Below are 288,358 nucleotides of genomic sequence, written 5' to 3'. Positions count from 1 at the left end.
GAAACCAAAGATGAAATAATGCGCAAATCATTTAAAGAAAGTTTCCATGGAGTAGGAGAATTTACACAATCTATCAAAACTCTCCCATTGCCAGCATACGAGGAGCTACTGCATCAAGTACTATGCTTTCTTATTGATTACTTAAAATGGCTTCCCTAACATAATCTTCAGTCTTATTCTCTTAGTAAATGTCTGAAGGAGTGTCATGCAAGCAGACAATTAATTCTGGAAAAGGGGACAATATTGCATACATTCTTTTTTTCTGTAAAATGAACAGAGAGTACAAACGACAGGTGTCTTCTCTGTGATACTAGAGAAGAAGAAAACTTCAAAACACTTCTAAAAATGATGTCATAAAGCAAATAAATCAAAATGGCTTTGGGTTTAGCTTCCAAGTGGTGCTTACAGCTTTTGAATGGCAATTTATCACTTTAGGTACTGTCATTGTGTCAATTTTAATCCTGTTTTTTAAAATTTCCTCTTAAACCCTAAAATTGTAATAATTTTTGTGTGGATCTAATGCTTCATTCTATGCAAATCTAGGATTCTCAGTACTTAGAAAACAAAAAAAAGTAAAAAATATCCACCTTAAAACAAAGAAACAACAAAATGCAGACATTGCACATCATCATTATTTCAATTATTTATTCTGAACCTCAAGAATAGTATTTCAGATACTACACCTACTTGCCAAATGAGCACTATTTCCTAGGAATTTTTAGAACTGAATAATTATGTAGCTCGTTGTAACTCATAATTTTCACAAATTAGAAATTAAAACCCATTGATTCTTCCTTGCAGATAAGTCAAGAGAGACCAAAGATGGTCTAGGATTGCTATTCAAAGGCGGTTGACAGTATTATATTCTAGGGCGTTTTTGTTTTCTGGTCTAGAATCGTGGAAGGCTACTGGTACATAAAACAGTAGAAAGCCTTTTCTGTTGCACTAAAAATGGGAGTTCTCAGCCAACCAGATGACTTGCCAGTTCTTTGCTAATTTCATTTTACATGGAGTGCTCTTGCAAAGAATTTAAGTATATGTCTTTGATTTAATTTGAAAACTATTTAAGAAAATATATTTTTTTTAGAAATTGCCTGTAGAAGTTCTAAGTCCTAAAGTGTTATTTACTACTGCAAATGCCACTACTTCTTTTTTACAGTTGTGCATTTTTTTGAATTTCAAGAAGCAGCAGGAAAGGGAATGCCACAAACCCAAGTGAATTAAACCGAAACTTGTAGATTTGATTTTGTATTCTCAACAGCTAGTCGATATGACAGAAGAAGGTGTACTTTTAATACAAAACCTGAAAAAGATAAAGATATCCCCCAGAATAATCTGCTAGACTTTCAATCTGATCAGGCATCATTCTTTGTTTCCCTTGGTTCCTTTTCTTCATCTTCTATTTGTGATGAGAAAACAGTGATGAGAAACTTTCTCAGTGTTCATTTTTTTTACCTATACCAGCCTCACTCTCATCCAGGCTGTTCTCTTCCTTTTCTCTACCTGAATAAAACTCCTAAGGCTTTTCCTATTCCATACAGGTACTGCATACGATTGAGAGGAACATCTCATGTCACTGCATAACAGAGTCCTGCCTTGGATGCAGCGATCACGAGATGGTCGAATTTGAGATCCCCAGGACAGTGAGAAGAGCGTGTAGCAAGCTCACTGCCCTGGACTTCAAAAGAGCAGACTTTGGCCTCTTCAGGAGCCTGCTTAATAAGGTTCCATGGGATATAGCCCTGGAGGGCAGGGGGGCCCAAGACTCTTGGTTGATATTCAAGGATCACCTGCTACAAGCTCAGGAGTGCTGCATCCCAACTAGAAGGAAGTGCGGCAGAAGGGCCAGGAGACCTCCTTGGATGGATAAGGAGCTGCTGAGGGAAATTCAAAGGAAAAAAGAGGCTTATAAAAAATGGAAGCAAGGACAGGCGGCCTGGGTAGAGTACAGGGATGTTGTCCGGGAAGCTAGGGACCAGGTTAGGAAAGCTAAGGCCCAGTTAGAATTAAACCTAGCCAGGGATGTTAAGGATAACAGGAAGGGATTCTACAGGTACGTAGCAAACAAAAAACAGACTAGGGACAAAATAGGCCCCCTGAGGAAGCTCTCGGGAGAACTGGCTACACAGGATTTGGAGAAGGCTGAGGTTCTTAATGGCTTCTTTGCCTCAGTCTTCACTGGCAAAGGCTCTGACTGCACCACCCAGGTCTTAGAAGGTAGACGCAGGGACTGTGAGAATGAAAACCCTAGGCCCACTGTAGGAGAGGATCTGGTTCAAGACCGTCTAAAAAATCTGAACGCACACAAGTCCATGGGACCTGATGGAATCCATCCGCGAATCCTGAAGGAGCTGGCGAATGAAGTTGCTAAGCCACTGGCCATCGTATTTGAAAAATCATGGCAGTCAGGTGAAGCTCCCGACGACTGGAAAAAGGGAAATATAACCCCCATTTTCAAGAAGGGGAAAATGGAAGACCCGGGGAATTACAGACCAGTCAGTCTCACCTCTGTGGCTGGTAAAATCTTGGAGCATATTCTCCTGGACAACATGCTAAGGCACATGAAAAACAACAAGGTGCTTGGTGACAGCCAGCATGGCTTCACTAAGGGGAAATCCTGCCTGACCAATTTGGTGGCCTTCTATGATGGGGCTACAGAATTGATAGATAAGGGTAAAGCGGTTGATGTCATCTACCCGGACTTGTGCAAAGCGTTTGACACTGTCCCACACGACATCCTTCTCTCTAAATTGGAGAGATATCAATTTGATGGATGGACCACTCGGTGGATAAAGAACTGGCTGGATGGCCGCACACAAAGAGTTGTGGTCAATAGCTCCATGTCCGGCTGGAGACTGGTAACGAGTGGTGTCCCTCAGGGAACGGTGTTGGGACCGGTCTTGTTTAACATCTTCATCGCTGACATGGACAGTGGGATTGAGTGAGCCCTCAGCAAGTTTGCCAATGACACCAAGCTGTGTGGTCCGGTTGATATGCTGGAGGGAAGGGATGCCATCCAGAGGGACCTCGACAAGCTTGTAAGGTGGGCTGTTGCCAACCTTATGAAGTTCAACCATGACAAGTGCAGGGCCCTACACCTGGGTCAGAGCAATCCCAGGCACAGCTACAGATTGGGCAAAGAAGAGATTCAGAGCGTCCCTGCGGAGAAGGACTTTGGGGTGCTGGTCGATGAGAAAATGAACATGGACTGGCAGTGTGCGCTCGCAGCCAAGAAAGCCAACTGTATCCTGGGCTGCATCAAAACGAGCGTGACCAGCAGGTTTAAAGAGGTGATCCTGCCCCTCTACTTTGCTCTTGTGAGACCTCACTTGGAGTATTGTGTGCAGTTCTGGTGTCCTCAACATAAAAAGGACATGGAACTGTTGGAACAAGTCCAGAGGAGGGCCATGAGGATGATCAGGGGACTGGAGCACCTCCCGTATGAAGATAGGCTGAGAAACTTGGGGCTGTTCAGCCTGGAGAAGACAAGGCTGCGTTGAGACCTCCTAGCAGCCTTCCAGTACCTGAAGGGGGCCTATATGGATGCTGGGGAGGGACTCTTTGTCAGGGACTGTAGTGACAGGACAATGGGTAATGGGTTAAAACTTAAACAGGGGAAGTTTAGATTGGCTATAAGGAGGAAATTCTTTCCTGTTAGGGTGGTGAGGCACTGGAATCGGTTGCCCAGGGGGGTTGTGAGTGCTCCATCCCTGGCAGTGCTCAAGGCCAGGATGGATGAAGTAGTGATAAGACAAGGGGTAATGGGTTAAAACTCTACACAGGGGAAGTTTATATTGGATATAAGGAAGAAATTCTTTACAGTAAGGGTTGTGAGGCAGTGGAATGGGTTGCCCAAGGAAGTTGTGAATGCTCCGTTCCTGACAGAGTTCATGGCTGGGCTGGACAGAGCCCTGGGTGACATGGCTTAGTGTGAGGTGTCCCTGCCCATGGCAGGTGGGTTGGAACTAGATGATCTTGAGGTCCTTTCCAACCCTAACTATTCTATGATTCTATGATTCTATAATTACAATCAACTATGCTATGTAAAACCTCTCATAAAAATGTTACAGTCAGTTTCACAATCCATGAAATTACTGTTTCTACAGAATTCTGGTTTTAGGTCACTGGTGGTTAGAAACCTTCACAATTTCCAGCTTATACATTCACCATGGAACAGTCATGTCTACGTCCTTGTGTATTAGCCACTTCTGCTTTCCTCTAAACTCAACATTTCTACAGAAAACATTAAGCCTTATTTTTTTTCCCTCAAAGTTAAAGGACTTCAGTTTTGTGAGTTTCTCTCCTTCAATAAAAGTTTGTCTGCATCTTTCAAATTAATCTCTCAACACCTGTAAGTCTACAACTCTGCACAGAGTACTACCTGAACTTCTTACCAGCACTCACAGAATTTCCCTACTCCTTCCAGTGTAATTTGTACTTGCTTGTCTTTAGCTGCAACAGTTATGTTGTGATGTTCAACTAACAAGGATGCCTTTTCTCTTTTACCACTTCTAGTTGATGAGACTTTAAAAAAGAAATTCCTGTGTTTTCTTCCCTGTGGCTTGTCCATCATACTATTATGGTTGGGCAGCCTGTTTTGAGCAAGATCATGCCCTGAGCTGGGCGTGACAGACCCTGAAATATCCAGACCAGCTTTGAGTAAGGAGCTGATTAGATGATCTAAAGACATCTTTCCCAAATTACATAATTCTATGATTTTCTGATAGTACACATTGAAATTACACAGTAATTTCTGAATGTCATTATGTCATAAAATTATTTACTGTCAAAGTTGAATCAAATAAACCTTTTCAAAGTTTAGTGTTGCCTTATCATTTGATACTTTTAACTTGGAACTGTCCAGTTTAGTCTAGTTTTAAAATTCTTGCTCACAGTATTACTTTTCATACATCAAGAGCTGCAGGTATATATTGTAGAATAAGTTAATAGTTATTTCTCTTTAGAACCAAATTACAGTGTCTTATACTGTCTTTATAGTAAAAATGATTTAGACCAAGATAAGCACTGTCCAATGAAATTGAAGCATTTTTTATTACAAAGTAGGATTATGCTGCTATTAGTGTTAAAAATGATGCATTTAAGACAAGTCTTTAATGTCTTATTTGTCTAGTGCTCAGTGACTGGTTTAGTGTGCAAATGTTTGTAGCAGTGTGTCCTCCCTGCTTCCCTTCTCCCAAACAGACCATTATTTCCTGTAACTCTGCTGAAGTGGTAACCACCAGTGGTGATCATAATGGATGTATCTGCTCATGATGGATGCATCCAACACAAAGTGTATTTGAGGGAGACAACAACACAATAGCAAAGGGTTAATCTGAGCATACTACCACCTAACCACAGTGCTGTGCTGGTTAAAGTCAAACTCAAGACAAGTTTGGAAGAAACTGAGTTCTGTGGTCAGTATGCAAATATGCTTAGAAGTCCATTATCTTACTCCATAAAACAGTGGAAAACCCAGGGCCCATGTAGCTCTCCTGCATGGCAGTGGGCTGTACACCAGGATCTACCCTAAAGTAGGGAGGCCTCTCAAGGTTACTCCTCAAGGTTGAGAGATTCCTTTCCACAACAGATTCTCAGTAAGTGGTTAATACTACGTTAAACTTGGAAATCTTAGCTAAGTCATGTAAAGGCTTAATTGCACACATATAATCCTTTAAACATAAGCTGTTGACAAAGTCTAAGTGTGGATCTAGCCACACCTAGACTCCTCCCTGAGACGGAGATTAGAAAGCAAGTTTTTTCTGAATCTTATTACTCAAGAAGAGGGTCTCCCTGACAGTTTTTTCTGACACTGTCCTCTACACAGTAAATAATCAAGTGTACTTTGACATCAAATCTTATTAAACCACTACTGGATTTACTATCAAAATTCGTTAAATGCCAGCTTTTTATCAATAAACATATTGATATTTGTTTCTTGTATGCGAAATGCACCACTCCATCTGCAACAATATCAAGCAATGGATAGGATATCCAAGGTGCTAATGTAAAAGTTACTACAAATACTACTCTTATTTGTATGCAGAGAAAAGTGAGTCTTCTTTAAATAAATGCAATAACAGATTGCATGATTCTTGCCTTTGTAACCTAGCCCTTAAAAGAACAAATTGTTACATGATGACTTTCTTCAATAACAGGCAAGGAACCGGGCAAAGTAAAGCAAAAAGAAATTGCAAGAGTCATGTTCTGTGGAGAATCATAGGATCATAGAATAGTTAGGGTTGGAAAGGACCTTAAGATCATCTAGTTCCAACGCCCTTGCCAAAGGAAGGGACACCCTGCACTAAAGCATGTCACACAAGGCTCCATCCAACCTGGCCTTGAAACTCCATCCAACATGGCCTTGAAAGTACTTGAAGCCAGTACTGAAGAAACAAGCTAACTTTGAATTAGTTTTCACATAGGTTTTCTTGGACTAAAAATTGCATACATGAGAGGCTAACACTGGGAATATATACTTACATCCCATTTACATTCCTCAGTCTGAGAATACCAAAAACATCTGAGGCTTTGGCTGTTCTTCCCTCATGGTAAACAAAGTCCTCGTTCATTTCTTCTAAACCACAAAATCTCCTAAACTACTTCCTAGATTTAATTGCTTTCACACTCAGTAAGCTACAGCTCTAAAGGCACTGGCTTGTTCTGGTATCTTTTATCTCACAGGAATGACCTTTGCATATTTCTCAGATAAAGGTTGTTCCTTAGGTACAACTAAGTCATGAAAATTTATGTATTTAGTTCTTCAGTTGTGACTTTGTTCTGCTGATGCTAAGAAGATTCTTACCTTTAAGTACTCTTTTTTCTAAAACAGGTTTGTTTTCACCATAAAGGTCTCCTTAATTTATACTGATGAACTTAAGTATGGTATTCTACGGAAAAACTTCTGACTTGTCAATCAGCTTATTAAGGAGAGCATCAGTAGTCACTGCTTGAGCTCCTGAAGTGTCCAATTTCAAAAGAAATACAGACAGAAAACATAGCAGCTCCCAGAATGAGATTCTTTGCTTGTGGCTCATCTACAGATAGTCCCTTGGTTTTCCTTCCTTTTTGGCCTGACTGGATCTACATCTGGATACCATCTGACCACATTCTGCAGCAGACATATAGTCATAATTATACACAACAAAGCAGAAAAGAAGAGAGGAAATGAGTTACTTATTTCCCAATATGTTGAATAGTGAGATATCTTATCATTGCTCTGAAGTTCTCTTTCCAAGAGAGCCCTTAACTTTGCCTCAGGAAAGAGCTATTACCCAGCAGATATAATTGAAACTGATAAGCCTTCTATAAGCTTGGGAGAAGAAAAACTGGCAAAACTAATAGCCAACAGTTAGTCTAGTAGCAAAAGCCAACAGTTAGTCTAGTAGCAAAACCTTCAAAATAAAGAAGTTAGGTATTTAAATGAGGATAAAGTAACATAATGAAGAAATGAGGAATCTGTAAAGGAGAAAGAAAACCAACACAGAAGGAAAAATATTGAACATTTTACAAAAAAAAGCCACAGAGTAGTCTAAGAAAGAGTAGGCTTCAGGTTACATCTTAAGTCCACGGAGAGGCAGGCACTACTTGAACTCCAGTGACCTTTGAATTATTCTAATGTACAGGGATACCTTTACTAGGAATACAAAAACATTTGTGTTTGTTTTAGAGAACACTTAGCTATATAGCTGTCATGTAATTTTATACCAGGTTTTTATTGCTTTTTAATTTGTCATACAGTTAATTTTTTTAGAAAACAATTTATTCAGAATTACCTGTTCCAGATACTCTGAAGCAAGGCACAAAGCTAGAAATTAAATCACAAGCAATTTGAAATTCGTAGCTGCTCTCTTTTGAGATTGTGTTAGCAGTTACAGAATGAATCATCCAACTCTTGTCAGACCATGGATGCTAAAAGATACAGAAACTACTGCAATCATGCCTGCTTAACAGAGACAAGTTGGGTAAGAAATATGATGCGTAAATATGATGATCATGTTATCAAATTTCATAATTGGTACAAAATCACATACAGATAAAATTTGCTGAAAAATAATGTCACACATAGCCAGATATTTGAGGGGTTTATTCATTCTCTTTTAACATTGAAACATATCCGGATAATGTTGGCTTTTAAAGTTAAAAGACAGGTTTTGACATTTGAAGGAAGCCTAGTTTCACGAAAAATTGCCAAATATTCGAAAAGCAAAAACTTACAATGTTTGATGAACTCCTCATAGGACTTTTGTAAGGCAGATGCAAGGACTTTGGAAGGCAAATGAAGGGATCGTGAGAATGAAAGACTTTAGGCCCGCTGTAGGAGAGGAACTGGTTCAAGGTCATTTTAGGAATCTGAATGTGCACAAGACCATGGGACCTGATGAAATCCATCTGCGGTTCCTGAAGAAGATGGTGAATGAAGTTGCTAAGCCACTGGCCATCATATTTGAAAAATCATGGCAGTCAGGTGAAGTTCCCGAAGACTGGTAAAAAGGAAATAAACCCCCCATTTTCAAGACCCAGCCAACTACAGACCAGTCAGTCTCACTTCTGTGCCAGGCAGAATCATGGAGCAGATTCTCCTGGAAACCGTGCTAAGACACACGAAAGTGGCTGGTGACAGCCAGCATGGCTTCATATAAGGGGAAATTATGCCTGACCAATTTGGTGGCCTTCTATGATGGGGCTGCAGAACTGATGGTTAGGGGCAAGGCAGTTGACGTGATCTACCTGGACTTGTGCAAAACGTTCAACACTGTCCCGCATGACATCCTTCTCTCTAAACTGGAGAGAAATCGATTTGATAGATGGAACAGTCAGTGGACAAGGAGCTGGCTGGATGGCCATACACAAAGAGTTGTGGTCAACAGCTCCGTGTCCAACTGTAGACCAGTAACTAATGGTGTCCCTCAAGGGCTGGTGTTGCGACCAATCCTGTTCAACATCTTTGTTGGCAACATGGACAGTGGGATTGAGTGCACCCTCAGCAAATTTGCTGATGACCCTATGTAATGTGATTTGATTGATATACTCTGGATGGAATGGATGCCATCCAGGAGGGACCTTGACATACTTCAGAGGTGGGCAAACCTCATGAAGTTCAACAGTGCAAAGTGAAAGGCCCTACACCTGGGTCGGGGCAATCCCAGGCACAGCTACAGGTTGGTCAGACAACTGATGCACAGCAGCCCTGAGGAGAAGTACTTGGGGGTGTTGATGGATGAGAAAATGAACATGAGCTGGCTTCAGTGTACGCACTCAGCCCAGAAAGCCAACCGTAAACTGGGCTGAATCAAAAGGAGCATGACCAGCAGGTCAAAGGAGGTGATTCTTCCCCACTTCTCTGCTCTCATGAGACCCCACCTGGCGTACTGTGTGCAGTTCTGTTGTCCCAACATAATAAGGACATGGAGCTGTTGCAGCAAGTCCAGAGGAGAGCCAGGAAGATGATAAGTGGGCTGACATCCCATATGAAGACCGAGAAAGTTGGGGCTGCTCATCCTGGAGAAGAGAAGCTGTGTGGAGACCTCATAGCAGCCTTCCAGTATCTGGAAGGGGCCTACAAGGATGCTGGAGAGGGGCTCTTTATCTGGGACTGCAGCGATAGGAAAAAGGGAAATGGTTTCAAACTTAAACAGAGTAAATTCAAGTTAGATGTAAGGAAGAAATTCTTTACTGTGAAAGTGGTAAGATTCTGGAACAGTTTGCCCAAAGAAGTGGTGAATGTTCCATACCTGGCAGCACTTAAGGCCTAGTGTGAGGTGTCCTTGCCCATGGTAGGCGGGTTGGAACTTGATGATCTTAAGTTCCTTTCCTATCTTAAACTATTCTATGATTCTATGATTTGTAATCAGGATTTGTAATCCAAGTTATTTTGCTAGTATGAATGGGCCAGCATAATCTGATTAAATCTACATTACAAACTGATGACCCTGTTTCCTGAATTAAGATACATACTAATATGTCACTTAAATAAAATGGCTATCGTATTTATTTCAGAGAACATTAGTATTATCTCAGTATTTCTTGAAAGTCATCTGTTACTCACATCATACTTCACTTTAGGTCCTTTCTCCAACTGTATTTGGAGATTTTTGAGATAACTGCAATGATTTGCAATTGTATTCAGATTGCGAAAAAATACAGGGAAAAATAATTAATAAGTCCTTAGAGAGAAAGAAAAAAAAAAATAAAAACAATCCCAACCAACCAAATACCCAAACAAACTGGAAAGGATGAGATAGGAAGGTCTGTGCATCTACAGGACTCAGACACACCAAAACCATTTTTTTTTATAAAGTAGTTCCATAGTTTTTCTTCCCCCCACCCCCTTTTTCTTCCATAGCCGGAATGCAATTAACCTGTTTTTTTCTTTATGAAGACAAAGGACACTGAAAGCTGCCTTCCTTTTAGTCTATTCAGATTCTTATTTCATTTTCATTTTACATATCTATGTTCTCCACTAATTCCTCTAATTTCAGTAGTTGAAAGGTTGTTTAACTGAAATGGGCTAGCTATCAGAGTTGTCCTCAGAATAAGATTGATAAACATATGGCTGATGAAAAGACAGTGAAGAGAAAGGTGTCTGATGCAGAAGTAAGGGGTTTCTACCTAGCTCTTAAGGCACATGAAAATCAATAGTGAGAATGTCTTTAGTTCTGCCTCACGAGTTCATAACTCAGACTTTTAAAAAAACTATGGTGCCAGAATGGACTGTAGACGTTATGTTCAGTCATTTCTTCATTGATAAGTCCTACCGGATCATGGAAGAAGTATCTCTTTCTTGCTTGAATTCACTTTGGAAGGAATTACAGCAAATTTGTAAAATAATAATAATAATAATAGTAATAATAATAATAACAAACATAAAGAATGTGCTGTAGTACCAAGAGATGCTAAGTATGCTGCTGATATCATTTGCTCCTCTGGCATCATTTGGAACCAGAAGTTAGAAAAGTTTTAAGCTAAAAAGAATGTCCTATTTTACATTTTGGAGGATAAGAGAACACATCTCCCAGCAATATATATTCCATAAAGAAAGTAAGGCCAAGCAGACACTGTAAATTTGACATAAGAATCCAAAATTTGGGAAATTTTACATCAAAACATGTAATTCTACGGCCTCTCTGAATGTGAGAGGAGAAGTAAAAGACATTTTGATGTGTCTATTTTTCCTGTAAGATTTTTGTTTATTCTAAATCAAATGCAGGATGAGAAAATTATTTCTACTGTGCAACTACTTTTAAAGGCTCAAAAGCAGCACTGTATAATACCACCAAACTGTGCAACAGAGAAGAAACATGATATAGTTGGAAAAATATACTTGCATATGTTATTGACTTCGAAAATATTTTCTAGATATTAAATTCGCATAGAAAACAAGTGGATTCAAAAATGCATTGCTAGTATATATATTTTATTTCAAGAAGGACACTGAGAAAGATAATAAGTAGGGACACGAAAACTTGAATTTGTAAGATAACTAGAATCTGGATAATATAATTTCCAGAAGAAATCCAGTAACACAGAACTCTTCTAGCCTCCTGCTTGTGCTATAGTTCCATATTGAGTTACAGGGAAAAGCAGTTCCTGCTAAACTGCTAATTCCATTCTCTGTGGCACTCCATGCTCCTTTGAGGTCACCAATCAACTAATTAGTCTGAAGCTGTTTAGCTTCTTAGATTTAACAAGATCAGAACCCGAGGTAGTCTGCTGCAGGCCATAAGAGAAGCTACTATAACACACACTAGTTACTTGAGGTTAATTTCATTCCTGTCATGAGATCTCACCAGAAGCATTCTAAGCATTACTGCAAATTGCTGTACAATGACTGATTGTTTCCAAGAAAGGAAGTAGAGTTTTCAGATGCTGTGATTCACTGCAAAACTTCTGCTGGTGTGAAATAAAGCACTAACGCCCTTGTATATTTACAGAGGAGACATGAAGAAGAAAGTAAAAACTGATAAAGGCTTCAGTGAAAATGTATAAGAACCATAATCAAACCATAATCAAAACATATATTCTTTCACAAACTACCACATTAGACACCCAAACCACAAAGGTATGAGGGCTATACAGCATATAATTCTACATTTGTTAATTAAATAAATATTCTTTGAGTCATTGATTTATTGATAGAAAGACTTCAGGCAGGTATGGAATCAAAATGTAACTTATTTTTTTATAATAAAGACTTAATTTAGCCACATTTTAGAAAAGGTGTGGATGACTGATAAGATCTTAAATGGACATTGGTGACAGTGGGACTTGACGTCATGAGCTGAAAGATTCTTTTATTTCACTTATCTTTAAAATACATAATGCAGTTTCATGTTTCTTAGTTATTTACTTGTAAATTTAAAGTATATAACTCTTGTATATAACTGTTTCACTTTGAACTAAAATTAATTCTGAAGACTTAGATAGCAACAAGTTATTTTTCTGGTATTTCAAGGATTGCATGGTATTATATTTTCGTAGCCCATTTGGTAGAAAATTACTTCTTCCCTAAGCTCTGAAAAATTTCATAGAAGCTCAAAATTATTTAATCTACCTAGGTAGCTTCACAACTTTTGTTTCTGTTCCTTGATGCATTCTTTGTATTACATGTCAAGGTTCTTAAAAATACAATGGACTATTATTACGATATCAAAAGTAAGCAGCTGTAAAAGTTTTTTTAGACACTCAAAATGTAAATAATAATCTCTCCTTAGAGCTTGCTTTCCAAACACAGATCAAAAAAGAGCCAAGAACCATGTACAAACCTGGAACATTAAAAAAAAAGGAATGATCTAGAGAAGTTGTATGCCTCAGTTACTTCCAAATCTGTGTTTCATACAATGTTTCTGTAGAGAAGGAAGGGGTTCAGCTTCAAAGCCAGTGTGTTCATGGAAGGAATTAATGAAGGAATGTCAAAGCTAGACTGGCCAAATAGGACTTCACAAACAACTATGAAAGCAGATAAAAGATACTAAAAAAAAAGAAGCACAGACATCTTTTTATTTCTCACATTCAAAAGAATTTGAAGGAGATGAAGACAAATGTTAATAAAGGAAATTGAAGAAAGGTTAGAATCAACAGAGAAAAAGAACAAGAAAATTAACTGGCAAACAGTCTAAAGGTGTAAGTAATAAAATGAAAAGATCATAAGAAAAAAGGCTAACTGTAAGAAAGACTTTACTTGAGAAAACTACTGTGGACTAATTCAACACCAGGAAGAATTCAGAATGACAAGACTGAAGGGGAAAAATTAGAGGTTGGAATTGGAGGAGAAAGACGAATGAAACACAAAGGAATTTGTAGCCAGTACTGATAGGACAGAAGTATATAATTTAAAGGTAGAATAGGAAGCATGCCTGGTTTTCTATTATCTGATCATGTCCTTGTTATATCTCATTTAGAGCAAGTGATTATTGCCAGGAAGATGACCCAGTACTGGGCATGACCATGTGGTGGACTTAACATGATGATTGGCTGACCCAGATCTTGCATGTTTTTTTTTTTTTTTTCTGGATGATGCTAATTGAATTTGTTGAATCATTTCATCAATTTAGTAATTGTTTGGTTTGTGGGAGGTGTTTTGTCCCTGTAGTACTGTGACTCCAGTGTCCTGTCAGAGGAATGCTTCATCAATGGACATCTTTGATATCACCCAGATATCAAAGTCAGTTATCACCCAGATATAAAATACATATATATACATATAAAATGCATGCCAGACACTGTACATTGTGTCAGTCCGTGGCTTAGTGTATAAGAGGCTCTACAGTAAGCTACAATGAGGTTATCTCTCAAAGTATTTTGTTAGCATTTTGTTTCCCCTTATGTAAAATTCATAGAATCATAGAATGGTTTGGGTTGGAAAGGACCTAAAGACCATCTAGTTCCAACCGCGCTGCCATGGGCAGGGATACTTCACACTAGACCATGTCACCTAAGGCTCTGTCCAACCTGGCCTTAAACACTGCCAGGTATGGAGCATTTACCACTTCTGTGGACAACCTGTTCCAGTGCCTCACCACTCTCATAGTAAAAAATTTCTTTCTTATATTTAATCTAAGTCTTGCCTGGTTGAGTTCCAACCATTACCCCTTGTGCTATTGCTACAGACCCTGATGAAGAGCTCTTCTCCAGCATCCTTGTAGGCCCCCTCCAGATACTGGAAGGATAATATGAGGTCTCCACACAGCTTTCTTTTCTGCAGGATGAACTGCCCCAAATTTCTTAGCCTGCCTTCATTTGGGAGGTCACCAGTCATGCTAAGATCACTCTATCGTAGTCATTTGTCATAATAACCACACTGATGTAAAAGCAAATCACCAGCTAACTTTTGGTCCTGTTTAAGATATTTGTGCTAGATACACAGATATGGTACTCTATCAGTATAGATTAAATTGGAATCTTTACAAAGTTACATTGAATTGTTTAACTAGGTAGCTATGGTTTAGTTTTTCTGATAAAACATATTCTGCATTAGAACTGCTGAAATAAAGTTTCAAAAATTTAAGATGGTATTAATTATAATAACATCTACATTAATTTTCACCTGTTACTGATCTTCACATCTATCACCTCTCAAGTATGCTCAAATCTTGTATGTTTCATACTCAGGAAAAGAATCAGACTGACTAGCAGTTGTATGCACATTTAAAAAAAATGCTTATAAGTGTCTGTACAAAGCTTTAAAATCAAAACTCCTTAGCTCCACACATTAATAACCCAACAGTTTTTTAATCAGGTAAAAGCTGTAGTAGATTAAGTAGGGATTAATAAATTCAGAAACAAGACCTTATTTTTAATGAGGTATCCAAAAATAGATCCATTTGAAATTCTACTCCATTACCAACCATAAGCTGGTCAAAAGGAACTTCATACAACTACAAAACCCTGACATGTGGCACAGGACAATGTTCAAAGACTGGTAAGTCTGGCTTCTGAAATGAATTGGCAATATGTAAGGTCCAGCAATGGCTGCAAGTTGTCTTATCTATCTGAGGGTTGGTTATGCGAATAATCTTTGAGGACTACTAAAACCAGAAACATTCGGACAGCCTTATTTCATGTTTAAGTACCACATTCATGTCAGTTATCCAACAGACTCCCAAACCCACTCACATTATAAAGGCCTTTTAAAATTTGCATAATAGAATGCTTTTGTGTAAGGTATTGCTATCTTTTACATGGCAACATTGGTGCCTACTTTCTGGTATTTCTTCTTGAAGAAGTCATAGTTAGGATACATACAGACAGCAAATAAATAAAAAAGTATATAAATAGAAAAACAGTAAGAATCCAAAATTTTGTAAGCAAAACCAGAAGAATCTGAATTTGGCTGATATTCAAGAAGTTTTTCCTCCTGGGATTGCTAACATTAAAAGTATAAAGAATTTGGAAATATGAACATGAGCCGGCAGTGTACTCTTGCTGCCCAGAAACCCAACTGTATCCTGGGCTGCATCAAAACGAGCGTGACCAGCAGATCAAAGGAGGTGATCTTGCCCCTCTACTCTGCTCTTGTGAGACTTCACTTGGAGTATTGTGTGCAGTTCTGGTGTCCTCAACATAAAAAGGACATGGAACTGTTGGAACAAGTCCAGAGGAGGGCCACGAGGATGATCAGGGGACTGGAGCACCTCCTGTATGAAGATAGTCTGAGAAAGTTGGGGGTGTTCATCCTGGAGAAGACCTCATAGCAGCGTTACAGTATCTGAAGGGGGCCTACAAGGATACTGGAGAAGGACTCTTCATTAGGGACTGTAGTGACAGGACAAGGGGTATTGTGTTAAAACTTAAACAGGGGAAGTTTAGATTGGATATAAGGTAGAAGTTCTTTACTGTTAGGGTGGTGAGGCACTGAAATGGGCTGCCCAGGGAAGCTGTGCATGCTCCATCCCTGGCGGTGTTCAAGGCCAGGTTGGACACAGCCTTGGGTGACATAGTTGAGTGTGAGGTGTCCCTGCCCATGGCAAGGGGGTTGGAACTAGATGATCTTAAGGTCCTTTCCAACCCTAACTATTCTATGTTTCTATGATTATTTGTAATGTTTCTAGGCTTACAGTTCAAAGGGATGTTAGTGTGTAAATTACAGCCAGACTGTGGTTTTTGCTGGACCTATGAAGACAACAGATAAATACATTAAAAAAAAAAAAATAAATTACAGGACGATTGTTTTGTTTTTTCATTGACAAGATGGTGAATAAGAAAATTGCACTATATTAACGTGACTATTGGGATGGAATTAAGAGCAAGCTGCATATCAGGATAGTAGGCTGTGTAAAATTTTGTTAATTTTTTTTTTGAGAAATAACAAATAGTTCTGGAATATGAATATCCACATGTATAATTAAGAAATTATTTATGCAAACCATAACTTCCGTCACACGATATATGCTAGAAAGCATCTCAACCCTGACTGCAGCAAAAGTACTCATGGTGGTTGCATTTTCACACGCGATGTGTCACTTATGTTTTCATTCTTAAATTAAATATACTAAAGTAGGCCTTTAATTGGCTTGTTTGTCATGATAATTGCCAGACAGAAAATAAAAAATTAAAGTTTCAACCCTGATGAATATTTAACTGCTATGCAGGGTGACTACAATAGGAGAAAGAGAAGAAGCCATTGCAGTGTATAGTGTGTGAAGTACTTGCCAGGAATCCCGGAGACTAAGCCCACCATGGTTTGAATGAATATAGTGCAAATGCACTTAAACTAGCGGGACACTAGCAACACTGAAACAGACCTTTCAAATCTTTTTGTGTTGAAGTTGTACTGCTTTTTATTTTCTCTGATTTTGACTAAAAGATTCCCTCTGACACTGTATGACTGTTTCATCATTCCTTGTGAAATTACAAGTAATTTTTGTGTAAGGAAAAGTCTTGCTTTTCTTGTCTGTTAAGAATTTTCCACTACAAAAAGACATTACCGAGGGGGGGGAGGGGTGGGGGGTGGGGTGGGGTGGGGAGAAGCGGTGGGAGAATGCAGATCCTGAAATGGTTCTTATTTATTGATATCGAATCACTAAACAGGCCTGAATTCACCCCATCTAATTTCAGGTGCTTAAGATTGTGGACTTAAGAGACACAAGGCAAATGTGGATCACAATTATGAGGAAAGCTCAGAGCTTTCAAAGGGCACTGCTGTGGGCCTTATAGTGTGTAGCAGATAACTGAAAAGATATGAAAATATACAGTAGACAAAGAATTAATTAGATTCTTCAGTTTTAACTAAGATTGTGAGAAACTCCAGCGTGCAGCTAGGCAACAATGTTAGAAACTGTAATCTTGAAGGCAATTTTGTTGACACATATTTTATTGTTATTTAACAAAACTTCTTTCCTAAGTGGAAAGCTTGATGAACTGTGTCATAGGCAATCAATCAAATATTGTATATTTTTATACTTACATGCTCTTCAGGAATTTAAATACATTTTTAGCATCTTTTTTGCATCCCATAAAACTCAAGTATTTTGTTAGAAGGGTAACATTAGTAGAGCCATAAAAGGTCACGTACACACTCATATTGCATTGCAAAGAAAAAAGCATTAAAGCACTCCTCCACATCATTTTTAAGCTGTAAGGAATATTAATTTGCACACATGAAATTTGCTGTGTTAAAAAAACATGAGTACACTGCATGTGAAAAGAACTGGATTTAATTTTTTTTAACAGTTTTCACAATTAAGGCATTTAACAAAACAAAAAGATAAGCTGGCATCTACCAACTGTGTACATTACATATCTGCCCTAGAATCTTAAAGTAGGATGGTTTCTATTGTTTTGGATTCTTTTCCCTTCAAAGAGTGTATTATAAATGGCTTCACACACAGTTAACAAAGTTGTTTTTTTATTCTCCATTTGGGGAGTCACAATTCAGTCCTTTGGTGAAGTATAAGATTTCTGTCATATCACATTATAAGATTAAGCTTGAGTCTGAGTTTATAATAGAAAATCTGAATTGGTAGGTTTGCAGTACAGAAGAACATTAAAATCTTTACTGTACCTTCATTGAAAGTCTTCCTATAACGAGTAATAAACTGGTGTGCTTGCCAGGTATGATCAATATTTTTTATAATTTAAAATTGCATAATTAATTGTGTATTTCTGTAAGACAGACATATAATTGCCTTACACAGGTCTGGAGAAATAGCATACTGTTCTATGCAGCTGTTCTGTTATCTAAAATCATAAAATTTGTTCATCAATTTCCCTTTTTGTTTGTTTCTGGAATAATAACATTTGGTCTTAACCAAAGGGAATTTCCTGACAGACAAGGAATTTAACAGAACATCCCTTAGTATCTTCCACATTATTTGCAAGGGAGAAATAAGCATAAGAATGGGATAGAAAGTAAATTTACTGTAAATTATAAATTCATGTGAAATATGTTGGAGTTATTGCTTTAAGGGTCCTAGTGTGGATTTCAAGCCTTCCTGCACTGTTTTCTATGCATTCATCTCTAACACAGGCTCTTTCTTAGAACTCAGGGGCTTTAGACAGCCAATTTACAGCAGCTTTCCTGGTATTTGCAGTGCATTGTGTTGCCTGCTGAGTGGAGGGAAATGGTGCATTTGTGTTGTCCTGAACCTTTGATCCTGCACAACGTTCAAACTGTAGAGTGGCATTTTCTCTATCAATGATATACTGTGTTGAACAATAAACTGCAGAAAACATGCTGCCTTTTACGTTTACCTTAATCAGGAGGCATCATCCTTGGAAGCAGTTTATCAGCCTAAATTGAGATAATATGGTCTCAGGATTCCATGGTGTATGTTATGGTATGATGGCTCCTTGGAGTCATTCCACCACTGCCCAAGTAGTATTTTAAAGGCAATGGCGATTCTCTCTATTGGAGAGGAAATAATGACTTATTTCATATACTTTCTGTAATTCTTCCAGTGAAAGAAATCCCATGAATGTAACGGGGGATTTGTGGACTCAGAGGAAGATGAAATTCCAATTAAAAAAAAAATCATAATGAAGTAAACTATGTAATGAAGTCAATAGCTATATGACTTAGTATAATAAACTTGGGACTTCAGAAGAAATAAATTATACTGAAGCAATCACATGCTAATTAATAGAAGAGAATTGTATGAGTCATAGGCAGTGTATTATCATAATAATTACAAAAAAGCACTAATCTCATTAAACCAACCTGTAGCATGATTATCAGCTCATATGAATTAGTGATGTCTGCTTCTCATATGGTAGATGAAACCTCATATGAAAACACTTAAAACCAACACAATGGATAAGGCATAGATATTAGAATCATAGAATCATAGAATAGTTAGGGTTGGAAAGGACCTCAAGATCATCTAGTTCCAACCCCCCTGCCATGGGCTGGGACACCTCACACTAAACCATCCCACACAAGGCTACATCCAACCTGGCCTTGAACACCGCCAGGGATGGAGCACTCACAACCTCCGTGGCCAACCCATTCCAGTGCCTCACCACCCTAACAGGAAAGAACTTCTTCCTTATATCCAATCTAAACTTCCCCTGTTTAAGTTTTAACCCATTACCCCTTGTCCTGTCACTACAGTCCCTGACAAAGAGTCCCTCCCCAGCATCCATATAGGTCCCCTTCAGGTACTGGAAGGCTGCTATGAGGTCTCCACGCAGCCTTCTCTTCTCCAGGCTGAACAGCCCCAACTTCCTCAGCCTGTCTTCATACGGGAGGTGCTCCAGTCCACCGATCATCCTTGTGGCCCTCCTCTGGACTTGTTCCAACAGTTCCATGTCCTTTTTATGTTGAGGACATCAGAACTGCACACAATACTCCAAGTGAGGTCTCAGAAGAGCAGAGTAGAGGGGCAGGATCACCTCCTTCGACCTGCTGGTCACACTCCTTTTGATGCAGCCCAGGATACGGTTGGCTTTCTGGGCTGAGAGCGCACACTGCCGGCTCATGTTCATTTTCTCATCTTTTAACAACAGTAGAAAATCAGCTTTGATTTCCAAAGGTATCATCTTAGTCACATCTAGTTGGATCTTAATTATTTTTTTAACCTTGCAATTTTTATTTTTTTTTTAATTTACATTGGATAGCAAACACTTCCTACAATTTTTATTTGTTTTCCTAAATCTGTGTTGATAAAGCTGTTTCTCCAGGAATCCTTTCTATCTACTATACTCCTCAAGGCACTTTCCACACCAGATATCTGAGTGCTGTTGGTGTCAAAATAACAAAGTGAAAGATACAGGAAGTAAACTGATTTATTAAGCACTGCAACTGGAAACCAGGGAGGGAGCTGTAACCATGGCTAGCTAGCTTCTGTTTTCAACAGTGTTTTGTGGTTATTTTTCATTGAAGACAACTCAGAGATAAATTAAATTTAGTACTTGTTTCAACAAAGTAGAAGTCTGTGTTCATAAGAAGCTGGAAGTGTCTTTATACTGTAAAAGCAAGATCAAATATGTATAGGAAAATCTATATTTGCCCTAGAATAGTTCAATATCTTTTGAACTACCAGCTACTTAGTGTGAAAACTCATAACTATGACTTTTCAGCAGAATGCTTATAGTAGCAATATATTAAAAGCAAACATTGGTTTCCTAACACTGCCTGATTTTTCATTATGTTCTATTAATAAAAAAAAATTATTCTCATTTTCTTAATGTTGCTGAAAGTTGATCAGATTCTTTTTCCTTGGTTATAAAAAAGTTTAAGATCTCTGGGAATGTAGAGCCAATGGCAATAATGGGAATATTTAGGTTTCACCTTGTCATATATAGGCAAAGTTAAACTACACTGCATTTTAAAAATGTGTATGCGTGTTTCAGATAAAACAATACTCATACTTTCTAACTATTGATTTTCGTATATTTTTAATGCTTCTAAAATTATGCATTTCCATGTAACTGTTGTACAGTGAACAAACCAGAAAATATTTAGGGAAAATGCTCCATTATTTTTTTACATTCTTGCCCATACCTGGAAAAACTATCTTTTTAATCACATTCCTATGATGCTATGAAATGGAACTTTTCTAAATGTCAAGTGGGAAAACTTCTAATTTACTTCTGTCTGGATGGATAACAATTCTGTGACCAACACTGAATATTTTGACTGAAAAATATTTTCCTGCTTTGAAATAGTAGTCTCTCTTTCACTTGAAACCTTATTTTTCATAAATGTCTTGACATTCATCTTGCAGTAGGTAAATATTATGTTTAATTCCTTTTGACATTATCTCCTAAGTAAAATAATTAGACTATAAAAGAGTAGCAGATTGCAAAAGTGGACTCCTGCATTATATAAATGAATAAATACAACAGCTGGAATTAATTTTTTCTCTTAACTTTTGTTGTGAAAATATTACACAAAATCAAAAATTGGCTAAAAAGTCAGACAAAACCCCACAAATAATCTAAATCTTGTAATGTGGCTGTGGAAAAAGGAAAAGAAATATATCCCCAAGTGAATAAAAAGAAAATAAATTAACTCCGTAACTAGATATTGCTTTTTTGAGCTCGCCTACTATAAAATCTTGCAAGTTTTTTAAATTATACGCTTTTAGAATTACAAGTCCCTTCTTAAGAATTCTCAGTATTATTCAATAACGTTAAGCTAGTTTTCTCTAACTGAAGAGTCAAATTCTCTATACTTGTTTGCTCTTTTGTATCATCAATATCACAAATACTTTCAGTTAGCTTATAGAATATGCTTCTTAATTGTTTTAGAAGAGCAGAAAAAGACTGGTTTTATTTCCTGTTATTATTTTCTGTTTCTTGTATGTACCCATGAGAAAAAGTGCAGTGAATATGAACATCTCAAAACCTCATATGTTATCACAATACACTTAGAGGGTAGAACTTCAAAGGTGAAGTTTTCTATCTTCTCTCAGTGATGATAAAACCCCTAATAATGAAAAACAACAGTAAGAGAACCTCAACTAAGCAACCAAACAAAAACACAACCTTAGAAAAAGAAGCACAGGTTTTGTGTACTCTAAGGCTGAATGAAGTAGATATGCCACAGGAGCTGCATGAAACCAACTGATGCTAGAGGGTAAGGCTTTTACAGGACTATGAAGAAAGCTACTCCTTGCCACAGATCTGTCAATTCTAATGAAAACTATTTCTAGTTTATCAAGGGGTTTGGGCTCCCTCTTCCTCGTATCAACTCAATAAACTTCAACAAATTATTTAAAGTCTTTGGAGCTTTGCTCAGGTGGCTATTAATGTTCCAGCCAGGCAACTCCAATTAGAATCATAGAATAGTTAGGGTTGGAAAGGACCTTAAGATCATCTAGTTCCAACCCCCCTGCCATGGGCAGGGACACCTCACAACAAACTGTGCCACCCAAGGCCCTGTCCAACCTGGCCTTGAACACTGCCAGGGATGGAACATTCACAACTTCCCTGGGCAACCCATTCCAGTGCCTCAACACCCTAACAGTAAAGAACTTCTTCCTTATATCCAATCTAAACTTCCCGTTTACGTTTTAAGCCATTACCCCTTGTCCTATTACTACAGTCCCTAATGAAGAGTCCTTCTCCAGCATCCTTGTAGGCCCCCTTCAGATACTGGAAGGCTGCTATGAGGTCTCCACACAGCCTTCTCTTCTCCAGGATGAACAGTCCCAACTTTCTCAGCCTATCTTCATACAAGAGGTGCTCCAGTCCTTAATGTCCACTTACTTTAAGATTTCATCGTCTTGGAAAGACCACCAGTCTTATATGCTAAACAAATATAAATTCTGGTATGGTTATGCTTTTTCTAATATTTCTTGAGTTTTTTTCAGGTACTCATTAGCTTTCAGCTCACTAAGGATTTTAAACTGTCTCTTGAAAGTCCAGCTTATTTGCTTATGCTCTTCATAACACAAGGTCTTTCTCTTGCTTTATGCTGTAGCAAAAGAGTTCAAACGGAGTGAGAGAGTTGTATATAAAAGCATATAAAGGTGCTAGAAAATACTTTTATATATAAGGCATTTTTTAATTAATTTGAAGCTAAGGAATATCAGCAGAGTGCATGGACGGAGAACTTCTGGAGAGTGTTTCTTAGACTCATAGAATCATAGAATAGTTAGGGTTGGAAAGGACCTCAAGATCATCTAGTTCCAACCCCCCTGCCATGGGCAGGGACACCTCACACTAAACCATCCCACACAAGGCTTCATCCAACCTGGCCTTGAACACTGCGGGATGGAGCACTCACAACTTCACTGGGCAACCGATTCCAGTGCCTCACCACCCTAACAGGAAAGAATTTCCTCCTTATATCCAATTTAAACTTCCCCTGTTTAAGTTTTAACCCATTACCCCTTGTCCTGTCACTACAGTCCCTGACAAAGAGTCCCTCCCCAGCATCCCTATAGGCCCCCTTCAGGTACTGGAAGGCTGCTATGAGGTCTCCACGCAGCCTTCTCTTCTCCAGGCTGAACAGCCCCAAGTTTCTCAGCCTATCTTCATACGGGAGGTGCTCCAGACCCCTGATCTTCCTCGTGGCTCTCCTCTGGACTTGTTCTAACAGTTCCATGTCCTTTTTATGTTGAGGACACCAGAACTGCACACAATACTCCAGGTGAGGTCTCACAAGAGCACAGTAGAGGGGCAGGATCACATCCTTGGTCTTGCTGGTCATGCTCCTTTTGATGCATCCCAGGATACGGTTGGCTTTCTTGGCTGCAAGCGCACCCTGCCAGCTCATGTTCATTTTCTCATCGACCAGCACCCCCAAGTCCTTCTCCACAGGGCCACTCTGAATCTCTTCTTTGCCCAATCTGTAGCTGTGCCTGGGATTGCTCTGACCCAGGTGTAGGACCCTGCACTTGTCATGGTTGAACTTCATAAGGCTGGTATCAGCCCACCTCACTTCTTCAGGAGCTGTGTTCCCTACAACTGAATTTTGGGTATGTGGGTGACAGAGAAATGTCCCAGGGGTTAAGGCAGTTCCTTGGGACAGAGTAGAAACAGATTACCTTAACTTCTTCAACATATAGAGAAAGCTGCTGCTGCCTCTCATTCATCATGCTCCTAAAGCATGCTTTCAATCTTACAGCATTTCTTCCTTTTCAGTACCAAGCATGGCAGCTTGCAATCTCTTGCAACTCCCATTTGAATATTGATTCACTGGTTAAGAATATCAAGGCTCAGCTTTTTGTATGTTTTTATTCTTAATTTCAAAGCTAAGATACGAACCAAACTTTTAAACTTTTATTTGGGTTTCCACTGGCTAATGAAATTTTCAGAAGCTCTAGCCAAATCAGTCCCATGTTTATGGCAAATTCTTACTTTTTAGTCAGAAATGGAGAGCTAAAATAATCTACCTCAGAACAAAAATGGTTGCTCTCCTCATCTCACATTAATTAACAATGAGGATGAGACAAATTCTATTTTCCAATGTACAGCACTGTGAAAATTTATATAGTTGAGTATATGCTACATAATAGTCTGTAAAAATAGAATATGTACAAATACAGAATAGTTTATTTTCATGTTAAGCTTCAACAAATAAATTAACACTTTCTTACTGTTCTTGGCTTTGTACATACATCAACTTTGTTCACTTATTCTCTTCTTTGAATTTGAAAAAAATTAAATCAGATAAAGTTTTACAATAGTGATTGTGAGACTCAAAAGACTGAAAAATGCCATGACTTCTGATTTAGTTGTTACCTATGTTTGACTCAAATATACTTTTTCAACAGCAAAAAACCCCGATGATTTTATCATAAAATCCTGTGGACAGCATTTATATCTTTATAACTAAACTGTAAAAACACAAATGAAAATGTGTAATATTATGGATATTAGCTGATTTATTTTTTTTCCCCAACTAGAGGAGCAACAGCTCCTTTTTTTGTGATCTAAAAATGAAAATATATTTTGAAATATTGGCTCATCCCTAGGTGTACTTCAGATTTTTTACATTGTTGAACAAGGTGGTGAGAGTTAAAAAAAGTTTACTACATCAGAAATCATAAGGGAAAATACATGAAACTGAGTGAGTCTAAAACTACATGCAAATAACAGTTTTTATGTTTGTACTGAAGAAACATACTAATATGTATGCATATATTGAGGAACATACTGATATTACTAATGAACTGGATGTTGTTTTCTTTCTTGTAACTTATTGGCTCTCTACACTGATGATTCTATATGTATCTTACGATACTGTTAATGCATATTGCTTCGAGTGCTTAGTCATCACATCTATGATTTTGGTACCGACCTCTGAAGGCTTTTAATATTGCATTTAGAAGGAAAGGTGATTTCCCTCTTACAAAACTTCTTTTAGTTAATACTTATTTGTCTACAAGCTTTTATTAGCTTAATATGATGCTCCCAGGCCCTTGTTCTCATGGGAGACTTCAACCACCCTGATATCTGTTGGAGAGACAGTACAGCCCAGCACAAGCAATCCAGGAGGTTCCTCTACTGTGTGGAAGACAACTTCCTTCTGCAAGTAATAGAGGAGCCGACAAGGAGAGGTGCCATGCTTGACTTCGTGCTCACCAGCGGGGAAGGGCTCATTGAAAATGCGACGCTCCAGGGAAGCCTTGGATTCAGCGATCATGAGATGGTCAAACTTGAGATCCTCAGGACAGTGAGAAGAGCATGCAGCAACCTCACTGCCCTGGACTTCAAGAGAGCAGACTTTGGCCTCTTCAGGAGCCTGCTTAGTAAGGTTCCATGGGATATAGCCCTAGAGGGCAGGGGGGCCCAAGACTCTTGGTTGATATTCAAGGATCACCTACTGCAAGCTCAGGAGTGCTGCATCCCAACTAGAAGGAAGTGCAGCAGGAGGGCCAGGAGACCTCCTTGGATGGATAAGGAGCTGCTGAGGAAAATTCAAAGGAAAAAAGAGGCTTATAAAAAATGGACGCAAGGACAGGCGGCCTGGGTAGAGTACAGGGATGTTGTCCGGGAAGCAAGGGACCAGGTTAGGAAAGCTAAGGCCCAGTTAGAATGTCTAGAAATGTTAAGGGTAACAGGAAGGGATTCTATAGGTATGTAGCAAATAAAAGACAGACTAGGGACAACGTAGGCACCCTCCGGAATCTATCAGGAGAACTGGCTACACAGGATTTGGAGAAGGCAGAGGTTCTTAATGGCTTCTTTGCCTCAGTCTTCACTGGCAAAGGCTCTGACCACACTACCCAAGTCTTGGAAGGCAGATGCAGGGACTATGAGAATGAAAACCCTAGGCCCACTGTAGGAGAGGATCTGGTTTGAGACCATCCTAAGAACCTGAACGTACACAAGTCCATGGGATCCAATGAAATTCATCTGCAGATACTGAAGGAGCTGGCAAATGAAGTTGCTAAGACACTGGCCATCATATTTGAAAAATCATGGCAGTCAGGTGAAGTTCCCGAAGACTGGAAAAAGGGAAATATAACCCCCATTTTCAAGAAGGGGAAAATGGAAGACCCGGGGAATTACAGACCAGTCAATCTCACCTATGTTCCTGGCAAAATCTTGGAGTAGATTCTCCTGAAAGGCATGCTAAAGCACATGAAAAACAAGGTGCTTGGTGACAGCCAGCATGGCTTCACTAAGGGGAGATCCTGCCTGACCAATTTTGCGGCCTTCTATGATGGGGTTATGGAACTGATGGACAGGGGTAAAGCAGTTGATGTCATCTACCTGGACTTGTGCAACGCGTTTGACACTGTCCCACACGACATCCTTCTCTCTAAATTGGAGAGACATCAAGTTGATAGGTAGACCACTCGGTGGATAAAGAACTGGCTGGATGGCCGCACACAAAGAGTTGTGGTCAATGGCTCGATGTCCAGCTGGAGACCGGTAACGAGTGGTGTCCCTCAGGGACTGCTGTTGGAACCAGTCTTCATCAACATTATTGTCGGTGACATGGATAGTGGGATTGAGTGCACCCTCAGCAAGTCTGCCGATGACACCAAGCTGTGTGGTTCGGTTGATGTGCTGGAGAGACGGAATGCCATGCAGAGGGACCTTGACATGCTTGTAAGGTGGGCAGATGCCAATCTTTAGAAGTTTAACCATGCCAAGTGCAAGGTCCTACATCTGGGTCAGAGCAATCCCAGGCACAGCTACAGGTTGGGCAAAGAAGAGATTCCGAGCAGCCCTGCAGAGAAGGACTTGGCGGTGTTGTTTGATGAGAAAATGAACACGAGCCAGCTTCAGTGTGTACTCGCAGCCCAGAAAGGCAACCGCATCCTGGGCTGCATCAAAAGGAGCGTGACCAGCAGGTCGAAGGAGGTGATCCTGCCCCTCTACTCTGCTCTTGTGAGACCTCACCTGGAGTACTGTGTGCAGTTCTGGTGTCCTCAACATAAAAAGGACATGGAACTGCTGGAACAAGTCCAGAGGAGGGCCACGAGGATGATCAGGGGACTGGAGCACCTCTTGTATGAAGATAGGCTGAGAAAGTTGGGGCTGTTCAGCCTGAAGAAGAGAAGGCTGCGTGGAGACCTCATAGCAGCCTTCCAGTATCTGAAGGGGGCCTACAAGGATGCTGGAGAAGGACTCTTCATTAGGGACTGTAGTGATAGGACAAGGGGTAACAGGTTAAAACTTAAACAGGGGAAATTTAGATTGGATATAAAGAAGAAGTTCTTTACTGTTAGGGTGGTGAGGCACTGGAATGAGCTGCCCAGGGAAGTTGTGAATGTTCCATCCCTGGCAGTGTTCAAGGCCTTGGGTGACATAGTTTATTGTGAGGTGTCCCTGCCCATGGCAGGGGGGTTGGAACTAGATGATCTTAAGGTCCTTTCCAACCCTGACTATTCTATGATTCTATGATTCCATGAAATTATTTGCAGGTTGTAAAGGAAAATTTAAAAACATCATAGTATCTAACTTTCTAAGCTTCTGAAATGCATATGTTATTGCACTGACATTCACAAAACCCCTATCTGGTTTCTGGACAAAACAATGGTGTGTGTATTTTTTCTATATGTAATCAGTGTTCCAGCTAAGGAGTTATTACGCAGTCTGTGGAGCAGGAGAAATGAGAATATATTGACAAGGACATGTATCTGAAATCTTATTCAGAGTTTCTGACAAAACCAGCATCTTTTGATGCTGGAGTACCAGTCTTTAATGTCGTGCTTTTTGTTCCTTAATTGCATCGTAGTATTGAAGACTCAGCAAAAAAAATGAATTAACACAGAAAATAAAATATAACCAAACTTGACTGCTTCCAGATTCATGATTGAGCCTCTGTTAACCTACATGCTGTGTGGGCTGGACATATGCAGTGCATATTAGAATGTAAAAAATCAAATCTTCTCCAGCTTTGTTATGCTTAAATTTGTTATGAGCTTTCAGGAAATTATGAGTTAATTTCAATTAACCCTACTGGAAGCTGCTGTAATATCAAATCTGAATTACGCCTTCTAGTTTCTAAGTCAACAGATGTTGACCTTGTAGTGGCAAAATTTCTCTCAGTGATGTATAACTTAATCAGCATTACACCTTTCACTTGCATGAGAAGAGCACTATCTAATTACAGAATATGCTTTTTGAAAATGAAGGTTGAAGGTTAAGATTTCATTTAGGACACATTACCTTAAATATGCCTTTGGGCTATTTCTATTAGCTAAACTTTTCATGAATTCTCTTAAAAAGATATATAAAGGACACTCCTAAAACTAAAAAGAAATTGATTCAATGGTATGCATGAATTCATATTCAATTTTTATAAAAGTGGTCCTTGATGATTTGAAGGTTCAGACTACATCTCCCTTTGAATATCAGTATCCAGCTTCACAGAATTACTGTCTGAACAGTGATATTAGTTTTGAAATAAACGCATTTGTAAAGGTTCTATTTCAGGCTTGATCTTGTAGAGGAGAAACAGGCATACAGGACTAATGTGTTTATACCTTTGCTCCAACGCCTGACACCATGCATCAGTATTTCCTGGAATCTATGTGGCAGCATGCCCTCCTGTGATACTCACTGACACTGGAATCACTCTTTTTTTCACAAGGACTTCTAAATATTGTTACAGCTATGACTTCATTATATATTTTTTTTCTTTTTACTTTGTGGGAGGAGAAACACTGCAGCATGGAAAGACTGGCAAATCCTACCTGCAACCAGCCAGAACTCTTTTATGATTAACTTCAAAAACTCATCATGTCATGGATAATGGGATTGAGTGCACCCACGGCAAGTTTGCCAATGACACCAAGCTGTGTGGTTTGGTTGATATGCAGGAGGGAAGGGATGCCATCCAAAGGGACCTTGACAAGTTTGTGAGGTAGGCCAGTGAATACCTCCTGAAGTTCAACAATGTGAAGAGCAAGGTTCTACACCTGGTTCAGGGCAATCCCAGGTACAGCTACAAAGTGGGCAGAGAAGAGATTCAAAGCAGCCCTGTGAAGGACTTGGGGGTGTTGGTCGATGAGAAAGTGAACATGAGCTGACTTCAGTGTGTGCTCGCAGCCCAGAAAGCCAACTATAAGCTGGGCTGCATCAAAAGAAGCGTGAACAGCAGGTCGAAGAAGGTGATCCTGCCCCTTGGCTCTCATGAGACTCCACTTTGAGTATTGTGCACAGTCCTGGTGTCCTCATAATAAGGACATGGAGCTGTTGGACCAAGTCCAGAGGAGGCCATGAGGATAATCAGGGGACTGGAGCACCTCTTATACAAAGACGAGAAAACTTGGGCTGTTTGGCCTGAAGAAGAGAAGGCTGCATGGAGAACTCATAGCAACCTTCCAGTATCTGAAGGGAGGCTACAAAGGTGAACTTTGTAGGCCTGGAGAGGGACTCTTCATCAGCAGCTGTAATGATTGGACAAGAGGTAATAGCTTTAAACTGAAGCAGGGGAAGTCCAGGTTAGATATAAGGAAGAAGTTCTTTAGTGTGAGGGTGGTGAGGCACTGGGATGTGTTGCCCAAAGAAGTGATGAATGCTCCATCCCTGGCGGTGTTCAAGGCCAGGTTGGAGAGCGTCTTGGGCAACATGGTCTATTGTGATGTGTACCTGTGCATGGCAGGCAGGAGGCTGGAACTAGAAGATCTTAAGGTCCTTTCCAACCTAAACCATTCTATTATTCTATGATTCCGTGCTTCTATGATTCTATTTGTAAACCTACCATGTGAATTAGGAAATTGGGGAGAAAAAGTTAAATAGTCAATGCGATTGGCTCAGGGAACAAGTATCTGCATTTTACAGAGGAGCAAGAAGATAAGAGGAGAAAACAGGAATTTGATTCCATATGAAACCCACTTCTTTCAAGCTACCAGCCAACATTTTGTTTTCCTTGCTAATAAATAGATTTAAGGCTTAGTGAAGCCACTTCAAAGGGTCTAATAGCAGTTGAATATAGTAATTAAATTTTTCTTAAAATAGCAAGGAAAACCACAGCACATTGAAGGAAAAAGAAAAGTTTTCATAAATAGAAAAAAAGTCTATGTTAAAAGTATGTTTAAAAATGAAAAAAAAAAAAAAAGTCCACTACATTCCTCTACTGATAAATTCTTTCACTCTTTGCACACAATTTTCTTTCTTTGAAACAGAACAGGAAAAAAAAGTAAAACTTATTTCAACTTTTTAACGGCCAATTTTCCACATGCGGAACCTACATAACTATAGAAAAAAATAAAACAATATTTCCTAATTACATCTCAATTATTTCTGCTCAAAGCAAAAGGGGAAGTTGTGGTAGAAGTTATGGAAGTTGTGAGGCAAAAAAGAAAAAGAATGAAAAAAAAGGATTACATGCTTTCCTTTGTTTTTTTCAACAAAATGAAGATACTTTGAGATTTACAATACCAGTTAATAGCTGGTATAAACCACAGAACTATTCAGGGAAGAAACCTAAGTTAGCCTTCTTTCATTTGGTAATAACTGTAGGGAACAAAAGAAGAGCTTTTTTGCATTTTCTCTAAGGTATTTTTGTATCATTTTTGCCTTTTCAAGTAAGAGCTTTCCTTTAGTCTAGCGGCTATCACAGCTTGTTTCTCAGATGTCAAGATAATGACTCAATTTCTTTACAAACGGGTTGTGTCTTGAGTTATTACTATGACTAAACAATATGACTACTCTCCTCATAAATTCATACCAAACTCTATTTTTGAGTCATTAAGCAACTATGATCAGTTTACCACTGAACTTGAGGTTATGCCTGGGAAGAACAGAGGGTCATCTTAACTCGTCTGAATACACGTCTGAAACAGATTCATACAAGCTTCTGCACAATTTGTGACATTATTCTTGTTTGCTTGAGAACTCTTAGACAAGAAGGCTCCCAGCAAGTAGTTAGAAATTAATTCCATGTTATAAGCTTAACATAGCTATATGACAGTGACATTTATGAACACAAAAGAAATGTGGTATGGTTTGGATGGAAACTGGGGTATTGCTTTAAATTAATACTGTGTTTCTTTCACCTACATAGCTAACACTGGCTTCTCTGAAGACAGTTTTCAGAAGGTAGTTTGTATATATTTGGAGGCTTGTATGCCTGCTGGGTGAAAAGAAACTGACCTTTTGATGCTTTTTATATACATGATCTTCCAGGCTTTATGAGGTGACAAAACAGGCCCATAATGTACTGTGCAAGATATTTCAGGTAACCAAGTAAGTCAGCTGTGTGTATGCATATACGTATTTAATGTTTGTAAATTAATCATACTATGTTTATAAAATAGTTTGAGAAATGATTGCATAAAATTGGCATTGCAAAGTTCCAGGAAGGTTTTACTGACAACATTCTAGATCAGGTTTGCCCAGAGTAGCAAACCTGAATTTTTAATGGACTATTACCACAATTACAACTCTGCAGATAGAATTCAGCCTCAAACTTATAATGCTGTTTGCACAAGCTGAAAATGTAAAAGAATAAAACTATTCACAGTAAATATTAGCAATTCTATCCAACATTATCAGCCATAGTAATAACAAAGCTACTTTAGAAAGAAAGAAGTCATAAGATTGAAAATCATGCAGAATGAATCAAACCCTAATATCATGAAGAAGATCTGGACAAAATAACATTGAGACCCTGAAAAACTTAATAGACTGCATATAAAACCAGACTGCCAAGGGCTGAAACACAATTGCTATAATGTCTCAGGTACACTGACTAAAAAATCCAGATCATTACCTATAATGCTAGTTAACAAATTTGCAAAGGAATATAAGAGCATAAAGCTGAGGAAATAAGAAACGTTGTTTTCAATTTTTCACAACAGTAGGAGAATATGGGATTATATCCCATTACTTCCAATCGGAATCGTATTAATGTACTGAAGAACAAATTGTATCTAGCCAGGAATAAAACAGTGGGGTATAGTACAACACCAAGTATCATTTTTAAATTAGCAGAAAATATTGTGCAAACTGGAGAAGGTTCCCAATGAGAGGGCAGGAGTTATCTTTCAACATTTTTGAAGAGGGGGAAGACTTACACACCTATGTAACCCAATGTGGTTACAGTAAATAATGGTGCATAAATTGGTATTCTCCATCTGGGGAAACAATAAAAAAGCCCTAAACAAACAAATAAAACTCACAAACCCCCAAACCAACAAAATTCTTTATTTATTTTATAATTTTGAATTTCCATCTTGGAAACATGATATGACTTAGATCAGATGTTAGAAGAAATTCTTTACAATGAGGGTGGTAAGACACTGGCACGGATTGCCCAGAGAAGTGGTGAACACCCTGTTATTGGAAGTGTTCAACGCCCACGTTGGATGGGGCTTTGAGCAACCTGCCATAATGGAAGGTGTCCCTCTCCATGGCAGCAGGATTGGAACTAAGATGATCTTTAAGGTCCACTTCAAACCAAACCATTCTGTGATTCCTTGGTTCTATGATTCTATGATGTGCTACTGTGATTTTACCATAGCAATGAATAATCATCTGATAGCTCTATTGTATTTTGAAATTAGTATCAATTTTCTCTGTACACTTCTCACATGGAGGCTCTTGGGAGGTTACTCTAAACACACCTTTCACAATCTTTTGACCAAAAATTTCCAGAGCCTCTCTGTTCAAGGCAGTTTTGACTTTGGGTGTTTATTCTGCTAAATGTTAGAGTGATAATATTTTTGTCTGTTGAGCATTTTCAATCTTTCACACACATTCATCTCTGCAGACTATTTCTCATAGCAATTAAAAGATAAATTCAGACCTTTTCTGTTATTACCTAGATAAATAAGCACTAAAAGCCAAACTGACTATATAATCAAGACAGTTGAAAGAAGTGAAAAAAAATCCAAACCCTTACATTAACATTCATGGAATACTGCATTCTTATTAGTGCTCTAGATAGTAATTTTCCACCAGAAATAAGACCTTTTATGCATTGGAAAAGTACTGAAATTCAACTACTTATTTGAAAGTGATGATCTCAGTTTGATGCGCAGTAATATAGCCTTCCAATCACAGAACTAATCAGACACAATTTTTTTGTTTGTTTGTTTGTTTTTTGTTTTTTTGTTGTTGTTGTTGTGTTGTTTTGTTGGTTTTTTTGTTGGTTTTGTTTGGGTTTTTTTTGGTGACTATGATCATTTTCAATTAGGAGCAAGATATAAAGGACTGGTTGGCATCTAATGAATTTCACAATGATGATGAAATGCCAGGTGTCTCTGGCTGCAAATGCAGCTTAGGTTACCACTGCGTGCACAGCCACTTGAGTAACTTTGTTACAATGCTGCCAACACAAAAAGCTACAGCATCGTAATATAGCATGCTTGTCAGAAGTCACAATAAAGTTGGAACTAACTTTGGAAGAGGCTAATATACCTTCAGAGGTCAGTACCTCACTGTAGCTTAAACAAATGGGAAGACAGATGGCTCCTCTGAATGGCCTTAAAGAACATTATAGTCGATTATGATTCTCTGCCCTTCTTGCACAGATCAGACTGTTTGTTGGAATAATAAATATACAACTCAGTGTTTTTGGGAAACCATTTTCCCATCTAGGAAGAATTCACAATTCTATGAATTCTAGGTAAATTTTGTGACTAAACATAGTATTGTGATCTCAAATAGTCAGATAATTATAAGCTGAAGTGTTATAAAAAGGATAAATTAGTTAGACATAAAATTCTATCACTTAAAGATTGAATGAATCTATAAGATACTCTTACATATTTTATACATAAATCCTGAAAACAAATTAATTTGTTCCAGACATTTATATTTAACATAAAAGAGATACCTTTCAGATAAATTAATTGTCTGAATGTTTTCTATTCCCAATATAGTAAGCTAAGACTATTGGTCTATTTCATAGACAACTCTATTTGAAGAGACAGGATATTAAACTTTATTAAATGACTGACTGCAATATAATATACATTTAACATCTGTATCACTCACCATCACAGCCATAAAAATCTATAAAATTTGGGTTCCTGTTACTGTGCAGGCAAAGTGCTTTCATTAGTTACCACTTAGAGAATGTTAAAGTAAACGTCTATCTTTATTCTAAATTAAAACAATGAATTCATTATAAGTATACCAACAAACAATGCACTATTTTAGTTGAAGTATTATGGTCTCATGTACAATTTAATAATTGAAAAGAAAACTACTTTAAAGTACCAGTAAATCCAACAGTATTTTAAAAACATTTATATTCTTACTTGGTGTATCTTCAAAACTAATTTCCCTCATGTTCATGGTTCTTTGTGATACTCAAAACAATCCTATATTATACTGAAATAACTGATAGTGTAAAATAACAACAGAACTTCTACAATTTCATTTAATCACAATGAAATGGCTTTGAATCATTTGGTTTCACGTTTCGGTAAGACAATTCCATGTTAATTGACAGAAATAGTAACATTTTATGCAGGTAATTGAACCCCAAAGTTGACATTATTTTATAACTAAGATAACAATAAAATTAGAAACAGGAGGAAGCCTATCTTCATTATAGTCATTTACATATAGGACCAGATAGTAACAGTATATCAAGAGGTTTCAGGACAGAAGAGTGCAGTAAACTTTCCCTGAATGTACTGAACTACATGATTGATGTGAAATGGTCTACTTGTCAAGTGGAAGATGAAGCAGCTTGAGATCTGTTCTGTCTGATACGACCTGCCAGCTGCCTCAAGGTTTGTTACAGTGAATGGGAATTGAATGCATAAAACAAAACACAGACCCTGGGCATTTGTATTCCCAAGTACTATGATGTATACTGTGCAAGAGTCCTGATACAGGGTGCCATTTGACAATCTCCCTATACCCAGCAGAAAACATCTGGAAGGCAGCACATGTGGGCTCCAACTTGTATACCCAGCTTTTGCAGAATAACACAAAAGTGTGCTGCCCAGCATTAGGTCCAGAGGTCTGTGGTTCTCTTTAAAGTTATTCTCAGGTATAGCAAAGAGAACTCTAGTACCTCCTTGAGAACATTTTCTGCAATCTTGCAGCTACTTGCAGGTTTACAATATGTGGATGCTTCAAATTCCCAGAATGTTCAGAAATCACTTGATTCCTGTTCTGAAGGCAAAAATGGCTTAAGCCAAAAACATGATATAATACTGCTACATACAGTGATCAAACAATCAGCAAACAAGTTTTGCAGTAAGGAAAATATTTTTCTAAGAATATAAGCTAGAGGACTTATGAGTAAGTAACAAAGGGAAAGGGAATGGAAAAGGGAATGGAAAAAGGAATAAAAAAGGGAAGGAGAAACAGAAAGAAGGGAAGGGAAGGGGGAAAGAAGAAAGAAAGAAAGAAGGAAGAAAGAAGAACGTAGACAGAAGACCTGTCTCGGCTGGCCATGGTCTCGGCTTGCCATGGTCCCAGCTCATTTCAACTTGCCTTAAACAGTAGCCACACAAGTGACTGTTATTGCACATGTTGGAGCTGCAGCTCTATGAGTGCTGTATCTGCACAAGGTGAGAAGCTCTCAGAGAGTCCCAATCTAACCAACAATCACCACAATACATCCATGAAGGCTGGGGAAGGTGATCATTCATTGGCAAGCAACAAGAAGGAAGCATGCTGTGACATTGAAATGTATAAGAACAGATCTGCCCTGTCAGCTTCTATCTCCTCTCGATGAAGACTCAACAGCTATCCAAAATAACAACCCACTTCTCCATTTTAAAGGAATCACAGCCTTAGGACCTGAGATAAAATCAGAGTGAATATAGTGGAAAAAACATAACAGATACTAGCAAGTTTTCTCAAATAACAAGCTTTGTTATATTATTTATGAAGCGGCACTGTATTAATCTGGACTGCAAAGTGTGAGCTTTGGCTAATAAATACCTGTTTTATTTTGATTAGACTGTGTCGTGGTTTAAACAATTAGACACACTCTGGTCAGATCTGTTGTTATCTCAACGTTTCATGCCCTGCATTGTGCTCCACAAAGAACTGTGGTGGTTTAAGCCCTGCCGGCAACCCAGAATCACAAAGGCGTTTGCTCACACCCTCCCTATCCTCCCGCTGCTCCTGGAGGGATGGGGAGGAGAATCGAAAGAATGTAACTCCCATGGGCTGAGATAAGAACAGTCCAGTAACTAAGGTATAACACAAACCACTACTGCTACCACCAATGATAATAATGAAAAGGGAAATAACAAGGGAAGAGAATACAACCACTTGACAGGACCTGCCCAGAAGCCGGCAGCTCCGCGGACGCGAGCCGCGGACTCACAGGGGGTGGAGCCAGGAGCAGCAGCACCAACCCTCAGTGGTTAAAAACCTGCCCCAGGGGGCGCGAGCGACCAGGAGCGCGGCGAGGCAGTTCGCGGGGGCAGGCGAGCGGGATGGTGAGCACCCGTCCTATGGCCAGGGCCCTCTCTGGGAGCTCTGCTTTGGCTGCCCCGGCGGTGGCCAGCGTAGGCACCCAGACAGAGCCGATGGGAGGGGAGGCTGCAGTGGAGAGCTCGGAGTGTAGAGGGTGCCTGCACTGGGCTGGTGAGGGAAAGGTGCACGACCGGCAGGGCTGCACTCAGTGCTCCCTGGTGGAGGCCCTCCTGCAGCAGGTGGCTGAGCTGCGGAATGCTATTAGCGGGCTGCAAGATGTCAGGGTAGCTGAGAGGAAGCAGGGCTGCTTGCTCCAGCCCCATACTGTGCAGGGGCCTCAGGCTTCCCCTCCAGCTCATGAAGGAAAGAAGGAGGCCACCAACCCGGGAAATTGGGAATTAGTGACAAAGAAAAATAACAAAGAAGGAGGAAAAGGACAATTAAAAGCAAGGAGCTTCCTCCTAAATCTGTTGTCCCCATGCAGAGCCCCTTTGCTGTCCTGCAGGAGACTAACGAGGAAACAAACTTGCACCACAAACAGCCGGATTATGCACAGATAAAGATCTCTGCTGGCGCTACAAAGAAAAAGCGGCGGGTCATAGTAATAGGGGACTCTACTTTGAAAGGGACGGAAGCACTCGTCTGTCGGCCTGACCCCGTCTCGAGGGAGGTGTGCTGCATACCAGGGGCACAAATCAGGGATGTTACGGAGAGGCTGCCTGCTCTAGTAAGTCCCACGGACTATTACCCACTCCTGGTGATCCATGTGGGTGCTAGGGATATAGATAGTAGTAGACTAGGGACCAGAAAGAAAGACTACAGAGCCCTGGGAGAGGTGGTTAGGGGCTCCGGTGCTCAGATAATCTTTTCATCAATTCTCCAGGACACAGGGGAGGACCTAAAAAAAGCTAAGAATATTAGCCAGGGTTAAAAGGGTGGTTAAAAGGGTGGTTAAAAGGGTGGTGTCATAGTCAGGGGTTTGGGTGTCTTGAACATAGGACTGAAGTTTGTAGGCCAGGTCTACTGGGGGCTGGTGGAGCTCCTCTGGTAAAGAAGGGGAAGAACAGTTTTGGTAGGAGGCTTGCCAGACTGGTCAAGGAGGCTTTAAACTAGATGTGTTGGGGGAGGGGGGCATCATTCCATCCCAACACACCCAGTCAGTTGCCAGCACCTATAATAAATGCTCGGAACAATGTAGATATATTCCAGCTGCTCCAGCCAATGAGCCGGCTTCAATTGGAGCTCGTCTCAGATGCCTCTATATGAACACTCATAGCACGGGGAACAAACAAGAGGAATTAGAGATGTGTGCACATCTACGGGGGTATGATATAATAGGCATCACAGAAACATGGTGGGATGGCTCCTATGACTGGAGTGTTTGAATGGAAGGTTACAGGCTCTTTAGAAAAGACAGGCCTGGAAGGCAGGGAGGGGGAGTTGCCCTTTATGTTAGGGATAGGCTGGAGAGTATGGAACTCTGTCTGGGGGCAGGTGAGCAGTTTACAGAGAGTTTGTGGGTCAGGGTTAAAGGGAAAACAGCTGTGGGAGACATTACTGTGGGAATCTGTTACAGGCCGCCTGATCAAGGAGAAGCTGTGGATGAAGCACTCTACAGACAGATAGGAAAAGCCTCATGCTCGGAGGCCCTTGTTCTCATGGGGGATTTCAACCACCCTGACATCTGTTGGAACGATGGCACTGCACGGCACAAGCAATCCAGGAGGTTCCTTGATTGTGTGGAAGACACCTTCCTTCTGCAAGTAATAGAGGAGCCGACAAGGAGAGGTGCCATGCTTGACCTTGTGCTCACCAACAGGGAAGGGCTTGTTGAGAATGTGGTACTCCAGGGCAGCCTTGGATGCAGTGATCACAAGATGGTCGAATTTGAGATCCCCAGGACAGTGAGAAGAGCGTGTAGCAAGCTCACTGCCCTGGACTTCAAAAGTGCAGACTTTGGCCTCTTCAGGAGCCTGCTTAGTAAGGTTCCATGGGATATAGCCCTGGAGGGCAGGGGGGCCCAAGACTCTTGGTTGATATTCAAGGATCACCTGCTACAAAGCTCAGGAGTGCTGCATCCCAACTAGAAGGAAGTGCGGCAGAAGGGCCAGGAGACCTCCTTGGATGGATAAGGAGCTGCTGAGGAAAATTCAGAGAAAAAAGAGGCTTATAAAAAATGGAGGCAAGGACAGGTGGCCTGGGTAGAGTACAGGGATGTTGTCCAGGAAGCTAGGGACCAGGTTAGGAAGGCTAAGGCCCAGTTAGTATTAAACCTAGCCAGGGGTGTTAAGGATAACAGGAAGGGATTCTACAGGTACGTAGCAAACGAAAAACAGACTAGGGACAAAATAGGCCCCCTGAGGAAGCTCTCGGGAGAACTGGCTACACAGGATTTGGAGAAGGCTGAGGTTCTGAATGACTTCTTCGCCTCGGTCTTCACTGGCAAAGGCCCTGACTGCACCACCCAGGCCTTAGAAGGTAGACGCAGGGACTGTGAGAATGAAGACCTTGGGCCCACTGTAGGAAAGGATCTGGTTCAAGACCGTCTAAAAAATCTGAACACGCACAAGTCCGTGGGACCTGATGGAATCCATCCACGGGTCCTGAAGGAGCTGGCGAATGAAGTTGCTAAGCCACTGGCAATCATATTTGAAAAATCATGGCAGTCAGGTGAAGTTCCCGACGACTGGAAAAAGGGAAATATAACCCCCATTTTCAAGAAGGGGAAAATGGAAGACCCGGGGAATTACAGACCAGTCAGTCTCACCTCTGTGGCTGGTAAAATCTTGGAGCACATTCTCCTGGACAACATGCTAAGGCACATGAAAAACAACAAGGTGCTTGGTGACAGCCAGCATGGCTTCACTAAGGGGAAATCCTGCCTGACCAATCTGGTGGCCTTCTATGATGGGGCTACAGAATTGATGGATAAGGGTAAAGCGGTTGATGTCATCTACCTGGACTTGTGCAAAGCATTCGATACTGTCCCACACCACATCCTTCTCTCTAAGTTGGAGAGATATGAATTTGATGGATGGACCAATCGGTGGATAAAGAACTGGCTGGATGGCCGCACACAAAGAATTGTGATCAATGGCTCGATGTCTGGCTAGAGACCAGTAACGAGTGGTGTCCCTCAGGGATTGGTGTTGGGACCGGTCTTGTTTAACATCTTCGTCGCTGACATGGACAGTGGGATTGAGTGCGCCCTCAGCAAGTTTGCCGATGACACCAAGCTGTGTGGTCCGGTTGATATGCTGGAGGGAAGGGATGCCATCCAGAGGGACCTGGACATGCTTGTGAGGTGGGCTGATGCCAACCTTATGAAGTTCAACCATGACAAGTGCAAGGTCCTAAACCTGGGTCAGAGCAATCCCAGGCACAGCTACAGACTGGGCAAAGAAGAGATTCAGAGCATCCCTGCGGAGAAGGACTTGGGGGTGCTGGTCGATGAGAAAATGAACATGGACTGGCAGTGTGCGTTTGCAGCCAAGAAAGCCAACCGCATCCTGGGCTGCATCAAAAGGAGCGTGACCAGCAGGTCGAAGGAGGTGATCCTGCCCCTCTACTCTGCTCTTGTGAGACCTCACCTGGAGTATTGTGTGCAGTTCTGGTGTCCTCAACATAAAAAGGACATGGAACTGCTGGAACAAGTCCAGAGGAGGGCCACGAGGATGATCACGGGACAGGAGCACCTCCCGTATGAAGACAGGCTGAGGAAGTTGGGGCTGTTCAGCCTGGAGAAGAGAAGGCTGTGTGGGGACCTAATAGCAGCCTTCCAGTATTTGAAGGGGGCCTATAGGGATGCTGGGGAGGGACTCTTCGTCAGGGACTGTAGTGACAGGACAAGGGGTAATGAGTTAAAACTTAAACAGGGGAAGTTTAAATTGGCTATAAGGAGGAAATTCTTTCCTGTTAGGGTGGTGAGACACTGGAATCGGTTGGCCAGGGAAGTTGTGAGTGCTCCATCCCTGGCGGTGCTCAAGGCCATGTTGGATGTAGCCTTGTGTGGGATGGTTTAGTGTGAGCTGTCCCTGTCCATGGCAGGGGGGTTGGAACTAGATGATCTTGAGGTCCTTTCCAACCCTAACTATTCTATGATTCTATGACTCACCACCCACCGACCGATTCCCAGCCTGACCTGAGCAGTGATCTAGCCCTTCCAAGTAACTTCCCCCCAGTTTATATACTGGGCATGATGTGCTGTGCTAGGGAATACCCCTTTGTCTAGTTTGGGTCAGGTGTCCTATCTCTGCTTCCTCTTGGCTTCCTCTCGGCTTCCTCTCCTCCCTGGCAGAGCATGAGACTCAGGAAGTCCTTGGTCAGAGTAAACATTACTGAGCAACAACTAAAAACATCAGTGTTATCAGCACTGTTCCCAGTCTGAAAGTCAAATCCATAGCACTACACCCGCTACTAAGAAGGACAAAAATGACTGCTACTGCTGAACCAGGGTAGACTGCTAAGAGCTTAATTAGGCTAGCAATTACTTCCTTACTTCTACGTATAGAATATTCTGTTCTTCCGGCTTTATTTTTTTAATTTACATATTCCCACTTGCACAAATTAATGTGCACTTCATGCAGAGGTAAAAGATGTTTTTGTCAGGTGAATAAAAATATAAACTGGTTGAGTTTTTTATATTTCTGGCAATTAATCACAATGTTAATGGAATTTGACATTGTTATATATTAGACAGCCAGTTCTGTTATCTCTGTTGAAAGTGAAACAGTCATAATAAAATAATCTCAAGGGGAAGTATACTTTTAAACACAGGTTTTCTGCATTACTTGCATGAACACGGACTTTTTGATTTAAAGATTTCTAGACAAGTAGGCTATAATTACAAAATATTACAGGTGATTAGCTTTATAAAAAAAAAAAAAAGACAAAAACAAAAACCAGGGTGCAGCTTGTATGCTCTTTTCTACTAACTAAAATAATTATTCACCAACACATCATGGAAAAAATTAATCTGGGGAATATATTTGAAGAAATATTATGAGTGAGAACCAATGGTCTAATTTGAATTTTAAGTAAAAAAATTAAGACACAAGTTATCCGAAATATCAACATATCTGCAAAAAACCCCCAAGCAACTTTTCTTTTTGTTGAGAGAGAATGAAAGCCTAATTGTCTTTAAATTGACATAATTTTATTAAAATGGTTTTAACCTATTAAGTGCCAAAATGTTTTTAGCCTGTGTTACAAGACTAGTTCTAGATATGGAAGTCTCAGGATATCTGCCTTTGCTTTTAAACCACTACTTTAAAATTCTGCCAGGCTCATAAGTTCCTGGTACATATATCAATACATTCCTTCAGTTTTCATGACCAAACAGGTAAATACAAAAGGCAGGTAGTTTCCTTTTGCCCAGTTTCTCCTCACAGTGGGCACAATGTGTCATCAAATGATTCAGCAATAACCAGTAAACTCTAAATTAAAAAAATAATATTAAAACTAGAGCATCATGATTGTTATGCTTTAAAGCCTACAGGAACCAGTTTGTTAAACAGCAGATTTCTTCCAAAGAGGTTTTTAGTGTGTTTCTGAAAGCCAGTCTGAACATAGAGCTACATGAAGGTCATGTACTTTAATTTATTGTTTCATCCTTTATATCTTATCACATGCAAATTGCTTGAAATAAAGCCAAACTTTCTGAAGTAATTACTTTATAGCTTATACAATTTATGTGATAAAATAAAAAAAAAATAATAATAAAAATATAATAAAAATTACCACCACCCCCCCACCACCACCCCCCCCCCCCCCCGGAATCAAATTAAATAGTAACTATAAGCCTCCCCAAATCTAGCCAAACTTGTTTCACTAAACCACCTGAATTGTCCCTGTACAGGACTACCTACTGACTACAAGAGTTTGGTTCTTCTAGACAATGTTCTGAATTTCTTCTGTTAGTGGCTCTCAGCTCTTAGAACAGCTTTACATCTTTTACAAGTGACACTAGTAATATTTTAGTAAAGATATTAAAGATAATATGCAAATCTTTAAGTAGCTCTGCTGGATACTCACATTCAGATCAGTGATTATATATTTTATAACAACCTTGTATCATTTTTCACAAGAAGTTCCTCAGTTACCTTATAATTCTTGGATTACTATCTACCTGTTCCAATATAGTTATTAAAAATTATTCAGGGAAATAAAGATTTCAGTTTAAACTACACTTGAAGGACAGTATAATATTAATTTTTGTGTTCTCCAAGGATTAGAAGTATGCGTATATGCTTGAGTTCCCTCAATAAAAAAATATCTCTACTTGAAAACAGGTTTGGAATACCAGAAATTCAAAAGTAAAGTAAAACAATAAAATAAAATATGTCATGGTTTGAACCCAGCCACACAACTCGTTCACTCACTCCCCCCCTTCCTCCCCCCCACTCCTGGAGGGATGGGAAAGAGAATCAAAAAAATGCAATTCCCAAGGGTTGAGATAAGAACAGTTTAGTAACTAAGTAACACACATCATTACTGCTATCACCAGTAATAATAATGATAAAGGAAATAACAAGGAAATAATGGAAATACAATGCCTCACCACCTGCTGACCGATAACTCGCCCCACCCCACCCAAATGAGCATCGACTGATCCCTAGTCCAGCCCCGCAGTGAACTAGCTCTTCCGGGTAACTCTCAGTTACATCCTCGGCATGATGTGCTGTGGTATGGAATACCTCTTTGGCTAGTTTAGGTCAGGTGTCCTGTCCCTGTTTCCTCCCAGCTTTCCCTCCTCCCTGGCAGAACATGAGGCTCAGAAAGTCTTTGGCCAGACCACACATTTGAGCAATAACTAAAAACCGGTGCTATCAACACCGTTCCCAGGCCAAAAATCAGCACTGCTGAGAAAAAATGACTGCTACTGCTAAATCCAGGACAAATAAAACTGTATAAAGTATAAAATCTAAAATATAAAATCTGAAATATCAAATGTAAAATTTAAAATATAAAATATAAACTGAAACAAAATTAATTTAAATAACCAGCACAGAAATTGGACACAGTGTACATAGATACACTTTCTCTGCAAACAGCCTCTGAAGTAATCATCATTCCTGTGCATTGTACTTATTTTCTGTGAAATTGAGTAAAAATATTGGAGCAAAAAATATTGGAGGGAGGGTTTTTCACACATGAAATTCTGAGACTTTACTGAATGTACTTCTATTATTTCTATTCTCTATTAAATTTCTTAACAGTGATGTATATCTAAGGAAGGAATATTTCTCAACCAAATAAATTGATAGAGCTCTGGTTGGTGCATTACTTTGCAAAGTGAAAATAATATACTGTAGCTGTGGAAATGGACAGCACCACATAGTTTGAGAATGTATGTAATGTAGTCAATGAAAATTTTGTAAAAGGCAACAGAAATCTACTTTTTTCTTTTTTTTTTTTTTTAATTTTTAATTTAGGGTTTTTAAGGAGAACAACATTTACTAGTGATAACTATTCCACATATTCATAGTAATTAAGAAAAATTCCCATTAAAAATATGTAGAGGGAGACTCTAATATGAAAATGTCTTATAAAAAGTCTTACAGTGCAGTTGTGCAGAACTAGTAGGAAGCATCACAGATATACCCACCTCCAATATAATTTAAATGTACTCAACTACTGAAATATTATATATTTAATATGAATATGAATTCACAATTAATATAAAATATTAATATATTTACTACTAATAAACCTTTATGTTATCTACATTTTATTTTAAAGTTTAAGTAAATGGATTTCTGAATACAAACACACATTCAGGGTTTTCCAGCTCTTAAGGACAGGAGATACTCATTCAAAGGTATGTGTGAAGGTAGCACCTGGCACCTACAAGTCTAGTGTTGTGGTGTTGGAGGTTTGTTTATTGAATTAAATGATAGGGGGTTTTGTTGTTTCTGTGTTTGTGTTGTGTTCGTTTATTTTTGTTGGGAGGAAGGGAGGGAGGAAGGGAGGGGGGAAGGAAGGAAGGGAGGGAAGGAGGAAGGGAGGGGGAAGGGAGGGAGGGAGGGAGGGAGGGAGGGAGGAAGGAAGGAAGGGAGGAAGGAAGGAAGGAAGGAAGGAAGGAAGGAAAGGAGGGAGGGAGGGAGGGAGGGAGTGTAAACCCAAACAAATCACCATTCATGGCTGGAGATAGCTACAAGTACTTTGTACAAATATGGAAGATGATGAAATTGTAAAGCCTCTTTCCTATTAAAATGGACCATTGACAACAATTGTTTGAAAAATACTTTAAACTCAGCAAAAGTTCATACGCCGAAGCAAACTTTATTAGTGTCTGATTTTGCCTCTTTTAGTATATCACCACCAAAGTTGAGGAAAGGATATGTTTTCAACAGTGTATTGACAATATGAGAGTGTGAAAGCTACCATAAAAACTTACAGCAGTGGTAGCCTGAAACTGAGATTTTTTTTCAGTATGGAAGCTATTTCATAGAATCATAGAATCATAGAATAGTTAGGGTTGGAAAGGACCCCAAGATCATCTAGTTCCAACCCCCCTGCCATGGGCAGGGACACCTCACACTAAACCATTTCCTCCTCATATCCAATCTAAATTTCCCCTGTTTAAGTTTTAACCCATTACCCCTTGTCCTGTCACTACAGTCCCTGATGAAGAGTCCCTCCCCAGCATCCCTATAGGCCCCCTTCAGATACTGGAAGGCTGCTATGAGGTCTCCATGCAGCCTTCTCTTCTCCAGGCTAAACAGCCCAAACTTTCTCAGCCTATCTTCATACAGGAGGTGCTCCAGTCCCGTGATCATCCTCGTGGCCCTCCTCTGGACTTGTTCCAGCAGTTCCATGTCCTTTTTATGTTGAGGACACCAGAACTGCACACAATACTCCAGGTGAGGTCTCACAAGAGCAGAGTAGAGGGGCAGGATTACCTCCTTCGACCTGCTGGTCACGCTCCTTTTGATGCAGCCCAGGATACGGTTGGCTTTCTGGGCTGTGAGCGCACACTGCCAGCTCATGTTAAGTTTCTCATCGACCAGCACCCCCAAGTCCTTCTCTGCAGGGCTGCTCTGAATCTCTTTGCCCAATCTGTAGCCATGCCTGGGATTGCTCCGACCCAGGTGTAGGACCTTGCACTTGTCGTGGTTGAACTTCATTAGGTTGGCATCAGCCCACCTTGGATTATGAAAGAGATTCAAAAAACACACAATATAATCTATGCATATTTGCTTTAATAAAACACAAAGGTTTTTAATTAAGGAAGTGGTAACAAAAATGGAAAAATAAATAGTAATAAGGAATAAAGAGGAGATCCAAGCAGCCTTTCTGACAAATGCTGCTGATGTACATTTTTTGTACTAAAGAAATCTCAATTTGAAAGACCTTTTCCTTTACAACAGCACAAAATTTGTGAAAAGATTTTTAAAATATTTGTCTTGCCTGAAATTTCCAAATAGAGTGGGACTTTTATTTGTCTGGAACAAAAAAAGGTAGTACTTACTGTGCACTTTTTTTCCTCCCTTCAAGGAGTATATGTGCAGAAAAATGAGATGTGGTTTTCACTAATGGCAGATGTTAGCGATCATACCAACAAACACTTCCATACGGTAATTTCTTAACTAGTATTATATTCCAAACTAATTGCATCAGACTATTTTTGTTCTGGTTTAGTTTGGTTTGGTTTGTTCTAAAATACAATCTTCATTAATCAGGACAATGCTGACAATACTGTCATTGTGATGAGCAAATCTGTAAGAGCACTGAACCTTCCATTAGCCAAATGTGCAGCATTTGTAACATAACATAGCTGATGTGAGAAAACCAAAATGGTGTTCTTAAAGGAGTTCAAGATGTTAGACCATATGCTCATAGACATGGGATGAGCCTTGTAATACTGGTCATTTTGTTGCCAGGAATACTGTTATAGCCCAAAGAACTGTGATTGACTAATGGATGCTGAGAGAGACAGAAATTTCCTAAATCTCTGGTACTTACCAGCAGTTAAAGTACCCAGGATTCTGAATTATGATAAAAAAAAAAAAATCTAGTAGATCACAGAACTGCTTGAAAAGGAACTAAATAATTTTATATGTAGCTAATAAAGAAGATAACTGTGTATCAGCTGTTTTTATTAACACAAACCAGTCATCTCTGTTCATACTGCTGTTGTATAAAATCGATTGCTTATTTCTGGGTATTCAAACTGAGCTGTGTACAAACAAGCGATAATGTGCATAAACACAACAGAAAAAAAAATCTGCAACCTGTCCTTTTTCAGTTTTCCCATTAAGAATTATCAATACAAGATTACCAAAACATTCAACAGAGAATGGAAGTTATAAGAAGTTTCTATGGAAGTTATAAGAAGTTTCTATGAAAGTCAACTACAGAAGTACCTTCCTCAAAGCAATTTTTCTTTTCTCTCACTTTTGTAATTCTTTCACTTTAAGATTTAATTCACTTTATGATACATCATAAATTTCCCTGAACGTATCACCTTCAAATACTGTAGTTGTATGTTTTGAACAAAAAACAAAAAACCCCAACCAAACCCACAACAAAACCCACCAAAGACACAACAAAAGCAAAAGTGAAACCACCACAAAAAACTATAGCTTGTGCTCTGAAGGTATATCTGTCTAGGACTTGTAGGGATAAAAAGAGCACTGACTTAATTTGATTAGTGTAAACATTGTATTTCTGTCTTATTTTTTTTTAGAGTTGCACCCTATTTCTAGAAGAACAAGACTTGTACCAATAGGAAAAATTTTGTCTTCTACCAAGAAAAAATAAAGGGAGAAGAACAGAAGACCATCCTAACATCTTTTGCAGCAGATGCAGAGTGGAGGGAAGGAACAGCCAAATGAAACAGTTTTAACGATGGGTTTGGACTGTTCTTTTCTGACAGATTTATCACAAAAATTTTTGGGTATGCGCTTTGTCCTCCATGAGGACAAAATCATTCCGTACATATTTGCATGTATGTACATTTTACTGCTGACTCTGCTCTGAAAATTAAGCTAGAGCTACCTGCAAAACCAGAATGCATAGTAATAATGCAATACTGAAAAAATTCATGAGTATCTGTGTATCATCTATATGAGATACATCATATTTTTAATGTACAATTATGAACACAAACTATTCTGAATATATTCTATATTTACAGAACTTTTCCTGGTAGTTAATTTTGCATATGTTTATTGTTTTTTAATTTAACTGATTTTTTTTCCAGAAATACCTTAAACTTCATTATTTGATATAAAGAACTTTTATAACCTCTGCAAACTACAATACATAATAATAATAACTAACATGAAAAGAAAAAATATTGGCTTATAAAAGTGTAATTTTAATTATTTAATATTATTGTAGGAATGAAAAATACCTCAATTAAAACAATATTAGGAATGAAAATCATTTAACAGCTATTACATATGATTTAAAGATAGATTTTTATTATCAATGGAACCTACAGCTGCTTTATAAAAATTACCTGATTTTTGAGCATGCTCTCGTCTGCTCTAATAAATATACTTTAGCCCTAGTCTAGCTGTATTTTTACTTGGACCTATGTGAGAATTTGCCAGATGACAAGGCCACAGTAAAAAAAACCCAAAACCACACCTACACACAGAAAAGAATGTCCTTATCATTGAATGCTTTATAATCCCTGCATTTAATCAAATTTTCTATCATAGTACATAGAACAGAAAACTGGGTATTTCTAATTCCCTCAATATTGAGATAAAATACAATTTTAAAATAATGGAACAAACATATCCATAAAATAACCCCACATATTTACAGATGTATATGCTTCTACTAATTTGCACATTGCCATCTTAGATAAATAAATTCCCTTTGCACACACAGTTCAGAATTCTGTTCTTTTCTCTCAAGCAGCCTCATAAAGATTATGTTTTATTGAAAAGAACCAGAGTTTATGCATAAGTTAATGACAGAGTTGTGGGAAGTTTCATCTACTTAAAGGACAAGAATGATGCCAGTATTTCTGACAGTAACTTGACTAGCAATCAATTTGCTAGAGGGTTAGATGACTTTAGATAGTGATTTTTGACTTCAAGGTCATTTTCTCTGTCATGATGGCTGAAAAAGCTGTCTTAATATTTTGACCAATGACTTCTGAAGCCTCTGTTCAAAGTTTGGGTTTCAGCGCTTGGATCAGAAACAGCTGCAGTTCTCCCTTTCTCCTACTTCAGTAGAGAGACCTCTGTGATGTATAAAAGGGCTCCAGAAAGCTGGAGGTATTATTTGTATTTAGAAAGAGATATTGTTAGCCACTTGAGATGCCAAAACATGGAGTCTAATATATATCAGTAATGAAATCTTTAAGGCTTCAGGAGAGAGGTAACTATCTAAGCCTCTACAGGGGGACTTTGATTAACACAGTTCCTATATTGTCAGTGAAGAGATGAATTTAAAGCTAGCTGTCAGGGTAACACAGTGCTTAATAAAATCAAATTTTAAGAGTTGCTGGATGTAAAATGAGTTCATTAAAATCCATCAGAAAGATCAGGAAAGATCAGAAAAGGTCAAAAAATCAGTGGGAGATCAGTAACAAGTGGTGTCGCTCAGGGAACGGTGTTGAGACCACTCTTCTTCAACATTACTGTTGGTGACATGGACAGTGGGATTGAGTGTACCCTCAGCAAGTTTGCTGATGACACAAAGCAGCGTGGTTCAGTTGATATGCTGGAGAGAAGGAATGCCAGCCAGAGGGACCTTGACATGCTTGTGAGGTGGGCTGATGCCAACCTTATGAAGTTTAACCATGACAAGTGCAAGGTCCTACACCTGGGTCAGAGCAATCCCAGGCACAGCAGCAGGGTTGGGCAAAGAAGAGATTCAGAGAAACCCTGCAGAGAAGGACTTGGAGGTGTTGGTCGATGAGAAACTTAACATGGGCCGGCAGTGTGCGCTCGCAGCCAAGAAAGCCAACCATATCCTGGGCTGCATCAAAAGGAGTGTGACCAGCAGGTTGAAGGAGGTGATCCTGCCCCTCTACTCCGCTCTTGTGAGACCTCACCTGGAGTATTGTGTGCAGTTCTGGTGTCCTCAACATAAAAAGGACATGGAACTGTTGGAACAAGTCCAGAGGAGGGCCACAAGGATGATCATGGGACTGGAGCACCTCCCGTATGAAGACAGGCTGAGGAAGTTGGGGCTGTTCAGCCTGGAGAAGAGAAGGCTGCGTGGAGACCTCATAGCAGCCTTCCAGTATCTGAAGGGGGGCTGTAAGGATGCTGGAGAAGGACTCTTCATTAGGGACTGTAGTGATAGGACACGGGGTAATGGGTTAAAACTTAAACAGGGGAAGTTTAGATTGGATATAAAGAAGAAATTCTTTACTGTAAGGCTGGTGAGGCACTGGAATGGGTTGCCCAGAGAAGAAGTCCATCCTTGGCAGTGTTCAAGGCCAGGCTGGACAGAACCTTGTGTGACATGGTTTAGTGTGAGGTGCCCCTGCCCATGGCAGGGGGGTTGGAACTAGATGATCTTAAGGTCCTTTCCAACCCTAACTATTCTATGATTCTATGAAAGCCTTCTTTAGCTCTGTAAGCAAATCTATTACGGAAGGAATTTAAAAAGAAGGAAGCAAATAAACCTTGTCCTTTCTTGTGTAAGATACATGCATGGTGGGTTCCACCTTTCAGTGCAAGAAACATTTGTTACTTCTACAAGAAAAGTAAAATCTTATTTTCCGTATAGATCTAACACTATAAAATATTTGTGAGTTCACTCCCCACTTAACTCCAGTATATGGTGTTACTGTTTAAGGCATCAGGATCTGAATAGTTAATGATACTTCATTTGGTATCAGCCTCAAAAAGCTTGTCATCTATTTTAACAATTGAAAAAATGTTTCTGGGTTCCACTCTCCACGTATATAAGTAAACCAGTTGAAAGTGGCCAAAGTTTAGCACAGCCTTTTATCTGAAATATGACTGGGAAAGTGACTGATGCACAGTGAACCATATTGTTGTACTTGCAGCTCTCAGTTCATACCATTTGGTCTTGTTTCTGCAAGGCAGCACTGAGAAGAGGCAAAACCTTTGACAGGCAGTCAAATCCTAGCTCTTCGTTGGATGGGAATATGGGTAACAAAAATCTTTTGGCGGGTACACTACTAAATTTAAGAAAAAAGTCAAACAGAATTCCTGAGGCCATAAGGGAGGAAGATTTCCCCAAGCTACTTGTGAGCGGTTTAACATAATTTGCCCTACATAGGTAATGAAAATTACTCTAAGAACTCAAGCACACTATCATTCTTTCCTGTTCATGTTTGGAAGTCTGATATACACCTATAGAACAACAAACACAGATCAACCATTATCTGGGAACAGACTGAAACCATTTCCTCAGAAAGCCAACATATCCTGTCCTTTACCAAGTGGATGAGTTCATGGATGGGTGTACAGTATAACCTGAAGGTGAACAGATTGAAATTATTGAAGAACGAATTACCAACTCAAGAACAACTATGCTAGCAAATCCCTCTGCTGTCCAGTCACATGAGTGGTGCTGAATGGAGTTAAATCCAGTTGGTGGCCAGTCAACCCAGGGGCTCAGTACTGAGGTGTTATGGTTTAAACACAGCCAGCAACACAGAACCACACAACCACTCCCTCCCCCCTTCCCTCACCCTGCCCCATCATGGCGGGATGGGGAGGGGAATCGCAAGAATGTAACTCCCACGGGTTGAGATAAGAACAGTCCAGTAACTAAGGTATAACACAAACCACTACTGCTACCATCAATAATAATAATGATAAGGGAAATAACAAGGGAAGAGAATACAACCACTCACTTCTCGCCGACCGATATCCAGCCTGATGCAAGCAGTGATCTAGCCCTTCCGAGTAAGTGCCCCCAGTTTATATACTGGCCATGATGTGTTGTGGCATGGAATACCTCTTTGGCTAGTCTGGGTCAGGTGTCCTATCTCTGCTTCCTCTTGGCTTCCCCTGCTCCCTGGCAGAGCATGAGACTCAGGAAGTCCTTGGTCGGAGTAAACATTACTGAGCAACAGCTACAAACATTGGTGTTATCAGCACCGTTCCCAGTCTGAAAGTCAGAACCACTGCACCAGCTACTAAGGACAAAAATGACTGCTACTGCTGAACCCAGGACATGAGGCCTGTTCTGTTTACTATCTTTGCTCATAACCTGGACAAGTGGGTTGAGTGGACCCTCAGTAAGTTTGCAGGTGACATCAAGCTGGTGGCAGTGTTGATCAGCTTGAGGGTAGGAAGGCTCTTCAGAAGGATATGGACAAGCTGAATTGATGGGTAGAGGCCAATTGTATGAGGCTGCACAAGGCAAAGTGCCGGGACCTGGCCTTGGTTGTCAACAACTCCATGCAAAGCTTCATACTTGGGGAAGAGTGGTTGGAAAGTTGCCTTGCAGAAAAGGTCCTGGGGATGCTGCTTGACACCCATATAGGTATGAGACATCAGTGTGCTCAGGTGGGCATAAGGCCATAAGGCCAACAGGATCCTGGCTTGTATTAGAAAGTGTGGCCAGTAGAATGAGGGAAGTGATTGTTCTCAACATTGGTGAGGCTGCACCTCAAATGCTATGATGAGTTTTGCAAGAAATGTATTGAGGTGCTAGAGAGTGTTCAAAGGGCTCCAAAGCTGGTGAAGGGTCTAGAACATGAGCCTAATGAGGAATGGCTGATGGAACTGGGGTTGTTTAACCTGAAAAAAAGAGTCTTAAGTGAGACCTTAGCACTCTCTACAACTACCTGAAAGGAGGATGTAGCAAGGTGGGTGTCAGTCTCTTCTCCCAGCTAACAAGCGATAAGACAAGAACAAATGGTCTCAAGTTGTTCCAGGAGATAGTAGATTGGATATTAGGAAAAATTTCATGAGTGGAAGGGTTACCAAAGACTGGGACAGGCTGCCCAGGGAAGTGGTTGAATCACTGTCTCTGGAGGCATTTAAAATGTGTGGACATGGCACTTAGGGACACTGGGTTCAGTGGTGGACTTAGCAGCAGTGCTAGGTTAACAGTTGGACTCAATGATCTTAAGGGGTTTTTGCAACCTAAATAATTCTAGGATTCTATGATTCTCTACTGCTAGGATGTATTTTATATCGTCACAGAGATACGAAGTTGCTTCTCATTATAAGTATCCTGGTTTTGGCTGTTATTTCCATTATCATTACTATTATTAGTAGTATACGGTACTTTATTTTAATTATGAAACTTTGTATTTCAACACGTGGATTTTACATTCTTTTGATTTTCATCCCCAACCAGCCTGGAGTAGAGGCAGAATGGGGGTCAGCAAGCAGCTGTGTGGTACTTAGTTGCCAGCTGGGTTTAAACCATGAGAATTAATTCATTAAAATAATGATTATAATCTTATTTACAACATGAGAAAATATTTTGTAAAATCAGTTCCATCTTTTTGTGGCATGTATGATATGTATACAGCTTCAGAACATGCTGTGTGGATGTTTGTACTATGGAATACTTTTAGTGCAAACATATACGGACAGTATTTTAGCCTTTTACTGAGCAGAGTTGTGTTATTCGGTTTTGTTGAGATTTAACCTCAGCTGACAACTTACTGCCTTCCCTCCTTAGTGGGGCAGGGTGGAGAACTGTAAAAAGGTAAAACCTGTGGGTTGAGATAAGAACACTTTAGCAACTGAAATAAAGTAAAATACTACTACAATTACCACTACTACTAAAGGAAATAAAAAGACAGAGAGGAATAAACACCAAGAAAAACAAGTGATGCACAACAGAATTGCTCACCACTCGCTGACCAATATTCAGGGCACCCCTAAGCAGTGATCAGTTGCTTCTGGGTAACTCCCCCCACCTTATATACCAAGCATGACATTCTGTGGTATGGAGTATCCCTTTGGATAGTTTGGGTCAGTTGTCCTGTCTCTGCTTCCCTCCCAGCTTCTTGTGACCCTCCTCACTGGCAGAGCATGAAAAACTGAAGAGTCCCAGACTTAGGGTAAGCACCACTTGGCAAAATCTAAAATATTGGTGTGTTATTAACATTATTCTCAGACTAAATCCAAAACAGCACTGCATCAGCTACTAGGAAGAAAGTGAACTCTATCCCAGCCAAAACAAGGACAGGGTTTTTTTGAGTATACTTGCTAGTCTGTTTTCTCTTCTATTTTTATCATTAACTTAGTTTATCAAAATGTTTGTAGAGGAAACTTCATTCTGAAAACTCAAAACTCTTTGATGCTGACTGACATTTGTTCTACGGCTACTTATTCCTAAGATCTTACTAATAATTTGCCAGTGCAACGGAAGCATTGTCAGGTTTACCACTCCCTTGGGTTTTGTTCTTTTCTGTGTTGGTACTGACAACTTTTTTAAGATCTGCTTTGAACCAAGACAGTAAGGACAAAGGGCAGATAGTTACATATGTGTAACATAGCAGAACCTGGGTCTAGCCAAATTAGTAATTTATGATAATATATAGCCAAATTAGTAATTTATAATATATAAGATCTGTAACTGTCTCTCAGCTTGAGAATGAAACAACATCTTTTATAACTAGGAAAACAAGTTAAGTTTCAGATCAGATCACAGTATTTAAGGAATTTACAGAACACAGTGTTCTGTGTGTTCTAGTTAAGGAATACATAAATATGAAAAAATATATGACTCTGCATAAGAAAATTATTTATACAATATAATCTGTATATTAATTACTAATAAATACAACTTAGTTTTTCTACAATTTTTATTAAAGGTATAAGCTTTATACATGATATGCAGCCATGAGAAATATATTTCAGTGCTTCTGCATTTGTTCTTGTTATCACACTGTAAAATTCTCTTTAAAATTTTCTCCATCAAATGTAAAACAACAGCATCATAATATAATGGAGTTATTAAATTGTCTAATCCAAATGATACAAAGCACATTAACAGCTGATTAGATCGGAGTTCTGTAAGTGCCAAAAAAGAAAAATAAAAGGCAAAAAAATAGCCCTGTAGGTAACCTGAAATGTTATTATCATAATTTTCTCACAATTTCACAGTATCTGAACAAGTGCACCGAATAATATGGTCGATTACATGATATTTAGGGTATTATAATGTCATTTATTAGATGAAAAAAATCATACGTTAGGAAGCCTGTGGCTTATAGCCTCCAAGTGAAAAATACAGTTCTAGTTCATCTGTATAGATAAAAAATTATAGTTATGGAAGAAAGATAGTGGCATAATGTGGTGGATATATAAAAGACTTATGTTTTTCATGACCAGCATTGCAAACTGCTTTCTTTTAATTTATAAATGGTAAGGTAACATGTTGTTTATACCTGTTCTATATATTTACGCAAACTTTCCATACTGGGTAGGAAAAAGAGTGAAACATGACCGACAGCCTATTATTGTAAGATTAGTCAGATTTTGAAAATAGCAAGTGTCTTCACAAGGCTTCACTGCCCTGAGGGCAATTCCCTGACAGCATACTCATTGAGGCGTAAACTTAATCTACAATTTGTCCTGTGGGAGTGTTATTAGGGAGGAGGAAAAATTCACGCTTTCTAGAGTCCCATTAAAACAAAACAAGGCTTCAGCTGAACTACAAATAAATTAGTTCTTTCTCCTTCTTTACACTCTTCCCACCTCATGCATGTATACCTGCTCTTTATTTCAATGGGTTTATGTCAAATAGCTTTATAAGATTAGGTAACACACTGGAAAAAATAACAAGGTTCAGTAAGTTTCTTCACTCAAATTCAATAAATACCAGTAGTGTTGAAGAAACAGTCATTTTGAATAACTGAAGCATTCTCCTAAAACAGAGTTTAGTGACACAAATCAATAAACTGCAATATGCCTTCTATCTATATGTCAGTAATACTGTATTTGGAATTTAGGGAATATTTACCTTACAGATTGTAAACTGAAAGTAAAGCCACAGAAAAAAAGCAAAGTTGAACACATGAAAATGTTGAACATGGAATTTTCAGGAAAGGAAAAGTCAGACTACTATGTTTTTATCTTGAAAAGTGCTGAGGGCCCACCAATTTTAAAGAAAATAAGACCATTCTTTCAGATATTTGAGTAGTGACCCAAAATTTTACTAAGCAAAATCTTATAATTACTTTATCAAATTATCAGGTTATAAACACTTCTTTGTTTCTTAATAATTTCTTTCAGATTTTTAAATTCTGATGGTGGGACTGAAAAATTATGAAAAAAAGAATAAATATCTGTGCAACTGAGATTTTATTTTGTACTACTGACCAGTAAACCTTTTGTAGAAATCACAGTGATAGGTACATAGACATCTGAGTCACTTCTGTGAAAAAATAAAATATGCATATACAAATGATTGAAATGCATATACAGAAATGCATGTATCTTACTGACCCAGTGAGCAGATGAGCAAAACATGGGCTCATTTTAACTTCTGAACAAAACTGGAGTCTCTACTTTGAAAATAATCATAGTTTTAGATAAGCAAATGAAAAGCAATGAGGTTATTGGTGACAGCCAACATGGCTTCACTAAGGGCAAATCATGCCTGACAATTTGATAGACTTCTATGATGAGGCTATGGAAGTGATGCCATCTACTTGGACTTGGGCAGAGCATTTGACACTATCACGCATGACATCCTTATCTGTAAACTGGAGAGACATGGATTTCATTGATAGACAACCCCCTGGATAAAGAATTGGCTGGATAGCTGCAAGCAGAATGTTGCTGTCAGCAGTTCGATATCCAAGTGAAGACCAGTGCTGGGTGGTGGTCCTCAGTATTTGAACAGGTGCTATTTAACATCTTTATCAGCAACATGGACAGTGGGATTGAATTTGCTGTCAACACCAAACTGTACAGTGCAGTCTACACATTGGAGGGAAGGAATGTCATCCAGAGGGACCTTGATAGGCTTGAGAGGTGGGCCAATGCCAACCTCATGACAGTCAAAAAAGTGAAGTGCAAGGTCCTACACCCGGATCAGGGCAATCCCAGGCACAGCTGCAGGTTGGGCGGAGAAGACATTCAGAGCAGCCCTGCAGAGAAGGACCTGGCGGTGTTGGTTGATGAGAAACTGCATATGAGCTGGCTTTAGTGTGTGCTCGCAGCCCAGAAAGCCAACCATATCCTGGGCTGCATCAAAAGAAGTGTGCCCAGCAGATAGAAGGAGGTGATCCTGCCCCTCTACTCTGCTCTCATGAGACCTCACTTGCAGCACTGTGTGCAGTGCTGGTGTCCTCAACGTAAGAAGGAAATGGAGCTATTGGAACAAGTCCAGAGGAGGCCATGAGGATGATAAGGGGTGTGGAGCACCTTCCATATGAAGACAGGCTGAGAAAACTGGGGCTCTTCATCCTGAAGAGAAGCTGTATGGAGTCCTCATAGCAGCTTTCCAGTACCTGAAGGGGGCCTACAAGAATGCAGTTGAGGAATCTTAAAGGGGCAATGGGTTTAAACTTAAACAGAGGAGATATAGGTTAGATATTAGAAATTCTTTACTGTGGAAGTGGTGGTGAGGCACTGGAACAGGTTGCCCCAGGAAGCTGTGAATGCTCCATTCCTGGTATTGTTCAAGGCCAGGCTGGAAAGGGCCTTGAGCAATAGGTGTCCTGCACATGGCAAGGGGGTTTGGAGCTAGATGATTGTAAGATCCTTTCCAATTCTAACTATTTTATGATTTTACAGAAAAGGTTATTAGTCAAGTTCTGTAAGTGTCATCAGTACATTAGTCAACAAACTGCTTCCTCTGTCATGTGTACTTTGGGATTTTCTGAAAAATTTATAGTACACTAACAACAGCACAGCTCCACTGAGCTGCTCATTTGTATCTTCAAAAAGACATCAAAAAAAGATAAAGAATTTTTAAAATCGTAATAATAATAATAACAGCAAAACCAGCTGTAGAAACAGATCTCCTAATCAGTCCTGTTATTAAAAAAAAAAAAAATATTCCCAGGGATTAAGAAGAGTAAACATTTATGTAAACAACAACAGCAACAAAATATTCTACGCTTATATCTGAAAGGCAAAAGTAGTGCTATGAGGCACAGTCCCTGGTTTGTCAGACAGTTCCATCACCTTGTCTTTTCTATCACCTTGTCTTTTCCATCACCTTGTCTAATATTATTTTTAAGCTTTTTTTTTTTTTTAAATTTTCTAGTATTTCTTGTTTTAGTGTGATCCTTGTGCTCTTTTATTTTTTTTTTTTATCACCACACTCCAATGTATTTTGTGGTAATAATTTCCTTTAATTTTGATGTGCTTTTTTCTCTCTTTGAATGTTGTACTGTGCTCCTGACGTATCTAGAAAGATTAGCACCAAACAGAGGTGGTTCCAGTCATTTCCAGCCAGATCCACAAGGGAAGTGCTACAGTGCATAGCTAATCCCATTAGCCACACATGGCACCTTTGTGAAAATATATTTAAGAAAGAAAAAAAAATCAAACCAAAAATCAAAACAGTGGATAAAGAGAGAAGGGAACAAAATAAAAAGAAATAACAGAGGAAACATCGAGGCCAGAAAAGAGAAAGATGTTCCTGGCAGAGCAGGTGCTCCCCTGAAAGGACTACAGCCTTTGGAGGACTCAAGATAGAGTATAGGAAAAGAGTGAGAAGAAGTGGCAGAGGGAAATTCTTAACTCCTGGCTACAACCTCTCCTGCACTGCCCAACTAATTGTAATCAGATGGGGAAAAGAGGTGCTTGGATTGAACCTGGGCTTGTGGGTGAAGAGTAGAAGTGTTTACCTTGTGTATAAATACTTGTTTCTTTCTTGTTAGTCTTTTTTCCCACTACCCATATCAGTAATTAAATATTCCCTTTCTGGACAAGTTTTCCAACTGTGAGATGAGCAGATACAGTGCTGTGTAAAGAATTGGCTGAAGGGCAAGGCTCAAAGGGTTGTAGTGCACAGGACTATATCTGCCTGGCAGCCAGTCACCAGTGGTGTTCCTCAGGACTTAATTCAAGGGGCAGTTCTGTTTAATATTTTTATCAATGATCTGGATGCAGAAGTTTAATGCACCATTATGATACTAAGTCGGGAGGTGCAGTTGTCTGTCTTGAGGGACAAGAGGTCTTGCAGAGGGAACTACTTATATTGGAGCATTGGGCAATCATCAGTGGAATGAAATTTAACAGGAACAAATGCCAGATTCCACACCTGGGATGAACACAAGTTTAAACTGGAAGAGGAGTGGGTCATAACTTTCCTCCACATAAATTTTTAATTCTGCTGATTGAAAATATGAAATATGGCTCTTTGCAATTGTTCTATAAAATGTACATTTAATGAACTACCAGGAAATTATAGAAACAGGGGAAACAATATTGGCCCAACTTCAAGAGTTAACTTCTCCCTTTCCTTTCACATCTTTCTTTCCTCTTCATGTCACCAATAAACAGCAAAAGAAAATTAAAAATTCTTCTCACAAAAAAAGTAATTATGATAAGCACCAGAAGGTAAACATCCATTTTTAACTTCAGTTATGTACTATTGCTGGGTTTTAAAAGGTTGTAAAGTTATGACCAAAGCCTGCAAGAGGATTTTTCTTTTTTCCTTAATATCAGACTTGTAGAAATCACTGCAATACAGGGACCTCATAGACTAAGTTTAATCTGTTCATTGTTTCTTCCTGAGATTGTTAGCAATTAACCTTTATTGTGACCAAAAATTGTTACTGAAAGAAAAAACAAATAAAAAAAAAATCCAAACTCAAAATAGTTAAAAGCGTGAACCAATGCAATATTACAGTTGCATTCTAACCTGACACCTCAAAATTCTCTTTGTAGATTTAGTCCTGATATACAAGAGTTTGAAATAAATGATGTTTAAAACTATATGTCATCTTTCAATTTAGGGCTTGATTTTAAAAATAAGCCATAATATCCTTCCTGCATGAATTGGAATAAACATCTCAGGGTTTTCTTGTCCTAACCCAACATGGAGAAAATAAGCATGTACTTACTCATATTATGTTACACTGCTATCATATACTATGATCCCCAGCATATTTAAAGCTACCTGCATAAGTTTAGTAGGGTACGATCTTCCATTTTCATTATGACTTTCCTGATCCCTGGGTTATTATACATTTTGTGTTTCAGAGAAAGTAATTCAGGAATCTTCAGGGATTTTCATTAGTTTCTTGTTTTTCTTAAGCTTATTGTTTCAATTTCTTCAATCCAGCTTAAACATGTCTAACCACACATGCAGTAGTCTTGCTAAGACGAACTATAAAGGAAGGAAGAATTCCAAAAAAGAGATTACCACATAGCAAACAACTATCCATGAAGTCAGAACCCTAGTTAAGGATTGTGCCCTTTCAAAAGCAGCTATGTACTCTACAGAAGGAAATACATTTGTCTGGATTTGGATATCATATACATAAATCAACTTTCATTATAGTTGGGTCATGTTTATTAACTTCATCACTGGCCAATTACAAGCAAAGTGCAGGATAGACTGTTGAAACTGATAATTTTGAAAAAAGTGAAAACAGACAATGGGACCAGTAGAAAGACAGCTGGAACATGAGAAGCTTAATCTGCAAATGCTTATGATTATGAGTATCTTATTTTCAAATACAAGCCTAATTTCAGCTAAAATATGAAAAATTGCAGATATTCTGTGGGGTTTTTTTCACCATTGATGTTTGATTACTGTGAACTGTAGTGTTCACATTTCAGATATCCATAAATATGTTTTTATTTAAAATATTCATCAACTTTGATAGCTTGATGTGATATGAGAGGAATAAGGGAAGGAAGTTGCAATACTGAATTTTTTGAATGGGGATGAAATTGAAATATTGGCAATTTTCAGAATGGCTACTGTTTTCTACCAGTTTCTTCTTTCAATAGGTCTGAAAGAAACTGCCTGCATATCCCACTTTAAGAAGTCTTCATAGGAGATATAAACACAGTGTTAACTGCTTAATAAAATCACTGGTTTTAATCTTGAAGTCTGACTTTGTGAACTCAGATTGATATTGATGTTTACTGAATCAATCCACAATTTTCCATTATGTAAAAATCAATCTCAATTTTCCATGACAACAGCAAATTTGTATAAAAGCTAGAGACTTTCTTACAGTAATCAAAACTTTTATTTTATTGGATTAAACAAACTACAGTCAGAGGCAGAGGAAGAAATAAAAAGCTAAGCAACTATAAATTTCAAGCCTCAAAGTCATCTTAAAAATCTTAATTTTTTGAGAAAAAAAAAAAAAAGGTAGTACAAGCAAGCTATATTTACAGAGATGAAGCTTTTTTCTGGCTTTTAATTACATTCTAGTTTCCTACAATGCTCAAATTAGTTTTCAAAGGCAAGAAGTAATCTTGAAAAAGCTTTAGTTGAACAGATAGAACCAGCATATACGGGTAAGTACAATTACACTTTATACTTCCTTTGTTTTCTCTAAAAGTCATTGTCATTTCTGTTAAAGAAACTGAAGTGAGTCGTTTGTAAACATAAATGAGAAATATCTGGATGCTGCACTTTTTAGTTTCCTCTTTCTCCAACTCTTTAATAAATGTATGCAAGTGTGGCAGTGCAGGCAACCAAAGCTTTTGTTGTAGCGTAAGTTTTACAAACCTAACGTTGAGTACTCCCAATAACGTTACTCCATTTAAAAAATGCCACTTTTGGTGCATCTTCTAGTGATTTTTCTGAAAAGAACTCATGTTTTTTCGAAAGTAACACAATTTTTCTGATTTCCATGAGGCTTCAAATGGTAGTTTGTCCTTACCATTTCCTCTTTGATTTCATGATGGACCTCCTTGGATGGATAAGGAGCTGCTGAGGAAAATTCAAAGGAAAAGAAGAGGCTTATAAAAAATGGAAGCAAGGACAGGTGGCCTGGGTAGAGTACAGGGATGTTGTCCGGGAAGCTAGGGACCAGGTTAGGAAGGCTAAGGCCCAGTTAGTATTAAACCTAGCCAGGGGTGTTAAGGATAATAGGAAGGGATTCTACAGGTACATAGCAAACAAAAAACAGACTAGGGACAAAATAGGCCCCCTGAGGAATCTTTCGGGAGAACTGGCTACACAGGATTTGGAGAAGGCTGAGGTTCTGAATGACTTCTTCACCTCGGTCTTCACTGGCAAAGGCTCTGACTGCACCGCCCAGGTCTTAGAAAGTAGATGCAGGGGCTGTGAGAATGAAGACCTTGGGCTCACTGTAGGAGAGGATCTGGTTCAAGACCATCTTCAAAATCTGAACACGCACAAGTCCGTGGGACCTGATGGAATCCATCCGCGGGTCCTGAAGGAGCTGGTGAATGAAGTTACTAAGACACTGGCAATCATATTTGAAAAATCATGGCAGTCAGGTGAAGTTCCCGACGACTGGAAAAAGGGAAATATAACCCCCATTTTCAAGAAGGGGAAAATGGAAGACCCGGGGAATTACAGACCAGACAGTCTCACCTCTGTGCCTGGTAAAATCTTGGAGCACATTCTCCTGGATGGCATGCTAAGGCACATGAAAAACAACAAGGTGCTTGGTGACAGCCAGCATGGCTTCACTAAGGGGAAATCCTGCCTGACCAATTTGGTGGCCTTCTATGATGGAGCTACAGAATTGATGGATAAGGGTAAAGCAGTTGATGTCATCTACCTGGACTTGTGCAAAGCGTTTGACACTGTCCCACACAACATCCTTCTCTCTAAATTGGAGAGATATCAATTTGATGGATGGACCAATCGGTGGATAAAGAACTGGCTGGATGGTCGCACACAAAGAGTTGTGGTCAATGGCTCGATGTCTGGCTAGAGACCAGTAACGAGTGGTGTCCCTCAGGGATCGGTGTTGGGACCGGTCTTGTTTAACATCTTCATCGCTGACATGGACAGTGGGATTAAGTGTGCTCTCAGCAAGTTTGCCAATGACACCAAGCTGTGTGGTCCGGTTGATATGCTGGAGGGAAGGAATGCCATCCAGAGGGACCTTGACACGCTTGTGAGGTGGGCTGATGCCAACCTTATGAAGTTCAACCACGACAAGTGCAAGGTCCTACACCTGGGTTGGAGCAATCCCAGGCACAGCTACAGACTGGGCAAAGAAGAGATTCAGAGCGGCCCTGCAGAGAAGGACTTGGGGGTGCTGGTCGATGAGAAAATGAACATGAGCCGGCAGTGTGTGCTTGCAGCCGAGAATGCCAACCGCATCCTGGGCTGCATCAAAAGAAGCGTGACCAGCAGGTCAAAGGAGGTGATCCTGCCCCTCTACTCTGCTCTCGTGAGACCTCACCTGGAGTATTGTGTGCAGTTCTGGTGTCCTCAACATAAAAAGGACATGGAACTGTTGGAACAAGTCCAGAGGAGGGCCACGAGGATGATCAGGGGACTGGAGCACCTCCCATATGAAGACAGGCTGAGGAAGTTGGGGCTTTTCAGCCTGGAGAAGAGAAGGCTGCGTGGAGACCTCATAGCAGCCTTCCAGTACCTGAACGGGGCCCATAGGGATGCTGGGGAGGGACTCTTTGTCAGGGACTGTAGTGACAGGACAAGGGGTAATGGGTTAAAACTTAAACAGGGGAAGTTTAGATTGGATATAAGGAGGAAATTCTTTCCTGTTAGGGTGGTGAGGCACTGGAATCGGTTGCCCAGGGAGGTTGTGAGTGCTCCATCCCTGGAGGTGTTCAAGGCCAGGTTGGATGAAGCCTTGTGTGGCATGGTTTAGTGAGAGGTGTCCCTGCCCATGGCAGGGGGGTTGGAACTAGATGATCTTGGGGTCCTTTCCAACCCTAACTATTCTATGATTCTATGAAATAAGCTGTTTCAAAAAAACTATACATTATTAAGACATTTATGTGCAAGATGAAGTTTAGTTTTCAGTGGACATGGTTGAAGTTCAGAGTCTATACAGGAGAACTACATGAGCTGGATGGATCCTAGCATGTCTATGCTGGTATCAAAAGGATGACACCAGTTCATACGGCTGTCTGAATTATTCTCTATTCTCCAAGAGAATTACTGTCAAGTGCTGCCATTGTGCTGTGTCAATTAAAGAAACCTATTTCTTTAATAACACTTGAGTTACTGAGTGATCTTGCAGTGCTCGGTCTTTTTTTCCAGCTTGAGAGTATGCAACGTTGAATGACCAGAGATCAAAAATTTTGTGTGGCAGTACTGTCCTGTCATCAAACCAATTTCAGAAGGTGAAATTAACTTGATACTTCATATTTCCTGCGAACTCATAAAAAAAAGATTACAGAAAAAAAAAATCACATACACCAAGTTTAATTTTTACCTTCATTGGTACTACTCATCCTGAAATCAAAATCAAAGTCTTGCTCTTTCAGCCTCATAAACTGTATTCTTGTGTGCTAAAACTGTAACATACCTATTTGATGGGAGTGACAGCTACCACAAGAAAAACATAGAAAATCTGTAAGTATAGCATTTTTATGGCTACTTTGTCTTGTGACATTTCTCCAAGTATCCTCATATTTTAGTTACAATCAAGTAAACAGCAAGAAAAAATTCTCAGAAATATTAGGAATTTTAGTACTTTTCATGCAGTTTACAATTAAGTGGATAGCTAATGGCAGATCTGTTTATAAAAAAAATAATGTGAAAGTCACAGCATAAAGAGAATATCAAGTCCAATTTATTACTTACAGTAGTTAAACATTAAGTAACTTCCTACAATGATATTTAGACCAATACAACTTAAGAACCTAATAAATGCATATATTGAGTCAAGTACCCAGACACTTCTGTCTCCTTGGTACAAGAATGTTGTTTTTAAGATCCTTCTCAGATTTCAGTGCTAGAAGGCATTGAAAAGGCCATTTCCCTCAGATTGTCAGCAGCACCGACTGGATGCCACTGAATATTTCCTACTTTGCTCTACTCACTGTGAGAGGACTTTGATTGTATAAAATACATGTCTTATTCACCCAGTTGTAATCTCTCTGAAGCTGCAGATGCAGCTAGCTTTCACAGCACCTATCTCAGTCTCAGGGTGTTAAGAAACTTTCTGGGCTATGCACAGATGTAGCCTCAGTGTGTGTTTTGTGGACTGGTGCATAAAAAGAATGATGTTTAGTTTTCTGAGGGGAAAATACATAAATGTATAAATGAATGATGTTTAGTTTCACTGAGGGACTTGGCTACTGAAGGGAACAAGCAGGGGGGACAAGTTTTTACATGTTTGTTGGACTGACCCTTCACTATTCCTGAGAGCTGTGAAACTAAAGATTCTCAGACTGTGAACTTCCTGAATGGAAATTACATTCATAAAAGATATGCTTTTAATTACCATAGATTTAAATTATCCTTTGTTGATGAATTAAACATGAATACACTGACAACTCAGATCTGCTGAACTGTCTTATACGTAAATCTACGCTCATCTTCCAATCATTTTTTTTTAATAATTCTGAAGTTTTAAGGAATATCTTACAAAAAGATAAACCATCTGAAAATTCATTAATGAAAGATTTCAAAACATTTTCCAAGAAGGGAGGTGGTGATATAAAAAGTCAGCAGGGAACAGCAGCATTTGCATCTCCATTTGTCTATTTTTTACCAAAGCTCACTTGATTTAGATGCAGCATCCATGCTTATGCTGCCTTTTGCTCATTCACTTGTTCATTCACTACTAACAAAGGACAGATTCTCCAAAACTGAATATGTGGGACAAGTGCTGAAATTTCTATTGCATACATTCACTTGGCTAAAAATGTATGCATATGTGCAACATAAAATCTAATGATTGTGCTAAATATTTAAGTGTAAGCAAAATACACCAACACCTGCCTCCTCCCATACAGTACTTGATGGCTTACATATTGCAGTTTTTGTATTCTCTAAAACATTTTTATAAATACTTTTTAATCATACAATAAAATTGAGCAATAATCACTTGAGCATCTGAGGCAGTTGACCTTGTTTTGCTGTCATTGACTTTATGTAATCATTCCTGGTTTAAGCCAGTGTGACACTAGCAGCAGACCAATTATGCTTCATGATTTTCTCTTTTCTTCTTAGAGCTACATGTGTCTCACAATAAAGTAACTTGCTCTATATTAGATAAAATACATACAAAATACAGAGCACTTCAATCAAGAATTACTAAATGCATATGTTAATGTGTCAGCGTAAGTTGCAATCAGTGATTGATTGTGAACCATGTGCCCTTCCAAATAAGTCCTTTTAAGGATACTTGATTAAAATATAGTGCTTGCGTATCCTATCATCTGCAGCTTTTATTCAATACAACTAAGGTGAAAAATATTTATTATAATATGCATTACATATCTTGTAACTTTGCTATGGAAAGCATTTAAAAAAATGCTCGTTTAGGACCATGGAATCATGGAGTAATAGAATCATAGAATAGTCTGTGTTGGAAAGAACTTTTAAAGGTCATCTAGTGCGCTCCTCCCTACAATAAGGACTGACATCTTCAAGTAGGTCAGGTTGCTCAAAGCCCCATCCAACCTGACCTGCAATATTGCCAGGGATGGGACCTGTTCTAGCACTCACATCCTTATTGTACAAAATGTCTTCCTTATATCTAGTCTAAATCTACCCTCTTTTAGTTTAAAGCCATTATCTCTTGTGCCATCACTACAGGCTCTCTCCAGCTTTCTTATAAACCCCTTTTATTAACTGTGCAGTTGCTAAAAGGTCATCCTAGAGACTCCTCCAGTCTTGGAGCACATTCTCCTGAATGGCATGCTAAGGCACATGAAAAACAACAAGGTGCTTGGTGACAGCCAGCATGGCTTCACTAAGGGGAAATCCTGCCTGACCAATTTGGTGGCCTTCTATGATGGAGCTACAGAACTGATGGACAAAGGTAAAGCAGTTGATGTCATCTACCTGGACTTGTGCAAAGTGTTTGACACTGTCCCACACAACATCCTTCTCTCTAAATTGGAGAGATATCAATTTGATGGATGGACTACTCAGTGGATAAAGAACTGGCTGGATGGTCGCACACAAAGAGTTGTGGTCAATGGCTCGATGTCCGGCTGGAGACCGGTAATGAGTGGTGTCCCTCAGGGAGCAGTGTTGGGACTGGTCTTGTTCAACATCTTCATCGCTGACATGGACAGTGGGATTGAGTGTGCCCTCAGCAAGTTTGTTGATGACACCAAGCTGTGTGGTCCGGTTGATATGCTGGAGGGTAGGAATGCCATCCAGAGGGACCTTGAAACGCTTGTGAGGTGGGCTGATGCCAACCTTATGAAGTTCAACCATGACAAGTGCAAGGTCCTACACCTGGGTCAGAGCAATCCCAGGCACAGCTACAGATTGGGCAAAGAAGAGATTCAGAGCAGCCCTGTGGAGAAGGACTTGGGGGTGTTGGTTGATGAGAAAATGAACATGAGCCGGCAGTGTGCGCTTGCAGCCCAGAAAGCCAACTGCATCCTGGGCTGCATCAAAAGGAGCGTGACCAGCAGGTCGAAGGAGGTGATCCTGCCCCTCTACTGTGCTCTTGTGAGACCTCATTTGCAGTATTGTGTGCAGTTCTGGTGTCCTCAACATAAAAAGGAGAAGGAACTGCTGGAACAAGTCCAGAGGAGGGCCACGAGGATGATCAGGGGACTGGAGCACCTCCCATACGAAGATAGGCTGAGAAACTTGGGGCTTTTCAGCCCGGAGAAGAGAAGGCTGCGTGGAGACCTCATAGCAGCCTTCCTGTATCTGAAGGGGGCCTACAGGGATGCTGGGGAGGGACTCTTTGTCAGGGACTGTAGTGACAGGACAAGGGGTAACAGGTTAAAACTTAAACAGGGGAAGTTTAGATTGGATAGAAGGAGGAAATTCTTTCCTGTTAGGGTGGTGAGGCATTGGAATGGGTTGCCCAGGGAGGTTGTGAATACTCCATCCCTGGCAGTGTTCAAGGCCAGGTTGGATAAGGCCTTGGGTGACATAGTTTAGTGTGAGGTGTCCCTGCCCATGGCAGGGGGGTTGGAACTAGATGATCTTGAGGTCCTTTCCAACCCTAACTATTCTATGATTCTATGATTCTAAACTAAAAAGCCACAAATGTCTCAGCCTATCCTCACAGGAGAGGCGCTCAATCCCTCTGATAATTTTTGTGGCCCTCCTCTGGACGCACTTTGACATGACTTTGTTGTGCTGAAGACTACAGAGCTGCAAGCAGCACTCCAGGTGGGGTCTCACCAGAGCAGAGTAGAGGAGGAGAATCACTTTCCTTGACCTGTTGGCCACATTTCTTTTGATGTAGCCTGGGATATGCTTTGCATTCCGGGCTGCAAGCAGACATTGCCAGTTTTTCATTCACCAGCACCCTCAAGAACTTCTCTGCAGGCCTGCTGTGAATCCCCTCATCACCCTGCCTGTATTGACACCAGGCAATGCACTGACCCAGGTGCATGACTCTGTACTTGGCCTCGCTGAATCTACTGAGGCTCACAATGGCCACATGTTGAGCTTGTTTGGTACCTCTGGATGACATCCAATCCCTCAGGCATACAAAGCACACTACTCAGCTTGCTGTTGTCTGAAAACTTGCTCTTGATCCCACTATGTAATTGATGAAGATCAATTTGTCAATCGTATTCAAAAAATCATGGCAGTCAGGTGAAGTTCCTGATGACTGGAAAAGGGGAAATATAACCCCCATTTTCAAGAAAAGGAAAATGGATGACCCAGCGAACTACAGACCAGTCAGTCTCACCTCTGTGCCTGGCAAAATCTTGAAGCAGATTCTCCTGGAAGATATGCTAAGGCACATGTAATGCAACAAGGTGGTTGGTGAAAGCCAGCATGGCTTCACTAAGGGGAAATTCTTCTTGACCAATTTGGTGGCCTTCCATGATGTGGCTACGGAACTGATGGAAAGGGGTAGAGCAGTTGACGTCATCTACCTGGACTTGTGCAAAGCGTTCGACACTGTCCTGCATGACATCCTTGTCTCTAAATTGGAGAGACATCAATTTGATAGGTGGACCACTCGGTGGATAAAGAACTGTCCATGCCAAGTGCAAGGTCCTACACCTGGGTCAGAGCAATCCCAGGCACAGCTGCAGGTTGGGCAGAGAAGACATTCAGAGCAGCCCTGCAGAGAAGAACTTGGCAGTGTTGGTCAATGAGAAATTTAACATGAGCTGGCAGTGTGCTCGCAGCCCAGAAAGCCAACCGTATCCTGGGCTGCATCAAAAGGAGTGTGACCAGCAGGTCCAAGGATGTGATCCTGCCCCTCTACTCTGCTCTTGTGAGACCTCACTTGGAGTATTGTGTACAGTTCTGGTGTCCTCAACATAAAAAGGACATGGAACTGTCTGAATAAGTCCAGAGGAGGTCCATGAGGACGATCAGGGCACTAGGGCACCTCCCATGTGAAGATAGGCTGAGAAAGTTGGGACTGTTCAGCCAGAAAAAGAGAAGGCTGCGTGGAGACCTCATAGCAGCCTTCCAGTATCTGAAGCGGGGCTATGGGGATGCTGGGGAGGGACTCTTCATTAGGGACTGTACTGACAGGACAAGGGGTAATGGGTTAAAAGGTCTGGATATAAGGAAGAAGTTCTTTCCTGTTAGGGTGGTGAGGCACTGGAATGGGTTGCCCGGGGAAGTTGTGAATACTCCATCCCTGGCAGTGTTCAAGGCCAGGTTGGACAGAGCCTTGGGTGACATGGTTTATTTTGAGCTGTCCCTGCGCATGTCAGGGGGGTTGGGGATAGATGATCTTAAGGTCCTTTCCAACTCTAACTATTCTATGATTCTGTGATTCCAAGATGTTAAACAGTACTGGCCCCAATATGCAGCTCAGAGGGAAAACCCTCATCACTGAGCTGCATCTGGACATTGAACTGTTGACCACTATCCACTGGATGCGACAATTGCTCATCTACTGAACAGTCCACCCACCAAATGCATGTCTCTCCAAGTCAGAGGGAAGGATGTTGTGGGGGACTGTGTCAAAAGCCTTACGGAAATCCAGATAGATGACATCTGTAGCTCTTTTGTCCAGTGATGCAGTCACTCCATTATAGAAGGACACCAGATTGGTCAGGCAGCACTTGAACTTTTTTTCAGTGGTGCCCAGTGACACAATAAGGGTCAAACAGGCACAAACTGAAACACAGGAAATTTCTTCTGAATGTGAGGAAAAAAATATCTTTGAGGTGGACAGAGCACTGGAATAGGTTGCCCAGAGAGATTCTGGAGCATTCTTCTCTGGAGGTATTCAAAACCTGCATCATGCTCATGTGCAATCTGGACTAGATGAACCTGCTTTAGCAAGGGGGTTGTTCTCTTCAAATCCCAAGATTTCTCTTGGGTTCTCTTCAAATCCCAATCTTTCTGTGATTCTGTGAATTTGACAATGAAAGGTCATATCCCTTCATTTCACATACAGAATATATTGTAGTAGAACCGGATACTATACCAAAGTATAGTATCAGGCTGTGAAAGGTCTATGAAAGGTATAATCTAAAAACATGTGAACATTATGTAATCCTCAAGATAGGTAACATAAACTAGAACAGCACTGATATGAGTGTTTAGAAGTTGTGAGTATTTACTTTGACCTTCCACACACCCGTAGCATTACTGAGCTGTAGTTCAAAACTTTACTTACATTAAAGAGACTATTTCTATACCACACAGCAGCCTTGTGCAATAAGGAAAATTAATGTTCTATAACATACTTAGAATTCTGCTGTGCTGCTGCTGGTGGCTTCTAATTTTACTAGAGGCACAGTTCCTGAATGCCTCAGCTCATTATAGAGACAAATATCAGTCAGTGACAGGTAACTTTTCATTCTGACACGCTTGTGCCACTGATGTCTGTGCTTCAGAGATATTCCATTTTGCACCTGAATTAGTTTCTGTGTTACAGCTACAAAGTGTGATAAAAAAGAGATACTGTAATTTAGATAAACTCTACTAAATGGCTGAACTGAAACAAAGCTGAAAATGAAGGTATAAATGGCTGAAGTGATTAAGGCTGTGAAGTTCTCCTGCGTCCTGTTAGAGAATGAAATAGCTGATGGATTATTATTTATCCCTGAAAGTGAGTTTGGGGGATTTAATTAAAGATATTGTATTATATTTTTCAAAGCCTACGTGAGGCTGTAAGTCAAAAATTGCAATAACAGAATGTGCTATTGTTAATGGAAAAATGGATAACTAGGCACTTCAGAGATGTTCATCTTTTAAACTCTTTAATTTTGCTGCTTGATTTTTTTTTCCTTTATAGAAGTAAAAGAAATGTGTGATTTTAAGAATGTTAGACTTTTCATAAAAAAAGAAACTTCTCTAGCTGTTATGAATATAGCTTTGCTCACTGAACACTACTGTTACCATCAAAAAGAAAATGTACAAATTTATCTAAAAAAATAAAAAAAGAAGTGATCCTTCCAAATATATACATGTTTTATAGTTATAAACTGGATCACGAACAAGCTATCAGTAAAAAATGAAATTTCCTGAAAAAACTTGTCCTTTAAGGACAAAACTTAAAGTGCTCCCATTAGTGAAGTTCTTCAGCATATGTGGAAAATACAAATACAAGCGCAGTTTGGAATAATAAGCCAAAAGGAGACTGGACATTTCCAATGTAGAGTAGAAACAGAAATGCAAGTTCTGAGTAAGTCTGGAGATCACAAAAAAGTATTTTTCACATTGTTTATAGTAATCAGAAAAAAAAAAATAAGGTGGGAGAAGTTAAAACCAACAGCAGACTCTCCCTTTTTAGCTTAATTAAATAAAGACAAAGACAAAGCAACTAGCACTCAGTGCAAATTGTGTTAAGAATTGCTATATCAGACAGGAAGCTAAACCTCCAACTGCAGCTCATTCCGTGATCCATGTGAGAGAATTAGGGAGAGTTTGTCTTTTGTGGGAGGTCTATAACTGAAAATAAAGGAATCAAACAAGACTTACTTTTGGGGAAATACTGTGACACTGTTTGGTTTTACCATAGACAACAGATTTACTAAAAAACACAGAAACATTATAGAAAAGTGTCCCTCCCTAAGAGGGAGCCTAGTTGAGCCCAGTAGATTTCTTGTGGAAACCACATAGCCTATGTGTCCTACCCATTTTAAGCAGCGGAGCAAAGAAAGATAGCACAGCCTGCAACCTGCAGAATCTCCTTCTCCACTGGCTCACACTTTCCTTATTTCTGCTAGGACAGTAGTCAGAACTCGCTTTCCCTCGTACCATAAGCTTTGCTGGTGGGGTCATTGTCCTGGGGGCAAAAATGGCTGGAGTTTCCCATAAGATATAGGGAGATACTCAAGAATTCTTCTCCACCTAGTGTTTGCTTCTACTGAACAACTCTCACACCTTCCAAAAGATGCAGAACTGCACAGAGTAATTGGCTCAAGGTTAGACCACATTACAAATATAGTTAAAGAGGTGTCTATAATATCTGCAAATTTTCCTTTCCTCTTGTCAAGATGAAGATTGGATTGGCTACAAGGAATCCCGCCTCAGAACATGAGCTGCAAATCTGGTGCTAAAAACTAGTTGTTTAATCTTTTTATTTATTTATTAGAAGCTTGACAGCTAGAAACAAATTACTACAGCTGTCACTGTTTTGACAAAATTTAGTTCTGGAAAAGATATATGTAGCAGCAATTACAGTTTCATATCTGTGCCTGGCAAGATCATGGAGCGGGTCCTCCTGGAAACTATGCCAAAGCACATGGACAATAAAGAGGTGATCAGTGACTGCTAACATTGCTTCACTAAAGACAAATCATGCCTGACAAATTTGGTGGCCTTCTATGATGGGGCCATGGCATTGACAGATAAGGAAAGAGAAACTGACGTCATCTACCTGGGCTTGTGAAAGGCATTGGACACTGTTTATCACCTTTGTCAGTGACCCAGACATTGAGATTGAGCGCACCCTCAGCAGCTTTGCTGGCAACGCAAAGCTGTTTGGTGCAGTCAACACACTGGGGGGAACAGATGCCATTCAGAGGACCTTGACAAGCTGGAGAGGTGGGCCAGTGTAAACCTCATAAAATTCAACAGAGCCATGTGCACCTGGGTTGGTGCAATCCCAAGCCAAGTATGGGCTGGGTGGAGACTGGATCGAGAGCAGCCCTGAGAAGACCTAGGGAATGTTGGGTTGACAAGAAGCTCAATGTGAGCCAGCAATATCTACTGTGATGCAGAGAAGCCCTGTGGAGAAGGACTTGTGGGTGTTGGTCAATGAGAAACTGAACAGGAGACAGCAGCTTGAGCTCGCAGTCCAGAAACCAACCGTGTACTGGGCTGCGTCAAAATGTGCGTGACCAGCAGGTTGAAGGAGGTGATTCTCCCCCTCTACTCTCAGAGCTGGGGTTGTCCAGCCTGGAGAATGGAAGGGTCTGAGGACACTTTCCAGCAGCCTTCCAGTACCTACAGGAGGCCTACAAGAAGCTGGAGAGGGGCTTTTTACACGAGCCTGTAGTGATGGGACAAGTAGAAATGGCTTTAAACTGAAAAGGGGTAGATTAAGATTAGATGTAAGGAAGAAGTTCTTTACAGTGAGGGTGGTGAGGCACTGGAACAGGTTGTCCAGGGAAGCTGTTGCTGCCCCATCCCTGCAGGTGTTCAAGGCCAGATTGAATGAGGCTTTGAGCAACCTGGTTTAGTGAAGGATGTCCCTGCCGATGGTAGGGGGTTGGAACCAGGTGATCTTTAGGTCCTTTCCAAACCAAGACATTTTATGATTCTAACTAAAAAGTAAGCAGCACCTCAAGCAAGCATTGTCAGGAGCTCCCAGAGAAAGTTTGCGTGTCAATTTAAACTAGGTGTGTCATTTTCTTGCACCATGAGGCAACATAAAAGACAAGTAAATTCTGAAGACATTATAAACCAGTAAGTGTTGTCCCAGTGGTTCAGAGTCCTGGGCTGGTTTACACTGATTTATACCATTTAGACCATTGCTGAAGGTGTTCGAGTTCTACCTCTGTAGAGTCTTCTGTATCTGGAAAAGTCCTGAAGAACACTGGTAATAAACTAAGACAGCTGCCTATATAGCAACTTAAATTGTACTATTAATGAGAGTTTTCTATGCTAATCTGAACAGCAAAATTTCAACAGCAAGATTTGAACAACACCTGATTATGAAAATTATGTTAGTATTTTGTAACTGGACCAATAATAACTTTGTTTCAATTTTACTGTTAAAATTTGTTGTCAGTTAGTGTTATCTCAACTCACAATAAGTTCTTGTCTCATAACGTGTGATGAGTTCTTTTCTGCCACTGACAAAATTTTGAGTGTAAAAAGATGGAGGCATAAGGAGCAGATGGAACTGGAAAGCATTGCCAACTGCTGTCCCCAGGAAAAGGTGCTGATAAATAGTAACTCAGCACCTCAGCTCCAAGTGCATTTCTTCTAGCTCCAGGTGTCTGAATGTTTGACGCAGGGCCAGCTTAAATAATAGCACAGGTGTCTGGCTTTGAAAAAAGCTTTACCAAAAAAATCCCTGTTAAGAAGCTGTGCGGACTCGTTGGTTTCCTGGTTCATTGTCTGGGAGTTGCTTTAAAGGGGAAGTTCCTGTCCTTGCTACCAGCTAGAGGGATGTCCTCCATTGCAGCTGTTTCTATGCCTGGCTTTGTCACTGCTCATCCAGAACCTGATGCTGATTTAGTCTTGACTTCCAAGCTGAGGCTTAGACATGCCTTGTCATTGCCTCATGGTTATGGGGCTGCTGGGGACCCTGGCCACAGTCACGGACCAGATCAACTGGCCTAGGCCAGATGTATGGGGGCTTTGCCCTGCCTGCCCCATATCTTCCTGTGGCTTTTGATTGATCCTCCTTTGCAGAGCCAAGCCTGTCATTGCTGCTGCCTGGCACTCAAGTGAAAAAGCAAAACCAGTAAGCAGGAAACAGCCCACCTCTAAAGTAAGCAACAAGATGCACACAGTTTGTCAGTTTTTCAGTCAAAAAAAAAAAAAAAAAAAGTTTAGTTAAGAGTAAACAAGTATATGGACTTTTATGATTTTTTTTTTCCACTGTCTCTGGTTTCTAAGTAACTTTGGAATAAATTCATAACCAATTTATTTTTAGGCAGTTGGGTTGAGAGAGATTTGGTAGTTGCTGTGCAGATGAAACCACTAAACTTTACCATTCAATTCTCATGAACATCCCACTATGACCTAGCAATGAATGTGAAGAGCAACAGAAAAAGACTCAGGATATTTTCAGCTAAATTTTATTAATTTTTCATGAGTAAATATTGAGTATGCATTCTGAATACTGCTAAAATGATCAATGAACTGAAACAAGGTTACTTGAAGGCTAGATAATATAATTATCACCGAATAGTTTTAATTCAAACTGAAACAAGAACAGTTCCAGCAAAATTTAAACACCCTGTTATGTATGGATCTGCCATGTAGTCATGTTAGTGTATAGGAGATTAATGTATTCAGCTGAGCCTTCTAACTTCTCAGAAATCATTTTTACCTTTCTGGGAATAGGAAACTATGTATTATGAATTCACAATAAATGAAAAAAAAAAAAGGAAATAAAAAGACATAGAAGATTCTACGTCAGCAAAGAAGTAGATAGCATGTAGCCAGTATTTCACAACTGCTTGCTCATTATGTAGCATATGTAAATTATTTATGCATGTAACATTATTTTGTTGATGTATTTCCTTGATCTTCTTGTGAATGTTTATTCTAGAAGACTGTATAATACATTCTTAGTCTAAAAAAAAAATAAATAAAAATTGGCATTTTAATTAAGTGCTGGTGAACTTACATGGTTACTGATCTCTCCCTATCCCAGTTTATCCCTCTATTAATCTTCAACCTCTAGTGGTCATGTTAGATCAGTAAGATGTGTTTATGAGAGAAGGTTTCTCCAACATGAAAAGATTTTATTACTTTTTATAATACTATCAAACAAATCTAATTTAAATCACTCAAATCCAGTACTGCTGTACATTATATCAGTAAAATAAAAATGGCAACTACCTTCTTAGAATAGAATCATAGAATAGTTAGGGTTGGAAAGGGCGTTAAGATCATCTAGTTCCAACCCCCCTGCCATGGGCAGGGACACCTCACACTAAACTATGTCACCCAAGGCTTTATCCAGCCTGGCCTTGAACACTGCCAGGGATGGAACATTCACAACTTCCCTGGGCAGCCAGTTCCAGTGCCTCAACACCCTAACAGTAAAAGAATTTCTTCCTTTGATCCAATCTAAACTTCCCCTGTTTAAGTTTTAACCCGTTACCCCTTGTCCTGTCACTACAGTCCCTAACGAAGAGTCCCTCCCCAGAATCCGTATAGCCCCCCTTCAGATACTGGAAGGCTGCTATGAGGTCTCTATGTAGCCTTCACTTCTCCAGGCTGAACAGCCCCAACTTTCTCAGCCTATCTTCATACAGGAGGTGCTCCAGGCTCCTGATCATCCTCGTTGCCCTCCTCTGGACTTGTATCCAACAGTTCCATGTCCTTTTAATGTTGAGGACACCAGAATTGCACACAATACTCTGAGGTCTCACAAGAGTAGAGCAGAGGGGCAGGATCACTTTTATTCGCTACGTACCTGTAGAATCCCTTCCTGTTATCCTTAACATCCCTAGACAAGTTGAATTCTAACTGGGCCTTAGCTTTCCTAACCTGGTCCCTAGCTTCCCAGACAACATCCTTGTATTCTTCCCAGGCTGCCTGTCCTTGCTTCCACCTTTTATAAGCCTCTTTTTCCCTTTGAAATTTCCTCAGCAGCACCTTATCCATCCAAGGAGGTCTCCTGGCCCTCCTGCTGCACTTCCTTCTAGTTGGGATGCAACACTCCTGAGCTTGCAGTAGGTGATCCTTGAATATCAACCAAGAGTCTTGGGCCCCCCTGCCCTCTAGGGCTATATCCCATGGAACCTTACTAAACAGGTTCCTGAAGAGGCCAAAGTCTGCTCTCTTGAAGCCCAGGGCAGTGAGCTTGCTGCATGCTCTTCTCACTGTCCTGAGGATCTCGAATTCAATCATCTCATGGTCGCTTCACCCAAATCTGCCTTGGAGCATCATATTTCCAACGAGCCCTTCCCTGTTGGTGAGCATGAGCCATTGTTTTCCAATAAAAGTATAGAAATTTCTTTTTTGGAAAGTCCCCGATCTTGGTTGAACAGCTTGTTTCTGATATAGTATGCCACATTCCTTAATAAACTGTTACAGGGTACAATTTCCCAACAGGTCTGTTGATAAGTAAACAGTTTCAATACAAGTCTTTGTCTGCTACGTTCTATGAAATACAAGTTGTGGAACTCTTTTCTGAACACTTCCAGTATAAGCTCCCTTTACTAAAGGTAATGCTACAAAACCACTTACAAACAATCATGTTAGTATTTTGTTTGTTTATAGCACAGCTTCTATAACATGTAAACAAAACAGGTATTGTTACGTCAATTTTGATAAAGCTGGATTAGAAATCCTGGTGGTTTTTCGTGTTATGTGATTTTAATCCACATAAAGCATGAGCCAAAAGCCTTTATAAGGCATTATCAATGAAAAATGCTGCAAAATGAAGTACAGTTGCTTTTTATCTCACTGATGAGCAGAGATACTTCTGATGCTGATAGCTGTCCTCACTTTTGTTTTAAAAAAATACCAAAGATTATCTTTTTTCAGTACATATATGCATGTGTGTATGAAGCATGCATTAATGGAGAATGGAATTTGCGCACAGACTTTAAAAAATAAAATCAGAGTAATTCAAAAGCGACTAGTTCAAATTCCTTTTCCAAAAGTGTCAAGTTTTTCACAATGGTAGCTGTATGACATCTTGGAATGGTGAAAGGGAGATTTAGGTACATGGTTACTTACATGTCTTGTATAGCAAGACTTTCTTTATATGAACATTTCATGCTAATACTGCATGCAGAAATACCCTACATAGAATAAGACAGGTGCAAAGCCAGGGAATAGAATTTAAGATTGCCAGTATGTTTCTATTTCAAAGTAAGCTTTGCATGAGGGAGAGTAACCTTTCTTAAATTATATAATTGGAGAAAATATAAATATATACTTTTTACCTGGACATTCAGAAGTTTATTTTCCTATAAGCGTATCAGGCATGAAAAGAGCTTGCATGCTATAAAGGTTTTCTGGTTATTTCCACCTGTTATCAGCTGAGCTTATGAGATTTAACATTCAGAATTTTCAAGGATCATTTGTTATGGTCTTGTTACTGAAAATTATTCAAATTTTGCTCTGAAGGCAGAACTATTACATATCCTATAGTATTTCCTATGGTAGTTTTGTCGTAAGATTTAGATCTTTACTAATATTAATTAATAGATCTTCAGAATGGATAAGGCATCTTGAAATGAGATGCAGCAATGTTAATGTCATTTTACATGAGGAAAACTGAGGCAGGGAAAGTACAGGCAAAATTATAAAATATCAGCTAATTTTGTGTGATCTATTTTTGATGCCATGGGTTTATATTTCATCTTACAGGTGTACAAACCTTCCTAGGTTCTGAGCAGAGATCTCGCGAAACACAGTGGTACATGAGATGGCTCAGCTTTCTGCAAATTATAAGTGTCTTGTATTGTCAGCCAAATTACAAGGAACACAGAATCAGTGACCCTTTGTGAAAAGTGTGATTAAAAGTCATGAGTATACAATTGAGTGCTAATCAGGACAGATGCATATCCACACGCTATACCAAAGCCAAATTTGGGGTTTACAGGAAACCTTAACTGACTTTTTTTTTTTTTTTTTTTGGGGGGAGGGGGGGAGGAGGGGTGGGTGTTGATTCTGCATGAATGATATAAGTAATTCATTTTAAATGTCTTAAACGTATCTAGATCTGGCAGAAAACATCTGTGCCTTCCTTGCTTGCCATTTAATCACAGAAATTTTTCCTCTCAAGGCTTTCTAACCCTCAAGCACTTTCAGAAGTTTTAGACAGCTGTTATACGTTAAATTCAATCTGGTGATAAAAAAACTTTTCCTTTTTTTCCAATAAAGGAGTAATTTTCTCCAGATTTTCTCTCAGTTAAGGTCAAGACTCAGCCCTACATTTTCAATAGGTACATATGCTTTTGTTTTGCCCTAGGAAATCTAGAAACTGAACTTTTCTCCTCTAAAGTCCCTGCAAGGCTCTTAGATTATACTGTGTCCACAAAAATAATAATTTTTTTATTCATTTTAGTTCATACAGAATTATTTTAAAACACAGTTACATAGTTGAAGCTTTTATATTGCACTCATATTCCTGTACAATTGGATACACAATTGAATTTTTAAGGAAGGTAAGATTTCCTGATAAATAAGGCAAAAAACAAATTTGAATTATAGATTTATATTGTATTCGAAGACTATATATAAATTATGTATTCATAGAATCATAGAATCATAGAATGGTTTGGGTTGGAAAGGACCTCAAGATCATCTAGTTCCAACCCCCCTGCCGTGGGCAAGGACACCTCACACTAAACTATGTCACCCAAGGCCTTATCCAACCTGGCCTTGAACACTGCCAGGGATGGAGTATTCACAACCTCCCTGGGCAACCCATTCCAGTGCCTCACCACCCTCACAGTAAAGAACTTCTTCCTTATATACAATCTAAACTTCCCCTGTTAAAGTTTTAACCTGTTATCCCTTGTGCTATCACTACAGTCCCTAATGAAGAGTCCCTCCCCAGCATCCCTATAGGCCCCCTTCAGGTACTGGAAGGCTGCTATGAGATCTCCACACAGTCTTCTCCTCTTCTGGCTGAACAGCCCCAACTTTCTCAGCCTATCTTCATACAGGAGGTGCTCCAGTCCCCTGATCATCCTCATGGACCTCCTCTGGACTTGTTCCAACTGCTCCATGTCCTTTTTATGTTGAGGACACCAGAACTGCACACAATACTCCAGGTGAGGTCTCACAAGAGCACAGTAGAGGGGCAGGATCACTTCCTTCGACCTGCTGGTCACGCTCGTTTTGATGCAGCCCAGGATATGGTTGGCTTTCTGGGCTGCAAGCGCACACTGCCGGCTCATGTTCAGTTTCTCATCAGCTAACACCCCCAAGTCCTTCTCTGCAGGGCGGCTCTGAATCTCTTCTCTGCAAAACCTGTAGCTGTGCCTGGGGTTGCTCTGACCCAGGTGTAGGACCTTGCACTTGGCATGGTTAAACTTCATAAGGTTGGCATCAGCCCACCTCACAAGCGTGTCAAGGTCCCTCTGGATGGCATTCCTACCCTCCAGTGTATCAACCAAACCACACAGCTTGGTGTCATCGGCAAACTTGCTGAGGGCGCACTCAATCCCACTGTCCATGTCGGCGATGAAGATGTTGAACAAGACCGGTCCCAACACCAGTCCCTGAGGGACACCACTCGTTACTGGTCTCCAGCTGGACACTGAGCCATTGATCACAACTCTTTGTGTGCGGCCATCCAGCCAGTTCTTTATCCACCGAGTGGTCTACCTATCAAATTGATGTCTCTCCAATTTAGAGACAATGATGTTGTGTGGGACAGTGTCGAATGCTTTGCAGAAGTCCAGGTAGATGACATCAACTGCTCTACCCCTGTCCATCAGTTCTGTAGCCCCATCATAGAAGGCCACCAAATTGGTCAGGCAGGATTTCCCCTTAGTGAAGCCATGCTGGCTGTCACCAAGCACCTTGTTGTTTTTCATGTGCCTTAGCATGCCATCCAGGAGAATCAGCTCCAAGATTTTGGAAGGCACAGAGGTGAGACTGGCTGGTCTGTAGTTCCCTGGAAAAAACATTTTTTCCTTCTTGAAAATGGGGGTTTATTTCCCTTTTTCCAGTTGTCGGGAACTTCACGTGACTGCCATGATTTTTCAAATATGATGGCCAGTGGCTTAGCAACTTCATTTGCCAGCTCCTTCAGGACCTGCGGATGGATTTCATCGGATCCCATGGACTTGTGCATGTTCAGATTTTTAAGATGGTCTTGAACCAGATCCTCTCCTACAGTGGGCCCAAGGTCTTCATTCTCACAGTCCCTGTGTCTACCTTCCAAAGAATTACGGTGAAGGCCTCAGTGTCTAAGAGGAAACTAGCAATGAGTGGTACTGCTCAAGGGTCCATACTGGGACCAGAACTATTTATCATCTTCATCAGTGACGTAGACAGTAAGATTGTGTCCACCCTCAGCAAGTTTGCTGATGACACCAAAGTATATGGTGCAGTTGATTCACGAGAGGGAAGGTATTTCTTCCAGAGAGACCTTGACATGCTTGAGGTGTGGCTCTGTGTGAACTTCATGAAGTTCAACAAGGTCAAGTAGAAGGCCTTGAACCTAGGTGGGACAGTCCCCAATATCAATATGGGCTGCGAGATGAATGCACTGAGAACAGCCCTGCAGAGATGGATGTGGTGATAATGGTGGATGAAAAATTGGGCCTGAGCCAGCAATGTGTGCTTACAGTCCAGAAATCCAGTCATACGTTTGGCTGCATCGAAAGAAGCATGGCTAGCAGGGCTAGGGAAGGCACTCTCCTCCATCACTCTGTTTTCATGATATCTCACCTGGAGTACTGCGTCCAGATCTGGGGCACCCAACACAACAGAGACATGGACCTGCTACAGAGGGTCCAGAAGAAGACCACAAAAATTCTAAGAGGGATGCAACACCTTTCCAGTGGAGAAAGGATGATAAAGTTCAAGTTATTCAGTCTGGGAAAAAAGAGGTTTCAGGGAGATATTACCATGCCCTTTCAATACAAAAAGGGGGGTTTTAAGAAAGATGGAATGCAACTTTTCACCAGGGCCCGTAGTCACAGGAGAGGATGCATTGGTTTTAAGCTGTAAAAAGGTAGGTTTAGTTGAACATAAGGAAAACATTTACAGGGGTAGTGAGGCACTGGAACAGGTTGTCTGTGAACATGAAGATGCCCCATCTCTGGAAGTGTTCAAGGTCAGGTTGGATAGGGCTTTGAGAAATCTGGTCTAGTGAAAAACGTCCTGCCCATGGCAAGGGGGTTGGACTAGCTTATCTTTTTAAGGTCCTTTCTGACCCAAACCACTATTACATAGCCATCAATTTTGTTCTTGGACATCCCAGATCTAGAGAATTGTGGTGATTTAGGATGCAATCAGTATTTGTGGAAACAGGCTTAAATGACTTCTGTGACAAAGGAAGATTCAACTATATTGCTGCTAGCTAACAGAATCATAGAATCATAGAATGGTTTAGGTTGGAAAGGACCTTAAGATCAGCTAGTTCCACCCCCCTGCCGTGGCCACGGACACCTCACACTAGATCATGTTGCCCAAGGCCATGTCCAATCTGTCCTTGAAGGCTGCCAGGTATGAAGCATTTACCACTTCTTTAGCAACCTGTTCCAGTGCCTCACTACCCTCACAGTAAAGAAATTCTTCCTAATATCTAGCTTGAACTTCCTCTGTTTAAGCTTAAAACTATTACCCCTTGTATATGCTGGAAGCAACACTTCTTTCATGGAAGAAACAAAGTACATTCAAGGCCATTGGTGTGTGCCTAATAAGGACTGCATTGCTAGGGTAAGACTGAAGAAAAGTATAGTATTAACAAACCAGCATTAGTTTTCTTTTGTTCAGATGACTCTTCAGAACAGTCAGAAGACAACAAGACTCCCTATGGAAAAACTGGGATTAAAAATTACTTTTAAAGAACTGTGCCATATATTAATTTCTATACACATTCGAGAAGCCCTGATTTTTTAGAGCAAAATCATTGTATTTAGCATCATCTGTGCTTGCAGGCTGGCAATGACAATTTGGGGGTCACTGCACATGGTCTCAAGACTGTGAGTTTTGAAAAATGTCATACAAACATTATTTGAGTTACTGCTGTGCTTGTTTCTTTCTACTGTCTTAGGTATGTCCTGCTACAAGCTTCAGTGAAGAAGTCTAATTCATTCAGGGAATAAAGAGATAATGAGAAGCAAAACTTAAACCTTAGACACACAGGTAGCTAGTACTTACTGTTATTTGACCATAGCTATTCAAAAGAATTTCTCATTTTCTTTGCCTATGCATAAATATATTCAGATATTCCCTGTATACCATGGCTTCCCTCAACATGTGTCTGGGTTTTCTAACAGAAAAACCAACCAAAAAAAACCCAAAACAAACAAAAAAAAAAAAAAAAAAAACAAAAACAAACAAACAAAAAAAACACTCATGAGGATTTAATACATATATCCACATAAAAAAAAAAAAAAAAAAAAAAAAGGAGGCATAGTGGAACTTAGTCTTTCTCACATTTTAGATGCCACAATTAATCACATATATGTTACAAGTATTTTAATGTTTATACATAAAATATTTTCTTATTGACTGGTTCTGCTTTTCAAATACAGAAAACAATAATATGGGATCTGAAAAAGCAGTTCTTACTAATGTGGTGAATTTTCTAACAATAACATTGGCACTTTGAAGCACAAATTTATTCAACAAAAGAAAAAAAAAAGATCCTAAACTCTAAACTCAAAAATGTTAACTCATGCACTGATTTTGAACAGGACAGATGGATGATATTTTCTTGGTTTTTAAACCTGAAATTTAAGTAGCAAAGAAAACATCCTCACTTTGGAGAGGATGAAATCTCAGCTTGAAGAAAATTACAGTAGCAAATCTTACCTTTTAATTCTAACAGCATTTCAGATTTCTTTAATTTTCATTTTATGTAAGCATGGCTGCACTGTGGGAAACACGCTCAGACTGAAAAAAAACCCAAGTCTAAGAACTTAACTGCTTCAAGGTTGAATAATGCTGACATCTACATTGCAAAGATGAATGTTTTACAAGACACACTGTACTTTCTGCTTAGTGTCAGAAGCATGCCTACTTTGTAGGTTTCCTACATATCTATAATACATTTCAGGTATAATAAAATTATATTTAGTTATCAACATATAAGTATTGACATTTCCATTTTAACAAAAACAGTTTTTTTTTAAAAATAGTTTAAAAAAATTTAGTTACATATACCTCTGTATTTAGCGTTTGTAAAACCCGCTTGAATTTATTAAAAATATGTTTGCAACAGCATTTATTTAATCCTGTTAGTGACTCAGTTCATGAAGTTTTCTACTGATTTTGTGACTATGTTGGTGCATCTTTTAAGGAAGAGATTTATCATACAGATATTCATATTTATTTGCTTATAGGTAGATAGAATCATAGAATCATAGAATAGTTAGGGTTGGAAAGAACCTTAACGTCATCTAGTTCCAACCCCCCTGCTATGGGCAGGGGCAGATCACACTAACCATGCCCCCCAAGCTCTGTACAACCTGGCCTTGAACACGGCCAGGGTGGAGCATTCACAGCTTCCCTGGGCAACCATTTCCAGTGCCTCACCAGCCTTACAGTAAAGAACTTCTTCCTTATATCCAATCTAACCTTCCCCTGTTTAAGTTTTAACCCGTTACCTCTTGTCTTATCACTACACTCTCTAATGAATAGTCCATCTCCAGCATGCCTGTAGCCCCCCTTCAGGTACTGGATGACAATAGTTTTGTCAGAACTGGTTTCACAGCCTATTCACAGAATCACAGAATCTGGCTATGGATTTTCACAATTAGTCATAATGAATTACAAGATAAAACTGCATATTGTATAACTGTAAATAAAGTTGTTCAAGTCCTTCTAGCCATAGTTCCTACTAGCAAATGCTAAATAGTTAGTTACAAAATGAATTCTGCATTACATTAAATGAATGATCTATTGCACAAAGAATGATGGCTGGTGATGTTAGACCCTGATATAAGTGCAGGCCACAAAAACATCACCTGGATCAGTTGCAAGAAAAGATAAGCCAGTAACTCCTGTACTGCTGTCAAAAGATAAACAGTAAAGCAAAAAATCCCTGGGGTTTATGCATGAACTCTTTTCCTTACCAAATTTGGTAAGTAAACATGTGCTAACTTAATAAAATAAAAATTAAGTTCTTGAATGTTTCTTAACTAGTGATAATGGCAATCAGGTGTGTTCTGTTAGCATGGCAAAGTTTTGGTGGTGGTGGGAGCTACAGAGGTGGCTTCTGTGTGAAACTGCTAGAAGCTTCCACTGTGTACAACAAAGCCAATGCCAGCCGCCTATGAGAAGGCTTGCCACTGGCCAAGGCTGAGCCCACCAGGGATAGTAGTACTGACTTTGTGATAACATGCTCGTGAAGGGGAAAAAGCCTGTGCAACTGCAACTGGAGAGAGGAGGGAAAAGGTATGAAAAGAAACAGCTCTACAGACACCCAAGTCAGTGCAGGAGGGGCAAGAGTTGCTCCAGGCACAGGAGCAAAGATTCCCCTGGAGCCCGTGGTGCAGCCCATGGTGTGGCAGCTGTGTACCTGCAGCCCATGGAGGTCCATGGCAGAGTAGATTCTACCTGCAGCCTATGGAGGACCCAACGCCAGAAGAGGTGGGTGCCCAAACGAGGCTGTGATGCCGTGGGAAGCCCGCACTGGAGCAGGCTCCTGGCAGGACCTGTGGCCCCGTGGAGAGAGGAGCCCACACTGGAGCGGGTTTGCTGAAGAACTCATGACCCTGCAGGGCACCCATGCTGGAGCAGCCTGTTCCTGAAGGACTGCATCCATGGAAGTGACCCATGTTGGAGCAGCCTGTTCTTGAAGGCCTGCACGTATGGAAGGGGCACACGCTGGAGCAGTTTGTGAAGAACTGCAGTCTATGGAAAGGACCCACTTTAGAAGTTTGTGGAGTGCTGCCTTCTGTGGGAGACACCCCACTCTGGGGCAGGGGAGCAGTGTGAGTTCTCCCCGTGAGGAGGAAGGAGTGGCAGTGACAACATGTAATGAGCTGACCACAGCTCCTATTCCCCCTCCACCTGTGTGTGGTGGTGAATGTTTAAGATTTGGTTTCATTTCTCATTATCCTACCCTGACTTGATTGGTAATAAACCAGTTTTCTAATTTGAGTCTGTTTTGCCCATGATAGTGCTCAGTGAATGATCTCCCTCTCCTTATCTCAGCCCAGGAGCCTTGCATTATATTTTATCTACCCTGTCAAGTTGATGAGGGGGATGCTCCACCACTATAAAGAATCTTCAGTGAACTGGTATCCAGCCAGAGTCATCCCACCATGTCAGGTTTGTGCCCTCATTATGGAAAAGAATGCATAATGCTACGGCTTACTATCATGGGAAATTCAATAAAGTAAGCTTGCTGTATGGTAGGTCATACAGTGATGAAAGAACAGACTTGCTTAATCTATGATGTTTAGAAATTAGTGATCACAACTGATTGAGCTTCATGTTCAACTGAATCTTATTAACTGAAAATGCATACTTTACTGTGAATTTAAGCAAATGTGTATAGTATTTTTATGAAAATTAACCACAGCATACTTTTTGAGACTTAATAAAGCAGGTGCTCATTCTTCCATGATTGAGACTAACTGCAGACAAAGGATTTCTGCATTTTAACTTTATTGTATTTCCTCCCTACCTGAGACAAAACTGAAGTAGATTTTCACTGTAGCATGCCACTTCACAGTTTTGCTTTTGATCCTTTTCCACCTGCTGCTAGATATATCTCACAGCTACTGGACAGGAACACTTAATATCACAGACAACAGATTCAATTTCAAGAACATTGTTGCAGCAACAATGGTGAGCAGGACAGCAAATGAGAATACTAAATGCAATTGTTAAACATTTTCTCTTCTTCAGGAGAAAATTTACTATTTCCTTTGCCAAATTATTCACAGGTCTGCCCCATTATTCGTAATATAAATACTATTCCTGTTATTTTAACTTGGGTCTACGCAATCTATAAAAGTTTTAAAGGACATTCTTATATTTAATCTAGTGTCATAAATGTGCCCTAGGTATGAGCCAAAACACTAAGCTGCAGCTCCTGAAACTTATGACCCAGAAAGGAGATCAGCTGTGTACTAAGGAACATTGTTACAGTGCTGAAGAGAACATGGATTCTATAGCTACAGTGGTCCAAAGAAGTCAGATTTTTCTTATAAGAAAACAGAACAGTGATTTCTACTATTATTGACATTAATTGGAAGGTCACAATATGCAGAAGGAAAGATGGTCTGTATGATGGAGACAGAAGAAAATTTGTGTACCACACCTAAGGATGGAAACCCAAAAATGCACCTAATAATTTTTAACCATTAGGCTGAGTCATGGGACTGTACTTTGGTGACTTTAAATGTCATTCAGTAGAAGACGACCCTTAGAAGAATCTGTGCATGGCAGCGGGAGAGAAAAGACTAGTGTAAATTTCTAATTTTGAGTTAATCACAAGGGTTTGTAGGCAGGACAAGGAAAGAATGCAGAGAGTATTCTTTATTACTGAAGAGAAGAATCAGCTGAGATAAGTCAGAAGCTTGTGATAAGGACAAAAATTAAATAAATAAAATTATTATGAACTCAGAAATAGATTAAATAGACAGGCGTAAGAAACTGTGTTAAGCCACCAGCTCAGAATTTTTGGGAGACAAGGCAGAATTGTTAAAAGAATTAGAGAAAAAAGGCAAAACTGCTTATCATAAAGAAGAGCTTGCATATACTCCTTAGAGGAAAGATTGGATGCTCTGGCAGAGACTGCAAAGGGGTTCTGGAATGGAAGGCAAAGCAGGAAATAAGATATCAGAGGTGGAAATGATTACCACAGAAATGATCACTCAAGATTCCAGGAAGAGACACATGAGGGAGAAGACAAACAGCAAGGTGGTACCTTACACCATTATATTGAAAAGAGATGGCAGCAAAAGCAGCATCTCCCAGAAGGAAAAGCTCATTGAATATTTACTGTTGTAATAGGTGCACACACAAATTGAAAAATTTTTGGAGCCCAGGACAAGTGCAGAGTAGAAGGAAAGAATGAAGAGGTTACAATGGTTAATAAACGAGGATTTAATCAGAGAATCATTGAGATGGGACAAAAGTGAGACGTTTCTGGAGAGAAGCAGCATAACTCCCAGTGTGTAGAATGCCTTCCTGGAAGACCTCTTAATTTCTTCTATTCATGTAAAAAAGGACATTGAACAATTGACCTGCTGACTTAAAAGTTTGCGTGAGCAACTTAATTACCCCATTTACTAACTGAACAATGTGAAAAGTTTGATTGTGAAAGCTCAAAGCAGATCTGTGTAAAGCAATTTCCATTTTTATTTATTTGTATTTAATGTGAAATATCAAGAAACTCTTCCAACAGAAGGTTTAGTTTCTGTAATATTAGTATGTTACATGGTAAGTTAATGTTGTATACAAAGTTAAGGATGACAAGGATACTTATATTAACATCATATTATCATTAATACCTTATACCATAATAGTAGACCACAAAACTGTAAGAGATTCCCCAGGATACCTAATTCAAATCTACTGTAAGAAATTATATCACGTTAACCCTGAATTAATTAGTACATGTAACATACTATCAAGTCAAAATGTTCAGGTTCATATTGTTTTTATGAACACATTACCTTTCTTATAGTGCTGTAAAAGAATTAACAAGAACTTCAGATGTCTTTAAACCATAATCACAAATCCAAATTACGTTGGATGTCAAACCTCTGTGTCAGAAAAAAAACCCACAAAAGATTAATCACCAAGGCATTTTCACCTGTTTATATTAATCATCAACAAAACTTTCCATCATAACCTGCCCATTCTTTGCTCCATGACTTGGGTATACTTAATAAAAACTTGTTCCCTGTTGAATCAGGTGAATCCAAGTCCTAATACTTCATAGCCATTATTCATTATCCTATTTTATCTTTCTCCGTACAGATTAAGATTCTTCTTTACAGTCTTAGCTTTTGACCTTCACTGAATTTCTCAAACATGCTCAAACAAAACTGAGCTTTGGCATTTATATAATCGATCTAATAATCTGGGCCCAGAGATCCAACACCATGTTCATGATAAAGAGCTGTGAGTTTGAGCGATGCACAAATTCTCATCAAAGATAAAGTTTACCATCCTCTGAAAGAGTCCCATTAAAAGTTACTCTAATACTGTTGAGTTATCATGATTTAACTATGTTGAAAAAATTTAAGAATGGTGACTGTGACATGTGAGGTTTATGAAGTATATTATTTACTCTTTGTGGTTTTATAACTTCTGAGGACAAATGATTGTTCATCAGTGGTGTGTTTTTGGTAACTGCGCAATCATTAATTGCTCTTAGGTGGAGTCCAAATTTTTGAAGCTAATGTCCTGTTAAGTCCCACTTATCATTATACTTTACAGTATATTAGGTATTAAATACTAATTTTAAATAAATTACTTTTGACTCAGAAAAAATATTAATTAAATAAGGGTTGGTGTTTGTTTTTTTTTTTTTTTACAGTAAGAGTTTACAGTCATAAAACTGTGATATTGGACATTTATAAGAAGATGAGGAAAGGTTAATGGAAAAAAAAAATAAGGTGCAGCCTAGTGATAGTGAAGCATAGTTTTGCCAGGAATCATTATTATAAATTATTACCACTTTTACAGTTTTGTCTTTCTTTGGGGAAAAAACAAAATAAAAAAATATCTCCAAGTAAAACATTAAAGAAACTAAGAACTTTGCCTGGTAAGAGATGAATTGCCTCTAGATTAAAGACCACAAGCTAAGCAGACAGGCTCAGTGCCAAGAAGTGAAATATTAAAATTCAGACTCTCATATGTCTATTTGACTCTCTCGCCCAAACCTTGTAGCACAGCTACAGAGACTGTCCTGAAAGAAATGTCACTCTTATATATAAGAACACCATTAAATATATCTTAATCAGTTGAATCACAAGAATATGTGTTTGCACATAAGAAACAATTTTTTCTTTGCTTATATTTTCAGCATCAAACACTGAAACAATTTTAATTGGTTTGAAGACTCAAGGGTAAGGAAAAAAGTGTTTAATAAGCTAGGGAGAAGTACAATTTTATCAACATCTTTTAAAAATAAAATTAAAAACCCCTATGTATCAGAAAGTATTAGTTTAAATATTCAGTTTTCTTGCTAACTTCTAAAAATAATTCTGGAAAAGAAAATTTCAATTGCATTGTCCTTAAAAATATATTAGTTACATAGAGTTGAGGTTTAGGAATGAATGTATTATATTAGATAAACCTTTCATACAATCCTTTTCCTGTACCAATTCAGCTATCAAGTCTTCTCAAAGAAACTTCAGATATACTGACAGCTACAACATTTGATCAATGGCTTTGTGACAGAGCTATAAATATCAGCATAATGAGAGGGAGAAGGAAGAGACTATTTGCAGAAACCAGGGATTACGGCACATCTGCTATCACCTACAATGTCAGCATTCATACAGTAAGAGGATGATGACAAAAAACATACACCTGAGGGGAATACATTACTTGAAGATAGCATAAGTGGTGTAAATGCTTCATTACCATGGAAATGGTGCAAACTACATGACAACAGAGAAAGTCAGTTTGAGACAGGTCATTTTAATTTTTATTGATAATATGATCACAGGTGTGCTTGTAGTAATTTCACCACTTCAGATTTCTCATCAACTGTCACTAATAATTTCATATGACAAGCACAGTGGCCTTGTGATATTACAAATACACCTAGATTTGCTTACAATGCCTGCTGACTGGCAAGCTACTATATTGTCAGGGCACAACTCCATAAAGTCTATTTGTTTAGTAAACTAGAGGTCATTCAACCTCTCCATGATGCCCATTACATTTGTGTTTTTTTTGCAAAGTATGGGTGATGTAATCAAGGTAGGAAAAAGTTTTGACAGTATACTCCCAAAGAAACAATGCCTTCTGAGTGAAGATGAGATGGAAAAGAAGCAGGACAGGATTCATATGTATGAAAGATATAGGATCAAAAAGCTCAGATAATTTAGGGATATACTATTAAACTGAAAACCAGGACAGTCCTACTCCATAAGGCTTCCTGGCTTCCAGAATTATTGTACTTCAAGTTTCAGAAAATCTTAATTAAATCTGTTGTACTGCATGTCAAAGTTTAGCTCTAACACTGTAATGTCTAAAGTGTAGTCGGCGCCAAGTGTGTATGATTCGGGAAGAAGTACTCACAACAGTAAGTAAATACTGTATTGTAAGAACACAAACAAAGTATACTGGAATTGCAAAAGCAGTGCTTTCTCAGTTTCACATGTTTAGATAATGAATAATACCTATGCACTCATAATGCTTTTAACTGGAAACTTCATGTCTCTTTTTTTGCCCTGTAAACTTAGACAAGTTCTAGAATGAGTTCTACAAAACAGAAGTAGCGTGAAAGTGTTACAGTACTATATATATATATTTTTTTTTTTCCCAAATTCATGTGAGCATCAAGATATATATGGAGTTTTTGAAAACACACACTACGGGCGAAGTTAAAATATTAATTTTGAGTCGACTGATAAGATTTATCAAACAAGATATTCTACCACAATATATATATTAAAATTCAGGCCTCATAGAGTATTAAATTGCTCAGTTTAAGGTATATTTCTCATATTAAATTTTGGACCTTCATGATTAACTTAAAAATGACTGAATAACCACTAATATGATAATTAAGGATAATATTGCACTATTCATCCACATACTATTTTTTGCATTAATAGATTTTTTTTCAACTAAAAATAGAAGGAAAATGTTTTAAAGCAATTTTGTAAGAAAAAAGGAAAAGCAAGTGAAGGTAAGGGACTAATTTGGGGAATTTATCCAACTTTATCAGGTCTATGTTAACTAGCAATTCTTTAACAAATGACCATACAAAAACCACAATCAAAACTATATTCCCTTCAGAAAATATTGCCTTTTTGCAAATCTTTAGAGGTTAAGAACCTGGCTTAACATGCAGAAATGAATTTGACTTTTACAAGGGACTGACATCCTAAAAGTTATTGATGACTTTATAGTACTGTTTCAGCATGTGAATTACAAGGAAAATTGAAAATGAGCTCACTGAAACCACCAAAGAATTTTTAATATGAGATGTAGGTCTTTTATGTGTGTGAGAATTAGAATAAAATAACTAATATTCTATTGCACAGTAATAAATACAATGTTATTTACTTTGGGAATGTCATACTGGTGCCACCATTACCCAGGAGTAAATTGCATCTTCTAGATACACTTTTTTCTAGTAGAAAGTGCTTTGACATGTTATTAGCAACATATGACTTCATCTCTGCTTTCCTTCATTCCCTTTATTGTTTTGTTTCATTTGCTTTGTAAATACTTTTTGTTGTAAATGCATGTCATCTTCATGCTAACATAGTATGAATCTGATAATTAAATGTAACTGTCAGTATAGTAATTTAAGAAATCCAAAAAAGATCAGGTTTTTTAGTAGTCACAACTATCCTTCGGTAACAGATGTTATGACATCTGAGAAAACATGCTAGTATAATTTTTCTTAAAATATTTTACTTTAAGGTGACAGTTATAAAAATGGGAGCAGCAGGATTTAAACAGTTCCATTTCAGAATATTAAAATATTTTTGATGTGCTGAAAATTACTTCTCATGAGAGAAGGATGAACAGAAGGAATTTATTCTCTTCTGCTCCCTATTTGCTTAGCACAGGTGTCAACCAAAGTAACAACACAGCAAACGGCAGGGACAAAATCTTGGCTTCTCTGAAGTAAATGGCAATTCTCCCATTGACTTTTAACGGGTCAGGGTTTTTCTAAAACTGTTTTTAAAATCACAGTTGCCAGAGTGTGAGCCACTGCTGAGGAGATTTCTTTCTCTCTGGTGTGAGATGAAAGCAGATTGGATGTACATAGTAGTCAGAGCAGAACACTGAACACTGCCGCTTCATGGCAAAGTTAATATGCAGTAGAGTGCAGAGCTCTTTGAACCAAAACCAATGTATAATTTGCTTCTTTCATTTGACATTGTCTCATAAATAAAAGAGGATGATGAATTATAGTTTGTAAATATTAGAGACAAATGAACGTTGCTGATTGCTAATAAACTACAATGAAAACTAATTCATACAAACCAAAATTTGTACTTCAGCAATAAAAATCTAGGAAGGGACTGTACCTTAATAATAATTGCTATGCTGTTTCTTCTAATATTAATTTGTATTTGCATAGCTGCTTCCTAGAAACCATGAGGAAATCATTTCTTCAACAAGTGAAACAAATCAACCTGTTAAGAAGCCACTTTTCTGTCATATTTTACGTTAAAAATGTTTCTAGTTTTCCGTGATAAATCACTTTACATGACACATGCAAGACGCTAAAAGTTAAAGTTAAATATATTGTTATAAAATTTTTAAATAGGTATTACATCAACACTGAGAAACTCTGCCTTTGTCTTTCATAGTCGTTGCTTTCAGAAAGCTATTTCTCCATTTTAGTAAGGTAGTTCCAGTGATAATGGTGTTAGAAGTTCCATAGAATGGTATAGTTTCCGGCAGTTATGAAGGATAGATCCTCTGAAGTGAATTCTATTTTCAAAGCTGTCGAAGCAGGTTTTGCACACACATAATTATTACAGCCAATCAATTCTACAATAATTACAGCATTAGAATAAATGGGAACGTGGCAGTGGCAGCACATTGCCTAAGAATCCTCTGGCAGTACTAAGATAAGTACAATTGCTGTGCACAGCTTTGTCTAAGCCTTTTAAAACAATCTTCAAGATCTAGCTATGCAAGTAGCAAAAGATCAGCTTTCAGATTCCCTTTTGAATTACAAACACAGTAGTTGTACATTTTGCGGCTGACTGGAGTTGTATGTGTTTACCAATATCTTTGATGCATCGATAGAGATAGGACGCAATACATGCACAAAATTTTTCCTTTTCTCTGCTTGAAGAAAAGAATTCTAGCTGATGAAATTCAAAGCTAGAGGTTTGCTATCTTTCTATTACATTTAAAAAAAATCATAAATCCTTGATTATCTCCCCTTTCTCAACTCCAACAGTTCAAATTTTTCAGGACCTACCAGTCCCATGCAGTTTAGAATGTGTGATAAAACCTCCAGAGGCTCATGATCTGTTCTACTTATATTTGGAACTTCCTGTGTTCTCTGGAGTCTACCCTTCTAGGATGGCCAGCAAGAATAAGGTTAAACCACAGACTACCAGGAATACATATGATGCAGTTTAAATGCTAGCAATTTTCCATGCATAGATTAGCCTAAAAATGACTATGACCTGTCACAACCCAGCCTTTTAGGACTACATGCTTTTCCAAAATCTTGACTGTTAACTGCAAGAACAAGCAACTCCTTATTCACCCCCAACCAATAGCACTGCAAAGGAATGAAGGTTCATTTGACATTTATAATAAATACATGTCACAGCAAAAAATTACCTTGTATCCCCTGGCTTACTTGCAGACCAACAGAACCTGAAATGTAAGAAAAAAAAAGTCTGCACACTTAGTCATTGGGTACATGCATACACACATATATACAAATGATATCCTTTTAGAACTAGTATTTGTGCTTTATGGTGGTAAAAACATTGGTATAAAAGAAACTGAATAGTTAGTATTTCCCTCTTCATGTCCCGAAAAACATGCACGAACCATAGCAGGTAACAAGCCAACATTAAACATATATTGTCAGATTCAGTCCTAGGCTTGCAGTGGATGGTCTGCCTTTCTGAGAGCTGGTGCATGTTTTAGCAGTCAAACTGCTTTGGTTTTCATTTCATAATACATTTTAAAATATCACTGTGTAATCTAAATGTCTTAAGGACTTGCTCCTCCAAAAAAGGTAACAACAAAGTGCCATGTCTGTATCTGTGAAGACTGTATATTTTTCTGGCCTAGAGAAGTCCTAATCAGAAAAAAGAAACCCACTCTGCACTGGGTCCCATATGAACACAGAAGGGAAAAATAGTTAAAGATATTAAGAAACCAGAAAAGGCTACTTCTTCTACCCCAAACAGCTCATGTTCCACTTTTATAAAAATGGGCTTATTTTAATGTTTCTTGACTTAATTGTTTTTCATGTCAAACCATGTGTGAGTTCAATCTATGTGTAAGAAATCAAACTTTCCAAAGTTCAAGCAAATATAATTATAATAAGAATTCTATGCATAACATTCATAGAATCATAGAATCATAGGATAGTTAGGGTTGGAAAGGACATTAAGATCACCTAGTTCCAACCCCCCTACCATGAGCAGGGACCCCTCACTCTACAGCATGTTGCTCAAGGCCCTGTCCAACCTGGCCTTGAACACTGTCAGGGATGGAGCATTTACCACTTCTTTGGGCACCTGTTCCAGTGCCTCACCACCCTAACATTAAAGAAATTCCTTATATCTAGTCTAAACTTCCCTTATCTAAGTTTAATCCATTACTCCTTGTCCTACCACTACAGTCCCTGATGAAGAGTCCCTCTCCAGCATCCTTGTAGGCCACCTTCAGAGACCGGAAGGCTGCAATAAGGTCTCCACACAGCCTTCTCCAAGCTGAACAGCCCCAAGATATTCAATACTTTGTATTCATATCAGTCCCTTCAAGAGGTCTATAGAACTTAATTTCCACTTTTTAATTTTGATGACATCATATGCATTAAGAACCAAGAAAAAAGTACTTTTCTGAGCCTGAAGTAGTAGCACCCAAGATAAAAGCCTCTCTTTACTGATGGAAATTGAGTTTGCTACAGCAAGATTCATGACCTGAAATTAGTGATCACATATTTCCTATACAAGAGACTGATTATCATAATGTAAAACAACAAGATACTCAGTATCTGATTTATTTCCCATTACACAGCAATACAGAGAATGGCTGAAGGCTTTTCAAGATATGCAATGAAATATAAAATTCAGCAAGGAACTATAACTGTCTTAGAACAAAGTATATGACATCTATGGATAAAATATATAAGCGTCAGGGTCTGTCTCAGTACAGTAAGTTCAACATATGTGACCCAACATTTGTACTTCCATTCCCTGTGCAAGACCAACGGAAATGTCTTCTAAAACATTGTAATTTTCAGAATATGCTACAAATACCACACATACATACAACAATAAAAAAAAAAAAAAAGCCATGGAAAAAAGAACTGTTCTCTAGAACCTTCATTGCAAAATGCAAAGCAGTTAATCCAGTCTTTGATACTTAAGAAATAATTTTACATAGGGAAGGAAAAAAAATCTAGCCATTGTACCATTCCCAGGCAATTTTAATTTAAGAATACAATTAGCATATTTACCAGATTTGTCACTTTTAATCAAGAAGACCAGAGAGCAGAGAGAACATAAAAGACCTTAATGGTGTCACAGTGCCAGGATTCTAGATAAAAACATGTTTTGTGGAGTTAATGACGACTTTCCTATAGTCTATATCCACTGTGTTATTTAAACCTCTTATTCTTCACCTAGGCAATGAAAAGGCATTTGGTATATGAGGCAAGTCAAAAGAGTACCAGCAACACAGACACAAACAACTGCAAATGTCTATAGTCCTCACAAGTCTTTTGTCCATGGATCATGTTGGGTTGTTTTGGCTCTCAATTACAGAATTATTTCACTCTCCTTTAGAGAGCAAGACAGAAAACAGTGTTGACTATTCAGTTAAAAAGGAAAAACTCCATATAGATGACCTTTAGAGGTCTGCGTAGATGATGCTTGTCTTCAGTGTTGCCTTTTAGCATGATCTTAGAAATATTCATACCTTAGTCCTATAAATTATTAGCCAATAGATAATATATTTGTGTACACACATGCCTATCCATGTGGCATCCAAGGCAACTGGATGAGCTCAGAGTCAATATCTGAATGCATAAGCATACAGTAAGAGACAGAAAGACTTGCTATATGCTTAGCAACACAGTACAGTACATATCTAACAGGGAGAGAATGAACCATAACTTGTGTTATAAAGTCATTTTCTTATGCAGTCCTGATCAGAAAATTACAGGCAAAGAAAATAAAAGATTCTGGAAAGAAAAAACCTCATCTAAGTGACACTTCCTTGAACAGTTGGTGGTAAATCACAACTCTACAACAAATCTGCTTCAACCCTACAAATAAAATTAATTTAAGTGCATAAATAACTTTCTATGCACATATCAACATAATCAATAGGCAACAGACTCCTAATCGCAACTGCCATTAAGATTTGTAGTGAAAGATAAGAACAGAGAGATAATTGCAATCAGAAAACTTACTGAGTAGAAATAAATTATAGTGGATTTAAAAAAAATTATAAAGGAAATGTTCATCAGAAGTTTACTGCAGCATAAGAAGCCACCAAAAAATGAGACAAAACTACATCTTCCTCCCTTTATCCCTCATCACTGCTTTTCTGAAGTGTGCAACTCAATTCATTTTCCCTTGTTGACTTTTTTTATAGAAACAAATATAGATCTAAACCTACCATGAGCTTCAGATCGTGTCTTTGAAAGAACACTCAAAAGACTCAGAAGTCTTTTTTATTCCATGCTGCCATATCATCACCATATCACATCATGTCCTAGAGTATGCTTCTTTGCAACTTTTCAAAATTCTTTTTCTAATATACAACTTCCATATTCACTCTTTCGCTTTATTTTTGTTTTTGAAAGAGCTTTTCTCACTTCATAAGAATATCCCTGTTTCTTGTTTCTTTTTGTTATCTTCCCACCCAAACTCCCCAGTATTGATTCCCTGCAGGTTTTGATACTTCTTCTTCTATCTCTCCTCCCCATACACCTCTCAGATTTATGCTTCCAGCTCCTAGCTGAAAAAGTTAAAACATGCTCCTACCCCTACCCAAAGTCACCTTCCCTCTGCTTTCCTCTTCCAGTATTTATCTTTCACTTCTGTGACAGAGTGTAGACTTGTGGTATTCTTAAAGTGTATTCTGCTATAGAAATCCATCATCATGCATGAAAATAAGGATAATGCAAGATCATAGAATCATAGAATGGGTTGGGTTGCAAGGGACCTTAAAGATCATCTAGTTCCAACCTCCCCCCTCCATGGGCAGGGATACCTTCCACTAGACCAGTTTGCTCAAAGTCCCATCCAACCTAGCCTCAAATCTCAAATATAATACTATTCCTAACTGATGGCCAGTGTTTGCCTGACTGCATCCTGTTCTCTACCCTGATTTCATCATTTTGGTAAGTAAATAAATTGCCGTTTCTCTTTTTCTTCAGTCAGTCTCTCATTGCCAATTTTTTCTCTCTGTGGCCTTCTATCTCCTTCCTGTTCTAGAAAAGACTACATTTCTTCTGTAGTGGTCCTCACTTTATTCTGTCCCACCAACCTATAACCCACACCTCTAGTTTCCTGTATCTCAGAAATTACAAGGTTGTTACTAGTGCTATTTAATTCACTGATTTTCTTATTGGTCATTAGTTTTTTATTTAATTACTTCTCTTATCCTGTCCTTCACTAGGATGGCTATTGAAGGTTACAGGGGAAAAACAATGATGGAAATGAACCTTTGCCAGTAGCCATCTGTTATGAACAGCAGGGAAAGCAAGCAGCCTTCCACTTCCTTTCCAACACTTTCCAAATTCAGGTTTCCTCAGATTTCTCTTTTTTGTGCAGCAGCAATACAGGAAAATGATTTTAAGTATATGGCTTATTCAGTACTGCACATATCTCAATTCCGAGACGATGTTATACACAGATAGTTCTTTTCCCAGTTAACTATCTCTCCCAAAATTATCAGGATCATGGAAATAGTAAACCTTCATTTCAACAGAGTAGCTCTGCTCTCCAGAAGTTACCTCAAATATCAATGGCATGTTCTTTATGTATCTTAAATTTTTAAAACAGCTCAGGAAATTCTGATTCCAAGAGAAAACAGGATGGATTCTTCTAAGGATTTCTGCTTGAAAAGATAGTGGCTCATGAAATAAACAATTGGGGCAAAATTCTTCCCTTGATGACTTATCACTCAGGGACACTAATGACTTCAGTAGAAAACATGTCTGAGCCTCCTAGGCTACAATTTGCTTCCTACTGTTTTTGTATTTACTGAGACCGAATTTTAATCTAGGAAAGATACTGTATGTGCAGCAGAGAAACTAATTATGTCTGAAAAGGATGTTGATAGATCAAGAATAAATAAGCAAAGTACTGCACATATATTCAATATAAAACTTAAGCTAATGTAAACATAGACATACATAGTTCAACAGTGTAAAAACGATAGCATGTATGCTAGAATCAATCTGTATGCTATCATCACTAACATGGCATCTGTTAGCAACTTTAGTGCTCCCAGCAACTGGCAACATATTTGTAGCTCCTGAACACCAAATCTCATATTTAGGAAAGAGACAAGCTGTGACACTGAGTCAAGAAGTGTGAGACAGAGGGAACAAAGAGCAGGAAACACTTTTAGCAGACTAAATACATAACCACAGTCTTGATGTGAGGGTTTAGACCTGTATATCACTTGATGTAAACGGACAGCTTTCACTATGTGACATCATGGGCATAAAAATTACTAACATACTTTGATTTTCTTTTACCTCACAGGAAAAAGCTTTTGTTGTAAATTAGTAAAACTTTTTTCGTTTATGAGTGAACAAGTACCCTCACTGATTTCAGTCAAGGTAAAACTTAAGCATTTTTATATTACTCCTATTTAACGTCTTTAAGAATATGCATAAATGACAATCTATCAAACACATTTAAGAGCTAGATATTGATTTTTTGCTACCTTAAGCATTTCATGATATGATAACTCAAACACATTAAAAAAACGTGTTCCTCATTAAAATCCCAAACAAATATGAAACAAATCACCCCAACCCACATTGCTTCTCAACCATCAACAAAAAAACCCCATAAAGTATAGCAAGAAGTTTTCTCAGTCCAGTCAGGAGCAAGTATATACCAAGGCTTCTAATCTGTTCTGACTCACCACAATGCATGTATATACATAAAACCCCACAGGTGACCTCACTATCAAAAAGAGCAAGAGAAGACAGTGAGACAGAGAAATGAAACAGAGTATAAAATGTGAATGCCACAATTATTTACATCATTACCTCACATAAGACAAACACAGACTCTTCGTGTACATTGTGAAAGTAGATGTGATTTCCTTGAAATCTGGTATTTCTAAAAAGTCAAGAAATATACTGGTAAATTCTTATTTCTGTAGGTCAAAATTAAAAAAAAATCCACAAATTCTGTATTGAGATTTTGCTGGTTAGCTTTAAATACCTTGATTTGGAAAATCAGATTTTTTTTTTTTTTAATAATGATGCAAGATAATATGAATACTGGTTAATGGCTTGGCTTCGCAAGCGAAGATTTGGGAAGGGCTTTGACCACGCTTACTACAAGCGCGATGACCAAGGGCATGTGGGATATGGAAATCTGGTTGGACAAGTGTGCTTAGGCAATCAGGGAGTGTCCAACCAGGACTGTCATGCGTATACATATACACACATATATATAATATGCACCTAACGTATTATACATACATAATATGCACAAATATATAACACAACTTCATGGGGGTTTTTAGATTTATTTTGTTTTACCTCAGTTAATATTCAGTGAATGGGAAATAATAACAAATCACAACTTTTGCTCACTTGGTCCAAAATTTTGATTCCAACCTTTGTCAAGCATCATCCCTTAATAAATTTTTTTAAAGAAATTAAAGAATTTTTGATGGAGTACAAGGAAAGAAACTTCTTCTCCAGAAGCATATTCTAGAGTTATGCAGCATCAGAAAAGAGATTTCACTGTGTAGATTTAAGGAATCACACATTAAGGAAGTAAAGTAAGAGGCAAATAAATAACAGGTAACCACAGGGGTTAAAAATTGTCATGAAATAATGTATAATTATTAGACAAATACGAGATACTACATACACTTCTGTCCCTTTTCTTCTATCGGGGAAATCTGGCTTACCAAAGTACATCTCTTTAGGAACTCTACATAGTCTCTAGTAATAGTGTTATTTTGTGTCATGCACATGCCCTAAATAGTTGTTCTTAGATTATATATGGGCCATTCTTAGTGCCAGAAGGAGCGTCTTTTCAGACAAGTAGGTCAGTGTAACTCTGCTTTATCAGGCTGCTATGCACAGTGCATGCCTTACTGTTTTGACACTGCAGCAGTTCTATAAATATCTTTCTGCTGATGTTGCTCACCAGTAATGAAAAGTCAAATCAATCAGGAATCAAGTTTCATACATCAGTTTTCCCATCCCATATGTCAGTAACAAGAAAACCTTGGTACATTGTGTTGGCTGCAGGTACACAGGTGCTGGCAGTGGGGAGCTCCAGGGAAGAAGAGATTCCCCTGCAGCCAGAAGAGAGAAGCCCCGGCAGGAGCAGGAGGGACCAATCTTAGAGCAGGGGGAAAGTTCGAGGAGGAAGGAGGGGCAGAGAGGAACTGTTATGAACCGACTGCAATATACACCGCTTGGGGGGGGAGTAGGTAGAGGTGTCAGGAATTAAGGTGAGCCTAAATCATCACATTTCAGATGTCAGAAAGTGAAAAAAATAAGATATCCAGTTGCAACTTTCAATCAGACCACTTTCTATTCTAGGGAATGGGAAGAAGCACTTACATTATTAAAAAAAAAAAAAAAGAAAAAAAAACCCTCAAAAAAAATCTATAGACCAAAGTAGTACTTACTGATGAAATCTAAATTTCAACACAAAAACATGAAAAAATAAAACCCAAGAAAAAACTGATACTCAATTTTCCTTTATTTGTGCTTCAATTTTATTAACATGCTAACAGTAATATTACTTTTTATGGCGGGAATGCTTTGATCCTTTAACAAAGCTGCTTACACAAGTGTTACAGGTTTACTGTATCAGATATGGTTTCAGATACATTTGTTTTTAGGTAATCTATTCAACAAATCAGTAGTGGTTTCTGGCTTTAGCATGGATAAACTTATGCTGTGTTTTCAGCACAAAAAAATACAGCTCTTACTGGTTGTTTTGTGTTGATTGTTAACTCAATCATAAACTCAGAATTCTTTGTTATATGGGCACTGTAGAAGATCATGGGAAATTTAATGGGAAATTTGAAGTGAAACGTAAAACAATGCATGTTTTCTAATGTAAATTAATTGGAGGAAATAAGAAAAAATCCACTAAAGAAGAATGAATGAACTAAATGAAAGAATCATAGAATCATAGAATGGTTAAGGTTAGAAAGGACCTTAAGACCATGGAGTTCCAACCCCCCTGCTGTGGGCAGAGACACCTCACACTAAGGTGTCACAAGGCCCTGTCCAACCTGGCCTTGAACACTGCCAGGGATGGAGCATTCACAACCTCCTTGGGCAGCCTGTTCCAGTGCTTCACCACCCTCATAGTAAAGAACTTCTTCCTTATATCTAAACTGAACTTCCCTTGTTTAAGTTGAAACCCATTACCCCTTTTCCTACCACTACAGTCCCTCCCTCGCGCCCTTATAGGCCCCCTTCAGATGCGGGAAGGCTGTTATGTGGTCTCCATGCAGCTTCTTTTCTTCAGGCTGAACAACTTAGAGTAAAAGGAAATCTTCAACAACTACTCCTCTAGACAATTATTTTGCTAAATGTGAAACTGATCAATGCATAATAGTACTGCTCAAGAAATTTAATTGCTCTAGGCATTACTTAAACTGTATTAAAAATTCATTGAAGAGAATCAAGTGCAAATTTTAGGTCTACCTATGTAAAAATTCAAATGAGTGGATTCTGAGAACAATTTGTTTCAGAGAATGATGAACAAAAACTGGAGATTTGAAAAACACATAAGATAGTGATATGCAAATATTTGAATATGTGATTATCACTTTAGCAGTGTTGTACTTTTTTAGAGTAATTCTATTAAGTACTTTGTAGAACTGCTATCCTTTGAAATGTGTTCTTTAAGGTTGCTGACATAGTTTAGCACATATGAAATGACAAATTACTATAAAGCTGATTGTATTCCTGTTATATTGCTTTAAAAAATGGAAATCAAATGAGTAGTTCTTTGTATTGCGAAATCTTACAGCATGAAATTACAATTCATTTCTTACAGACAGGGCATTTGTATTAAATACAATGGTATAATTTGACAAATTTTACTCAGTTGCTTATTCAGTTTGTGATAATGTAAATTGTAAATCATTATGACTTAGGATCCTGCAACAAAATATATTGCATATATGCCTATAAAGAGAGAATGATATTCTAAGACCTATTTAAGTTATGAACATTCTTTTAAATAGTATTATGTTCTGAGACAAATAGCTTAACTTTCAGTGCATGCTAAACATCTACAATAACACTAATTTTCATATGATCATGCAAGCCACAACTGGGCCCCAAAATATTTAATAAAAGATACCCTTGATTTTAGCTTTATTGTAGGCACAGCTGATCATTATTTGCAAATGTACATAGCCCTTTTGATTTCCAAACAGTTAAAATCACTGGTGCAGGGCAGGAATAAATCACTAGGGAAAGCAATTTAATCATGTACTTTCCTGCTACTTTAGTTATTTGCTTGGTGATTAGCACTATGAACATGGAATGTAATCCCCAAGAAACTTATTCCTAGATGCAAGTTAACATCCTTTTACTATGTGCATCATTCAGCGCAGAAGTGGAATGGATGAAGTACAAGAGTGAAACAGCAACTTCTATGTGAGAAAAGCAGAAAAAGAAGCTTTTTGACAGTATCTAAATCACATCATGGAAGTGTGTTTTCCAGTGCTAGCAGTGATGTCTCTAATATAATCCTGGATTCACTAAAGGTTTTTTGGTACATAATGTGAAAATTTATGCTACATGTAATAAATATTTTTACCATATGCTGATTACGCACATTCTGGGTGTCCCGGTGGAAAGTAAGCTGAACATAATTCCACAGAGTATGCTTGCAGCTACGATGGGAAACTGTGTTTAGAGTGCACCAGCAAGATTGCAGACAGCATATTTAGGGATGACATAATGATGTTTTATTAAGACCTTCATAGAACTGCAGAGTGGCTGAAACTGGCTGGCACCTCTGAAGATGACCTAGTGCAACTCCCTGCCCAGAACAGGGTTAGTTAAAACAAGTTACTCAGGGTGTGGTCCTGGCAGGTTTCAGTATCAGATGGAATTTCAAATCTTTCAGGTTTTGCTAGTTGCCTTTTGGCAATGAAGAGTTTGGCTCCATTTTATTTATACGCTCCCACTCAGGTATTTAGACACATGGATAAAATCTCCCTTGAGATTTCTCTTGTTCATACTGAACAGTCCCAGCCCTTTGAGCCTCTTTTCATATGATGGATGCTCCTGTCACTTAATGACTTCCACTTTCTGCAGGTGGAATATCCTGTGCAGTTTTGGTCCCAGAGTTTTAGAGACTTTGAAATACCTAAGACAGTCCAGCAGCTAATGAGGTACTTCAGGGATTAGAGAACGTGACATCTGAAGACAGGTTTTTTTCAGTCTGAAGAAGAGGTGGCACACATGGGAATTTAACTTCTGTCATTGTCTTGGGTTCAGCTGTAACAGCTATTTTTTCTCCTTCTTAGCAGCTGGTGCAGTGCTGTGTTTTGGCTTTAGTCTGAGAACAGTGCTGACAACACACCAATGTTTTAGTTGTTGCTAGGTAATGCTTACCCTGATCAGGGACTTTTCAGTCTCTCATGCTCTGCCAGTGAGGAGGGGCACAAGAAACGGGGAAGAAGAAGAGGCAGAACACCTGACCCAAACTAGCCGAAGGGGTATTCCATATCACAGCACGTTATACCCAGTATATAAACAGTGGGGAGGTTACCTGAAAGGCAGGTGGTGAGCAATTGTGTTGTGCATCACTTGTTTATTGGCTTTTTCTTTCTCCTTTTAGTATTATATTCTCTCCCCTTGTTATTTCTGTTATTATTGTTAGTAGTACTTTTGTATTATACTTTAGTTATTTAGTTCTTATCCAACCAATGTAAACCTCAACATATGAGGTTTGCATTCTTTCAATTCTCCTCCCCATCCCACCTGAGTGGTGAGCAAATGGCTGTGTGGTTCTGAGTTACTGGCTGGGCTTTAAACTGTGACGGTCATCCAGTGCATAGAAGGTAGTTATGGAGACATCAAGGTACTTTCTTTGCATAGATACATAGTGACAGGGGTTAATGGACACATACACGCACAAAATATTAATTAGGAGAGCAATTAAGCGTTGGAATGGGTTGCACAGCAAAGTGGTGGAATACGTGTTCCTTGGAAATTTTCACAAGGTGGCTTGAGAAGGCCCTCAAGACTTTAATTTTAGCTGGAGGTTTGACTCAATGGTGTTCAGATGACTATTCCAATCAAGACTTTTCTGTGATTTTACAATTTCATTAGAAACTTTCTTCTTGTGAATATTAAAATCATAGATGTGAATTTAGTGAGTTGGGTTTGCCACCTATGTTCACAGTTTCCTTCTCTGCAGCTGCCCCAGTTGATACGAAATTGCTTTCATGATCTATTCTGGTACTAACAGTGTTGACCATTTGTATGCTTACAAAGAATATCTCATAACAAACCATATTAAAAAAAATCCTGCAATTTTTATGAAAAAAAATTAAAGCCAACAACCCAACCAATAAAAAACCTCAAATACTTAGATGATCTGAATCATAAAGTGTGCTGAGGCTAATGAGGCTGAAGGAAATTAAGGCCAGTCTGTATAGCAGAGGTATGATTTTTTTTGATCTTGTTTTATTACCTATATTTAGATGCCTTCTAATTTTTGAAGAAGTTCTGTCATAATCAAAAATTACTTCAATTCTAACAGAAAATTGCATGGCAAACTTATTTCCTACTTAATCTTAAATGTTATTTTTGTCATGCTGTTAAATCGATCAGGTCTATTATAAAAGTTTGTTTAGCTTTGTAATTGAGAACTTTATCTTGTGACTTACATAGTATTCAAAGTACAGTTATTGCTCTATTTATTGTATCAGGCATTTTCCCACACAAAATGACATAAAGATTTGCAACTTTAAGTAGTCTACTCTTCAGAATAAGTTCAGAAAAGAGAGCAGGAAAGGGACTGGATGTTTCTCTGATCTGGAATGCTGATAAAGTAATATATCTAATTGCTTTACAGAGATTCTCTTTATTTATTCATTATTGCATAATTGATATAGCGACATATGTTCTGTGTGGAATTAAGTCAGCAAGCAACCGCCGACATCTATTTTACGCTTTTCACTACCAGTCAGAAACACTAACTTCGGTCTTGAAATCAGCAAGACAGCATCTAAATGGTGCCACGAGTTAATAAGTCCTCCTTTACTGTCCATCTTGTAAAGTCTGCAAAATAAGTCAAAACATGTAGAGCTGGTGCAGTGTAATTTGTTATATGCAACATATTTGGAGAAAACAATGACTCTATAGCCTCTGGTGGCTTTGGTGTCATTAATTTTTGGGAGGAGGAAGGCTCTTTCAAGAAGCTGGTATTTATCAGATGAAGTTCAGGCACCTTTTGTTTGGAATGGAATAAAATATAAAATAATATAAAATAGAAAATAAAAATAAAATATAAAAAAATATAAAATATAAGAAATAAGAAAATAGAAAATAGACCAGACCAGAATAGTTCCATTTGAAAAGACTGACAACAATCAGGGGGTTTAATTGGCCGATTCAGGGGTGATGAAAAGTTAAAGAATGTTACTAAGGTCATTGACCAACTGCGTCTTAAATATTTAATAGGCGTGGGTCATTCTTGAACTTTGTAGAGGATAACTTCTTTTCACAAGAGCTCAGCGAGCCAGCTAGGAAAGATGCCCTCCTTTCTATTTTTTATGAAGTAAATGTATTAATTAATCTTACGCTTTTGAAAATTTACCCTTCTGCTCAGGCTCAGTAAACTTAATGAAGTGTCAATCTGTGACAAAACAGAGACAACTGCAGAAAATTCTGTTTCCAAACTGGGCAGTTTCTAACATTCTCATTCATTAGGATAGAAAATTAATAAACCAGAAGAGGAATTCTAAAAAATAAATTCAGATTAAAATGGTTATTTTTCATTAATAGGTAGAATTTGTAAACAAAGATTCGTAAACAAATCTGCTCTACTTTGTACTTTCCGAATCAGCCTTCTGCTTTAGCCTCTATTTTCAGCTTATTTGGTTTACACTACCTTCCTGGACTCAACAAACATCAAAAAATCTATTTTGTGAGTGTGGAAAACTCTTATTTATTGTCAGCTCAACAGCATGACTGTTCACTCACTGTTCCTCTCAGAGGGCACTGCTATTGCTATTATGGATTCCCCCTTTACTGGATCTTAACATATTTTGCACCTCTGATGCTACTTTCTAGGACCTTTCTTCCCTCCCTCCCACTAAATATACATCCCTCTATGGAAAGCACAATCTTCCATAGATGCATATGGAGCTCCTGAGAAAACTCAACACTAGAAAATGCAACAAAGCAATGGAAGCAGGGACTGGTGACCCAAGAAGAACACACAAATACTGTCAAAGCCTGCAGCGATGGGGTTAATAAAGCTGAAGCCCACCTAGAGTGACATCTGGTAGGAGATGTGAAGGAAAAATGGTTTCTTTTGGTGCATCAGAAGCAGAAGGAAAAAGCAAAGTGTGGACCCACTGGTGAAAAGAACAAGGGACTTGATGACAAAGAGCACTGAAAAGACTGAAACACTCAATACTTTCTTTGCTTTTATCTATGAGGGTAAGGCTCACGAAAGACCAGCAGGAAAGTCTGAAGAAAGAAAGATCTGCACTCAGTGGAGTAGGAAGGACCAGGTTAGGGATCATTTAAAAGAAATGGACATATCCAAGTTCACAAGACCCCATGGGTTGCACCCAGCAGTGCTGATGAGTTGGCTCATATCACTGCTTGACCTCTCTAAATTTATCTTGAAAGTCTGTGTAGAACTGGGGAGGTCTTTGAAGACTCATGGAACCGTTCTTTGAAGACTATAGATGGAATAGTGTAAAGATCACCCCCTCTTCAGGAACAGAAAGGAGGAGCATCTGGGGAACTACAGGCCAGTCAACCTTTCCTTGATCCCTGGGAAGGTGATAGAGGAAATCCTTCTGGAAGCCACTTCCAAACATTAATGACTTGAAAGTATTTAGTAGTACTCAATATGGATATATGAAGTGGATATGCTTAACCAACTTCATAGGCTTCTGTGATGAAATGACTGGAATGGTGAACAAGCAGAGAGCAGTAAATGTTGCTTATCCTGAATATAGAAAAGCTTTCATCACTGTCTCTGCTAACATCCTCACATGGAAACAGGTGAAGTATGGACTAGATAAACTGACAATGAAATAGACTGAGAACTGGTTGAACTATTGGGTTACAAGGACTGTGATCAGCTGCACAAAGCCGAACTGAAGGCCACTTATTTCTGCTGTATCCCAGGTGTCAATACTCTCTAACTGGGTCCAGCGCCATAAAACATTATTCATTAATGACCTGGACAATGAACAGAATGCATCTTCAGCAAGTTTGCAAAGGATGCCAAAGTGGAATGATAGGCTGAAACACCCAGTAGATGTGCTGCCATCTAGAAGGATGTGGACAGGTTGGAGCAATGACCAACAGAGACGTCTTGATGTTCAACAAAGGGAAATACCAAATCCATGTTTTGGGGAGGAATAACTGCATATAGCAGCAACCAGATGGAGGACAGCTGTCTAGAAACCAGCACAACAGAAAAGGACCTGGTGGTCCAGGTGGACAGTAAGTTGACCATGACACAGCAATGAACCCATGCAGCAAAGAAACCCATCAGCTTCCCGAGCTGCATAAGGGAGAGCATTATTGGCAGCTCAAGAGAGGTGATCATTCATCTCAGCTTAGTACAGGTGAGGCACATATGGGTGCTGGTGCTCTACGCTAAGCAACTTATCCATGTGTGTAAACACCTGAGGTGGGGCGGGGAGTCAAGAAGATAGATCTAGATACTTCTAGTGGTACCTAGAGACAGAATAAGAGGCAACAGGCCCAAACAGAAAGAGAGAAAAAAACAGTTAAATATAAGAGAAAACATTTTTTAGTGTGGTGATAGGGTCATACCCTGGAATATCACTTCCCTCTGAACATTAGGAAACACTTTTCATTAGAGACGGTGACCAAGCACTAGCACAGGTTTCCCAGAGAGGCTGTGGAGTCTCCAACCTTGGAAATATTCAAACTTGCTGGGATACAGCCATGATGCTGTAGCTGACCCCTGTGAGTGGACTACATAGTCTTCAGCTGCCAATCAGCCTCAGACACTCTGTGGTTCTTTTTCTAGGTGTCTTCATTTAGCCCTGAATAAATAACCAGAACAAGACACATCTGTGCCATCCTCCCTGACACTCAATTCCCTTTTACTAAACTGCATAGTGACCTTACACGCCCAGAAAACTGCAGTAAAAAAAACAAATATACCCTGATTTATAGACTACATTTCCTAGAATTAGATGGATAACTCAGAAATTCAGTAGGATAGACATTTAATATTTTACATTTTGTTCATGTCAAAGCTGGACAGTATTTCAACTGTAATTCCACCTTCAAAATGATGCAAAATTGATTACATAGAAATTCTAAGTACAGACAAAAGGCATTTAAATGTAAAGGAAATTGCAACCCCCAACCTCTTCTCCGCCCTCCCCCTCCAACAAAAACAAGCTATTGTTCTTCTTTTTATATTCCATCTTCTACCAGCTCCAAGAGAGCAAATACATTTCAATTATAGCCTCTGGATTCTTTTATAGTCTCATTTTCAATTACTAAGAATGCAAACAAACAAGTATTCAAATTGTTTCTGTTTGGCTACAGATGTATATTTCCGCTACTCTTCCCACAGTGCTCTATTCTGATGTATTTTCCATCTCTCAACTTTAGCTAGATTAAGCTACTAAAAAAACAATTTTTCATTTCCCATGCTCTAACTTGAATTAATTGTAGTTTCAAATTATTTTTTATAAATCTGGAATCTATGGAAGTGAAGTGTTTGCAAATAAAAATAATAATAATAAAAACATGTTTTACTTTCTTCAAGATAGAGCACAGCTATTTAATTCTGTTTGGTATCTTTGCTAAAACAGTTTTTCGAGAAATAAGACACCAAAACTGTTCAGTAAGCAAAAAACAGTGCACATATCTGTAAAGAACTATAGGCTACTCATTCATTAGCCAGAAAAGTAAAATTTTCTAACAGAAGATATTTTTAAATAACATAACATCAGTGAAGTAAAAGGAAAACATATATCAATTAAGAAAAAATATTTCTTGAAACACGTGTGTTAGCTTAACACAGAAAGTAAACACATGCAGTCAAAGACACTATAAACCTGTGATTTTAGTAACTTCATTTCTATCCAACAATCAGTTCACTGTAATGTAAACTCTAAGGAGGGCTCTGTAGTGCCAGGATATCTTATGGATCTCTTTCTTCTTGAAAGACAGTCAGTCCATACCAGGGTATGTTTCCCACCTAATGCTTTTGCATAGCAGACTACCCAGTAGCAAAAACTTAATGAAAGAATGAGAAATCAACTGCAATGCCATGTGAAGTATATATGATACAAGTATCTGTTATTAAGACTTTTGGTTGTTCTATATTAATAATAATTGTACATATGCTAATATGCATAATAATTGTACATATAATTGTACATATGCTGTCTAGGATGAAATAATTTATATTCCTCATCTTCTATCCCAGATTTGCTGGATTAATTGTTTCTTCTACTAACACTCATTTGCAGCAGCAAAGATTATATGACAAATTGCTTAAAAATTTTACTCACTGAAACCCCATTTTAATTCATGTTTTTGCTTGATTTTAAAAATGTCTACAAATGCAAAAGTGAAAAATTAAAAAAAATAAAGGTCCTCTTTGCCTCCTTTGTTCCAAATATGAACATACTTGAAGCCCAGAATGAAAACTTTATTTTATGCAAAAAAAGGCAGCTAAGCAAATAACCAGGGAGAGACAACCCATGCCATAAAATTTCTATGCAGATACAAAATATGTACTTCCAATATGCCTCAGTTTTGGCTGGCAAGAAAGGTAGAAAATGACACACTAAGTGTCTTTCTTCTATCATACCAAGTAAAAAACATGAGAGTTTTCATTGTAAGAATTAAGATGAGTGTCTGAGAAGATTAGACCAAAAAAAACCACATCAAATGGATGACATTCAGATTGGCATGGCAGGCCCAAGAAGACACTCATGGTAGGGAAGGAAAAAGCAATCAAATCTATTTTCTATCAGAACAGCATGGGCTGGAACTATATAAAAAGTGACTTCAAATATTTGTTATACTGATTCTTAATCATGGAAGCTGAGAATAACATTCATAAACCCCCTCTGCATCTGAAACCTCTCTATAAGATATGAATATTCCTCAAATCTTGTAACTTCTGCACATGCAGAACTCTCAACAATGACTAATCCCATAAATTTAGCTTTTTCCTGCCAAAAAGGATGATAAGCAAGCATACAAGGACTCATCTGTTAATGAGAAATGCTACTATAGTTTTGGAATCCCTTTATACTTCTTGAGCTGAACTAGGATGAACTGGTTTTTTGGTTGTTTTTTTTGTGGGTTTTTTCTTTTTGTTGTGGATTGTTTTTTTTTTTTGTTTTGGGGGGGTGGGTTGTTTTCTTGTTGTTTGGGTTTTTGTTTGTTTGCTTTTTTGTTGTTGTTACTGTTTTTTTTTGTTGGTTTTTTTTTTTTTTTTTTTTGTATTAAATGTCAGGAAACAAGGACCTGGGACACAGAATCATAGAAGCATAGACTCATAGACTAGTTAGGGTTGGAAAGGACTTTAAGATCATCTGGTTCCAACTGCCCTGCCATGAACAGCCTGTTTGTCTAAGCAGAGCAGTGTGTCAGCACCACCCTTCTACATCTCCTTGTGCAGGAGATGCAACGTGCATGGTGCCTTCATCACCCTGGCAGCCTGTTTTAGTTTGCCTCTACATCAGGAGGCTGTCTGCACTCACCACTGATAACAAAGCACTATCGCATTTCAAAGTGACAGAGCACAGTGACATATTAACACTGGAACTTAAGCAAAAAGCCCCTTGTAATTTAACTGCTAATCTGCTGAAGCCACGTTCAAACCTGGTGCTTTTGTTTTCAACTAAAACTTTCTCACACCTAGGCAAAATTTTGGTGCATGCCTTTGCTTTCTTGGGCAATAATCAAGTCAGGAAGGAGCTGAAACGATAGGAAACAGAGTGGAGTGTTTTTCATAATGCTAAATGTCAGGTATTTGTTTGTCAAATAGAAATTACACAGGAAGCCATTTCTGGAAGCTGTTTTGTAGGAAGCTGATGGACGATTACTATCAAAATGGGAATTCTCTTAAGTAAGGTACACAATCATTAACAAGCTTATATTGGAAAAATTCCATTCATCATTGTTAATTTAAAGCATAGATCTAAAATTATTAACAGCAGAATGGAAAAGGGTTAGTCAAAATTCTACTGCATTTGGCACTTTAAGCAACAAAAGTAATTGTTTCTTCAGCACATTTTTAAGGCCATACTGGCAAGTAATCAGTCTCTGCTTTTAAGTATTTTCTTTTGCTTTCTCTGATGTCTTGACGATCTAACCTACAGCACTAGATTTTTAGATTGTTATTTGCAAAACAGGAGAGTATTGCACTTCAGAGGATAAAAAGCTGGTATTGCTGTTCTAGGGAACATTTGAAACAATAGCCACATGAAGCTGTTAAAAATTTTGGAGGTAACATTTCCCTTTGGGCAGATAGCATGTTTTCTGGCAATTTGTCTCCTGGACAACTATTAAGTATCAAGAATGATTATATTTTTCTTCTTTTTTCAAAGGAGCTCCTACTTTCCTTGATTCTCTTCAACACATTTTTCTTCAGAAATATATTTCAGTGGATTGGCTACATATCAAAATACCATCTTGCATGTAATCACAGAAGTCAGCCTGCCATGACTTGATTGATCAAGAATTGGACTTCTAAAAAACCCTAAAAGCATATGCCCTACATCCCAAAAAAACTATGTGCATAAATAAAAACTTAAAATTAATGGTGCCTAGGACCAGAAGTTTGGTTTGCATTTCTTTTGTTTGTTTCTTTTTGTTTGTTTGTTTGTTTTTAATTTAGGTGACTCAAATGAAGACAATAACGCAAGTACTTTTAAGTTCATATAAAATACATTGTTATGTATAGCATTTGTTCCTATAGAGCTAATATTTCCTACAATGTACAAACCAAAGTAAAATAAAAAGAAACTGAAGATGCAAATTGTGTTAAATTGCTAACCTAATACAAAAAATATCTTGAGCTCATAAAGCAGCTGAGTAGCTAAAATAACATATGTAGTACAGCGTATATTTTTTCCTCTGAAAACATTCTTACTTACACCTAATTTTAAAATACAGAAGTAAAATGTATGCAGTTAGTAATACACAAATTATTTAGGACTTTTTCTAATATTCTATGCTAATCCCAATATTACATTTTTCTTTCCTTAAAATTCTGTTTGAATATGTAAATTAATCATCTTAGCAACAGGATACAATAACATTTCATTAATTAATTACTTTACTTCACCTTTTAAGAGAGAAGTTGTATAGAATTGAGTAGAGGCTGCCACTTCCTGAATATTTTCATTGCCTATCATTTGTGGTCTTGAGGCAAATTTTATCAAGCGAGTGTCAAATTTTGTGCTCAGCAGAAGAAGCTGTTCCAAATTTGTTAAATTAATTTTAATCTTTTTTCTGGAAGGAAATTTATTTTAGCTATTGTCCTACATACATGGCATAATATAATATCCTTTGCTTAGAATTATATCAGAAAGTAAACTGTGGACATATGTGAAAACCTTCATAGACACTCTTTCATACAGTTCTTGCTCCTGGAATCTACTGTTTATCTTTCCTTTCTTCCTAAACTGATTCAATATTCCTTAATTTTCCTAGAAAATTAGTACAAGTTTATTTAGCAGTACTTGGAAGCAGCCAAGGTGTTTATTATTTATTGTTTACCAATAAATATTAGCTTGCTTATGTGCATAAACACATATGCATGCATACATAACTTAGTATAAATTAGCAAAATTTATTTTAAAACCAGTGGGTTAACATTATCTACATCACTAATGTCTATGTGATAATTTTATAGAGATGACAAGGGACATAAGAAAATATCCTAAACTGCACAGTATGTCTGGGGAAGGTGAGAATGTACAAATGGCACTCGAAATGAGACCAGATTCCACAGATACTTCATGCTCTCAGAAGAGGAAACTCTTTGCAATATGGAGGAAAAGTCTTTAAGCATTCTAACACAAAATGAGTTTATTCAGATGTATAAAGACCTGATAGCACAGATAGCTCATTCGTGGCATCACCACACGTATCCCATTCACAGTATTTTTTTAAATATACATTGCACAGTGATGAGGACCACAGTACTGTAACAGTACCTGTAACAAATTTGTACTAATGGAAAACTACCCTTAAGCTGTTTTTTTATGAGCCAGTTAAACTGCCAATGTGGCTAGACCACACTGAATTTTGAACAGGAAGAAGCCATGCTGTTAAAAGTCTTAGCTGTACATAATATTTTGTCCTTCCTGTGTGATGTTAATCTGAATGTTTTTAGACAGGCAGAGGGTCATCTCACTTGGTTTTAGCTATAAAAGGCCATGTTTTTGAATCGTATCTCAGAAGCTGCCTAGATTTCATGACCCATTATAGCTTTCCCAATCCAGGAGGAGAAAAACTGTGAAAAACTCAAATGATCAGCAGGAGGATCATCTTCCTTGAAAGGGAACCTGAATTTGCTTTTGGCTGTTCAGTGTTAAATGGCAATTTGCTATATGACCTAAAACTGAATCTTTTCTATATTCAGTAAGACACAAGTCTGCTAAAAGCATAGTTTGCCTTTGCTAGCAACTGAGTTTTTAGTAATCAGGTATAACTGAGCAAAGTGAAAGCGCCTGCGTCTACAGTATTCTGCTGTTTTCTATTACAAGTATTAATGCTGCATCTAAAAAAGTAGCTTCAGATATTCACAAATATGTAAAGCATGGAGGAAGTATCTCAATAAGAAAGTCAGTAAGCTGTACAAATCAGGTGTTTAGATATTCCAGCAGGAGTTATGCCAGCTAGTCCTTTTTCTGTGTACAGTTCTGTTTACATACAAGCACAGACAATTTCACTCACATAATTCAAAATCTCTGTGGTAAGTCAGTAGAAGGCTGGAATGGGAAAATATGATGAGTGAAGTGATAAGCAACTAAACATAAGAGGCATAAAAAAGAGCTAAGGCCTTTTGAGCCCTCATGACAGCATTCAATTGCAATATGGGATTTTAGAAATAGCATCTCAAATACACACTTACTGCAGAGTTTAAAAAAATATTTTCTAAACTAAAAAAAAAAAAATAAAAAAGGAAAAACGAAAAAGAAACCTGCAAAATGTTTTTTTATTTTAGGAGGTAAAAGCATGTGGCTGGTTGATTGTGCAATCTTTTATAACTGACAAACACAGTTTAAAACCATAAAGCCTCCAGCAAGGTGGTACAGCAGATACAGATAAAGGTCTAATCACTCATTTGTGAGAATACAGTTCAAGTCTTCTAATTTGTGATCCCATATAAAATGTGCTATACCTCAGCTCCTTCTCAGAATTTTAAGTAACAAAAATCTATGTTACGTGGTTTAGAGACCAAATCGTCTACAGAGTGTATTAGCTCAGAAGCCATAGGTTATATGAGACAGAGAGTGAAAGAATATCTAGAAAGTCTCTTTAGTTGTTGGATGCATTTTGGCATGCATAAATGTAGATTCTTTCAGAATGTCAGACGACCTACCAATTCCAAGTCCAATACACATATCCATCCTAATTTGAATGGTACTGACCCATGGATTTCTCTTTCCAGCTTACAGAACTACTGGTAAAGTGAAAAATTGTTTGTTCGGAAGCAATAAGATGAATACTGCTTTCTCAGTCACACATCTACATGTACAGCCTCAACATCCCATAGGTGACCACAAACAATTCTTTGCAGTTTGTGTTGTTCTACTGAGCAACATTCTAAATATATTCACAGTAGTATTTTCAAGCAAAACTTTTTAGTATGTGACTTCTTAGACTCAAGGTTATTTCCATATAAGCTTTCTTAAACCTGTTGATTTGCAGGTTGTGAATTCGAGATATGACATAAGGTTTAATATGAGATCAAAGCTTTGTTCTGGCAATTTACTGCACTTCCTAATAAAACTGAAAATAATTTGCTGACAGCAAACTAGTGGCAGGTGTGCTTTAGTGTTGGCAGCTGCATTTCTGACATTGATCACAGAGAAACCATAGTGCTCATGTCAGAACATCTGGAAAATTTGATCAGATTTCAAATGGGCTGTCTATTATCATTTCACAAATTAAGGGAAAATAGTATTATAGTGCAGTGTTCATATTAGCACACGAATAACTCATTAACACATTATCTGTAAAATATTGTAAAACCCAAAAAACCCCAACAAAACACGCAGTAAGAACTATTCAGCAAAGTACCATTAGCTAAGGATATTTATTTATGCTCATATAGTGCCCAGAGGTACTTTGCAAGACTAATAATACAGAATGTATAACATACAGTAAGTAGTTTTCTGAACTACACATTTTTATGAATGCTGAATTCATCTCTCATCAGAACCGCAACTAAAATGACAGGACACAAATTCCCTGGGGCATCTGCTGTCTTATTTCAGAAGAACCAAATTAAATATCAGATTACACTGAAAGAAATCAATATCAAAAGCATAACCAAATAGTAACATTTGTTACATGATATGCATTTCACCATCCTTTTTTTAAATAGAACCAATCTTCTCTAGGTGCAGAACTACCAACCACATATGAGTAGATTTTGAAAATTACATTAGAATGAAATTGGTGATGTGGCAATGCTACAACAGCCAGCGAGGACTGGGAGAGGACAAAATCTTTGGCTGACTACTGGAACTAACCCAAAAGTATCTATCCTGTCCATTGTTCAGCTTTGAGAGTTTTCCTGCTCCCCGTCAGGAGTCTATAAATGCTTTTACTTCGTTTGCTTGTATTTCAGATATCAACCAGAGACACAAATATGCCCCACCACTGTCATACACAGTCCCTGTTAGAGTTCAAATCATAGCAAGAGGTTCATGGTGTGCCTGCCTTCCCCACCTTCCATCTTCTCCAGGCACGATCTCTTGAGGTGCTGCCATCTCTTGCTCACTCTACTGCTATGGAATTTCAGTGGCACTACCCTCCGTGGGTAGCATCGATTGACAGGGTTTCAGCACATTTGCCTACATTATGCACCTCTCTCTTGTCTTACCCTTCCTCCAGCTCTGCAAAGTGAAGTCCCGTAGTGGGGCTTTCATCTATCTACAGGAGTTAGTCTCAGATTCCAGCCAGTTTTGGCACTCTTCTATAGCCCCCGCAATGGCCAAAACACTAGCTTTTCTGCTCCAGACCTAACCACTTGTTCTTTTGAAGTTGAAAAATTGGATCAATATTGCATGTAGACTACCAGTCACCTAACTGAGGAGAATAACGATTAAGAGACTAAAAGAACCTGTAGCCTTATGTAAATTTCTGCAAGAGCATGAATGGCTATAAAACAAAAAACAAAAAAATCAAAAAACTAGCTTTTTTTGAATTTATAAATAATGTCTAATTAATCTCTATATATGAAGTGCAGTATTTTAAGATGTGCTTTTAAAGTAATTTTTATAAAAGCCATTAAATTTGCAACACTGAACATATATCTAATAATAGGGTTTGAAAAGTGAAATATCAGTCACTAAATATATCAGATTCAGTGGCTGATTAAGATTTTTTTTTTTTGTTACTTTTATCAGTGTAATAGGGCAGAAGAGTACCATTGGAATCTTTAAATATTTTATCTGTGTTCAACTGATTTTGTCATAAATGCTTGTAGTAGCTGGAAGTGCAATGAAAACTAGGTCATGTGTAAACACAGCAGCAAAAAAATCATAAGCAAGAACAGAAGAATGAGATTTAACTACAAGTAAACAATTCACTTTTACTATATACTATATATATAGAATCATAGAATCATAGAATAGTTAGGGTTGGAAAGGACCTCAAGATCATCTAGTTCCAACCCCCCTGCCATGGACAGGGACACCTCTCACTAACCATGCCACACAAGGCTTCATCCAACCTGGCCTTGAACACTGCCAGGGATGGAGCACTCACAACCTCCCTGGGCAACCAATTCCAGTGTCTCACAACCCTAACAGGAAAGAATTTACTCCTTATATCCAATTATATATATATATATATATATATATATATATATATATATACCATATTGTAACAGTGCAAAGGACTAGGATGATGTAAACTTGATGTATCTGTGCCATTTTAAAAGCCTTGAAGACGAAATTAAATTTTGGCCTAAATGTTAGTTATAACCCTCTTTTAAGATGTCTGCTGTCTAGATTATTGAACAATAATTAGAATATCAAAGTTTTTTACTTTATATTGAAGAAAATATGGTGAGCTGCTAGCACTTGTTAGCACACCAAGGTTGAGACGAGACACAAGAGAATTCCTACCAACTCCAACTAGAACTGTGAGCTCTCCAGATGAAGCAAGGTTGAGTGACGGCTTCCAAGCTAGCCATTTATTCTATGAATTGCTCTATTTTCTAAGTTCTTCTTCCTAATAACATCAAGTTTGATCTGTAAAGAAGCTAGAAAAACAATATTATTTAGGAAAAAAAAAAGCATCTTGATTTGAGGTCAAAGAAGCAGTTTAAAGGATTAAAACTGAATCTAACCAGAGTTTTGCTTAATAATTTTCGCCACTATGTATCTGCCAGGTACCATGTACCTGGCGGAGAAATAATCTGCCATGTTTATGGCAGAAAAAACAGGGAAATAATCTGAAAAAATAGCTGCTATGAAGAGAAAGAACTATTCATGAAACGATGCCTGCTGAAAGTAACACAAACATTCAACAGCACTATATAGAAAGCAAGAGAAAAGCCACTCAAAAACATAAGGCAGGAGGGAAGATGACAGAACACTGACACAAAAATAATGCAGCCTAACTGCTGTGTGTATTTTCCCTCTAATGGAGCCCATTTGAACTGGACATGTGTATTGCAGTACCTATGTGGCACCATCAGTCAGGTCACTCACGTACAGGACCCGAAATACATAAAAAACTGAGGCACATAGTTCTTTTGCTTTTGATTCATCTATTTTAGTACATACTTAAAACAAGTAAATCAAGAATACAGAGAATTCGAACTCTACCTGAGAAATGTTTATGATTCAGGATTGTATATCTAGAAACCAACAGATTACTGAATGACCCAGGATTACTGAGGGCTATGCAAGAGAAACACCGTCTCACTAATTCATGGCAATTTCAGTATTACCCTCACTGCAATTTAGTAATATATATTTAGAATTTTGTAAGCCATCTGTGTTTGGAAAAGAAGATTTCTTCAGTTCTCTGAAATGTTTTCAAATTATTTTGGCTCAGCACTTTCTTTTTCTCTGCAAGGTGCATGGTATCCTTTCTAAGTCATACTTCACTTCTTGATAGATATTCCTAAAATTTAGAAGCAAAGAACACACAAAAGTCAGAAAATTGTAATAAAAGAATCTGTTAAACCAGTCTTCCTTCTCTCCTCCACAGAAGTAACTTGCAGCCAATTTTAAAATTTAAATGTATAAAAATTACCTGGCATTCACTGTACACAATAATGTTTCAGAACTATAGACATGGTCAAAACCTGCCTAAACATTGATTCCCCATTCATGGCTAAATGGTGCTCTTTGTTTCATTTTCCGATGTTTCCCGCAACAACATTCCCTTTTAGTTTGTTATGTGGTGACATTAGTATATTTTAAGGATGGAACATTTTACACACATAAGCAAGAGAGAGTGAAAGAAATGCACTGCTGCATTTATTACAGTTCTGCCACATATGCTTAAAGAACTGAAGAAAGGTAGAGAAATGAGAAAGGATTAGCACTGTTCCTTGAAAAGTGGATAGTAAAAATTACTATGTGCCTTTGTGAATAAATATGTGTATTTTGATGTAGGCATGCTAAATACTGTGTCATGGTTCATACATCACAGCAAAGTCCTTGTGATCTGCAACAAGGAGAATGCCATGCGCCACCTACTACTGATCTAAAGGGGCTGTTTTATCGTTTTTCATGCTGCATGGTCAATTGCACTGAACATGCTTTGTGCACAAGGCACCATGCCAAATCCTGTGCTGTCATTCTTCCCTGATCAATAATTTCAGCCTTGTAGCACTTAGATTATGACAGAATCAGATACTAATGCTCAAAAGCTATACTTAATAAGACTTAGTTTACTGTGTTGCCTTATCAGTGAATTGCCTCCCAGATCTGCAGTTCATACAGTAACTAGTATTTCCCTATAAAGGTGAAGTGTCACTCCTGCATATATTGTATTTTGGGAATTTATTTTCTGTTCGGATTGGCTTGCTAGGCTGAAACAAAGTGAGAGAGTAGTTTCTACTCTGGCTATCAAGGTACTTCTTAAGGCCCATCACTACAGCAGCAATGAGCAATGTGTCAATCCCTTCACAAGGATAGAGACCTGCCTGAGAGCAATGATAATAGATCATAACAGGCTGAGCTACTGAAGCAAGAATGCAACTCAAAGTTATTTGACATCAGTGTCTATTCTATTTTCTCTATGCATGGGCAGATTGCTTTGGTTGGAAAGGAAAATGGAGATGGCATGACATAACATCATCACGGTTTGATATATTTTTACACACATAATTTTACACAAAACATTTCTTGAGCTTTGCTTTTTTTTTGAGAAGATTAGCAAATGGACTACTAGTTTACCTGCCCCAGAGGAGGAGAAAAGAAAGTTGCCATAACAGAAACAAAAGGAAAGCAGATGCTTAGGGTTAGAATGTGGAGGAGAGCGGTCTTTTGCCTTACGATGGGGGTGACATCCATTCTACAGAAATACCATGCACTATATTTGTCACACTCTCTATTTACATTATGTTAATTTGGTGACATTAATTGGTTCAGAAATGGGAAAAAAAGCCTTATATCTAGTTAACGCTAACAAAAGAGGCAAAACTGCACTGATTCTCATCCTGCTGGAGGTGAAGAAACTTGTTCAGAAGAAGCCTTTGTGGCAGGCCTGCACTCTCATGTAGATACAGTTTCATGGGTTTGGTGGACAGGGAAGAAAGATTCAGTCTGAGAACTTTAATAATGTTGCAGAAGCAGCTTGTTGTCTGGAAACATGTCATTCCAGCGTATGTTTTCTTTGGTTTAAATTCTGTTGTGCTCAGGCAGCAGAAATAAGGGAAACTGTGGCACATTTTACAACCTTGTCCTAGTTTTCTTTTAGCCTTTCAGGATTTTTTCAGGTTGCATGTCCTTCCCCACAAGTCACTAAAGTTGGTTAAGATCTGTCTTAATTCAGTTCCATGAGCAGATTAGGATCCTCTACACACATTAAGAATTACATTATTAAAGATATGTTCTGCATCTAGCAGTATTTGGGTACTTTCATCCCGCTGTTTCCCTCCTCACAATAAAGACCAGAGGGTAATTCCACAAAAACAAAAGTACATATTGTGCCTTTCTGAGTTTTACATACCAAATCATGAAAAGAAGAAATTACTTAAAGCAACATTTCCTCCCATGATTTCTGTAAATTTACTAGAAAATTTAATTCAGCTGGAAGAATACCATTATAGCTATTATTTTCAAATGTACAAAAAAAAAAAAAAAAACAAAAAAACTGGGTCCAGTTTTATCTGGAGAAGGTGGTGTTTGTATTCCAAAGGGTGAAATCTACCAGGAGTGCAGAATTCTGTTTGCCATATTAAAGCAACCAGAAAAAAAAATCAGAAATATAAAATACATTGATATTAGTGTATAGCTCTTTAAGATGCTAAAGGTAGCTGCCAGTGTTTAAAGTGTCTAGAAATGGATAAATGGGTGACAACAGTGTGATATTAAAAAAAAAAAAGAAAAATGCTTCATAATTTTCAATCAGTTTATATCTAGAAAATAAGCATGCTTTCAGCTGTATGGGAAAGTAGAATACAAACTCTGACATCTATGAAAAACCACGAAAAAAATTAATTTGAAGGAATAACAAAAAGGAACTCTGACAGAAATTGGAAAGGTATGACAAAAATTTCTGAGAAGAACCTACAAGATTATGTAGTGAATAATACTGGATATAAGGAAGAAATTTTTTGATAGATGTTGTGAGACACTGGAACAGGTTGCCCAGAGAAGCTGCAGCAACCCCATCCCTGGGAGTGTTTAGGGTCAGGTTGGACAGGAGTTTGGGCAACCTGATCTAGTGAAAAATGTCCCAGCCCATGGCAGGAGAGTTTGACTTAAGGATCTTTGAAGTTCCCTTCCAACCATTTTATGATTCTATGTAATTCTTTCCAAAAAATTAAAAAAAATCTGACAAACTTTGACAAAAAGTTGTTTCCCAGTACCAAATCCAACCTTTTGAACTCGGCCACCACAGTTTACAGATGTTTCCTACAGATTACTGTCGATGATGCACACCAGTGTAGCTTTCAGTGTTGTGAACAAAGGAATGAATGTAATGCACTTTGGACTCTAATAACATTTGCAATCCAAAATTACAAGCACATGCTGTGCCCAGCAGAGTAGTGAAGCAACCACTGGGACTGGTAAAGTGTCACAGTTCTAGAGTTACTCTAAGTAATTTATGGGTCAGTGGTTGTTGATACTGACAGTAGACAGATAAAGGCAAGGTATGAGATAGAAATAGTAGTACCCCAAACACATCCTGCAGCAGCCTCCAGTTAGCAGATACTAACTGGAAAGACAGTGAAGTGAGAGCTTCACATTGCCTTGGAGCTCCTCCTGGTCTTTGTCTTCCCTACTTCTTTTAATAGGCAGCAATATAAGTATAAACCACCCTCCCTAAAGAATATCTGCCTCCACCTAACTCCTACCAGTTACATGAATTTCAATAAACATTTCCAGATCACTGCAATCCTAGATCTTCATACATTTTAAAAAAGGTATAGATGGAGGAAGCTACTACAACTTATCTCCTTACGTGGCAGCAGAGTTGGTATGAACTGATACCTTAGAAATATGAAGAAGTATATTTTTTATGCAGAAGTAATGGAAGTGCAAATGATACTCTGAGAATATTCTAATTTTGCTCTGTTACAGCTCTACCATATCACCCTGAGTCTGATACTGAAAAAAACCCCACTAAACCCCAAAACAAAGGAAAATCCAAGGCAAAGGATACATTCATTTGCCTCTATAGTTTTGTTGTAGTTCAGGATGAATTCATTAGTAATGAGAATTTATAGCCGGGGTTCCATTTTGGAAGAAAGGGTTTTTCTAGCTTTTTCCCAAGACATAGAATCGTCGAATCATAGAATAGTTAGGGTTGAAAAGGACCTTAAGATCATCTAGGTCCAACCACCTTGCCATGGTCAGGGTCACCTTGCACTAAACCATGTCACCCAAGACTCCACCCAAACTGGCCCTGAACACAGTCCCACAGAGAAGTTTCTCCCACTGCACATTTATCGTACTATTTAACCTATGTATTCTGAGATTTGAAGAGAGACATGCAACATAAAATCTTCACACAACAAATTAGGCCTCAAACCTGAAAAATCTTTGTCCTATTAAGCAATATTTTCACTCTTTACTGCATGAAGAACTATACTGCACAAAGTGATTACCCAGTATTTTGTTATACAGGGTATATCACCTATCTCTAAGGTTAATACAAAAAGAAAAAAATAATAAAAATAAATTATAAATAAAAAATAAATTATGTAACAAAATGTTGCTTATAAAAGAATGTGCTTGTGTCTCTCTCTGTTTAGAGAAGTCTGATCTCTAATATCCACCAGTTTGAATTTTTTTTCTCCACAACCTTTCACACATGTCCAGGTACAAAAATGTCCCTGTCTGCTCTAGTCCCCATTTTCTTCACTATAACCTGACCATAGCTGATTTGTGTGCTATTATTCTGCTGGTGTTTACAAATATGTTAATTTTATGATTTGAATTCTGGCAACTGTATGGCACAACAGTCTTGTATATTTTCTGTGTATAAAAGAGAGTGGCTTGTATTGAAAGGAAGTGGATCAGAGAGCAAGGATACTTAAGAATAAAATTCTAGTCTCAAATTCAGAAATAGCAGTCACTAACAATTGGTATCTCCTGATGAGAATGGCAGTTTATTAATAATATGTCATGTAAAGCTGACGTATTGTGTCCTGACTTCCACTGAGATACACAATGAAACATCATCCATTTTATTACCTTTAGAGTTATCTGCTTTCTGTTGAAAGACTTCTGCAGACAAATATGATTCAAAGTTGTTTTCTCAATGCAGGTTACTTATTTTTTTCCCTAGATACTCATTATTGATAAAATAACCCAACAAAAGCGCAATCTTGATATCCCAGTACACACATAGTCCAAAGAAATAAAAAGTTTCGGTGCAGATACAGACTTTCATAAAGACTGATAACATTATCTGCAGTCAAAAGGACAAGTCATAGTATATAAATTCCTTGCTCTTGATATGGCAGGGGAAAAAAAGTCAGAAAGAACGTTATATCCTAGAAGTTGCATACACACATTCAGATGTGTTGCAAGCAAATCCTTATGCAATTTGTTAATGCACAAACATAACTGAACTGGGAGGAGAAGAAAGGACAAGACTGTACTTGAAAAAATGTCAAAAAAATGTGAATTGTATAGTTTTAATTTCATTTCACACATCCACAAAAGTATGTGCTCTAATATATGAGAGGTGTTTTCTTTCTTCCTCTGTAGTTCAATTTAATTTTTAAATGGGATAAAAATTTCTAAGGACTTTGATTCAGAACTGCAACATTCTTTTTTAGTTTTCTAAAAGGTTGGTTGAATTTGACACATAACAAAATATGAGAAACTTAACTTACCTAGTAATTAAGTCTAAAGCTATAAAAACTTCAATTGTTTTCAAATTTCTTCATTATTCTTTTCCACTTTTCCATTTCAGTGTAATACAGTGAGCCGAGTGGAACAGATAATCTGACTGACAGAAGCTGGAAGCTATATTAGAAGAAAAATTACCTAAATCTTTACAGCCAACCAACAACAGAAAAATCATGTTGAGCCAGCTGGAACTTTGACCTGACTCAGAATCCCAGAGTTTATATTATGTTTTTGAATGTATTTATTAAATGAACCAATTACTTTTAATTGGTGTTGCAGATAGAATAATTTAACAGCATTTTGATTAAAACCGGTATTGCATTTATTTGTATATTTATCTATATAGTATCTAAGTGATTTTCTCCTAAAAATGCTGGAAATCAGATATTACTGGACACATTGCCCAAGTGAATGTAGATTAATGTATTGGCCACCTCTTCTTTGAAAATAAGGCCCTAAATCTTTTTTCCTAAATCTATTTTTCTGCACAGACACAACTCTGTCTATGCAGATAATCCTGTATTTGTGGGATCCACCATCCCAGGTGGACTTGAAAGAAGACTGGATTTTCACTATACAATTTTCCTGTTTTACCTATTTCTACATAGCTTCTTCTGAGCATAAAGAAACAGAAAAACTCTTCTGCAGAACATACACATACACATACATAAAAGAAAACTTTTCCCTGAAAAGAAAGGGATTTTTATCCTAATATTGAACCAGAGTTATGAAGTCTTGAGAAAAAAAACATGTTGGCGATATATGTTCACATAACAAGCCCCAAAATACTATTTGGAAAGCATCCATAACTCCATATGAAATATAAAAGTAGTTCTTATCCTGTTTTACAAAACTATTATTAATCAAATTTGAGCTGAATTCTTTACAGACCTGCACATACTGACAAGTCATGATACTTTTAAACTTTGACAAAGTTTGTTTCTTTCAGGAGCAGAAGCTGGGTGAAGCTTAAAAGGCAGGACATTACCCGTTGAAGCATATGCCCTGTAACACAGTAACAGTAAATACCTAGTGTATTCTTTATTCTACATTTTCAATATTAATTTTACATGACCAGATCTCTGATAAACTTGTGCTTTAACAGCACTCTCACTCCTGAAGCAATGTAACTATTTTCCCTGTTTTCCTGCTGAATATAAAGTAATGAGAAAATAAAAAATACAACAAAGAGTGATTAAATTCTGGTTTCTAATTAAAATTAAATAAAAAAAAAAATTTACCCTGCATATGGCATTTATAAAGTTCTTTAGAACTTTATGGGTGAAATTCCTTCATTTTTCAAAGGAGTTGCGTAAGGTGTTGACTTATTTATTTTATGTTCATTAAAAGCCCAGGGAAAATAATTCATACTAAAGATATAGATATAAATACCTACATACCTAAGAAAGTACAGCTTGTGGACCTGACTGACAAGGACATCTGTGTAAGATCAAACTCACTAGAAGTGTATGACTTCATTTACAGGTCACTGACATTGACAGCAGTTTTTTTACAAGGTTTCAGGAAAAAACATTAATGCTTAATTTTTGTCATTGTGGGGTTTTTTTTGATGTTGTTTTTATGTTCTTGGTTTGGTTTTCTTTTCTTCTTTTTTCTTTTTTCTTTTTTTTTTTTTTTTTTGCTAAAGGAAAGGTAATAGTTACCTTCAATAAAAAAGTTCTTAAATTTATCCCTGATATTATCTTATCAATTAGATAATTACAGTTATATGAGTCACTGATTTTCTATTCCAGCTTTATAAAACGGTAGTACAGTACCTTTTGGTCTTGAGTGAAAAACTCTTCCTTCAGAGAGCTATCAGACCTCTGCTGAAGCAACGCAAACCTTTCTACTATGTTGCATTTTAAGTCATTTCTGTTTCAGATATCGAGTAATAATGTTGGAGTCTGGATGAAAGAAACAGTTTTACCTTTAAAGCATAATTTATGTTTCCGATTCCACATCCTTTGTAAATGGGAGTAACACTGAGCTTACATAAGCAGATACTGACATGGCCTTTGAACATAAGGTAATAGCTTCAAACTATTCTTCCCCCTTACCTATAGCCTGAAAGCAAGCAACTATATTTGCATTTAGTGAATTGCCAAAGAAGTTCAAAGATAAGCCAGAAACTCAATCTAAGAATAATTGAACCATTGATAAAGGTAGCCAGCTGTGTGCGAGTTACCAGTAATTTGCAGGGTATCGGGAAATGCATCTATGTCACTCACTGAATAGTTTATGTAGTGCAACTACAGAAATTGATTCAAAAATTAATGCCTATTTAGTAGTATTACACAATCATTTCTTACATGACTGACTTAGTTTAGTTTCTGACAAATCCTTATCTTCTCGAATTTTCAACTCTACATGATAGAGTATCTCTCTTTATCCATAAACCCTCTTTCTTAGTCTGTAAGCAAGTTTCAAGGGGCAGTTACTGCTGGACGAAAACTAACGAAATTCTCTATAAAGAACCAAATATAACCAGCATTGCAAAACCCTGAGGATTGTAATGTGGATCTCTGATTTATCTGAGAAGAGATTTCCTCTCACTGTATGTTTAGCTTCATCCACCTGAAAATGAGATTCAAACTGCCTTTTCTTTTAAAGCTGATTTTAAATTCAGAAATAATCATACTCCCAAGAGATACGATGACATTCTCAGAGGTACAAAAGGCAGAATACCAAGATTGTATAGCATCATTCTAATGACAATTATCCCTTGGCTGTGGCCATGGTAGGTCTCTTTAATCAATATTTTCAGAGTATGCTTACTAAAAAATGAAATCTATCTCCAACATAAAAGCTTTTTTTTTTTTTTTTTTCATTTCACATCTTATGCAAGTTGGTTAACTTTTCATTGGTGCTACTCCTTAATGAAAAATTAATTTTGGTGACTACGTTGTGTTTTGAGTAAAAGAACTAATTTTTAGGTGATAAATTTTAATCTTTCATAAGCACAGAACACGTTTCAGAGAGAATGTTAATGTCACAAAAGTAAAAAAAAAAATCACAAACCTCATTCCCAATTTACATGCAACCTTTAACTTTCACTATGGCATGACCTGCAAAATCTCTAGCCATACCATTTCACATGCTAGTGAACCTACTGTTTAGAGTATTTAAAAGATAATTGCTGAATTGGCTTTTTCTGTATTACTACACTTAGCATGCTTGAAATTTACATTAAAATAAGTGGCTCAGAACTTTTGCAGTGCTTTTAAGACATTGCCTGTCTCATTGGAAAAGTATAAATATACAGAAGCATGCATATCTATAAAGCACAAAGGTACATTTAAGGACTGAACAGGATCAGATCTAGAATGCATCCAGAAAAGCTAATATGCCTTTAAACACACATACACATATATGTTTGTGCTTATCACTATCTATTTATATGTAAATAAGTAATCAGAAGTAATTTTTTCCAAACACAGTATTAAATATAGTATCTAACAGCAATGAAAATACAAGCATACCTGTATTCATATACCTGATAATTTATGGTGCAGCATTCAGTATTCAGGTAAAATGAAATTTTAAGTTTATTTCTGCAAATTCCATCTTCAAAATTACCCTTAGTTCTTTGTAAACAGAAAACAGTTTTTTTTGCTTTTTTGTTTGGTGGTTTGTAAGTTTTCTAGTTCAGACTGTTTAATATGATTTTTTTTTAAATTATGACATTTCTGAGATTGTAAATTCTGATGCTTCTCCCTACAGATTTATGGCCATGAAAATTATTTTCTTAGTGCCAGGTAGTAGAAAGAGGTATCACAAGCTGAACATAAAATAAAACTGAAACCCCCAATCCTTGTCAAGTTCCTTTCTTGACATTGCTTTCACTGACATAAAACTACCAAAATGTGAGAAAGACAGTTACGGACAATTACCAGAATCATTCAGTTGCTTAGAATTTTAGGAGTCAAGAAACATCCTTCAAAACTTCTCTGGTTACCTATTGCTTTTTACAGACTTATCTCAGATTATCCAAAAGATGTCCTGGAGAGAGAGGGTTGCTTCCTTCCATTGTATTTTAATTAACAATTATCTCTAAAGGAACATGTTTCACGTTTGATTGGCTGACTGATGGGTTTTTTGAGAAATTTGGCCAAGGTCTTGAACCTTTATATTCCTTCTTAAACCATATGAGGCAATAGAAAAATAAAGTGTATGAGTGGAAGGAGTTTTAAAAATTGTAAGAGGAAATGGGTAAAATAATAGAAATGTTTTTCTTTGTTTGTTGGGGTGTTTGGGTTTGGTTGTTTTTCTTTTGTTTGGGGTTTTTATTTCTTTTTTGGTTTATTGAATATCAGGTTCCAAGTGACCTCAACGATCATCTGGTCCAATCTTTCTTGGACAAAGTACCATCTAGACAAGATGGCTCTGCACCCTATCCAGCTGAATCTTTAAAGCCCCCAATACTGGGGAACTCACCACTTCCATGGGAAGATTATTATAACGGCTGAAAAATTTTCCTCTTTTTTCAAGTCAGTACTTCCCTGTGAGTAACTTGTACCCATGAAAAGACATCAATACTGGGACAGAAAAGTTCCTGATATCAGTTTTCCAATGAAAGATTAATTTTCATCCAGTGGTTCTTTATCAGCTAATGTTTCTTTTTTCTGATAAAACCTTCATAAGATTGATCAAGTCACAATTAAGTGAAGGGGGAAGTTGAAAGCATTAAGTAATATTTTTTAAATTCATATATATTTTAATGTCATATTTTTTAGAAAACCTAGTAAGACGCATAAAGTCAGTACTACTATTTTAATGGTGTGAATTCTACTTAGATTTGTCTGTTCCTCTTTTTTAAAGTATTGATTACAAACGAGCAAATTGGGCACACCACAAGCTTTTGTTTAAACTTCTATCTCAACAAAATTCTATTCAAATTTCAGATTTCAGATCTGATTTAAATCTTGCAAGGATTCCTTGATACTTCAGCAGCCTTTATCCTTCTCAGTTCTGCTTTAGTCATCTGCGTCATTTTTATGTGCACAGATTGCAGGCCAATAAAACAATGTAATCTATTCTCTCCAGTTTCTGTAAGAACATTCTCTGACAAATCAGCTACACCTGCAGTTTACAAACACCACTGGGGAACATCCCGTGTCTAATTCGCATCATTTTAACTGTGTCAATTTGTAAATGAATTAATTAGACTATTTATATTTATACTTTCAATAGATTAGAAAGATTATGCTACTGGAAATGAGCCCCTTCTATAGTAAACTTCTACCAGCTGTATATTTTAATTTCTCCAAGTATGCTAAACTGAAGTGATGTAATTTAAACACATAGTGGGGTTTCATGGATTCTCTTACAGAAGTTGGTTGTTTCTGTTGCTTATCATTTGATTAAGATTTTTTTTTTTTAAATCACACAAAATCTTATTTTATTGGAGTGGCCAGGTTAATAAATGGTTAAAAGGGTGGTGTCATAGTCAGGGGTTTGGGTATCTAGAACATAGGACTGAAGTTAGTAGGCCAGGTCTACTGGGGGCTGGTGGAGCTCCTCTGGTAAAGAAGGGGAAGAACAGTTTTGGTAGGAGGCTTGCCAGACTGGTCAAGGAGGCTTTAAACTAGATGTGTTGGGGGAGGGGGGCATCATTCCATCCCAACACACCCAGTCAGTTGCCAACACCTATAATAAATGCTCGGAACAATGTAGATATATTCCAGCTGCTCCAGCCAATGAGCCGGCTTCAATTGGAGCTCGTCTCAGATGCCTCTATACAAATGCCTGTAGCATGGGGAACAAACAAGAGGAATTAGAGATGTGTGCACATCTACGGGGGTATGATATAACAGGCATCACAGAAACATGGTGGGATGGCTCCTATGACTGGAGTGTTGGAATGGAAGGTTACAGGCTCTTTAGAAAAGACAGGGCTGGCAGGCAGGGAGGGGGAGTTGCCCTTTATGTTAGGGATAGGCTGGAGAGTATGGAACTCTGTCTGGGGGCAGGTGAGCAGTTTACAGAGAGTTTGTGGGTCAGGGTTAAAGGGAAAACAGCCGTGGGAGACATTACTGTGGGGATCTGTTACAGGCCACCTGATCAAGGAGAAGCTGTGGATGAAGCACTCTACAGACAGATAGGAAAAGCCTCACGCTCGCAGGCCCTTGTTCTCATGGGGGATTTCAACCACCCTGACATCTGTTGGAACGTTGGCACTGCACGGCACAAGCAATCCAGGAGCTTCCTCGATTGTGTGGAAGACAACTTCCTTCTGCAAGTAATAGAGGAGCCGACAAGGAGAGGTGCCATGCTTGACCTTGTGCTCACCAACAGGGAAGGGCTTGTTGAGAATGTGGTACTCCAGGGCAGCCTTGGATGCAGTGATCATGAGATGGTCGAATTTGAGATCCCCAGGACAGTGAGAAGAGCGTGTAGCAAGCTCACTGCCCTGGACTTCAAAAGAGCAGACTTTGGCTTCTTCAGGAACCTGCTTGGTAAGGTTCCATGGGATATAGCCCTGGAGGGCAGGGGGGCCCAAGACTCTTGGTTGATATTCAAGGATCACCTGCTACCAGCTCAGGAGTGCTGCATCCCAACTAGAAGGAAGTGCGGCAGAAGGGCCAGGAGACCTCCTTGGATGGATAAGGAGCTGCTGAGGAAAATTCAAAGGAAATAACAGGAAGGATAAAAAAGAATAAAAGGATAACAGGAAGGGATTCTACAGGTACATAGCAAACAAAAAACAGACTAGGGACAAAATAGGCCCCCTGAGGAAGCTCTCGGGAGAACTGGCTACACAGGATTTGGAGAAGGCTGAGGTTCTGAATGACTTCTTCACCTCGGTCTTCACTGGCAAAGGCTCTGACTGCACCACCCAGGTCTTAGAAGGTAGACGCAGGGACTGTGAGAATGAAGACCTTGGGCCCACTGTGAGAGAGGATCTGGTTCAAGACCATCTTCAAAATCTGAACACGTACAAGTCCGTGGGACCTGATGGAATCCATCCGCGGGTCCTGAAGGAGCTGGCGAATGAAGTTGCTAAGCCACTGGCCATCATATTTGAAAAATCATGGCAGTCAGGTGAAGTTCCCGATGACTGGAAAAAGGGAAATATAACCCCCATTTTCAAGAAGGGGAAAATGGAAGACCCGGGGAATTACAGAACAGTCAGTCCCACCTCTGTGCCTGACAAAATCTTGGAGCACATTCTCGTGGATGGCATGCTAAGGCACATGAAAAACAACAAGGTGCTTGGTGACAGCCAGCATGGCTTCACTAAGGGGAAATCCTGCCTGACCAATTTGCTGACCTTCTATTATGGGGCTACAGAACTGATGGATAAGGGTAAAGCAGTTGATGTCATCTACCTGGACTTGTGCAAAGCGTTTGACACTGTCCCACACGACATCCTTCTCTCTAAATTGGAGAGATATCAATTTGATGGATGGACCACTCGGTGGATAAAGAACTGGGTGGATGGCCGCACACAAATAGTTGTGGTCAATGGCTCGATGTCCGGCTGGAGACCAGTAACAAGTGGTGTCCCTCAGGGATCGGTGTTGGGACCGGTCTTGTTTAACATCTTCAGCGCTGACGTGGACAGTGGGATTGAGTGTGCCCTCAGCAAGTTTGCCAATGACACCAAGCTGTGTGGTCTGGTTGATATGCTGGAGGGAAGGGATGCCATCCAGAGGGACACTGACATGCTTGTAAGGTGGGCTGATACCAACCTAATGAAGTTTAACCAGGCCAAGTGCAAGGTCCTGTACCTGGGTCGGAGCAATCCCAGGCACAGCTACAGATTGGGCAAAGAAGAGATTCAGAGCGGCCCTGCAGAGAAGGACTTGGGGGTGCTGGTCGATGAGAAAATGAACATGAGCCAGCACTGTGCGCTCGCAGCCCAGAAAGCCAACCGTATCCTGGGCAGCATCAAAACGAGCGTGACCAGCAGGTCGAAGGAGGTAATCCTGCCCCTCTACTCTGCTCTTGTGAGACCTCACTTGCAGTATTGTGTGCAGTTCTGGTGTCCTCAGCATAAAAAGGACATGGAACTGTTGGAACAAGTCCAGAGGAGTGCCACGAGGATGATCACGGGACTGGAACACCTCCCGTACGAAGACAGGCTGAGGAAGTTGGGGCTGTTCAGCCTGGAGAAGATAAGGCTGCATGGAGACCTCATAGCAGCCTTCCAGTACCTGAAGGAGGCTTATAGGGATGCTGGGGAGGGAGTCTTCATTAGGGACTGTAGTGACAGGACAAGGGGTATTGGGTTAAAACTTAAACAGGGGAAGTTTAGATTGGATATAAGGAGGAAGTTCTTTCTTGTTAGGGCCGTGAGGCACTGGAATGGGTTGCCCAGGGAGGTTGTGAATACTCCATCCCTGGCAGTGTTCAAGGCCAGGTTGGATGAAGCCTTGGGTGACATAGTTTAGTGTGAGGTGTCCCTGTCCATGGCAGGAGGGCTGGAACTAGATGATCTTGAGGTCCTTCCCAACCCTAACTATTCTATGATTCTATGATTCTATTTTATCATAATTTCACAGTATATCTCTATTGCCTCCTATATTCATAAGCATAGAAAGTGCTTTAACATGTTAAAACCCTGGTTCCTCAAGCCATGAGATATCATGGGTTTGCATTACTTCTTTCTTCAAAAATAAATGTTCTACATGAACCAACCACATGTACACACAAATGCTTGAGTGTATTTTATATAGCATCAGTTGTTCAAAACATAAGAAAAAAATCGATCACCAGTAATCTTATATTAACTAATATAACAGTGTTATTATGAGAATTATCTAACACTTCATTGTATTGTTTCTAAACACTTTTAGTGTTTTCACAATCACCTGATATTAACAAACTTAACAAGGCAGGTATCTATACAGTTAAGAGTTTTGCTAATATTAGATTGATTACTACTACAGAATTTCTAGGAGTGCAGGTCCTTTATAGGAATCTGAATAAGCCTCATACTCCCGTACACACTTTGAGATCTACAAAAATAACTAGATTTGGGAGATTTGGAATTTAAAAACATTTATAGACTTACAATGGACACCTGTAAATCACCTGTTGCAGGGATGATTCTACAACTGTGTTGTACAGCATGTGGAATAGCAATAATCAACTCAACTGCTCAAAAACTATGAGAAAAAGAGGAATAAAAAATATCATGGAAAACCAAAAGAAACAGGATGGGAACAAAGCCCATCAGAACCGTCAAAATATTAAGAAAAAACATTTCACTTGAATTTTTAAAATTGCTACTACAAAATTCTAAATTTCAGGCATTCACAAGAAGCTTCTGAAACAGAAATATGCTTTAAAGCTCAAAAATTGTAACTCAGTAAAAAAAAAAAAAGTAACATGGTAAACTGTATCATCATTTCTAATATGGTGCTTTTAAAATTACTACTTTCACACAGTGAGTGGAATCACATAACAAAGCTGACAGATCTCTTCTCCTGCGCTTAGGTTTCCACTGTCTAGGAGCATTGTTTGCTGCCCATGTATGCAAAGTACAATGACTATTTGTGTTATACAAATGAGATTTCCTCATACATTTGATCTCAACTGCATGCTAATCATATTGTCCCTTATTATAAAACAAGTACTTTATTATATTTAACATTATGAGACAAGTTTAAATCACAGGAGAATACTTTGGTAACCTGTTTAAGCTTGTTTGTCTCAACAGCTTTATTACTTTACTTAAATTATTTCAGCAACATGATAAACAGCAGCATACTTAATTCAAATAAGTGTATATTAAACATGTTTCTCCAAAAACAGTATACGGAAGAGAGAAAAAAACACACAAAACTACAGTAACCACAATTATCCAGTAATTTTAGTTTTCTTTTTAACAACTATCTGTCTTGTATCTCACTCCCCAAAACTGTCACATTAAACTTCTGTTAGTAGGAAACCATTTTGATAAAACCCACAATGTCATGGGTTTAGTGTCTACTGCTGCTTGGCCCTTATACATAGCAAAAAGATGGTTTCTCACGCGGGAATTAATGTACAAAAATGCAGTTTATGCCTGGAGAACTTCTGTTGGTTTTACCCATCAGTGCTTCTTTGGTTCATGTTCTCTCTCACTTTGAAATTATATCAGCTTCTGAGTCTGATGACTATTTTAACATTAGTCCCAAAATGAAATATGGTAGAGTTATGCATGTAATACTGAAGTGCAATTATGTCACGGTCTCTTTAGTCAAAATATACTAAACCAAACAAACAAATAAACAAAACATATGAACAAATTCATTTTCTGGTTACACAGTAAGGAAAAATCCCTTTTCTCTCACAACTTCTTGAAATAAAAAGGTTTTAATTAATAACTTATATTATCAGCTGACGTGTTTGTTTGTTTGTTTGTTTGTTTGTTTGTTTATTAATTAATTAATTAATTAATGCTCCAGGAAACATAGTCATATGCTGGAATACAGATATTCACAGAACCATCCAAATTCAAGCTAAAGAAATAACAAAAATTATTACTCACCCTGAGCTTGCAGGTTTGGAACTCAACCAAAAATTCTCTATCCTGAGATCTGAAAAACACAGAACAAAAGCTTTCTATCACCACTGATAATACATTATTATAATAAATAATAATAAATTAGATATACAGATAGTTCAATATTGGAAATAGGTAACATATATATATGTGATACAATAGTCAATTGGCTTAAACCTTTAATAGTATGCTTCAAAATAAGCACATTTTATGTCAGAAAAGCAGCCTGATAAAAGCTTAAGCTTTCAAGTGTGCTCAGTCTTTCTCTCCCTACCCCCCAACAGCGTTCTGAGGAAAAATTAATTTTAAGCTCTCCTGGTACTGAGAATTTGTGAATTTCCATGGAGACTGATAAACTCCAGGGATGTCTGAATTGAAGAGGTTCAGAATGTACACCAGAGCAGTCCAAACTATGACTTGAAAAGTTTATTTGAACATAAATAGTTCCTTTAGAAAACAAATTATTTTAATACTTAGAAGATATTAAAGAAAAATAAATCAGACTGCATTCTAAGATTTTGGTTCTAAGAGCAGAAAAACAAAACAAGCAAAATAATAGTAAAGAATATACATTTCATGTTTGAAAGGGATCAGAATGCTCTGTGATGGCTGATGAAAGTGCATCAGAGTAAGAACAATAGAGAATCTGACTGAGGTAGATGTTTTTGAATCTGGGGATGCAAAAATAGATTTTTTTTTCTATAAAAGCAGAGGAAGAAAACAGATTAGTACAACAAATCTCCTTTATGATCACCAAATACAAATGATTCATCATTGAATTAATATTCATTTCACAGACACAGATGCATTTCTTTATAATTGCTAAGATTTGTTAAATTTATCAATACGATAACCATGGTTATTTCATTAATAAGGCTGGAGGTTACCCATTAGCTTAATAAGAACAATCTAAAATTGATTTTCCTGCAGCAAATTAGTTTTCAGCTTTTTGTCTACAGGCATTTTTCTTTTTCCAGTACAACATTAATGAAGATTAATGCTCAAAATTTAAAATCTGGCAAATAAATATTAGACAATACATGAAGTAAAAACACATTCATTTGAACAATAAAAAAAAAAAAAGGAAGCACAGAAAAAATGCATAAACATAATATTAAATTTATTTTAGTTTTATGCTAATGGTAATAAACATATAAAAGAAGCAGTTAAATTATTATAGTGTTAATCTGAATGCTTTGGAGGAAATACGTATGTCACTGTAATCTTAAATTTATTCAAGACATCCTATTAACAGATTACCCATTTGCTGTTTGCAATGTAGCCAAGTTCTAACAATTTTTCCATAGTACTTCATTAAAGAAATTAGTTTTGCCTTTTGTTTTTTTATGGGTTTTAATTTTACACTTTGGTGGGGGTTTCTGGTAGTGGAGTTTTGTTGTTTGAGTTTGTTTCTTTTTTTTTTAATCTTCATCAATAAATGGCATATTCTTTTTCCAGGCTTGAGAGGTGGGCCTGTGCAAACCTGACAAAATTCAACAAACCTAAGTGCAAGGTCCTGCACCTGGGCTGAGGCAATCACAGGCACAGCTCCAGGTTGAGAAGGTAAATGGTTCAGGGAAGACCTGAGGGGAAGGACCTGGGGGGTGTTGACTGGTGAGAAACTGAACATGAGCTGGCTTCAGGGTGTACTTGCAGCCCAGAAACCACCCATATCCTGGGCTGCATCAAAAGGAGTGTGACCAGCAGGTAGAAGGAGGCCATCCTTCCCCTCTGTTTTCAGAGCTGTGGCTGTTCAGTCTGCAGAAGGCACTGAGGATACTTCCTAGGAGCCTTCCAGTACTTAAAGGGGGCCTAGAAGAATTCTGGAGAGGGACTTTTTACAAGGGCATGTAATGATAGAAAAAAGGGGAATGGTTTTGGAGTGAAAGCACATAGATTTAGATTAGAATTTAAGAAGAAATTCTTCACTATGAGTGTGGTGAGGCAGTGGCCCAGAGAAGTTGTGGCTGCGCCATCTCTGGAAGTGTTCAAGGCTAGGCTGGATGGAGCTTTGAGCAACCTATCAAGTAGAAGGTGTCCCTTCCAACACAGAACATGCTATGATACTAATATTCTATGATTCTATGGCTGATAGATCTGAGAATAAAAGTGTATATATTTGGCCTTTCTCTATCTTAAAAAAAAAGAAAAAAAAAAAAGAAAAAAAAAGGTTATTTTTATTTTTAAAGTTTCTATGAGATTTTTGTGCTGAACATTTAGAAGTGAAAATTACATGGGGCCACTAGAAAAAAAAAAAAGCGCCCTTTAAACCAAATATGCTTTGCAAACAGTTGGTCTAAAAGAGTATAAATTAATCTTTGGCTCCCAATACCTTTTCTGTATTTTATCATTTTGACTGTGTGTGTGGAAAAGAATGCAGATTATTTTGCTAGTTTTTACACATTGCATGATAGAGCTACATAGAATTGAAACTGTGGGCAGAAACTGAAATCTTACTACCTGCCTGTCAGAAAGCCAGCCAATTATAATGCCACTCTAATCCTAATGTAGAAAACCTCGAAGTGCTATAAATCAGGAAATTGTAGGTTAATAATCTACAAGCATAATCAGTTCTGTTGTGAACTAAAATGCTGAGCTAGAGAAGTCACAAATTCTTTCTGTCCACAGATTTTCCTGCTTCATAAAATTATCTTGGGAGTTTCAGTTAAACTTTCTTATGCACTCTGGGATGTTTAGAAGTGTATTATTTCTACATATATATAAAAATTAAAAAAAATCAGTAACATATTTAATTATATTGTATTGACACAAAATTAATCGCACTTCAGAGAGCATAGGAACTCTACGTCCTGAAAGAAGTTTGGTTTTATTTCAAGTAAACTATGATTTATTCTCCAAGCCTGTAAATACATCACTCAGGGCAGGGCATTATTCAGCAACACTTACATTCTTAGCTGGTTCCCACATCTGTAGGACATTTCTTCAAAAGCTGTCAAATTTTATATGGCTTGCTGCTCCTGAATTTCTTTAAATTTCACAATTTAAAGTCAACAAGACTTCAGTTGTTTGCAATCATCACAATTTTAGAAAAAGAGCAGGAGGCTATTATTCTGTGAAAATATTTTATTCTATTGACATTATTACTTATTAAAAATCAGTGCTAAGAATGATCATTAACATCAGCTTCCTTTTATAGCACCCCTTATTTAAAGGTACAACGGGTACTAACAGGCAGTAACAACTACTATATGATGACTCACTACTGGACAACGTTAGTGTACCTGTGTTTCTACAGGTCAGGAAATGTGTGTTGTGTGTGTGTGAGATTAAAAGTCTGCTTTCAAGGATCTTCGTGCACTTTGACTATAAAATATTAGTAGTAAATCACTACGGAGAACAAGCCCCACTATTATGATGATGATTGCCAAGATGAATTACAGTACGAATTATAACAGTGTGTATCATCACCTTATTTTCATTAATCGTATTTCCTTGTACAAAAGTTACACCAATTATCAACAAACATATGTTTGTTTAATCATTGATACTTAAATACAGTTCCACGAGAAATGTAGTCCAAAATCTTATTTCAGTCATTTAAATAATATCCTAAAATACCCACACAAAAATGAGGATATAATTTAAAATTAAGAGTTTCCAAGGAGGCTGTGAAAGATTAAGAGATTTGTAACACTCCATTTAAGTGTAATTGATATTTTTGGCAGCAATTTGTGTTGAATTTTTGTATGTCTGAAATATTTTGCTACTTTTGGAAAATAAAAGAGCCTTCTCTTCCTATTTCTCTTTAAGAAATTTCTGGAATTTTTAGAGAAAGAACATAATGTAAAAGAGATAGGTGATAGCTTCGTAGAATATTCTGATATCTAGCTCTTCCTCAACTGGAAAAAAAAAAAATGAAGTACAGCCTATGGTAACAGCAGTAGGAGAGCATTTTATTTAGGACTGCTTTGTCATCTTACCTGATAACTGTGCCCTTCAGTTAAAAAAACCCAAACAGTCCCTACTTATTCCCAAATGCACATTTGGTCCATGGGCATATCACTAGTATTTCAACAACAGGCATTCACAACCTTTTTCTACCTCTGCTGAATCAAAATCTTTGTCAACCTGACAGAATTTCTTGAAAAGACAGAAAAAAAACCTGCTAAAGAAATAAAAAGGTTTCATTAAACTTTATAATTCATTTTCATAATCTCTTGAGTAAACATTTTGGTTTATGGCAAAACAGAGTCTTACATGTTTCAAAGCCTAAAAGTTCTAAAGGTATTCAATTCAATTATTTTATGGAGATTATAATAATTTACATAAACCTCTTGGCAGGTAATCTATACATGCATAAAATACCTCTCCTCCACCTTCTTCTCACTATTAACCTTAACAGGAAATTCAGCTTTGTTGCCAAAATGTTACAGTTTGGACTTTCCTAACACAGCACAGAACACATATTTTACACGACAATACTATCAAATCCTTTCTAGTAAAGACTGACTTTTTCTTGCAGTGTCTCTTTGGTAATTCCTTTTGTTTATGTGAACTTGGAAGGACTACATCTGGACTTCAGGGCAGGGTCTCTCTCCACTTTAACTCTTGTGGTCAGGATGCCCAGATGACACACACCCCGGAGAATATTATTTACCAAGATGAAACCTCACCATGCACTTTCCCTTTACATACTTGCCATTAAAAGTAGTTTCAGGTGTACAGGACAGGCAGGGAAGGAATTATGATATGCTTAAATATGTCCTGAAATTTGAATGGCTAGAGAAGTACTGTTGTGTGACCTATTAAACAATTTGTCTGTGCTCTACTGGAAATTGCCATATTAGACTGTGTTAAATTTTTGTGGTTTTGCACTCTGTTCAGTTTTTTTTCTTTTTTTCTGTTTTACTTTGTGCATTTTGTGGTGGCATTGCATTTTTGTAGCATACTGTTGATTTTGCATAATCCTGCTCAGCTGCTTGCATTTCCGTAGCATACTGTTGATTTTGAATAATCCTGCTCAGCTGCTTGTCAGCCACAGATTTTTAAAGGTTATGGTGTCGTCATCATTCAAAAATTATTTTATTATTTTTAGACACTGAAACACAACATGGCCAAAACAGACCCCTGCAGGACTCCCCAGGAGAAATGATTAAGAATGATTTCTTGTTAACTGAAAGCATTTTTTTCAAAGTGTTGGTGGCTAAATCTTATTTATAATCTGCTGATCAGCTTAAGAATGTACCAACACACGCACTCTGCATCTCCCTTTAGAAAAACTTAGTTTTATCATATTCACTTTTTTCTTATGAAAAACACTTTAGCAATTCATTAATAAATTTGCCTTGCAGGGACAAAGGCATAAAAAATGTTTAAGAAAAAGTAATTCTTCGTTCATAATTAGCATAATTTATAAACAATGTGAATTTTACACAAGCTGCACTGACACGAATGTTTGCTTTCAGCACAATATTGGTAATTTTAAAGTGAAAGCTGAGGGTGGCTTGCCATTCTTGTTATACATTTCTTCATAAATGGTTACCTATAAAACTTCTACCATGGATTAAGAATGTATATTCAGGTATGAGAATGCACATTATACTGTAAATATACACTCCTTAATAATGATAGCTTCTTTATATGCTTTAAATGCTGTTGTATGGGTATTCAGACTTGAAAGTGTTCATGGGAAAGGCTACCTACTCAGTTATGTTACCAGCTTTGTAACATACAGATAAAATTGAGTTTATTAATTTATTAATAAATCTGTAACATAATAAATTACCTTAACAGGGACTGCATCTAAATTCTGATTAAATAATACGTAGACATATTAAATGAAACTACTAAGCGGAGTTGTTGTCTCTGTTCAAAAAGTTTTTGATATAATTTTACTGGTTAAGAAACTACTCAGAAATTTAAACCCTTTAGTTGAGAAACAACTGCTGACGTGCATAATGGAAGAACCTGAACGGAACTGTATTATGAAGTGGAATGGAGACAACTTTTGGTGCTAAGAGATACATGACACATACTATCATCGGACAGCCATGCTATCATCTAACACTTATTAGAGAAAAGGCAGCCCTGAAAGCACAGAAATGTCTGTTTTCAGGTAAAAGATTCACATGTTATTAGCAACATTAAGTAATGCAGTATGAGTTATTCAAAAATCAGGATCTTTCTATCCACTGAGTTATAAAATCAATTAAGTTCTTGAAACTAAAAAATACACAACTTGAATATTTTATCTAAGCCTTCAGTTTACATTATAATCAGGTTTTGAAACTGTTCCTTAGAGTTTCTACTACCCAATTACAATATTTTTTAAAGTGGACCATGTGGTGGAATTTCCATTATATAAAATATATTAGCCATAAGAACCTCAATGTATTTGATGTCTTTCAAGCAAATGTAAAACTTATTACCTTTGGAACTGTTTTTCCCTTTCTTTTAATGTCTGAATTACATTATTTGTTCTAGTATGTTTGCAGCTGTTGGTCTGTTTTCTATAGAATCTATTTTTACACAAAGCAGAAACAAGAAGTAACATCAGCATAATCTAGTGAATCTCGTAACTGGCCATATAAGAAGTCCAATCACACATCCTTGACTTAAAATCTTGGGCTTTTCTTGTGAGTGCAGAGATTTACAGTCTTGGCTAATTTGTCTCACAAGCTGATGCAACAACTACGAAGTCAATGTCTGTAAAGGATGTAAAAATCTAAAATTTTCTCTGGAAACAAAATCTCCAAGGCTCCTAGAAAACTGACTTACACTGTGCGAAAAAGCAGTATTTGTAGTAAATTGTATTCATATAATTTTCTTGATGAAAGCATCCCACATCATACACAAGGAGCTATGCATTATCTTGATTATGCTCATCTTCCAAGTGAGTAATCTCTGCAATATTATGTGCACTCTGACATTCTGAGTTCCTTATTCAGATATCCTATGTATGCACAACTTTAGAACTGCAAAACATTGAAGGCTGAGACAAATGTCACATTGGAAACACCCTCTGCAAAACTACAACCTGTAAATTTTCAGGAAAACACCTTATCTGCATTTTCACAGGAGGATGAATTCACATGTTGGGATGAGTAGGATGCTTAGCTTTTAAAATGTATAATTTCCTTTCATAATGTCCATTTATAAAAGTAGTTATATTAATACTCATTATACTAGTAACCCAGCTTTGGTGTTTACACATTACTTTAAGACAGAACTGACAATATTCAGGAGTGCCTAGTGCAATATTGCCTAGTGCAATATGGCACTATAATCCTAGTTAGTCCAGTATGTAACAAAGCAATTACTTAGTTTAGTTGCTTTCAGTGAAAACTTTTTCTATGTAAGAAGAAACATAGAGAGAGAGATAGAAACACCACAAAAATACTGGAAAATCATATTGTGAAAAAGGAAGCAATCTTTTACAAGAATTTAAATTAAAATCACTCCAATCCAACATTGTAAAACTATGATTTGCTATGATAACACTGTGCCTTTACACAATACATAACACTATAAATGTCCAACGTTTTGTTCTCATTTGGGATAAGAAAAAGACTAACTAGTGATAATACAGTACATATTCCAAAAGCATGAAAAAAAGCCCAGAATAATTGCAGGTGTACACAGCAGAATCTATTAGTCTTGGGAGTACAGAATTGACAAGGTACATCTATTTTATTATCTCTTTTATTGTACTCTAGGTTATATCAAGAAACATTTCTTCTGTCAGTTTCATTCATGGAGGTGTGCTACCTAGTATGAAAAAATATATTTATAAAAAATGTTTTTATTGTGAAGTCTGTAAAGAAAATTTGAACAGCTGGAAATTTTATTAGAGATATTTTAAGTTTTCAGATACATTAGAATTACTAAAAAACAGCATATCTGGGTTACCAAGTATTGGCAGATGGCTTGCAGCACTCTTAAAGCAAATTATGTAAATATTAAACTTTGTTGCACAACACATTTTCTCTTCATTTAGCTTTCTAAAATGTTGTTTGGGGGGGTTGTTTCAACAAATGAGACAATTTATGAAATCACATATTAAAAATAGTTGATCTGTAGATAAATGTTTTGGATGAACAAAATATGGTATTTAAAAGCAAAAATAAAAATATTCAGGGCCATGGAGTACAATGGCAACTGCTGTCCATTAGTCACAGCTGCCAACATTATTATTTTTTGTGCAGCTTCTAGTTAAAGCAATGTTCCAGATTTCCCACTGGAAAACAGAAATGCACTCCTAATACAAAGAGGTTAATGATTCGTCTTCTACAATATTACTTTACAGAATGTGCATGTCAAAGGCTAAGGTCCTGGTTCACTTCAAGAATGTAATTGTGTGAGAAAATAATTTTGAAAAACTCAAAGTTTGTAAAGAAGCAGGTCCATTCTTATCTCACAATTTGATTTGTTCATAGAATCCTAGAATCAACTAGGTTGGAAAGGACCTTTAAGATCATCAAGCCAAACCTTTATCCCAGGACTGCCAAGACCACCACTAAACCATATCACTGAGGGCTTCATCTGCATGGTTTTTGAACACTTCCACGGACAGTGATTCTACCACTTCCTGGGAAACCTATTCTGATAACTGATCACCCTGTCTGTGAAGAAATTTTTCCTAATATCTATTTTCAGTCTCCCCTGGTGCAGCTTGAGACCATTTCCTCTTGCCCTATCACTTGTTACTTGGTAGAAGAGACCAAACCCCACCTCACTACAACCTCCTTTCAGGTAGTTGTACAGAGTGATAAGGTCCCCCCTGAACCTTCTTCTTCAGCTCCCTCAGCAGTTCCTCATAAGTCTTATTCTCCAGATCCTTCACCATTTTTGTTGCCCTTCTCTGGACCCACTCCAGCACCTCAATATCTGTTTTGTAGTGACGGGCCCAGAACTAAACACAGGATTTGATCTGCGGCCTCACCAGTGCTCAGTACAGGGGGATGATCACTGCCCTGGCCCTGCTGGCCATACTATTTCTGATGCAGGTCAGGATGCTGTTGGCTTCTTGGCTGCCTGGGCAAAAGCTGGATCATGTTCGGTGTCTGTCAGTCAGCACCTCCAGGTTCTTTTCCTCAGAGCAGTTTTCCAGCCACTCTGCTCCAAGCCTGGGGTGTTGCACAGGGTTGTTGTGGCCCAAACATAGGACCTGGCAATTTGCCTTGTTGAACCTCATACCATTGGCCACAGCCCATTGATCCAAGCTGTCCAGATCTCTCTGCAGTGACTTCCTACCCTTCAGGAGATTAACACTCCCAGCCATCTTTGTCTCATACACAAATTTAGTGAGGGTGCACTCAATCCTCTCATCCAGATCATCAATGAAGATATAAAACAACACTGGCCTAGCACTGAGCCCTGAGAAACATCACTACCAACCAGTCTCCAACTAGATGCGATACCATTTACCACCACTCTTTGGTCTCAGCCATCCAGCCAATTTCCAACCCAGCGAAGAATCCTCTCATCCAGGCCATGAACAGCCAATTTTTCCAGAACACTGTGCAAGGCAGTGTCAAATGCTTTATGCAAGTCCAGATAGACAATGTCCACAGCCCTTCCCTCATCAGCCAGGCACATCAGCCAGGCACATCACCTGATCATAGATCAGGATGGTCAAGTAGGACCTGCCCTTCATGACCCCATGCCAACTGGGCTTGATCGCTCAGTTTTCCCACATATGCTTTATGATCTCACTTAAGATCATCTGCTCCATGACCCTCCTTGGCACTGAGGTCAGGCTGACAGGCCTATAGTTCCCGGGGTCCTCCTTCCTGCCGTTTTTGTAGAGAGGCTTAATGCTGACCAGCCTCCAATCCTCTGGGACCTGCCCAATAGATCACAACTGCTGATGGCTTAGCAAGCTCCTCTGCCAGCTCTTTCAGCACTCGTGGGTGGAACCCGTCTGGCCCCATAGACTTGTGTATGTCCAAGTGGAGCAGGAGGTCTCTAACCATTTCTTCCTGAATTTTGGGGACTTCATCAGCTCCCCATCTCTGCCATCCAACTCAAGGAACTGAGCACCCTGAGAATAGCTAGTGCGACTATTTGTGAGGCACAGGCAGCATTAAGTATTTCAGCCCTTCCTCATCCTCAGTCACTAGATTTCCCCTGGTATGCAGTAGTGGATGGAGGTTCTCCTTGGCCCTCCTTTTATTGTTAATATATTTGTAAAAATACTTTTTATTATCTTTTATGGCAGTGGCCAGACTAGTTCAGTCTGTGCCTTCACTTTTCTAACTTTCTCTCTATGTAATCTAACAACATCCTTGTACTCCTGTTGGGGTGACAGTCCCTTCTTCCATAGGTGACAAATTCTTTTTTTATCTCAGTTCCAGCAACATCTCCCTGTTCAGCCAGGCTGGTTTCTTTCCTGACAGTTTGATTTTTCAGCACCTGCCTCTGTGCCTTAGGGATTTTGTTTGTGAAGTGTCCAGTCTCCCTGCATCGTTTGCCCTTGTGTAATGTTTCCCAAGGAATTCTGCCAACCAGCATCCTAAACAGGCCAAGGTCAGCCCTCAGGAAGTCTAGGGTGGAGGTTTTGCTGGCCTGGAGTAACGTATATAATGGTGGATTGTACCATAGAATGAGGACATGTACTGTACATGTGACTTACAAGAACAGCATGCTGGGCATTTCTGCAGATGGTGTAAGGTATAACATATAACTTTTTTCATATATAATGATCACAGAATGGTCTAGAAGGCTGAATGTATTTTATCACGATTATTAGGACAGCTAGGAAGTAAACGGTAATTTATGGAATTGTCAATAAGGACTTGGAAATTGCACAATACAATTGCTCACCACCTGCCAGCCAATACCCAGCCTGACCCAAGCAGTGATTTGGGCCTTCCAGGTGACTCCCTCGAGTTTACATACTGGGCATGACATACTGTGGTACGCAATGCCCCTTTGGCTAGTTTGGGTCAGATGTCCTGTCTCTGCTTCCTCCTGGCTTTCTGTGACCCTCCTCACTGGCAAAGCATGAGACTGAAAAATCCTTGTTGGAGTAAGCATTACTTAGCAGGAGCTAAAACATCAGTGTGTTAACAGCGCTGTTCTCAGACTGAAGCTGAAAACACAGCACTGCACCAACTACTAGGAGGGAGAAAAATAACTGCTACAGCTGAACCCAGGACAGCAGTACTTCAACTTTTCTGAGGCTCCTGAGAGCAGACACTCTGACTTTAATACCTGTAGGAATTTTACCAGCCTGGATCTCAAAATTTCAAATTCAGATGCAAGCTTTTTCCGAGATAATCAGTTCCAAGAGAATGTAAATCTGAAAGGAAGTAGTAGTTGTCAAGGAATGCAGTATTACATCATAAGTGTAAATTAAAAAAATGTGGAAAATAGATTTAGATAAAAAAGTATCATATATGTACTTTTTGAGATGCATTCATACAGGCAGCAATTGACAGAACAAGCGGCAAATGCCATGCTTCAGTTTTTTAATGAAAAAACACACATAGAAATTACTGATATAAACGTCTCTACATGATTTAATAATACCTTGACCTTCACTAGAAGCCAACAACAGATGTCTGAAAAGGATTCTCTACCGTCAATCCATAAGTTCTGTTATACCTATCAAGGAAGTAGATGATAAGAAAGCTTTTATATGTGTGTGAGGGGCAAGGCAGGGGTGAGAAAGAGAAGGTCCCTTACAACACAATATTACATGACCGTTCACTGGAAACTAAGAAGCATATTTTCCATCAGAATCCTACAAGTAAGAAATACTACATCATTCCCAGGTCATAAACCAAAGGAAGAATTCAGTTTCTGACACAAGAGGAAGAGCAAGCTACTCTGCAGTTCTTTCTGTAAACGGTATATGTACCCTTTGACTTCCCAGAAAACTTTAAACAGTATTAAAATGCATTCAGGAAAAAATACTGGAGAAATCGTGTTTTAACCACAGCTCCCTTACACGTACTCTACACCACCTTTGTACTTATTTTCTATAGGAATCACACTGAGGAAAGAAAGCTGCTAGTGTTAACCACACTGTTCTAAATCTGATTCTGATCCACTGAGTTATCTGACCAGAATGTTTAGTTTGTATGTTTGCTTTCACTCAGAAAAAGTGGGATTTTTCATTAATACCTCCTATGAAGTCAATTAGATATCAATGGGGGACAATGATGCTAAAAACTGACCACACCTGGAGCTGGTACTAAGCTCTGTTCTGAAATGAACATATTTGGTTTTAATTACAAAGAATATTTTTTGCTGAGGAACAAAACTGCAACTAATTTACTAAGTACTCTTGTGCTAAGAGAGGCAATATGGTCCCATAGCTACTGCACAGGAGTGCTGGATTCCTTTACCTTTCTGTTTTTGAGCTTCCTCATTGTTAAACTGGAAATAACACCTGTTCAGTGACTTTAAAGATCAATATTTGGAAATACTTTCCATTTATAATAACAGAAGAGCCTCTAAATATTACAACTTATTTTATCAAAGCAGAGAGCAGTTTTTCCTTCCAAGTTCTCTTCATTAGCAGAGAAACCTCAAAAAAGAGACAGTTTAAAGAATACTTTAAAATGTTTCTTTGCCATGAGGTTTGAAGAGAAAGCATTTAATGAACAGGAAATGACGTTTATGTCTATTTCAGTAGAATTTCACATGGGAAAATGAGAACATACAGTCTGACACAGATTATAAATTTGAGAGAGAAGTAGCACAACCCTAAGAAAGAAGGTGTAACCTTGTTAGAGGTAACCATGAAAAGAGGATGTAGAGGGTGACTGATTTTTTGTGCAGTTGCTTATTAATCCACTATAGTGTTTCTGTGTTACTGAATGAAAACAAACTCAAACACACAAATTTAGGACACTTTGTGCCTTAATTAGAGACAGGGCAGTAAAAATAATGTAAGATCACTGAGTAAGGTGTAGAATATTGCAAGGAGATGACTCAAATTTATCTCAAGCCACAAACATTTGTAAAAATAATTAAGAGTTTAAATGATCCAAGTACAGAAAAAAGTTAACCCACACACATGCACACATTACTACTATTCCATCATTCAAGCAATGAGCTTTTAATTTTTAATGCAAATCTGAAAAATTGATATAAGGTAACTGATACAAGTTCCCTAAAAAGAGAAGATAAAATAGTACATTTTCAGATGGTTTCAGGTCTTCTGTGTGCCCCCTTCCCAGTAAGATCCCAGCCAAGACTTCATTTCTTCTTCCATTCTTTCTTATTTGAGAAAAACTGCTGGAAGGTTAGTGTCAAGACATAACAACTCTGAAGCGAACCTAAGAAACACTGAACAGATTTCCAAGGAAATTACCACCAGTCATCTCAGGCCTGTCTGGTATTAGAATCACCTAAATATAAATCAGCAATTACAACACAGTCATTAAAACTGTAGGTATATGTACAATCAATATCAGGCGTGAAAGATACGGTATCTGAGCGCTTCTGTCAGGAACATGAATTAGGTGCTTCATAGTTTTATACACATATGTTATGCTTTATTTCAATCATTTTAGACACTGGTTACATTAATATATAATACTTATATCTTTAGTATGTAGAATAAAGCACTCCCCCTTTGGTGTATTTCATATACAGAACAGTAATATAAATAACAGTACATTAAACAAGAATTTGTCTCTCAAAGATTTCTGTAACTCTCTGTTAACATTTTTTCTGCAAAACACACAAACAAGATTGTAACATCTGAGATACCCACAGGCTCTAGATAATCATAAGAACAGAGGACGGATGAATTAAGAGCAGCACCCACTCAGCTGCTGCCCACTCCCTCACTTTTCCTCTGGAAGTCTGTATCTGACTTTCCTCACTCTGCTTCCCTCTGTCTCGCACACTCTTTCCTAATGCTTCTCTCTGGTTTCACAAGTATTCCATACTCAATCTCAGAGATCCAGTGCTTATATTACATGAAACAAATAAACCCACTAATAAACACCCAAACATGATCATGAAAACACACTGAGGCAGTGGAACTGAGAGCCATGGGTGTAGCACTAGATTGTGTTTTCAATTGTGTTTTCACTATTTTAACAAGATCATTTTGCAATGAAATTTTACAATTACAGACCAGAATTAGTCTGCCTAATTCTGCCTTCCATCCAGAATCCTATAAAAATAATACTAATTTTTAATGCATTACTTCAGAGAGTCCTCTTAATTTCTTTAAATGTCTGCTATACTGCTATACATTCTGTTTATATAAAAAGAGGTATATAATAAAAAAGTGTGGGTTTTTTTTTTTTCTCTCTTTTTTTGTTCTGAAGGTGTCAAAAGTTATAGTTAATACACAGGAACTGTTGCTTTTCTCACCTCATTGCAGTCATCTCATATATCACTTTTGACTTTTGGCACATATTTCTCAAAATGGAAAAATGCATGGTGTATGATTGATTTCCAGTTCTTTCAGATGATACAGTAACAAATAAGAAGCTGGGGTGATTTAGTCTGAGGTGTCTGTTAAATATCATAGGATCTAACTACTTAGAGAACCAGAACATTTCCACTCATGTAATACCTAAATTTATATTCACATAATGTTTGTATGAATATCAATCAACATGATATAAGTGCGCATTAGGAATTAACAAATTAAGGTTCTTTGTAATTTTAGTATCACAGCAAACCAATATTGTGCTGTAATTTCAATCTTCATTACTATTCATGTATGAGTATTCTTAAAATTTGATACAGCAGAACATGGATAAAATTACCAAAAAGACCTTGCTGGAAATATTATGGTACAATAAAAGAGTTATTAGTGGTTTGCAATGTTTTCTAAGGTTTTCTCCTTGATTAAGACATTCACTGCTTATTAAGTAGGCTTAAAACACTTTTTACACAATAAACGTATGCAAGGTCTTCTTCCAAGCAGGTATAATGTCAGACTCTAAAATTTGTAATGCAGAGACATCAAACAGTGTTTCAACATACTGACAGAAGCTTCATGTTCCTGACATTCAGAAAACAGCCTTTCAATAAGCAAAATTAATTTATGAAAGTTCTTAATTCAGTTAACATACATGCCTTAAGTATTCCTAATAAAGTTTAATGGGAGGAAAATTTGAGGGATTGACAAGGGAAAGAAGTTACCACCAGCTATATCAAGTAAGAATTCAAACCTATTGACAAAAGGCCATTTTTGTACATGTGCTAACGATAAACACTGCCAATCTGTTTCAGGTATTCACAACAGTGAGGAGAGGTATGAACCAAAAAATATCTTCACAAAAGTGCTTGCAAGACAAAAATACAATTCATAAAAGGCAGCATCTCAGATATTTGGAGCATAAATTCCACATTGTTATTTGCAAAAATAAACAAATACTTTACGGGATATATATGTACAAAGAATTTTTTTTTGCTGAGCTGGCCACAGACATACGCTTGGTAAAACTGATGACATTTCAATGGAGAGAAAGTGGAGGGGAGATAGCTCTTTCCTGTTAGTTCCCTATGTTTGTTTCTGAAGACAGAGCAAAGGAGGGTTCTTGCAAACAAAACACTGAAGGGCTGAACAGAGACCACTTAGGTCATCCACTTTTTAATAAATGTGGTGAGGTATATACACTCTTTGCCTGAAGACCAACTAACCAAGCTAACACCTATGGATGGGATCAAAGTGAGAGAAAGGACAATATTCAGCTGAGGACATTAAACTTTTTGGTTTTATCTAATCATTATTAAATTAGCATGATCCAGGTAGTTTTGTAGTTTTCTCCCTTTCTTACACCATTGTGTGGAATGAATAAACAGTCCAGCTGCCTCTTTTATGCAGATGCAATTCTCTGATTACTGAAGTTCAAAGTAAACCAAGGCAAGATGCTAGGAACCTGGAGGAGAACCTTCTTCTAAAATGCTTCTTGTAACATTAAATTTTGCTAAGGGTTTGATGTCATACATAGAAAAGGAGTGCACATATACGTCTTATACAAAAACAACATTAGAGCTCCACAACTGGTTTGAGAAAACCTCTCTTCAACAATCAAGACATTAAAAAAATTAAATGTCTGAAATTCTTCCAAACTTATCCACCATGACCTCCAGGAATCCAACCCGGGAATATTTGGAGTGCATATATAATACGTCAAATTTTACATTATTATTTTCCCCCATATAATTTATTTGGCATAATCAAGCACATTTTTCTTTTTTTTTTTTTTTTTTACTTTATATCATACAAACTATGGTCAAAGTCCACATTCAAACCTCAGAAACTACAGTAATTATTTTTTTTTTTGGTTCACTGAGCTTTAAATGTGAGAGTTAAAGAACTTGCACACAGAACTTACTTAAACTTCTATAATTACAGCAGGTTTTCTATGAAAGCAGATACTATATTTGTCTGTGATAACTTCCCCATTTGGTCTCTTCTCTCGTTTTAGCAAAGTGAAAGCCAGATCTAGTCTTAAAGATTAAGTGCTTATAAGTAATTTCTTAACAACTTCACATACATAAGAAGCAAAAACATGACAAATGTCACAACCTATATTTTTTCTTATTCCCTCGTGTAAAACTCCTAGAAATATGGTTCTTGAGCATTTGCAGGGAGGGGCAGAAAGCCAGCTTGTTAAAAAGTACAAGCAAACAAAAGAACAACCAGGTTTTATGAAAATGTTTTTATGCCAGAAGAGTTTAAGAAAGGTTAGGCTGTACTCATGCATTCTTCTTTTGTTACTGGAATATGTATTCATTAAAAATTATTGAAAATAGTGAGCATTAAGAGCTCTATGCACTATTTAATGTACAATCCATCAAGTGCTACTTAGATGTAGGTAATTCAGTTTTGAAGACAGGTATGTAAAACTTCCAGTATTCTCCCATTTATTAACGTCTTCTATATAATCATGTGTAATTAGGACATGTTGAATTCATAAATTAACTTGCTAGTTTACCATTCACAATAGAGGATGTACTACACCACTAGTGATTTAACTGTCCCTCCTATCTTGTGTTCTCTAGCCAATGGAAACCCATAAAAACAGCTTTGCAAAGCTTGTCCGGACACAGCTATAATGGCAATCTGCCCCACTTGCATGCCTTTTCAATTATTTCCAGGAATAGTAGGGTCCCTGAAGTCCCATGATCACTCTGTGTTTTCAGTTGACATGAAAAGAAATAGATAAAAAATGTGGCATGATTTCCCCTTACAACCTGCACTGCTATTTTTGATGGGCAAACACACATTAACACTTTCACTCTCTTTAGAGTCGGTACAAGCTACAGTTTCAATAAACAAATGTACTGAGCTCCCTAAGGATCCCTGTACTGGAGTTAAATTCACATGAACACAATCTGTGTTACACTCAACTATTTCTTTGTAACAGTGGTTTTGATTCCCATAGCATTAAATACAGAAGTGGCTAAACACATTATAAACTAAAATGAAGTTTATGAAGTTTTACTGCTGTGGAAAGAATCAAGTGGTTAAAGAGGGCATGTCTCTTTGCGTAACTCATAAACACAGTTCTCTGCTGAAACAGTGCAGCAGTAGGCAAGTCCAACTAGATAATTAGATAATATTCCAGATAGCCTTACTTTTTTTTTTTTTTTATTTTGTTACCTTCTTCACATATAAAAGAAAACAAAACAGAAAGACCTTACATTATACTTGGATTATACTCCTGAAGAACGGAGAGTAACCCTATTTGCATGCAAAAAATGCCGTGAAAGATTTGAAATTATCTATATATTATCTGTGTTTCTAGTTACCATGTAAACCAAGAAGTTATGAGAGGATTATTTTTTTCACAATCAGTATGTACACAATAAGTATTTAAATACTGATAAAAATATGCTGTGCTAAAAGGAGACTGTCGTGTTCTTTAACTGATACAGCTAAATACCCTTGTATTTTCTTCCAATCTTCTTGCTTATTTAAAAGTCTCAAAAAGAAGTGAAATCAAACAGGTGAATTTGGGAAGATAAAAAAAAACAGATCAAAATGGATACTTCACAGCTCTTGAAGTGCATCTTTCTGACTTATGACATATTTCTATACGATGCATTACTGAGTAAGTCCCATTACTGATGCCAGCTATCCTTCTAGGTGGAAAAGCCATTCTAAAAAAAAATAATAATAATAAAAAAATTGCTTAACAGTCCAGAAAAATCTTCTGCATTGCAGCCATGCATGGTAAGTGACATCAATGACGGAACTATTAAAGTAGATGCTTCTAGCCAGTCAAGTGTCAGCACTGTCAGCTACAAGTTTCTTGATTAAGCAGCTACTCTCTTTTGTAAGTTTTTATGAATACAAACTATGAAGTGACTTCACCGGCTGCCCTGTTAAATGCTGCAAGTGATCATTCTCACATTGTGTTTTATATCATTCTCCAGTAGCAGCAATTGCTACTCGCTGTCAAAATAGCATAAACCCTTTTTTTTTTACTGTTTTCCACCTAGAGTAATGCAAGTGGATAAATGAGACTATGTCCACAATTTTAATACAAACCCTCTGCACATAACATTATGTCATAGTTTCACTCCAGTAGACAGCTGAGTTCCACACAGCCACTTGCTAATTCCCCCATTGCAGTGTGAGGAAGAAAATCAAAAAGAAATGTGAGAAAACTTCTGGGTCGAAGTAAAGACAGTTTAATAGGTAAAACAAAAGATCTGCATGCAAACAAAACAAAATAAGGAATTCATTCGCTACTTCCCATCAGCAGGCAGGTATTCAGTCATCTCCAGGAAAGCAGGGCTCTATTACATGTAACAGTGAACTGGGAGGATAAACACCATAATTCTGATGGTCCCTTTCCTTCTTTTTCCCAGCTTTTATTGCTAAGCACACCATCATATGTTATGGGATATTCCCTTGGTCAGTTGGGAATATTTCACTCAGGTGTATTACCTCACAAATTCTTGTGCATCCCCAGCCTACTCATTGGCAGGGCAGAGTTGGAAATAGAGGAGGCCTTGATGCTGTGTAAGCACCATTCAGCAGTAATTTAAACATCAACACTATTTTCATCACAAATCTAAAATATAGTCTCATAAGAATGACTATGAAGAAAATTAATTGCATCCCAGCCCATACCAGTACAATGATTAATAAATGTGAAAGATTTTGGGACTCATTAAGTCATAATGAAACTTGTTGTTAAGAAAAAATCACACTCAAGTTATACCATTCGTTTACAACTGTGAGTCCCATAATTAATTTCTGTCTAATTAAATCTTACACTATTTAAAGACTGGTACATTTTCTAATATTGCACTATCCAATATAATATTAAGGCTTATTATAGTAATCAGAGATAATAATCTAGAAATAATAAACCCATACAAAGACTGGAAATGTTTGCTAACATGAATTATCCTGTGACATCAGTAAGAAAGCGCTGACAAATACAGAAAAGAACATGCTCATATGTGCATGTGTATCTCAGGAATGGCACATTGTCCATTCTTTATGATGTAAACAACCCATAAACTACCTACATTTCAAGGTGTTTGGGTTTTGTTTGTTTTTTTTTGTGTGTGTGTTTTGGTTTTTTTTAAATAGATCTACAAATGACAGCTCTCTTCAATTTCTAGTTACGCACAGCCATTAACATAGTGGACAAGCATGCGTAGGCAGAATGGAGATCCACATGTCAGCAAAGACACAAGAGTTATTGATGTGCTAGAAACAACAGGACTGCCTCAGAACAGTCACATAAGAATTAAGGCTTCTTCCCGAGAAAATCCCAGCAGGATCAGTAGTCCAAACAAAGTGCATCTACACCAATACACACAGCATGGGCAACAAGCAAGAGGATCTGGAAGCCATTGTGCAGTTGGAAAACAGATACAGAATAGAATAGAATCATAGAACCATAAATCAGAATAGTTAGGGTTGGAAAGGACCTTAAGACCATATAGTTCCAATCCTCCTGCCATGGTGGCCAGGGACACCTTGCACTAGACAATGTCAAGTTGGAGAACTGATACAGAATCATAGAATCATAGAATAGTTAGGGTTGGAAAGGACCTTAAGACCATGTAGTTCCAATCCCCCTGCCATTGTTGGCCGGGACACCTTACACTAGACAATGTCACCCAACTCTGTCCAACCTGGCCTTGACCACCGGGGTGGAGCATTTACCTCTTCTCTAGGCAACCTGTTCCAGTGCCTCACCACCCTCACAGTAAACAACTTCTTCCTTGTATCTAACCTGAACTTCCCCTGTTTCAGTTTAAACCCATTGCCCCTTGTCCTATTGCTACAGTCCCTGATGAAGAGTCCCTCTCCAGCATCCTTGTAGGCCTCCTTCAGATACTGGAAGGCCGCTATGAGGTCTCCACACAGCCTTCTCTTCTCCAGGCTGAACGGCCCCAACTTTCTCAGCCTGTCTTCATACAGGAGGTGTTCCTGCCCCCTCATCCTCCTCATGGCCCTCCTCTGTACTTGCTCCAAGAGCTCCATGTCCTTCTTATATTGAGGACACCAGAACTGTACACAGTACTCTAAGTGAGGTCTCACAAGTACTGCTATATTTTATATATGTATATATATATGTATGTATATATGATATAATTGTGCAATCATGAAAACATAGTAGGATGACACACAACTGGAGTGCCGCAATGGACAGCTGTAAATTCTTCAGAAGGCATAAGCAACTATATCCTACAGGGCGGTTGCCCTGTAATATGGTGATGCCCTGGTGATGGTGAGGCTGGCATCAAGTGCATATGGTTATGAACCAGAGGAAGGGCCAAGAAGGCAGGGGTAGTTTGCTATAGACCACCCAACCAGGATGAAGAGACAGATGAAATATTCTATGAGAAGTCACTTTATCACTAGACCTCATGGAACACTACACCTTACCAGCTGGCTACTGGCAATAAAATACAGTGGAGAGAAAACAGCCTAGGAGGTTCCTGGAGTGTGTGAAAGATGACTTCCTGACACAGCTGGTGATGGAGCCCACTAGGGAAGGCATCCCGCTGGACCTGTTGTTTGTCAACAGAGAAGGATAATGGATGATGTGATGGCTGGAGTCCATCTTGGGAATAGTGATCGTGAAATGATAGTCTTCAGTTCTGGGAGAAGTGAGGAGCAGGATAAACAGAACAGTTACCTTGGATTTCCAGATGGCAGACTTTGGCTTTTTTAGTGGCCTGGTTGACAGAGTCCCTTGGGAGGCAGTTGTGAAATATAAAGGGGCCCAGGAAGGCTGAACATTCTTCAAGCACTTAACATTAAAATTGCAGAAACAGGCCACTCCTATGCTCTGCAAAATGAGCCAGTGTGGAAGAAGACTGGCCTGGCTGAGCAAAATCTTTGGCTCAGGGAAAAAAGAGAATTTATAACCTTTGGAAGAAAGGTCAGGCAACACAGGAGAACTACAGATATGTGAGGTTATGCAGGGATAAAACTAGAAGGGCCAAAGCACAACGAGAACTTAATCTATCCAGTGCTCTAGAAGACAGATAAACAACAGAGAGCTAAGGAAAATCTCCATCCTTCATTATACAAGTAGAAAAACATATTGACAAGGTATGAGGAAAAGGCTGAGGTACGTAATACCTTCTTTGCCACAGTCTGTCAGAATATGAGCAATTATACCCAGGGTACCCAGCTCCCTGAGCTGAAAAACAGGGACAGGGAGCAGAATTAAGCCTCCGTAATGCAACGTTACACTCAGGGGGAGCTTCACCAGACTGCCACAACTTGTCAAATATGATGGATAATGGCTTGGCCACTTCATCTGCCAGTTCCCTCAGGACCTGTGGATGAATTTCATCAAGTCCCAAGGACTGTTCACCTTCACAATGGTCTCAAACCTGATCTTCCATAGTGGTTGGTTGTTCATTCTCCCAGTCCCTGCTTTTGCTTTCTGCAGCTTTTGTGGTGTGCCTGGAATTCTTGCCGGTGAAGACCAAGGCAAAAATATCATTGAGTACTTCAGCCTCCTCCACATATCATGTAACCAGATGTCCTGTTTACTTCTGGAGAGCCCACACTTTCCTAGTCTTCCTTTTATCAGTGATGTACATATACAAGCTTTTCCTGTTGCTCTTGATGTCCCTCACCAGATTTACTTCTGTCAGAGCTTTAGCTTTCCTAACCTGACCCCTGGCTGCTCAGACAATTTCTCTGTATCCCACATGTTACCCATCTATGCTTCCACTCTCTGTAGGCTTCCTTTTTGAGCTGCACTTTGTCCAGGAGCTACTTATTCATCCACACAGGCCTCCTGGCATGGAGTTATGAAAGGCAAGTCCTTGACTAACTGCTAAAGGCAGTCAGCTTGTCCAACTTGATCTCCTTCTATGAAAAGGTGACCCACTTAATGGATAACAGAAAGGCTTTGGATGTCACTTACCTGAACCTCAGTAAAGATTTTGACAGTGTTTTCTATAGCACTCAATTGGAGAAACTGGCCGCCCATGGCTTGGATGGATCAGACATAAAGCTGGCTGGATGGCTAGGCCCAAAAATTTGTGGTGAATTGAGGTAAATCCAGTTGGTAGAGCTTGATGGGCCAACTGTTTGTTTAGGGCATTTCAGACTCATTCATTTATAATATGTTCTACTTAGATGTTAGAGTGCACATCTGAGATAACTATTGTAAATTCAGTACAGTTATATACCTGATGCTAAGCATGAAAAATGCTATCATACCTCAAACTGTACTATACTATTCTGATTCTTAATAGATTAATCATAGAATCATAGAATAGTTAGGGTTGGAAAGGACCTCAAGATCATCTAGTTCCAGCCCTCCTGCCATGGACAGGGACACCTCACACTAAACTATGTCACCCAAGGCTTCATCCAACCTGGCCTTGAGCACCGCCAGGGATGGAACACTCACAACCTCCCTGGGCAACCCATTCCAGTGCCTCACAGCCCTAACAGGAAAGAATTTCCTCCTTATATCCAATCTAAACTTCCCCTGTTTAAGTTTTAACCCGTTACCCCTTGTCCTGTCACTACAGTCCCTGATGAAGAGTCCCTCCCCGGCATCCCTATAGGTCCCCTTCAGGTACTGGAAGGCAGCTATTAGGTCCCCATGCAGCCTTCTCTTCTCCAGGCTGAACAGCCCCAACTTCCTCAGCCTGTCTTCATACGGGAGGTGCTCCAGTCCCCTGATCGTCCTCGTGGCCCTCCTTTGGACTTGTTCCAACAGTTCCATGTCCTTTTTATGCTGAGGACACCAGAACTGCACACAATACTTCAGGTGAGGTCTCACAAGAGCAGAGTAGAGGGGCAGGATTACCTCCTTCGGTCACGCTTGTTTTGATGCTGCCCAGGATACGGTTGGCTTTCTGGGCTGCGAGCGCACACTGCCGGCTCATGTTAATTTTCTCATCGACCAGCACCCCCAAGTCCTTCTCCACAGGGCTGCTCTGAATCTCTACTTTGCCCAATCTGTAGCTGTGCCTGGGATTGCTCTGACCCAGGTGTAGGACCTTGCACTTGGCATGGTTGAACTTCATAAGGTTGGCATCAGCCCACCTTATAAGCGTGTCAAGGTCCCTCTGGATGGCATCCCTTCCCTCCAGCGTATCAGCAGGACCACACTGCTTGGTGTCATTGGCAAACTTGCTGAGGGCGCACTCAAAATCCCACTGTCCATGTCAGCAATGAAGATGTTGAACAAGACCGGTCCCAACACCGATCCCTGAGGGACACCACTTGTTACCGGCCTCCAGCCGGACATCGAGCCATTGACCACAACTCTTTGTTGCAGCCAGTTCTTTATCCACCGAGTGGTCCATCCATCAAATTGATATTTCTCCAATTTAGAGAGAAGGATGTTGTGTGGGACAGTGTCAAACGCTTTGCACAAGTCCAGGTAGATGACATCAACTGCTCTACCCTTATCCATCAGTTCTGTAGCCCCATCATAGAAGGCCACCAAATTGGTCAGGCAGGATTTCCCCTTAGTGAAGCCATGCTGGCTGTCACCAAGCACCTTGTTTTTTTTTCATGTGCCTTAGCATGCCATCCAGGAGAATGTGCTCCAAGATTTTGTCAGGCACAGAGGTGAGACTGACTGGTCTGTAATTCCCCAGGTCTTCCATCTTCCCCTTCTAATAAATATCTTAGTTTTCAAATATGAAACAGGGATTAATTTTATAAATAATAAAACTCAAATACAAATAAGTATAGACAAAAGTGGTTGTCTTAATGATATAATATAGAAAATTAGACTTAGATGACACAGTATTCTATGAGTCAAAAAGAAAACAAATAAACAAAGCAATTATATCCCAATAATAGTATGTTTCAGGTTTGTAGAAATTGCTATCATATAGCAGAAGCAAGAACATCTTGCAAAGCTAAACACAAATAAAACAAGAAGTAATTAAACCCCTGAAAAGTGGTAGGTAAATTTTGCCCTCCTCACTAATACAAAAACGTTTAAATCTATAATAATTTGTCCTTTGAATTGTTAAACGCATGAACACATTTTTTATTTTTTCCTCTCTCCATATTTCTAGGGTTAGAAAAGATCAGAATTATAAAAAGCACACGTTTGTTCTGGGAGTATTTCCAAGCAAGAACAGAGCAGGAGTGCAATCTTACATGTGGATTTTTCCTTCCTTTTCCTTTTCCCTTTCCTTTTCCCTTTCCTTTTCCCTTTCCTTTTCCCTTTCCTTTCCCCTTTCCTTTCCTTTCCTTTCCTTTCCTTTCCTTTCCTTTCCTTTCCTTTCCTTTCCTTTCCTTTCCTTTCCTTTCCTTTCCTTTCCTTTCCTTTCCTTTCCTTTCCTTTCCTTTCCTTTCCTTTCCTTTCCTTTCCTTTCCTTTCCCTTCCCTTCCCTTCCCTTCCCTCCCCTCCCATCCCCTCCCATCCCCTCCCCTCCTTTTCCCTTTCCCTCTCCTTTTCCCTTTCCCTTTCCCTTTCCCTTTCCCTTTCCCTTTCCCTTTCCCTTTCCCTTTCCCTTTCCCTTTCCCTTTCCCTTTCCCTTTCCCTTTCCCTTTCCCTTTCCCTTTCCCTTTCCCTTTCCCTCTCCCTCTCCCTCTCCCTCTCCCTTCCCCTTCCCCTTCCCCTTCCCCTTCCCCTTCCCTTTCCCTTCCCCTTCCCCTTCCCCTTCCCCTTCCCCTTCCCCTTCCCTCCCCTCCTCTCCCCTCCCCTTCCCTCCCTTCCCCTCCCTTTCCCTTTCTCTTTCCTTATTTCCTTTTCTCTTTTTTTTTTTTTTTTGCTTTTTCCCTTTCAAGAGAGAGATTTCCTTTCATATTTTGCTGACCAAAAATATTCTCATTAGTTCAAAACATCCAGCTAAATTTTACAAACATTCTAAAGTCATGCAACACTTTTGGTTATCGGCTCACTCTGCTGTGAGTATTGGCTTATTTACTCTATTTATTTATGTTACTATATTACTAGTTAACATGCTTAGGTATGACAAGCTTTTTATCCTGCTGAAAATAAGAAAACTTGTTTCTGCTCTATTATCATATTAGGGAGGCAATATAATCACATTCTCCATCTTTAATTTATAATCATAATACCACCCTCTGAAGTAGATGTAACCTTAATGTGCAAAGGCAGTGCTATAATACAGAGCAATTCAAATTATTTTCTCCACAGTGGCACTGTCAGAAGCTGAACCCAGGCTCTTGGGAATGTGACAGGGCTTATGCCAACCATCTTTTACATATATTATGTGAAAGAAAGGAGAAGGAAAGGAGTATCTCTTAGAAAAAGACCTGGAAGCTGTCATCCTGGATGTGTATCTGCTTCACAATAATTTAATGAGAGAAAAATCTCTCCCACTGTCAGCTTGGCAGTGATACTAAAACACAGACAGTCCAATATTAATGTTTAATGTGCAACTTCTACATGAAATTTACCTCTGAATAATTTTAATGGAAAATAGGAACTCCAGGAACATCAGGTTTAGGACTCTTTGGGACACCAGGTTTTCCTTGTTTTCCTGCATACATCTATTTCAGTGGACTTCTAGGTATTTTTTTTCTTAGAGGAGGCACACCATGCTTTGATAAAGTGACACCTCATTAAAAGTAAGAAATATTTCACTCCTCAGTAGTCTGATAACAGCTCTATCATTTTTCTGAGCTCTCTATTCTGATTATGCTGATCCAAAATGACTGTCAACAGGGGAAGAGAATAAGTATTTTGGGATTTGAGCTACCAGCTTTTCTGTTTGAAGTTAAATCTGTTGGCAAGGCAACTGGGGGAAAGTTGGAAATTATTTTTTAAAGAAAACACAATCATAAGATGTTGGCATATATTTTAACCATATTAATTTCTTTTTGATAGTTGAACCCACAAAGGAAATCACTGCTAAAACAGCCTTCCACATGCTGCAAAACAGCAGACTTGTACAACTGAAATGCCTCCATAATTCTTTTTTAGCCTTTCCAGCTGTGAAAAGCAGCTTCCCTTAGTCCTTGGCCTCGAGGTCTGTCAGCAGCAGTTCACAGCCTACAGATCAGGAAGGTAAAGAGATGGCAAAATTTACACTGTTAACCAAGTGGCCCAGGAGGTTGAAACTCTATTAAAAAAATTGAGCATCTTCTCCTCCAGGCATTTTTGTGGTTTTTCAAGCTTTGTGTTGCACAGTTTAGCCCAAGATTTTTGGCAGCTTTTAAAAACCACTATCACCTCATAATAGCCTTCTAGATCACTATCAGCTGGTAAGTCATAGATCTGCTGATGATTTGCTTTGCACACAGGTGTCATCTCAGTCTCCCAAAAAAGTGCTAATTTGCTAAGAAAAATATACAACATTTTTGAGCTGCAAAGCTAAACCTTTTTTCATAATTTATGATTTCTTATGATTAGAGAGGTAACTTTTTTTTTTTTTTAATCCCTATTTTCATCTTTATTCTTAGCATATCTTATTCCACTCAGGTTTCAGCACAAGGAACACAATGCATATGGTTAGACTAAATATGGACCCTCTTTCTCAGGCATTTTACAGTCCAGTAGAAACATGAAAGAAAGCTTTAATGTTCATTCCTGTATATGCCATCATGAAGATTGATAGTTCCCACATCCCTGAAGCGAATAGCTTTTATATGAGGTTGAAAAGAGAGACATTATCTATGAGGATTGCTGTAAACTCATGTACACCCTTGGAGATTAAAATAAAGTCACTGAATTACACCCAGAAGCTACAGTGGAGTAAACAGAAGACACAGGCTGCATTCTGGAAGGTAAATCTGTTCCTTGGAAAGGAAATTATTTATGACAACAGGTATTTCAGATTATCTGATTTTGACCATGTACACTATCAAGGCAAAACCATCAAATAATAGTATGTATTATTACCAATACATGCAATCAACCAAAGGAAGGTAGAAAAAAATATCTTTTTCCCTTACTAAGAAGTTCTATCAACTGCCCTGAAAGCTTGACTGCTTGCTTAAAGTTTATTTTAATCTTTTTTCCATTGTCATGGCTTCCTAACTTTTCTCACTAAATTAAGCTAAAGGGATCTTCTTTAGTAGGAGGAACATCAGGCAATTTGGAAATATGACAGTCAAGCTTCACTGAAGTAATTAACAAATGAAGGTCTTTCTACATTTAATTTCATTGGTCAAGTAAGACAGTTATAAATTATGTGTATCTACCTTCATGTTTCATTAAGCTTATATTAAGGAATAACATGGCAGTCCATCTGTTGATCTGTGTAAAAGGGGATATCATTAGACAGTTTACAGCGTAAATTTGGCAAGATGTTTTTCATGGTCACCCATAATATTCTTATAGTCAAATTGGTGACGTATGGATTAAAAAGGGGAAATAAGGGCATTGGAAAATTGGCTGGACAGCCACACCAAAATCAATGTGACAAACCCAACTGGAAGCCACTTAGCAGTGTTGTATCTCAGGGTTTGGTTCTAGAGCAAATACTGTTTAATCTTCTCATCAGCTACATGGATGATATGGGACAGCAAGTTCACTGTAGCAGACTGCCAGGAGCAGTCAGTGCACTGGAGTTATTCATGCATTAAGCTATTCAGGACAGGCTGGAAAAACAGGGAGACAGTAACTTCATGAACCTCATCAAAAGTGAACACAAAGTGATCATGGGATGGACAAAGCCCCCAACAGGCTGCAGACAACCGCTTAAGAGCAGCTCTGTTAAAAGTGCCCTGGGGGACACATGAGGTAGACCATGAGCCAGCAGTGCCCCTGAGAAGCAAAGAAGCCACTGCATCCTAGGCTGCACAAGCAAGCATGCAGCCAGCAGGTCTGGAGAAGGACCCAGCCCCACTATCCAGGACCTGTGAGATGCACCTGAGTGCTGTCCCCAGCCTGAGATTCCCACTACAGCACAGACACTGATGTACTGGAGCAAGTCCTAGGGAAGCCACAAGATGATCAGAGGCTGAAGCACTGGACACTTAATGAGAGCCAGTGGGAGCTGTGTCTCTTCCATCTGGCAAGGGTCAACTTTGGTCCCTTTTGGTCTCTCTGGTCTTATTGGTGTCTGGAGGTACAAAAAGCCCAAATTGTTCTCAGGTGGACAATAGAAGAGTAAGAGGGTAGTAACAAAGTTTGAACAAATGCTAGACTGATCTGATGGAAATAAAACCTATTTCACCTTAAGGGTGATTAACTATTGGCTCCAATTTGTGCTTGGAAATATTTAAAAACTTACTGAAGGGGCCTTGAAGAACTCCATTCTCTGCACCTGCTTTAAGCAGGTTTTTGGAATAGATGACCTCCAAAGGTTCCTTCCCTTCTATGTATAAACACTGGTTTGGGCTGAGATGGAGTTTCTTCGTAGCCACTAATATGGTGCTGTGTTTTCGGTTTGTGACTAACAAAACATGAAAAACCCAGGGCAGAGATGGCCCAGACTCCCTGAGCCTTGGATGCATGGCTTCTCCTTACCACCAGCCTGACCCTGTCATGTTTCAGCTTGTGCTGCTGCCTTTGACTTTCCCACTACTCACTGCTGTGAAGAGCCCTCCTCCATTCTTCCTGTCGGTGCCAGGGGTGCTGCTGGTTCTGCTGCTTCATTCTAGTTAATATAGACCCAAAACTGGAAACTGTATCTAGATGTTGTATAGCAAGCACTGAATAAAGGGTGACCACTCACTGCTATACCCTAGCTCACACCACCTCAAGCGTGACTGTCCCTGCTGACTGAGGAACAGCTCTGTCTTGCTCATCTTGCTGAAAGCAAGGCCCAGGGCCATCTCCACAGAACTGCTCAAGAGGCCCGAGGCCCCAGAATGCCATTGCTGCAGGGGTCTGGTGTTAGGGATCAGTCTCAGTCTTAGCTGAATTTCACAGTGTCACTTGCAGCCCCTTCCTTCTCCCTGCCCAGCTCCGCAGAAGGCAGCCTTGCTCTCAAGTGTGTTGACTGGTCCCCAGTTGCTGTCATCAGCAAATTTAATGAGCATGCTCTCCAACCTCTTCTCTGGGTCACTAACAGACATGTTGAATAGGACAAGTCCCAGGACTGACCCTGCGCTAAGCACTTGTTGCAAGCCTCCAGGCAGGGAGCAACCCAGTTTACCATGGTCCAATGTGCCTGATCATCCAATTGTTTTTTTGCTGTTGCCCGCAAATCCAGACTGTGATCTGACTCAGATATAAGATCATTGTGACAGTCAAGGTAAATGTCATTTGTGTCCACAGATACAGTCATTTTATCATGAGGAGCAGTCAGGTTAAAAGTCAGAAAAAATCTCTGTTGGCTGCTTCCAATCACCTTCTCCTTCCTGATTCCAGAAACGTGCTCCCAGGGAAGTCACCTTGTGATTTTCACTGGCACCAAAGTGAAGCTGACCCCTGTCTAGTTTCTGCATTTATTCATTTTGAACTTAGTTGAATATGCATGTAACGTTTGCCTTCCTGATGTGGTTGGAGATCTCCCCCTGATCTCCTTGACTTTTCAAAGATGACTGAGAATGGCCTCGCCAAAGGCACAGCCTCACTTGCCCTCAACAGACCAAACACAGTTGTCAAATTCTTTCAAGTAATCCCCAATTTGATCTCACCCACTGCTGGATATTCTCCCCCTTGAACACTTCTAATTAATCAGAGATGCTTGGGAGACCTTGCTGCTGAAGACTTAGCAAAAGAAAGAGGAAGGGAAAGAAGGCACAGAATACCTCACGCTTGTTTGTGTCTCCTGCCACTAAATGACCTGCCCCATTCAGCAGTGAGACACTTTCCTTGGTCAGTCCATTACTGCCGATGAAAAAGCTTTTGTTGCTGCTGATGTTCCCCTGCCATTTCTGAGCCAAAGTGGACTTTTGTTTTCTTAAAATCAATCTCCTGTATGCCAGCATAGCGTTCCTGAACTTCTAGCTTGTTCCTGCTTCCAGCTCCTGTATGCTGTCTTTTTTATATTGGAGCCCTGTTATGAGTTCCCTGCTCAGCCAAGCTAGCTTCCAGTATGTCTGCTTGTCTCCCTGGGTGAGCTGCCCTTGCACTTGGAGGTGCTGTCCCTAAAGGTCTGAACAATTTTGTCTTTTCATGTTGTCTAACCGGGATGCCCATCATCCACCAAATCTCTGAATAAGCCAAAATCTGTTCATCTGAAGCACTACTCTTTCCTCAATATGCTCAAGATCTTGAACTCTCTGATAAAATCATCCCTACAGCCAAGACACCATTGACTGTCACATCTCCAGCCTCTTCCTCCCTATAAAGGAATAGCAGATCCAGCTAGTCGTCACCCCTGGTTGATAACATCCAGCGTCTCTTCTCAAGGTTATGCACAATAACCTCCAGAATTCTTGACTGCTGGTGTCCTTTTATTAGTCCTCTGAGCAGAGGCCAGGTAGGGTAAAGTTATCATGAGAACAAATAATTGTGACACCATCATTTAAAGAACCTGTGTCAACCTGACAAGTGGTCTGTAGCACGCTCTTGCTACAGTGTCATGCCTGTCCTCTGGCCCTGAAACGCAAGCTGCATAAAAAACCCTCAAACACATTTCTGCTGGGAACAGCTGATGGAGTTCTCAGAAATTAATGCTAGAGTTTGCTGGGAGCAACAGCCTGCTGTGGCAAACCTTTCCATTCAGCACAAGGGTCCTAGAGAAATTCCTGGGAGAACCCAGAAGCAGAGTCCAGAGGCGGCTGCACAAACTGCTGTTTGTGGACACACAACTCCTTGTGCTATCTGAAACAAAATCATAACGTATGCAGTACACAAGTCACTGCTCTCTACCTGAAACACATCTACTATGAAATCTAGCCACCTTTTATGTAAGAAATACATGTTAAGCAGTAGTTCTTTCTAGCTGTTGCTAAAAAAATAAGTAATGTAAAGTTCAGATGTAATGGAAGTGCCCCATGGAATGGATTGATTGTGCGTGCCCTTGCTCTTCTAATGTCTTCTGCATACAGCAACCCTGAGTGTTTAAAATACTAGAAGTTGATACATTTTTAAAATAAATATGTACTTTTATATTTTCTTTTATTACAAAGAGTCAGGTTTTTTTGTCACATCAAAATTGCTTTCACTGGAAGAAAAAGTTATGGAAAAGCACTGCTTACAGCAAATTACTAATTTAAAGCTGATGGCAAATATTTCAAGAAGGAAATCATGTCTATTTTTCTATTAAAGTTTCATGGTAACTTTTTACCTTGACTGAATTATGAAACGCTTTTTGTAGTGGTGTTTAATAAATTAAAACCAAAACAAAAAGAATTAAAACCAGGTACAATTAATCTTTCTGGGTGTGGGGGGGAAGCAACTATGAAACTATTCCTCTGGGATGGCAACAGTATTGCATACCAAACACATTCTAAAGTTTGATAAGTAATTATCTGGTATAGCTGGAATTTCTATGGCCATATACTTCAGGTTCTGTGTTCCATGTGCAATGGTACTAACCAAAATTGCAATTGAATGTTCACTTAAATGTTGGGGTTTTTATAAGACTAAAGTATACTTTGAAAACAGGGTGTTTTTCTCATAGAAGTGTAAAGAAAAACAAAATTATACTTTCTGAGCAACTGAGATTTTAAAAGTTTGCTAGTAGAACATAGTTTAGCGCAGTGCTTTACTTGATATATAAATATACTGGAGTACTGTCTGGAATGCTTCTCTCCTCACGCATCTCTACCTTCTTTATTTAGTACATGTATCTATAATATATAAGCAGGAGAAGGAGGGCTAACCAAGTTGTTTCATTAGTTGATCCAGGAGCGAGATGTATGTAATATCAAGAAAAAAATTATCACTTACACATTGTAAAGGAACGGTAGATGACAAACTGATGCTTTTTACATGAGGACAATTTCATCTCAAAGAAAAGAAAATCTGCTCTAGATTGTTGTGTTATTTTAGAAACAAAAAACAAAAAATTACAACGATGACTTCAGCTTACTGGAAACAAAGTTGGAATTGTTTCTTTACTTTCTTTTGCCTACTTAAATTTGTGACTTTCTTCTTCTTCGTCTATTCTCACCTTGGCTTTGTTCAGTGAAAACTGAAACATAACTAACAGAATAGCAATAGCACTATAAAAAGCAATTGATAGAGTAAAATGGTATTACTTTTCCAAAGACAGACTAGATTAAAAATTTAGTTTTGGATTATAAAAATTGATATAACATAGACATAGACATAGTTTAGCAAAGAGCTGTAACCTGGACACCTTTAGGACAACTTCTGAAGAGGAAATAAAAGTATTGCTGTCTCCTTCCATTTGGTGTTCCCAGTATTCGTTCACTTTGAATTAACCCTAAATGTTTCTGGAACAGGACACCTTGTAACCTGCTGCTGTATTAGTCCACCTGCAGATTCTCCAAACATAGCATAATTTCCTGGCTAAACCAGTCTCTCTCATTTTGCTGAGTGGCAGGACAGAAACTGAAATTTTGATGATGATGACAGCGCTAGAGGTAAGAAGATACATAAAATTAAACAACTATTTGAATCAATCACTTCCTGTGAATTACTTGGGCAGTTTAGAAATTTCTTACTACGTCCTTTTCTAATGTGTAGTGTTGATGTTCTATAAAATGAAAGAAAAAAATCATTCTTTGTTAAAATACAGAGATATATAATTATCTATTTTCATCCATCTAAAGAAACACTTCTTACACATAATATTTAATAACTACTGTGTAATTATTTCTGCAGGAAAACATTTCAAAAAGACTAAAAGGAATGGTCTGTTTGATACTGGCTACAATTTAATAACATTTTATTTGCTTTTTAGAGATAAGTAATGCCAGAGAACTGGAAAGCTTGAAAGACTCGCAATAGGATTCAGATACTTTCATTGATGGGTCAATAGTTCAAATCTACTCTAGTCCAAACATAACTGAAAATTAACACCTGATGGCAGTCACTGTGGGGTGTGAAATGTGTAAGTTTTTAGTCAAGTCAGTAAAGAGGCTTCAAGATTAAAAAAGAAAAAGTAAAATTACAATGACTTTGCAATCTGACCATTATGTGAGTAACCAAATTTTTACTATCTTGAATTATTTTTCTATAGATCCTCCTCCTGAAGACAGCAGACAGGCAACCTTTATGTCAACTTGCTCTAATATTGTGAAAGTATCCTTTTATGCCTGAGAGATAACAACAGGCTCATTTTCAGATATTCAAAAGTCATTTAACCAATACAGGATTTAAACATTTCGGGGCAGAGATGTTTATTTGCTTATGCAATTTGTGTCTCTGAACACAAAGAATTCATAGCCCATGGTTGGATTACAGAAGTTCTGAGAGCACAAATACTCTCTGGTAAATAATAAAAGAAAGAAATAGAAAGAGATAGAAATAGCTTTTTTTTTTTTTTTTTTTTTCCTTTGGAAAAGTAAGATACTGTGGTTTTATAAAGGTGTGAGATACCTGGGAACATCTATAGCCCCCAACGTGAAATTTATTACAGATATTTAGTGGATGACTGAGGTTTTCACTGATTAAGACAGATAAGTAGACATCACAGCAGAAAAATATGCTGATATTGTCAAAACAAGGGGTTTGATTATTATCCTGCTTATGTTTAATAATTCAGGCGGAGTAATACTGAAATTGCTAGAGCTATATAATGAAATGGAAGAATATCTATAGTTTGGCTAAGTTTCATAACTGGTCAGATTTGTATGCCTCAGGTCCTAAAAAAAAGTTTAGCCTGCACGGTTCTGAATCTAATTCTATTTCAGAATGAGTGAGGGTTCAGTGATGACGATGTAGACATATAACTCGTTCCAGGTTGTTAAGATGGCATCATGAGAGGGGGATTGGCCCTGTTAAATGTTAAAATTATGTTAAATTGATGTTAAAAAAATATTAGAAGTTAAAATGATTTTAACTTACATTTCACAAATGCATCTACAGTACATCCAGTATGCACATAGACAACTACCAGATCCCTTTATCAGCTGAAGAGTATGAACAGTTGTGGCAAAAGATATCAAACCCCATCAAAATTACATTTGGTAATCCAATCTTAGCATAACATTTAATATTAATTGTTTCATGTGAAGAAAAGTTTGCTTTCATTTTTTCATACAGAAAACTACATACAACACACATATAAGAACCCAACTGAATGCAATATTTGACCACTAGGAAATTAATTTTAGAAAGGTACTTCCAGAGATTATGTCCCTTATTTGCTGGGGTTTTCAAATTATATTGATATTCATAGTTCTGTCACTTTTTCTGTCACAATGCAATTGCCAGAGGAAAAAAACCTAAAACAACAGTTGCTTACACAGACTTGCATAAACTCTTCCTCCTTCAGACTTCAAATTCTAAGAATGTAAGACAACAGTTAATTTACAAAATATTATATATAATAATTATGTTATAAATATCTTCATAAACAAGATTAATATAGCCCTTCAGTCCCTCCAAACTTAAGATAATCTCAGCCAGTTAGAGCCTTTCTTCTTCTTTTCTAATATATGTACAATATACAATTCTTAACAAGGATAAAATATTAACTTCCAGACATGTGTTGTACCTACAATTATTCTCAGTGTGTCTAATGCAGTTTTATTTTCTAGCTCTGTTACAGTCTTGCTATATAAAATTGAACAAGTCCTTAACATTCCACACCCAATCTTTCCTTTCTGCGGAAAACAGCCAATAATATTTACCTTACATGGACATTATCATATTTATGATTCTCAGTTATCTGGCAGTCTTTTACATTTCTTCTCTCAATATTTATTCATCCCAAGAATAATCTGACTAAAAATCATTACTTTATAGTTCTTTCCATTAAAGTTGCTACTGATGTGCCAAAGTAAGGTCTTAAGCTCAATATTGGCTTGTAAATATTTATTTCTTGAATATTTATTATATTCAGGCATGTGTTTGCCTGAATGCAGCTATATGAATTACACCAAGAGGTTGTCAGACAACAGGCGTTTCTGTGAGGAAAGCATATCTTTCAGGCTAATATTTTAGTGAAACACTGAACTGGTAAATCTGTTTTTTCAAACTGTAAGCTTTGTTTGTTTTAAAGTCACTAAATTTATTAAATATTTCTGTATATTGTAGCTGCACAATAAAGGATAATCAGTCACTCATTACTGACTTAGAAAACAATGTTCCATTATTTATTTATTTATCAATCCAAAGGTACTTGGGGAAAAAAAAAAAACCACTGCAAAAAAAGTACCTACACAATTTTAAATGAGTTAATGGCCTGGGTTTTACCTATTTTCCAACTTCAAGCAACAAAAATCAAGAAACAATCTGAAAGAGGTAACCAGATATATATGACTCTCCTATTGCACCTGAATCAACAACAACAAGAAAATAAATTCATGCTAACTAAATTACCTTTTAATCTGGTATGACATCTTCTTAAGCATGGAATGTAAATGTCATCCATATAAATAGAATAATCTTCTAAGATATGTAAGAATTTCTTTCTGAATTTCCTTAAAATATTAGAAAGTAATAACTGTGAAAGACATACCTCATATGCTAATAAGAACTAAAACTAGTTAAAAACAGAGAGAGGACATCTTAAATACAGGGCATTTAAACAAGTCAGCACAAAGGGTACTAAATAAAAGTGGCAATAATGTAAGTACAGAAACTTGCAATTATGTCTCACACAACCAATCTTCAAAGCTAGGAAAAACACAGCCCATATTTATTTGTTTATATTTATAAAATGATGCTGAACTTACAAAAACAGAACAGAGAAATAAACTAAACCAAACTGCAAAGTGAAAACTGAAGCCCTCAGAGGACAATTTCATGTCTACACAGGAGAGATCAAATGTTAAGAAGAAAATTCTATTGAAAAATACTGATGGACTTAAATACTGAACAAATGTTCTTTTTCATCCATTTCATGTTTCATATAGTTTACTCTCTCCCATTAGCAAAACCAAAACCAAACCAACCACATAACAGAAAAAAAACCACCAACAGCAATAAAACAAGAGGTAAAAAATACATGAAACCGTTTCAAATAAAAGTAACAAAAACCTACTTGCGAGTAACTTATACTTCACTGAATTACACAGCTTTCAAAACTGGGATGAAAGTGTCAGGTTTTTAATCCTGTACTTGAATAGCATAATGAAAACTTGCCAATACATTGAATTCAGTCAGGATACACTAATGAAATTTTATTTTAGCCATAATGTTAGGGTTTTTTTTTTTTTTTTCAGTGAGATTAATAACCTATGGTATATCCAAAAAATATTAAAAATGAACCCCTGTCAGAAAAGCCATATTTACTGTATTACTTTCCTCATTTATATTTTTTCAAACATTTTCTGCCTACTCTTCTTTCAGAAGCATTACTAAAACTATAGTTATGCCATCCATTTATTTTCAGCAGTCCATCCAGTCTCCTTGGTTCTGTGTAATTACTGGACACACATTTTTCTACCAAGTGTTGCAGACCATCCACTCCTGACACTCCTTCACACTCCCACCACTGTGCAAGCTTTGCTCAGGTCTTCCTAAGGGCTCTGCTTTCTGTACTACCTCTGTGCTGTTGATTTCTTTCCTACCCTATTTTCTCTCCCTTCACTAACCAAGCAAATTCAGAAGTAATGTCACAGTAAAGGCAGAAAGAAGATGTGGGAAAAGGATGAGGGAACCAATAAACAACACTCAAAAACACTGGTGGCTCTGTCCTGCCAGGGCATCATTTTCAAGATTTCCCAAAAAATTGCAGTTGTGATGCATACGATTTTATAAAACCACAGACCTACAAACAAGTTTCAATTTTGAAACAATTTTTGAAACACATAGACAGCCCTTAATTGTTATAGTAAACTGGTTTTTACTTCTTTTGCTTTCACTACGATCTAATACTAAGATAATGTTTGTTCAGCCTGAGAAGGGTAAGAGGCTGAAAAAAAAGAGGAGCTGCTGAAGCATGCTTAGTTGGAGTATTAAGTATCCAATACTTTCAGTATAATTTCAGTACGGATCAAAATGTTAACACCCTGAAATACTCATGCATGAAAAAAAAGAGGATTTTTAAGAGGCGCAGCAGTCCTTTTATTGCAAAGAAGTGTAAGAGGTCAGAATTTGGTCTTACCTAAACAGAAATTCTAACTTCATAGCAACACAGATCTGTTCAGGGAGGTTTGAAAATTCATTCACTTCTCTTGTTTCTTGAGAACTTTTTCCTGGCAAGGTGTATGGTAACAGCTTGATATCACTCACACCTCTTTAGCAGCAATAGTCACATGGTTTCTTCGTCTTTTTACTCTCTCTCCATATACCTGTCCCACCCCCTATCAAATAATGAAAAGTAGAGGGAGAAATCATGTGTCATGAATTAAGGCTTTGGATTTGTATCTCACAGAATGTCAGATACGGCTTCTCCTTCATTAGTACTTCCATAATCAGGTTTCTCCTGCAGAAATTTTTTTCTGCTTCAGCTATTTGTATTACGTGTTGTTTAACTACATTAACTCAGGAAACAAACTCGGGAATAAAGAAGGATGTAATGGTACCTTGATTTTGCCATATTAATATCATACTGAAGAACCACATAGAATACATGAAGGGTGGTATACAATGCTAAAACTATGTAGTAACCCTTTGCTTTTTCAGCTGAAAACTAGAAACAGTGCTCTCAACAAGCATCGCATGGAAATGAGAGTTTCCTTGCACACAAGGTTATAAGACAAAAACAGACATGAAATTTTCAGAGATCTAAAATCAGTAACACTACTTTTTTTCAGTTCAGTGGAATGTGAAAGTGCAAATCCCTCAGCCCGTCTTGCAGACATACCTGTACTGTGGCAAGATTCTAATTTAGTAGCAATAATAAATTAGAATTACTCCAAAGAAGCTTAAATATTAAATCCCCCAGGTTTTACAAATGTTTCCTAACACTAGTCTGTTGATGAAAGCAAACACTGAAGTTCTTACAAATTGGTCTATATCAAGTAGGGTCAACACAGAAACTCTATTATTATCTAGTATATTAATATGAACAACATAAAAAAAGTTTTTTCGCCATCAGGGTAATTTTTACTTTTCATCTGAAAAAGTCTGATAAAAAGATTAATTATCCATGGCTTTCATTGTAAAACTAGCTATCAGTAAAGGTAAGATTAAATATCTTTCACTTCCTAATGGAAAGTATTTTTAATTTTTTTATTTTCTAAAAAATGCAGTTCTAATTTATGACCTGATGTTGCTCCCTAAATTGTCTTCTGTCTTTATTCCTCATCTTGTAAATCTATACATTCAGTGTAATTTCTAATGTGTAGTATCTTTGAGAACAGCACAGTTAAAAGTTAAGACTATGTAATGAAGCCATTCACAAAAAAAATTAAGGAATTAAGGAAAGCCACAAAGAAACATGATCCAAGATATAGAGCTATTGTTTGTGGTCTTGCTAATTTGTATGGTCTTCTACTTTCATGCATCACAAAATCCAGAACAGGAAATATCTAGAAAGCCAACAACTAAGGAGATACTACAGGATTCTGAATGGCTATACTTTGCGTAATAGAAATTTTAAAGCAAAAGTATCCCCACTATAAGGAAAGAAAAAGCATGAAGGTACTATAAAAAAAGACTACAAAACAGGGACTTGAATTAATGTTAAATTGGGTAAGGTAAAATATTTTCCTGGAAGAATCAACTGAGACATTCTACTGATGTCTTCTTCATTTGACTATACATAATCTAGTCTGATAAACATTGTAGCAAATTCCACATGCCAAGGGTGCCCTTTACAATTCAATTCTAACTTTTGTAGGAGTATGTGAAAAATATCTTTCCTGCTTAAGCCTCTTTTTAGTAGAAATCACACTTAACATTTCTTGTTCTACCATCAAATCACTGCAACAATAGATTTTGTCCTCTTCCATAGCTAAATGGCATACACTTTTCTTTATTTCTTTTCACAGAAAAATTATCTTACATATAAAAAATATTTTTTTTTCCACACCTTTCAGCTCAATCTACATGAAGAATGAAACTCCACAACACATCTTGCATCTGAACTTGGGTCAACTCAGCTGTGGCTAATTTCAATAACAGGTGCTGCAATAAGCACTCAACAGGAACTGACAGACTGTGGTTAATTTTGCAGTGCGAATTTTGCAGTGCTTCTGTGGGTAGCTGAATTCATAGTACATGAAAAGATTTTAGTAAAACTTCAAGAATCCACTTCCTCAGGAAACCAAACACCAAAATTACTCTGTTTGTGAATATTTGCTATCTAGAGTACCACTTTGGATATTTCACATATATAACATGAAAATTATTTTGTTGCGGATTTATGAATGCAGACATTATTTTCAGTATCAGCATTTAAGGAAATCGATGGAATAATTACTACTTGTAACAAATTTTTTTGTCTTCATCTTTCCTATTGAGAATGCAGTGCATCTTGTTCTCCAGACAGTGTAAACTCTATATTCTTTCTTCTGGACACTCTTTGTTGTTTGGTCTGGCTAATTCAGTTGAAATGTGGTTCTGCCATTTGGTTCATATCACTTTTGTGATTGCACAGGTCAGATACTAATACTGAGGATATCACAGTCTTGCATAGAACAACAAAATTAACAATCTCGTGTGAATATGGTCTGCACTTACTTTCCAAGCCCTACTTTCCCCTTATACTTCCAATACAACTCTGGATAAACAAATCTTCTGATTTGCTTCCAAGTAATTTTCTCCCTCCTTTTCTGTCTAATCCCAGATATTTAGATGCATTCCTGCCATCCAAACACAAAAGGTCACTTTATACCAGTTGCTTCAAGGAGGCTAGAACAAAGAAAAAAAACAAAACAACCCAGGGAACTTAAAGTATTCTGAGGATTAGGATACAAAAATCACCACAGGCATAAGGAAATTATAACACATTCGTAGCAAGTCTTTAATTTTTCATTTAGCATACCATTTGTGGTTTCAGAGAAAATATCTTATCTGGAACTTTCGCCTATGAGTAAACATCTGTAACAAGAGCTTGCACATCATTGAGAAGAGTTTGATTTTTGAAAATTCGCCTGTCAAAAAAAGCTGGGTTGCACTTCATCACCACATTGCAGTAGTTAAAAAATTTGAGGAAGATATGCAAGTACAAGATTTTCTTCTTCCTTTGTAACCAGTCATTAGGTGAAATCTATGAAAGATATTTAGAGAAGAAAATGAAACTGACTTAAACAGAAGATCCAACATTATGGTTTTCTTTTTCTTCATATTTTGAACCAGAGGAATTTTGAATTGTTTTTTTTTTCTCGTTTGTTTGTTTGCTGGTTTGTTTTGTTTTTTCGGTACAGAAGCTCTGTTTCCACAAAAGGACACTTCCACTTGACATTCCATTTGCAACTGGAACATGGAGCTTCTCCCAAAACATCAATTAGGAAATGAGTCTTCTACATCACAGGTGAATGGTCTCATGACTTGCTTGTTACGTATGAGAAATTTGCAATATTTTATTCTCGAACGAAAAGTATATAAAAGGTATTATTACTGTTATTCAAGTTAATGACTCTTTAAACTTAAAAGAAACCTGACATTCTATTTTCATGCACAGGAAGTGCTTTCCCCTTGCAAACAAATATAAAGTTGAAATATTTTAAAATAACCAAATGTTAAAACTTTAGAGAAAAAACACCCACAGACTAGAAAATATGTCGGAACCTTATCCCATAGAATTTGGAATAAACTTTAAACTTAATAAGGCTTAAATACTATCTTTGTGAAATTTGAGTTACATCATGAGTTTGCATATGAAACAGCACTGACTGAAGCAATAGATTAAAAATGGGATCCTAAATTTGGCATATAAAATACTGAGATCAAAGGACTCACATGTTCAAAGGACTCACATATTCAAAGGACTCTTTCATGGGTACTAACAGAGTTAGTACTATACAAAGTTAGTTCTGTTCTAGTAAATGTATCCCAAGAGAGGCAATTTAAGTCTGTAAAGGTGTTAACACACAGCTCACGTGTAACACATAGTTCAAGGGTAATGAAGAGGAAGCATAGTCCCTTCAGAGGCTTGAGTGGAAATACAAGTAACCAGAAAACAGCCTCCATCAGGGATGGTCAGACGCAACCACAGATAAAACATGTAACAAAAGAAAGTGGTCCTTTTCATTTGGTAGCATATTTATCCTGGAATTTGACAAAGTTAATTAATGCCTTGGGTGACATGGTTTAGTGGGAGTTGTTCCTGTGGCAGGGGGGTTGGAACTAGATGATCTTAAGGTCCTTTCCAACCCTAACTATTCTATGATTCTATGAAAACTTTTCCATAGAAATATATCAAGAGTTATATTTCTGCATAGCCATACTTCCATCCACTTGAGTGACTAATGTGCTATTTGGCTGCAGTGATATATCTGACACTAGGATTATTCCTCTCTATTACAAGTGAAGCTTGGTTTCATATCTGTATTAAAATGATATGAAAGACAAATATTTCTCTGGATATCAGCTTAACAAAAAATCCCCTTGACGGAGTTATAATTTTATTTTATTTTTTTAATTACCAACTTAAAAGATTTTGACACTTGGACTTGATGATCTTAAAGGTCTGTTTCGACCTATTTGATTCTATGATTCTATGACTGGGGTAAAAGCAAACCAGATGATTGACTTAATCTCAATATTAAGTTTTTAATCTTTTATCAAGGTTTTTATCTTTATCTTTGTGTTATTTTTTCTTGGAATATCAGGTATGGATTCACATCTCAGCTGCTTCTACTCAAAACAGAAGCAATAACATAGCATTGATAAAAACATCATTCTGTTGCTATGGAAAATGGTTGTAAAATCAGGAATTAACAATGATATTGCCAGAGAAACATTTTTTGCACACACATCTTTATAATTGGGAGCAGGAATTGGATGTGATATTAGAAAATGTAAACCATGAATAAAAATTAGACTTAGTGTCTCTTAAGGCTGAGTTCTTTTCCTTACAATACAAAAGAAAAAATCAAGCATCAGACATCCACATGTATGGCTTCTCCCTTTCTAAAAGTTATTATTTGTCATTTGTATAACTAACGATGTCACACCATACAAAACATATTCTATGTAGCATACTTTTTTCCTCTGAGCTATTTAATGAATAATGGGGGAAAATCAAGAATTTTCAAAATTTAAAATGACCAGTATATTACTTTCCCAGACATATTTGCAAATCCAGAATTTACTAAACATTACTACAGAAACAGAACTAACTTCTAAATAGTTTCAAAACACTTATTTCCTGTCTTTGTTGATTTTTACTCATTCTAGGACTCCAGATATAGGTCCATGGTTAATTATCAGCTTGACTGATATGCATATGTGGGCAATGTAATGTTCTTTCCTCTCTGCTAAACTGATATTGATTAATTCTGCTCTTTATTATCAGAAAACAATTGTATTTATCACATATGAAATTAGTACCCCACTTTTGGCATGATTTAGGTCTCAGTTCAAGATGGGTTTTGCCAATTTATTTGAACTATGAGATAAGCCAATTGGCTTAAATGCAAGAAAGCAGCTTAAACTGAGTCCCAAAAAGTTGCTGATTTCAACAATGAAGGTAGTATTGTAATGAATACCTGACAACATGTTTTTGTAAAGACCAAGGTAAAGAAAATACCTTTGGGATGGATGTTATGCCTTCAGATAATATGGTTAATATACAATGGGAAGAAGGAGTTGCAGTGTGGCCCCTAAGCTAGTGTGTTGGTGTTATTGAGAAAGTACAGCTTCTTGAGTTGTTTTTGTTTCATCAAAATCATGATACTCTTGAGTGCTAGCAAGCAAATACAAGGTAATGAGAATGCAGTGAACATGCCTTTCATCAGCTGAAAATCCTTAATTGTAATTGCAGCATGTAATGGTGTAATTAGCTCTCCAAGTGACAAGATAGGCTTAAATCTGTCCTACTGTTTTATAAAAAAAAAACAACCAACACTTAGTTCTCAGAAACCTTTCTTTAGACTATGTGAGTGGCAGTGAAGATAGAAGGCGGTTTTTAACCCCTGTGTGTCTAAAGTAAAGGAAGGACTTTAAAGAATGTCCAGAAAAGCCCTGTGGAGACACAGTGAATTATGTAGAGATACTTGGATACCAAAATCTTTCAAAAAAAAGAAAAAAAAAATAGTGAGCAGCATGAATTTGAATAAAAGCAAGCAAACCAGAAAAAAAAGTGTAAGGACATGCACAGGAAACAGTAAAGAGGACGGGTTTGGAAATCCTTCTCTGACAGAAGTAGTCAAGACTGATTAGTCTTGACTAATAAGCATTCATGAATAAGATCAGCACAGAACACGCCATAGGAATGTATTAAATAACTAGGCAAATATCACTGGTTCACTTTACAATATAATTTTGCAGTGGGACTAGTAGCCTCAGTTCATAGTTTGTTGCAACTGGTTTTCTGCCTCTTGAATTTAATTCAAGGATTCTACCATGGTAGATATTGGTGTGTTTATTCCGTATTCTGTTTTAAGTCATCCAGGTGGGGCACTCATCAGAATTCCCACCTTCTCATTCCTCCATAATTCCATTGCCCTCTTTTAGATGGCTTCTGGGAGGAGAAGGAGAAGGATAGGGGAGAGAACCATGACTCACAGTCTTTTAAAAGCAAGATCTGTGTCTAATTTGTTGTTGCTGGTGGCCTTTTTTTAAGAAACTCCTGAGAAATCTTCACAGAGAGCCTGAAAAGCATGTCAGTGTATATCATTCACATGCATGAAATTCTGGGCTATTAAAATGAGGCTTCAATAAACATAGGTTATTAATGTTTACACTTAACAAAAAACCACAAACAAACATAAAAACCTCACCAAACCAACCTGTGCGTAGAATTAAAAATCTTGAGGAAAAGGAGTCAAGCTCCTGCAATTAATTTATTGACTACAGTCTAACATATAAAGCTGTGCATTTTACAGCTGTAGAAAAATATTTTAGTAGAACATTTTCTTAGTCTTAGTTTACTGCAATGTTAAATCAAAGACAGAATTTTAATGAATGAATTAGAATTTGACTAGTAACTCTAGTGCTGTTTTGACTTATCTTTCACTTCACTACCAAATACCTCAGAGATAATGTTTCACTTGGTATTGTAGGTTATAGCAGAGGTTAAAATATAAAAAAAAATAAAAAAAAAATTCCTTACAAATTAAGTGTGCAATTTCCAAGTTATGCTAAATTCAGAATGTAGTTTCTTCCTCTAGCCTTTTCTCTTTGTAGAAGCAGAGTACCTGGCTCAACATATTTAGGCAAGTACACATTTAAAACACAGTACTGGAAATAAACTCTCTTCAACAATGAAGAACTCAAAAGTCTTAGCAAACTGTTTTCATTTATTTCAGAACTTCATATTTCACACATATAAGTGACTCTCTCCACATTTTGATAATTTTCTATTATCTCCTTATTAGGAATTAAGAAATAGATAATATTATTTCCTTTTAAATAAACATCTTAAGCTAATATATTTTCTTAATTTTTATAAAATAAATTACATGCGAGGATCGTATATTTCAGTATTAAAACAGCTATCATTTTTATGTATATGCTGCTAGAAGGGTTCTTTTTCAATTGCGTGAAAATTCGTTAACAGATATATTTGTATATTACAAAGAAATTATTTTCAAAGTTTTCCATTCAAAAATTTTTCCCATCTAAGATAGACTTACCTTTATATATTTATATTTAAGCTGCTATTTTGGTTATTGAATACAATTATGGATAATTACACTGTATTTCTCTCTTGCTTTGTGAAGATTTACTGCAATATTCTGAAACCTTTCACCTCACTAGTTAAGTGCTAAATTGTTTCATTGCTTTATAATGGTGCATGGGAAATCATTTAAGTTTAAATCTTTGCTAAATATTCTGTTTCACTGTTCATTCCTGCAAATGTAAAGGTGACAAAAAAGATTTTAGGGAAGATAGATAGGCAATTTCTTTGTTAAAGCTTTTTGATACAAAATAAACAGGTATCCTTGGATGACTACAATTCTATTTTAAACATGCAGGCTAAACATAAGTCCCAATCTCCAACACATAGGAAAAAGTCTTTTGTATGAAAATTTCAGAAGCTAGCATTTATGTATCGTTTTTCCAGAACTTGTTATGGGGCTATTCCTGTCAATCTTCCAAAATCCAGGTATTTAAGTTGCTTAAAACACACTGCATAAATACACAGCTGATTCATCTCTTTTGTCAAAACCAAATGACTGTCAGAATTAAACAGCAAATACAAAAATCCAAATTTTCCATGTTTTGATAATTTCTCTCCCTGATACTTTCCTCATTTTTTCTGTCATTAAAGAATTTTTCTTTGGACAAAATATAAACCGATACCAGTTTATCACTCATATAACCTGGAAGTCTCTTGAATACATTTAGCACCCATCGCATTTCAAGAAATTCTATAGAGGTTTAGGAAATCACTACAGCTGGTTTCATACAAATTTGGGAACTAAACGATTTCTTTTCTAAAACTTGCTCCAGCAAAACCTTGTCCCAATCATCTTCTAGTACTTCTTATAAAAAACGTAATTGCACACTTTCTGTAATACTTATGCTTTATGCTTTTACTTAAGAAAATAGTGGTCTACTTAGTAAAAAAGTGGTCTATTGAAGACTTCACAATTGTACTCAACAAAGATAACATTGGGAACAATAAATGGGAGGGTACACAGAAAGGGTGAGACAGTAATTGTAGCAACACTTGCTTGTACCCCTTTAAAAAAAATGCATCTAATTTTGGTAATTTCTCAACGGCTTCTTTCAAAATAAGCTAAAATCTTAGAAGAACTTGTTCAGCAGCAACCTGGAGATATAAATGTATGAATCTGATTAAAATCTTTAGAGACAGTTTATTAGCATTTTTGCAACAGTCTGATATTTGTTTTCCAACAAGATTTCTCCGGGTGTTTCCTTGACCCAGGTGCAGAACCTTGCACTCAGCCTTGTTGAGTACTGGAAGACTCACACAGGCCTACTTCTCAAGCTTTACCAGGTTCATGTGGATGGTATTCCATCCCTCAGTTGTGTCAACTGTACCATTCATCTTGGTGTCATCTTCAAATTTGCTAAGTGTTTCATTCAATCCCACTGTCTATGTTATTGATGAACATATTAAACAGTAATGGTCCAGTATAGACCCCATACCACTTGTTATTGGTCTTCATCTGGACATTGAAATATTGAACACTAGCCTATGGATGTGAGGATTCAGCAAGTCCCTTATGCAACAGTCAATCCATCAAATCCATCTCTCTCCTATTTAGAGAGAAGAATGGTGTGGGGAACTGTGTCAAAGGCCTTAAAGAAGACCAGACAGATGACATCCACTGATGTAGTCACTCCCTCACAAAAGGTCACTAAGTTGACCATAGATGACTTGCCCTTAGTGCAGCCACCCTGGCTGTCTCAAGTCACTTCCTTGTCTCCATGCACCTTAGCACAGCTTCTAAAAGGATCTGTTCCATCATCTTCCCACACACAGAGGTGAAGCTGACAGGTAGTTAATTCCCAAAGACCTCCTTTTTTCATCACCAAGGATATCACCTAACTGACAGGACTTTTCAAATATCCTGGAAACTGGCATGGCAAATAGATCAGCCAGTTCCCTCAGTATTCTGGGATGCATGTCGACAGGTCCCATATTTCAGGTTCCTTATGTAGTCACAAACCTGATCTTCTCTTATGGTGGGAATGACCTTGCTCCCCCAGTCCCCATCTTGCAGTTCATCCACTCCAGAGGTGCAGGAAGAGAGGCCGCCAGTGAAGACTGAGGCAAGGAAAAAAGTTGTGGAATACTCCACCCTTCTCCTTGCTCATTGTTTCCAGTTTCATTGGATGTATGTCATGTGCGTTGGAGTGTATGCTTTTTTTGACCTTCCTTTTCTGGCTGACATACCTGTAGAAGTCCTTCATATTATTCTTTATATTCTTTGACATGTTCAGTTCCAGTCATGACTTATCCTTCCTGACCCTATACCTCCACAACTGGGCAATGTTGTGGAGGTTGCAATACTCTTCTCAGGATACGTGTCTGTGCATCCACACACAGGAAATGCACATGACTGTGTATTTCCTTCTTCTGTTTGATTTGACCAGCAAATCTTGATTCAGCTATGCTGGTCTCCTGCTTTCCTTTCCTGATTTCTTACCCTTGAGGATCGTGAGCTCTTGCGCTCTGTGGAAAGCATCCTTATAGGTCTGCCGGCTCTGTTCTGCTCCCTTGTCCCTGAGGGCAGTTTCCCAGGCAGTTCTATTAACCAACTTCTTGAATAGCTGGAAATTTGCTGCCTTCAAACTCAGAGTCCTGACTTTACCCTTTGCTTGTCCCACATCCCTCAAGAATGTGAACTCCACTGTAGCCCAGGCTGCCTTCAATTTTGATGTCAATTAGCTCACTTGACTTGTGACCAACAGGTCCAGTAACGCATCCCATCTGGTGAGGTTACCTATTGGCTGACTTAAGAAGTTAGTTTCAATGCACTCCAAGAATATCCAGGACTAACTACAGATCACTATGCTACTTTTCCATCAGATGCTGGGCTGGTTGAAGTCCCCCAGCAGACTAAGAGCCTGGAAGTGCACTGCCTCCTAGTTGCTGGATTAAGAAATCTTTGGCAATAAACTCCCCTTGATCAGGTGCTCTGTACTAAATACAAGCCACAGGGATTCATGTGTTGCCTTGGTCTCTGATTGTTGCCTACAAATCCCTGATGAACACTCCATGATAGGTCATTTTCACATTGTTGGGGGGGGGGGGGGGGGAGAAAACAAAAAAAGGAAAAAAACCCCTAAAAAATAATTTAGAACATGTCAGATCAGTGCAATGTTGACAATTTGCACCCAAAAATATATATCCTGAATGAAACATTTCCTATAATAGAAACATCTTCAATAGAATAGCTGAGACTAGCGGTCACGTCTAGAGATTGTCTACCTTCAATCCTGCTTAATCAGAGTCAAGTACAGCAAGTTACCAACAGCTGTACCCAGATGGCTTTTAATGATTCCAAGGCTAGAAACTCCACAATCTCACTGGAATCCTGTTTAATTGTCAAAGGTTCAGTCACTCCAAAAAAAGAGGGAATCTCCAAAAAAAGGGAGAATCCTCTAAAGGTCAAAAAAACCCAACAAACTCCTATAAAATATTTTATTTGTGTGTGATTCAAGTTGTTGTTTTGGGTTTGGTTTGGTTTGGTTTTGGGTTTTTTGTTTGTTTTAGTTTTTTTTTTTTTTTTGTTTATTTGTCTTGTTTTTGTATGTTTGTTTTTGTCTGTTTGTTCTTCAATTTGGCCATTATTTGCCTGTCCTTGCACCAAAGCCAAAGTCTATTTCTCACATAACTGGGCTTGGCATATCTGAGTCATCAAGTGTTTTGGGCAGGAATAATTTAGGCAAAAGAACCACAGCTACAGGTGTGCATTGGATTACATTTTTCTCTTCCATATTACTGAAAGGACTGAAGACATGAAGACATGAATGATACAGATGTTCTAACTTCTTTACTTCATGTCTACGTATGGACCAGGCAGCTCACCTCCACATGTCACTTTGTATCTTATGTCAGATTTGCCAGGCCCATGAAAGCATCTTGGGTAAGAAGTCTAAAGTGGTACTAAATATTTATGATTGAGCAAATGAATTAATGTCTTATATTTTAATTAATTTATGATTCAAGCATAGCTGTAAGTCAGATCTACAGAGGTATGGACAGTAACGATTTTTGAAAGTTCAAAGTGGCAGATTTACGGATTTCTGCAGCATTATACCTCATTGGCAGGCTCATGCAAGCTACTATCATTTTAGTGGGCTTGGAGGATATAAGATGGGAATACAAGCTACAGGTCTTTGTTTTGTTGTTTAAAAAGGTAAGTAGCTATTTTAATTTAAATATCTGGGAACCGTTTCAGCTTTGAATAGTATTTGTATGTAACAAAAAAATTTGTTCAACATAAGAACACTTTTTTCAAATGTACAAAGCAAAAAGCACATGGATGGCCATTGGCTGACTAATGGGCACATCACTGTTCAGCTAAGGTAATTGGGGCTAAAGTAATAGTCAGGGGCTGCTTGAGTATCTACCTATATGAGAAAGTAATATAAGTACATGGGCAAAAGTACCTTCCTACAGCATGTAATTCAAGGTTTGAGTGGATCTATTTAGCATTTTGTTTTGCCACCTCCATATTGTTTTCTCTAGCTCTATGTGTTTCTCTAGCTCTTTATTGAGAGCGGCCCTGAGGAGAAAGACCTTGGGGTTCTGGTTGACAAGAAGCTCAGAATGGCCCTGCATTGTGTGCTTGCAGCCCAGAAAGCCAACCATGTCCTGGGCTTCATCAAAAGAGGCATGGCCAACAGGTCAAGAAATTAAGATTAGATATGAGGAAGAAGTTCTTTACCATAAGAGTGGTAAGACAGAAATCTGGCACAGATTTCTCAGAGAAGACATCGATGCCTCATCCCTGGAAGTGTTCAAGGCCAGGTTGGACGGGGCTTTAAGTAACCTGATCTAGTGGAATGTGTCCCTGCCCACGGCAGGAGGGGTTGGAACTAGGTGATCTCTAAAGTCTCTAAGGGCCACAAAACCAACCAAATCAAAAATCAAACAAGCAAAACAAATCAACATTCTTTTGGGAAAAGGTTTAAGTACTTTTGTAAGAATACAATCTAGTCTGATGTTTTAAAACTTTTTTTTTTTCCTGTATTTACACTTTTCAGCTTCCCAAAAAATCTCCTGAGCTACACAAGGGGTTACTACTCAAGCCCTTCTGATAAGTTTATGTTCTTGGGTTCTTCCTGATTCCCTTGCAAAGAAGTTCATATACTTCCTTCCATCAGCACCAAAACACAATAAAATCAATTCTGCATGGTCAGCATGGATTGCTGCTGATAATAACTTGTGGCAAATCATGTCTGAACAACCTGACTGAGCAGTACAAAACCTTGTTATGAGTGGCATTCTTCTGGTGTCAATACTGGAGCCAAAATTTTTTATTATTGACCTATTGACCATCCAGTGGGATGGAGGCCACCCTCAGCAGGTGTGCAGATGACATCTAACTGAGAAGAGTGGTAAATACACTGAAGGACAGGGCTCCCATTCAGAGGCAAAGAATAAACTACAGAAGCAGGCAGACTAAAGGCCCATGATGTTCATCAAGATAAAACACAAAGGCTGGCAACTGAGACATTCAAAGCACATTTCCTCAAAGCTCTATTACCTCTTGAATTACCTTTCCATTTTTTCCTATCACAACAGGTACAAATCAGAATTCAGTTGTCTAGTTTGTAGTTTCCAGTCCAGAAATATTATCTTCTCTGTTCTCGCCCTCTCTCTTTATAGCTCTTCTACCATTTTCTAATTTTATTTCCCCTTTTATTTTTCCTTTGTTTTTGTTGTTGATTATTTATTCTTTATTTCTCTTTGCTTCACTCTCTTCCAACCATGGCTCTTTCTGGCCTCTGTCCACGAGCCTGTTTCCATCTACTTCCTACTTCCTTCTCTGGTATTGCAGACTGGATCAAATTAGGACCTTTGCCTATGTTACAGATTTGTTTTTCTGTTTGACGTCTGCCACGTTTCTTGCTAAGCAATTCCAGTTTTCTAAATGAATGACAGCCGCCCCTTTTCCATCTTGATTCTGTTCTTTCTCCTTTTACCTCCATTTCTTTTTCATAGAATGTTTGCTTAACTTCTTCCAAGAACACAAAGGACAAAATATGAAACTATCTTGTTTTTTTCTCAGCGTGGTGTCTTTTTCCCATATTTTTTAAACTAGTTTTTCCATTTCTTCTTGCCCTTTCCTTGCATATTACTAGTGTCTTCAGAGTAAAAAGTGTCTATTCTTGAACATAATTCTTCTTTCCATCTACCATCTTATTTTTCTCTCTCTTTTTTTTTTTTTTCCCCCTCCAGTCACTGACAACTTCTGAAAACATACTCAATCTCTCATAATCTTGTGGGCAGGATTGTCATAGCTGTAAGCAGAGGCAAGAGGCCTTGGACAGAACTTGCGCTCCTTTGATTGAAATAAAGAGAGCTTGGGCCGTAACATGACCAGAGCATCTGGGGAGGCATATTAGGGAAGTAAGATTGCTGATGCTGTATAGTCTTACAGTTAGAAACAGGATTTGAAACCGCAGAATTAAGATGTTGAAAAGTTGTGGTCGGCAAGCAATGTTTAGCAAGTCGACATTGTTAACTTTTGAACGTTAGAATGTTAGCCAATGGAATTGTTGTTTCTAAATTTATGACGTACGTTAACCTTTGAATGGTAGCCAGTGGAATTGCTGTATCTAAGGATATGACGCGAGCTTGAAGAACGAGATTGGTATATAACCCAGTGTAAATGCAATAAACTTTGGCAATTGCTTGATCACACTGATTGTTTCTGCGTTGTCCGTGACTCCCATGTTCACATAATCTCATTCAAGACTTCTGTAAGCAAATCTGAGACACAGGATGCCACTCTCATCTTTGACTAATACCATCAGAATACTCAGACAAGCTGGTTTTCCTTTCTTTTATGACTGTTCTCTTGCAAAATCTTATTTCTTGGGAACTTTCCTCCCTCAGACAATTGTCATTTCTCTATCCACAGCAACTCCAAAGTGTTTGACTTTTTGCCTCTGTTTCAGCCCTGCAGCTACCTTCTTTTCTCAGGCATTGTGAACACTAGAATTATGCCTATTATTCATTCCTTTCTTTAGATATTCAGACCACGTTCAGGCTTTAAGATATATATTCTCTTTTCTGTTCCTACACAAGTATTTTGATTCAGGCTTTCATCATCTCATGCACTCTACCCTCTCTCTTGAATACTTCCAGTAGCTCTTCTTCCTCTGATTTTATCATATCAAATATTAACCAGTTGCCTTCATTTTCAAAATTCTTAACTTTTGATCATCTCTGTGCACTATCAAGAGGATATTTTCAACTCTCAATAGCTCATAATGCTAATCCTTACCATCACTTTCATATGTTTTCAAATAAACTTCTTCCATGTTGTCATCCAGACTTGGGAAGAATTTCCTGTAAACAACTTCAAAGCTATTTCTTTACCTTCTTTCAAATTCATCATTAGAACTCTTTTCTGATGACTTAAACCACCCATAGAAGTGTTTATGCTCTTGAAGGCCTATATTGCCATCTGCCATGACGACCACTGCTCTCTTATTGTTTCCCTGTCATTTCCAACACGTCTTAATCCATATGTTGTCTATTTTGTTATAGCATACACTCTGAAAAACACTGTCCACCTTTTGGTTCTGTGCTATCACAGAATTTTGAGTCAGTGCTTGCTTTATGATGACTAATAAATATTTGGTAAGAATTCACTGAACAGTGAGGTGGATCAAAATCTGGCTGAATGGCAGAGTTCAGAGATATGTGATCAGCAGAGTAGAATCCAGTTGGAGGCCTGTAGTCAGTGCTGTTCCCCTGGGATAAATACTGGGTCCAGTCTTATTCAACTTGTTTATGAATGACTGGATAAAGGGCTAGAGTGTACCCTCGGTAAGTTTGCTGATGATACAAAGCTGGGGTCAGTGGCTGAAACACCCGAAGGCTGTGCTGCAACCTTGATAGGCTGGAGAACTGGGAGGAGAGAAACCTAATGAGGTTCAACAATGGCAAACATATGGTACTGAACTTGGGAAGGAATAACTCCAAGGAGCAGTACAGGTTTGGGGCTGACCTACTATAGAGCAGTTCAGCTGAGAATGACGTGGGAGTACTGGCAGATGATAAATTGACTATGACCCGGCAGTGTGCCATAGCAGCCAGGAGGGTGAATAGTATCCTGGGTGAATAATGCATTGGGAGGAGTGTGGCCAGTAGGTCAAGAGAGGTGATCCTCCCCCTCTACCTGATCCTAGTGAGGCCACATCTGGAGTCCTGTGTCCATTTCTGGGCTCACCAGTACAAAGAAGACAAGGAGACTCTGGAGAGAGTCCAGCAGTGGGCCACAAGGATGATGAGCATCTCTATTTATGAGGAGAGATTGCAGGAGCTGTGCCTGTTTAGTCTAGAGAAGAGAAGACTGAGAGGTGGCTCTCATTAGCACATGTAAATTTCTCAATGGTGAGCGCCAGGAGGATGGTGCCAGACTCTTTTCAGTGGTGCACAGTGACAGGACAAGGAGCAACAGCCATAAACTAAAACACAAGAAGTTTCATCTCAACATGAAGAACTCTATGTTGAGGGTGGCAGAGTACTGGAACAAGTGGCCCAGGGGCATTGTGGAGTCTCGTGCTCTGTAGACATTCAAAACCTACCTGGACGCGTTCCTGTGTAACCTGCTGTAAGTGGCCCTGCCTTGGACTGGATGATCTCCAGAGGCCCCTTCCAACCCTACTGATTCTATGAATTCACAGATTTAAAAAAGGTCCTTGATCCTTATGGTTACTAACCAGGTTATTTTAAATTCTTACCATAGTTTATAAGCTTTCCTGGCATGAAAGGTAAAAATTATTTTTATTTAGGCCTAGAAGAGTTTTAATCTAGCAAGCACAACTGCCTCTCTGAAGCCTTATTTCTCAAAGATATAGGAATAGATATGCTATTTCAGAGGGCCAATGCTAAGAATGCTCAGAGCTTTCAGAACTAATAATCCCATTAGCATGCAGAAGTGAAAAGTGAATGGAAAAAGATAAATTTTGCTGTGTAATGTGCTTGTAGCATTCTAACCTATTCACAGAGCACAGGGGTTCAATCACAACTTCTACAGTTGTTTTGAGTTACAATCTGTTTGTTAGCTCTACCAAATATTTTAAGAAAACAATGTGAAGATACTGTTTAAAAGGAAAGGACATAGTAAGAATCAACAGAAATTGATGTCCAAAGCTATTATGGTTTCGTTATTTCTTCATAAGCAATTAATGTGTTAATTTTGATTTTCGAAATCTTCCAGCTTTGTGTTTCCGTGTAATGTGACAGTCTTTTTCTTCTGACCAAATGACTCTGCATTACTAGTTTTCCAACTCTGTATGGCTAACTTACTTCAGGGTTTTTTTATTACTAAGAAGCAAACATGTCAGATTACACTTAGAAATAAGCTATAAACTACTTTCAAAGACACTGTTAAATATAAAATATAAGAGGGACTATGAAGCAAAACAGTGTAGGAAACTATTCAGTGTGTTGCAGGATAGCAAGAAAAATTAATAATAAAAAAATGGATCTGAATTAATCTAAGCTAAGCAAACAAGACTGTGATAGCATATCTCACCAAAGCCTGAGTCCGTCTTCCTTTTTCTTCCTTGTCTTGTTTAAAATAGACAAGAAGCCAGTATGAACAGTTAGGGTGTCTTGCCCATGGTGACAGCTCACTATGAGAACTGTATTCCTTTCGCTGTCTATCTCCTTGAATTTATTGCTGCCTTTCCTACCAACATCCCTTGCCACATGTACAAGAAAATTGCCTGCCCTCTGGGACAAAGAGAGCTTTTTAACTTCATAGGAGTGCAACACTGAGCAAAGGCAATCTGTATTTCCCAGCAGAAGCCTATGACTAAGCGATCCCAGTTTTCACACTGCAAGCTTTTAAGGAGATTGAAGATCACCTGTTGATGCTCACAGTATCTCGAAAGCTGCATATTCAGATACTGCACAATACCAGTTAGAAATGCACACGTGACTGTCCCACTGAATTAAGCTTTCTTAACTATTAAGTAATACAGTAATACTTACAGATACAGAATTTTGGTATCCAACAAAGTAAAAAAGGATCTAGAAATATGTTACATAAGACTTCCAGCAAAAGATACTACATAGAAAACAAAAAAATCTTACATAAATCCCTAGAATTTTCATTTAAAGAAAATTGAGATACTGATTTTACTCTGCTAGATTAGTACCTTATCTTTGCTAAAAAAAAACTTTCCTCACTGATGCCTGTATTTCAAAACCTGATGTTAATTCTTTCCTTGGCTCTGATTTTGGTCTTTTCTGTTTCTTCCCTTTAGTCTACTGTCTGTGCTAGTTTTGGTAGAACATCACTTAAAGACTGTTAATTGTAAAGATAAAAACCTCTATCTAATTTGACAATCTTTTTTTATTGACATGAAATCAAATAAAATTTTGAATATAAGGTTTATTTGAATAGTGTTTAGCTGATTGATATTACATGCAGGTTTTTATTTTGTCTCTATTGTAACCAGAATATTATGAATTTATTGCTTCATTTAGAATACAGTGAAAACCAGATTAGGGATATAAAATTAAAATCTCTCAAGGACACTGTCTTGGATAATACATTTTAAAAAAAATCATATGCCACTCTCTCAAAAATTCATTGTCAGGAGGAAAGAGATTTAATACAGCTACAGGCTACAGTATAACATTATACGGCAAGACTCTCTTGTAGGCAGGTAGGTTGCAAATTTGAACATTTTGAGGTATTCTCTCTGGCTTCACCAGTATTAACGCAGATAACGCAATACAGAACTATACAGAAATATCTGTCATTATCTTGCTGTTCAACTTATTCTAAAGAGGTTTATTAGATAACGTGTTTTGTGGTTTCTGGGAGAAAGAGCTCTACTCTACATTAGGCCAATGTAAGAAGAAAGGAGACATGACTGAAACAAAACAAAACAACACAAATACCAGAAGTGGAACTGACCGATGGTATCTTTATGCAGGCTTTAACAGTGGTCAGTTTCTAGTATTCCTTGCAGAACTGCAGCATTACTCCTCCCATAAAGAACCTAATAGAGCATCTTTAATATAAATAAAAGTGATTGATTTCAACAGCACTCAACATACTACACATTACAGGCTTTTTCTATCACTTCAATCTGTTCCTTCGAAAAAATCTCCGAAACCTTTCTAATCTCTTCATTCATGGAAGCATCTCTACATCTAATGTTATTTGCCTACTTCCTCTAAAAAAAAAAAGACAGTATTATCAAAGTTGAATATGAAAGTGTAATACTAGAATTAGATTATTTTTTCCAAAATTATATATATGTGGATTAAAAATATCTGACAGAAAAGTTGACAGGGGCAGAGATTTCATAGTCATCAGCCTAGAACTTGTTAAACTGAGGATTTCTCTAATATTTGCATCTCTATCAATTGACCTAAGTACTCTTCATTGACGTTTTAGAAATTATGGACAGTACACTATTCCTTAATTATAGATTTTTACTGTTAATCAATGTATTACTTTACTTGTCAACATAACTGCACTATACTAGTTAAAAAGCTGTTAGCAGGCAAAATAAAATGCATACACTCTTTCCAAATGCCATGACCTTCAATTTACCCATGCTGAATTTAATCTGCTGTCATGTTGCTAAGCATGCAATTGGCTAGATTGCTTTGAAATGGTTATTTCCTTTCTCATCCTTTCTTAGAAGCACTTTTTAGCTAACAGTCACCTCCATTTAAGGATATGCAGTTTTTATTTTTTTTTTCAAGCAAGAATTTTAATGTACTTTTATCTGAAAACCATTTTCAATGGCTTTTTTATATTGGCTGGCATCTGAAAATCAGACATGCACCCATAAAGTTTCATCTTGATAGGCAAAATTCTGCTTTGTTAGTTCACTTCTAGAGAGTGTACATTAAAGCCAAAATGCACATCAGGAAAGAACAATAATTCTGATAAGTATTGTAATAGGGCATGGAAATATATTTCACAGACATTAATACTTTGTGCCTCTGTACAAACTTTAAATGTTGACTGAGAGTGCAGATTAAAGTATTATAGGTTTTATTCACTGTAATCAATCCTTGCTGCAGTACTTTACTTCACAACATCAAAAAACTTATCCAGCCCTCAAAAGCCCTAATATAAAAATTTTGTTCCAATCCTATATTGACAAAATAGAAATTCAGGGAGAGTGACGGGTCTCAAAATCCATTTAAAAATATATATGTGCATATTTTAATTTTAATTTAAAAACACACCAGTTTCCAATTTAGAATGAAACATAACCTTTCAAAATACATCATTAAAGCTATGGAAAAGCTGCTTGTACGGCTTTTGTGATTAAGATGCAAATTTATGCTCTACATTCCATTTTTCATTTAGCCAATGGAGAAGCCTGACTACCAGCATATCTGTGATTCTAGGAGGGCCTTATATTTTATCCTGAATTTGAAATAATTTCCTTAACTTGAGTTCAGTTAAAAAATTTTATATTTTCTTCACACAACCCCCAAAATTTATTTGAGCAAATATGTATGTTCTGAAAAAAAAAAAAAAAAAAAAAGCACTGAATTATATTCATTGTTCTTAAAGAAGGATACATATTTAACTGGACATTCTAGAATAATTAACAAATTATAGAAATTAAAGTAGGTAATTTTTCACAACTTTTTCTTTTTTTTTTTTTTTTTAGGGAAATATTTTAAATTGCAGAAGCTTCCTTCAAATCGGAATTTTACAGGCAAAGATGTCATTTTATGATTCACAGGTTACGCTGGCCACCTGTCTGTAGATGGTTATCAACCAGCCATTATACCATTTGCACAAAACTGGAATTCAAGGCATATTTTTGTAAGTATTAATAAAAATAAAAGTGGACTTTCCTTCATGGTAGTTGTCATACAACTAATAGAACTGTGCTACATCTTAATTCAGTGAAGAAGTTATACATGCAAGCTGTTGCAATGAACTCCTGTGGGACTTAACGTACATTTTGGGAGAAAAATACATGTTTGTAGGAGCACGCATTTTTTTTGTCATATTAAGGAGGCTTTCAACATGCTTCTAAACTAAACCCAGTATTATAAACTCTAGCAGGTCACTTCAGTAAACAAATATGGAACACTTTTGCCTAACAATTTATTTTCCTGGGGAGACAACTAATCAGTAAACAAAGATGTATTCAGCAAGCACAATCAGATCACTGGGTTACTCATCAAGTGCTATTGGTAAAACAGAATCTCCTTTTTGTCCTGTAATTCATGTCATAAACTGATTAAAAATAAGAAAAGAAGTAATTTTTACATTTTCTTTTGTCAGTTCCCTAATTAATATTGTTATTTACATATCTATTACTACTAGAACAGGTTTAATAGTATATTAAATTATTTAACTAGGTTTTCTGGATTTCTTCTACCTTCCTGGTCTTTTTCTATAATGTTTTATATATAGCTAGTCAGAAATGTAAGTTCTTTTGATGGAATATTTTAAGATGCCTTCATAAATATATCAAATACTACTACTCTTTTGAAAATTTCCAAGTAGGACCTTAAACTTACTCCCTTAAGCAGTTTCAATTTTTCTGACTTAATCTAGCTGGTTTGGAACTGAGAGAAACCTACATGGTAGATGAGCATTTGCCTCTTGGAAAGTATTATAAATTATTATGTCAGTTTATTCTTTAACGGATTTTTCTATATGTGTGTAGTTGTATATACAGGGTTCATTATTAGTATAAAACCATATTTTAGTCCTGTGTGTTTTTTTTTTTTTTTTTTTTTTATGAGCATCTACAATTAACAGCTTCAATGCAAGTGTGTATCAAAAGCAATGACAATAATGAGTCCACACACTTTCCATTAAGAAGGTGACCGACTGCTGATTTAGAGCACTAGTAGAAAGGTAGCAAAGAAGTAACTTATATTCACACCATCAAATTGGGAAACGTATACTGTAGTGGACCCTGAAAATGTGAATGCACAATTATGCACAGCATTAAGAAGGGAGGCTGGGGGAGGGGGAAGGAGGAAGAAGGAGAAGGAGGAGAAGCAGAAGGAGAAGGAGAAGAAGGAGAAGGAGAAGAAGAATAAGAAGAAGGAAAAAGGAGAAGGAGAAGGAGGAGAAGAAGGACAAGAAGAAGAAGAAAAAGAAAGAGGGAAGAAGAAGAAGAAGAAAAAAAAAAGAAGAAGAAGGAGGAGGAAGAAGAAGAAGAAGAGGAAGAGGAAGAAGGAGAATGAGAAGGAGAATGAGAACGAGAAGGAGAATGAGAACGAGAACGAGAGAATGAACGGGAATAAGAAGAGAAAGAAGACAAAGAGGAAATAGCAATAGAAAGATGTAAAATGAATCATCTTAGTTTCCCCATAAAGCAAAGAATCAAGCGCACAGGTATCTGCATAATCTACATTGGGAATTCTCATTCATTGTTTCACTAAGGATTTTCCACCATCTGATGTAATAGTCAAAAATGTCTTTATTGCTCTTGTCCCATTACTCTACATCAGCCTTTGAAATCTGCTTCAGAATATCACTTTAATCACTAAGTGAATGCCATGACGCTTGGCTGTATATAAAATGAAGCTGACATGTAGGCTGTACTTTAAGCAATAGCTTCTTCTACACAGAATTGCTTAGAAATTAATATTAAATCTCTAACTAGTAATCTGGTGATTCAAAAGTTTGAATGTCTATAAAGAAAATAAGGGAACTTCTGCACAATATGTGGGTTTCTGTGTGAAAATGTTACTTCAGATTCTCATTAATGAAGGAAATATTTTTTTTTCTGAAACTTTAGAAGACCTGTAATGGAAATTTGAGATTGGATAAAAATTTAGTAAAATTATAAGCAAATTCAAAACTGAGAAACTTCAGGAAATGCTTCTACTGATCAAGCTTAGCTAAAGGATCTATTACTAACTTCCCCATATGATTTACAACTAACAGTACATTTTCTTCTGAAACCATAATTCATTAAATTTTCAATGCTTAAAATTTATCCTAAGAACAGGAAAGAGTTGTCAAGGGACATTTACAGGGACATTCTGGAGCATTGACAGGTTTTTTCATAGTTATCTGAATGTAAAATGCTATGAGCCCCTTAACTCATTGATACACACACATTCCATCAGTGGTCTTGAACATGTACACAAGTAATTTCCAATTGAATTAACTCTCACATGGTATAGCAATACAGTTAAAAAGTGCTGAAAAATATTAACCCCTTTACAAACAGACATTTTTTCAAGAATAACATCTACTAAAGCAGAAGGGCATAGTCATCTATACAGTCAACGAAACAAAAGAGATGACATTATTAACGCCCTGTGGACTTCTTCATAATATAATACAATGCATCAAAAATTCACGAGATCACTTCTGAAATTCAAATGCTAACTTCAAAGTCAGCCCTTGAATACACACATTTCTTTTTGATACCAAACAATTAAATCTACCTTTTTTTACATTAATATGGTCAGTTTTTCGTTCAAAATACTTTTATATGCTGGAAAGACTGCAAATTCAGTACCACATAAAATGAAATAGGTTGTAACATATATTTTACACAGAGATTTTTTTTCATCTCCTCTCTCCTAAGCAATGTTAAACATCTGGTCTAGAGTTTTCAGTGGTATTAAGTGATAAAATCCATGTATCTTCAAAAGATCCAGTATGGCATTTTATTCATTATCATACAAAATCCGTTAAGCGCACGGTCATAATATTGAATTCTGGATCAACAAGAAGATTTTTACATCATTTCAACAAGTCTCTAGAAATTAATTGCATTTTCTCCCCCTAAAACTGTCTTTATGTCTTCATGTATGTGGGTGGAGTAAAGAATAGTAATTAATAAACTGTCTGTTGTGATTTATTCAGTTCAAGGCTAATACAATATTAAGCAATATTTAGGAAAAAATTTAGATCTCCACGAAATCTGTTCTTAATTTCCCTAAATCTTTACTACCTGTAACTTCTACCTCTTAAAGTGAATGATTCTGATTAATCTCAGGTTTTGGTGCAGCAGGCATTTTACTGGATATCTTGGAGCTGTATTTACCCATGTACAGTGCAGTGCCTTTAAAAATCTAAGGCATTCTGATTCTTACGGAAAGTATAACTTAGGTACAATAGAAGAACTCTCTTCTTCCTCTTTTACAGAAGAGTGTACTGGAAAAAAGAATTAACATATTGCTTTGTGTTAATCTGTGCTCTTTATATGAGAGCTTCTCTTAGTGTTCCTTTTTATAAGGAGGTTGAATGTCTCACTTCATTTATATGGATTCCTTGATTTTAATAATCCTTTAAATAGCAGTTGAAAAATTCAGTACAGAAATAAGTCAGGTTTCATTAAGACAATTTTAGGTAATGGTTCCACAGTTGGTTCAAGACTTATTTCCTTACAGTTAGAAAGTCTAGTACTACCATGAATATTTGGTAACTAGAAGTTTACTTGAGTTGAATTACAATAAAACTACTAATCTTCAAGTGAAAAGAGCATATCCTCAGATGAAGACATCTACACATCAGAAGTACATTTTTTTTTCTGCACAGCAAGATACCAACCACTGAGATCAAGACTCAGACCTCTTTATATCTGAAGAAAGAGAAATTATTTTATATACCAAGCCATTTACAAATTACTTAGGAAATCAGTCTGTGAGCAAATCTTATTCTCTGCTGTGTTAGCTACAAATTGTCACACTATTTAATTCTTGATGAATAACAAATATTTTAAAAAATACATATGAGATGAGCTGACCATGAGGAAGCAAGGGATATCTGCATCTGTAATTCTCCTTCGTAGATTTGGAAAGCTTCAAATCCCAGCTCCCTTTTCTAGCCTCAGTCAAACTCTGTCTGCAATTTCAAACCAGTGTATCTGAAAACTGAACTTGGTCTCCAGTCACTCATGAGATCAGTAACCTTGTCAGGTATATCAATCTACATTATGCATGCTGCACATATGTATGCATACAGCTGTACATAGGATTGTTTGGGTTGGAAAGGATCTTAAGATCATCTAGTTCCAACCCACCTGCCATGGGCAGGGATGCCTCATGCTAGAGGATATTGATCAAGGCTCTGTCCAACCTGGCTTTGAACACTGCCAGGGATGGAGCATTCACTTCATTGGGGAACCTGTTCCTGTGCCTTACCACTCTCACCCTGCACACTGAGAGAGAAAAAGAGATTGCCATGATACTGGAAATTAGCTTCATCACACCACTGATACTAATATCTGAAATTTAAGAAATATTAGCCACTGTTTCCTCTATAGTTGCAACAATATTGATAACTTTTATGTTCAAATTGGTATAATTAGGTGGCTTAGATTTGCAACATCTTCATTTTCTTCTGTTACACTGGTTCTTTTTTCAAACAGCATACATAGTGGTGTCCTGGGTTCAGCAGTAGCAGTCATTTTTCTCAGTCTCAGTAGCTGGCGCAGTGCTGGTTTTGACTTTCAGCCTGAGAATGATACTGATAACACCAACGTTTTTAGTTGTTGCTCAGTAACATTTACTCTGACCAAGGACTTTCTGAGTCTCATGCACTGCCAGGGTGGAGGGGAAGCCGGGAGGAAGCAGAGACAGGACACCTTACCCAAACTAGCCAAAGAGGTATTCTATACCACAGCACGTCATGCCCGCTATATAAACTGGGAGCAGTTACCCGGAAGGGCTAGATCACTGCTTGGGTTCAGCTAGGTATCGGTGGGTGGTGAGTGGTTGTATTCTCTTCCCTTGTTATTTCCCTCATCATTATTATTATTGGTGGTAGCAGTAGTGGTTTTGTGTTACACCTTAGTTACTGGACTGTTCTTACCTCAACCCATGGGAGTTACACTATTTTGAGTGGGGAGGAAAAGGCGGGGAGGGGAATGAGCGAGTGCCTGCATGGTTCTGGGTTGCTGGCTGGACTTAAACCACGACAAGTGGGAATGAGAAGACAGGGAAAAAAAAACAAATAGAAATTCCCACTTAACTTTAGCTGCCATGCTGGATAAGGAGAGTAAAGAAAAGGGTAACTGTTTTAAAAGTATGAGAAGTTATTTCACTTCAAGTGAAGCACATCATCTTGTACCAAAGGAGAATCAGACATGATAATTATACTGTCTTGGCTCTCACAGGCTATCCCAGCTCTTTACAAGCTACAAAATTATACTTACATTCTCTTTTGCATTAAAATATGAAGGAATCTTAAGATTTTCATTTTTTACTGATTGTAATTAATATGCTTGAAAAAAAGGAAAAGGTATTTTTATGGATAACTATTACATGATCATGCAAAGGGCAGTAAAAGTTGATTGAGTGGTCTGATATGCTTCTTTTCATACATCTTGAAAACAGTTACATAGTGCATAAACAAGTCAGTCTGAATTGTCATTGTTTTCACTCTCACACATGTAATAAAATATACAGATTGCAGTGTTCATTTTAATAGACAGTACTCCCCTTCAGTAAATGTATTTGTGCTTAAGAAACTCGCAATGTCAGTAAAAAGTTAGTATTATATGAACAATGACCAAGTTATCAGGTAGAATCACCCAAGTTAGTTAAACGTCAGTAAATAGGTATCACTAGTATTATTTTTTTGACACTTGAATAGATTCTGTATTCTTGATCAGACAGAAGGCAGAACTGAAATTAAAAGGGACTAATTTCCATGAAAAGCAAACAGATCTGTTAGAATTTATCATCAAAACCAGTTATTAGTTATTAAATGTGCAGTTATCTGATTAAAGTGTTTTAAAGGTATCATACATGTAAAAAAATTGGTGAAAGAAAGAGTAAAGATGATCAGCAGAATTCTGATGGAATTGTCAGTAATATCTGCTCCATAGATTTCCTTGTTGAGCATCTAATTTTCCATATAGCACATCTGATTCCATCATATCTTTTTATAGTTACAAATTTATAAACAATTGAGCTACTGAAATTATTCATACTATTATGGATAGACTTAAACAAGGAGGTTTGGTTTCTCTTTGATTTTCTCTGTTCACCCTATTTCACAGTGTTTAAACATTGTATGTATCTCTAGATTGAAAAAAAAAAAGAATAAATTACATATCCTTTAACATAGGCTACCTAAGAAAGAATCTCTCCTTTGATGGTTGTTTTAATCACTTTGTGTGAGACAACATCACCTCATGACATAGTGAGAGTTTGCTTCTTCCTCCTTTTATGTCTTTAACCTCCTTGAGGAAACTGATCTCTTCAGTGTCATACTTTTGCAAAAGCAAGTAACTTTAACAATAGGAAGCTGCATGCCAAGTTTAACAGTTAACAGTTAATTAAAAAGGTGATCACAAAAGGGTTGGCGCCTTTTAGCTGTACTGGCTTTAATGCTGAAAATAATTGGCACAAAATAGCCAGCAGAGTGAAGCCACTTAAAGTGTATTAGTTGTACTATAAGGCGCAGAGATACTACAATTTTCAGGCAGAGGTTGATCATATTCAGGCTTGTTTGCTGCTATTAGGATTCTGCACCTTAGCAAAGACGTCACCTTGAACTTTCTTCCTGATGATTACCCATTTTCTCTCCCTGACAATTGACAAGCTTGACAGATTCATTAAACTGCCGAATTCATAATTTGTATAAGACCTTCTTCAGTAGCACCTGGATAGCAGCAAAGAAGTGCTATAATGTGAACCTAGCATGCATTTTAATGCAACTCTTATCTTAAGCCAACCGCTGGCAAAGCAACTGGGGTTTTTTAGCAGTCATGGAGAAAAGGAATGTAATAAGACACAAGGAGTACATGGGCTGTGATTTCCACTTCTTTCAAAATTTTAGCTCCATTTATCTAATAGGTTTATTCTTAATTTCTGCTATTCAAAAGAAGCTAAGTAAAATCTTTAGCCTTATCCTAAAAAAAAAAAGGAGCACTCTGTTTTGAAAAAGCCGTAAGTAATTTCAGTGACTGTACAAAATCCACGTTGTGAAGTTTCGGAAAGGTGTTCTGGTCTGATGCAGCAGTGCTGTAAAGGTTCAGAATTTGAAGGAAAGAGCACTCATAGTCCAAATAGAAAATAAACCATATTGATGAATAAGTTTCTTGTACTATTTTCTCTAATATCTTATTTAAATACTTCAGAGTATACCTTTTAGTATTATGATGATCCTAGATTTTTTCATTCTCAAAAAGGAAAGCATGGTTAAACATGAGGTCCAGTATTAACGTGTTAACATGATTAGTGTAATTGACATGCAATTGCATCTTTTCCACCAAAAAAAGAGAGTAACCAACATTCTAAAGAAACTGGAAGCATGTGATTGACATGAAGGTGTTGTGTCTTGAATTTATCCACCAGGCAGTACAAGAAACCTGGGCATGAAAAGGCAAACAAAGTGACTGGTAAAGAAAATCATTAAAAATGGTAAAAAAAATCATTAAATGGTAATGGTAATTAAATCATTAAAAAAGGTCATTACCAGCACCCAAGTTTCAGGCACAGCTCTATTCACAAACACCAAACCTGTTACCTTCAACATTTATTAGCTACACAACTTCACACTTTCATATATATACTGGAAGACAAAGGTTAAAAAGTAATAAAAATAATTATGGAAAAAAACCCTAAATATATATAGATAAATAAAAATATCCTTCAGAATCACCAAGTTCTTCCAGTGACCCTCTTTACGTATGCTTTTGATCTGTTTTTGTACGGCACCCTCTAATTAATTTGAGGCCACAACTTTTTTCTTGCCAGAGTTACAGGTCAGAGAACTTGAATTCAGCCTTCACCAGAGGGCCATGTCCATGTCTGTTTAATGACAGAAAGGATACAATTATGAAATATCAAACAAATGTTGAAGTTCAAAAAGGAAACAAGGGGATAAAAGGCCATAACTATGCACAAAGATTACAATTTTAAAGCATTAATATTCATATCCATAAGGACATGTTTCCAATGAAAACAAGCCAAACCTGATCTGCAAGATACAGATGGAGCATGCCAGCTTTTTAGTCATTCCCTTTGTTTATAATGACATATGCTAGTAAGGGCAGAGACGGTCGACTTTAATGCTGCTAAATCCAGAATATGAACACTTAAAATGACAAAAAGTGTCTCGGCTTTTTAGGTTAATGGGAACATAATAGACCTCAATAAACCTGTTTTCCCCTCCTTCCTATCAACAAAGGCCAAGCTGCAAGTAATGCAGCACATGATCAGAGTATATACCAAGTTAGCTGGAGCTTGACTTAACCAAGGTCAGACAGTCCAAAGCTGTCTCTGTTGTGCCAAGGAGAAGAAAGAATACTTACAATTTTTGAATGTTTAAAGATTTTTTTTTTTCTGAAATGCTTAGCTTATTCTGTAGGCAATCTACAGGTAAATAAGCCATTGAAATGCAATCTATTTTAGCAGCTCTAAAATACGCACTATATAAAACTGTATTTCACTAGGTAATTTTTCTACATTAATTACTACATTTTCTTCTGTGAAGATGTACAGCCCTAGTTCTTAGATTGTGTCTATTTATCAACAGAAAGGTGCAATTGCAGCCTGCTTCTGATGTTGTTGTGCAAGCTACATCTACCCAGTCAAGGCAGATCAATGAAATGGTAAGATGAGCTCTAGCACAATGTAGAAGCACAACCCTTTTTTACTTGATTGGCCTTTTTTCCCCTTTTGATGGCTGTAATATAATAATGATTTTGTCACTGAAATCTTCCTGCTGTTTTTATCTGTTCCAAGGGGATGCAGTAAGCATAGCAAAGTTGAAATAACATCTCTGTTTTGCACTGAAGTCTCACACCTAGGCCTCAGCTGTCTGAAGACTAGAGCACAGAATATACATGTGGGGATTTAGTGCCAATGTAAAGTGCTAACAACTGCCTGACAATGAATGGCAGCTAGTCTGCCTAGCTACAGAAACAGATGGCAGTATGTGCCAAAAAAAATTAGATCAGCCAATGACAAGCACAGTCCTAGAGCAGGATTCATCTAAGACACTGGTTGTGAAAGTTTAAAACTACTGTTTTCAGAAAACTAGCCCTTTCTTAGCATCCCAACTTTCTTTAATTAACATTATTCCACTGATAATGGAGACATGTATACATAGGTGTAAAACTGGTTGAAGATAATTTGTTGCATCTCTGGATAGTGCTTACACAGTTATTATAATACAGAAACTTCTAAATCCTCTAATATATTTGATTAATGCACACTATGGAACTATTATTTCTTTTGTAAAATTCCTAAGAAAACAGCCAAACATTTCAGCAGTTTATAAATGAAACTGATAAATATCTGTGGGCTACCAAAACAGCTCTTCTTACATTATTATTAATTTTGACTTGATATTTGTTTGTATTAGCTACATCTTTCAATCTCATTTTTTGCTCTTTCTTTTGGAAAATATACGGTAATTTCGTTATTAAATAAAATGTTATATTTTAAAGCAGACTCCATGGCTATATCATGCTTTAATGTTTTTTGGTGAAACATAAATCAAGGTACCGTCTTGTTTTATTTTGTTTTTAATTGAAAAAGTATTCTGATAAACCAAAACCAGGAAAGTCTTAAAGCTAGTGGTTTTCTTTTTTTTTTCACATCCTATGCTAGTACAAAACAAAAAACACTTTCCAGAATCAGATAGAAGGGTTTTGTGGTCTTATTTGTTGGGCAGTTTTTTTGTTTGGTTGGTTTTTGTGGAGTTTTTTGGGTTCTTTTGGGGGTTTTTTTTTTGTTTGTTTTTGGGTTTTTTTTACAATTGATTCACCAATGTCATCCTCTACATTCAAAATAATACAAAAGAAATTATGAAGTCTCTGAAAATTTTGTAGTTGTGGCTAGCAACAGTTTCAAGAATGCCTCATCTACAAGAATGCTATTTTGGCTGAATTATATTTTCTGTATTTTCTTTTGTGAGTATATATGAAGTTTGGATGAATGTATTAAAAAACACTTCAATATTCATCAACTACTTCTAGCTGTCACTTCAATACAATCTCTGACCTCTTATATCTTATGCATTCTATTTTGTGTACCGTAAAAAATTGCTGCCATTTTGTAACATTTTTTAATCCTTTTTTTACTTCATATTTTCTGTGTACTGCTGGTCCTCTTGTAACAGTATTGACTTTTATAATCCGTATTTTGTTATTCTCTCCTGTTTCTTTATTATTCATTCCATGACTAGAAGAGCTTCTATAGAAAACAGCAAAGTGTATCTTATTATTCACAAAAATCACTGAAATAACATAGCAAAGGGAACTGATGGGCTCTCTACATCTTTAAATCTTCAGACCAAGATTGTATATATCTTTGAAAGGAATTAGTTAAAAAAAAAAGTTTACCAAGGGATTAAAAAAACTGTGCTGTTGTGTTATATAGTATTATGTAAAATATCTGTTGTGCCCTAAATAATATCAAACAACCTCACACTAGACAGATTTAAAATATTTTTATGTTGAAAATTAATTTTATATATTTTTAATTATAGTCATCACTATATATATTATTTCAGTGATGGTGTAAAATTCTGTATCGCAAAAAAAAACAAAACCAAAACCCAAAAAACCAACCCAAACAATTGTAATTTCTATTTCTAACACAATAAAGGCCATTCAAGCAGGGCCTCTGTTTCATAACATCTATGTTTCCTCCACTCTTTGAAATTGAAGGAACAATTAAAGTTGCAGCAGTTAAAAATTATCCATTAATTAAAGCTGGAAGCAAGCACCCATGAAATACAGGTGATAGCAATAAATCAGAACAATTAGTCTGTCTAAAAAAGCAACATGATGAAATCAGAAACTCTCTACCAGCTGCTCATTTAATCTTCAGTTGCAGTGTTTTTCTGTTCTGAGGACACAAATCTGTATGGGATGATGTTGAAATTTTACAGCTATGTATCCCTCAAGGTTATGCCTTGCAAGAAACTAAAGACTGGGTTCCCATTCCTGCTAAGACATTTTGCACATAATCACCTTGAAAATTGCCAGTAGGTTCAAAGAATAAAATTAAGAAGAAACATGAATAAAATTAAGGTAGGTTTTTGTAAGTTTGAGTGAAATAAGTTGATACAGTCCGCTTCCCAAAATCATTTAAATAGATATCAGTGTTCAATGCTGTAGTGAAATGTAATATAACCATTAAAGACAATCACAAGTAAAAGCTACAAGTACTACTACATTAATGCAAAAGAGAAAGAGGGAGTGGGTGAGAGAGACCTTATATAGAGCTCCAAGACTTATTCAGTGACATGGAGAGAAACATAAATAGAAAAGGACAGAGATGTGTCATTTATCTCTAAGTGCTGTGCCTATCATAGAAGGACAATCAGTGGTGTGAGTCAGCCTCTATTAGCCCATAAATTTTACTAAATATCAGCTCATCTTTATTTTAAAGTAATTTTTTTTTTTTGCAGGTCTCATAAATGATAAAATATATTCAAAGGCATGTCTAAATATCTCTCTACTTTCCTGGAAAATATGAAGGGAAAACCAGGACTATCTCAACTTTAAAAAGCTACTCAGTCATGGTGGCCTTTGGGGAGCACTTTTACCTTTTCAAGACAAAACAGAAACCAAGCATATATGGATAATGGTTTTGCTAATTATTATCATGCCTAATTTTCTTGTTTCAGTCTCCTGATATCTATGGATTTCACAGCAGTTCAGAGGAAGGGAGAGATGATGTGCCAGACCCCCAGACTATTGTTGTTACAACTCACTCTCATTAATGCTTTCTCTTCTGTCTTATCCTTTGCAAAAGGAGAATGATAGAAGAGAAAAGCTTCTGCTACATGTATGAAACTGGAAGGATAATGCAAGTTGCTATTCATTAAAGTTGCTCTAAAATAAAACAATAAATCATAATTTCTTTGGGTGTGGGGTTTGTTTTTTGTTTGTTTGTTTTTCCTTTGTTTTGTTTTGGTTTTTCTATCACCAAGACTCCATGGCAACATTACTGCAGAATAGTCACTGGCCAGCACACTGCTAAGAGATTATTAGCCAGGGTGAGTAGAGCGTATTCCTGAAAGGAGTAAAAGAAAATTTAAAAATTCTAGATGGAGAAATTACCAACTGTAGTCTACTTAAATTACTCAGGCTCATCAAAGATGTAAATATGTGAAAGCTTCAGTACTGCTTGGGAATAACCAGTAAGAAAATAATTAAGAAAACCTGTGAAATAATAACCTTTACCTTCCTTGCCCTCCCTAAAAGGTGGGATATAATTACAGCTAATAATGCACCCTTCTACAATTATATTCCTTTCTTCAAATACAAAGCAAAAATCAAAATAATTAGCTGTTTTAGTTCCATGTAGAAAATTGTTTCTTTCAGTTACTTCTGAACAAACATTGCAGAATGTCAAACAATTGCTAGTAAGGAGATTAGTTTCTGACCCTAAATGGACAAAACCTGACAATCATTTGGCAGAAGATGACAAATACTCAAGTAGGCTTCAAGTAGAAACCACAAATATAAACACAGCTAATGTAGTCAAACCAAGAGCAAAATTGTACCAACAAATGTTTCAGGTTTTCCATATTACTACATCAATTACTAGAACATCATTCATATCATGTGCTTTACAGGTATGTTGGTCAAAAGTGAAAGCTTTTCAATGAAGGCAGCTCAAAATCAAGGTAATGAAATGGGATCTGTAATTCTGAAAGAGAGAGAGAAAATTCCTAATAACAGTTTTCTATTGCTTCATTTTCTTCTTCTCCTGGGAATCAGCCTGAACATTTATTATCTGTGGTACAGGGAGCCCTTTGTAAAGAGCTGTATATCCATCTTACATACTCAGCTGTATCTTAGGTCAAGTACTACTCAGTAAATAGTCACAGAATTTCATGAGACATGTAATATTTCATAATGGCTTCTTCAGTACCAAGCAGCCTATTCTTTTGTGCTGAACTACTGTAACTGAATTAATATTCAGATTAAATTTGAAATGTATAATTATCCATTTTATATCAACATTAATGTAATTTTGTGAGGAACTGAAGAGAGGAGTCAGGGTGAGGAAGTTCATACTTTAAACTGATGACAAAAATAATATTAGAGTTTACTTCAGAAAAAGTGATACATTCCTGTTTGCTTTTGGTTTTTGTTTTTTCTTTTCTGTTTATTTGTTTTTTCCCAACAATACTAGAATGTACTTCAGTATTAGTATTAATAAGCATAGAGATAAATAGTGTCAATAATTACATAATGCTGTACAGTAGCTGATTGCTTGTTGTGCCATACAAATAAGAGCTCTCTACACATAGCAATCAGGCACAGAGTGATATAATTTGGTACAATAAACCTCACAATATGTTTTACTTTTCATGAGGAGGGAACACAGTGCAACCTAAGTGCTGCAGTTTGCACAGCATATAGTAACACAATACATTTGATTCTTTATTACAACTACACCTTGTACATTCATTTACCCCAGACAAAATTGAGTTATATGATGTTGTCAGACCTGCTATATGTGTAGTTTGCACACCTGTTTTGTAAGATAAATGTCTATGTCAGACATAATTGCAGAAAATCAATGATTACTTTTCTTTGCAGGACAGTATTGTCACAGGTGAACACTTACGGTATAATTCCGGGATAGGTTTAATTCAGTGGAGAAGCCAGTTTAAGAAGCTCCGTATTGCTCTTATGAAATGGCATTGATTTTCTGAATTGACCCAAACCTATTGTTTACAGGCAAAGGCTTCATTGCTACTACCGTTACATAAAAGCAAGAAGGGTTAGAAAAGGAACTGTATTACTGGTTTTTACTACAGCCATTTCAGCTGTCTGGTTTACAGCACAGTCCCACACAAAGCAATTGAGGGAAATGCAAACAGGTGCGAAGACAGAAAATTATAAACAGGAGCATAAGGAGAAACATACTGACCCCTTAACTAAAATTTATTCTTTATTTGGCTGCAACATCAATGAAATGGTCCTACTAGAGTCAGCAGGAAAACTTGGGGGAGTGCCCTTGTGAATTAGGATCTCACATTTTTCCTTACCGAATCATTTTAGTCCTTTAAGACACTGTCCTAAGCACAATGATGCTATACAAAGTTAAGAATATATGCGTAATGTAAAAATTTTTCAAAACTAAGGAGATGTATCAGAGACCCTAAAACAGGATAGTAATAGTCCATTATGCTCATCATGAAATATTAGGGGCATCATTATGAAACCTTTTGCAAATGAAAGAACTAATGAAAAATAATTTTCAATGTTTGCAAATGGTACTGATTTTCTAACATGCCTCAAACAAAAAGGAACCATGATTTTTTTCATATTTAGAGGCTTTTAATATACTCTGGGCTATGAATACAAAATACAGAGGACAAATTCCATGAATAAAAATGAATTCAATTATCAGCTTTGTTTTAATATATAATCCAGTGAAGAGAATACAGATAACGTTTTAATCAAATGGTTTCTTATATTCTGATCTGAAGCTTTCCAGCTGAGGAACATACTACTAAGGAAAAAAAAAAAAAAGGACAAAAATCAATTCTACTGTAGGGAACATCAAGTCAGAAGATATCTTTAAAAACTACAGAAGCCTTGCCAAAACTCTTTTTTCCTCCTTTTTGCACATACGTTTTTATCAGTCATTTCACCAGCTATTTGTCTATCACAGCTCTTGACTGCATTAGTGTAAATGCTCTGATCTTGCAGAACAGGACAGTTTTCTTGAAGTTTGTTCACTTACAAAGGTCCTGATTCAGATAATCTGCCAAACAGATGAAACAAAAACCCAAACATTTTCTTACCTACTTCAAAATTTTACAGATTAATATAATTTAAAATGGAGGTTCTACTCTTGGACTAGTCTATTCCTGTCCCTGATTTTGATACCTGAATTTCTATGTGAACAAGTTTCCTTTCACAATCCAGCAGAAAAACTTCTCTAGATGATCTTGAACTGTCTGATTAATGGATCTGATGAATACTAGATCATAGTTTCAATGCAGAGCTCATTTTCCATACTATTTAGAATAAAACATGCATCTACCACAGCTGTAAGTATGGAAATCGTGAGGCAGAAAAAGGTGACCTTGAGAAAGATTTCCAAAGAAATTTCATAATGAAAGAATTTATTTGATGATTAGCTTTTACTCCCATTGGTAAACATATAGCTAATTTTTAGATCCATTTTTAAACATACACAATACTAATTTCATTAAAAAAAAATCAAAAACCTCTTTGTACAAGTGGAAAAATTGAAACCCAGGACTATGGCACCTACCTAAGAGTAGTAATCTGGAAATATTTCCAGACTAAGCTCTACTTGCTTTGTTTAAGAATCACACAGTGATGCATTTGAAAAATGTATCTATAGTTGCAGAACACTACTGTAAGGATAGGAATGCCATTGGTCTCCGTCTATACTATGTTCCATGGGCAATCACTTTCTCTTCAAAGATACAGACAATCCAAACATACAAAACTTATTTTTAATTTAATTATTGTTAAGATTGTTATGCAAAAATCATGTCTTACTCACTTTTTTCCATTCTGCAATAATACAAAGCATCCTAAGATTTAGAATTCCTTGGCTTTCACAGTTAGTTTAAATTTTTTAAAATAGGAACTAACACTTTGTGTTTCAATGTTTAAGCCACCTTGCCTGACTGAGTGATAAGAATGTGAGACAAAACAGATCTTTTTTTTTCTTAACAGAAAATGGTCATGTAAATGGAATTTCTATAGCGAGAAACACTTTAATAGGATATGATTAGAAAGTAAATTTATGAGTATCCTTGTTGTTCAACTTGTAAGAAACATTTCAAAAAAATTCAACAATCTTAGGCCATCACAGAGTACTTAGTTGGAAAAATAAATACTCAGTATTATGCTTTTGCAATTGGTCTTCACACACATAAATATGGGAACCAGCATAAATTAAACACATAGTGGCATGTATAATAAGCCTGAGTGACTGACTAAACACAGTGAAACTGTAGTCCAAGTCTTTGCTAGAAAAATGAGTTTCCCTCAAGAAAATAATAAATCTTACTGTGCATTGCTCATTGCTGTATGAATGAATCTCATTACTGTGTGTAAATCTGACACAAGACCAACTGTCTATTACACAAACTATTAAAATCATTAAAGGAAAGAGCAAATGACAATTAAAACACACAAACGGGTGTGCCTATACACCCATTCATACATGTATGCCAACCTCATGAAGTTCAACAAAGTGAAGTGCAAGGTCCTATACCTCAGTAGGCACAATCCCAAGTACAGCTACAGGTTGGACAGAGATGAGATTGAGAGCAACTCTGAGGAGAAGGACTTGAGGGTGTTGGCCGAGGAGAAAATGAACATGAGCTGGCTTCAGCATGCAGTCGCAACCCAGAAACAAACCACATCCTCGGCTGCATCAAAAGGAGCATGACCAGCCGGTCAAAGGAGGTGATCCTCCCCTCTACTCTCCTGAGACCCCACTTGGGGTACTGTGTGCACTTATGGTGCTCTCAACATAACAAGGACATGGATCTGTTGCAGCAAATACAGAGGAGGGCCACAAGGATGGTCAGGGGACAGGAGCACCTCCTGTATGAAGAGAGGCTGAGAAAGTTGGGGCTGTTCAGCCTGGAGAAGAGAAGGATGTGTGGAGACCTCATAGCAGCCTTCCAGCATCTGAAGGGAGCCTATAAGGATGCTGGGGAGGGACTCTTCATTAGGGACCATAGTGATAGGACAAGGGGTAATGGGTTTTAAACTTACACCTAGGGGAGACTTAGGTTACATATAAATAAGAATTTCTTTACTGTGAGGGTGCTGAGGCACTGGAACAGGTTGCCCAAAGAAGTGGCATCCCTGGCAGTGTTCAAGGCGAGGTCAGACAAGGCCTTGAGTGACTTTGTCTTGTTTGAGGTGTCCCAGCCCATGGCAGGGGGATTGGAACTAGATGATGTTAAGGTCCTTTACAACCCTAATCATTCTATACTTCTATGATTATAAATATATATGTTTTAGGACATACATATGTACATTAAAAAACAAACAACCAAAAAAAAAATCGTAAACCTTTGAATTCTAATGTTCCCTTTGGAAGATGGTACTTCTTATAATGCAGAAACTTTGTCTGTAACAGCCAGTAACATTGATATTTTCTCTGCCTATCTTTTCCTACAAGATCATAGAAGTCTTGTTTCCAGTTTGTTTTGGGTTTTGTTATAAAAAAAAAAATTGGAAAATTAAGTAGCTATTTAAATAACTTCCTTGTAACAGCTTTTTCACTAGAGGTCCTAAGGAATTCCTTTGCCTCTTTATGCTCTTTCATGGAGGAGAGAAGAAAATACATTAATTTTTAAGTACTCCTTTAACTTATACAAAATTGAGCAACACATGCAAAAAATTCAGCATTTAAATAAAAGGATAAGTGATATAAGCAAATACAGAACAGTAAAAAATAGAAATAAAACTGATAAATTGCTCTAAAGCCAGGAACTTATAATGAGTTATTTTGATTTATGTTCTTCATTTTCATTTCACATAAGTAATCTGTATTAATACAAACAGAAAGCTTTACCTCTGCTTTATTAAGTAATATATTTCACATTTCATACCTTTGAAAATGGGAAAAAAGTAACAATATTTGGATAATATAGCAGATGCTCAACATTAGCACAAGGTGAAATTTAAGCAACTTTAAAAGAGGCAGAGACACTATTATTCCTTCTCCATTTTGTTTGACTTTGGCTTGAGTGGTTTGATATTGAAAATTCTAGCAGACAGCTATAACTGGTAGTATTACAAATATACCATAATACTGCTATTACTTTTCTGACCTTTAAATAGGCATGGATAATTTCAAATAATTCTATCAGAATAAATTCATGTGACTTTGCATTGACTAAGATCTTGTCTTTGTGCTGAGCATATGCAGCAGTTCAATTTTTATGTCAGGACTTCAGTTTTATTTGATCATGCAAACAATACATATTCTTTCCAGTAAGAAATAATGGCTGAAATTTATTTGTTCATTGAAGTACACTAAGATACTTTTATTCCAGAAAGTACTGATCTCTAAGTGCTGATCTTTTAATAAGCCAGTTGACTGGGTAATTTTAATGTAAGTCAAGTTAGTGCTGTTATGCCTATACACTGACAGTAAGGCAGTGGAGGTCTCTGGCTGAAGGTGTAAGAGATACTGGCTGACATTAGCCTGGAGAAGATAACAGAAGAATTTAGTTACTCTCTCACAAATATACATACAAGCATTTCAGGGTAGCCCAATGCTGATAGCTTGTGGCTCTTTTTATTTCTAGGGATGAAAGGAATAGAAAAATAAAGCCATATACTAAAGACACTTTTAGTAAGGAACCATGTTAAGATATTAATTTCACTGCCACTGATCCCCTTCAAAACATAATCAATACCTGAATTCAGACTGCTATTTGTGACAAATGCTGTAAAACCATGAGCTACTTAAAGACTATCAAATTTTGGAGATGTGAGCAAGAGTGTGGAATCACTGCTAGTACAGTACATTCATAAAAGTTATGTATGTCTTTATGAAGTTGGTGGTGATTGTATTCGTGCTCAGATACAATGTTTTGTGAAGGAAGTAAACTCAATTACTATTGAATGCACTTCCCAGTTGATAAAAGTGAAAAGCATATGACTGACTGAGTTAGAAAGTTTTTGAAACTTCAAAAAAATAACAAATTTTGTACTGGAAAGGGGACATATTTAACAAAAACTAACAGACACTGGTTGATACGGTAGTTTTGGAATTATCTGATCATTCACAGTTTCTAATTGTTGAAAAAATTTATTTTGTAGATTGAAGCTTTTCTTTATTTTTTTTTTTAATAATCAGCAAAAAGGACCAAAAAAACATTTTAATTTGGTAAATGGGTGAAATAAAAATGTCCTTAAAAATAAAAATTAAACCACATTTTAAAACAAACAAAAAAGGCTTATAAAAAGGATCAAATGAACCAAAAATAGATGTTCTTATTTATTAACTGCTACATGGGGTATTTTTGGTGAAACTGACATTTCTGTTAATATTAATGATAGTGATAAGCAGTCAAGTGTCTACATTTCATTGAGACCTTACAGTTATTTACTATTTCAATGTTTTCCACTGCGTCAAACTTCCTTTCTGCAAGTTAATTTCCAGTATTTGTGAAAGTTCATTTCCACAGAGGAACTCCTCTGTAGTTATAGAGAACTGAGTAACTGACATTTAACTGACTGCTGAAGTGACCTACTATCTATCCAAGTCATAAACCTAGACAAAACAGATTTTACTATAAGATGTATGAGTTTGGTTTTCTTCTGGAAATTTAGCAGAAAAGCACGAGAATACCTCATTTGTCATTTGATACTGATTTCAGAAGTAGTGGGGACAGCTGCCAGTTGTTCAGTGTGACAGAAAAATGAGGGAGAAGAAAAGATTTAGAAGAGGGATAAGAGGAAACAGTGGCGTTTTCTTTTTTTGTTTGTTTGGGTTTTTTTTATCTACGAAGTTTGTGCTAAAAATGTGTGTCTATAAGTATAAATCAGTAGTAGGTGGAACTAGCTTTTGGAAGTAGGATGTCACATTAGCCCTTCATTTGGAGAAGCAATGGTCCTCAGGCTTAGGGAACGTTAGACTAATATATTCAGGACAAATATTGTTTCAGGACAAATATTGTTTCAGGCCAAAGAGCATCAGGCACAAAGTGACTATACATAGTTCTTACTAGTTCAAAAGATACTCAGAAAATGTAGAATCAAAATAGAAAATTTGGAAATTAATGATTAAGATTTGCATTGCACAGTGTGATGTGGGAATCGGGAATTAGAACATGAGGATGTACCCCAAATCGTTACTCTGTAGCTGATAGATATAGAATCATAGAATCATAAAATCATAGAATCATTTAGGTTGGAAAAGACCCTTATGATTAGCAAGTCCCATGATGAATCTAACACTGCCAATTCCACCATTAAACCATGTCATTAAACACCACATATACATGCCTTTTAAATACATCCAAAGATCGTGACTCAACCACTTCCCTAGTCAGCCAGGTTCAATGCTTGACATCCCTTTTGGTGAAGACATTTTTCCTAATATCCAATCTATCCAATTCCCTGGCACAACTGGATACCATTCCCTATCATCCTGTGACTTAGCAGAGTAACACCTTCAGCAGAGTGAGCAGAGACTGACACCAGCCTCACAACAACCTCCTTTCAGGTAATTGTCGAGAGAGCTAACTTCTCACCTGAGCCTCCTTTTCTCCAGACTAAACAATGCCTGTTCCCTCAGCTGCTACTTACATGACTTATTCTCTAGAACCTTCACCAGCTTTGTTGCCCTTCTTTGCATATACTCCAGCACCTCATCTTTCTTATAGTGAGGGGCCCAGAACTGAACATAACACTCACCAGTAGAGGGGGATGATGACTTCCCTGGCCCTGCTGACCACACTATTTCTGATACAGGCCAGGGTACTGTTGCCTTTCTTGGCCACCTGGGCACAAGCTAGATCATGTTCAGCCAGCTGTGGACCACAGCCAGGTCTTTTTCCATCAGGCAGCTTTCCAGACACTCTTTCCCAAGCCTCTAGCATTGAGTTGGATTACTATGAACCAAGTGCAGGAGCTGGTACTTTGCCTTGTTGAATATTATACAGTTGGCCTTGCCCATCAATCTAGCCTGTCCAGACCCCTCTGCAGAGCCTTCCCACCCTCAGTCAGATCAACACTTCCATCCAACTTGGTGCTGTCTGCACAATAACTGAGGATGCACTTGATCTCCTCAACAAGAATATTGATAAAAAAATTAAACAGTACCGGCCAGAGCCCTGGGAAACACCCCTTGAGGCCAGCTGCCAACCGATATAATTCTGTTCAGCACCACTCTTTGGGCCCAGCCATCCAGCCAATTTCTTACCTAGCGAAGAGTACTCCTAAACCTTGAGCAGCCAGTCCCTCCAGAAGAATGCTGTGGGGAATGATGTCAAAGGCTTTACTGAAGTCTAGGTAAACAACATCCACAGCCTTTCTCTCACCCACTAAGCACATCCCCTTGTCACAGGACCTGCCTTTCATAAAAGCATGCTGAATGGGACTGATCACCTGATTTTCCTGTACATGCTGTGATGGCACTCAAGATGATCTGCTCCATAACCTTTCCAGGTCAGATTGTGAGGCCTATAGTTCCCTGAATTCTCCTTTCAGCCCTTCTTGTAGATGAGGGTCACATTTGCCAACTTCTAATGAATTGCTACCATCCTGGATAGCCAGGACTGCTGATAAATGATGGAAAGTAGGTTGGTAAGCACTTCCGCCATCTCCCCCAGTACATTTTGCAAGGATCCCATCTGGCACTATAGACTTGTGTGTGTCTAAGTCGTGTAGCATGTTAACAACAATTTCCCCTTGGATCTTCATTCTGCTCCCTGTATCAGTCTTCCAGCTCAGTGGGCTGGGCACGCCGAGAACAATTGGTCTTACCATTAAAGTCTGAATCAAAGAAGGCATTAAGTACCTCAGTCTTTTTTTCAACCTTTGTCACTATGTTTTCCTCCACATCCAATAAAGATGGTGACTCTCCTTGGCTCTCCTTTTGTTGTTAATGCATTTATAGAAATATTTTGTATTATCTTTCATGGATGTAGCCAATTAAGTTCTAATTGGACTGTAGTCCTTCTAATTTTCTCCCTGAATAACCTCACAACGTATTTTAGTCCTTTGGAGCTGCCTGACCCTTTTTCCAAAGAACATAAGCTCTTTTTCTTTCTGTGAGTTCTGGCCAAAACTACCTGTTCAGTCAGGCTGATCTTCTTCCCCGCTGCATCTTTCAGCACATAGAGATGGCCTGCTTCAGAGCCTTAAGGTTGCTTTCTTGAATAATGTCCTGCCTTTCTGGACCCCTCTGGACTACCTTCCAAAGGACATTGCAAAACAGGCCTCCAAAACAGGCCAAAGTCTGCCCTCTTGAAGCCAAGGTTAGCAGCAGGCTATTACCATGCCATTTACCATGTTATCTATATTGTATTGTCCAAGAATGAACTGTCTGTGGCAGGTTAAGATAATTTAGATAATTTGAGATCTGCCTTACGTTGGAATTTCTGCTGACTTGAGATTTCAGTATCCTTTGCAACGATCTGACTCAAGCTGCTTTCACATAAGAAAAACAAATAAAAATCTATCACTTAGCTACAGCAAATTTACATGCTTAATGAAAAACAATTCAATACTCTGCAGCATTTGAAAAAAGTAAGAGTGCAACATGATTCCCTAGTAAACAAAGAAAGAATCCCTCAGAATAATATTTATGGACATAGTTTCACCCATAAGGCATCCTATCTGAGATTTGTACTAGATGGGAGGTAAGATACAAAATACATGATTTTTTATCTTCCAAAGGCTGCACTCCACTGCCACCTGGTAACTAAAAGAATCAGTGTGAATATTCTGTGCAACAGCATATTGTATAAAATATATATATATAAAAGAGAAATGTTATATTATTTATAAGATTTTCACAAAGCATGACATTATTTTAAATTACCTAGTCAAATCTTTATCAGTTATAACATAATACATGGTTATTTTCCTGATTTTATATGTATCCATATATAAGTCTACGTGCATGTATAGTTATTTTTCCTATTGTAGCATAAAAATGTATTGCTAGTTTGCTAATTATATGTATTATATATAGATAAAATGTTTGCATTTCTATATGTATATATGCTTATGCTAAAACCCAAATAACAATACTCTTTATATAACAACCATCAGAATAAAAATGCATTTTGAATGTGTGTGCACATATAAATTTATATGTGCATGTATATGTATACATTTGCTCATACGTTTGGCCAATGCTGTTAGTTAAAGGATGAATGGGGGACACTGTAGTAGTGTATAGCCCCAGAGAAACAACCAGGTGCAGGAGGAAATTTTCCCTTCAGTTGCACAGAAGATAGGCATAATTATTCAATAATCTTTTGACTTTGAAAAAAACTAGTGGATTATTAGATGAACAAGACTCTTTGCCTTGCAGTGGATGGAAATAGTTACTCTTACAATGACAAAACATTCGTTTTGGATTATCAGACATTTCATTTATATGAAAGAGACGAGAACATATGAACTGCATGATACTGTCATCTGTAATATGCCACAGAAGAGAATGTCTATTCCAGGAGACCACTCCCTGCTAAAAAAAGGAAAAAGCTAATGACAAGAGCAGCTATTTGTTGAAATAGAAAGTTTAATTTTGTTTGTTGTGCTTTGGTGGCTTTTTTTTTTTTGGGTGGGGGGAGGTTTTTGTTTTTTTTTATTTTTGTCATTTTTTTGGGGCGGGGGTGTTTGTTTGTTTGTTAGGGTATTATTTGGAGGTTTGTTTGGGTTTTTTTTCAGTTGGTTGGTTGGTTTTTGTTTGTTTGTTTTCTTCCCTGCAGATAAATCTTCAGTTGTCATAGAGGTCACAAGCTGTATCTTTATGAGGACACAATGAGGAAAAAACTCTCATGCATTCTGAATGTCAGTAGTCCTGTCAGTCTATGCACTTCTATGAAATTAATATCTTCAAAAAACATATTAATTTTGAGACTTGTGTAAAAGTTAGATAGTGATAAGGAACAGACAGCCATGAAAATTAATTAATACTTTGAAAAGCCATTCTGAGACAAAAGGGTAGCTTCACTCTACTAGGAACAGACGTTATAATCCAGATTCCGCATAGAGTGAATTCAGTGAAAGTTATTATAAACCCCAAACCTCTTATTTGATAATTTCCTGATTGCTGTAATCTATGGCATTTTTCTACATTTGACCTAGAAAATACAGCACACACAAGAGACATAGAAAACTGTATAGTACTATGATTAATATTCAAATGGGATAAAATATCTGAAATGCACTTAGGTATGCTATTCAGCTAGTGAAATTTAACTTGCTGATATATAGATATATAAATGCCAGTCTAGCCAACACTTTGGAGCCTTAAGTTCTGTGGATGTCTCTCTTGGAGTGTTATATTCATACTCCATGAATCTAACTTTCATAAGTGGACATTCCTGAACTTAGGTATCTTTATCTCCATTTGTCAGCTTAGCACCCATCAACGAAAAAAACCCAGATGTGAACACTGACTTTTTCATCACAACACAAACATGATAGCTGATATTCTTAATGTTATGCACTAGGGGTTAGGAATTGGCAATACAGCAACATCATTATAATCCTGTTGTGACAGAAGAGCTGAGCCTCAAATCCTCTCTCATGCTTGAGCTGCAAATACAGATGTATAAATCAGGTCAAAATACAACATAAATTCTATTTCCCTTCTCTGAAGATCTAAAAGCACTTTTTATTCAAAGGAAAGGATTGGGATCTTCTGTATGAAATTAAGTAGTGTATTATAGACCTACACTTCTTTTCAAAATAGAACAAAGGGAGGATATTTCACATTTCTGTGATGTGAAATTTCAGAGGATTTTGAGGCACAAAAGCAGCAGGTGGCAGACACTGAAACTATGAAGCGAGGGAGGATATCAGGCCACAGGCTTCTACTCTGACTCTGATTAAGATATTCAGAATGACTGAAAAATAAAATTAGCACAACCTTTGAATGACCCCAAGACACAATGTTAAGTTTCACATACATCTAATCGATATATTGCTTGACATTTTCTCTAGCCTCCTACTGTATTATTCCTCCAAAGAACCATACTATCTGCAGTCACTAGGTTGAACAGAGTTAGACATCTGGTGTTTGCGATACTTACGAATGACAGCAATAGACTGAGTTACTGCATTAAGATATGCCTTTTTAAGGAATAGTTACCATAGAGCTTCCTCTGGTAGCAAAATTTATTTAACAAATTTCTTTTCCCCCCTATCCAGGGGTTGTTCCTGCTTCTGTTCCTATCCTCTGTGTTGACCCAGCTGCTGCTGAACCATTGGGTAAACAGGATCACAGAAATTATCTTGCTCAGAACAGGATGCTCCCACTGCCGGAGTTTCACCTGCCCTGAATGGTTATTTTACGCATGAACTGATGAAGTTATTCTCATCAGACATGGCAGAACCAGGAGACTTTCTGAGATCTGAGCAACAATATTTTGAGGATTGAAACTAAATGGCTTATTTAGGAAAGTGCTGGGGAGATGTTGTAAGTGTTAATAGAAGAGGCAGCCATAAAGCTTTGTGATCAAAAGAAAGGACAAATAGTTGCAGCTTGCTGAAAGCTCACATCACTGCAGTTTCTTTCACTGCAGCTTTGTTGACTTGTTAGTCTGTTAAAAGTTTTGAGGAAGTTGCTAACCAATGGCTGGAGATAGATACCTGAAATATGTCTGGAATTATTAGTAACTGTTAGCCTGATGTAAATTGTTCATCATTTATAAATACATAAATGGGATCTGGACTAGCCCAGGTTTTATGCAAGTCATATTGAGTTCAGGCCATCATGAGCCTTTGCAGATTTGCTGTCGGCTCCGACAGTAGGCATTTTTTATTTTTTTACCATTTTGCAGTAGGCTCCCAAAGCATATATAAAAGGTTAACTACAGTCACACACCTAGGAATTTTACGTTCATAAGTGAAGTAAGGTCTTTGTTAAAGGCATGGCAGTTCAGCTGCTCTTCAGGAAGATGACTGCACTGCAGCTTTCAGCAGTTCATATGGTACTTATTTCAGCACAAAAATAGGGAGAAGACCAAAGAGGAAGAGAAATGCTGTCTGACATCATAAACATATTTGGTATTCAGAGTTCAAGATTTTCTTTGCTATTCATTTCCACATCATCCATCACAGACATCAGAGAGATGGAAGTTGGTTGGTTTGGGATCTTTTGTTGGGTTGTTTGGTTGGTTGTTGTTTAGTGGGTTGTTTACTTTTTTGAGGGGGAGATATTGTTCTTTTCTTTCACTTTATTGTAATGTTTCATTTTTAATATTTCACTTACGGCATTTCTGACTAAACAAACTCCTTAATAAAAAAAAATAAATAAAAACAACCAAAACCAAACAAAAAAATCCACCACCAAATCTCAAAGCCCCAAAACTTGGCAGCAGGAATTTCTTGAGGTCCCAAGCAGAAATCCCCTGCAGCAACTGCATGGTCTGTGAAATGGGGAGATCAGAATGATGCAAATACTTGTTGCTCATCTTCAAATATTTTGTATTTCATTTTAGTATTCTCTTAATTTAAAAGTTCTCCTCCTTGCCTCTGTGTTTATTATTTACTTATAATCACACAAATACAATGCTACATGTTTCTGATTTTTTTTTTAATATTTTTTTTAATAAGAAGCAGAAAGAGCACTAGCCTTCAGTTGTCACTGTATTGGCTAGGGTATAAGAACTCAACAAAAGATGAGACAGAGTTAGATAATGCAGTGAACAGCACTGCCATCTCTTTTATCAAAACTATGACAAATTACTTTTAATGTATGATTGCCTCGCGGTTTGTTTAATTTTGTTTCCTTGAGAAAGCTTCCTTATACATAACAGGAACACCTTCTGTAAAAATGTCTGTAATCAAAGTCGTGTAAGACCATGTTTATGTGTCCTTTACTACAGGATGTAGATCCAATCTAAGAAATGAATGGCTAATTTTTATCTTCAGCAGCTTTTTTTCCAGCTCCCTTCTAGGTGGCTACTTCCATCTCAGATTGGTCATTACAGACCAATACACAAGAAACTGAATCTTCACAGCTGAATCACAGGAACTGCTAGTGTGATGAAAGTGAAACACTGGGAAGATTCTATTGCTAAAAATTCACTTAATCAAATGCTTAAAAAAAAAAAAGGTTACCACAGACCCTTTTTTATTATTATTATTATTTTATTATTCCTAATACAGAATATCACTATGTAACATCCTAATCCGAAAGGAAAAAATACGCCAAACAGCCTAACATCAGATGAATTTTACAGCTGTTTTGACAGTACAACTTCAGCAGGTAGGTATTTTTTATCCTCTTTGATTATCCTCTTAGATTAATTCTTCATATGTCTGGTCAACACAGGCTGTGTAGACACTGTAGTAACTTAAATAACTGTGGTCACCAAATACTACCTGTGCATAATATGCTTAGGAAAAATGTTACAAAACACTCTTACAATAGCTACCTGGGGCAGTAAAAACCCTATTTATATTAATCTCTCTATGTGATTTAGGAAATATATATTTTAATGCATCATAAACAATTAGAATAAACACGGGTTTGGTGTGGTTTTGGTCTCAAGATTTCTTCTCAGGGGTGAATATTCTTGCTGCACGGTCGAAAGACACTACACCACAGCACTGCCTCAGTAGGAAAGGGCAAATTTATGTGATAAGAACAATTGGACTGGGGAACAAACAAATGAGACGTCAGCCCCTTGAAGCAGTATCTGAAGATATTCCAGAACTGATCACATGCTGCACAGCACAACACTTCAATAACACTGATTAATGGGATAGTTTCTGAGACTATGCATATTCTTTTTCCATCACCAATGCTTAATGCACAAGCACTAATCAGATGCATAAACTGTAACCGGACAGAACTAATGATGATTGCCCCATCACTAGCACTAACAAATGTTACAAAAAGCAGAAATAAGCAGAAGAATTAAAAGTGGACCAGTTTGGGCAGGACCAAAACCCTTCTGGGGGGCCTCAGTTTCAAAAAATGTTCTCTTCACTACTTTGTGGTTTGTCAACGTACTCTTCACATTAACACCAGTGGAAAAAGATTGCTATCACTTTGTGTGTGTGCATGCACCCTTTTACCCCTAGGATGGTCTGCAGAACTGACATTTCAGACACTTCCCAAAACATAAATTCTAACTAATGCAGAAGGTAATACTAGTACTCTTCCAGACTGAATAAGTGATACAAATATTAATTTGTCTGACCATTGAAAATCTATTATTCTTGATTTCTTAACTAAGAATTTCTTTATTCAGTAAAAACTTCCTTCTTCCCTTCATAAAAAAGTGTACATCATTTGCCTCCATGTTAGTATGTATGTTTACATGTGTACATGATAGAAAAGAATCTAGGGGGAACAGATCTCTGTAGTTTACTGTTCTTGAACAAAACCAGGCAAGCAAGGTGTTGCTTTGACATGAAAATGATCTTTGGGCAATTGACCCTCCTCAACTTTCTTCCAGGAGTGCCAAAAGTAAAACTGTGGCATACTCCAAAGGAGGAAGCAAAGATTGATCAGAGCTATGTCTCCATTTAGCTTGTGAGTGGCTACATCAGTGTATTACACAAAGTGCTTTCTATGACAGTGCCTTTGAAGTAGACCTTCAGACCATGACTGATGGAGAAACAGGGCCCCTGCCTGCTTCTTTGTGAGCAGTGTTATCTCTTAGTCACTGAAGTGCCTATCTATTCATTTTGAGCAGGCTTCCTACAAGAAAACTGGGCTAAAAGATTTTGACTTCTGTCTTCAAAACTGAAGAATGTGACCAACAAAATGCATGTACTCAAGATGTGCTAATAACTTGTAACCACTAAAAAATACAACAATTTGAATTTGTAATTACATTTACTAAACAATTAAAAGGATGATTTTTTTTCATTTTTTTTTTTTAAGTGAAACAGCAAGGATTTTCTCATGTCAGAGAAATCAGTGAAGATGGAAGCTGGAAATTACATCTGAAAAGCAACCCCATAGGAAACTTATGCCTCCTTTATATTTCATCTTGTTCTGTTACCCCAGCTGATTTAGGTTTAGACTGTATATCTCTCCACATGTCCTGTATGAATGCAAATTAATAACAAACACCAGAGAATAAACAAGTGTGATTTCTACTTTCAAACCTAAGCTAGAATACAGAAAAAAAAGATCACCTAGCAAACAGAAAGTGTATTATGAAAAATTATGCAATCTAAAAGAACAGGTTTGAAATGGTTCAGTATTGAGTGAAACCCAAACTCCTTACAATTGTTTGAAACACTAGCAACACACTGTATTTATTGTGTATTTCCTGGGAGAAAAACTTATTCTGATGTTTTTCAGTGTTTGCTGCAAAAAACTTAAGAAGCAGGACAAAGCAGTATAGCAGTATAGCGACAGAACACTACATACAATGAAATTAAGACATCAGAAATCTGACAGAAATTAGAACAATATTAGAAGTAATATCATATATCAGAATAATATTTAAGAATCAGTTACGTATCTTTTAAGACAATATTTACACCTTGATTATACGTTCTGTTCTAGACCCTCAAAAAAACTTTCTGGGTCCTTGCCTGTTCATGTTTTTATCTTTTATGGAAACAAAAGGCTCTAATAACTTCTGATAGTCACATGCAAACACCGAAACATTTAATTGCTCATTTCAATGAGACAGAAGTTCTTTTCAGACTTTGAGCTTTGTAGTATAAACTATGCAAACATGAAAAGATAAAATCTGTCATTTATTTCCTTTGAAGGAAGTTTATAAATCAAAAAATTCTATTGTTAATATAACACAATAGAAAATAAAGCTGTGTATTTTTTCCTCAATTAATATTTAAGTTTAAAAATATTTAAACTTGCCTTTCCAATAAAATATCCCCAATGTCTTATATTGTTTGTGACATATAATTCTTCTGTATTTTTATCAGTAGAGCTATCACCTAATGGGGGGAAAAATCTGTGTAGTATAATTTTACCTCTAACACTTTCGTTTTTATCCTGAGTTATTAACATATTTTGCTCATTATTGTCCTATGAATATTATTTATACTATAGCTGTTTGGGGAAATAATAGATATTACATCAACAAAAAATATTCTTCAGTCCTCTGAGAAATCTAATATTTCAGCTCTTGGCCATTTGAGTCATTAAGGGAATTTTCATGTTCAGTACCCTGCAACAGATTCAGTCTTGCATAATTTAAACCAACTTCACACCACTCACAGTAAATGGTCCATGCAGGAATGTTTGTTTTTCTTACCCATTCCTTCCCCTTCCTCACAAATGATCTTTTTTTAACCATTTTAAACCCTCTTTCCTCAATTAATGGCAAAAGGTAAAGTGGCATCAACTGATCATCACAAAACAATGACAGGTTGTTAAAATCTGGAAGTTTCCAAAAATTTAATTTATCTCCCAGTTTTCTGCTACTGATTTCCATGCTGTCTAATAACTTCATTCTCCATAAGCATTCACGTGGGAGCACCTCTCAGCCAGGTACAGCCCCACCACAATCAGTTTGGGTAGCCTGAAGGTTAGGATGTAAATTTTGTCCTTAGAATCATAGAATAGCTAGGGTTGGAAGGGACCTTAAGATAATCTAGTTCCAACCCCCCTGCCATGGGCAGGAACACCTCACACTAAACCATCTCACACAAGGCTCTGTCCAACCTGGCCTTGAGCATCGCCAGGGATGGAGCATTCACAGCTTCCCTAGGCAACCCATTCCAGTGCCTCACCACCCTCACAGTAAAGAACTTCTTCCTTATATCCAATCTAAACTTCCCCTGTTTAGTTTTAACCCGTTATCCCTTGCCCTATCACTACAGTCCCTAATGAAGAGTCCCTCCCCAACATCCTTATAGGCCCCCTTCAGGTACTGGAAGGCTGCTATGAGGTCTCCACATAGCCTTCTCTTCTCCAGGCTGAACAGCCCCAACTTTCTCAGCCTATCTTCATACAGAAGGTGCTCTAGTCTCCTGATCATCCTCGTGGCCCTCCTCTGCACTTGTTCCAGCAGTTCCATGTCCTTTTATGTTGAGGACACCAGAACTGCACACAATACTCCAGGTGAGGTCTCACAAGAGCAGAGTAGAGGGGCAGAATCACCTCCTTCGACTTGCTGGTCATGTTCCTTTTGATGCAGCCTAGGATACGGTTGGCTTTCTGGGCTGCGAGCGCACACTGAAGCCAGCTCATGTTAAGTTTCTCATCGACCAACACCGCAAGTCGTTCTCCGCAGGGCTGCTCAGAATCTCATCTCTGCTCAACCTGTAGCTGTGTCTCGGATCGCTCCGACCCAGCTATAGAACCTTGCACTTGGCATGGTTAAACCTCATGAGGCTGGCATCAGCCCACCTCACAAGCTTGCTGAGGTCCCTCTGGATGGCATTCTTTACCTCCAGTGTATCAACTGAACCACACAGCTTGGTGTCATCAGCAAACTTGCTGAGGGCGCCCTCAATCCCACTGTCCATGTCACCGACAAAGATGTGAACAAGGTTGGTCCGAACACTGATCCCTGGGGGACAATTCTCGTTACTTGTCTCCAGCTGGGCATTGAGCTGTTGACCACAACTCTTTGCATGTGGCCATCCAGCCAGTTCTTTATCCACTTAGTGGTCCATCTATCAAATTGATTTATCTCCAATTTAGAGACAAGGATGTCATGCAGACAGTGTCAAACTCTTTGTAGAAATCCAGGTAGATGACATCAACTGCTCTACCCTTGTCCATCAGTTCTGTAGCCCCATCATAGAAGGCCACCATATTGGTCAGGCAGGCTTTCCCCTTAGTAAAGCCATGTTGGCTGTCACCAACCACCTCCTTGTTTGTCATGTGCCTTAGCATGCCTTCCAGGAGAATCTGCTCCCTGATTTTGCTAGGCACAGAGGTGAGACTGACTGGTCTGCAGTTCTCTGGGTCATCCATTTTCCTGAAAATGGGGGTTATATTACCCTTTTTCCAGTCATCAGGAACTTCACCTGACTGCCAAGATTTTTTAGATATGATGGACAGTGGCTTAGTAACTTCATTCACCAGCTCCTTCAGGACCCGCATATGGATTTCATCAGGTCCCATGGACTTGTGGACATTCAGGTTCTTAAGATGGTCTCGAACCAGATTCTCTCCTACAGTGGGCCTAAGGTCTTCATTCTCACATCTGCCTTCCAAGACTTGAGTGGTGTGGTCAGAGCATTTGCCAGTGAAGACTGAGGCAAATATGTCATTAAGAACCTCTTGTAAATTGTTCTACATTAGATTTCCTTAAATTTTACTTGCAAATACATCGATTTAAAGAGAAGAAAAAATATTGTGGTTCAGAAATGTTCACTGAGTGCACCTATTAATTGCATGAATAATATATACCACCAAATCCACTTTCATTTTTTTCTCTTTTTTTTTTTTTAGCTTGGACCTCTGATTTTTTTTTTTTTAACATAAATTTTATGCACAATCTTTTACTTAAACTCAAAGGGCTAAAACAGAAAACATGTGAGAAAGTATAAAATTCATGTTGATGTGCTGCTGTCATTATAGACAATTCTGTAGAAAACAAGTGTGGAAACCCCTCTAATTGCATGCTGAAATGTAAGTGGACAAATTATCTTACTAAATAGTTTTTAATTTGTCTCTGAACTTAGCCATATCTCAGGTTTGTACCACTATTCCACTATTGAATTCCACTATTATTTTTCACACAAACATCTGAAAAAAAAGAGATTTTCTAAGAACACAGCTATCACTAAAGAGAAAAAAAAAAAACACAAAAAACCAACAAAAAACCCCCGACCAAAATAAAACAAAGGCACTCCAGACCAACCAGTGAAACATTAGCTGCAAGGGGGTATGCTTGGAAATATTCTAAAGTGCTTGAAGAAGCACCTGGAAAAAAGCAGTTAGATTTAGGATTGCTAATCAGGCAGGGGAATTCATGCTTAATTACACAGCATCCTTTGAAAATATTTATGTTATGACAGACACAGATAACAGAAATTCTCCAGATTCTGTAAAATTACTGTTTCAAAAATGCATCTGAAAAGTCTGCATGGAGGAAATGAGTAGTTAACATAAATAATACTGCATGCAGAAAAATTACCAGAAAGAGTATATATTCTAGTAGGTATTACATATCCGCCTTCTCTTTGAATTCCTTCACCAACATAAGATTATGTAGCATATGAAAGAGAAAGAAATAAGCTATGGATTCTCTTCTACTCGATCATTTTCACTACTGTCCATTGTTCAGTAGACCAAAAGTGAAGATAATAGTCCAGGAGGAACTTGTATTTTTAATCATCAGAAAAGGAAAAACTTGCTGAGTTAAAGAAAAACAAATTTAGCCAAGTTGAAGCTAATCTTCAACTTAATTAACAACTTCTGTAAGGAAGAGATTTGAATGATCCTATTTAACCATATAATTTTTTATTTCTATGTTTCTAAGCTCCTAGGCAAAAAACTCCCTCTTGTATTTGTTTCATCAAAGCTTGCTAGCCTTCAATAGACCACAGAAGTACTAAAATCAATACTGTAATAACCTCCATTTCATGTGGGCTTTTGTAGTATGGAAGGAACTGCAGAACTGGGATTGCCCCATAATGCTGTCCTGAATTAGTCCTTAAAATTCTGCTTCAAATCATAACCAATCTAAATTAGGAGTTACTGTTTTTCTAAATTTGCATATGATCCATTACAATAGCTGTTTATTCCTTAAATGTAGGCATAAATTGGTTTTGACACGGAAAAACTCAAAACATGTACCTTTTCACTTAGCTTTAGTCTTTCTCTCTCTCTTACTTTCAAAGACCCCCAACTTGTCCACCATCACAATAAAAGAATTACTCTTTTAACAAGATTTCAAGATCTTCTGAGTGAGGTGTGTATTAGTACCATCCTCTGAAATGCAGAAAAATCATGATGAATCATTATGTTACTGTATTCCGAATGGCTTGTTCCATAAAAGTTGAATAGAAACTGAGAAGGAAAAACAAAGTGTTTCATGAGAGGCAAAAAACGCAATCATGTTGAAAATATACTAATTTTTAAACAAAATCAGGTTCTGCTAGTAAGTCAGTCACAAATATTTTGGTTTTCAGCTAGTTTTTTTTTTTTTTACTTTCCCTTCATTCCTCTCAAGCCACAGGTCCCTGAGAGGAGAGCTCTTCTGGAGGAGTCTTCACTGTCAGACAAAATAATTCCAGCTGAAGAGCACAGATTAATAATCAACAGTTACCTCACCTAAAAATCCATTGCACAGGCTGGAAGGGTTTACTCACACTTGCAAAGCCCTGTAGTGACAGGCGAGGGGCAAAATGGCAGGTGTATTGAAAGCTGCAGATCCAGCCTTGCATGCGGATGGTTCAGGACATTGGCCGCTCAAGATTGTCCCAGGAGATGACAGTCCAGTTCGGAAACATCCTGAATGCCTAAGCAGCCTTTTTTCCAACCAGATTTGCCTATTCCACATTGCTCTTAGTCATCGTGCTTGTAATAAGCGTGGGTAAACCCCTTCTCAAATCTTCACTCGCGAAGCCAAACCATCAATCAATCACTCAATCAAACCTCTAAAAATGCACACTGACATAAAACAACTAAAAAAATTACTGTTTGTGTACAAATATATGAAATAGTATCCATCAGCTTAGAAACTCTGGTATCTGTCTGTCACGTCCAGTAAACCTGATTGTCCCTCTCCTCTGCTGGATGGAGGCAGTGATCGTAAGATTCTTCACTTCTTGTACAAAGGGATTAGAATTCCTTTTCATAGGAGTTGAAGTGAAATCAGCTCTTTCACTCCATGTGGGCAACTGCCCACCAGAGACTGGAGCAACAACTTTCTTGGGAGGATCCCCACTGACTGTTTTCCTTCTCAATTCATACACCCATTCCTCCAGAACCAAGGTAGGTTTTCCATCCCACTTTCTCATGTCTCCTCCGTGATCCCACAGGTAAAAGCATAGGGTGCCCCATGGCATGTACCTTACATATCTTCCGTCTCAAACAGCAGTGTGTCATCTGTTAGCAGCGAGATGTGGGTCTGTACGTGTAGGCAGCTGGAATAGATCAGCTCTCAAATGCTGTAACTCCCGCAAGTTTTTCCACAGCAGAAATGATGGAGGGAGAGAGATTGTCTTCAAACTCCCAGAGCTGATGACTTCCTTCATACACTGTTGGTGCCATTTCGTCTGTCCAGCTTATTGTTGCCAAGGAATTGGCATATAATACTGTCACACTCTACGTAAATTTTTTGCCTCACAGGTCATGTACATTTGACTTTATCTGGATCTAAGAGTTGCTGCTCAGTGTCTCAATTACAACAAATCATCTCTAAAATGACTGACACTCTCATGTACTGGAGGCCTTTCTCTATTGTGGCCCACTTGCTCCAGGTGATATATAGCATCTTCCTTGAAGGGATACCTTTCCTTCACAGCTGATTAAAGCCGCCTTCAAAGGCTGAGGATTAGTTTCTCTTTTGCAATCTACTTGTCAATACCCCTTTCCCACGCAAGTCATCCCAGTTGCTTGGCATGCCTACCCTCTAATTTGAAACTGTTGTCCCCATTGTCCCAGCACTGGAGCATCCAGGTGACGATGTGCTCAGGTTGGCAACTGCTGAAATATTTTTTGCATATCCTGCAGCTCAGTCAAGGACAGTGATTGAGAAGTTACCTCTTCTTCTGAATCTTCCTATCTTTCTTGTGATGGTTCCTCTGTTTCTGATGATGGTGTTTCTTCATTCTTCTTCCCTCAATGAGTTGAGTTTTGTTTCTATTTGTTATTGTGTACAGCAGGAACTGACACCAACAGGGGTTGGTTCTCTGGTTCAGTTGTATCACCCATTGCCAGGGTTTGAGTGGTTTTCATGTTTGTTGTCAGGGTTTGGCAAGTCACAGTATGGGCATAGCAGTTAAAACAGCTGCAGTGATTGTCAATGAAGTTTGAACACCCACCATACTTGTTACTGGAGTTTGAGTAGCTGCGGTGCTTGTTATAGGGATTAAAATAACCGCTGTGCCTGTTGCCAGAGTTTGAGTATCTGTGGTCCTGGTCGTCAGAGTTTCATAGAATCACAGAATCATAGAATTGTAGAACAGTTAGGGTTGGAAAGAACCTTAAGATCATCTGTGTCTCAGAGTTTCTTTGGCAGAAATGGTTGTAACCAGTGAAAACAGTGTTTTTAGGACCCTAAAGCAGAAACACATGGAACCTGCACCAGCACAGAAGAATCCACAAGGCACAACATCGTAGTGGGCTGCTGGGTAAGAAGGAGATAGCTGGAAACATTAGCAGTGTGGAAATTTATGGGTCTGAACTGCAGGTATGTGGTTCAGCAGGAAACAGACAAAAGTCTTGCTGAAAGGACAGGTATTTCGTTTATCAAGCATTTCTAGAGCAAAAGGCAAATAAGCAAAAAGGTGGACATACTTCCATTCGGCTGTCAGAGTGCCCGAGGAAGTTCTTATCATTTCTGAGGGGGGAAATCAAAGGTACAATTCTTTGCTGACCTCTTTTTCATTCAGCCCCCAAGAGATCTGTGGTAAATCAGAAACTTTCCTTTTAGGAAACTAGGGAAAACAGTGCTTATCAGTTCTAATAATAAAGAATATATCATCCTCATTACCAAAACACTAGGTTTCATTTGGCAGGCTGAATGCAGTTGTTAATTTTTTAAAGATATTTTTTCTCCATTTTGATTTTACATTGAGCTTAGTTTAAGGGATCTATGGAATTAAACATAATCTCTAAATTAAAAAACATGAAAAGAAAATTTATTATCAACTCTCTAATGAACCTCTTTCTGAGCATCAGAAATTCCCTGTGTTTTTCCCAAATTTACTCATACTACAAATCTAGAATCTAGAAGACTGGAATCTACATTTTTTGCCTACTTGTGAGGCTTTAAAAAAGCAAGACCAGTTCAGTCTTCTTCAGATATTTTTTCCCTTTAAGAATATAAGTCTTAATACATTTTTGTTGCTGCGGCTAACTTTTTCTAAACACAATATTTTGTCTACTTATAGCACAATTTGGTTTCTGTGGGACAAGAAATTGAACGGCAGGAAAATATCTGCCTTTGATTTATTCAGAAAAAAAAAAAAGAAAAAGGCATAGATCATGCATTTCAGTTCTTTGTGTGATTCATACTGTGTTTATACCTCCTTCTCTTTCTTTCTCTCTCCTAAAAATTACAATATTCTTTAGCTTTACTGCTAAAGAATTACTGGTAATTATCTCCCCAAAGTAAGTTTGTGGTGGGTATTATAATGACACAAATAAAAAGGTTTTAATTTCCAAAACCTATTAAAAAACACTCTCTAAATTAAAGGAAAGGGATTTGAAGTTCAAATGAAAGACAATATCTGAATAAAAATAATCCCCAGGAGAATGCATGACACCTGCCAGAAACTGTAAAGGTTTTATAAATGTTGTCTTCTGCAAAGTCGACTGCAAACATCATAAGGTCTTCGGTAAATATGTCTACCAGCCCTTTTGTTTGAGCAGAAATATTGAACTTCCTGACATTATGATTATAAAGTAGAGGAGATTATTTCAGTTTGGGTTTTTTCTGGTATTTGATTAGTGGCCTCTCTCATTTTCCTTGTGATCAAGTTTCAAATCACACACAGAGTGAAGTGTTTGAAAAAAGTCTTCCTTAGCAATACAAGCCTGGCAAAACATTCTAGAAGCTATTTATGACTAAACATACAGAAACGCTGAACCTGAAAAAAAAAATAAAAAATTGTTTGCCCAATCCACAATATCAGAACGAGCAGGCAAAATTCTGTACTTCAGGAAAATAATGTTATTGTTTATAATGAATAATGCAAATGTTGATCCCTTTGACAGAGGCAAAATACATTTTGTTTGTCTGCAGTTATCTTCTGATAACTGTATCAAATTTATCTTCTCTGATAATCATTTCAAGTATAATGTTCATAATGTTTCCTGACCGAAAAATTCCCATACAACAAATCCACAAATAAAATTCAGCAAAACGGCACAGACATCAAAATAAGCATAGCTAATAGATTTTCGGTGAATTATATTAGATACATGCTATGGTACATTTTCTTTGAGAATTTACACTTTGGGATTTTTGGCCTACTTAGCCTTGTGATTGTCAGAAAACATCTGATTAGAAACATCAGGAGGGGGGAAACTAGGAATCCTTGTTGCAGACAAGACTTGGAGGTGACTGCTGGCCTTGAAAATCAGACTTAGACTGCAACTCTCCCAGACATGGCATAACAGCCATCTGAGGGTAGCTCCCTTACCTCCCATTTACTTACCTCAGACAGGAAACACATACAAGAGAAGAAAAATATTCCATCACTATTCATCCTTTCCTATGTCTTCACATTAAATTAAACAATCAAATAACAGAAATTCTGTGAAGCCATAGTAACTATAAAATCTAAGGTCAGTCTCCTATACAAAGCTTGTAACACTTTAATTAACAAAACATTAATAAAACAAACCCAAATGTATTGCTTTTTTGTTAATTTTACAAAGTCAATGTGATGTAAAGACTGTAAAATGAAAAGAGCCCTCTGAGAAAGAGCCATAGGAAGTTTACTCAATAGATGTATGTTATACAGCAGAAATATACTGATGTGTATCGTTTTAGAAGTACCTGACATGCAAGTTTTTGAAGATATTCTTGAGATAGTTTCATTCCTACCTTTCACACACAACTTTCCTGGTGAAATAAAGAACTTTGTGAATCAATAATTTCCAAAAGGGAAAGCAGCCTCAGATTATCACATGGACATCAGCAAATCATATAAAAAGAAATCTATGTAGGAGATACACTGTCCTTGTTGCAGTGATAAAAACTCATGTGCAACATAAATGTAATTGCCTATAGGTTTCTAAACATGTGGAGTTCACTGAAGTACCACAATACCAAAAATGTGTGCTGAGTTGCTGCCACACATCATGAAGTACTTAGGAATTTGCACCTATTGGTTAATACACTGGAGGTCTTCTGTTTGTGCTTTTCAGAGAAAAAAGGTTTACCACCCTGAAGCTGAAAATATTAGTCATACCTATTCTAGATATCTGGGTTGCACCTGTTGGTTGCAATCTCTCCAGTGGGACATTTTCTTTCCACTAAAGGTAACTGACATGATAATTTTCATAGAATCATAGAATAGTTAGGGTTGAAAAGGACCTTAAGATTATCTAGTTCCAAACCCCTGCCATGGGCAGGGACACCTCACACGAGACCATGTTGCACAAAGCCCTGTCCAGCTTGGCCTTGAACACTGCCAGCGATGAAGCATTTACCAGCAATTTGGGCAACCTGTTCCAGTGCCTCACCACTGAGGGTGGTGGGAACTTCTTCCTTATATCTAACCTGAACTTCACCTCTTTAAGTTTAATTCCATTAGCTCTTGTCCTATCACTACAGTCCCTCATGAAAAATCCCTCTCCAGCAGCCTTATAGGCCCCCTTCAGATACTGGAAGGCTGCTATGAGGTCTCCACGCAGCCTTCTCTTCTCCAGGCTGAACAGCCCCAACTTTCTCAGCCTGTCTTCATATGAGAGCTGCTCCAGCCCCCTTATTGTCCTCTTGGCCTTCCTCTGGACTTGCTCAAACAGCTCCATGCCTTTCTTATGTTGAGGACACCAGAACTGCACACAGTGCTCCAAGTGAGCTCTCATGAGAACAGAGTAGAGGGGTAGAATCTGATCCTTTGAGCTGGTCACACTCCTTTTGATGCAGCCCAGGACACAGTTGGCTTTCTGGGCTTTCTGTGAATGTTGCTAGCTCACGTTAAGTTTCCTTTTGACCAATACCCCCAAGTCCTTTTGCGCAGGGCTGCTCCAAATCTCTTCTCTGCCCGACCCTTCACTGTGCCTGGAATTGCCCTGACCCAACTGTAGGACCTTGCACTTCACTTTGTTGAACTTCATGAAGCTGGCATCAGCCCACCTCTCAAGTGTGTGAAGATCCCTCTGGATGGCATTCCTTCTCTCCTGCCTGTTGATCAAACCAGCTTGGCGTCATTGGCAAACATGCTGAGGGCTCACTCAATCACACTGTCCATGTCCCTGATGTCGAACAGGATCAGTCCCAATACCAACCCCTGAGGGACACCACTCGTTACCCGTTCCTAGTTGGACATTGAGCCACTGACTGCAACTCTTCATGTGTGTCCACCCAGCCAATTCTTTATCCACTGGGTGGCCCATCCATCAAATCCTTGCCTTTCCCTGTTGGTGGGAATGAGGTCAGGCATGGCACCTTTCCTTGTCAGCTTCTCTATCACTTGCAAGAGGAATTTGTCTTCCACACAATTGAGGAACCTCTTGGATTGCTTCTGCTGGGCTGTACCATCCCTCCAACTGATATTGTGGTGGCTGAATTCTCTCATGACGACCAGGGATTGCAAGTCTGAGTCTGCTATCTGCCTATAGAGGGCTTCATCCACACAGTCCTCCTGATTGGGTGGCCTGTAGCAGATCCTGGAGTCCTCTATTTTATTTTTGTTTTAGTTGTTTTCTGTTATTTAATGCAAGAAAAACCCAAGTGAGGCTACCTGATATGGTCATGTAGGGCAAATCACATTTGGACTTTGTCTTTGAAAGACTAAAAAAACTTATTTTTGCCTTTATATTAAGCAGAAGTTTTTTTGCATTGGAGTAAGTAAAAGGAAACGTTGTTTTTTCAGGACTTCCCTGACGTAATAGAAGTAATGGGCTATGGTTTTGGGGTTTATAGTCACTTCTGAATAATTAAGGAAAAAAACCAAGAAGTGACTCATAGGCAAAAAGGTAGATGTAGACTTTTTCGGGGCTGAGGTTTTTTAGCTACTATAATTTGAGCCATATGTTGCATAATCGTTTTATGAGACTATAAAGTTGTCCTCAGTTTATACCTATGTATTTTTTTTCCTTTCTGTGATATTTAGGTAGGATGTAGATGCATTTTACTGAATAGCTCATAGTTTTTAGCACATTTAAGGCTAAACTGTTCTCTATCTCTTTAATTTTCATTTAGAAATAATTTTAACATCTTTTTATTAATTTGGCTGTAATAAATGAAAAGGAATAGAAATGTTAACAAACTCTGTTTAATTAAGGAACACATAATATTAAAGCAATAAAATAGTCCAAAAATTTATTAACAGAATACTGGAAAGTGTTCTGCTGTATGCAGAGAGAATACAGAACTGAAAGATATTTTAGACACCAGACTGTAACATATTTACTTCTACAGCCCCAAAGATCTCTGAAATTTTCCCTTTCATTGCTGAAAAAGTACATACACTGGACCTCTAATCAGAACTGAACAGCTGAAGTAGAGTTTTGAAAGAATGTTGCTGGAAATCATATAAGCATGATGATCTTGATTCTCACTGACAATGAAAAAGATAGTTTTTTATGTTTATATATGCTAAAGCACTTTAAAGCTTAAAGAAAGCAGATTTTTAGCTTGTTAAAGTACAGATGCTGAAGCATGATGACATAATTACTGCTTTCATAAGCTTTAGTTAATTATAGCAGAATCTGATTAACACTTTTTTTGGTGAGCAATACAGATTTGGTTACAATGGTTCAAGATCATGTTTTCATACGGTTGTTTCAGTACCGTGAGCACCTAAGTATTTCTAAGTTCATAAGAACCATTTGGGGGGGGGGTGCTAATAAACTTATTTCAAGTTTATTTTCTTCATTTCTTTATTTCATTCATTTCTTTCATATTTATTTTAAAGTACAAGATTTTTCTAAATATCTATCTGAAATTCAACTACATAATACCACTTTTATTCTTTTTCTTCGCAACAGGCAATTTGTCTGCAAATATTACTTACATCATACAATTTTATACATATAGTTGCTTAAATTTGGTTTATGTTAACTACATTTTTGTATAATAATAGTTGTAATAACAACTTTAACCTTTATTTAAAAATAAGGAACATAATTATTCTCCCTTACAGCTACACTTTGCTGCTGGATGTTCAGACAAAAAACAGGTGAGGATGCTTTCTAATCCAATATTTCTGACTTTGAAGATTATATAATTATATCATAAGAATAATAAAGCTGAAAGGGAGAACTTTCTGTTCTTCTGCACACATTTCTAGGAATCATTTAGTCTTAATATTTTTAGAGATCTAGATTGGTTTTTTATAAGAAAGAACATCTTTTATGTTCTGATGTTTAGTTGACTTCAGAGAATTATATGATTATATCAAAAGAATAATAAAGCTGAAAGGGAGAATTTTCTGTTCTTTTGCACACAATACATTTCTAGGAATATTTTAGTCCTAATATTTTTAGAGATCTAGATTGGTTCATTATAAAAAAGGATATCTTTAATCATTATCATAAGATGCATAAGCTTTTGAATAGACCAATTTGTTCGATGTCTACAAACTTCAAAACCTGAGGCCATTTAAAACAATAAAATAATTTTAAAACTAAAAATATGCCTGGTTCCAGACAGTATTGTTTAGAAATTTTTCAAAGATATACATTATGCTTATGGCGGGGGGGTGCAAACAGATGACCTTTAAGGTCCCTTCCAACCCAAAACTTTGTATGAATCCACAATTATGTGTTAAATGAATTTTAATGGAATTTCATATTAGCCTGACAGATAAAGAAAACATCCAAAGTTGGCGTTAAACATTCGTCATTTGACAGGACAGAGCAAAATCAGTTAAGAATTAAATTCCAGCTCCCTCATTTTCATTTGTCCATAAAAACACATGGTTTGGCTTTTGAAAGGAAGTTTGGCTTTTGCTCTCTCCTATTCTAAAGTTGTTCTTTTTTTTTAAGTACCCTTACAAAGTTTAAAGATTTTCATAAGACTTTAATTAAAAACATTTGTTTTTGTTAAGGTGATTTGCATCTGAGTGCAGTCCAGGATTAACTTGATAAACTGCAGTTTTGCAAAGATTAACATACAACTTCTGTTGACATATTGTTAGTTTAATTCTGTAACCTGAACTTTGTGTGAAAACATGTTTATTATAGTGACACCTCTGCTGGCATAAAATAGTAACCTGCATATTAGTGAACCTCTTTTTGTCTGCCAATAGTAGTAGACATGATGCTTAGGGACATGGTTTATTGATGAACTTGGCAATGTTAGGTTAACGGTTGGACTCAATAATTGCAAGGGTCTTTTCTAACCTAAATGAATCTATGATTCTAGTCTATGATTCTATGAACACAACTGTTGCACATTTATGGAATGGGTGGAAGTTACTAATGTATAAGTATTCTACTGTATTTTGAATCAAAATACCAATTTTAGGACATAACACCCACTTTTTCTGCCCACTATCTCTTTTTTCCTCCTAGTTTGTCAGAAATGTCTGTGTTACTTGCAACTGCATGAAGTAAACTGCATCTCAGAAGCTCAGACTTTGCTTATGAATTATCTCATGTTTGCAACATAAAAGTTATAAAGAAAGAAAACTACATGTTCCGTTCTTGGCTTCCTTCCTCCCATTAAAACTTTATCTTTCCCCATCTACTGAAAATATATTGAGGCATTATCAGGATACAATTGTGAATAGTAAAGAATAGCTTTAAAAGTAAAAGACATTCCTGATCTGAGTACGATGCCAATTTCTCACTAGGTCGTAAGAAAAGAAATGTAGCTCCAAAACTGAAGGGTTTATGTCTCATGTCTCTCAGAGTGCCCTGCAAATATAAGCGGAAGTATAGTGTATTCTCACAAAACATATGAAAGCAAGGGAAAAATGAAACTCATTAATTGAAGTAATAAAGATTTATGTTCAAGCAGTGAGGTGATGAAAATTAATACTATTCTGCTGAATGGAAAGGAACTGTGACAATTGAAATGAATTGAAGGTATACCTCAAGTGATTTCAGTGGCTGTAGGAGATTGCTTTTATATTTGGGGAAAAGAAAAATGAAAGATTCTCCCAGGAGCCAGGCACAGATGATCGGCTTCCAGTATTGCACCTGCCTTTGACCCATTGCATCTTTTTCTGTGCAGAAACAAGATTCATTTTCCTGGCTAGAGAACTTCGGTTTCTTTAGGGACAGGGGTTAGGCTTTGGTCTAAAATCCAGGTTCTAAACTCATTAAATCAAAGGCAAAATTAAAAATTCTAAGTGTGCTCATGTTCTCTTTTATAACTGCAGGATTAGAGTAATTCTTTTTTCTACTCAAACACACTTTGCAGTATCTTTATCAAATAGAAACAAGGATTAGCAATCAGAATTGTAACATCATACCATGTGGAAAGCAATATTACATTGCACTAATTTTGCTGTTTTAAAAAGCAGGACAACTTTCTGATTCAGCAGAGGCTTGACATAGCAAAGACTTTGCTGTTATTCTTTCCCTCAACACCAAGTAGTTATCAGATACTGTTCATTTCTGCTCAAGTTATGTCAGTGTTTCAGTACAAGTTAAAAACTCATGCTATTGGAATAACGTAAAACAATACAAAATATGGACATGAAAATGCTTCAGTTTTAAAGTTCATTAAATATGCTATGTGAGAGACAAGAACTGTAAATTAGTCTTATATACATATTTTTTATAATTAAAAAACAGATTTCAAAGTGCTACAGAGAAGACAGACATTTCAGGCATAGAGAAAAGAGAAAACCCAGTGATAAACAGGAAGCTAAACACACCAAAACAATTTTCCATATGTTCTTTACATATGAAAGGTGTACAGAAATGAAAAGACACTGGTAAGTGTTTTTTATCACTTTCTTTTTTTCTTTGTTTGTTTTGTAGAAGTAGCTCATCTTCATTTGGATTTCTTTTCTAGAGGAAAGTTACTTGAAGAAACAGTATCAGCAAGGATTAGGATGTTTCTCTATTCATAGAAGTTTAGGGGACATAACAGCTTAAAAATTTTATACTAATTTACTAAAACTGTTAATCTTTAAATTCAATGTATTCAAAAGAATGTTACTTAGGAAAAGCTCCTGTTAAAATCAAGGCCAAGTCTGAGTAACAGTGGAGGACTTGACAAATAGGACTCAGTGGAAGACGCTTACTATTTTTTGAATTCATGGATTACTGATTCATTTCACTGACACTCACGATAAATTATCCAGTAGTTATTAGTATAATGAAAAAAAAAAAATCAAGGGCAAAGAATTTTTTAACTTACTCTTCTCCAAGGCACATCCTGTTGTTATGTCTCAGGATAGAGATCTGAAAAAAAAACAGAAAAGCTTGTGATATTACTGGCATTAACAGACATTGTTAAATAACACACATCTATGTAGGTTTGCTGATAGGAACAGTCAGAAAGAATTAGGACTCATAAACCTGATACATAACTTAAAAGAACAATCAGTAATAAAAGTGGATATGTATCTCTGCAGTTCTTTCTTTCCTCTTTCAAAACATATCTGATGTTTCTGAACCGTCTTACAAGTCTTATGAATTTCAGATCACATCAGAGAACATTTTTAGTTGCAATTTTCATAATTGAATGTGTAAATGATGTCAGAAGTGAAAGTTTAAAATGCTGAATATGTCAGTATTTGTACTATGGGTCACCATTTCTAAATACATACTTTGTAATCCTTGAAACATATTTTTCAGCTTTGCATCAGTTCATAGATTTTAATGACATCTAAAGACCAACTCAAATAAAAACTTTATAATGCAAAGCACTTGAATGTACTGTTTGCAAGTCTGCATACAACGTTCTATTAAATACTATAAATCGTCTCAGAGCTTGTACTTATTTTTGTAAAAGTTGGACTCAAGTAATAATAATAAGAGAATAATAACTAGCAGGCTATCAACATTAATCTTAGTGTTTCTGCATTCGAGCCCTTGATATTATAAAAAAAAAAAACCTAATCATAGGCAAAATATCAATATGCCATTTCATAACTCTGAAATATTTCATAATAAATGATGAAAGCTTAATCAGATTGATTTGGGAATTGGCACTTTATTCACAAGTGATTTGACCTCATTTGTAATGTCCACATCTTATGAGCTTCATGCACTGAAGAAGGCAATGTTCAAAAGCTCTACTCCTCAGTTTCCCTCACGCCTTTGTTTGTCAATTTCATGGAACCATAGCATGAAACCTATATTCCCCAAAATATTAAAAGCAATTCTATTCAGAGAAACTTAAGGTTGTTATAAGTGTGACATTTTAAGGGCTGCAAGATCTAAGAATAAAAACAGATAATATTAAGAGGTTGAAATCTACCATATAGGTGCATAAAGATTTGGGTTTAGCCCTATAGCAACTAGAAATGCTGAATTGCAAGTGTTCAATCAGGAGAAGGTTAATTGTTTTCACAAAAGATATTTAATTTTGTGGGGATAGAGGAAGATACATGTCTTAAGCAATTTGACTCCATAAACAATGAACACCTGAAACTGATCTAGGATCAAGATTTTAAAGCATATAATTGCAAATACGCACCACTGGGCAAAAGGCAGATAAAATTAAAAATTGCAATCAGGATTTGCATCAGAAATAATGTACTGTCAGTTCATGACATGAATGACTCCATGGCTTATTACTGCTCTGTACATGCAGATGTTGGCCTAAACATTCCATCTGCACTCCAAAAAAAAAAAAAATCACACACACATAACCCCTTCCTCCCCCGCAAAAAAACAAAATGCCACAAGCAAGCAAGTAAACAAACAAAACCCCCTCCAGATCTAACCAAATGCTCGGAATTCGTAAACTTATTTCAGTCTGTGTTTTGAATTCTATTACTTCAAAAGCTGAATTACGCTCCTGTGAGCTATTCACACTTTCAAACATTGCAAGGTTAAAGTTGTAATTAGCAGTGACCTTAGTGTAAATTATTACTTCCTCCTTTTGAACCTAATGGAATAACCTAGACACTCTGAAAGCCTTCTATAGCTCACCTTTAAGAGCAGTGAATGATCTTGCCGCTTGTCAGATTTGTTGAAATTATTCAAGTGGGGTTTACTGATCAATAACTATATGGAGAAAAGAGTACATCATATTCTGCAAGAATTCCTTAACTGAGTTTAGAAGAGAGGGCATATCTTTGAAGTGAAAGGAAAAGCTACTGAATTCCTTAGATTCAATAACACATGCATGTCTTTAAAGATAAGAATCTGTAAGGAAAGCACACAGGACTATTTCAAGTGTCTAATTCATGGAATCTTAAAAAAAAAACCCTGAAAAAAAAAACTAAAAAAAAAAAAAAAAAAAAGGCAGAAGCTTCTTTCACATGGCAGATACCTAACCTCAGGATGCCATTCTAAGGATACTGGATATAGAATAGGGCACTGAGCACATATTTTTGAATGCAAGCAAACCTGTCATGTCCTGGGGTGGCACCTCATCAAGGGGATGTCTGGCAATTAAGTGACATGTTTCCTTGCAAAACAGTTCCTCCCTTCCTAACACATTTCTCAAAATACCAGCTTTTCTATTGTGCTCCTTTATCATTTAAAATCAGAGGGTTTGAACAACAACCTTTTCCGATAACTTAGTAATTGGATTCCAACAATAGTCCAACCTCCTCTCTTCCATATCAGTTTTCCCAGACCTGAAGATGAGTTGTTCGAAGGACTAATGTTTACAAGAATTCCAGAAATAGTTAGTGTCAAAAAGAGTGACAGGAGCTAAAAAAACCCCAAAACAACAACAAAAATAAATGACGAAAACTATGCACTGGATCTAAACAGACATCAAAGATGTATTTTGAGGTTTTATTGATCATTTAAGAAAACAAACAGGTTTCTTGGCAGTAACTGAGTGACTTGTGTGGTCAGTTTTGGCCAGTGTGAATTAATTACGTCTTACCTTATTACATTAGTATCACTTGAAAACAAGGTCACTGAAGTTGATATGTTACAATGATGAAAGTAAGCACAGGAATCACAAGATTTTACCCGAAATGGTAAAGTGACTTGGTTTGCTCATGAAAGTCCAAAGGATATATTGAGACAAACATATCTGAGCAAAGAAATAATTTTTTTTATGAATATAGTCTCTAGCAAAGAGCAAAAATAGTTTAAGCTTTTACAGTGCTTTAAAATGGTTTATAGTAACCTCTGATGAATTTCATCCTCACTTCCTTGATTTCTGGGGAGCTTTGTGAATGAAGGTTGAGAGGGTCTGTCCATCTACTTCATACCTGAACAAAAAATAATCCTCCCACCCACTTTGTCTGATCAAGCCTTAAACTGTGATTAAGACACCTCATACTCCTGCTGCTTTCATGATGTGTGGAACCAGAAAAAAATGACATAACACTTTTCTTCTTCAAAGAACTCTTGGTATTTTAGCTGATCGGTATATTTGTGTTAAGAAAAATTTTCTTTGAATAGCATACTTCTCATGCTCTGAACTTCAAGGTCTGTTCCTTAGTCATACTATGTATATGTATATGTGTATGTGTATGTGTATGTGTATGTGTATGTGTATGTGTATGTGTATATATTAATGTGTATCATGTAGAAAAGGAAAAAGCTATTATGTACAGTATGTTGCTGTACCCAGACATAGTTTAGTCTGAATTTGTCTTATGCCTCCTGTTGAACATATTATTAAAGATGTTCAAGCTCTAAGATTTTAGAGGTATTTCAGGATGTTAAGGTTAGAGATAGATTTGCCAAAACACTTAATCGTCTAACTCTTATCAACGTGATTTCTAAAAGCAACTTTGTTCTTACGTGTTCAGGTGCTTTTCCAAGCGTGCTAATTCCTTTGAAAACACAGTCTACAAGCCTCATCTCAGAGTTCAAAATTAAAGAGGTGTTGACACGACTAGACAGATGTTAATGACATCAACAGCTATTCTGAGATTTATTATGAAGGCATCTTAATCAAGAGCATCTGATCCTTCTTTTGGGACTAAAACTGATGGGACACCTATCGTATCAGCTATTGCAGTTCCAATGATGTGTGTGTGCATATTACTTCCATGGATATAAAGCCACTGAGTAAACATTAGCTTTATTTGTGGAATGGTATTTCTTAATACAGTTGCAGCTGGAGACCTTTAAGCTAGATATGACTGTTTGCATATTTGTGCCAACTGTGAAGAGTAAGTCAGTAATACGAAATATTTACTCTCTGAGAAAACAGCACCAAAATTGAGAGAAAAAAAAATTATGAATCTTTACCAAACTTAATCCGCTCTCAATTACTGTCAAAAGACTTAAAGTATTTACTCCTTAATGTATGAGTATTTGCCTCATATTGCTTTATTAGAAATTTAAAGCTAAGAAAATGTGTGTCATTTCATTTTGGTGATTACTTTCAAGAATTTGCTTTGCAAAGGCTAGCTGAAGAATAACTAGTTCCTTGCAATGGCTTCTCAGTCACAGGTGAATACACACAGAGGAAAAGCAAGAGGATTCCGAATAGGGGCAGTAAATTAAAGAGCTATTTTGTGGCCCAAAATCTTTTTATGAAGGGAGAATGAAGTGGTATCAACCAATAAAACACACAGCTTGTAAACACCTATATAGTGGAAGTAAAAAGAAAAGCATTCTCTAAGACATGAGTCTGTAAACACATTATTAATTCACAGCATAAGAAAAAAAATAGGAAAAGATATATTCAAAATGATGTCTTGGGATAACATCCAGAAATCCTCACTGTATCATGGTTAATTTCATATTTCGGCAAACAACTTTCCTCATATAACACAATACATAGAAGAGCAGAATTTGATTAGAATTTGATTTCTTAAATACTGGCTATCAGGATGTAGAATTCGGATCTAAATGAGTCACTTCTAGTCAAAACATGAATCAATCCTCTTCATATGTTACCACTAACTGATAATTTTACACATTAGTAGATCTTTGAAAGTGCAGAAGACGCATGATCTTTTTCCTCCCACTTAACTTCCTAGTATCTATCAAAAATATTTTACATCTAATCAGAAGTATTATAACTTTAGTTTTTTAATACACTAAGAAAGCTAGATAAAATGCTGATGTTAACCATTTTTACTCATGTGAAAAGAGGAAACTTCTGTGAAGTATTGTCAATACACTGACTTGAGCCTGTAAGCTCAGAAAATAAGCATGAGACCCAAGAGCTATATGGCTGTTTTGTAGCATAAAATAAGCAACATAAGTTTCATTCAGTAACTTTGTTTTCTGACAGTCCTGAATTTAACCCCAAGGAGTGTTTTAATTCCTTGTCTTCTGCCTCAGCAACATTGAACAATTAATTGCTCATTGTCTAATTCCAACATTTTCCATTATTGTTAGCTCCATAAGAAAGTAATTGCTATTTTATTTCACTAGCTTTATTAGTAGAATTTTCAGAAATTTAATCTGGTTTTGCTGTTTCAGCATGAATTACAACTCATAGGCTGCAAATGTGATAGTCCAGAGGTGAATAAGCCTGCTGGAGCATGAAGATTGGGCCCAAAACACTGAGGTTATTTATTCTTCTTGTAGTTCATGAAGAGTTTCTTAACTATAAAGAGGCAGAAAATTTAAGCAACAGTGAATGTTTCTACTCCAGAGCACATATTCTTAAAGAAAACGTAAAATTTTCTGCATACATTCTGCATTTCCAAGTATAGCTCATGCTATACTTGATCCCTTTTCTGCCCTTTTAACTATTATAGAAAGGTATTCTTAATCATTATACTGTTAATGACCTAACAAATACAATAGCTCTTCATCATACATGAAGACATCATGCTTCTCAGCGCACATTTTAAACATTATTCTGAAAAAATCTCTGCAGGACTCTGCTATGCCAAAGAAAGTAGTTATATTAATGTGCAATGACAGCAGTGTCAGAATTATGCCCAGACTGATTCATATTAGTTCATAAAAGAGTATCAGAACCTCTGATAGGGGTAGGGGGTCAGAATCTGTGTAAGTGGTCTGTATTAGTTCTGGCAGTTGAATTACACCTGGGAGTGATAAAATTGTAATTGTACTATATTATCAGCGTGCAACACTGACATTAACATGTCACACCACTATACCATTACACGGATAGAAAGCTAACATTTGTCTTTGATTTCTTTTAAAGTTTTACTAGAGAATATGTTTTCAGGGCAAGATGCAACACAGAATACTAAAGGAGGAATATTTCTACAGATACCCTAAAAACTACTGGTCTGCTTTACTGTTTTTGCCCTACTATTTTATATTCTTCCTTTATATAAAGCTCCTGTATAGTTGTCTCAACAGAAGCTTGTGTACAATGCCCAGAGAGCACTCTTCATCCACTAGACAAAATTCAAACTATGTGATTTTCCCTCTGTTTTTCAGCATGGTAAACTCATCACTAACTACTGCTACAGTGACTTGGCCACCTTCACAGGATCACTGCAGACTTTTAAGCACATCTGTTTTCAGGTCTGTATCTCAGGTCATCAGATGTCTTCAAGCAGACCTGCACAACACACTTTCAGCATAGGACTAGCATCAATATTCCCAGGTACTACATGTTATTTCAGCTTGTCTATCTCACTTTTAGTTTTTCTGGAAGCTGTCACCAGTAAACAGTCAACCCCACTTAAGGAAAGATTCTGGATTAGTACTAAAACTTAAAAAACAACAATCCGATTATTACATTGACCAGTGTGTAAACAGTCTCATCTTCATAGAATCATAGAATCATAGAATAGTTAGGGTTGGAAAGGACCTCAAGATCATCTAGTTGCAACCCCCCTGCCATGGGCAGGGACACCTCACAGTAAACCATCCCACACAAGGCCTCATTCAACCTGGCCTTGAACACTGCGGGATGGAGCACTCACAACCTCCCTGGGCAACCGATTCCAGTGTCTCACCACCCTAACAGGAAAGAATTTCCTCCTTATATCCAATCTAAACTTCCCTTAAGTCTTATGTTTTCCATATGTTTAAAGATATTCCAGGTACTTCAAACATTTCTGTTAGGTATGTTCTTGTGTTTACATCTGTGAGAGCCTGGAAATTGAGCTTGTCTCGAACACTGATTACATTTCATAGTGTGAGAGTCAGAGAACCGAGTTAAACCGAACTTGCCTCAGATACCATTTGCATTCAACCATGGAAGGCCTTGCAAGAATTACTGCAAACAAAGCAAACAACAAAGATGTTAGCTTTTGATACTGTGTAGTCAGGATCATTCTGACCCCCTAGCTCGAAGCTGATAAGCCTCCACAGGACTGTGAAAAATGGTGACTCAAAGGATGTGGCACAACATGAGGGACAATGACCACCTAGGAGACACTCACAGAACCCCAACTTTGGAACTGCATGTGTTCACTAAAACACATCCATCATTATCATAGTAACACCTCGCTACACTTCATGTATAAATTATGGATAGTATCCCAAAGAACCTGAACATAAAAGGGCAGGGCTCAAGTCAGAGTGTGAGCTCCCACCACCAGCACCCTAGCTGAAGAGTACCAATGAAACTGGATCCACAGGTGGTGACTATCTGCTTTCAATTCTTACCTCTCTCTGTTCCTCTCTGCTCTCTCTCTCTCTTCCCCTGCATTGATCTCTCCAGGAATAAATACCTGAGTTTGTTAAAGAGTTTCAGCATCTGGCCTTGTTCGTGCCTTAATTCCAATCGGGCAACAAATACATTGACTCTGACCAGGTCTGAGTCATATATGTCTTCCAACCAGGTTGAGACATCACACTGTTCTCTCAAAAGAAAAGCTCACTGTAACCCTTACTTTACCCTCCTCTGTCCCTTGTCTCCAGACAGTCTTAAGCATTTAGTTTTCTGTCTCTCTCCAGCCTTTCAAGTTTAGTAAAAAAAGAATCTTAAGCACTAAAAACATGGCTTTTTTTTTTTTTTTTTTTTTGTAATTGTGTTTTTTGTGGTATGGCTTATTTAAACCTGCTGTTTTACCTTTAACTTCGACTAACTTGACAGGAATTATCAACTAATACAGACTATTAATTTGTAACTCTCCTGGCAACATACAACACAATAAAAAGCTTTTCCAGCTTCACAGTTAACTTTTCTGATTCTAGTTTTCACATTATTTCCTCCTGAAGAAGTATTCCAGAGGCAGCAGTCTCAGTCCTCTAAAGGAAATGGAATTGTCTACCCCATCTCTTAGCTGCAAATGCTTTCCAGCCTGCAGAACTGTAGATTGAAGACATAATTTTCAAGTACTGTTTTTTCTCAACCTGAATAGATCTTGACGTATGGTTAACATTAGTGGCATAGGAAGCTAGTACTGTTTGACACAGCATATACGAAGGACAGGGAGGAACCTCTTGCAGCTGAAATAAAGGTAATTCTTTACAGTAACGAATTAAAAAAGAAAATCCGTTACGAAACTTTTTTACTTGAAGGAGCATAAAGTAAAGAACTGACCAAAAAGCTTGCTTCAGCAAGCATATTAATGGTCATGTGAGTAAATGGCAAAGGGAGAAAAATGGCTGCCAAAATACCCAAACACCACCACATAATACCATCATGCTGCAAGGAAAGAGTATCTTCTTATCAATGGTGGCTTTCCATTTTACATCATTCTGTAAACTCACGCTTTAAAAGACGTGTTTCTGAGACAACACACTGACTTTGAGTTCAGGGTTTGTGAAAAACAAAACTTACAAGACACAGAATGACAACTGTGCTGAAGGAGCTAAGCCAATGCACTTCCTGGTGAGTCAGCTTTATTCTGATACTGTAATGCAGTCGGTTTTCTTCCAAAGATCTTCTTTTGGTTTGAAACAAATAAATAGCATTCTAATGATTTACACTTTAATGTCACAAATTCTAATGATTTACACATTAATGTAGAACAGTAACAGTCTCTTTTTCCCTCTCCCGCAACATTAAAAAATGAAGAAAAGACATGTATGTTAACCCCGTTAGTTTGGACACTTTCCAGTTTGGATAATTACATTCTGTCTACTAACAATCCTCCTGCAGTTTCAATTAGACACAATGCTCTTTTTCACTGTCCTGAGCTCTTGTGTAGTATTGTTGTTCACTGTTTAACAGCTGCCACATTTCACTCGGGAGGTGCTTGCATTTTAGCATTTAATGAGATGAGCCTTACAACAGGGCTTTCAATTAGCTGCGTTGTGACTTTTGAACTGCAATCTGCATCAGAAAAATTAGACGCTGTGAGAAGGTAGAATGTCTCAGAAAAAATTCATACAGTTTAGGAAAGAATCAAATGTCCTGTATAATACAAGGATACAGAGTGATCCTGAAAATCATCATTTTTATCCACTGAATTAAGCAGTAGGCTAAGGAATTTCAATCACTCCACCTGCCTTCTTCGAGAACATATAACATTCTATTCTATTCTCTATTCTCTATTCTCTAATCTCTATTCTTTATTCTGTATTCTATATTCTATATTCTATATTCTTCTTTTGTTGCATTTAATGGTGCAAAGGAATGACCCTAACTAGGAGAAGGTCTCAGTAACTTTTGGAAGAATGCTCAGAGCAAAGAACTGAAGAAGATATTCCTCTACATCATTTGTAAACATACAGAAAAAAAAAAAAAAAAGTCTGTTATTATCATCACTTATAGTCCTGCTACGGGTATTTTCTCAGTGTGATGTTTGTGAATTTCACTGCTTAGTTCTCCACACATATATATGGGGCACCTGAAGCAAGCATTCAGAGATGCGAGAGTCAGATTTCAGTGTTAAGAATTCATATTCTATCACTGAAAACTGGTACAACACAGGTATATTAAAGGCCATGTGGTAAAAGACTGTGGTAGTCCCCACACTACATGTGATTCAAGGCTTTCAACTGAGTTTAACTCTTTATCACTCAACAATGAATGCCCACTAACAGCTGAGTCATATTGCATGCACTACTATGAAGATTTTCCACTTCAGTTTCATCTGGAATGTATTCAGTTTGCAGAACCAGGACACAAAGTGAACCAAAGGCTGGTCAGTGGAGAATGTCAGATGATTTGCCCCAGAAGCCTGGTCCAAACTTTAATGCTCATGTTACCACTGTGTTTGTAAAATACTATTGTAACCCAATTTACCTGTAAATAAAAAGAAAGTCAACTTTACACTTGCAGATGATGCAAATAAAAATGAAAGACAAATTGACGAGATATTAATTCCAAGATCTCTTTGCTTGGAAAGCTCTGAGAAAATATTTTTAGAATGCTGGTGCTTCTCAAGCTTTCAGCTATACACACTCTAAAAGCATCTGCAGATAAAGTAAGCCATGAAAGTAACTGTGAGTTATTTATGATATCAACAGATGACATAATGTAGCAAACTCTTGTAACACAGAAAAATCTCAACAAATGGATTTTTAGAGAAATCTATGTGAATTTTGAAGAAAGATTTTTCTTAACTCCAAATTATGTTAAAAGAAGAATGACTATATTCAAATTTCTTCTTAGTTTTAACGAGCTACATATGAATATGTTTCTCCAGTTTGGTTGATTCTTTTCCCTTTTTTCACTTTTTAGCTATAGACAAAGGAATTATCAGATACTAATAATAGAAACTATGTAAGCATGCAGATACACAGGGAGTCATTTCTTGGAGACGTTTGAGATATCCACAGTTTCTGAGTTTGTCCATTTATACAGCCAGGTCTACCCTGGATCTTCATAAACAGTATGTAGTAAAATCCCACAGTCTTTAGTAGTTGCACATCGCCAACTATTATTGCTGAATGAAAACCCCTCTAGCAAGAAATTAAATGTTCTGTTTTAGTTTTGGTGTGTTTTTTTTTTTTTTTCCAGACCAAGAAACTGACAAAATTGTATGTGATAAAGCAAAATACAGATCAGAAGAACAGCCTTTCCTGTATTCCTGTGTGCTACAAGTACTCTTGCATAAAAAGTTTGTTTCATAACATGTTCCATAAGGTTGAAATCTTCTTTCTTTTTACTAATCATTTCACACTTCAACAAGCTTTGTTAGATCACTGAATCATGATGAACGATTCTTTATATATTAGGATACTCAGTTCGCACTAATGAACTAACATAATATGAAATCATGACACTGATAATGTTAGGGACAGTCCTTTTGATGTGGGGAAAGAATTAATAATTAGACCAAGATTTTCCCTTTAATTAAAATATTATCACACTGCTACTGCTGAAAGAAATGCAGTTTTGAAGAATTCAGTGAAAAAAGTTATAAAGAAACTATCACACAATTTTTGTCCTGAAGCAGCCATATTTCATTACACAGTACTGAAAGCAACCAAGTGTGGTTTGCCATCCCTGTCTTAGGCTAAGGTAATTATTATTCTGAGAGTTTCTGTCTTTCTCAGCCTCCTCCCCCTCCTTATCTTTTAAAATGTGCTTACCCAAAAGGAAAATGAACAACAGTACTTTTCATCACAATGCCTACATCAGAGATATTGAAGGCAAATGATCATGGCTGGAGCCATAGGCTAGCTGCAAATCCATTCGTGATGAATAGGCTCTTTAGAAAAGACAGGCCCAGCAGGCGGGGAGGGGGAGTTGCCCTTTATGTTAGGGATAGGCTGGAGAGTATGGAATTCTGTCTAGGGGCAGGTGAGCAGTTAACAGAGAGTTTGTGGGTCAGGATTAAAGGGAGAACAGCCATGGGAGACATTACTGTGGGGATCTGTTACAGACCGCCTGATCAAGGAGAACCTGTGGATGAAGCACTCTACAGACAGATAGGAAAAGCCTCATGCTCACAGGCCCTTGTTCTCATGGGGGACTTCACCCTGACATCTGTTGGAACGATGGTACTGCACGGCACAAGCAATCCAGGAGGTTCCTTGATTGTGTGGAAGACAAATTCCTTCTGCAAGTAATAGAGGAGCCGACAAGGAGAGGTGCCATGCTTGACCTTGTGCTCACCAACAGGGAAGGGCTCGTTGAGAATGTGGTGCTCAAGGCCGGCCTTGGATGCAGCGATCACGAGATGGTCGAATTTGAGATCCCCGGGACAGTGAGAAGAGCGTGCAGCAAGCTCACTGCCCTGGACTTCAAAAGAGCAGACTTTGGCCTCTTCAGGAACCTGCTTAGTAAGGTTCCATGGGATATAGCCCTGGAGGGCAGGGGGGCCCAAGACTCTTGGTTGATATTCAAGGATCACCTGCTACAAGCTCAGGAATGCTGCATCCCAACTAGAAGGAAGTGTGGCAGAAGGGCCAGGAGACCTCCTTGGATGGATAAGGAGCTGCTGAGGAAAACTCAAAGGAAAAATGAGGCTTATAAAAAGTGGAAGCAAGGACAGGCGGCCTGGGTAGAGTACAGGGATGCTGTCCGGGAAACTAGGGACCAGGTTAGGAAGGCTAAGGCCTAGTTAGAATTAAACTTGGCCATGGATGTTGAGGATAACAGGAAGGGATTCTATAGGTACACAGCAAACAAAAAACAGACTAGGGACAACATAGGCCCCCTGAGGAAGTTCTCGAGAGAACTGGCTACACAGGATTTGGAGAAAGCTGAGGTTCTGAATTACTTCTTTGCCTCGGTCTTCACTGGCAAAGGCTCTGAGGGCACCACCCAAGTCTTAGAAGGCAGATGCAGGGACTGTGAGAATGAAGACCTTGGGCCCACTATAGGAGAGGATTTGGTTCGAGACGATCTTAAAAATATGAACGTGCACAAGTCCATGGGACCTCATGAAATCCATCCGCGGGTCCTGAAGGAGCTGGCGAACGAAGTTGCTAAGCCACTGGCCATCATATTTGAAAACTCATGGCAGTCAGGTGAAGTTCCCGACGACTGGAAAAAGGGAAATATAACCCCCATTTTCAAGAAGGGGAAAATGGAAGACCCGGGAAATTACAGACCAGTCAGTCTCACCTCTGTGCCTGGCAAAATCTTGGAGCACATTCTCTCGGAAGGCATGCTAAGGCACATGAAAAACAACAAGGTGCTTGGTGACAGCCAGCATGGCTTCACTAAGGGGAAATCCTGCCTGACCAATTTGGTGGCCTTCTATGATGGGGCTACAGAATTGATGGATAAGGGTAAAGCAGTTGATGTCATCTACCTGGACTTGTGCAAAGCGTTTGACACTGTCCCACACGACATCCTTCTCTCTAAATTGGAGAAATATCAATTTGATGGATGGACCATTCGGTGGATAAAGAACTAACTGGATGGCCGCACACAAAGTGTTGTGGTCAATGGCTCGATGTCCAGCTGGAGACCGGTAACGAGTGGTATCCCTCAGGGATCGGTGTTGGGACCGGTCTTGTTTAACATCTTCATCGCTGACATGGACAGTTGGGTTGAGTGCGCCCTAATCAAGTTTGCTGATGACACCAAGCTGTGTGGTCCGGTTGATATGATGGAGGGAAGGGAATGCCATCCAGAGGGACTTTGACATGGCTGTGAGGTGGGCTGATGCCAACCTTATAAAGTTTAACCATGACAAGTGCAAAGTCCTACACCTGGGTTGGAGCAATCCCAGGCATAGCTACAGATTGGGCAAAGAAGATATTCAGAGAAGCCCTGCAGAGAAGGACTTGGGGGTGTTGGTCAATGAGAAAATGAACATGGGTCGGCTTCAGTGTGCGCTCACAGCCCAGAAAGCCAACTGTATCCTGGGCTGCATCAAAAGGAGTGTGACCAGCAGGTGGAAGGAGGTGATCCTGCCCCTCTACTCCGCTCTCGTGAGACCTCACTTGGAGCATTGTGTGCAGTTCTGGTGTCCTCAACATAAAACAGACATGGAACTGTTGGAACAAGTACAGAGGAGGGCCATGAGGATGATCAGGGGACTGGAGCACCTCCTGTGTGAAGACAGGCTGAAAAAGTTGGGGCTGTTCAGCTTGCAGAAGAGAAGGCTGCGTGGAGACCTCATAGGAGCCTTCCAGTATCTGAAGGGATGTATATAGGGATATATATTCCCTATATATCCAGTATATAGGGATGCTGCGGAGGGACTCTTCATGAGGCACTGTAGGGATAGGACAAGGGGTAACGGGTTAAAACTTAAACAGGGAAAGTTTAGATTGGATATAAGGAAGAAGTTCTTTACTATGAGGGTGGTGAGACACTGGAATGGGTTGCCCAGGGAGGCTGTGAATGCTCCATCCCTGGCAGTGTTCAAGGCCAGGCTGGATGAAGCCTTGGGTGGGATGGTTTAGTGTGAGGTGTCCCTGCCCATGGCAGGGGGGTTGGAACTAGATAGAATTTGTGTTATAATTTTTTATGTGTATTTCTCTTGTTCATTCTGTCTTACGTTAGATTTGTGCAAACTGGATTTAGCAATTTTCATTTTGATTTAATATCTTTTACATATATCTCCATACTTGCAGGATTTTTTTTAATTTTGTTTTTTTTTTTTGCCAGTAGCTATTAATATTTCAAAACCTCTTTAAAATTTCATGAAATTTCATGAATGGTCTATTTGTACACTTGCTACAAAATATTTTTTTTATATATTACATGAAGAATTTCCGTCATAAATTTGACTAACTTTCTCTTATGGTGAAAAGAAACTTTAAGAAGGAAGGGTCATACCATTCTATGCAATTATACTTGAAAAAGGCAAACACTCATTTACCTAGCAATCATATTTCCAGATGGCCTTTATATAGTTCAGTATTTGGATTTAAAAAAATGCATGTTTGTGACCTGTATCTTTAATCAAGTCTTCTTTCTATCAGAAAAATAATCTTAAATAATTCTATACAAGGATGAATATGACACGTAACTGAGACTGTCATGTTCAATTCTACTTTATTGAAGGATCAACTATAAATTCCTGCCTGTTGGGAAACCCCTGTTTATATAAAAGCAAGCTAGGTAAAAGCTGGATTTTACAAAATAATTTTGTTTCTGTTAATCTAAGCATACGCACAATTTAAGCTACTCACTATGAAATATACTTAAATAGAAGCTGAATGCACAACATTTTCTTATAAATTTCATCATTTATAGAGGACATAATTTTGTCCAAGCTACAAAATTATGCTTGTAATTGCTGGTAGAAAAGCTTTATAAAATTTAACAAATTCAGCAGCTAATATAATATTCACCAGTTGATATAATAAAATAACAAAAGTTAAATCCCCTACATAGATCCACATGAAGTTGAATGAAAATTTACATGGAGTGTGACTTCATCATACGCCAACTCATTGGCAACAATAAGCTGGATGGATGCAGCAGCACCAACAGTGTATGAAGTAAGTCACAAACTCCAGAAGCTTGAAGATAATCTTATACCATCCATCATTTCAGCTGAGGAAAAACTGTTGCAGGAGTTCCAGCAACATAGAGACAATCTATCCAGCTGCCTACATGTACAGACCTGTATCTCAGCTATTAACAGAACACACACTTTTGTTCAAGAGGGAAGATATAGAAGGTACATGCCACGGAGCACCCTATGGTTTTAGCTGTGGGATCACGGAGAAGACATGAGAAAGTGGGATGGAAATCCTACCTTGGTTCTGGAGGAATAGGTGTATGAATTGAAAAGGAAAACAACAATTAGTTGGGATAGTCAAAAGCAAGTTTCTGCTTCAGTCTCTAGTGGGCATTGAAACAGCTGATTTCACTCCAACTCCTATGAAAAGGAATTCTAATTCCTTTGTACAACAAGTAAGTGAAGAATCTTACAATCACTGTTAGAGGGGGCCTGTCTACAGCCAGGTGGAGGTTAAGGGACCATCGGATTTACTGGACTGTATGAATCAGATGGCCTTGGCACATCTGTTGCACAGAATTATAAGGCTCTAGTAGAAATTGGTGCACAGTGTACTCTGATGCTATCAAGGTATCAAGGAGTATGTGTATTTCTGGAGTGATAAGAGGATCCCAAGAGTTGCCTGTACTGGAGGGTGAAATCAGCCTGACTGGGAGGAAGTGGCAAAAGTACCCCACTGTGACTGGTCCAGAGGCTTCACGAATCCTTGGCACAGACTATCTCAGGAGAGGCTACTTCAAAGACCCAAAAGGGTACTTACGGGCTTTTGGTATTGCTGCTTTGGAGACAGAGGAAATTGAGCAGCTGTCCATCTTGCCTAGTCTCTCAGAGGATCCTTCTATTGTAGGGCTGCTGAAGGCTGACAAACAAGTGCCAATCGCAGCCACAACAGTGTACCGGCAGCAATATCGCACCAACCGAGACTCACAGATTCGCATCCGTAAACTGGTCTGTGAACCGGAGAGTCAAGGAGTGATCAGCAGGACCTGCTCACCGTTTAATAGCCCCATATGGTCAGTGTGAAAGTCTAATAGAGAGTGGAGACTAACAGCAGACTACTGAGTTCTGAATGAAGTCACACCACCATTGAGTGCTGCTGCACAAGACATGCTAGAACTTCAGTATGAACTGGAGTCAAAGGCAGCCAAGTGGTATGCCACAAGTGATATTGCCAATGCATTTTTCTCAATTCCTTTGGCAGCAGAATGCAGGCCACAGTTCGCTTTTACTTGGAGGGGCATCCAGTACACTTGGAACTAACTGCCCCAGGGGTGGAAACGCAGACCTACCATCTGCCATGGACTGATCCAAACTGCACTGGAACAGAGGCAAGCTCCAGAACACCTGCAATACATTGATGACATTGTCGTGTGGGGTGATACATTGGAAGAAGTCTTTGAGAAAGACGGAAAATAATCCAAATCCTGCTGAAAGCCAATTTTGCCATAAAATGGAGTGAGGTGAAGGGACCTGCACAGGAGATTCAAACTTTTGGGAATAAAACGGCATGATGGAAAGCACCAGTTACTCACAGATGTGATCAACAAGACAACAGCAATGTCTCCACCAACTTATAAGAAAGAAACACAAACTTGCTTTGGGTACTGTTGGGTTCTGGAGAATGCACATCCCAAATTACAGTTTGATTGTAAGCCCTCTCTATCATGGACAGTGGGATTGAGTGCGCCCTCAGCAAGTTTGCTGATGACACCAAGCTATGTGGTCCGGTTGATACGCTGGAGGGAAGGGATGCCATCCAGAGGGACCTCAGCAAGCTTGTGAGGTGGGCTGATGCCAACCTTATGAAGTTCAACCACGACAAGTGCAAGGTCCTACACCTGGGTTGGAGCAATCCCAGGCACAGCTACAGATTGGGCAAAGAAGAGATTCAGAGCGGCCCTGCAGAGAAGGACTTGGGGGTGCTGGTCGATGAGAAAATGAACATGAGCCGGCTTCAGTGTGCGCTTGCAGCCCAGAAAGCCAACTGTATCCTGGGCTGCACCAAAAGGAGCGTGACCAACAGGTCAAAGGAGGTGATCCTGCCCCTCTACTCTGCTCTTGTGAGACCTCACCCGGAGTACTGTGTGCAGTTCTGGTGTCCTCAACATAAAAAGGACATGGAACTGCTGGAACAAGTCCAGAGGAGGGCCACGAGGATGATCAGGGGACTGGAGCACCTCCCGTATGAAGACAGGCTGAGAAAGTTGGGGCTGTTCAGCCTGGAGAAGAGAAGGCTGCGTGGGGACCTAATAGCAGCCTTCCAGTACCTGAAGGGGGCCTATAGGGATGCTGGGGAGGGACTCTTTGTCAGGGACTGTAGTGACAGGACAAGGGGTAACGGGTTAAAACTTAAACAGGGGAAGTTTAAATTGGATATAAGGAGGAAATTCTTTCCTGTTAGGGTGGTGAGACACTGGAATGGGTTGCCCAGGGAGGTTGTGAGTGCTCCATCCCTGGCGGTGTTCAAGGCCAGGTTGGATGAAGCCTTGTGTGGGATGGCTTAGTGTGAGGTGTCCCTGTTCATGGCAGGGGGGTTGGAACTAGATGACCTTGAGGTCCTTTCCAACCCTAACTATTCTATGATTCTATGATTCTATGTGACCTGGAAGAAGAATGATTTTAAGTGGGGCCTGAGCAACAACAAGCCTTTGAGCAAATTAAAGGAGAGATAGTTCATGCAGTGGCCCTTGGACCAGTTCGGAGTCGGCCAGATGTAAAAAATGTGCTCTACACCTCATCTGGGGAGAATGGTCCTGCCTGGAGCCTCTGGCAGAAAACTCCAGGGGAGACTCAAGGATGACCCCTTGGGTTTTGGAGACAGGGATACAGAGAATCTGAGGCCAGGTATACCCCAATAGAAAAAGAGACACTGGCACCCTTTGAAGGGGTTGGAGCTGCTTCGAAAGTGATTGGCACTGAAGCACAGCTACTTCTGGTCCCCCGGTTGCGAGTGCTGGGCTGGATGTTCCAAGGCAGGGTCTCCTGTACACATTATGCAACCGATGCTACACTGAGTAAGTGGGCTGCACTAATTACAGAACAAGATCGACTAGGAAATCCCAGTTGTCCAGGAATTCTAGAAGTTGTCATGGACTGGACAAAGGGCAAAGATTTTGGAAAGTCACCAGATGAGGAAATGATGCATGCTGAAGAGGCCACACCATATAATAAACTGTCAGAGGGTGAAAAGCAATATGCCTTTTTTACTGATGGGTCCTGCTGTATTGTGGGAAAGCATCGGAGATGGAAGGCAGCTGTATGGACAAGCTGCAGAAACTGCTGTAGGAGAGGGTGAATCGAGTCAGTTTGCGGAGCCGAAAGCCATTCCACTGGCCTTGGACATTGCTGAACAAGTAAAGTGGCCAGTACTTTGTCTCTATACTGACTCCTGGATGGTGGCAAATTCCCTGCTGGGGGGGTTGCAGCAATGGAAGCAGAGCAGCTGGCAATGCAGAGGTAAACCCATCTGGGCTGCTGCACTGTGGCAAGATATCGCTGCCCGGGTGCAGACCCTGGTGGTGAAGGTGCGCCATGTAGATGCTCATGTACCCAAGAGTCAGGCCACTGAGGAACACCAGAACATCCACAAGTGGATAAAGCTGCTAATATTGAAGTGGCTCAGAGGGACTTAGATTGGCAACATAAGGGTGAATTATTTTTGGCCCGGTGGCCCCATGACACTTCAGGCCATCAGGGAAGAGATGCAGCGCACAGATGGGCTCATGATCGAGGGGTAGACTTAACAATGGACACTATTGCCCAGGTTATTCACGAGTGTGAAACATGTGCTACAATTAAGCAAGCTAAATAGTTAAAGCCTCTTTGGTATGGAGGATGATGGCTGATGTACAAATATGGGGAGGCCTGGCAGATTGATTATATCACACTCCCACCAACCTGCCAAGGCAAGAGCCATGTCATAACCATGGTGGAAGTAACCATGGCTGGAAACATACGATGTGCCCCACGCCACTGCCCGGAACTCTATGCTGGGACTTGAGAAACAGATTTTGTGGTGACATGGCACCCCAGAGAGAATTAAGTCAGGCAGTAGGACTCATTTCCCATTGCAGATGCTTGTGCCAAAGAGCATGGCATTGAGTGAGTATATCACATCCCCTACCATTCACCAGCCTCTCGGAAAATCGAATGGTACAATGGGCTGCTAAAAACTACACTGAGAGCAATGGATGGTAGGGCTTTCAAACATTGGGATACATATTTACCAGAGGCTGCCCGGTTGGTCAACATTAGGGGATCTCCCAAAAGGGTTTGGCCCAGACCAATCAGAACATTTACTGTAGAAGGGGATAAAGTTCTGAAAGATTTGCTAGGGAAGACACCCTGGCTTATTCCTGCTTCATGTAAAGGCAAACCCACTCCTGGGATTGCTTTCACTCAAGGATCTGTGTGTACTTGATGTGCAGTGGGGAAAGATGGGGAAGTCTGGTGTGTACCTCAAGGGGATTTAATTCTGGGTGAAAACAGCTAATGAACTCAACATCTTTGTCGGTGACATGGACAGTGGGATTGAGTGCGCCCTCAGCAAGTTTGCTAATGACACCAAGCTGTGTGGTTCGGTTGATACACTGGAGGGAAGGAATGACATCCAGAGCAACCTTGACATGCTTGTGAGGTGAGCTGATGCCAATGTTATGAAGTTTAACCATGCCAAGTGCAGGGTCCTACACCTGGGTCAGAGTGATCCCAGGCACAGCTACAGATTAGGCAGAGAAGAGATTCAGAGCAGCCCTGCGCAAAAGGACTTAGGGGTGTTGGTTCGTGAGAAACTTAGCATGAGCTGGATTCAGTGTACGCTCACAGACCAGAAAGCTAGCTGTATCCTGGACTGCTTCAAAAGGGGTATGACCAGGAGCTCAAAGGAGGTGATCCTGCCCCTCTACTCTGCTCTCATGAGACCTCACTTGGAGCACTGTGTGCACTTATGGTGCTCTCAACATAACAAGGACATGGAACTGTTGGAACAAGTCCAGAGGAGTGCCATGAGGATGATCAGGGGACTGGAGCACTTCCCATATGAAGACAGGCTGAGAAAGTTGGGGCTGTTCAGCCTGCAGAAGAGAAGTCTGAGTGGAGACCTCATAGCAGCCATCCAGTATCTGAAGGTGGCCTATAGGGATGCTGGGGAGGGACTCTTCATGAGACACTGTAGGGATAGGACAAGGGGTAACGGGTTAAAACTTAAACAGGGGAAGTTTAGATTGGATCAAAGGAAGAAGTTCTTTACTGTGAGGGTGGTGAGGCTCTGGAACAGGTTGCCCAGGGAAGCTGTGAATGCTCCATCCCTGGCGGTGCTCAAGGCCAGGTTGGACAGAGCCTTTGGTGACATAGTTTAGTGTGAGGTGTCCCTGCCCACGGCAGGGGTGTTGGAACTAGATAATCTTAAAGTACTTTCCAACCTTAAATATTCTATGATTCTATATATCGTATGTGTATAATGCTTATATATAATGACTTGTATAGCAGCTAAATGCCCATCTCCGCCACTCTGAACTGTGAAAAGAAGATATTTGCTCTCATGATCACCTGCAGAGAATAAAGTTATGGGAAAAGCTGGCAGCAGCAGGAGGAGTCTCCTGGAACTGTCTTCAGGTCACCATTTACTAACCCTGACTTCCCTCCAATCACCACCCCAACAAAGAATGAACTTTGATGAAACCAGGTGAGCACACAAGTGACCAGATAAGTTCAACCGTGACATCAGCAGGCAACAATCCAACACTAAACACCATCTCTCCTGCCCTGAAAAACTGTTGTGATAGATGAAGCTCAACATCACAGACTCAATGAACTCAACGAGCTTTATAGGGATGGTCCATGTACTAATGAACAATATGTGTCTCTGTGTGACAGAGGCACATATATAAACACTTGATATATACATTCCTAGAGCATCAAGAGGAACTACTGTCTGATAGCAAAAATACCAGATATTTGTCAGCAGATCCTGTCGGTTTGATTCCCAGAGAAGAAAAAAAAAACACACAGAAAAACAAAAGCAACACAAAAAGTAATGTATTTTATACTGAACGATTCTTAAAAGGAAGAAAATAAAGTACTTTAGCACATAACTTCTAAAGTTCCTTAGAAGAGGGTCTGAAATTGTAATTTCATAAAGCAATCCTATATTCTCATTGTTTGTAAAACATACTCTTAGAATATTTAAGTATTATGTTTAAAGAAAAAAAAAAAAGACCAACAACCACACAACAAACAAACAAAAGCACAAAATTCGGCTACTTGCTTTCTTTGAGACACAATTTTTCTTCTCCCTTCACTTGTACTTGGGATGTCCTTACTCAGAGAGCCAAAATTGACTTTTCTCCCAGCTAAATGTACAGAACAGGGTGGACTCTGGAACTGACACTCATTCCTGAGCCTGCTTGCAGCTACACAAGTTTGATCCCTAGCAGTATTTCCCTTTGGCTTATCTGGGGACAGATTTGAATGTTAATTTATTGTTGGTTTTAATAGAGAACTCGTTAGGGTAATGATTTGGAGCTCTCATCCCATTAGCACATTTTGCATTCCATTACTATTAAGGATGAGAGAACAGAGACTTGAGCACAAGGTGGAGGGATCATACACACTCAAGATCGAAAGAGGAAAGAAACACAAACAGGGAACAGCAAACTGGCCATCTTCCTGCATGGGGGATGACTAGTCTGACACAAGACACTGTCACTTCCTTTTGCCTAAAAGTAGTATTTCTAATTGAAGCAGAGGAGCAAAATTTGCCAAATGCAGGATAAAACGCTCAAAACACCCACTCTCACACACACTTGGATGCAACCACACTTGCAACCAGGCTTGCGTACCAATGCTCAGGTGACCAGGAGAAGGGCCCTGGAGATAAGGAGCTGCTGAAGCAGGCAGTATCAGCATAAGAGATGCTGTTGGCTATTCCGGGCCTCTGTCCTTGGAGAGCTCTTGGGCCACCAGATCAAGAATTCCTGCTGAAAGCTCCTGGGCTGCCTGGCTAGTTCTCCCCTCTGCTGCAGAAAGTCTGTAGTTGTGTGGCCTGACTATCTAAGCCTGGGGCTCTGCTTCCTGTCTGGGATGTGAAAATCCTTCTTCTGGAGCTAGGGAAGGTGGAGTGGTGTCAAGTTTTTGGCCAGGTCTCACTCATCCCTTCTCTGTCACCCTAGGGAGCTGGAAAGATCATCTCATTTCATGTAACAGCACAGACAGCAGTAGTCTAGAAGGACAGTACGTCCCCAACAACACTGGCTAGATATCCACTGGTGGAAGTTTGAGCCTGGGTACCAGAAGAGTTTTACTCCCCTCTGGCACTATCAGTTTTTTGAACAGTTGTTGGTAACCCTGGACATTCAGCTGCTGAAAAAGGAAAGAAGGTGGGCTCTGCTCAGATATCTGAGCAGTGGTCACTTTCAGGAATCCTTTGGCAGACACCCAAATCAGTCATGGTCATGGAAAGTGTATGCCTAATGCAATAGGAGAAACCCTGGATTGCAGTATCATGTCAAGATCACGAGTTTAAAAATCAGACCCTAGAGAAAATGATCAGTTGAAGGATTTCATTCCGTTTGCTGTGCTGATGTATATGCAGTGTTACAAATCTAATCAGTACAACCAGGAAGCACTTCTCAGTTCCTGATAGGCACATCTTGCTTACTGAACACTTCAGGGCCACAAATATTTGTTTCCTCTCTCCTCCCATACCCAGTTTCTTTTAATTGGAGGGGACCAGACATGCAAAAAGGGAGCAGGCAATATATATACCAACAGGTCCTGCTGAGTTAACAACAGCAGAGGGAGTCCTCCTTCAGATAAATGAATTTTTTCTTAACTTTATGGAGATGAAGTTAGCAAATATTGATAAATTATTTCATATTGTAGAAAATCTAGCATGTGGACTGCACAGATTCATAGACAATTGCACAGCTTTCTCTGAACATTCATAGGAATGTTTCTAAGAGATAAAAACATGCAGATGAACGTAAAGAGTTGTAACTCCAAAATGGGTTTTTTTCTGGGGTAACTTCCATTGGAATAATAACAGATTTGATTTCCACTAAGTCCAAAATCATTGCATATTTGTCTGGTTTTAGATGAGATTCTGCTGTTTTGGAGGATGTGTTCAGCCTTTACTCCAGATTGATAATGAATGTTGAAAATACCTTAATAGCATTTGAGCATCTACACATTTAAGCATAGTTTTTGGCAACCAGTGTTTGGGACCCAAGCTTTAAAATTTACTGGCTTCACTAATAGATGCTAGCATTTCTTTCTGTATACTGAAGTTGTGGTCTAAAAATATGATTCCGGTAAGCAAGACCTCTTTACTTCCCTCCTGGGGTGCTCATGGGTGCCCAGGACAGTGCATGATCATACACTTATGAATTCAGAGAGGTTGATAAGGCATTTCATTCAATCTCGATCCTATGAAAAAGAAATCTTTGTCCAGAGTATGAATAGGGAGTTTCTGTCAATAACCCCTCAATGTACAAAAACAATGGTATCACAGATACACAAACCTGGGCAGAGCTAGCGAAGTGTTTATTACTGCACTACCTACTGGAATTATAGTGTAGTGGAAACAGAAAATAAAACCAACCAAACAAACAAAAAGAAGCCCATACCTTTATTTAATATGCTATTCTTCCAAAAGACTGTGTACTTCTTAGTATTTAGCTGTTATTAGAGAAGCACTATTATGTCAGACCAAAAGCACATCTAGCAAAATATTCCAATTTCAACAGTGGGCAACAGCAGAGTCAAAGGTTAGAATATAAAAGCTAAGCATGGATTATTTCCCTAGTATATCTTCTTATCTTCCAGTCTGCAATATGTCAAGCCTCTATGTGCGGTGGTGCAGTACAAGAAACAGGAGATCCTGTCCCATACATGAATATATATTTTAGTCAATAAATATTGCTGCAAGTACTTGATTATCCTACTTGTATTTCAGAAATATATAAAAAATTAAATAAAACTTTGAGTTGCATGTCAAGTGTGAGCTTGTAGCCAAATATTTAAACTGTTCAAATAAGAAATATGAACTGACCTCTCAATTAAAACATTTATGATTATCTTTCCGTTGTTAAAGCAGGAAATATTTTGACAATCCAATTATCTGTCGATCGGTTGTTTTCTTTCTGTTTATATACAACATACCTAGGTTTGTTTACTTATGTACTTGCATATTAATTAGTTTTTATTCCAACAGAGTTTGAAAAATTGGGGTGCTATAAGAAAAACTAACCATAGATAGGAGGAAAGACAAATGTAGACACTATGCAATCAGTGAGTTTGGTGTTAGAGAACATAGCTTAGTTTACCTGAGAGAACAAAAAATAAATTCACCTTTGCTTCTTGCCTCAGTCCTTCTAGGAGCAGAACATAGAGAATACACATAATGCATAATATTAAAACCTACAATTTCAATAAAAGGCAACTATTTCTGAAGGTTTCTTATAGTTGATAGAGTGTTGCCATGCTGTTCTTGGTAAACAAAAAAATTATCAAATTATTGTGCTGATGCTAAGCTCAGAAGGAAACACCTAGTCTGTAATTAAAAAGTTCTATGAAAAACAACCTCTGGTTTTAACTTCCTCCCTGCTTGTTCCCACTCTCTCCCCCAAACACAGTGTAGATATCAGCCAAATGGTATTTTCTATTAAACTGTAACTATTTCTAACAAACCATATTTTTACACTATTTTTTCCCCACTGTCCCTTTTTTAAAACATTGTGAAAAGTATACATACTGCAAGATTAGTTTAATACATCCAGACTAGAGGGTTCAGAAATGCATTTTGGAGTATTGTGTTATTACAATACAAAGACTGCCACAAGAACAAAGAGTTTTGTTTCGCGATATTTCTGTTCTCATTGTTCTGTGATTGTCATGAAGATGGATTCTATACAGTTTCCTGCTTTATTTTTGCAGCCTTTGTTATGAATATGGTCTGATTTTGTGCCAACCTTTGTCACTACAATGAGAATCAGAATACATTATGAAAACTAAAATGTACTAAGCATTAAAATTCTGTGATAGCTTATTCTTGAGACAAAGAGATCACCAGGAAAGAATGGCACAAAATTAATCAATTATGGTGACAGTCTTACGAATGTAGTACGAATAGAATGTGGCACTACATTTTATGCATTTACATAACTAAGCAATGTTTTAAAATTAACTCATTCATATCTGCACATTCTCCTCTTTTCTTAGAAAACCAAAACTGTTGCATTTTAACGAATGCCCATAGATAATTAATATCCTGTGTTATAATAATATTTACAAATTCCACTTATTTCTAAGTCACTCCCCATCATTTTAATAATCTCTAATATACATATTTTATATTCTTCTTTATCAGAAGGAGAAAAGTCTCACCATCAGCTCCTATTACATAGTGATACACTCTGAAACTGCAGTGAGAAGTAAGACAAAAATGTTCCTTTGCAAAATAAAAAAAAAAAAAAAAAGACCTCAAAATGCTCCTCTTCAGCTTCTTTTATCTTTTGTTTATTTTTGTTTGGTTCTGTTTCTGGGGTTTGTTTTGGTGTTTTTGTTTTTTGGGTGTTTTTTTTTTTGTTTTGTTTTGTTTTGTATTTGGCTTTTTTTTTTTTCTTTTTTTTGGGGGGGGTGGTTTTTTTTTATTTTTTTGTTGTTTTTTTTCCCAGATTCTTTTCTATTGCTTATTCTGATTAAAAATAATACCTAAAAAAGCAATTATTTTCAGAAATATCAGAACACCACAATAGTAATGATATTGACAAAACTCCTCTGTCTGCTTATTGATTACTTTTTCTTTTCCTGCTTATGAGGTAGAATTATCAAATTTCAGTAAGAGGCCATGAATAGATATCTAGGACTGAGTCTTCACAGTAGATTAGATACCTCATGTAGGCAGATGTTTATTGACAGAAAACAAATATAGAACTCTTCACAAGTCAGTGGGAGCTCTAGAAAGTCTAGTTCATGGGGGAGTCAGAAACGGGTAGCCCCAGAGCGGATGTTACTGCTACTAGTTTCTGGCAAACTCAAGGCAACTTAGGGATTTTTTGGGTACTTTTCTTAATGTCTTCCATTTAACACTTGCCAAAGTCAAAATACACCAGAGGGACCAGCTGTTTTGATTCAGGTCAGCATGCCTTTGACATCATTGTAAGCACTATCTTTACTGAGATATGTACTAATTTAAAGATTATTTTGGACTGGTGATTAAAATGATACACTGTTCCTCTCAGCCCTGCCTAAATGTTTATAAAAACTGAAGAAAATAAATTGTTCCTTGGTTCAAATGATCATTCTGCTTCACTAGATTTGTGACTATGCAACTGGAAAATAATAGAGAGCTTTACTTGTTAGTTGGATATCTAACAAACAAACAAACAAGCAACCAAAGCAAACCAAACCAATCAAAACAGAGTTCTAGAGTTTTCTCTCCTACTCTTTGAAGGCTCCATCATAGCACAGTTTCATAGATCTGAAAGTGAGCTCTGATATGAAACTAACCCTCCGATGGATAAATGTGGTTGTCAGGTTGTTACAGTGGTCCATTTTTTCTTCATTAGAGTTGTCTTTCTGTGACAAAATTATACAAAGTAGGGTTTCTAACATAACAAAACATTCTTAACAAGAATAGTTAAGTAGATTGTTTTCCTCCTTCCTACCAAAGATCACTGCAGAGATACAGAAGTAAAGATAAAAGTGGAAGATAATAACATATTTTTCTTTTCCTTCTTCTAGTACCTTTGATTGTTTTAGCATTTTGGGAAATAGAAGAAGGACCTTGTTAAAACTTATGGTAAATAAAGTTATAGTTCTTCTACTGTATTATTAAAACCTAATTTCAGAGAGTAATATAAATTCTTTGTAATATAAAATGCAAGCAATCATTTAAAGTAATAGAGTATTTCTAAATAATCAATCTATAATTGTGACATATCTTGATTTTTTTTTCCCAAATTCATTAATCTATTTTATATGCTGTTTTACAGTCTTGATGGTTTGGTAGGATATGATTTGATTAATAAATCTTTATTTTTTCCTATATCTTTGGAGGAAAAATAAAGGAGTTGCAGAAAATGTCTTTGACAACAAAAGTCTAGTGAGAGGTGGTGTGTGATCACTGTGCTCATTCATGTAGGAGAGTGCCTTGATAATTCATAGTATTAGCAATCAGTCTTGGAAAAGCTTCTTTCTTGGTTTGGTGAGTAAACCAAAATACAAAAGTCACTTATGCACTGACAGGTAAAAATTACAGGTAAATTATTTTATTGTGATTTCTTTTATCTTTCAGGAGACTTTTATGTCTTCATGAAAATGGCTCATAGCTAATGGTTTCAGAACACCACTCCCTATGTTTAATAAATAAATTTTCCATAAAAAAATCACAGAAGTATGTCTTTCATAATCTTGCTTGAAACAGATATCTTTTGCTGAAGCAGGTAAAGATGGCATTTTATTTTTTCTTAAATATAGTTTCAGCTGTTATCCCAAATTACATTATCAGAGGAATAGAACTAAAGGCTGCATAAATGTCATTTTTGTATCTCAAAAGGAGATACAGTAATGTGTTTTATTTGCTTTCTCGTTCACATTAATGTAGTGCTACACCCTGTATACTTGCATAAACACTTAACTGGTTCAGTGTCCAAATTAAAATAGAAAAAATCTTAAAATTTTTTACCTAAACCATCAGAATTTATTTATCTATTTCAAGAAATGAAAATGTGATTTGCTGTACATCACTATGTATGCACCCTTGCTATGTGTGTGATCCCGGGGTAGTTCATTAGATTCTTGAGGATCCACAGAGCTAAACACTTGAGCTTAATTTTCCCATGGGAAATAATATGCTAAATAATAGTTTCATCCAATTAAGTCTTCTCAGGCAAAACATGTGCTTGGTGGCCATAACATTTCAAATTAACATCCCACAACAAAATTAAAATTCAGTGTGATTACCTCAGATGATAACGTGCTCATGGCATTTAGTCCACTCAAGCATAATATGGTGTCCTGATAATAAAAGTAAACTACGCGTCAAAATTTGTATTAAATTCAAGATAAAATGTTTTTCACTTTTTTTTCTTTTACATCTTACAGCCTGTGAACATTAAAGAAAATATAAAAATACCAAAATACTAGAAATCTTCTGAACTGCTGAAGCATCTCTTGCAATTCATTTATTGAGACGGAGAGCTCTCACTGACACATTACTAGTTTGCAGAGCTAGATGAATGCCTTGCTATTAAGATTCATAGGATCTTTGAATTTTGGACAGTGAGGGATGATTCAGATATTTTGGACTAACATGATTCAAATTCACTAAGGATTTTTTTTTTTACTGCATAACAGTCTCTGGATCTGCTATTAATTGTTCCAAGGCATCTCTTTTTCCTTTTCCTTGCAGCTAAGTAATGTTTTTTCCCTGCTGTTATTGCGAGAAATTTGTGCCACTCTTGATCTTTGGTTTTCACTCTCTGGAACTCTAATAAGGAACTCATAGTCACTCCACCAGTAATCCTGACTAAATTCCTCCCTCAAGGGAGAACTACATTTATGTGCCCCTTCCTGCAGCAATGAAACTACAGCCTGGCAAATACCCGTGACTAATCGGCAATTCAGAAGGCTCCTTAAAGGTTGACATAGATGAAAATATGCATGCTGTTAGACTGTTTCCTTGAATCCACCCTGGGATTGAAAGTGGAGTAGAAGAGCTTCACTGCAAAAAAACGGTAACAGACCACTGTTATAATACTGGAAATAGTATAATAATTCTTGGGAATGTGGAGGCCTCCCTTGCAGACATTTCAAAAGCTGTTTCATGACTTGTGGTGTCATGAAGAATCAGAGTTGGCAATGGAAGTGGTCAATTCCCTCACATACATTTGAAAGTAAATGATTACAGGAGACTCTTTAAAAAAAAAAAAAAAAAGTATTTTTCAGAAACTAGGATTTAGGAGAAGAGGGGACAGAGAAAGAACACAGAGTAAATTAACTACTGATGAATAAATAGGCTGGGAAAGTTTTTCTAAATGATAATATTGGTGGCTAGCAGGACTCAGGACTGAAGAGCTGGTATAATGTAAGGAGTTTATTGACTTTGCACAATAGTAATAAGGGCTAGTTCTCTCCATGTTGAAATACTGCAATTTGGTAGATGAGCACAAATTAACTTTATAGATTTCTAAATTATTCAGTATAGGTTTGTTTCTGTCTTCTTACTTGTGGATGCATGAAGAAAGGACAGCAAAGAGTCTTAAAGTATTCCTTCTTCTGAAAAGAAAAGAAATAGTGTAAGATCATCACATTTTTTGTGTTCTCGTACCTCTCTATACCATACGGAGAAAAATTTATTTAGTTTTGTCTTAAACAAAACTAAAGGACTCTCGGTGTGATAACAAGAAGAGATGTTCTTGACCCTATGCTTTACTTATTTTTTTATGCAGTCTAAGGACAAACAAGGGCATGAAATCTAGGCTGGAATGGCTTTCCCCATCGTAAGTCTCCCTGTCCAAGTGACATTACCTGAGAAAAGAGACTTATTTAATCATCAGTATGCCAAGTAGATAAAAGAGAAGAAAATGAGAGATCACATCCTGCAAACCTTTCTGTTCTATTATTTTTGTTATGGCACACCTGCCATTTTCCCAGATACTCTTGTTCCCAAAACATGCGGTTCTAAAAAATAAGTCTTGTGCAGTCTGTTTACATGCTTGCGTATAAGCACCGGGACAAATGCACAGGACACAGCAGGTCCTCTCTGCCACAGCTTCTTCCTCACTTTTTCCCACCTTCAGTGTGCATTTTCTCCATGGGCTGCAATGAAACCTCTGCTCTGGCACTTGAAGCACCTCCTCCCTCTCCTTCTCTGTCCTTGATGTTCACTCTCATGTTTCCCACTATTTTTCACTCTGACTATGCAGCATCTTTGCCCTTTCTTAGACATGTTTTCCCGTAAGCATCACAATCTCTTCAGAGGAGCTCAGCTGTGCCCTTCGGTAGGTCCAGTGGAGGTGGCTGGAGCAAGCTGTGTCCACCATGTCAGCTCTGCAGTACCCACATCCAGCACCTGGGCACCTGCATGGATGTACAGATGTTCACTACTGAGTGATGTTGAAATTGCAAGCAGCCTTGCAGAAAAAGCAGCAGCTAAAGGGCTGCAGAAAGTGGATCCATTCCAGCTGTGGGCTTAGAAGGTTCAGGGACATAGGCTATTTATGAGCTGGGAACACACACATCCAGGACCTGTTTCTTCAGAGAAACTAGCCAGGCAGGATGCCACCTCTTTCCACCTGTAATTTGTATGGTTCAGGAAGAAACTGCCATAGTGAAGTGAAAAAAACAAAACAAAACAAAACAAAAAACAAACAGTGCAAACCTAACAGCAGCATTGTCTGCTTTTAAACAGAGCACCAAGTAGCTTATGCATTACTACACTGCTGGTGAATTATAGTCCTTTTCTTTTTGAATTTAAATCTCATCAGTTCTGATCTTGAGTTCATGGGCAGCTTCCACGGGCAGCTTCCATGGGTTTTGGCTGTTTGGTTGGGGTTTTTAAAAAATCTGGTTTTAGTAGATTTTTCTGTTGCTGTTTCCTGGCTATTTTGCTGATACCTAAATACTCCCTGACACGTTGTGCTTACCACTTAGCAGGTTAAACAAATAATTATTATTTATTAAGAAAACACCAATGTTTTATGAGCGTTTATTAACATTAACCATTTCTGTGGTTAACCATTAACTATGATTAACCATTTCTAAATGTTTTTTATCTAATACTTGTCAGAAAGATTAAAATTTATCACTGATACCTGTAAGAGTTTAAGACAACATTTATACAGCCTCGGGAAAACAAACTTTTTGTAACTTTTGCTCTGGTAGCACACATAAATTTTTGTTTGCTTGCTTGCTTGCTTTAAGGCAACTGTAAAATTACTATGTTTGCAAATAGCTGTAGCTGATAGAATCATAGAATAGTTAGGGTTGGAAAGGACCTTAAGATCATCTAGTTCCAACCCCCCTGCCATGGGCAGGGACATCTCACACTAAACCATGTCACCCAAGGCTCTGTCCAACCTGGCCTTGAACACTGCCAGGGATGGAGCATTCACAACTTCCTTGGGCAACCCATTCCACTGCCTCACCACCCTAACAGTAAAGAACGTCTTCCTTATATCCAATCTAAACTTCCCCTGTTTAAGTTTTAACCCATTCCCCCTTGTCCTATCACTACAGTCCCTAATGAAGAGTCCCTCCCCAGCATCCTTATGGGCAAATTAGAAAAAAGACACGGATTAAAAAAAAAAATCTGAAGAAGGTACATATTAATTTTTGCACTTTCATGGAATTGAAAAGCTATTCTGAAGGTCTTTACAAATGCACAGAAAAGTGCTTAAATACAGGGAAATGTCATCATGAATGTAGGTTGGTTTTATTTCCTTTTTGTAGCTTTGTGATTTGAATAATGCTGTTGTGCGAGAAAACTGTTAATCCAAAGGATTAAAAGCAAAAATCACTGCTAATCTGGGCCTGAAACTAGGCTCTAAGCATGAAAATTTGACTTAAAATAGCAAAGCCAGTGATTATCAGCAATGTGCTATACAAAATGGAAAACAATGCATTAATTTCTGAACTTCAACTTGTCTTCTTTTTTCCCTTCACTTATTTTATTTCTTTACAATAAGAGGCCATCAAATTCTACTACTATGAGACTTGTTGGAATTGTCTGCTCTTTGCAAGATGTGTCTTTATAGTAAGTGGTTTTTAGGAGGAAAATTAGGTCTGAAAACATTTTCATATGAATATGAGGCCTGTATCAAAATTGCACATTTAGTATTAATTCAAACTTTTCATTACCCATCTTCAAGTTCAGAATTGAGAAGGAATGGCCAACTGCTTTGTATATGTGTACTTTTACTGCATAAATAAGATCAAACCTATTGAAAACAACTGAGAAGAATAGGAATTAAGTTCCCCTCCATCTGCATTTTGCTGATACACTTCTTATAATTTGATTTGTGGGGTTTTTTTTAGAAGCTTTTGGGATGATTCACATCTTGAAGCCAGGGAAGAAAGCTCTGAACATTCTCACGTCTCTTTTGTCTAACCTTTAGCGTTTAACAAAGATGCTATGGGGATACAGGAGAAATGGAGCAGAGGGACTGTGTTTATGAATTTACAACTTCAGGTTGTTTGAAAGAGTTTTATTTTCAGAATTGTTTTCATGTGTGGGTGTACCTATGTGGGTATAAGTGCATGCACACAGTTACTCTCCTAATGTTTTAAAGAAATGTTATTTCTCTAAGAAAATAATGAACTTCCTTTAAGGACTGTGTATAAGATATTCATAGCTAAATGTCTCACCCTGCTTCCAAGTAATATTTTGTAGACTGCATATTTAACATATATTTATATATTTCTTTTTACAAATTATCAAAATCTTTCTTCACTTGAAAACAGTTATTAGAAAAAGCGATTTTACTCCTCGGAATTTCTGTTTTTCAGTTACCTCAGTTTGTTTAGGTATACACATTTAATGAAAAAAAAAAAAACCCACAACAACAAAAAACAAACAAACAAACAAATCCCCTAACCATCGAAACTATTCTTGTACCTTGGAAATCCGGTAAAGAGTTAGATCCCTTTTTTCCATTTCAGTTAAAAATAGTTGCCATACTGCCACCTTATGGCTAGTAGAGATTTTAAAAGTAAAAACACCCTCATTTGGGTTGGAACCGAGCTCGTGTTTTGATACTTCAGCATTTCATGTGGTTTCCAAAATGTAAGTAAGTAAAGAATTAAACTTCAGCCCCTCTTGAGAAGCAACTTAACTTTTATTTTAAACTGCAACATCATTACCTGACTGGCTTTGTCTTTCAAACTGAAAGAACACAATACAAGGCAGCGTGCACAGGAGGCTTAACATTGGGCAGGCAACATGTTATTGTTATTATATGTTATATGATAACATGTAATGTTATTTTTACAGCGAAGTGAAATTGCATGAAAGTCTTTGGTCAACATCTGATTTCCTTATGTGGTTCAAGTCTATATCATATACATTATATGAATTATGAAAAAGAATTAAATAGAACTCAAATATAGTGAACATGCCAGTTTTTTCTTCCCAGAGCATCTATGTGTGGTGAGAAATGAAACCATGGCACACACCTAACAACTTCATGTACAAATCAAAGAATTATTTTTATCATATTGAATGCAAATATAGAGGTGATCCAACGTACTCTGTAGTAGAATGTAAGGTTCCAAATGCATTCAAATTTCTCAAATGTATGCAAAATATCTCAAAGTAACACTATGCATCACTCTAATTTATTTAAACAATAAAAAATTACACAATGCCTGCCAGTCAAAACTGGAAGTAAACAAACCTTTCTCAAATGCATAAAAAATCATGCCAGATCATCCCTGAGTAATAAAAACTCACCCTAATTATCTAATCTATTTGTTCTTTAAATCTTCCAAACAAAAGTCTTGCAAATAAATTCTTGGGAATAAAAACATCCCTTCTGAAAAAGGAAGAATTGACAAATGGTAGAAACAGGCACTGAATCCAGTGAGTATTAATAAAAAATATTTCACAGCAAATGAAATGTCTGCTAAAAAAAATCACCTAAATATTGTTTATTTAATTTATTTTGTAGTTGGTATTATTATGTGGAAAAATTTGTTATGAGTCTATAAAAATAGAATCCAAGAATATCCAAGTGGCTTTCATGAACCACAGTACTACGATTAATTAAAAAAGCCAATTAATCCTTATTTTCAAAGAGTATCAAAGCACATTTGATCATCAAATAAGTATAACCGAACTGAAGAACTTCATTCTACTGCTTATGTGACTGAAAACCTTTGTGTCAGTGTCATATGTGATTTTTCACCAGTATTCATATGAAATTTCCAGTCAGTCAATTCTCAACATTTGCTTAACTTGTGTGCTCTTGTAAGCATCCATGCCAGCAAGCGCATTTATTGAAACAGTGTGGAAAAAAAAAATCAAAATGATTTTTTAATAGACTTGCAATAATGTGGAAGCTATGTTTTGCAGTTTGGGTTTTTTTTTTTTTTTTCATTATTGATCCAGATGTAGTCAGAAAAATGCCAGTAGGAAAATCAGTCTGTTTCCCTGGTTGTTATAAAAAAACCCAAACCAAAATAAAATGAAACATCAAACAACAACAAAAACAAACACACCCAGCTTGTATGAAAATATTAGAAATAATTCTTTATGAAGAGAGTAAATTCAAAATATTAATATGGAAAAAAAAAATTCAACCCAAAACATCTTTCAAGTCAATGTGTACTAGACATAAAATACTTAGAGGGCTGAAGCACCTCTCCTATGAAGACAGGCTGAGAGAGCTGGGGTTGTTCAGCCTGGAGAAGAGAATGCTGCAGGGAGACCTTAGAGCAACCTTCCAGTGCCTAGAGGAGACCTACAAGAAAGATGGAGAGGAACTATTTTACAAGGGCATGTAGTGACAGGACAAGGAATAGTGGCTTTAAGCTGAAAGAGGGTAGATTTAGATTAGATACTAGGACAAAATTCTCCACTATGAGGGTGGTGAGACACTGGTACAGGTTGCCCAAAGAAGTTGTGGATGCCCCATCCCTGGCAATGTTCAAGGCCAGGTGGGACGGGGCTTTGAACAACCTGGTCTAGTGGAAGGTGTGCCTGCCCATGGCAGGGAGGTTGGAACTGGATGATCTCAAGGCTCCTTCCATCCCAAAGCTTTCTATGATTCTGTGATACTATAACAGCATGAATACAGCTCTAAGAGAGAAAATTTTGCTTGCAACAGCGTAAGTCTTATGCCCCCTCCCTAGTGTTCTGTAACATACTTTTTTTTTTTTTATTTTTACCTAATAAATTTATGCTTACAAGGTGGACACTATTCTGAGAATTAACCTAGAAAAATGTTATCAAATGGTTCAATGCTTCCACTTTTGATTATTAGGAGATCACATTTTCTCAGTATTTAACAGGGATTACTTTCCCATTAGCTAAACTCTCAAGTTCAGTGTGACCTTAAAAGAAAACTAAAACACAGGAAATACACACACAAAATTTGTAGGAAAATAAAATCTAACATAACTTTTGCTTGTTTGTAAGAATTCTGCCCTTTTCAGTTTGGTTGCATTCACCATTGTAAGTTTCACTAACTTCATTGCCTCTACCAAACCAACAAATCCACCACTTTCAGATTCTTTCAGGTTCCTTTTGTTTTAGCAGATTTTTAAAAAGGATCTAAAAAATTTCTCTATTACTATGTACCACATTTTTAAAAAAGCACACACACAAAAAAATTACTTCATCTCTTACCAGTTTTAATGGCTTTTGACTAAAATACTCCCTCTGCCCTGAAGAAAGCATTCAGTAATATGATTTATATAAATTTTTTGCTAGACAAGCTAGACAATAGAATCTGTGATGTATGTCTTATACACAAATATGGTCAATAAATTCAAATATTTACTCAATGGTTGAGTTAAATTTAAGATTAACTAGACATTCATGAAAATTATCTCTGCATTTTGGAAAAGTTCATGGCATTTACATGAATGAATGTGTAAGCCTAATCTCAGCAGTACAACCAAAAATAATAGTGAAAGTGAAGTGTCACTAAGTGCAGCAATTCCTTCCTTGAATTCTCAGGCTTTTGGCACATCCTGTCACTATTCCACTGTTAGTACAGCTACATCTGTTACTCAGTTTAATGTGCATATGTTACTTTTATTGTCTTTTGATTGTAGCCAATGAGATTATTTCAGCTGTTTGTGGGAGTTTTTAATTTTTTAAGGGGCAGGGTTTTAACAAATCAGTTGCAGTTCAAAGTGAACCAGGAGTCCGTGAAGACTGCAATATCACTAATTTCATAATTCCCCTGAGAAAGGCCAGTGGGCAGGCAGTTTCTTGAACAAATAGCCCAAGTATAAGGAATTAGGTTATCTAATTTAGAAAACAAGGAAAAGCATGGGTAACAGAAAAAATATTACATTAAAAATTAAAAGCCAGAACAACATAAAAAAAATAACAGCTTTCTTAGTAACAGGATTTTTTAACTATTTTTACCTATCTCTGTATTTACTTTTAAGCATTTGGTATAATCCAATTACATTATTTCTGCTTTGTACCTGTAGCAGGAAATGAAAGTTTCATGAGGGAGATCAATCTTGAAAAAAAAGGGGGGGAATTCAATGTAGAATAGTTTTGATATCACAACTAAGTAATTGAGAGTTATACAACTGGCTTCTTTAATTATTTCAGCTTTATAACATATCTGAACTTTATGCGAAAGACAAGATAGGGTGGGATGGGGTGCCACAAGATGCTAATTAGAAACAGAAAAAGCAAAAGGAAGTTTCATCTCTGCAACTGGAACAATCCAAAGGGAACAAAGGCCCTTCAGCTCAACATTATTAATTTGTATCTACTATATTTGAAGACTTAGTATGGAAGCTGTAAATAAGCAAATTACCAGCTGTCAGAAAAATTTTCACTATTAGTTTAAATGAACATCCTTTAGGCAAGCTAACATTTTGGTAGCCTGCAGGCGAGTTCTACAATGGAAAAATGCATAAACAAACAATTTATTTCTAAGTTAATTTTCCACATCCATATTAATATGAAAATAAACTTTTATACCTAAAGAACTGTCTTTAGAAGAATGAAAAACATCATGAGTGACCTTCCTGTACAATACATGATTAAACAGATTGTTGTTATTCTTTTTGTGCCCTTTCTCTTTTTAAAGGTAACTTTTACATTGTAAGATTTGGTTAGAACACATATGTCTTGTGAAGGTCAAACTGTAACACTTACTTTTTATTATGAATCTAAAGCAGATAAAAGCTACTCTCTGATTTATGTTTGTGTACTGTAAAAGATGTCAACTATGAGAGGTAACCTTGGTCAATTGCTCAGACAAAACTGTCTCAGAGATGCCCTTACTGTCTGAAACAACAGCTTGTCCTCTGTAACTCACAAAAGGTTCTGCTAAATATGTTTTACCTAACGCTGCCCAGAAAAGAAACAGACTGTAAATGCACCTGCGTACATTAGGCCCTGTTGAGCACATCTCCTGAGCTCAAAGGAGAGCAGAGAGAGGACACTGCTATTAGCACCTAGCAAGCTCCTATGTCTGTATAGGGAAATGTTGCACTGTACAGAGACCTAAGGCAGGTCATAAAAACAGGAGTTCACGTAAATTAACACTATATTGTCATCTTATGTCTATGATGCACCTAACTTTCAGGGGAAAAAAAGCCTTATATTTCCACCAAGTAAAAACTTGGGAAAAAAAAAAAAAAAAAGGATCTTTATACAATAATAAAAAAGTTACATGATTCACATTCACTTTTCCTGTTCACATCATCCCATAACCACTTTGGGAAAAATAAAAGTAACAGAAAAAAAAATATATAAAAGAATAAACTTTGCAAAAACAGAAACGCCATAAGCTTACCATGTTGATGATTTATAATCCTTATGAACCTGTCACTGCCATACTTTATAAGATAACAGCAGAATATGCATTAGAAAGAGTTAAACTCTAAGGTTAAGTCCAAAGGAACAAGTTTCTTTTAATTCTACAGCAGATCTTTAACCTAACATTCATAATACAAGGGCGCTTTTTTTAATACGACAGCATTTATATTCCTGATTCACATGACAAAACCCACCAAACATGTAATTTATCTTTTTTGGTTCTTTGTAGAGATACTAATATCCCAGTACAGGTCAAGGTGTTACCAATATGATTACTATGCTAATGAGAGTGTACCAGATGCTTCAAGAATAAAACTCATCAAGATCTCCAGAATCTATAGCTATTGCTCAGCTTCTCGGCATCAGATAAAATACTCAGCCTTCTTTTCCAAAAGCCAGCTATTTATAAGTGTGGGAAGCGTGTTTGGCTGAGATGCAGATAACCTAAAAATTATAGGTCTGAGAGTGCGTAACTCATATAAAGATCACAGCTAAAGTGGAAAGCAAATTGGAAGGGATGCGGAAAAGCAGACAATGTTTGACAAAAAATTGAAGCAACCTCCACTTTCATACTTCTCTTCAATCAAACTGCATGAGCCATAACTTCAGTAGAACTGTATTTTCTGGGAGGACATGCTGACATTGGTCACTGGGCTTTCACTTATTTTCTTGCTCTTCTGGAGACAAATTGTATACTGAATTTACACATCTATCCTTCTTTGAAGTCAGCTATCCACAAATAAATAGTTTGCAGTTGCACATAAAGTACTGTAATTACAATCTCCCCCCAAGAAAATTTGTACTGTGTATGAAATTAGTGCATGAAATAGAAATTCTTGTTCCTCTACTACAGGATGTTTGTAGTACAGTGTCATATTTTGACAAACAAAATATTTCTTTCACTATATAATGCAACAAAATACAGTCGCCAATGTTTATCTGTTCTTTTTTTCCAGTAATTTTCACACCAGTTCTTCTTTGAAGAATATTTGGAAATATGCTATCCTTCTGTAGAGTCTTAAAATTAAGTAAAATGCTGAAGTTTATAAAAAAAGGGTATACATTCATATTCCTACTGAAACAAGGGACAACAGAGCAATTAAACAGCATTATGAAAAGAGTTTAAGGCAAAAGCATTTCTACATCATATCTCTCAATAAGCCAAACATTAGTAACATTTTGTTTCTGGTGATTTTACCTGATTAAAAGGTTTATTTACAGTACAAAAATAATGAATCTTACTGATCTCTGCATATAAAATTGTGGTAAACAAAACCATGCAGCCAAATAAGTTAAGCCACGGCTTATCCAGAGGCTATTTAGCATTTATAATAAACTATGTGAAAGATTTGCAAAGCCACAGGCTCATCTGGGACTGCTGTGAAATGCAGCTCTCTCCGCTGGGCTTAGTGCAGAATCATGTGATGTTCTCAAAGGGTAAACTCAAAGCTTGCTTGTAAACTGTATCTTAAAAACACATAGTTTTACATTTTTGAGAGAAAGAACATAGAAAAATGCTTTATTGGACTGGTCAAAAAACAAGTCTCCTGAACAAATCAAAGATGAATTCAACCCTGTGTGATAGAACAAAGCAGTTCAACCATTAAGCCAAAACTAATTAACTCCAAACTAAAATCAGTTTGAGTAATATCAGGAACTTTCCAGTGAGAATTGAAAGTACAACCTGCCATTTTATATAATCCATTTAATGGACCCAGGGCGTGTCTGCCATTTTTACTGTAGCTGAGGAATGGGGGATTTTGAGCGACCTCTTCTAGAACCTGAGCTAGTGGACACTGTGCACGATCCTGGAGAGGCATGTCTGGATGAAGATAAAAACACTGTTATTGGTTTAGTTCTAACAGTCTTTCTTCTATAAGAGGGTTTATTTCCTCCCCCTTTTTGAGCCTCTCGTTGAGGTCTTGAAGGACCTGCTCTGCTTGCACTCTAATGCTCCTAGTGATTTGTGTCCTCAACATAAAAAGGACATGGAACTGCTGGAACAAGTGCAGAAGGAGGGCCACGAGGATGATCAGGGGACTGGAGCACCTCCCATATGAAGACAGGCTGAGGAAGTTGGGGCTGTTCAGCCTGGAGAAGAGAAGGAGGACCTAATAGCAGCCTTCCAGTACCTGAAGGGGGCCTATAGGGATGCTGGGGAGGGACTCTTTGTCAGGGACTGTAGTGACAGGACAAGGGGTAACGGGTTAAAACTTAAACAGGGGAAGTTTAAATTGGATATAAGGAGGATTTCCTGTTAGGGTGGTGAGACACTGGAATCGGTTGCCCAGGGAGGTTGTGAATGCTCCATCCCTGGCGGTGTTCAAGGCCAGGTTGGATGAAGCCTTGTGTGGGATGGTTTAGTGTGAGGTGTCCCTGCCCATGGCAGGGGGGTTGGAACTAGATGATCTTGAGGTCCTTTCCAACCCTAACTATTCTACGATTCTATGATTGCTTCAATGGTTGGTGCATCTTTGCCAGGACACGCTGGAGGAGTCAATAACCAGGTTTGTAGTTTAGCAATGTATTCTGCAACTAGAACGAAGGTATATTTACAGCTGTATTTGCTGTTGCTTTATGTTGTACCTTGTAGCTATGTCTCACAGTTAATACCTTACTAAACTAAATAGAACTATTTAACCATTACTCCATTAGTTATATGAAATTCATAAGATCTAAAGAGCTTTCAGAGTAGCAAGTACTGTATAGGTACTTGGAAAACAGAAAACTTCTGAATTTATTTCCTGTATTTTGATAAGCCCTCAAATATTACCCCTTTCATCTATTTTACAGCATATTTTCCATTATTTTTCCAAATATTTTCCATATTTTATATATTTTCCCATTGATATCTCTCTTACAGAACACAGGTTTTAATTTTTATGGTAATTACTTTTTTAAAAGAAATTTAATAGTAGACTAGGATTAAAATGCAAGCCTTCAAAGTCGCAGTGCATTGACATAAAAATTACTCACAGGACAGTAACATAATCAAACCATATCAACTAACTGATACACATAGATTCCAATAGATTTCTAGCAAATCATAGATTAAAAAAAAAAAAAAAAAAAAACTAGTTCTGCGATATAGTTAGGCATGTTGGGAAAAATAAATGAAAGAGAAATAGAGCATAAGACTTTGCTCACTGGTACTAGGATTATGGTTTAAACATAATTTTTAACAATATTTTAATTTTTTTTCTTTTTTCTCTTATTCTAGAAAGATGTTTAAACACAAAGACAGGACAGAAGAAGCCCTCTTCACAAATCATCAAGAAAAATGTCTTCAGGGAGAAATTATGTAATATTGCTATTCTTCCTGCAAAAAAAAAACTCTGAATGTTCTAATTCTTGTCAGCAAAGCTAAATTAATATGAGGGGAAAAGAGCTGCAATTTTTTGTTATATGAGAAAGATGTAATTTCCAACACACATAAGGAAACAGGCTATTTGAAGAACAATGCATAAGCCTTTTACAAAGCCTGCATTTATGTTTTAACATTTATGTCGTGTCTTGTGAAGATGTATTGTGGGCATTTATGGAACTAGATTTTTATCAGCGTGTTATAGTCATGATTTACAAGCATTGACAGGATGGGGCCAGGAAAAATATGCAGAAGGGTTACTGCAGACAGTGATGTCATGCAGAATTATAACACACGGAAAAATTTTAAAGCAAAAATCAGTCAAGCCTGAATCAACAAAAACAACACCATGACCTAGTGATGAGGATCTCATCAGCAAGTCTAGATGCACAAGTCAGACCAGCTCTGACTCTAATTTCAGGTAGCAATAACAGCAAAAGCAAATAGAAACAAAGTCAAGATAAAAGATGTCCATTGTTTGTAGAAATCAGTAGATTTATACATTTATTGTGTTAACTGGCAAGTTTCTGTGGGCAAACACCTGGTTATTCCATGTGTTCACTGCTACTGCAATAGCAGTGCCTCAGAAATTCCATAGCGTAATATAGCCAGAGCTATTTTAGAATCATAGAATAGTCAGGGTTGGAAAGGACCTCAACATCATCTAGTTCCAACCCCCCTGCCATGGGCAGGGACACCTCACACTAAACCATCCCACACAAGGCTTCATCCAACCTGGCCTTGAACACTGCCAGGGATGGAGCACTCACAACCTCCCTGGGCAACCGATTCCAGTGTCTCACCACCCTAACAGGAAAGAATTTCCTCCTTATATCCAATTTAACCTTCCCCTGTTTAAGTTTTAACCCGTTACCCCTTGTCCTGTCACTACAGTCCCTGACAAAGAGTCCCTCCCCAGCATCCCTATAGGCCCCCTTCAGGTACTGGAAGGCTGCTATTAGGTCCCCACGCAGCCTTCTCTTCTCCAGGCTGAACAGCCCCAACTTCCTCAGCCTGTCTTCATACGGGAGGTGCTCCAGTCCCCTGATCATCCTCGTGGCCCTCCTCTGCACTTGTTTCAGCAGTTCCATGTCCTTTTTATGTTGAGGACACCAGAACTGCACACAATACTCCAGGTGAGGTCTCACAAATGCAGAGTAGAGGGGCAGCATCACCTCCTTCGACCTGCTGGTCACGCTCCTTTTGATGCAGCCCAGGATACGGTTGGCTTTCTGGGCTGCAAGCGCACACTGAAGCCGGCTCATGTTCATTTTCTCATCGACCAGCACCCCCAAGTCCTTCTCCGCAGGGCCGCTCTGAATCTCTTCTTTGCCCAATCTGTTGCTGTGCCTGGGATTGCTCCAACCCAGGAGTAGGACTTTGCACTTGTCATGGTTGAACTTCATAAGGTTGGCATCAGCCCACCTCACAAGCGTGTCAAGGTCCCTCTGGATGGCATCCCTTCCCTCCAGCGTATCAACTGGACCACACAGCTTGGTGTCATCGGCAAACTTGCTGAGGGCGCACTCAATCCCACTGTCCATGTCAGCGATTAAGATGTTAAACAAGACCGGTGCCAACACCGATCCCTGAGGGACACCACTTGTTACCGGTCTTCAGCCGGACATCGAGCCATTGGCCACAACTCTTTGTGTGCAGCCATCCAGCCAGTTCTTTATCCACTGAGTGGTCCATCCATCAAATTGATATCTCTCCAAAGTTTCTTCCTTGATAATCTTTATTGGGTGAAGCTCTATAGTGCTTTTATGAACCAATCTACATTATATGTCTAAAAAACTTGAATAGAAACTTCTGTTTGTAGGATACCTTTGTCTGTGGCAGAGAAGGCAGCTTAGTCTACTAACGAGATAAAGCATATTCTAGCATTTCTTCCAAAGTCTAAAGAGTTCAGAAGTTTTGGTCTGCAATCTTGTATACGATATATTATTACATTATAATAATTATGTTAATTTATGTTGTTACATTATATATATTGCATTACATTACATTAAATTATATTGTATTAATTATATTAAATATATTACTCTATTTAAAAAAGTTTGTAACAAAAATTGTAGACAAACAGCTATCTTTTAGTACAATATAGCCCAAATGTACCAGATATAAAGAACAGACATAGTAGAGCTAGGACAGTAATGACCAAGATTAATTTTCACTATAAAAGAGAATAGAATTTAATTGAAAACTAGAAAAAAAAGCATGAAAGATCCAACTAAATGATTGTAAATGCTTAGGTATTATCTTTATATTTAAGCTACAATTACATGCAATTGAAGACAATGGTTATCAGTGTTGCACAGTTTTGAACAGCTGAATCAGCTATTACCATGAAATATCAAACAATCTCAGCTTAGATTGGAAGAAAACTTTCCTAAGCATCAACAAGCTCAGAAGAAATTAAAATTCCGTCCAGTATGAAGGCAAAACTGTAAGAGTAAGTTAGGACCTGAGAATACACAAACAGAAGACTCTGGTTCCGGCAGCTCTATGGGATGCATGTAATTAAAGCATTTTTTGTCTTCTGCCAGTTCATAATCAAGTAAGTGGAATGTGAAGGCACTTTTACTACTTAACCTGTAGAGAAGCTGAGACAATAAAAATAGTCTAACTTCACACCAGCCTGCATACAGCAGGCAGGAGACAGTGCGAATTATAGCAATCACAGCAACTTATACCTCTTAAGTTAAATAAAACGCTAAACATACGTGCCCTTGCTGAGGCCTAGCCTGATGGGAGAGCAGAAGCAGGAGGTTAACATATTGTAACAACCACTTCAAGGGTGGTTGGACATGCTGAAAGCGACTTTTAGTTAGAGCTTTTTGGATTGGGTTCCCATGGATGTATTCCATGGAAATGAATATTCCCATGGGAGTTCCAAAGTAGTTGATTAATAGGAATGGTTTTATTAGGGTCCTTGGATAGATGGTACATTTTGCCTGCTTAGGGAAATGGGAAATTCTGCATATACAGTCAGATAGAAAATTAATGACATGACTGTGCTGTGATGCATGAAAATAGCAAAGAGCAAAACATAATAAAACTAACAAAATTAAAATGTTTAGTAAGGTGCAAGATGGAATTCAGAAAGAGCGTGAAACCACCAATAATTATAAAAGCCATTCTACAAAATTCATTCTTCAAGATTTAACTTTTAAAATACTTTACAATGTTCTCTGTAAGTTTGCACTCTAGTCTCCTTGTTTCTGAATCCTTATATAAAAAAAAAAAGTAAATCTATTATAAGAATATATTGAATTGTATACTACAGTTTGGTTTCAAATATTTTTTCTCTTGTTTTCTATACTCCCTTTATAAATCACATTTTAAAGATTTTAAAGAAAGGGGTCACTTACTACAGCTTTGTTGCTGTAGGTCTAAACATGCAAGCATTAAAAATCAGTCAAACAACTAAACATCATAAATGTTCATTCTTCTTAATTTGCAAAATTACACAGTTTATTTGTTTTTTGGTTGCTTTTAGGTTTTTTTTTTTTCCCCCTTCTTGAGCACCATCTGCAGTATTTCATCCATGTAAAACGCTGTTTAGTGCCATAGGGGGACTTACGCAATTTGCACTGAGTTTCCCTGACAGTAGTACAAATGGTTTGTTATGACACACTTGATCAAGTTAACTCTTTCTATCTCATAAGACTAACAACAAACACAGTAAAAAATCTCTGCTCTAGTCTTACTGTAGTTGGGGTGAAGTTGAAAGAAAAAAACAACAAAAAAGATAACTTAAAACAAAAACAAAAACCACAACGAAAACCTAAAACCAACAGCACAACATACAATTTTGACTTATATCAAAAAAACTTTGCTACCAAGTAAATCAGTCCTCAGAGTTTGTCTACCTGTTGAAGCTACTGCACAGAAGTTACTGTGCATTAAATTCCCATGCAGAAGTGTCCTTATAGCAGAGTTAATCAGACTAACTCTAGTAAAATCAACCATCTACCTGAAATTTCTGCAATCAACATGCTTAACTCTCTTTCACAATAGACTTCCGTAAATTATGTTGCACTTTGCATTTGACAATCAGTCATATCATTTGTAGCATTCATGGCAATTAACTGATAGACAATGATGTGCTACATGCTAGTAGGGGCATTCTTTCCTCTTCCAAAGACATTACTTTCCATTAATTTCTTCTTATCTGTTGAGAGATGTCAGCTCTCAAGAAAATATTCCTATTTAAACAAGACAACCTGAGGTTTTGACACCTTCGGACTATCATATCAGGCAATGAGGTTATATCTTAGACAGTGTCCTGTATCAAAATATGGTGGAAATACAGATAAATATATATTGTCTTGAAATAGAAGGGATTAAACTCTTCTGTTTAAACAGACAACAGTGACAATAATTACAAAAAATCTCCTGTGGCAAAACAGAATCATGGGCATAATGCATTTTTCCAAAGGAAAGTCATGCTTTAGAAGCATGACTAGAATAGAACCCGTATTTTTAATAAGAAGATCTCATATTTTTTAGTTGTCTTGCTCTTTTTTTTTTTTTTCAGGGTTTTGTTGAAGTATAACCCTCAGCTGAAGCTAGGAAGAACTAAAACCATTCTCTTGCCTTAACAAAATACTACACTTTCAAGAACAAAATCTTCTTAACCCAAATCTTAATCTTTTCACTGAGTAATGTAAGTTGCTTGTTTTGTTTACATTGTTTGGTGATAGCCACAGAGTACTAGGTGCTTCCCAAAACACAGAGAAGATATTAAATATTTTCTTTTATGAAACTCACTGAATTTGCTAAGAGACCATCAAAGACTGATCAATAACTCTGGTTTCTTAGGTTAAGAAAAACTCACATACAATATAGTTTTAGGAATTTATCACGGAAAATGTTTGATTGTGTATATTTAAATCATAGCCTTTCACTTTATTCTTGCAGTGTTAAGCATCAAATAATTAAGTGATATAGAAGTAAGCTAGGCAACAAATAATCTTCCTGATAACCTAGGATTATATTAATATTGATCAAGTGAGGCTTTTTGAAGTTTTAGTACAAATTCATAGAAAAAGAGCAAGTGAGAGAACAGCTGTTATTAGACATTTAGGGTTAGGTCTTAGAATTGGGTTCTCAGTTTCAAGTCAAGCAGGAACTTTTATCCTCACCTTTTTCAATTCAGCACATACTATACTTAGACATAAGTGCATGTCCATTTTTATCCATCAGATAACCTGTCCTGGAATGAAAGTTCTTTCCCAGAATGCACTGTTATAATATTTCCACAATTACCAAATCCACTCTGCGATCCATCGAGACCATACATAATAATAACATACAGTTTACATTTTCTTAAAGTTCTAGATATAAAATTGTACATTAAGCTAAGCACTGATGAAATCACCTTGCATATTCTTTTAGGGAATTAGGTAAATGCTTTCCAGTTTATCTCAGAAGGCTTTCTTCCTCTGCCTGTAGCTATGAATGCATAGAGGGTTTCCAAACTGCAGTCTCACAGGATGCAAATGTTCTGACAAAAACAGTATCATGAAATTAACATTATAGACAGAGACAGATGATGAATTTCATTTATAAACCAAAAAATCCTTCCTGCCTATATTATACCAAGTACATCTGAAAATTTGGTATGGCAGGATTTAAACTTTGACTTAGTTTGTTTACTTACAATCAAAACTTCCTAAAAAAGATTTATTTCAGGTTGTTTTTTTTTTTGCTACCACAAGGACATCAAATAATGCACATGGTTTCATGCAGTGCAATTATATTCATGCTGTGCAGGGTCACTAACACAAATACTAATACACAGAAAATGGTTTTGGTAAAAAAAGTAATCTAGTTTTAACTTTAACGAATTTATAACTTAAATCTGTCCCATTTATAACTTAAATCTGATATGGACAGGCCTAAACTATACAACTTTTCAGTCATCTTTAACCAATGTCATTGATTGGCTGTAAGTGAGATGAGAAGAACACAACCACCAAAAAATATTGAAGAGGACATAGTGAGTCATCTGTGTTATTCTGAGCACGTAACAATGCATTTAAAGAAAACAAAAGTTTTTAAGAGGCTTCTGTTATAAGTAAATACTTTGGAATTTATCCTGCATATGCTTTCTTATGGTTAATTGAAAATACAAATAAAATCTACTGATTTAGTATCAGCCAAACTGAAAAACAAACCCTGTATGGACATTTTGAAATTTGTAGATATTTCTAACCTTTTAGATTTTCTTTTGTTGTTGGATTTTTTTTTCTTATTTATCATGTTTGAAGTGCTAAGACAAAAATGCTAGATGCACAATTCTCTCACACTACACATACTGGATTCTCCAGAAAACATACTGCCGTTACAATAACACTAGCCACGATTTTCTAACTTTTATTTTCAATGCACCAGATGTTCCATCTGATCTGAGTAATAGAGGATGAATTTTCATTGATGCTACCTTTGTTTCCAACTGTAAGTTAAGTAATACAATATCTCCTACTGTTTTTCAATTAAATCTGTTCTGCAAAGGCATGAAGAATGCTCCTGTGACAATGTGTTGCAGTTATGCTGATCTGTGTTTGCTTTCCTGAAATTCATAGCATGGACTGTAACTTGAGAAAAATCAGCTTCTGTACAGGAGGGAGATGAAAAAGAAATGGGTCTTAAATATAATATAAAAAAACACAGGCATACATCTAAAATATATGTAATTGGAAGGATCAAAAGATACAGGATGTATGTTCAGGACCCCTGAACATGTATTATGTGCGCTATACACCAGTGTGCAGTATTTTGTCAAAATCATTATTATTATGATCCGTAATGATTACCTTCAAGGAAAAAGGCATGGCTTTTCAAATCTTATTCTTTCTAGCTGAGCAGAACATTTCGCTTTTATCTGCTGGTTTTAATTTTTTTTTTTTTTTCCAATGGAGACTCTGCTTTAAAGAAATGCTTTTGTTCTTAAGTCTACTGCTAGAGTCAATGCGTCAATATCCAATTCCACCCTGTTCAAGGCATGATGAGTCTCTTTTTTTTTGTGGGTGCGTACCTTCCTCAAATTATTTTTTTCCAATTATGGTGTTCTTCACTGTTTAGGTATTTACTTTAATCAGCTCAAAAGTACCTGTATTCACAGAAATGTGACAGAATATTATTTAGAAACATAAAATTTTGAAATTAATTTTACTAGAGAGGATTACCAGCATGATATTTTTCTTTTCCACTTTTCACATTTTACCTCTGTGTCTTACAATGAATGTAAGCCACTGCAGATTTTTGTGAGGAATTGTGAGCTATAGGGGAGGGGAGCTGAGCAGGGTACATGAAATTAAAATTTTCATTAAGGCCTGTCTGTGCCAACAGGTTTATATGGAATTAAACAGCTAAGACAACCTATACTCTCTTTGGAGTAAGAAATGTTATAATTATTTCTAGCAGCTATTAAACTTTGATTAAATTGAATTTCTTTAATGAGTTTACCTTTTCCTCTTACTGATTTTTAGCATTAGTGCCCATTAAGGAAAACTTCAAATACAATTACTGTCACTTCTCTTATTTTAGAAATATCATTGTTTTACATTTATTAACTATGACATTTATAATCTGAATAAATCAATTACAGCAGGACAATAAAAAGGCCAGTAGCATAGCTGTGGCATCCCAGAACTCATAATGGGCTTCAAAACCTCAAAAATTAAGCAAATATTCAGTAGAGAGCCAATGCCAATCTCTTTACTGCATCAGCCTTCTGATAGAAGAGCTCAAGACCAATTTTAAAGTGACTATGTGACAGCTGTAATGGTTGACCAGATGTATGAAGGACAAAATTGCTGACTGGCAGATCAGCTGTCTAAATGACTTCAGCAGTTAGTTTAACACCCTTTTTATGTTATAGCGGATGGAAAGATACACTCTTAAACATTTGTCATGACTTAGTCAGGGTATATGTTATCTCTCCCATCATGTGACATGTAAGTTGTCAACCCTGAAAGTGCTTGGAATACAATCTTTCTACCAAAACACTGAACTACTGTCCAGACAATTAAGATGATGATACATTAATAGGAAAATAACCACTGCAGTCCTGCTGCTATTAGTTGATTCTAGCTAAAACTAGATGACCTAGTATGAGCATTTATATGGCTATTAAGCGGCACTGTGCTTTCTGTTGTAAGTATTCTAACTCCAGAAAATTTCATAAATGTTGCAGGAGAAACTGTAGCAAATCAAAGGCAGTGTAAGTGTAAGAGTTATGAAGTTACCTATACAGAGGTTAGCAAACGCTTAATATTGTTCTCTTCATCATACAAATTGCAGAGGGAGTTCTCAAAAGAATAAATGACATTTCCTGACACATCAGGCCAATCTGGTGGTAGCTGAGTGGCAGACTGAAGTATGAAAAGATGAACAGAAAAAAAATACAAGAAACTTCATTTAGAAACTGTGAGAAATCAACTTAGTATAAAGGTACCCAACTTAATTACTCAGTGAGAAGGGCGCCTGGACACCCGTATTTTCTCGATTTCCAGATCCCAAAAATCCCTGACTATTTTTTTGCAGGCTATAGGGTAAAGTGCATCATTTAGTTTCATAAGTAATTCTTTTTTCTATGACATAGTATCTCTGGTGACACCAAATGTTTCTTACATTTGCTTCTTAAATTGGAAAACATTTTTTTGCTGTTATCTTTTCACATTATATCAATGAAATCTACTTCCCTTTGTGAAAGTTGCTAAGTTCCATTATGGATACTAAATAAATGTACACAGACTATTTAGTGCTGGATACAATTTCAGTTTAATCTCTATGTCGCTTGCAATAGATCTTTCTGTTAATGGACTATTTGAAAAAGCAAGTTTCATTAAGAATGCTTGTCCTGGTTTGAGCAGCAGCAGTCAGTTTTCTCCTTCTTAGGAGCTAGTACAGTGCTGTGCTTTGATCTTTTGGCCTGGGAACAGCGCTGATAACGCTGATGTTTTCAGTTGCTGCTCGAATGTTTGGTCTGGCCAAGGACTTTCTGAGCCTCATGCTCTGCCAGGGAGGAGGGGAGGCCAGGAGGAAGCAGAGACAGGACACCTGACCCAAACTAGCCAAAGAGGTATTCCATACCACAGCACGTCATGCCCAGGATGTAACTTGGAGGGACCCGGAAGGGTTGGGACTGCAGGGTTGGAGGAGGTATCGGTCGGTGCTCGGCTAGGGGGAGTGGGGCGAGTTATTGGTCGGCTGGTGTTAAGGTGTTGTATTCTTTCCTCTTGTTATTTCCTTTATCATTATTATCATTGGTGGTTGCAGTAGTGATTTGTGTTATACCTTAGTTACTAAACTGTTCTTATCTCAACCCGTGGGAGTTGCATTCTTTTTGATTCTCCTCTCCGTCCCTCCAGGAACAGGGGGAGGGCAAGAAGGGGGGGAGTGAGTGAATGAGGTTTGTGGTTGGGTTTAAACCACGACAATGCTACATAGGGAAACAGAAGACTTAGAAAGTGATAGCACTTGGTGAAGAAAAAAGTTGCAGTTTGGATGAGGGACAGAGATATTATCTGCAGTATCTATGGTCAAGAAAGCCAATGAGGTTTGTTAAAACTTTAAGAAACAGTGCAAATGCTTACAGTTTTTATCACTGATAGCTCAACATTACTGAATTTTCTTCTAGTACCTTGATTTTGAATTCATCCACCAGCACAGATATCACTCCCTTTTTAAAAAATTGTACGCATTTTGCTATAAAGGTCGGGCCCTTAGAAGTGTAATAAAAGGTTAATAATTTTGAACAATTTCAAATAGAACTTCTTTTTTTTTTTAATTGCAGAAGTCATAAACTCAAAGCTTCAAAAACATAACCAATCTTGGAAATTCCAAAT

The sequence above is a fragment of the Lathamus discolor genome, chromosome Z (assembly GCF_037157495.1).
Source record: "Lathamus discolor isolate bLatDis1 chromosome Z, bLatDis1.hap1, whole genome shotgun sequence".
NCBI classification, from domain to species: Eukaryota; Metazoa; Chordata; class Aves; order Psittaciformes; family Psittacidae; genus Lathamus; species Lathamus discolor.
Note: the sequence above shows the minus strand (reverse complement) of the source record.